This window comes from Pan troglodytes, chromosome 8, assembly GCF_028858775.2.
Source record: "Pan troglodytes isolate AG18354 chromosome 8, NHGRI_mPanTro3-v2.0_pri, whole genome shotgun sequence".
Taxonomy (NCBI): Eukaryota; Metazoa; Chordata; class Mammalia; order Primates; family Hominidae; genus Pan; species Pan troglodytes.
Genome location: NC_072406.2, coordinates 62,357,635 through 62,587,392, shown reverse-complemented (window position 1 = coordinate 62,587,392; position 229,758 = coordinate 62,357,635). Strand labels below are relative to the sequence as shown.

Sequence of the window (229,758 nt, the reverse complement as noted above, 5' to 3'; positions counted from 1 at the left end):
AAACCCTTCAAAAAATCAATGAATCCAGGAGCTGGTTTTCTGAAAAGATCAACAAAATTGATAGATCGCTAGCAAGACTAATAAAGAAGAAAAGAGAGAAGAATCAACTAGATGCAATAAAAAAATGATAAAGGGGATATCACCACCAATCCCAAAGAAGCACAAACTACCATCAGAGAATACTATAAACACCTCTATGCAAATAAACTAGAAAATCTAGAAGAAATGGATAAATTCCTGGACACATACACTCTCCCAAGACTAAACCTGGAAGAAGATGAATCCCTGAATAGACCAATAACAGGCTCTGAAATTGAGGCAAAAATTAATAGCTTACCAACCAAAAAAAGTCCAGGACAAGACGGATTCACAGCCAAATTCTACCAGAGGTACAAGGAGGAGCTGGTCCCATTCCTTCTGAAACTATTCCAATCAATAGAAAAAGAGGGAATCCTCCGTAACTCATTTTATGAGGCCAGCATCATCCTGATACCAAAGCCTGGCAGAGACACAACAAAAAAAGACAATTTTTGACCAATATCCTTGATGAACATCGATGCAAAAATCCTCAATAAAATACTGGCAAACCGAATCCAGCAGCACATCAAAAAGCTTATCCACCATGATCAAGTGGGCCTCATCCGTGGGATGCAAGGCTGGTTCAACATATGCAAATCAATAAATGTAATCCAGCATATAAACAGAACCAAAGACAAAAACCACATGATTATCTCAATAGATGCAGAAAAGGCCTCTGACAAAATTCAACAACGCTTCATGCTAAAAACTCTCAATAAATTATGTATTGATGGGACATATCTCCAAATCATAAGAGCTATTTATGATAAACCCACAGCCTATACTGAATGGGCAAAGACTGGAAACATTCCCTTTGAAAACTGGCACAAAACAGGGATGCCCTCTCTCACCACACCTGTTCAACATAGAGTTGGAAGTTCTGGCCAGGGCAATCAGGCAGGAGAAGGAAATAAAGGGTATGCAATTAGGAAAAGAGGAAGTCAAATTGTCCCTGTTTGCAGATGACATGATTTTATATCTAGAAACCCCATCATCTCAGCTCAAAATCTCCTTAAGCTGATAGGCAACTTCAGCAAAGTCTCAGGATACAAAATCAACGTGCAAAAATCACAAGCATTCTTATACACCAATAACAAACAGAGAGCCAAATCAGGAGTGAACTCCCATTCACAATTGCTTCAAAGAGAATAAAATACCTAGGAATCCAACTTACAAGGGACACGAAGGACCTCTTCAAGGAGAACTACAAACCACTGCTCAATGAAATAAAAGAGGATACAAACAAATGGAAGAACATTCCATGCTCATGAGTAGGAAGAATCAATATCGTGAAAATGGCCATACTGCCCAAGGTAATTTATAGATTCAATGCCATCCCCATCAAGCTAACAATGACTTTCTTCACAGAATTGGAAAAAACTACTTTAAAGTTCATGTGGAACTAGAAAAGAGCCCACATTGTGAGGACAATCCTAAGCCAAAAGAACAAAGCTGGAGGCATCACACTACCTGACTTCAAACTATACTACAAAGCTACAGTAACCAAAACAGCATGGTACTGGTACCAAAACAGAGATATAGACCAATGGAACAGAACAGAGCCCTCAGAAATAATACCACACATCTACAACCATCTGATCTTTGACAAACCTGACAAAAACAAGAAATGGGGAAAGGATTCCCTATTTAATAAATGGTGCTGGGAAAACAGGCTAGCTATATGGAGAAAGTTGAAATTGGATCCCTTCCTTACACCTTATACAAAAATTAATTCAAGATGGATTAAAGACTTAAATATTAGACCTAAAATCATAAAAACCCTAGAAGAAAACCTAAGAAATACCATTCAGGACATAGGCGTGGGCAAGGACTTCATGTCTAAAACACCAAAAGCAATGGCAACAGAAGCCAAAATTGACAAATGGGATCCAATTAAACTACAGAGCTTCTGCACAGCAAAAGAAACTACCATCAGAGTGAACAGGCGACCTATAGAATGGAAGAAAATTTTTGCAATCTACTCATCTGACAAAGGGCTAATATCCAGAATCTACAATGAACTCAAACAAATTTACAAGAAAAAAAAACCAACCCCGTCAAAAGTGGGTGAAGGATATGAACAGACACTTCTCAAAAGAAGACATTTATGCAGCCAAAAGACACATGAAAAAATGCTTGTCATCCCTGACCATCAGAGAAATGCAAATCAAAACCACAATGAGATACCATCTCACACCAGTTAGAATGGAGATCATTAAAAAGTCAGGAAACAACAGGTGCTGGAGAGGATGTGGAGAAATAGGAACACTTTTACACTGTTGGTGGGACTGCAAACTAATTCAACCATTGTGGAAGACAGTTTGGAGACTCCTCAAGGATCTAGAACTAGAAATACCATTTGACCCAGCCATCCCATTACTGGGTATATACCCAAAGGATTATAAATCATGCTGCTATAAAGGCACATGCACACATGTGTTTATTGCAGCACTATTCACAATAGCAGAGACTTGGAATCAACCCAAATGTCCAACAATGATAGACTGGATTAAGAAAATGTGGCACATATACACCATGGAATACTATGCAGCCATAAAAAATGATGAGTTCATGTCCTTTGTAGGGACATGGATGAAGCTGGAAACCATCATTCTCAGCAAACTATTGCAAGAACAAAAAACCAGACACTACATGTTCTCACTCATAGGTGGGAATTGAACAATGAGAACACTTGCACACAGGAAGAGGAACATCACACACCTTGGCCTGTTGTGGGGTGGGGAGAGGGGGGGGGAAAGCATTAGGAGATATACCCAATGTAAATGAGGAGTTAATGGGTGCAGCACACAAACATGGCACATGTATACATATGTAATAAACCTGCACATTGTGCACATGTATCTTAGAACTTAAAGTACAATAATAAAAAAGAAAAAAAAAGAAAAGAAAGAACTTGGGCTTTGAAGTCTTGTCAATTTAAGATTACTTAATTTCCTTGGTTTATGAAATAATAATAGTAATAATGACCTTCTATCATTGCTATGAGGTTAAGTTAATGTTTATGAGAGGGTATTTTGGAAACTAACTGGTTCAAATCCTAGTTTCACCATTTAACCAATATCAGACTGTGAGTAAATTACTCAGTTTTGTAAAGCCTTTGTTTCTTCCTCTCAGTTGCTTAGTATACAAAAAGCGAACAATAATAGTACTTACCTTTTTAGGTTGTGAGATTAAAATAAGGTACAGTTCTTGGCACAGTGCCTGGTGTATGTATGCTCTTAATTTACTTAGCTGTTAATTTAGTTAGATGTTACTGAGTATTATATGAGATATTGCATGTAAGTATCTGGAAAACTGTAGGAACTAAAAAGTTTTACCATTGAGACTGGAATCATGGTTAGCCACAATGACTATGCTTTCCCTGATCTTTTTCAAAGTTGTGCTTTGGCATCCCTGATATTAGTGTAGGAAGAGTTAGAATGAGGAGAGAAATTAGTAGAATGGTCTAGACTAAGAGGTAATGAAGTCAGAACAAGAACAAGAACAATGGCTTTAGGAACAGGCCAGAAAGGTGTGGGTGTATAAAACTCTAGAGTTACAATGGACACAATATACTCATTGACTGGATAAGGTAGGGAGAAGACAGTTACAACTACCCAAACTCTAAAACATTTGGGTTATAGTAATGCTATAAACAAGAGCCAAGGTAAAAGGAAACAGATTTCAGAGAGATGATGGTAAATCTAGTTTTGGATGTCTGAGACTTTGACAAGATATATCAAAGTCCAGCACACAGTGGGAAATGTGGAGTAGAGACACTGGAGAGAAAGTAGGGCAACAGATCAGATATATGGGAAGCATCAAACTTTAAACTGATGGTTGAAATCAAGAAAGTTGATGACTTTGCAAAAGGGAGGGCATATAAGAAAGAGAAAAGAGATTCAGATGACAGGCCTTTTGGAACCACTTACTTTAAGGAAGATGAACAGAAGCAGGGCCAGAAAGTAATATTACTAAGAAGAAACAATTAGAAGAGTTAGGAGAAGGGGCAGTGTATTAGTCTGTTTTCACGATGCTGATAAAGACATACCCAAGACTGGGCAATTTACAAAAGAAAGAGGTTTAATGGACTTACAGTTCCACATGGCTGGGGAAGCCTCATAATCATGGTGGAAGGCAGGGAGGAACAAGTCACATCTTATGTGGATGGCAGCAGGCAAAGAGAGAGAGCTTGTGCAGGGAAACTCCCATTTTTAAAACCATCAGATCTTGTGAGACTTAGTCACTAACATGAGAACAGCGTGGGAAAGACTGGACCCCATGATTCAATTATCTTTCACTGGGTCCCTCCCACAACACGTGGGATTTATGGGGGTTACAAGGTGAGATTTGGCTGGGGACACAGAGCCAAACTATATCAGGAAGAAAGAACTCCAAGCAGGTCAATTATATCAAACATTGTAGAGAAGCTTAAAGGGATAAGGACTGAATTAAGCCTTTGAAACTTGACAGCAATTTCATAAGAGTGGAAGGGGATTATAAGGAGTTGTGGAGTTTTATTAGGTTGACTGGCTGTGAAAGAGACCATTAGACTCCACACCACAATCTGCTCTCCCATTCTTCCACAGTGATAGTTTTAACTGGTCATGGGTTAGGACTGTATTTCCCAGCCTTTGTATAGCCCAGGGCTACCTCTAGAAGCCAGTTGTAGCCGTATAGCTAAGTTCTGTTCAATGAGATGAGAGAAGTGATGTGTTCTACTTTCCTCTTGTACCCTCAAAAGTAATGGGCATACACTCCTGATATGGTTTGGATCTGTGTCCCCACAAAATCTCATGATGAATTGTAATCCCCAATGTTGGAGGTGGGGCCTGGTGGGAGGTGATTGGATCATGGGGGCAGTTTCTCATGAATGGTTTAGCACCATTCTCTAGGCACTGTTCTCATGATAGTGAGTGAATTCTGGAGAGATATGGTTGTTTAAAAGTGTCTAGCACCTCCCCACTCATGCTCTCTCTTGCTCCTGCTCCCATCATGTGAGATATCTTGCTCCCCTTTGCCTTCAGCCATGGTTGTAAGTTATTGGAGGCCTCCCCAGAAGTCAAGCAAGCAGATGTAGCACGATGCTTTCTGTACAGCCTGCAGAACTGAGAGCCAATTAGACTTCTTTTCTTTTTAAGTTACCCAGTCTCAGGTATTTATTTATTTATTTATGAGATGGAATTTTGCTCTTGTTGCCCAGGCTGGAATGTAATGGCATGATCTCGGCTCACTGAAACCTCTGCCTCCCAGGTTCAAGCAATTCTTCTATCTCAGCCTCCCAAGTAGCTGGAGCTACAGGCACACGCCACCATGCCTGGCTAATTTTTGTATTTTTTTTTAGTAGAGATGGGGTTTTACCATATTGGTCAGGCTGGCCTCAACCTCCTGACATCAGATGATCCACCCTCCTGGGCCTCCCAAAGTGTTAGGATTACAGGTGTGAGCCACCACGCCCTGCCCAGGTATTTCTTTATAGCAATGCAAGAATGGACAAATACAACTCCCTTGCCCTAATTTCCTTCTTAATAGATGTGTGGCAAACATGATGGCAAAAGCCCAGAGATGGAAACTTCATGTTGAAGATGGCAATAATATAAAGGATCCCAGGGTCCTTAATAGTTCAGTGCTGTTAAATCATCCCTAAAGTGCTTATTCTCAGATGATTAACTGAAAGGAAAATAAACTTCTATCTCATTTTTCACTGTATCATCTCATTGTTAAAGCATCTGGAACCTGGATTCTAAATAACATACCTGTTACAGCCCTATGAAGGCTACCATTTATATACTTTTTCTACTGTGGTTAGGACAAATGTCAACATATTTGTATACAGTCAGAAAGCAGGTCTTTACTAGTTGACCTGTGGAAAATGGTATGGTGGCCTCTTTGTTTTTTTGACTCTCTGAGTTGTTATGGGTTGAAATGTGTATCCCCAAAATGATATGTTGAAGACCTAACCCTCAGTATCTCAGAATGCAACCTTATTTGGAAATAAAATCATTGCAGATGTGATTAATTAAGATGACATCATACTGGAGTAAAGTGGGTCCGTAATCCAATATGACTGGTGTTTTTATAAAAAAGAATGTCACATGGATAGACACATACAGGAAGAATGAAATGTGAACAGGAAGGCAGAGATCAAAGTGATGCCTCTACAAGCAAATGATTGCCAAAGATTGCCAGCAATCACCAGAAGCTAGGAGGCTGACATGGAACAGATTCTTTTTTATAGCCCTCAGAAGGAACCAGCACTGTTGACACTTTGATCTCGAACTTCTAGCCTCCAGAATCATGAGACAATTCTGTTGTTTAGGCCACCCCATCTGTGTTACTTTGCTATGGCAGGGTTTGGAAATAAATACACTGGTCAATAGATAAATGTCTTCCCCTTTAGTCACCTACTAAAAGAGATTCTTGGGTGCCTTCCAGTTTAGCGGGCCAGTAATTATGTCTCTTCTTTACTTTCCTGGATAACATAGTCATTTTATGGCAAGTGATCTTGTCTATCATTGGTTGCCTGTGAATGTCATCTATCGTTGTCAAAGACTGTAGTAAATTACAAAACTAATTTACATACCATTAAATGCCAAATGAATCATCTGGGATGCAGCTCTAACTAAAATTTTACAGAGAATAAATATTCTGCAATTTTGGAAATTGATCTTTTATGGGTTGTGGGTAAGTGTGAATATCTATTATACATATTTACAAGTTGACAGAATCAGGAGAAGTATCATTATGCATGTTTCTTCTCACTTGCAGTTGAACTGAGTTGGTCTTTTTCCTCTCTAATTCATTATGCAAGTACTATAAGCTCTGCAGCAAATAGGGGAAATGTCAGTGTATAGTCCTTCTTTCTGTTTACATGGAGGCAAAACCAGAAAGGAATTGTGCTGTACTTTTAAAAATATGGTAGGCCTAGGCCAGGCGCGGTGGTTCACGCCTGTAATCCCAGCACTTTGGGAGGCCGAGGCGGGTGGATCATGAGGTCAGGAGATCGAGACCATCCTGGCTAACACGGTGAAACCCCGTCTCTACTAAAACTACAAAAAAATTAGCCGGGCGCGGTGGCGGGCGCCTGTAGTCCCAGCTACTCAGGAGGCTGAGGCAGGAGAATGGCATGAACCCAGGAGGCGGAGCTTGCAGTGAGCGGAGATAGTGCCACTGCAGTCAGGCCTGGGCGAAAAGAGAGACTCCGTCTCAAAAAAAAAAAAAAAAAAAAAAAAAAAAAAAAAAAAAAAAAAGGTAGGCCTAGTTTTAAATTAAGGCAGAAGACAGTTGTATTCAGATTGTAGAAAGGCATTGCAGAAAGTAATAACAGTGTTTTCTGTAAGTGATTCACTTTACATTTAAATATGTGAATATGTTCTATTTCAGGAAATGCGTTTATGAATAGAGAATGCTTTACAGACCCTATTGAAGAGAGATCTTCCAATCTTTGGGGGGCTTTTTATTTTCTTTAAACAGTGTCCACCTTTTAGCAGAAAATGTAGTGGGGTCCTGTGGAAATACCATGTTTCCTCCTTGCTGGGGAATATGAAGCCTGCCAAGGGGAACCTGAGGATCCCCTTCCATACATATTACTCTTCCTGTGCCTCTACCATGGGAGGCGCATTGTGAGAATTCCACTGTGATTCTAACCTTAGACTGTCATTGAGTATTCTGAGACCTTAAAAAATCCTTTTATCATGGAAATTTTGAAACATACAAGCAGCTAGAGGGAATAGTCTGATGATACTCCACCTACCCCATTGTCCGACTTCAGAAGGTACCAACATTTTGCTAATGTTGTTTCATCTGTCTCCTCACCATTCTCTGGAATGGAGAGGGAGGTTGAGCTGGAGAGTATTTACCCTGTAAATACCTTGGTATATTTTTCTAACAGATAACGACTTAAAAAAATCTTAACTACAGGGTCATTCTCATGTCTGACAAAGTTAACAATAACCCCCTAACATCATCCAATACCCAGTCTGTGGTCGAATTTCCATGATTATCTAAAAAAATGTCTTTTACACTGGATTTGTTTAACCAGAGTGCAGACAAGTTCCATACATAGCATTTGGTTTGTCTCTTATGTCACTCTTAATATATAACATTTCTCATGATCTCTTCTTTCATGCCTTTGTTTGTTAAGGAAATCCTGTTGTTTATCCAGTAGATTTTCCCATTGCTTCTTCTGACCAATTGTTTATTCATGGTGTATTTTAACTTCTTCTTCTATCCTTGCTGTTTCCTTTACATATTAGCTAGATCTAACAGTTTGATAAGATTCAGGTCAATTTTTTTTCTTTTGGCCAGAATATTCAACCAGTTCTGCCATTGCACACAGGAACAGAAGACAGCAAGAAAAATTCACTTTGACCCCTTATGATTTCATCTCCAATCAGACCAGTCAGCACTCCCCAATTCTCAAGCCCCTACCCACCAAATTATCTTTAAAAACTCTGATTCCTGAATGCTCAGGGAGACTGATTTGAGTCATAATAAAACTCTGGTCTCCTGCACAACTGGTTCTGCATGAATTACTTTTTCTCCACTGCAACTCCCATATCTTGATAAATCTGCTCTGTCTAGGCAGTGGGCAAGGTGAACCCACTGGGCAGTTACAATAATAGTTTTCAATGATCTTTTGTACTTCTATGGTGTCGGTAGTAATGTCTCCAGTTTCATTTCTAATTGAGCTTATCTGGATCTTCTGTCTTCTTCTCTGGGTTAATCTAGCCAATGGTTATTAATTTTGTTTTTTCTTTTCAAAGAATCAACTTTTTGTTTTACTGATCTTTTTGTTTGTTTGAATTTCATTTAGTTCTGTTCTGATCTTTGTTATTTCTTTTCTTCTTCTAGCTTTAAGTTTAGTTTGTTCTTGTTTTTCCAGCTCCTTGAGGTGTGACATTCGGTTGTCAATTTGTGCTCTTTCAAACTTTTTGATGAAGGCATTTAGTGCTATCAGCTTTCCTGTTAGCACACTTTTGTTATATCCCAGAGGTTTTGATAGCTTGTGTCATTATTATCCTTCAATTCCAAGAATGTTTAATTCCTATCTTTATTTCACTGTTAACCCAGATATCATTCAGTAGCAGATTATTTAATTTCCATGTATTTGTAGTCTTGAAGGTTTCTTTTGGGATTGATTTCTAATTTTATTCCACTGTGGTCTGAAAAGATACTTGATATGACTTCAATTTTAAAAAAAACTGATTGAGACTTGTTTTGTGAGATATCATATGGTCTATCTTGAAGAATGTTTCATGTGCTAATGAGAAAAATTTATATTTTGCAGATCTTAGGTAGAATGTTTTGTAAATGTCTGTTAAGTCCATTTGTTCTAGCATGCCATTTAAGTGTGTTGTTTCTCTGTTGACCTTATGTCTCAAAGATCTGTCTAGTGCTATGTCTATCACTACTATTATTTTGCTATCTATCTCATTTCTTATGTGTAGTAGTATTTGTTTTGTGAATCTGGGAGATCCAGTGTTTGGTGCATATAAATTTAGGATTATAATATCTTCTTGTTGAATTGATTATCAATTCATTTGATCATTATATAGTGACCATCTTTATATATATATATTTTACTGTTGTTGCTTTGAAGTCTGTTGTGTTTGATATAAGAATAGCTACTCTGGATGGGGGCAGTGTATCACACCTGTAATCCCAGCACTTTGGGAGGCTGAGGCGGGTAGATCACGAGGTCAGGAGATCCATCCTGGCCAACATGACACGCCTGTAGTCCCAGCTACTTGGGAGACTGAGGCAGGAGAATTGCTTGAACCCGTGAGGCGGAGGTTGCAGTGAGCCAAGATCATGCCACTGCACTCCAGCCTGGCAACAGAGCAAGAATCTGTCTACAAAAAAAAAAAAAAAAAAAAAAAAAAGAATAGCTACTTGTGCTCACTTTTGGTTTCCATTTGCATAGAATACCTTTTTCCACCCTTTTTCCTTGAGTTTATATGAATCCTTCTGTGTTAAGTGAGTCTCTTGAAGATAGCAGATATTTGGATTGTAATTTTTTTTAATCCATTCTGCTATTCTGTGTCTTTTAAGTGGAGTGTTTAGGCCATTGACATTCAATGTTAATATTGAGATGTGAACTACTGTTCTCTTCATCATGTTGTTACCTAGATAGCTTAACTCATGTTTTAGCATTTCTTGTAGTGCTGGTTTGGTAGTGACAAATTTTCTCAGCATTTGTTTGTCGGAAAATGACCATTTCTCCTTCATTTATGAAACTTAGTTTTGTGGGATACAAAATTCTTGGCTGACAGTTTTTTCTGTTTAAGGAGGTTGAAGCTGGGACCCCAATCCTTTCTGGCTTGTAAGGTTGCTGCCAAGAAGTTTGCTGTTAGTCTGATAGGTTTTCTTCTGTAGGTTACCTGCTGCTCTTATAATTCTTTCTTTCATATTGACTTTAGATAGACTGATGACTATTTGCCTTTAGATGGCCTGAAGATCTTTTTGCACTGAATTTCCCAGGAATTCTCTGCGATTCTTGGATTTGGATATCTAGCTCTCTAGCCAGGGAAGTTTTCCTCAATTATTCTCTCACATATGTTTTCCACACTTACTATCTTCTCTTCTCCCTCAGGAAGACCAACTATTCTTAGGTTTTGCCATTTCACATAATCCCATATATCTTGGAGACTGTTCATTTTTTTTTCATTCTTTTTTCTTTTTTTTTTTTGTTTGATTGGGTTAATTCAAAAGCCTTGTCTCTGAGTTCTGAAATTATTTCTTCTACTTGTAGGATGTTCATTTAAAGTATGGTCACCTGTGATGGTGGGTATATTAGTCTGTTCTCACACTGCTAAAGAGAACTACCTGAAACTGGGTAATTTATGAAGAAAAGAGGTTTAATTGACTCAGAGTTCTGCAGGCTGTACAGGAAGCATGACTGGAAGGCCTCAGGAAACTTACAATCACGGCGGAAGGTGAAGTGGAAGCAAGAACTGTCTTCACAGGGTGGCAGGAGAGAGAGAAAGAGAGAAGGGGGAATTAACACACACATTTAAATCATCAGAACTTGTGAGAACTCACTGTCACAAGAACAGCAAGAGGAAAATTCATCCCCATGATCCAGTCACTTTCCACCAGGCCCGTCCTCTAGTTTGACATGAGATTTGGGTGGGGACAAAATCTAAACTATATCAGCGGGCTAGATCTATGGACAAGTTAGGTAGTTATAGAGGTAAGAAAATGGGAGTAAAATAGGTTCCTGGAAAACCTGAATGCTCAGTTAGCTGTCCTTGATAATTTGTGTTGCTAGATCCAAACAGAGAGCACAAGGCTGGGCAAGAAACACAGGGGCTTTGGACCCTAAGCCTTGGGGACAAGGACTGGACCCTCTGTGAACTTTGGGACGTTTGTTACATCTTTGTCCTTAAGTCTACATCAATGTTCCTTAAACTTGAGTGATAAATGAACTGAAGTTAAAAGGAAAAACAATCCTCATGGATCCCATATTTTCTTATAAATTCTTATTAAAATATTAGTTAAGTATGTAGAAAAAATTAGGAATAAATCATTTTATTTATCAATCTTCCACAACTATAAAAATAAGTAAAGAATACTGAATACACGAAAAACTATGAACCAGTAAGAATCAAATAATAATTATTAAATGTGGTTCATGAAGCTCTATTAGAGAAATTAAATCACTTGTAATGTGACTATGTTCCTGACCTCTCTTGTATGAGTCCTTTTGAGGCCACTATGCTATAGTGAGTTTGATGACTCACTTCTAGTCACCACTCTTCTCTGTTTGTTCTATCATGAAGTTCATATTTGAGCAGATGCCAAGGCATCAGTTGATCATCACGTGGCACAAGGCATCAATTACATTTAAGCCCATCTCACTTCTTTCTTCAGTAAACTGTGATAGTTTAAGGAATAGCATAGTGTAGTGATTACAAAGGTGGGCCTAGGAGTTACACACTTTGGGTTTGAGTCCTATCCTTATCATCTATCAGCTATGCATCCTTAGGCCCAGCTAATAAGTGTTCAATGCTTTTTCTTCAACTCTAATGTAATACTTTATCTAATCTTGTGAGGATTAATGAGATATGCATGTTAAACCCTTAGAATCCCTAGCACATAAGAAGTACTCAATATAGTTCCTAGTGTGCTTATTATGGAGCAAGTTCACTGTGCACTTGTTACCAACTTGTTTGCAGCTGGTGAGACAGAACACACTCATATGCAACAAGTTAAATGAAGTAGATTTACTACCTACAAACAGGCAGAAAGTGATAAAAGAAGCCTAGAGCCCGGGTGCGGTGGCTCACGCCTGTAATCCCAGCACTTTGGGAGGCCGAGGCAGGTGGATCACGAGGTCAGGAGATCGAGACCATCCTGGCTAACATGGTGAAAACCCATCTCTACTAAAAATACAAAAAAATTAGCTGGGTGTGGTGGAGGGCGCCTGTAGTCCCAGCTACTCGGGAGGCTGAGGCAGGAGAATGGCGTGAACCCGGGAGGTGGAGCTTGCAGTGAGCCGAGATCGTGCCTCTGCACTCCAGCCTGGGCAACAGAGCAAGACTCTGTCTAGGATACATTGTGAGACAGTCCCCCAAAGTTCCAGAAACCTTCCTGGGGCAGATGGTGCCTCAACTCCATGTGTCCCACTTGTGCTACAGCTGAAGGACCCAGAAAGGCAGCCTCTTCTGGATTATATACCTCAGGGGCAATGTGGCTCACTAAGCAAAACTTCAAAGAACATCCTGCTTCCAGGGGAGAGAGGAACAAAGCCTAAGCTGTACTAGGCAGTTCTTGCCTAACTCAAAATGTTACATTCCCTAGGAGGGACAGGAATAAGGCCTGGGCTATTCCATGCAGTTCCTCCCTTCCTCAGGATATTGCACTTTCAGCACATTCTAATTACTCTTAAGAACTACAAATAAGAAGGTGAGAACTTGGTCAGTCCAAGGCCACCTGGAGAACAGTCCTGCACTTATATAAATATTTTGACTTTGCTTGGAATCAAAATACAACATTATAAATTTCTTATAGATAACCATTGAACTCCTAGAAAGACCTAAGTTTGAGAAACATGAATGTACACTAAAACCAGAAGAAGCAGCCTCCTTGAACCCTTTTGCTGTTCACAACCTAATATGAGCCCTCTAGATTGTGGCTTTTAATCTTTCAAGCTTCATGATTTATTTGTAATAGTTGAATTTTTGGTAATACATTTTAAGAGATTAAAAGGTAACCACTGATATAAAGAACAAGTTTCAAGATGGAAAAAGATCCTTATATTAGTTCTAGAACATGGGGCTGGACAACACCGTATACCTCAGTAAATACGTGCAATTCATTTTTACTACTAGAGAGGGAACACACTATTACAATGGCACCTGTCAGAACAGTGAGCCAAGAAAAAAATTGTGTGACATGTTGTAGAGGGGTAAAGAGCACTCAATCTTCTGTAGGTAAGAGGCATTGACAACATTCAACTGATGCCAGAGAAATGTCACAAGTTTAGTGGAACATGGAAGGACTTAGCCTTGGGGTTACATAAGTACATGGTCAGCGCAGTAAGCCATTCTACACAAATGGTGACAGAATGCTAAATGGTGATCATTTTAGGAATCTGAGAACCACATGCATCTTTAGTAAGAGTGCAAATAAATTGTGCACATTGACCAAAATTTGGCAGAGAGCTCAGCACACAGCCGCATGCTGGGGCCCATAATTTGAGGATCACTCCTGCCCTAGCTCCATGGTTCTCAACCTTGGCTGCATGTTACAGATATCTGAGGAACTTTAAAAAATGTACTCATGTTTGAGCCCACTCCAGACATTCTCAATTGATTGGTATGATGAGTGGCTGAGGGTCAGGCTTTTTAAAGTTTTCCCGGGGCTTCTAATGGGCAGTCACGGTTGAGAAAGACCATTGCAGATATTACTACTATACTGATAAGAAGAATAAAGGAGTGCTGGACTCAAGGAAGTTTGTGCCAAAGAAGACAAAGGGCATTTTGCTCCAATTAACCTTATTTATACTTCTTCCAATAAAACCATATCTCTTAGTAATGGGGATAGTTTTTTCTTATCCTTGTATTATGTAAATTCTTTTCTGAAGATAGGAGAGGAATCTCCACTCTCTCTGAAAGATAGAGTGGTCCACTAATAAACTTCTGGTCAACTCTAGAAGACTATTCAAGAGAGCACATATTGGCTGAACTCCTCTTAGGAACAAGGCATTGGCAAGTGTAATGAGTGGGAAAGAGGCCATATAAATATAATCCTGGGGAGAGGGACTTATTCATTACAGAATGTTTTTTATTTATGAAAATTGCAAAATAACCTAAATGTTCCTCAACAGGGAATGGTGTTCTACACAATGGAACACTGTAGTTAACATATATGAACTGGAGCTACAGCTCTCAAAATAATTATCAACATGTGAAGCAAAAAGGTAAGTGGCAGAAGCATATGTACTACGTGTTAATAAAGTGCTCTTTAGATAAAGTTTGAAAACATGCATGATAATAGTGTATACTGTTTTGGGACATAAAATGGAATAAATGAGAAAATGTGTGTGAAACCACTTATACCAAATTTGGGATGGAGGTAACTTCTGGGCCATGTAAGCTCCAGGAAAGTAGGGGCTTTCTTTCATTTACTGATGTGCATCCAATCCTAGAATAGGGCTTAGCACTTAGTAATGACTGATAAATATTTGCTAGCTAAAGCAATAAATAAATGGAATCAGGGATGGATTTGCAAGGCCTTTAATTGTCAACATGACTTTTATTAAAAAAATACCATGAAGTTTGGCAAAATGCAAACATTTGACAGAACTTGATGAGTACTTCAGTGTCCATTAGATTATTATTTTGACCTTTTGTATTGGCTTGAAATATTTCACTGACATTAAAAAAAGGGGGTAGGTGCAGAACAGACAAGAATTAGTATGATTGGTGGAAACAGGGTAAAGGAAAGGGGGGATTTCAAAATGACAGATTTCAAGTCTGAGTTGACTGGAGAATAGCAGTGCCTTTAAGAGTTTCAACTGCTAGAAGAAAATCAGGAATGAGACTGAGGGAGGCAATACCACTTTTGGATGCATGATATTTAAAATTATGACTGAACCTCATCTAGAAATGCCCCCAAACCCACTGAAAATGCTCATTCTGACATCATCAGTAGTTTTCAGGGAAAAAAAGTCACAGGATATAGTTTAAGAGCTTCACCCTGTTTTTTTCCCCAAAACACGTTTAGACCACAAAATCAGAAGCTGAAAAAGCTGTCCCTGGAAATGCAATATTAATGAAGGGACCTGCCATTTGACTCATAGTTGATACCCGATTGCCTTATAAAAAAACAATGGATAAAAATTCTTTGCAACTGAAGGTGGACAGCCCTGAAGGAGAAGCAACTGGAGGGCTACGCCCTTCTGGGTCCATGGAGCATGATTATCTTGGGCCAGCGCAAAATTGGCCTGCACAAATAGTACAGGACCCCATCAACTGTTTTTGGGTTTAATTTCTGCCTGTTCTTCCCCTCCCCATCTCCAAATGATGAGTGGGGCCACCAGAGTCCAGACAAACCTTTTGTACTCGGCTATCTGAACTTGGTCCTCAGGGGCTGTACTTCAGCAGTCTGACTCTTAACAGTAGGGCATTAAGTCAGGGTGGAATATAAACTCTTCTCCGAGAGTCAAGAGTCCTGAATTCTTGTCCTGGTTCTGTCAAAAATCATCTGATAAGCTTGGATACATTTCTTAACAACTTTGAGTATTATCAAGGATTTGCTCTTGAAAAAACTCTGAACTCTCCGGCAGGTATTAGAAATAGATTGCATCGTTGTGCCTTTGTTGTGGGATTTATAGTAGTTGCTTGGAAAAGTGTATTGAAAATAATTGAGAAATGTCGTTTGGCTCCAGTGGAAAAGTGGCTATGATTGATCAGCACTGTCTGGTCACGGGCCTGGGGTGGTGATTAGCACTGTCTGATATGGGCCGGGTCTGCATCGGTGGTCAAATGATAGTCCTGCGTTTGGCCTTCTTGAGCTAGGGAATTCTATAAATGCCAATTTTCAAGGGGTTAGGAGGCACAGGGAGAGTTTCCAGTAGGGGCAGGAAATCATTACTTACACTACTTTATCCCATCCCACTCCCACAAAATACACAAGTTCCCCTCTTGGCAGATGAACAACATCGAAACTAGAGAGGGTTAGCAAAACAAAACAAATCAGTATTCACCCAAGGATGAATCCACAGCAACTCTATGGGATTTTCTCTATGTTCAATCTGCAGTGCCATCTACTGAATCGGACAGGAAATAATGCAAAGACTGTAAATGTAGGCCAGATGACAATGAAGGAAAATGTTTTGCTTGTTATTTAAGGCCATATATTTTAATCTCATAATTTGCCTGAACTTAATTATAGTGCTTTGATTGAGCTCTTTGGAGAGGTTCTCAAAGCCATCTTTAAAAATTCAGTATAAATAACAGTCATTCATAAGTATCTTGTCAATACATGTTAAATCATTTGTTTTCCTTTTTTGGGGGTTGGGGATGTTTGTTTTTAAGAAATAGGTCTCGCAGTCTTATTCTGTCGCCCAGATTGGAGTGCGGTGGTGTCATCATAGCTCACTGTAGCCTCAAATTCCTGGGCTCAAGTCATTCTCCTGCCTCAGCCTCTGAAGTAGCTGGGATGACAGGCTTAAGCCACAGTGCCTGGCTGTTTCCTTTCATAAAACTACTATTTTAAATGATAGAGTTTAAGGTTAAAATATCAAAACCCAAAAGTACACTTCTGATGTCGCTGAAGTCACAAAGACCAACGTGTCTTACTTGTATGTTATTTTAGGAGGTAAAGAAGTCTGGGTGAGAGAAGAAAGGAGGAAATTAATGTCCATTAAGGGTCTATTAGGTTTTGCTCCAAATTGGTTTTTTCAGCAGTGTTTATGTTAGTGCCATGAAAAAAGATCTATGATCCAATATGTTTGGGAATTGCTATAATAGTCCCTCTCTTGAAGATTTACCATGCACATTAGGACAACACAGGTTTCCAGAAGCTCTGAAGGCAAGAAACCTGTTTAAGTTTGTCTAATTCAGTGTTTCTTACATTTTGTTGAACATGGCCTGTTTATTTTAATGTGTTCCTAATACTGGTCTCGCAGGTGCCAGATACTGTGCTAGGGGCTTCAGCCATGTTAACTGACTACACCTCCTTACAGCCTTGTGATGTTATTCCTGTTTTACAAAGGAGGTCGTAGGAGTTGAGACAGTTGAAGCAACCTGTACAAAGCATATAGTTAGAAAACGGCAGTGCTAGAATTAAAACCCAGGCCTGCCTGACTTCTAAGCTCATGCTATTCCCACTGAATTATGTGGCCTCTCAATAGGTCATTTTGGTTTTCACGTGGTTGAGGTCAAGATCATCTGCTTGACAAGCAGAGTCACAAGAGCCCCCCTTTTCAGTTGACATTTCCCTCAGATAGAGACATTTTAAAGGTTCTTGGAGAAGCAAGTGATTTGTTCCTTTGAATGTTGGAAATTGTATCCTGTTTGTGATGAGTGGTCTTTGTGTGTCACTCCTCAAAAACACAGCCATTTGCTACTCCTAAAGTTGGCCCTGTTTTGAGGGATACTTGGAGAGAAAGAATGTCTGCAAGGAATTCTTAATTTGGATAAGATATATCACCTCTAGGTCTCTACTAAGCTTTGGGTTTCTTAGCCATGAAAGCAGAATTTATGACTCAGTTATCTGGGATTCAACTTTCAAAGCCCCTCTCTTGAAGAGATCACAGATTTTGTACCTTACCAATAAGAAACAAATATTAAAGAACGGGCAACTCTAGAAGGTCACTTGCCCAGAGCTAATTTTTTAAGATGACTATTTGGGTCCTCTGTATCTGAAAGTTGGTTGAGAGCTTCCCTTCAGGATAGGGGACAGGACAAGGTGGGCTCTTTGGATCCTGGCTGTGTCCCTCACTCTCTGTGCCTCTGTGGCTCAGTTTCTCCACATATCAACAGGAAATAGTGTATCTTATGTCTTTGGGCTGAACTGAGTACCAGATGAGATCGTGGATATTTCATTCTCTTATTCCAAAGTATTATGGGTCTATAAAACCCTACAAAGACAACTATGAAGCAGAGCTAGGAAAGCAGATGACAAGATTTATGAAGTATGTAGAGGAAACTTGAGTGTCTGCCTCATGTTGTAGAATTCATTTGTACTGTCCCCTGGCTTCAATTCTTCAAATTGTGGACTTAGAAAAGGGGGATGAAAAAGTTTGAGGAGATAGGAAGAAAGCTTAGACTTTGGATTAGAAATCTTATTATGGAACATTATGAAAATAATTGTATCTTTTCATCCCAATTGTATGTTTGGTTTGAATTTAGGTGCTAGTGTAGGCTTTTTGGCCCCTCTCTTCCCTTTAGGGTTCCCAAGTTAGAAGATCTTTCCTTATTCTTCTTCTCTTTCCAGGGGAAGCTATAGAACTCTGTGGCTAGAAGTGAGCTGTGGATGATGTTCACTTTCAAGATGATTGTGCATTCCTCCATGTTCAGAATCTGCCTGTAAGCTGCTGTGGCCTTGAGAGGGTGGTGAACTTGGAGGAAGGATTTTCATAAAATGGCATAGAATGGGAGAATAGTGAACAACTGCGCCAGGGACCTGAGAGCAAGGGGCAAAGCTCTTGAGATTCCAGGGCAAATGGGCCATAGATCTACTTGCTTTAGGAGTTGAGGAGCGTGGTAGAAGGAAAAATGTACTCCTAGAGTGAAGCTCCTCCAGAAAACCCCTCTCGGTTTTGGAGGAAATCATTTAAACACCACACCCTGTACTCGATGGGGAAGGAGCTCACTCTGGTAGAGGGTTGAGGTGAGGTACACTGTTGGTGTGGAGGGGCTGCTGCGTGTGTTAGTGTGTGGTGGTCCTCAGCTAGGCTTCTAGCCTGGCCTCCTCTGGACTATCTCTCAGCTCCAGGAGGAGGGAGGCTGAAACAAGTGATTCAGTTTAACAGAGGGGCTGTGGGTTCAGACGATTTGAGAAGCAGGTGTCAGGCATTTCATCAATAGCAGGGCCCCATAATGAGCCGGGAGCTGTTTCTTCACTGTGGATGATATGGCCTGGCTAGATACCCACAGGCCTGTGGTGTAAATATCTCCTTAGGGTTTGCCATACACTCCGCAATGCATCTCATCCTATCCCCGATCCCTCCCACACCACAGGGTTCTGCAGGCTCATATGGCCCCAGTGGCAGGCCGGCTTGTATCGCATCCTGTAGATTGGCCAGAGCAGTATGTCTAGGAGTGGAATATTCTCTCTCTAGAAACAAAGAGGACCACCAGGCATTGGGCTTTTATTTTCTTTCTTCGGGGAGACTGTTGTTCAACAACACTGGCTCAGGTGAATAGCAGTGAGCATTAGGCGGGTTTGTGGACCTGGTGGGGCCCCAGTAAGCCAGACTTTAGCCAGTTCCCATTTATTACTTGATACACGATAAGCTCCACTTTAAGAGGTGATAATGATGATGCTTTGATGATTTTCCAGGAGTTAATATCAATTCAAATCATATATCCAATAATCTCCAAAGTCTCCAGGTATTTTCCATATTCCAGGAAAATCTAAGTATTTCTGCTTCAATCAGTGTGGGCTTTTGCTTTTTCAGGTTCCAAAAAGTTACCTGAGGTAGGCAGAATAATGCCCCCTCCCCCTAAAGGTGTCTATATCCTAATCCCCAGAACTTGTGAACATATTATTTTACATGGCAAAATGAACTTTGCAGGTACGGATAAATCAAGGATCTTGGGATAGGGAGATTATCCTGTATTATTCAGGTGTATCCCAGTATCCCATTATAACCACAAGGGTCCCTGTAAGTGAAAAACAGAAGTAGGATGGTTAGAGAGGAAGAGAAATTTGAAGATGCTACACTTGATTTTGAAGATGGATGAAGGGGCCATGAACCAAAGAACATAAGCAGGCTCTAGACACCAAAGAAGATGAAGAAACAGATTCTCCCTTAGAGTCTCCAGAAGGTATGCAGCTTGCCAACACCTTCATTTCAGCCCAATAAGACCTATTTCAATCTTCTGATCTCCGCAACTGTAAGTTACATAATTTGTGTTGTGTTAGGCTATTAAGGTTGTGGTAATGTGTTACATCAACAAGGGGAAACTAGTATCCCACTCAGCAGTAAGTTTGCCCCTTGCCCAGGGACCCTTCCCAGGGCATTAAATCCTACATCTCAAGAAAGTGCCTTCAAGTCCATGAATCCTTCCTTTTCCAATCTTATGCTTTGGCCTCTTGATCAAGCCAAAGCCCAATCCAATCCAATCCCAGCTCCTGTGTGTACCTATTAGGTAATTCTTGCCATTCCTTTGAAGTATATATAATCCTTTCCCTCTTATGAAGCCCAGTGTGTCCTGAGCTGGGTTATGTTGGATATAATCGTACCCACTGGGGTGGTGTGGGAGTAAGAAGAGGAGATGGGAGCATGTCTTTTGGAAGTTACCTGTTGCCTTGTGGAGTTAAAGCTTCTGCAGTGTCTTCCACATAAGTGAAGTGCTGGTTCTTACTGTGGTGCAGTGGGCCACCTCTGCAAGGTCTGGATAGTCTCCACAGCCAAAATCCTTGTGGCCATCCACTCAGATATCCCCATCCCATATTCTAGGGTTCCAACTTTTCCTAACAAGAGTCCTGGCCTTAGTATAACTGACCTACTTTGGCTGTGTATTTAAATGTCTCTGGAGTTCTGCATTTCTAACTATCAAGTTCTGAATCTGCTCCTTGGCCATGTCTTCTTTTTTATTGTAAGAGATAAATTAACAAAGAGGCTCCATGGTTTCCTCACTTAGCTTGTAGCTGGTTGCCAATCATCCTCACTTTCACATGATGTCCCTGTGAAGCATTATAATAACTTGATAACTATTTACCAGCTCTGCTGTCTTTGCACGTGTAGGTCCCAAATATCTTTCAAATGCCCAAATCATTGAGCTGTTCCCACTGAATCATTGAACTGTGACTAGGGCATCTTCCCAGGTCAACATCAATGAAAACTTCAGCAGTTGGCCTGTCACCTGTGCCAGGGACTATCTGTACTTGATATTCTATTTGGGATGCAGTCCTTCTTGCCAAATGGGTGGTGAGTGAGCCAGTCCTGGAACCCCATTATATTACCTGTTTTCCTGGACCACTTATGGTACCACCTGTGTCTTTCAAGGAGCAGAAGCTGAGATGGGCTCAGGCGTGCTAGAGATTTAATGGAAAAACACCTATTTAGGGTAAAGGGGAAAGGAGCAGAAACAGCTTGGTGAACCTTCAGACTGAAGTGCAGATATGGTATTTGTGAAAGGAGAGATGGAGGAAGGCATGATTGAAAAGGAAGATCCTCACACTACAGTGCAGTCTTGAGAAAGCATTAGTCAGGCTGGCGAGGAGTTCCTCAGCAAAGAATGCTTGATAAAGGGAACTTGTGTTGGGCAAGAATGGCTCAGCTCTTGTCCTTGTGCTGTGCTTAGTCATTTTTGGGGGGTAACCCAGGGAAAGTATGATCTTGTTATTGTTACTGGCAAATCCATATGGGCCAGCAGCAACCTCAATTTTCACCTCCTCAGAAGAAAGAATTTGACTGAGGGGCATAAGGCAGAAGGAGAGACCGAGGCAAGTTTTAAAGCAGGAATGAAAGGAAGTAAGAAGCGGGCCAACTGGGCAACTTCAGAGATCAAGTGTGTGGTTTGACCTTTTGACTTGGAGTTTTGTACATTGGCATTCTTCTGGGGTCTTGTGTCCCTTCTCCACTGATTCTTCTCTTGGGTTGGGCTGTCCACATGTGCAGTGACCTGCTAGCACTTGGGAAATGAGCATGTGCAGTGTGTTTATTGGAGTTGGATGCATGCTCACTTAAGGTGTTCTTCTCTTTCCGATAGAAGGATCCTAGAAGGTCATATACCAGTTAAACTCTACCATTTGCCTCTTAATGCACATGCTTGAGCCCATTCACCCAACTCCTGAGATCTTGTTGGGAAGCTGCTGATCACCAGATTCAGTGTTTCTATCTATTGGGAGTCTGCCTTTCCCTGGCACCAGCTGTGATCAATTATTATTTTAGAGAGACAGCTAACAACTGCCTGATCATCACGTGATAGTGGTGTAACATTTTTGGTGTGTGTGGGAGTAGTGGGAGCTTTCTCCTGCCCTGCTCATGTCTGACTAGTTACCTACTGTAACAGTATGAACAATGTGGCAGATCCAACTATGCTCACTGTGGCAGATTCTCTTAAAGGAAGTCTGAGTGGCACTCCTCCATGGCCACCCCACTGGTTAATAACCTCAGCTCTGGAGTCAGCATTTCTGGATTTGAAACTTGGTTATGCCACTCATTGGCTATGTGATTATTGGCAAGGTACTTAATTTCTTTAAACTATAGTTATCATATCTTAAAGCATGAGGTTTATAGTAATTATGTCATAGGCAAGCAGTGAGACTTAAAGAGTTAACACATGCAAAATGCATGCAACATGCGTGGCATACAGAAGGGGCATAATAAATGGTAACTAAACAAACAAAATAGGATTGATGGCTCTAGAGCCTGTTCTTATCTTTTCTTTAAGTCTACCTGTTACTCTTCGATGTGAACTAAAGAAGTCATTGTAATGTAGTAGGAGAAGGAATTCAGTTTCAGTGATAGGATTGAAGAATTCCTTGAAAAGGAGATTTTATTGTATTTGAGTTAAACTCTAAAGTAGGAGTTAACTTTTGACAAATGGGAATGGCTAAGAAGATAAAGGAGACAAAAAAAGGAGGTGGATATTGGGGAGAAATTTCAGGTGGAAGAAAAGCCTTATTGGTAGGGGAGCAGAAAAAACATTTACTGAAAATCCCAGAGAAGATGCAGTACGTGAGGGAAGTGGACAAAGGCGAGATGACACCTTTACCAAGGTTACTCCAGACTTTATATTTGAATTCCTTTCAGTCATTTGGGAAATGTAAGTAAAAATTTGAATTCCTTATAAACTGCTTCTTGAATGTGACTCTGTTCTGAGACTGAACTGAAAGGGACCAGGTTTTGTCATGGCAAAACAGGCTGGCTGTGGATATTGAATATAGTCCTTATCTGGGAATAGTGCACTTATATTTGTGGCATAAACCAAAGAATAATGGGAGAAGAATTTTGGACCAGATGGGAGATGACTTCTGACTACTTCTATAGACCACACTCAAGGGTTTAAGAATGTGGCAAATGAAAGTCTGTCTTCAAGATAAGATATTTAGCTGCACACAAAATGTTAACTCTCATTATTTTGAATCTTAAAGATTTCCAGGAGGAGCCAAGATGGCCAAATAGGCACAGATCCGGTCTACAGCTCCCAGCGTGAGCGACGCAGAAGACCGGTGATTTCTGCATTTCCATCTGAGGTACCGGGTTCATCTCACTAGGGAGTGCCAGACAGTGGGCGCAGGCCAGTGGGTGCACGCACCGTGCGCCAGCCGAAGCAGGGCGAGGCATTGCCTCACCTGGGAAGCGCAAGGGGTCAGGGAGTTCCCTTTCCCAGTCAAAGAAAGGGGTGATGGACGCACCTGGAAAATCGGGTCACTCCCACCTGAATATTGCGCTTTTCAGACCGGCTTAAAAAACGGCGCACCACGAGACTATATCCCACACCTGGCTCGGAGGGTCCTACGCCCACGGAATCTCGCTGATTGCTAGCACAGCAGTCTGAGATCAAACTGCAAGGCGGCAGCGAGGCTGGGGGAGGGGCGCCTGCCATTGCCCAGGCTTGCTTAGGTAAACAAAGCAGCCGGGAAGCTCGAACTGGGTGGAGCCCACCACAGCTCAAGGAGGCCTGCCTGCCTCTGTAGGCTCCACCTCTGGGGGCAGGGCACAGACAAACAAAAAGAGAGCAGTAACCTCTGCAGACTTAAATGTCCCTGTCTGACAGCTTTGAAGAGAGCAGTGGTTCTCCCAGCACGCAGCTGGAGATCTGAGAACGGGCAGACTGCCTCCTCAAGTGGGTCCGTGACCCCTGACCCCTGAGCAGCCTAACTGGGAGGCACCCCCCAGCAGGGGCACAGACACCTCACACGGCAGGGTATTCCAACAGACCTGCAGCTGAGGGTCCTGTCTGTTAGAAGGAAAACTAACAAACAGAAAGGACATCCACACCGAAAACCCATCTGTACATCACCATCATCAAAGACCAAAAGTAGATAAAACCACAAAGATGGGGAAAAAACAGAACAGAAAAACTGGAAACTCTAAAACGCAGAGCGCCTCTCCTCCTCCAAAGGAATGCAGTTCCTCACCAGCAACAGAACAAAGCTGGATGGAGAATGATTTTGACGAGCTGAGAGAAGAAGGCTTCAGACGATCAAATTACTCTGAGCTACGGGAGGATATTCAAACCAAAGAAGTTGAAAACTTTGAAAAAAATTTAGATGAATGTATAACTAGAATAACCAATACAGAGAAGTGCTTAAAGGAGCTGATGGAGCTGAAAACCAAGGCTCGAGAACTACGTGAAGAATGCAGAAGCCTCAGGAGCTGATGCGATCAACTGGAAGAAAGGGTATCAGCAATGGAAGATGAAATGAATGACATGAAGTGAGAACGGAAGTTTAGAGAAAAAAGAATAAAAGAAATGAGCAAAGCCTCCAAGAAATATGGGACTATGTGAAAAGACCAAATCTACGTCTGATTGGTGTACCTGAAAGTGATGCGGAGAATGGAACCAAGTTGGAAAACACTCTGCAGGATATTATCCAGGAGAACTTCCCCAATCTAGCAAGGCAGGCCAACGTTCAGATTCAGGAAATACAGAGAACGCCACAAAGATATTCCTCGAGAAGAGCAACTCCAAGACACATAATTGTCAGATTCACCAAAGTTGAAATGAAGGAAAAAATGTTAAGGGCAGCCAGAGAGAAAGGTCGGGTTACCCTCAAAGGGAAGCCCATCAGACTAACAGCAGATCTCTCGGCAGAAACCCTACAACCCAGAAGAGAGTGGAGGCCAATATTCAACATTCTTAAAGAAAAGAATTTTCAACCCAGAATTTCATATCCAGCCAAACTAAGCTTCATAAGTGAAGGAGAAATAAAATACTTTACAGACAAGCAAATGCTGACCGATTTTGTCACCACCAGGCCTGCCCTAAAAGAGCTCCTGAAGGAAGCGCTAAACATGGAAAGGAACAACCGGTACCAGCCGCTGCAAAATCATGCCAAAATGTAAAGACCATCGAAACTAGGAAGAAACTGCATCAACTAACGAGCAAAATCACCAGCTAACATCATAATGACAGGATCAAATTCACACATAACAATATTAACTTTAAATGTAAATGGACTAAATTCTCCAATTAAAAGACACAGACTGGCAAGTTGGATAAAGAGTCAAGACCCATCAGTGTGCTGTATTCAGGAAACCCATCACACATGCAGAGACACACATAGGCTCAAAATAAAAGGATGGAGGAAGATCTACCAAGCCAATGGAAAACAAAAAAAGGCAGGGGTTGCAATCCTAGTCTCTGATAAAACAGACTTTAAACCAACAAAGATCAAAAGAGACAAAGAAGGCCATTACATAATGGTAAAGGGATCAATTCAACAAGAGGAGCTAACTATCCTAAATATATATGCACCCAATACAGCAGCACCCAGATTCATAAAGCAAGTCCTGAGTGACCTACAAAGAGACTTAGACTCCCACACATTAATAATGGGAGACTTTAACACCCCACTGTCAACATTAGACAGATCAATGAGACAGAAAGTCAACAAGGATACCCAGGAATTGAACTCAACTCTGCACCAGGCGGACCTAATAGACATCTACAGAACTCTCCACCCCAAATCAACAGAATATACATTTTTTTCAGCACCACACCACACCTATTCCAAAATTGACCACATACTTGGAAGTAAAGCTCTCCTCAGCAAATGTAAAAGAACAGAAATTATAACAAACTATCTCTGAGACCACAGTGCAATCAAACTAGAACTCAGGATTAAGAATCTCACTCAAAGCCGCTCAACTACATGGAAACTGAACAACCTGCTCCTGAATGACTACTGGGTACATAACGAAATGAAGGCAGAAATAAAGATGTTCTTTGAAACCAATGAGAACAAAGACACAACATACCAGAATCTCTGGAACGCATTCAAAGCAGTGTGTAGAGGGAAATTTATAGCACTAAATGTCCACAAGAGAAAGCAGGAAAGATCCAAAATTGACACCCTAACATCACAATTAAAAGAACTAGAAAAGCAAGAGCAAACACATTCAAAAGCTGGCAGAAGGCAAGAAATAACTAAAATCCAAGCAGAACTGAAGGAAATAGAGACACAAAAAACCCTTCAAAAAATCAATGAATCCAGGAGCTGGTTTTTTGAAAGGATCAACAAAATTGATAGACCGCTAGCAAGACTAATAAAGAAAAAAAGAGAGAAGAATCAAATAGACGCAATAAAAAATGATAAAGGGGATATCACCACCGATCCCACAGAAATACAAACTACCATCAGAGAATACTACAAATACCTCTACGCAAATAAACTAGAAAATCTAGAAGAAATGGATACATTCCTCGACACATACACTCTCCCAAGACTAAACCAGGAAGAAGTTGAATCTCTGAATAGACCAATAACAGGAGCTGAAATTGTGGCAATAATCAATAGTTTACCAACCAAAAAGAGTCCAGGACCAGATGGATTCACAGCCGAATTCTACCAGAGGTACAAGGAGGAACTGGTACCATTCCTTCTGAAACTATTCCAATCAATAGAAAAAGAGGGAATCCTCCCTAACTCATTTTATGAGGCCAGCATCATTCTGATACCAAAGCCGGGCAGAGACACAACCAAAAAAGAGAATTTTAGACCAAGATCCTTGATGAACATTGATGCAAAAATCCTCAATAAAATACTGGCAAACTGAATCCAGCAGCACATCAAAAAGCTTATCCACCATGATCAAGTGGGCTTCATCCCTGGGATGCAAGGCTGGTTCAATATACGGAAATCAATAAATATAATCCAGCATATAAACAGAGCCAAAGACAAAAACCACATGATTATCTCAATAGATGCAGAAAAAGCCTTTGACAAAATTCAACAACCCTTCATGCTAAAAACTCTCAATAAATTAGGTATTGATGGGACGTATTTCAAAATAATAAGAGCTATCTATGACAAACCCACAGCCAATATCATGATGAATGGGCAAAAACTGGAAGCATTCCCTTTGAAAACTGGCACAAGACAGGGATGCCCTCTCTCACCGCTGCTATTCAACATAGTGTTGGAAGTTCTGGCCAGGGCAATCAGGCAGGAGAAGGAAATAAAGGGTATTCAATTAGGAAAAGAGGAAGTCAAATTGTCCCTGTTTGCAGACGACATGATTGTTTATCTAGAAAACCCCATCGTCTCAGCCCAAAATCTCCTTAAGCTGATAGGCAACTTCAGCAAAGTCTCAGGATACAAAATCAACGTACAAAAATCACAAGCATTCCTATACACCAACAACAGACAAACAGAGAGCCAAATCATGAGTGAACTCCCATTCACAATTGCTTCAAAGAGAATGAAATACCTAGGAATCCAACTTACAAGGAATGTGAAGGACCTCTTCAAGGAGAACTACAAACCACTGCTCAAGGAAATAAAAGAGGATACAAACAAATGGAAGAACATTCCATGCTCATGGATAGGAAGAATCAATATCGTGAAAATGGCCATACTGCCGAAGGTAATTTACAGATTCAATGCCATCCCCATCAAGCTACCAATGACTGTCTTCACAGAATTGGAAAAAACTACTTTAAAGTTCATATGGAACCAAAAAAGAGCCCACATCACCAAGTCAATCCTAAGCCAAAAGAACAAAGCTGGAGGCATCACACTACCTGACTTCAAACTATACTACAAGGCTACAGTAACCAAAACAGCATGGTACTGGTACCAAAACAGAGATATAGATCAATGGAACAGAACAGAGCCCTCAGAAATAACGCCACTTACCTACAACTATCTGATCTTTGACAAACCTGAGAAAAACAAGCAATGGGGAAAGGATTCCCTATTTAATAAATGGTGCTGGGAAAACTGGCTAGCCATATGGAGAAAGCTGAAACTGGATCCCTTCCTTACACCTAATACAAAAATCAATTCAAGATGGATTAAAGATTTAAACGTTAGACCTAAAACCATAAAAACCCTAGAAGAAAACCTAGGCAACACCATTCAGGACATAGGCGTGGGCAAGGACTTCATGTCCAAAACACCAAAAGCAATGGCAACAAAAGACAAAATTGACAAATGGGATCTAATTAAACTAAAGAGCTTCTGCACAGCAAAAGAAACTACCATCAGAGTGAACAGGCAACCTACAACATGGGAGAAAATTTTCGCAACCTACTCATCTGACAAAGGGCTAATATCCAGAATCTACAATGAACTCAAACAAATTTACAAGAAAAAAACAAACAACCCCATCAAAAAGTGGGCGAAGGACATGAACAGACACTTCTCAAAAGAAGACATTTATGCAGCCAAAAAACACATGAAAAAATGCTCATCATCACTGGCCATCAGAGAAATGCAAATCAAAACCACTATGAGATATCATCTCACACCAGTTAGAATGGCAATCATTAAAAAGTCAGGAAACAACAGGTGCTGGAGAGGATGTGGAGAAATAGGAACACTTTTACACTGTTGGTGGGACTGTAAACTAGTTCAACCATTGTGGAAGTCAGTGTGGCGATTCTTCAGGGATCTAGAACTAGAAATACCATTTGACCCAGCCATCCCATTACTGGGTATATACCCAAATGACTATAAATCATGCTGCTATAAAGACACATGCACACGTATGTTTATTGCAGCATTATTCACAATAGCAAAGACTTGGAACCAACCCAAATGTCCAACAATGATAGACTGGATTAAGAAAATGTGGCACATATACACCATGGAATACTATGCAGCCATAAAAAATGATGAGTTCATGTCCTTTGTAGGGACATGGATGAAACTGGAAACCATCATTCTCAGTAAACTATCACAAGAACAAAAAACCAAACACCGCATATTCTCACTCATAGGTGGGAATTGAACAATGAGATCACATGGACATAGGAAGGGGAATATCACACTCTGGGGACTGTGGTGGGGAGGGGGGAGGGGGGAGGGATAGCATTGGGAGATATACCTAATGCTAGATGATGAGTTAGTGGGTGCAGCGCACCAGCATGGCACATGTATACATATGTAACTAACCTGCACAATGTGCACATGTACCCTAAAACTTAAAGTATAATAAAAAATAAAAATAAAATAAAAATAAAAAAAGATTTCCAAATTAGATTACATATTTCCTTACTTGATTAAATATAGGACTGTAAGAATAATTCAGTCTCCCTTAATGGCCCAGTGTCATCATTGTGGACATTAGTTATTATGCAAGGTTGTACAGGGTAAAGACTTTGGAACTTAAAGTGCATCAGGCTTTTTGCCCCAGTGCTAATAGCACTACACACATTCAAGAGATTTTTTAAAAATTATTAATTCTTCTTTAGTCCCTTTTCTGCTGCCAATTCTTTATAATAGGCTCATTTCTAGTCTCCCAATTGTCAGGGTAGGGGCTTAATAATAGCTCTACCTCTTTTTCTGAAGTAAGGCAAAGGGTCTTTGTAAGCATAGTCTGTGTGTGTGTGTGTGTGTGTTTTTTTAATACTTTGAGTTTTAGGGTACATGTGCACAACGTGCAGGTTTGTTACATATGTATACATGTGCCATGTTGGTGTGCTGCATCCATTAACTCGTCATTTACGTTAGGTATATCTCCTAATGCTATCCCTCCCCGCTTCCCCCCACCCCAAAACAGACCCGATGTGTGATGTTCCCCTTCCTGTGTCCATGTGTTCTCATTGTTCAATTACCACCTATGAGTGAGAACATGCGGTGTTTGTTTTTTTGTCCTTGCGATAGCTTGCTGAGAATGATGGTTTCCAGTTTCATCCATGTCCCTACAAAGGATGTGAACTCATAATTTTTATGGCTGCATAGTATTCCATGGTGTATATGTGCCACATTTTCTTAATCCAGTCTATCACTGTTGGACATTTGGGTTGGTTCCAAGTCTTTGCTATTGTGAATAGTGCTGCAATAAACATATGTGTGCATGTGTCTTTATAGCAGCATGATTTATAATCCTTTGGGTATATACCCAGTAATGGGGTGGCTGGGTCAAATGGTATTTCTAGTTCTAGATCCCTGAAGAATCGCCACACTGACTTCCACAATGGTTGAACTAGTTTACAGTCCCATCAACAGTGTAAAACTGTTCCTATTTCTCCACATTCTCTCCAGCACCTGTTGTTTCCTGACTTTTTAATGATCACCATTTTAACTGGTGTGAGATAGTATCTCATTGTGGTTTTGATTTGCGTTTCTCTGATGGCCAGTGATGATGAGCATTTTTTCATGTGTCTTTTGGCTGCATAAATGTCTTCTTTTGAGAAGTGTCTGTTCATATCCTTCACCCACTTTTGATGGGGTTGTTTTTTTTTTCTTGTAAATTTGTTTGAGTTCATTGTAGATTCTGGATAATAGCCCTTTGTCAGATGAGTAGACTGCAAAAATTTTCTTCCATTCTGTAAGTTGCCTGTTCACTCTGATGGTAGTTCCTTTTGCTGTGCAGAAGCTCTTTAGTTTAATTAGATCCCATTTGTCAATTTTGGCTTTTGTTGCCATTGATTTTGGTGTTTTAGACATGAAGTCCTTGCCCACGCCTATGTCCTGAATGGTGTTGCCTAGGTTTTCTTCTAGGGTTTTTATGGTTTTAGGTCTAACATTTAAGACTTTAATCCATCTTGAATTAATTTTTGTATTAGGTGTAAGGAAGGGATCCAGTTTCAGCTTTCTCCATATGGCTAGCCAGTTTTCCCAGCACCATTTATTAAATAGGGAATCCTTTCCCCATTTCTTGTTTTTGTCAGGTTTGTCAAAGATCAGATAGTTGTAAATAAGCGGCATTATTTCTGAGGGCTGTGTTCTGTTCCATTGGTCTATATCTCTGTTTTGGTACCAGTACCATGCTGTTTTGGTTACTGTAGCCTTGTAGTATAATTTGAAGTCAGGTAGTGTGATGCCTCCAGCTTTGTTCTTTTGGCTTAGGATTGACTTGGCAATGCAGGCTCTTTTTTGGTTCCATATGAACTTTAAAGTAGTTTTTTCCAATTCTGTGAAGAAAGTCATTGGTAGCTTGATGGGGATGGCATTGAATCTATAAATTACCTTGGGCAGTATGGCCATTTTCACAGTATTGATTCTTCCTACCCATGAGCATGGAATGTTCTTCCATTTGTTTGTATCCCCTTTTATTTCATTGAGCAGTGGTTTGTAGTTCTCCTTGAAGAGGTCCTTCATGTCTCTTGTAAGTTGGATTCCTAGGTATTTTATTCTCTTTGAAGTAATTGTGAATGGGAGTTCACTCCTGATTTGGCTCTCTGTTTGTCTGTTATTGGCATATAAGAATGCTTGTGATTTTTGCACATGGATTTTGTATCCTGAGACTTTGCTGAAGTTGCCTATCAGCTTAAGGAGATTTTGAGCTGAGATGATGGGGTTTTCTAGATATACAATCATGTCAACTGCAAACAGGGACAATTTGACTTCCTCTTTTCCTAATTGAATATGCTTTATTTCCTTCTCCTGCCTGATTGCCGTGGCCAGAACTTCCAACACTATGTTGAATAGGAGTGGTGAGAGAGGGCAACCCTGTCTTGTGCCAGTTTTCAAAGGGAATTCTTCCAGTTTTTGCCCATTCATCATGATATTGGCTGTGGGTTTGTCATAGATAGCTCTTACTATTTTGAGATACATCCCATCAATACATAATTTATCGAGAGTTTTTAGCATGAAGGGTTGTTGAATTTTGTCAAAGGCCTTTTCTGCATCTATTGAGATTACCCTATGGTTTTTGTCTTTGGTTCTGTTTATATGCTGGATTACGTTTATTGATTTGCATATGTTGAACCAGCCTTGCATCCTAGGGATGAAGCCCACTTGACCATGGTGGATAAGCTTTTTGATGTGCTGCTGGATTTGGTTTGCTAGTATTTTATTGAGGATTTTTGCATTGATGTTCATCAGGGATATTGGTCTGAAATTGTCTTTTTTTGTTGTGTCTCTGCCAGGCTTTGGTATCAGGATGATGCTGGCCTCATCAAATGAATTAGGGAGGATTCCCTCTTTTTCTATTGGAGTAGTTTCAGAAGGAATGGTACCAGCTCCTCCTTGTACCTCTGAGAGAATTCCACTGTGAATCCATCTGGTCCTGGACTTTTTTTGGTTGGTTAGCTATTAATTTTTGCCTCAATTTCAGCTCCTGTTATTGGTCTATTCGGAGATTCAGCTTCTTCCTGGTTTAGTCTTGGGAGAGTGTATGTGTCGAGGAATGTATCCATTTCTTCTAGATTTTCTAGTTTATTTGCGTAGAGGTGTTTATAGTATTCTCTGATGGTAGTTTGTATTTCTGTGGGATCGATGGTGATATCCCCTTTATCATTTTTTATTGTGTCTATTTGATTCTTCTCTCTTTTTCTCTTTATTAGTCTTGCTAGCAGTCTACCAATTTTGTAGATCATTTCAAAAAACCAGCTCCTGGATTCATTAATTTTTTGAAGGGTTTTTTGTGTCTCTATTTCCTTCAGTTCTGCTCAGATTTTAGTTATTTCTTGCCTTCTGCTAGCTTTTGAATGTGTTTGCTCTTGGTTTTGTAGTTCTTTTAATGGTGATGTTAGGGTGTCAATTTTGGATCTTTCCTGCTTTCTCCTGTGGGCATTTAGTGCTATAAATTTCCCTGTACACACTGCTTTGAATATGTTCCAGAGATTCTGGTATGTTGTGTCTTTGTTCTCGTTGGTTTCAAAGAACATCTTTATTTCTGCCTTCATTTCGTTATGTACCCAGTAGTCATTCAGGAGCAGGTTGTTCAGTTTCCATGTAGTTGAGCAGTTTTGAGTGAGTTTCTTAATCCTGAGTTCTAGTTTGATTGCACTGTGGTCTGAGAGACAGTTTGTTATAATTTCTGTTCTTTTACATTTGCTGAGGAGAGCTTTACTTCCAAGTATGTGGTCAATTTTGGAATAGGTGTGGTGTGGTGCTGAAAAAAATGTATATTCTGTTGATTTGGAGTGGAGAGTTCTGTAGATGTCTATTAGGTCTGCTTGGTGCAGAGCTGAGTTCAATTCCTGGGTATCCTTGTTAACTTTCTGTCTCGTTGATCTGTCTAATGTTGACAGTGGGGTGTTAAAGTCTCCCATTATTATTGTGTGGGAATCTAAGTCTCTTTGTAGGTCACTCAGGACTTGCTTTATGAATCTTGGTGCTCCTGTATTGGGTGCATATACATTTAGGATGGTTAGCTCTTCTTGTTGAATTCATCCGTTTACCATTATGTAATGGCCTTCTTTGTCTCTTTTGATCTTTGTTGGTTTAAAGTCCGTTTTATCAGAGACTAGGATTGCAACCCCTGCCTTTTTTTGTTTTCCATTTGCTTGGTAGATCTTCCTCCGTCCTTTTATTTTGAGCCTATGTGTGTCTCTGCATGTGAGATGGGTTTCCTGAATACAGCACACTGATGGGTCTTGACTCTTTATCCAATTTGCCAGTCTGTGTCTTTTAATTGGAGCATTTAGTCCATTTACATTTAAGGTTAATATTATGTGTGAATTTGGTCCTGTCATTATGATGTTAGCTGGTTATTTTGCTCGTTAGTTGATGCAGTTTCTTCCTAGTTTCGATGGTCTTTACATTTTGGCATGATTTTGTAGTGACTGGTACCAGTTGTGCCTTTCCATGTTTAGTGCTTCCTTCAGGAGCTCTTTTAGGGCAGGCCTGGTGGTGACAAAATCGGTCAGCATTTGCTTGTCTGTAAAGTATTTTATTTCTCCTTCACTTATGAAGCTTAGTTTGGCTGGATATGAAATTCTGGGTTGAAAATTCTTTTCTTTAAGAATGTTGAATATTGGCCCCCACTCTCTTCTGGCTTGTAGAGTTTCTGCCGAGAGATCTGCTGTTAGTCTGATGGGCTTCCCTTTGTGGGTAACCCAACCTTTCTCTCTGGCTGCCCTTAACGTTGTTTCCTTCTTTTCAACTTTGGTGAATCTGACAATTATGTGTCTTGGAGTTGCTCTTCTTGAGGAGTATCTTTGTGGCATTCTCTGTATTTCCTGAATCTGAATGTTGGCCTGCCTTGCTAGATTGGGGAAGTTCTCCTGGATAATATCCTGCAGAGTGTTTCCAACTTGGTTCCATTCTCCCTGTCACTTTCAGGTACACCAATCAGATGCAGATTTGGTCTTTTCACATAGTCCCATATTTCCTGGAGGCTTTGTTCGTTTCTTTTTATTCTTTTTTCTCTAAACTTCCCTTATCACTTCATTTCATTCATTTCATCTTCCATCACTGATACCCTTTCTTCCAGTTGATCGCATCGGCTCCTGAGGCTTCTGCATTCTTCACATAGTTCTCGAGCCTTGGCTTTCAGCTCCATCAGCTCCTTTAAGGACTTCTCTGCATTGGTTATTCTAGTTATACATTCATCTAAATTTTTTTCAAAGTTTTTAACTTCTTTGCCTTTGGTTTGAATTTCTTCCTGTAGCTCGGAGTAGTTTGATCGTCTGAAGCCTTCTCTCAACTCGTCAAAGTCATTCTCTGTCCAGCTTTGTTCCATTGCTGGTGAGGAACTGCGTTCCTTTGGAGGAGGAGAGGCACTCTGCTTTTTAGAGTTTCCAGTTTTTCTGCTCTGTTTTTTCGCCATCTTTGTGGTTTTATCTACTTTTGGTCTTTGATGATGGTGATGTACAGATGGGTTTTTGGTGTGGATGTCCTTTCTGTTTGTTAGTTTTCCTTCTAACAGACAAGACCCTCAGCTGCAGGTCTGTTGGAGTTTGCTAGAGGTCCACTCCAGACCGTGTTTGCCTGGGTATCAGCAGTGGTGTCTGCAGAACCCCGGATTTTTGTGATCCGCGAATGCTGCTGTCTGATCATTCCTCTGGAAGTTTTGTCTCAGAGGAGTACCTGGCCATGTGAGGTGTCAGTCTGCCCCTACTGGGGGGTGCCTCCCAGTTAGGCTGCTTGGGGGTCAGGGGTCAGGGACCCACTTGAGGAGGCAGTCTGCCCATTCTCAGATCTCCAGCTGCATGCTGGGAGAACCACTGCTCTCCTCAAAGCTGTCAGACAGGGACATTTAAGTCTGCAGAGGTTACTGCTTTTTGTTTGTCTGTGCCCTGCCCCCAGAGGTGGAGCCTACAGAGGCAGGCAGGCCTCCTTGAGCTGTGGTGGGCTCCACGCAGTTCGAGCTTCCCGGCTGCTTTGTTTACCTAAGCAAGCCTGGGCAATGGCAGGCACCCCTCCCCAAGCCTCGCTGCCACCATGCAGTTTGATCTTAGACTGCTATGCTAGCAATCAGCAAGACTCCGTGGGCATAGGACCCTCCCAGCCAGGTGTGGGATATAATCTCCTGGTGCCCTGTTTCCTAAGCCTGTCAGAAAAGTGCAGTATTCAGGTGGGAGTGGCCCGATTTTCCGGGTGCCCTCTGTCACCCCTTTCCTTGAGCAGGAAAGGGAACTCCCTGACCCCTTGCACTTCCCGAGTGAGACAATGCCTCGCCCTGCTTAGGCTGGTGCACAGTGCGCTGCACCCACTGTCCTGCACCCACTGTCTGGCACTCCCTAGTGAGATGAACCCGGTACCTCAGATGGAAATGCAGAAATCACCCGTCTTCTGCGTCGCTCACACTGGGAGCTGTAGACCGGAGTTGTTCCTATTCGGCCATCTTGGCTCCTCCCTCTAAATGTATTTTTGTAACTGTTAACCTTTCCCTCTTTGTCCCTCCCTCCCTGCTCCCCTTCCCAGCCTCTTAACTATTATTGAGAGAGATGCCTATGTAAATCTTTTTAAGATTTTCAAAAGGAGCACACACATTTGGTAAAGCACTCTAACTGTAATGCAGGGTACATACAATGCGCATTTTCTTTTTCCTTGCTCTAACTGCTGGTCTCTCAGGTCCCTGCAGAGTGGTATCCTTCCAGATACATACAAACACACATGCCACCCTTTAAAAACAGAAATGGTAGCTTATTTTACACACTGTTCTATGCTTTGCTTTTTTTGTGTAATATATCTTGGAGGCATATGATCAGTAAGTACTGTAGCTCTGCCTCCTTCTTTTTAATATAATATTCCATTCTGTAGATGTACCATAATTTATTTAGCCTAGCTTATGTTGATTGCTCTGCTCTGGGTTGTCAAAGCCTCCTGAGTATGGCAAAGGCACAAACAATACTTGGATTTGGGTGTGTACGTGCGTGTGTAGATTATGGAAGTAACACTGGCTTAAATGACAAAGATTGGCAGCTGAGGGACTGTTTGCTCCCTCTTCTTCCTGACCCTACAACCAGCTGCTTGCCCCTTGGCACTCTGTGGCATCAGATGTGGTGTGAGGATATTCCACCTGTTCTTTGAGCTGGTCCAGTGTTGCTGGAGAGCTCTGCTTGCTTCCTCGGTCCGCAGTGGCAGCTGTGCTTTCCTACAAGCCCAACTTCATGTATTCTGTGGTTTCGGGTTTTGAATGTTTCCTAGTTTAATCAAAGGTGGGCATTTCTGTTTCCATTTTGTGTTATTTTCAGTTATCCATGGAAAGATAAGAACAGAACTATCTTTAATATTAAAACTAGAAGTTTCCAGGAATCAGTTCTGAAATTATTTTGCATCTTTGTAGTGTCTTAAATTTTAAAAATTGGTCTTATCTGCTTATATTTTCTTATAGACTACCATTCATCATAATCTTACTGTTTTTTGACTTAATTGTAAACTGGTAGCTATTTAAAAAAATTTCTGAGCAATTGAGTTATACAAATTAACATACAAGATAGAGGTTTCCACTGCATACTTCCCAGCAAAAAACAGATTTTTTTTTCTGTGAGGAGATTGAATGAAGAGGTTGGTTTTCTGTACCTATTTAATATATTTCATTGATTATCCCTTTCTTCCCATTCTTTGGATGTCAGAGACCTGTTATTTGGCTTAAAAATACATTACAGAAAACTTCATTTCTTTAAATTAGGATTTCTTAGGTAAGGGCCAGGTTAGACCCTGCCTTTTCTGAGTTACTTCTCATGCGTTAGAATTCTTAAAATGGATGTTTATATCCTAGTGGCCTTGTCTTATGGTTGCCTTTTAGAGCAAGTCAGAGGGTGGTGGTTTCTCTGTCTGGGTGATGCCTGTGTAGTCATTTGATTTAGTCTGGAGTGGGACTTTTCTGTCAAGGGCCAGATAGTGAATATTTTCAGCTTTGTGGATCATATCTTCTGCAGCTACTTAGCTCTGCAGTTGTAGTGCACAGGCGGCCATAGACAATATGTAAATGAATTAATGTGGCTATGTTCCAATAAAACTTTAGTTGCAAACACAGGTGATGGGCTGGATTTGGCCCGTGGGCTAGTTGCCAACCCCTAGTGTAGGTGGTCCGTTTTGGTAGTTTCTTCGAGAAATAATGTGTTATGCTTGTAGGTACTGATGCTTATAGATGCCAGCTTTGGGTTTGAAATGGAAATGTTTGAGTTTCTAAACATCTGTCAAGCACATGGCTTTCCTAAAATTCTGGGAGTTCTCACCCACCTCGACTCCTTCAAGCATAACAAGCAACTGAAGAAGACAAAGAAGCGATTAAAACACAGGTTCTGGACAGAAGTTTACCAGGTAGGAAAAGAAATAATTGTTAGAAACTAACAGTATAATCCTTTTAAAGTAGACTGAAGAGGCAGGGCACAGTGGCTCACGCCTGTAATCCCAGCACTTTGGGAGGCAGAGGCGGGTGGATCACTTGAGGCCAGGAGTTTCGAGCTCAGGGAAATATGGCCAAACCCCGTCTCTACTCAAAAGGCAAAAATTAGTTGGGTGTGGTGGCATGCACCTGTAATCCCAGCTACTAGGGAGGCTGAGATGTGAGAATTGCTCAAAGCTGGGAGGCAGAGGGTGGAGTGAGCTGAGAGTGCACCACTGCACTCCAGCCTGGGTGACAGAGTGAGACTCCATCTCAAACAAACAAACAAACAAACAAACAAAAAGACTGAAGAGACATTACTAAACATCTCTCTACGAATTGCCTCCTGAATTCCCTTTGTGTATGTGTTCCCAGTCTCTGGAAGGTTTCCCTCAAGAGAGTGGTTATTCTGGGCCTCTTGGTGTATCTCATTTGTCTCCGTACCTGCTGCACCAGGCAATGTCTGGGTGTTTTGGAGTCGGGACTTAATAGAGTATATCAGAAGTTTCTCCCAGTTACAGAACCAGGCACTGCCCCTTCCTTTCCATACTGCTGTGGTCCATCGGACACAGAACCATTTCTGTGCTCAGAGGCCTCACCTCCCTCTCCTCACCATACTTAGATGGATGCCCCTGCTCGGCTGCAGAGCAGTCTGCCTCTGTGGGATTCTATTAAGTCCTGAAAGAAGCCAGCAAGGCTCTGGAAGCCTCAGGACAGTGGCTTTGCTGGAAGTCTCCCTTCTTAGGATTGCTTCTTGTTTAGAGCTTTTATTTTGTTGCAGTATTGATGAGAATTTAATTGAAATTTAATTTTTAATTTTCCTTTAATGTTTAGGGTGTCAAGCTGTTCTACCTTTCTGGAATGGTGCATGGAGAATATCAAAACCAAGAAATCCACAATCTGGGCCATTTTATTACAGTTATGAAGTTTAGGCCTCTCACATGGCAAACTTCTCACCCTTATATCCCTGCAGACAGGTAAAAAATGATTGTAAACTTTTTCTTCCTGGGCCATATATTTCAAAGCTAAAAAAGCTAGAAAAAGAACAGTGATAGGATTTATTTTGTGCCTATTTGAATAGTGGGGGTAGAAGTGTAGTTGATGGAAAATGTCTACTTATATCATTGCTCAAAGATGCTGTGCCTTTGGGAGTAAATAAATTGTAAGATGTTTAGGAAAATGGGAGGACTTGGAAGCATTTAAGGCTACAGGATGTGGCCCCATCCTACGTTCAGCCTCAGTTTTCAGTGATGCTGCCTTCGTGCCCGGGTGCTTGAGTCCTTTGTGTGTGCCTTCAGTTTCCTTGCTTTGTGCTTTTCTTTGTGCTGTGGTTTTCTCAGCCTGGAATACCCTTTTTCCACCTGCCAGAATCCAAGCCACAGTACAAATCCCAGAGCACAGGCTCACCCTCTTCCAGAAAGGGTTTTTCTGAATATGTTCTTCACTCTTCCCTGACCCCAAGTGGGTGTCATCTCCCTGTCTGGTGTCTTACAGAATGAATGTTACTTTCAGCCTAGAGACACAGTTGTGTGCCTGCCCCTTTTCCTCTGCTGGATGGTGAATGGTGTTCCTTATTTCTGCATTTTCTTCTTTTCTAAACGACATGCTTAGTGGACAAGAGTGTGATGAGTCATTGACACATGAAAGGAGGTATAGGAACTTTTGGCATTCATTTCTGCTGTATGATTGAGTTTATTTTTCTAGGATGGAAGGTTTGACAAACCCAGAGGATATCCGGACAAAATGTGACCGGCAGGTGTCACTTTATGGTTATTTAAGAGGAGCGCACTTGAAAAATAAAGCCAAATTCACATGCCAGGTATTCTCTTGTCGTAGAACATACTAGAATTACACATTGGATTCTTGGGATGCCTTCATTTCTCAGGAAAGCTGAAAAATGACCAAACAAGGGAAGATGGCCTTGCTGGAGGTTTTAAAAGTAAGCCAGCTATGTGTAGGCCTGCAAAGGTGTTACCGAATCCCTCTTCTCTGACCTCTTGTCTTGTAGCTAGAGGGCCACTGTTCCAGTGTGGCACAATGCCCTTCTTTAGGGTCATGGTTTAAGCCCTTGGACTGTGCATCGTTTTTAACATGGCTGTCAACAGTAGATACTTACTGACTTCTTATCAGTTGAAGCTGGCTTTTTGGATCCTGTCTTCCAGGGGTAGAAGATTTTGCAATGAGTGACGTCAGTTTCCTCCCAGACCCTTGTGCTCTTCCTAAACAACAAAAGCGCTGTTTAATTAAGGAGCAGCTGGTATATGTGCCTCTTTCTGGAGTTGGGGGTGTGCTGTATGACAAAGATGCTGTCTATGTTGACCTTGGTGGCAGCCACGGTTTTCTGTGAGGCGGGAGTCATTGTGCTGAACTCTCATTATTCTTTCCGAATCTATTTTTTAATTAAAAAAAGTAATGTACTCAGCTTTTATTTATTGAAGATTTTCTCTTGTACTTATAATAAAGGCCCAAATGCATATTGTCAATATGTAGAATAAAAAGAATACCATTTTTTCATTGTACCAAACAGAAGAGTCCTGTCCTCCATGCCTCCTTGATCCGTGGCCCCAGCGCGAGCACTGCTGCCAGTGTGGCACTTGCACGGCTTATTTCTGTTTCTACAAAATCAGTGTGCTTTCCAGCTCTCATTTGTCTTTTTCTTTTTCTCATTCACAGTGGTCTCCTCATTATTTTAAAGTGGATTTCCAATATTTATTTCTTAGTTCTGTAGTTGAATTTTATTGGGTTAAAAGCAGGGTTGTTTAAAAATGTTAGAAAAGCTAGCATTATTGTAGCACTGGAACTGAGGTTTTTCTGGCTAGGTGTTTAGGTTATCATGTTATATACTCACTGAGCTTTGGAAAAGTTTAATGGAGATGTGGATCCATTTCAAGCTTTGTTATAAGGATTTTCTTCTCTGATGTTTGTGGCATTAAGAAAGGTCCTCAGGAAATGTGTCTAAGATAATTTTGAGAAACTGAGTGAAACCAGTGTCTCTCCAGGATCTTTGTGCTTTCCTCACGTGCCCTTTCTTGGTGGCCTTGACAGGACAAGGTGGGGCTCACCCATGAGCTGGTCCAGAGTCTCATCTCCACCTACTCCACCATTGATGCCAAGATGGCTTCAAGTCAAGTGATGCTGCTTTCCAATTCCAAACCACTTGGGTCAGAGGCTATAGATAATCGAGGGCAAGTCTGCTTTTTTTCTATTTTTAATAAAAAGATATATTACAGAAGATCATATCACCCATAATCCTGCCATCATAACACATTTTGGTGGGATTCATTCTATGTCATTTTGTTTTTCTTTGTGTGTGCATGTGTCTCTGAGGGCTCTTCACTTACCTGACATTACAAGGGAGTCTTATCTTGAAAAAAAATACAGGATGCATTTTTCAACAGACTTCAAATATTCCTCAAATACCATGCCATCTTCCATAGGTTGCTTTTTTGGTTTTTCAGAGACCTGAGGCCACTTGGCTTTCTTTTGATGGCCAAAACACTAGAGCAGAGTCAGGGAGTTTGTGGCTGTCCAGAAGCCACATGCCTTGTCTCTGAAAGTTTTATTTAGATTATGTTGTATTATCTCCCATGGGTAGGTTTCCACTTATGTGTGGCTTATGTGAATTATTTTTCAGTCTGGGTTGGGAATTTGTATACCTTTATGCTTAGTGGATGTTTGCAAAACATTGATTTTGTTGTATTGATTTATGACTCCCAGTAAAATTTATCTGAAAATTTTGAGATAACGTAGTATGTAATTTGTTACAATGTGCATAAACTACCTACCACAGTGCCTGACATAATGAGTGTTATTAGCTATTTTCATTTTTGCATATCCTTCTAGTCATCCTTGTCTACAAGAATACTCTCTTCTAATATAGCTACAGGTAAAATACATAATTTTATTTCTATATTCTGAGGATTTTTTTTCTATACAGTCTTTATGTAATCATGATTTTATTGTTACCAGTGTTTTTTTGTTATTGTGGTTTCTTTGTTTTTGTTTTTGTTTTGAGATAAGGTCTCACTTTGTCTCCCAGGCTGGAGTGCAGTGGCGTGATCTTGGCTCACTGCAGCCTTAAACTCCCAGGCTCAAGTGATCCTCCTGCTTCAGCCCCGCAAGTAGCTAGGACTACAGGAGTGCACCACCACTCCCGGCTATTTTTTTTTGTTCTGTTCTAGGGACGAGTTCTCACTATGTTGCCTAGGCTGGTCTCGAACTCCTGGGCTCAAGCAATCCTCCTGACTTGGCCTCCCAAAATCCTGGGATTACATATGTGAGCCACTATGCCTGGCCTGGTATTCCTGTATTCTAACTTATCCATCTCTTATGGTATGATTTTTAGTTTTTTCTAATTTATGTTTTCATACTTTTATCTATTGTGCTACGTTAAAAAGCTTCATATAGTTTTCTTTCATCCAGTGATTTTAGCCCCCTGATAATCTTCTCTATCAGTTATGGCACTGGTGACTCAAAATGGATGTTATTCCTCTGTCATTCCTTCTAAGTTTGTTACCTGGCATTTTTAACAAAGAGCTTTCTCTTCTCCCCTTTGTTTCAGCATCACGGCTGACTAATGCACTTGCGTTTTATTCCATGGGTTATTTTCCATCACTGTCATTGTTCTTTCTGATGCCTATGCTGTCCCAGATTCAGCTGCGGGAGCCTTCGGCCTGTCTCCTGTGTCCCTTCAACTGTCTCTGTTAGTCTTTGAGCATTTCTTACTTTCTGACAGAACCAGAGGATCCAGGCTCATTTTGTCCTCTTCCTGCCTTGGGCCTGGACTCAGCCATTTCTCTTAAGGATCATGCGTTTTTAGCTTAGAAATTAATCAGCTTTCCAGAAGATCTACAAAACCCTAACTTCCCTTTTCAGCAATTTTTTTCTAAAATTAGATTTTTTTTTAAGGGTTATTCCTTTATTCTCTCTATAAGTTCTTTTGAAGTGTGGTGTTAGGGAACCATGCCTGAGTTTCCTTATTAACTCTTCCAGTGTTTATCAGATCATTTTTTCCCTACGCTATGTCATCTTAAACATCTTAAGCAATTCATTGACATTTTCTGTTTCTTTGTATTTTCATTGACTATACTGCCACTTCTAGATTAGCTGATTAATGTACAAATTGAATTATTTTGCATATCCTTGGTGATATAGGCTGTTGATGCCAAAGGAGGAAAAACAAATGGACTTGAAAACTGGTTGAATGCGTCGGAAAGCCATTTTTGGAGATGATTCTGTGCGAACATCTTCTCTCCTTTCTCGATCTCTTAATTTTTTTTTCTTACCCAAATATATACCGGCTGATTTTGTCTTTGTAGAAGATCCAAGGTCTTTGGTTTAGAGATATATTCTCTTAATGTTAACTGGTATTAGAATACTCTTTTCTGTATTTTATTTCAATGCATTTAAAAAATAGAAATGATTGTATTTTCTTTTAACTTGTGAAGTAGAGCATGGCATACAAATTTTGTATTCTCATTATTTCAAAAAATTTCCTTCTTAGTGTACAAGTTGTATTCAGCACATAAAGTCCATCCAGCTTTGTTGTAGATGCAGTGTGATTATTACATGTTGATAAGGTGTGAATTGGAGATGGGATCCAAAGGTACTGTACTTATTGTAATTTTTAAGCTAATTGTAGATTTGGTGGTGAATATTTTCCTACTGCAAAATGAAAACAGCATTTCATCAGAAGTTGTTTTATGGTCTTTCAGGCATTTTATTTTATGTCTTTGGTGCTTTTTGCCCATGAAGTATCTCTCTTGTGTGTTTGTGTGTATGTGTACTGATTTGCTGTAAATTTCACAGTGCTCATTGTCAGGGATCATCAGAATCAGGCCTAGGCAGAGAGCTGAGCAGTACTCTCAGTATGTCTCTGTGTCCTGGTTGCCACATATCTCTGTTGTTTATTTATAAATTGGAGAACTCTCTGATGTGTAACAAAGGTTGGATAGATCAGAGACAATTGGAAGACGAATCCTCTACTCTATTGTCACCTCTTCTTTTTCTATTCACACATGTCAGATAGAGACATGCGTGCTGTAAATTATTTTGTCAGAATGAAAGGCTGGCAGATTAAATGATTTCTTCTCTTTTTGCTGTACTTGATATCGATCTCTTGTTCATTTCTTGATAATATGTTTGGTTATTTTTGTTTTCATTGCTTTTAGTGTCAGAGATGGCTTTGGATTCCCCATTCTGTGTGCTCCTGTCTGGCTCCTGAACCCAGCTGGAGAGGTGTGTCAATCCCAACTGGTGAAGTACTGAGAGGAAGCTACACAAAAGGCAGCAAGGTGTTAATAAGTGTACCTCTGACATTTTAACCACCTCTGACTTTTCCATGGAATGGACAAGTAGTAGTCTCTGTCAGAGCTATGTTTTAAAGGAAAAAAAGAAACCTGAGGTCATAAACTGTTCATTAATTTATGCTGTTATTTTGTGTTTACTCAACTCATTTATATTGACTTGTAAATTAGTAATTTATGAACTACTATTCATCAATTCATTGCCTACATGTCAGCAAACAAGTTCTCTTCTTAATAAAGAATCCGGTGGCTGGGCACAATGGTTCACACCTGTAATCTCAGCATGTTGGGAGGGCAAGGCAGGAGGATTCCTTGAGGCCAAGAGTTCAAGACCTGCCTGGGCAACATAGCAAGATTTCATCTCTACAAAAAAATGAAAACATTGGCTGGGCATGGTGGCTCATTCCTATAGTTCAGGCTACTCAGGAGCCTGAGGTAGGAGGATCACTTGAACCCAGGAGTTTGAGGCTGCAGTGAGCTATGATCCTAACACTGCTCTCCAGCCTGGGTGACACACCAAGAGACCATCTCTTCAAAAAAGGAATCTAGGGGCATCAGTGTGTGCACACAGCATGGCTTGTGAATGCGGAAGTGCCTGTGTGCATAGTTGTGCTCAAGAATGTGTTGATGATTATATCTACTCAGCATGAAAAAAAGTTGTTTTTTTTTTTTTTTTGAGATGGAGTCTTGCTCTGTCACCAGACTGGAGTGCAGTAGTGCTATCTCGGCTCACTGCAACCTCTGCCTCCCAGGTTCAAGTGATTCTCCTGCCTCAGTCTCCTGAGTAGCTGGGACTACAGGCACACACCACCACTCCTGGCTAATTTTTTGTATTTTAGTAGAGATGGGGTTTCACCATGTGGGCCAGGATGGTCTTGATTCCCTGACCTCGTGATCGACCCACCTAGGCCTCCCAAAATGCTGGGATTACAGGTATGAGCCACCGTGCCTGGCCTGAAGTTCACATTTATAAAGATCTCTCTACATCTTAGATTTGATTCTTCCTTTAAATATTTTTCTCATTGACATTTGAAAGCAACTGAAGAATGAAGAATTTTCATAACTCCATAAAAGGAGAATTATGACATCATCTACTGTTTCTTTCTCTTGTCTCATAAATCTAAACCATCAACCTGCTTATTTTTGTATACTGTCACACTGTGTATTCCCTGCATTGAATGCCTTTCTATTGACATTGTCTGTAAAAATTGTGGGAAGTTTTCTGCACCCTAAATTTTCTGTTATGGGGATTAAATATCCACTATCCATGTTTTTCCAAGTCTTACATCAGAAAGGGTAAATAGAGCCCTCACAGCAGCCTGTTGTTTGTCCTGCAATTGTGTTTCCATCACATTACACAAAGCCTTTTTGTCTTCATGGTTGTACCCTGCTAATAAGTTTTTTTTAATTATGTAATGTGTGTATATACAAATACCTATATGTATGTGTGTACACATACAGATGATATCTACTGAGATTATGTATGCATGAACTATAGAATTAACTTGTCATTTTAAGAAAGTAAATTATTTTGTAAAGATAAATCTCATGTTTAAGAAGGGGAATTACAATTGAATCATTTAGGGATGCCTCAGCCTAAACATAATATGGAAAAAGCCATAACCAAAAGTCATTTTAGAGTACTGCTAGGTTACTCAACCTATCATCACATTTAATTAAAATGTCAGCTTGAACCATGGCCAGTCGATTTTTGTTAATATGTTATTTAAATCAACTTGTGAAGTCTTCATTTTAGATATAGAATTTGTGTTAATGAACTGGAAAATAACATTCTATTGCTTGGAAGATGTGTTAAAGCCTAAATATTTATGACTTTGTAAAAGAAGAAAACCAGCTGGTGATCAGTTGGCATTAGTATATAAGGATGTACTCATATTTGGTAATAGCCATTTTTTTCTAACTAGAGTAAGGGAGTTGGGAATGGGAGGCAGAAACAGGGACACAGATATATAAAAAATCGTAGACAAAACTGTATTGAGTTCTGAGTATGGTTCTGTGATCCATGGTTCAGTTTGAGAGGTTCCTGTGTCCGTTATGAGAAGGGACAGGAAAGCCAGGAGGACAGGAGTATGTTTGGGCCTGTGCCTGTGCTTCCACCACAGAAGTCAGCAGCTCTACCTTTCTCTTTTCTCCTCTTTATCTAATAATTGTTTCCTCTTCAAATTTGGGAAATGAGCTTAATCAAAGATTTGTTGTGTTTTTTGTTTGTTTGTTTTTGAAATGTGGCCTCAGTGTATTTGCCCAGGCTGATCTTAAACTCCTGGGCTCAAGTGATCCTCCCTGTCAGCGTCCTGTGTAGCTGGGACTACAGGCAAGTGCCACCACACCCAGCTAAGTTAATGCTAATGTGTAGTTTATCTGATTCAGTTTTGAAGGGTAGGATATATATAGATAGTTATGTTGAGTGTGTGGTGGGGGGGTAGGGTTTGTGTGTGTGTGTGTGTGTATATATATATTTATATATTACTAGTCCATTGCTGCTACAACAAACTACCAGTATGTCAGGGCATAAAACAAATTTATTACACTTCTGTATGTCAGAGTGTGATGTGGATCTCACTGGGCTAAAATCTAGGTGGTGGAAAGGCTACCTTCATCGCTAGAGGCTCTAGGGGATCTTTTTTCTCGCCTTTTCCACATTCTGGATTCTGCCTGCATTTTTTGGCTTTGGGCTCTTCTCCACCCTCACCATTAGCAACCTTGCATCCCATGGACCCTTCTTCTGTGGCCACATGTCTCTGTGGCTCTTTCCTTCTCCCTTCTCTTCCACTGTTAAGGACTCATGTGCTTACTTAGTGCTGAATGGAGACACCGTCATCATCCACATGAGCCCACTGTCCTAATCCATACAGGCTGCTACAAGGAAATGCATTAGACCAGGTAGCTTATAAATAACAGAACTTTGTTTCTCACAGTCCTGGAGGCTGAGAAGTGCAAGATCAAGGTGCTGGCAGTGTTGGTGTCTGGTGAAGGCCTGCTTTCTCATAGAGGCTTCCTTCTTGCTGTGTCTTCGCATGGTGAGAGGAACAAACAAGCTCCCTTGTGCCTTTAATAAGGTGCTAATCCCAGTCATGAGGGCAGAGTCTCCCGTAAGGCTTAACCTCCTAATGCCATCACCTTGAGGGTTAGGATTTTAACACATGAACATTGACGGAACACAACGTTCATTCCATAGCACCAGGGTAGTCTCCTCATGTCAAGGTCTTTACCTGAATCACATGCATGATGTACCGTTTTCATGTAAGGTTCTAGGAATCTGTGGACATCTTTGGGGGGCCATTATTTTGCTGATCACATATTACATATATTTTAATATTCTAGACTAGTATGAAAACAATGCCACTTCCATTGCTTTATATATGTATATATATACACATTGTCTAATGCTATAATTAAAAAAAAGTTGTAGACACAAATATACCCATTTAAAAAAAAATTTTTTTTGCTATTTTACTTCATACTGCCAACTCCTTTTTCCTGAAAAAGCTTCAACTCTGGAATTCTTTTTTGCTATTAGTTTTATTTTATTGAAATATTCATAAATGAGCATACACTTGTATATGGATTTAAAATTCACAGTAATGTTCTCATGAATTCATCTGTGAATAACATTTTATAGACAAAATGTCTGCACTAGGACAAGAGAAAGATCTATAATTCCTTTGTTCTAAGGTACCGCCATTCATTGTTATTATTTTAAAATACGAGTGTCGACTGATGTTAAAACACAAAATGGGGCCGGGAGTGGTGGCTCTCGCCTGTAATCCCAACACTTTGGGAGACCGAGGTGGGCGGATCACCTGAGGTCAGGAGTTTGAGACCAGCCTTGCCAACATGGTGAAACCCTGTCTCTACTAAAAATACAAAAATTAGCTGGGCCTGTGTTGCACGCCCATAATCTTAGCTACCCGGCAGACTGAGTCAGGAGAATCGCTGGAACCTGGGAGGCGGAGGCTGCAGTGAGTCGAGATCATACCAGTGCACTCCAGCCTGGGTGACAGAGCGAGACTCTGTTCTTCCCCCAACCCCCCCCAAAAAAAAACACAAAAAGGGATAATTGGCTAGGCACAGTGGCTCACGCCTGTACTCCCAGCACTTTGGGAGGCCGAGGTGGATGGATCACCTGAGACTGGGAGTTTGAGACCAGCCTGACCAACATGGAAAAACCCCATCTCTACTAAAAATACAAAAATTAGCCGGGCATGGTGGCACATGCCTGTAATCCCAGCTACTCAGGAGGCTGAGGCAGGAGAATTGCTTGACTTTGGGAGGTGGAGGTTGCTGTGAGCCAAGATTGCACCATTGCACTCTGGCCTGGGCAATAACAGCAAAACTCCGTCTCAAAAAAAAAAAACAGATTTATAACTGGGCAGTGGAATTGAAAATCATTTTTAAAAATATCCAAAATACCTAAGGAACTTGTATAAATAAATAGGAAAAAAAGAGAGAAAAACATCAAGAAGCCCACAAAAAAGCACATTTGTAAATGGGCAATGGATTTGAATAGACATTTAGCCATAGAAGGCATCCAGTTGATGAAAAGGCATATGGAAAGGTGCTCAGCATCACTGATTATCAGGAAAATGAAAATGAAAACCGCCATGACTGGTTTAGACCATAGCAGCATGCATGAAAGTTTTCAGACCTCTAGTTGTTGGGAGTGGCTGAGGAGACTGGGGAGCTTCTGTCTGAGTTGGAAGAGTGGAGTCTCAACAAGAACCAGTGTATTCTGGACATGTGTGCACCCTGGAGTGTTCATGGCTGGATGCCTTGTCTACCTGTGCCTTACAGAGTGACACCATTGTGGTGTGGTCGATCAGAGGGGCAGGAGGCTTTCAGAGGGAGTGGGAAGTGGTGGGGCTTGGTTTGTTTGCCCATGGATGACAGCAAAAGTGAGTTGGCTTCCCAAGAACTTTTACTAGTAGCCTGTTTTGCTACAATTCTAGATCCAGACTGGGGTCCCAAGGCATCATAGCCCACAGCTTCTTAGCAAGTGCATGTTCAGTTGGATCCCCCAGCTGAGCCTGGGTCATCCCCACCTTCTGCCTCTTGGGCCATACATAGCTCAGCTCTGTACTGAGCCATCATCCCATGGTGAGCAAGACCCCATTCTTGGTCTTCAGTCTCTTTCCCTGCAGCATGCAATCAAGGTGGTGGCTGGAAGGGGCCAAGGAGCCACATGTCACAGTGCCCTGCTGCCTGAACAAGGACCAGAGGCCTGTGGAACACATGGCTCTCAGATTTCTCCCATTTGATGACTCATCAGCTGCCCCCACATGGCTTTCTAGCTCACAGCAGATCTAGCCTTCTCTGAGCAGTGAAGATGGGATGTTTTATGGTCATTTTCCCTGGTGTGCAGAGCCCAAGTGGAGTTCTTCAGCACACCCTACACCATCCCCTCACTAACACCCCCACCTGTCCAGTCTTACCTGCCTTCATATCAAAAGCACTCAGTTAACCCAGAGGGCTTCAGCCCTGCCCTGCCTGACTTTCTAGGAAACCCCTCTCTCCACCCACCCTAATCAGACACTGTCTGAAGGTTCCCCCTCATCATTTTAAAAGGAAGAGAAAATTTTCTGACACAGAGGTTCTGGTGAAGTGGCCAGCTCCCACATCACAGGGTGATGGTAGTTTGGACTGGACCAGGATCAGACAGTGCTGTCCTGGGGCTGGCCATCTGATAAGGGGCTCCAGAAAGGACAGTGATGGACCCCTGGGAGGCTTTCTGCTCTCCTGATCACAGGTTTTTGGTGAGAGGACCTATTGGCCACTAGGGTGTCTGCGGGTGTGTGTATGTGTGTATGTGTGTGTGTGTGTGATGTGTGTTTACTTGGAGTGACTTCTTTCAGCATGAAGCCCACTGTTTTGCTGAATGTATCTCACTGTTTCCTGAAACTCAGTACATTCAGCTGGCTTAAGGGTCCTGGGGCCTCGCTGTGTCATATTTGCACAAGCCTAGTGTCTGTGCAGACTGTACACTGGAGTTCAGTTGTAAGACCCTTTTGATCCCTTATTCTGTTCCTGTAATAGAAAAGCCATTTCACTCAATGGAATAGAAACCCAGATCTAATGGAGAGATGTTCTAATCTGCCATACACTGGGGCAGTGGCCAGTGATTTGGACTTTGTGGCACAGATGGAAATTTCCAGGTTCTCTAGGTGGTAGACAGAGGCCTCCCTTTTTAAGAAACTCCCCCACTCCACCCCTGCCAATGAGGACATTGCTTAGAGGTATTTCTATCAGTGTTGAGTAGAAGAGATCATTTCTTGGTGTTGAATTTCAGGTAAGGATGCCAGCTTCTGCATATCAGGGTGGTGATGTTTGGGCTGCGACAGATCTAGACAGCAGTCTGAAAGTGGGCTCAAGGAAGTAGCTGTGAAAGGCCCCTGGGATGTTTTCTGCTCCCCTTTCTGCAAATCCCCTGGAGGGAGATCCTGTTAGTCACTACGGGATGTGTGTGTGTGTGTGTGTGTGTGTTCATCACTTGTTGCTTGGGGGTGGGAAGAGAAAACAACAACCTACAGAATCCATAGTTCTCAGTTCATCTCCCATCCTAGTCCAATCATGGCCTAACATCCTTAGCTACCGATCGCAGAGGAGACTCTGCGCATTTGTGTTCATGTGGCCTTGGATGTTGGCAGATTCAGATTGGTGCCCCAGGCATCTGTGCCTGTAACTGCAGTTTCAGCGGGCTCAGGACCAGGCTAAAGGGCCTCCAAGCTTCCTCCAGTTTCCTGGTGCATGCATGTGCAATATGCTCCCCTGGCCTGGGTCTTTCCTGCCGCTTCTTGCCAGTTGGGTCAGAACTAGCTTATTAACCAGTTTTTTTTTCTGAGCTTTAATCGAACTGGCTCCAACCAATTGGAGACTTGAAAAGGGCTACATGATAGTTATAGATTTTTAAAGATATATTACTATTTTAGAGTAGTTTTGAGTGTACAGCAAAATGGAGTGCAGAGTCCAGAGATCTTATATGCCCTCAATTTCTGTATACTCTCGGGTCACTCCACCAACAACCTCCTTCACCAGAGCCACTTTGAAACATTAGAAAATATATATGAGCATTCAGAAATGTATAAACTAGGCAGCCCCAGACTGCAAGCAGCTCAGAGGTCCAACAGAGAGGCTTAGGGAGGGTGGGGAAAGAATTTTATATGGTGAATGTGGAAGAAAAAGAAAATACTTGATTGGGTAAAGTGGAGCAGTGGCCTCATTTGGAACATTACAGTGGAAGGTCTCTAGTTAGATGTTAGTTGGTGGTTTCTGATTGGTTAAGCTTAAGTTTCCTTTTATTATTTACACTGAGTCAAGTTTTGGGTTATTTAAGGAGGAATTGAGTGCACTGCAGCCACCTCAGCCTCATGGCCACCTGTTTATTTGATTATTTTTAACAGAGAAGATCCTTTTAAAAATATCTGTTACCCTGGCTGGAGTGCAGTGACGTGATCACGGCTCACTGCAGCCACAACCTTCCAGCTCAGGTACTCCTCCCACCTCAGTGCTCCCCACCCTGAGTAGCTGGGACTACAGGCATGTGCCACCACACCACCATGCTAGGCTAATGGTTTGTATTTGTTTGAGAGATGCAGTTTCCCTAAGTTGCTTAGGCTTCTTTTGAACTCTTAGACTCAAATAATCTGCCTGCATTGGTCTCCCCAAGTGCTGGAATTACAGGCCATCTAAATCTTTCATCTCAGATTCGCCTTGTGACAAAAGGAGGGGTAATTTTTCTGACATGATGAGGCAGAGAAAGGTGAGGTGGGCGCATCCTGTGCATATGATTTTCTCAGGTGATGGGAATATGGTCGGCTCTTGCCTAATGGGATATATTTTCTCTTTGAATGATTTGGCAAGATATCAGATGAGAGAAGTTGAATAAATGTTAGAAGAACATAGAAAAAATAGGTTATACACGTTGGGTTTCTGAAGAAATGATGTCATTGGAGAAACAAAATTTTATTGATTTCTGGAAACATTTAGGGCCAATTTTTTGCGTAAGTAATTTGAATTTATGATGATATCTCTGACCACTTTTTGATATTTTTTCTGGTTCAGGTGAGTGGTGTCATTGAGCAAACACAAAGTCGGGCTCATCCAAGGATGAGATTTTGCCAGAGAAAGGACGAGCAGCAAGTCAGGGAGCTTAAGGTAATTATGAGAAAGTGACTATCTAAAATTGCTTAGGTAGAAGGAGACAGATTGGATTTTTGTGTGTTTGGTATTTGGGATAAGAGGGATGTGGGTGTGTACTTGAGATGTGTTGTTTATTCTCTCTCTCTTTTTCCTTTTTTTTTTTTTTTTTTTTGAGAGGGAGTCTCACTCTGTCGCCCAGGCTGGAGTTCTGTGGCACAGTCTTGGCTCACTGCAACCTCTGCCTCCCGGGTTCAAGGGATTCTCCTGACTCAGCCTCCCAAGTAGCTGGGATTACAGGCGCCTGCTACCACGCCCGGCTAATTTTTGTGATTTTTTTTTTTAGTGGAGATGAGGTTTCACTATGTAGGTGAAGCTGGTCTTGAACTCCTGACCTCAGATGATCCACCTGCCTCAGCCTCCCAAAGTGCTGTGATTACAGGCGTGAGCCACCGCGCCTGACCTGTTTATTCTCTTAAGAGAGAAAATGAGGGGATTAATGCACTGTAGTTCTGGACAAGGTGGAAAACTCTTAAAGTGGAAGTACTGGGGCAAGTGCTCTGACATGCTAGGATGGTGCAGTCAGTCCCTTCACCCAGAAATCAGTAGAATGTTAGCAGTTCAGACTCAAACCTTGTGAAAAACAGGTGGTGGAAAGGAAATCCCTCACAGCAACTGGCACCATAATCAAGACAATGTTTGCAGAATAAATGGAGTTACCTGCTTTCAGCCCCAGGTCGTAGCTATTGTCTGCCCTGCTGATATGTGATAATAATTTGTGATCCTGTTGTCTTAAAATGGGGTCACTCATCTCCAGTAGAATTAAGTCCACAGTGAAGTTGTCCCCCCATCCCCAAAGAGATAAACATATATGAATGAACTCACGTGATAACAACTACTGCTGCCTGGGATCATGAGAGACCTGAACTGAACTGATAGGAAGTGAAAGGTGGCTGAGGTAATGAGAATAGACCCATCTGCAGAGGATCATAAAACCAGCAAAGACAAGATCTTGTCTAAGATGCCTTCACAAACTTTGTCCGTGAGAACTCTTAAGGATTTCACCAGACCTATTGGCTGCTGCTGTGATCTCTGCCCAAGAGGAGCCTCTGACCAACATCCAAAGGGCTTCTGGACCCACTGGACTCCTCTGGAGGTACCTTGGTCTCCCGATCCATGGCTGTGGTTTTTTACTCCCTTTATCACTGCCTGTGTGTAGAACGATAATTGCACAATTGATAGTGTGAAGACCTCTTGATAAATGGTAAATCTGAGCATATGTATTTGGCTGACATGTCATTGTGAAACCTCACAGCTTCAGTCAGTGTCAACGCAGCTAGGGAGCATGTACCTAATACACATATCACTGGGCATAGTCTACAGGCACCTAATAACTCAGGTACCTTGACAGTCACTAATGAGTGTCTCTCCAAGGACTAAACAATGGAAGACTGTAGAAGATGCTATTCATTAAGATATCTCAAGAATATGGAAGACTATTATTCGCTTCTCATGGGACAGGACTTTATAGGGCACCTGAAAAAACTCCCATGAAAAATCACTTCTAAAAAATGTCAAGTTATGATATCCAAGATGAAACCAATGAGTCACAACATTCACATAATACACTGTACAACCCTGATCTCTTGACTGTCATCAAATGTTTCTTACCTCTAAACCAAAGTTTCATTTTATAATTTAATTTTTCTCATTTTTTCTGTTCTCTTAGCTTAAGAAAAGATCATTACAAACTTTTTGTAAGTTTTTCATATATGCTTGCAAAGGGTTGTAAAACTTTATTGTGATTATTCTTGCTTTAAGCTGAAACTTCCCTAATCTTTCTTTAGAGATTGTGGCATAGCATGTTAGTTTCTTTTCCATATCCAATTGTTTTCTGTAATTAATACAGAAATACGGGCACTATTTTGTAACTTTAAATAGACATCATCTCAAGTCTACAAGAATTATCCAAAATGGTATTTAATGACATTTCTAGGTCTTCAGACACTATTAATGCAGATTGTAGCCTCTAGGTCCTGAAGATTTTACTAGATACTGGTTACTGAATCTGAGCTTTCTTGAATTATTTTTCCTTCCACTGTGGTTTCCTGAATTTCAACATATCACCTATTTTTGTCCTCAAAGGTTACTTAAATTTTTTCACAGAATTAAATTAAATATGAATCATCCCTCCTCTGATTTTTGAAATGACCCTTTGCTTCCTATGATAATGATTCTTCTGGTCCGTTTTGTAGTTATATGTTAGAGTTTGTAAATAGTCACACATTTTGCAACTGCATATAATTTTCTTATTATTTTTTCCTCTTCCTCTAAAACTGCTGTTATTTCTTTTAACTTTTTGTGGGAAAAATTAAACCCATCTTTCACTTTGTTGATATACTTATTTATAATTGAACTCCTTGATTTTTGCTCGAGTTGCTTTTCAAGTTACCCACTTTTAGGGAAGACATTATTTGGGTTTTGTTTAGTGTATCAGGCTTTTTTTAGTTAGTTGTATCAAGAAGTGTAGACTTTTCTATACATAATATCCTTTTTCCCACAGTATTTTTTTTTTTAAGTCTAGCCAGGTGCAGTGGCTCACGCCTGTAATCCCAGACTTTGGGAGGCCGAGGCGGGCAGATCACGAAGTCAAGAGATGGAGACCATCCTGGCTAACACGTTGAAACCCCATCTTTACTAAAAATACAAAAAATTAGCTGGACATGGTAACGGGTGCCTGTAGTCCCAGCTAATCAGGAGGCTGAGGCAGGAGAATGGCATGAACCCAGGAGGCAGAGGTTGCAGTGAGCCCAGATCGTGCCACTGCACTCCAGCCTGGGTGACAGAGCAAGACTCCATCTCAAAAAAAAAAAAAAAAAAAAAAATTCTGTTAAAATAGAGGTCATCAAAAGATCTTTTCCTAAACCTTTCCTTTACCAGAAATAGCTCTAGTGTCACATGGTCCTTTCTCCCTTCTTGCTTTTGTAGGAATCCAAAGCTAATCTGTCCCTCATCCGGATTGCACGCACCTGTGCCTTTTGGGGCCCTTCTGCATTAGTTCTTCCTTCTCTTCTAACCTCAAAAATGTGTTTTCTCTGTTGGCTCTTTCCCTTTAACATAGAAGTATACTCACGCTTTTGTTGAATCTTGAAATAAAAGGCTTCCTTTACCACATATCTCCCTTTAATACTACATCTCTCTTCTCAGCCAAATACTTGGGAAGAGAAGCCCTGAGTTTGTGTCATTGTTTTCTCACCTCCAGTTCACTACTTTACCCACTGCCTGACATCCAGCTCACTCACACACTCACAGAAGCCCAATCACTAAGTTGCCATAGCTAATTTGTAGCTTTTCTGCCTTCCTGGCAAAATTTGACTCTGCATTGGGATAATACATGTCGAGTACCTATTGAACAGGCACTGTGCTAGGTGCTGCTGTTATAGATATGAAAAGAAGGCATCATCTCCTTTCTAACAACTCACAGGAGCAGCCATTCCTGATTCATACATGTCTCTTGACTCCCAGTGCTCACTTTTGCAAGCTTCACTTAATGCCGTGTAAATCACCCTGTTCTCCAGGTCTTCTTTCTTCCCAGTTCTCCTTACTATACACAACTTCTCAAGGCAGTCACCTCCACACCCATGGCTTCAATTGCTTTCTCCATTCTCTGAGAACAATAGAATTTTAAATGGTTTTTTTTCATGTATTAGCTTTATTTTATACAAGGTGCCTCACTTGCTGTAACCATAGATTCAAAGTTGCTCCATGAAACTAATAAATGAAAAATGGTGATTTTTTAGCATGTAAATTTTAGGAAATTTCCCCAGTTATGCTTAATGGCTTGATTTAGTGTGTATGTTATTTTTGAAAACATATGTTGGGATGTCACAAATGGACTTAGCCTACAGAGATTTATATTCAACTTTTGACCAGAGAGTTCCATTTTAATGTGACACTGAGAGTAAAAACTATCTTTTCCTCCTTACCTATTTCTCTTTCTACATTCTCGGCCAGGAGGAAGGCACTGCTACACACCCAGTCTTCCCCAGCAGAGCCTGAGCAGCTCTGTTTTCCTTCTACTTCCCCTCTTCTTTCACATCTCATGACCAAGCACTTCCTATTCTGTCTCCCAAATGATCACAGACTTTTTCCTCCACTTTTGTCACTGCCACTGCCCTTAGCATTACTCTGCCTTTAGAGAAAGTCTCTTAATTTGTTTGGTTGCTTCCTTTGTCTTTATTATACAGACCACTACACACACATCTGACAGAGACTTTTCACCTTTTTAGGGTTCAATGACTGAAATTCCCAGAATAAAATTAAAACCACCCCAGCATCAAATTTGAGGTCAAATAGAGGTGGGTTTGTATCCCAGGTTCATATACTGTCCAGCAGTATGGTCTCAGAAAACTGACCTCCTTAAGCCTTTGTTTGTGTATCTGCCTACATTCATTGAGAGTTGGGACTATGTCACACATACAGTGCCTGGCATGTAGAAGGGACTTAATCAATGTTGAAAGAAGGGGAGGCATTTTAAAATCCACATCAAAAAAATGTTGTTCTGTTCGGGAGTGGTGGCTCACGCCTGCAGTCCCAGCACTTTGGGAGGCCAAGGCAGGTGGATCACCTTAGGTCAGGAGTTCGAGATCAACCTGAACAACATGGTGAAACCCCATCTCTACTAAAATTACAAACATTAGCTGAGCATGGGGGCGGGATCCTGTAATCCCAGCTACTTGGGAGGCTTAGGCACTTAAATGAGAAACACCTGGACCCAGGAGGTGGAGGTTGCAGTGAGCAATGATTGTGCCACTGCCTGGGCAACAGAGTGAGGCTCTGTCTCAAAAAAAAAAAAAAAGTAAAAAAAATTCTTTTAAAAATATACGAATCTGGCTGGGCACGATGGCTCATGCCTGTAGTCCTAGCACTTTGGGAGGCTGAGGCGGGCCTGACCAACATGGAGAAACCCTGTCTCTACTAAAAATACAAAATTAGCCGGGCATGGTGATGCATGCCTGCAATCCCAGCTACTTGGGAGGCTGAGGCAGGAGAATCGCTTGAGCCCGGGAGGTGGAGGTTGCAGTGAGCCAAGATCACGCCATTGCACTCCAGCCTGGGCAACAAGAGCGAAACTCCGTCTCAAAAAAAAAAAAAAAATAGTGTTCAGCAAGGTTGAAGCATAAAATGTTAATAGCCAGAATCATTTATCAATTGTATTTCTATACATCTACAAGACACAATCTGAAAATGAAATTAGAGAAACAATTTCACTGAGCAACAAGAGCAAAACTTCGTCTCAAAATAATAATAATAATAATAATAATAATAATCTACAATGTCATTTCCCATCCAAGCTTGACTTCTACCTTTACTTTCTGATATGGTTTTGCCATGTCCCCACCCAAATCTCATCATGAATTATAATCCCCATAATCCTGATGTGTCGAGGGAGGGGCCTAGGGGGAGGTGATTGGATCACGGGGGCAGTTATCCTCATGCTGTTCTTGTGATATTCAGTAAGTCCTCATGAGATCTTACAGGGTTTTGTTTTGTTTTGTTTTTTGGGATGGAGTCTTGCTCTGTTGTCCAGGCAGGAGTGCCATGGCACGATCTTGGCTCACTGCAGTCTCTGCCTCTTGAGTTCCAGTGATTCTCCTGCCTCAGCCTCCTGAGTAGCTGGGATTACAGGCATGCACCACCACACCCAGCTAATTTTTGTATTTTTAGTAGAGACAGGATTTCACTACATTAGCTAGGCTGGTCTCAAACTCCTGACCTCAGTTGATCCACCTGCCTTGGCCTCCCAAAGTACTAGGGTTACAAGTGTGAGCCACCGTGCCCAGCTGAGATCTGATGGTTTTATACTTGTTTGACAGTTGCTCCTTCACATGTTCCCACTCTCTGTGCGGCCACCATGTAAGTCGGACCTGCCCTTCTACCATGATTGTAAGTTTCCTGAAGGACTTCCCCCTCTGCCATGACTGTAAGTTTCCTGAGGCCTCCCCAGCCATGTGAAACTGAGTCAATTAAACCTCTTTCCTTTAAAAATTACCCAACCTCAGGTATTTCTTTATATCAGTGTGAAAACAGACTGCTATACTTTCTGATAATCATGCTTAAGCAATTGGGGAATTCAGACTACCTGGGATCAAACTATGGCCCACCCTTAGCAGTCATGTGACCTTGGGGAGGTTACTTACCTTCTCCGTCTCAACAACTTCTGTAAAATCTGTAACATGAGATTGTTTCTGAGGGTTAAATGAGCATAGCACAGTGGGGACACTGTCAGGCGCACACTACTTGCCAGATGTTGAGTATTCATCTTTATTGAAATAGGACTGTGGTAAGCCACTTTATGGCTCTCGATTTTGTATGAGAAAATCATGCTTAGTGCCTTGTTAGTAAAAGAAGGAAAACCTGAAAGTCCCTGCCATGGAAGGAAGAAATAGTGGGGAGAAAAGGGAGTTGGTAAGTTTCAGCATCTCAGAGCTTGGAGGGGCAACTTAGGTTTCTATTTTATGGAGAAGGAGGTGGAGGCAGGATGGGTCCTAAGGTGTCATTCAAAACACACAGCCATAACTCTTTATTGAGAGTAGAGCTAGGGCCCCAGGGATTGCTGTGGTCAAGTTGCGGACAAAAATGACCACTCATTGGAAGACAGGAGAGGAGTGTTTAGTTACAAAAGCAGTCAACAATTCAGGTGTATCTATATTCAGTCAGCAAATAAAAGTTGTTCAACTTGGTTGCTAATGGGACCCACTCTACTGAGGCTTTGTATAGAACTCATAGAGGAAGATGGCTTCAAGTAATGAACTACCCTGTGCTTTTCTTAGGACTAAAATCTCAGGAAGCTGGTGATGAATGAAAACCTTAGTCCCACTGGCACTGCACGAGGGGCCAGGAGAGCAGCAGCATCATAAGCCACAGGGTGGGGCAGCCAAGGCAGGGGCATTCTGAGCTGTTGGGGAGGGGTGGCAGGCAGGGTGGGGCACTGTGAGCTGTCGGGGAGGGCATTGTGAAGTGTGGGGTGGGGCATTGTGTGCCACATGCCTGGGCTCCCACCTGGGACCAGTGGGCTTCAGTCTGTAGGTGACTACAGAAGGAGGAGGAGCTCCATCTGTTCTCTCTTCAGGCACTTGTTGTGTCTCTCAGCGCTTGTTGGGTTCACAACCTATTAAATAAGCCGGCTGGTCTTCACCCTCCCAGACAAGTCAACTCAGGGGAGGCAGCAGGGTGCGGGCCTTGGCCCGCAGCCCTAGCCGGGGCCAGGGCTGGTGCCCGGGGCCGCGCTGTGAGGTGGGCAGGCGAGGAGCAGGAAGACCATCTCTGCAAGTGCAGCATAGCCTCGGCCTAGGACAGTGGGAGTGCGTGGCCAAAGCTGTGAGCAGAGGCACAGGTGGTGGCAGACAGTAGAGGCACCCCATGGGGAACATACTGACCTGTCGTGTGCACCCTAGCGTCAGCCTCGAGTTTGACCAGCAGCAGGGGTCGGTGTGTCCCTCTGAATCTGAGATCTATGAGGCAGGAACTGGGGACAGGATGGCAGGAGTGCCCATGGCTGCTGCTGTACAGCCTGCTGAGGTGACTGTTGAAGTTGGTGAGGACCTCCACATGCACCACGTTCGTGACCGGGAGATGCCTGAAGGTAAGGAGGTGATAGGTGCCATCTACCCTCGGTTTGCCTCTGGCTGCTGCTGTCCCCAAGGTTCCCTTTGAGGCATCCCCCACTTCGAGCTCCTTTCTGCTTGTAGCCAGCTTTCCCGGGGGCTGGCCAGGAACAAAAGCTGGCTCTGCCTTGAATTCCCACCCCTTAGTCTTTCCCCACCGAGTCCAGTCAGTTTCTTTTCGCCTCCCCTCCCAATCGCCCAGTTCTTGCTCTCTCATCTCATTCTCCCAGGCTGGCATGGGACCATTTATTTATGGCTCTTGTCGAATAAGCAGCAGTTGAATAAATGAGTTGATAAATTTTTATAAATGATTATATCTTTTTTCTTTTCTCCCTCTATACATATAGCTTTGGAGTTTAACCTTTCTGCCAATCCAGAGTCAAGCACAATATTCCAGAGGAACTCTCAAACAGATGGTGAGACAACAGTGTCTGTAGCTCTGTTTATTATCCTGTGGGACTTTGTTTAGGCTTCTTTGAGCTATTCTCTTCCTTTTCTCAATAAAAACTCAAATATCCCAACTTTTCAGTACCCATCTTATTTTTTCTTTGTACCTATCCAGATGGTACCTAAGTGAAGGAGCCAGGTAAGTGCCTAATTGTTTCCTTTGTTAAAGTAGCCAAATCTCAGGACAGTTCCTATTCAAATATTTGGGGATTTCTTATTTAAAATCAGAATGGAGGTTGCCACGGGAGAGGCTATATGGTATTCTTAATGGGCTGCTTTAAGTCACCTTGATAGAAGCTGCTTAGTTTCTTCTAACTGTAATTTGAACACAGAAGGAAAAAGAAAAAAGGAGAGTGCTTAAAATAATTGTGAAAGGTGTAAAATGTCACAGCCGGGGCTGCAGAAAAATGGTTGTGTGTGTGTGTTTGGGGTTTCTCAAAGGAGTTTACCTATGAGGCTCTGATTACTTCAAAATTCTTACTTTAACAGAAAATGTGTCTCCAGATTTATTCTGGTGACTTAACAGACTTTATTTACCTCCTTGTTCTAAAAGAGAGGTGGGGATTGGTTCATGGTCAAAACTTTCAAAGGACATGAAACGTCAATGTAGACTTTTAATGTGTAATATAAAGATTGCAGGTTAAAATGTCAGACCTTCCCTGTAAGAGTGTTTGTTGCCGTGGCTCCCCCTTTGTCCCTTCCCCTCCTGACAATAGCATCTTGTTCAAAGATAAGAAAGTTACAGTTTTGGCTGGGCTTGGTGGCTCACGCCTGTAATCCCAGCACTTTGGGAGGCCGTGGCAGGCGGATCACCTGAGGTCAGGAGTTCGAGACCAGCCTGGCCAACATGGTGAAACGCTGTCTCTACTAAAAAAAAAATACAAAAATTCGCTGGGCTTAGTGGCGCATGACTGTAGTTCCAGCTACTCACAAGGCTGAGGCAGGAGAATTGCTTGGACCTGGGAGGTGGAGGTTGCAGTGAGCAGAGATCACGCCAATGCACTCCAGCCTGGGTGACACAGCGAGACTCCGTCTCACAAAAAAAAAAGGAAAGAAAGTTGGAGTTTTTTAGTCTCTACACTGTTGGCAGAGGCAGGGGATGGGAGCCGGTAGAAAACAGAAAACAATTAGTTGGTTTGCCTCTAAAATTTTGCAGAGATGAATCTAAGTAAAAGTAATTCTGGGTAATAATATGGTTCTTGAATAAAAACTGAAATTTTCAAAATAGAAAACATTGCATCATAAACATATTAAATCCAGTTGGCTTATTGGTTTCATTTAAATGCCAGAGATTTCATTACTGTAGAGGAAATGTCTTATAGCTCTTCTATTTAAACTTTGGTTGGGCTCTTAATTTTTAAAGAGGTAGGATAATTAAAACTCATTATGAGTGTGACTTTGTAACTTGGAAGTACTATCTTCACATTTCAAGATATTTAAGGATTGCTTTAGAATAAACAAATGCATTATGTGAATTAATTGATTGTACCTTTATACACAAAGCATGTAAGTACTTGTGTAAACTTATACTCTTCTTGGTGATGTTAGGAAAGCCTGATGGATGTTACACACCAGTTAGTAGATGGGTAGTGTTGGATGAGAGCCCAAAAATGGCTCTTTATTGTCATTCTTTAGGATTACAACACAGTTTATGTATGTCTCACTTGGCCCTTTCCAATACAAATAAGGCCTGTGTATGTTCTCCCTATGTATTGCTAATGAAGAAATGAAAACTTAGAGATATCACATGACTATGGAAGACAGCTACTCAAGAGAACTAAGGTTCTGTGTCCTCAGAATGAAATGGAAGTGACAGATATGATGAATTTACTTTTAAAAAATTTTAAAAACTCTAGAATACATCTTATATTTTGCCTATAAAATAGACCTGTCTTTTAAAACTTACTGCCATCTTGATTTATTTTATGCATAGTTGATTTTACACAACTCAAAGCCAAAATTTACCTCTTCTTTTTTTTTTTTTTTTTTTTAATAAAGGAGGGTGTCTTTGTGTTACTCATGCTGGCCTCAACTTCCTGACCTGGGTTCAAGTGATTTTCCCATCTCAGCCTCCTGAGTAGCTGGGACTACAAGCATGTGCCATCTTGCCTGGCTCTATCTTATGTCTATACATTCATTTCAATGGATAAGAATCAAAGTAGAGATAGTGAAATAGCCTAAATGCAGCAGTCGAATAAACGAGTTGATAAATTTTTATCAATGATTACATCTCTTTTTCTTTTCTTCCTCTATGCATATAGCTTTGGAGTTTAACCCTTCTGCCAATCCAGAGGCAAGCACAATATTCCAGAGGAACTCTCAAACAGATGGTGAGACGACATTGTTTTTTCCGCCAAGAGAAAGAATAAAAGCTCTTGTTTGATCAGGTTATAGAAAGTATTTAGAAAAACTCATATTGGTTTAAATTTTTCACCTTTTCACATGTTCATTGTCTTATTTTAATATGTGATATACTTTCCTTTAGTTGTTATGATGTTAGTGAAAACGTGTAACCTTTTTGTTTATACATTTTGCCATCTTTTTATCAACACAATTAATTTGTCATGTGATGGAGGAGTCATGGATTTCTCTTTATAATTCTTGGATTTATCTTTATTTATAATTAATGGATTTATCTTTATTTATAATCCCTTTTCCCTTGCTCCAAAAAGTACATTTTAAAGATGAATGATAGAACTTAGGCTTCAGCTTGGTTGTCGTTTAAAGAAATTAAAAAACATAGTTGTTTATCATCATGGATTGAATCTGTGATTTGGGCCTCCTCTTACACAGTCCTCTGACCACATTCATTTACCACATCCAAGTTCATGCTACTCAAAAGTTTTAGGTTATTAACTTTTTCATTTGATGTAATGTAAATTTAAACATGCCCTACTCCTGCTTATTTCCCTTAATGTTATGTTAAATCCTCATTTATTTGCCAACAAGCCATACACAGCCAAGTTTTCCAGTTGACTTAAACAGCAAGAATACAAGTGAGGGTTCTATAATAATGTGCGAAGTAATGCAGCACAGTAAAACACGGGAGTTTGTAACCTTTGTTTTTATAGTTTGAGTAGACTTTGCCCATCTTGAGTCAGTTATTTCTGGTTAGATTTGTCTTCATTTTTTACATTACTATAAAGAGATACCTAAGGCTGGGTAATTTATAACAAAAAGAGGTTTAATTGGCTCAAAGATTTTCAGGCTGTACAAACATGGCTTTAACATCTGCTTCTGGTGAGGGCCTCAGCAAACTTACAATCATGATAAAAGGCAAAGGGGAAGCAGGTGGTTCCACACGGTGAAAGAGGGAGGAGAGAGGGGAAGGGGGAAGGTACCACACTCTTTTTTTTTTTTTTTTTTTTGAAATGGAGTCTCACTCTGTTGCCCAGGGTGGAGTGCAATGGCACGATCTTGGCTCACTACAACCTCCATCTCCCAGGTTCAAGCAATTCTCCTGCCTCAGCCTCCTGAGTAGTTGGGACTATAGGTGGGCACCAGAACACCTGGCTAATTTCTGTATTTTTGGTAGAGACAGGGTTTCACCATGTTGGCCAGGCTGGTCTGAAACTCCTGATCTCAAGTGATCTACCCGCTTCAGCCTCCCAAAGTGCTGGGATTACAGGCTTCAGCCACCGCACCTGGCCAGTACCACAGTCTTTTAAATTACCATAATGAGAATTTGCTTATTACCATGGGGATGGGACCAAGCCATTCATAAGGAATCCACTACCATTACCCAAACACCTCCCACTAGGCCCTATCTCCAACATTAAGGGTCACATGTTAACATGAGACTTGGAGGGGCAACATATCCAAAACATATCAGAATTGTATTTCCCAGTTCCTTCCAGAGCCATGGGCTTCTCACACCTAGAGAGCATGGAAGCAGTAAAAGAAAAGCTATTCCATGTCCCTCACTCTTCAGTGGTAGTAACTTTTGCCTACAAGGCCCTTCCAGCATCAAAGGCAGAGGCAGTGTAGGAAACAAAGCATGGCCGAAGTCCCTCTTGGGGCTTTTATTATTCTGGCCTCTTTTTAGGGAAAAAAAAAATGATTTTTTGTGCTGCAGACACCATGTCCAATTAGGTTTGTATACTTATTTTAACATCAAAATTTAGGCCAGGCTCTGTGGCTTACACCTGTAATCCCAGCTCTTTGGGAGGTTGAGGTGGGTGGATCACGAGGTTAGGAGATCAAGACCATCCTGGCTAACACAGTGTAACCCTGTCTCTACTAAAAATACAAAAAACAATTAGCTAGGCATGGTGGCACGTGCCTGTGGTCCCAGCTAGTCAGGAGGGTAAGGCTGAAGAATTGCTTGAACCTGGGAGGCAGAGGTTGCAGTGCACTGAGATCCCGCCACTGCACTCGAGCCTAGGTGACAGAGTGAGACTCCATCTCAAAAAAGAAAAAAAATTTAAGATAGGTTACTTTCCAGTTGTGTAAAGACCGTTTTTTAATTTTGTTTTGTTTTTAGTGACATATTAGTAGATAACCACTAAGTGTGGTTCAAGATGCTTACAGGGATTCTGTTGCATCTAGAGATAGGTGTCTGGTCAGGAAGTAGTTCTTAGAACTGTTAGCTCTTAGAGTCTGATAATTAAAGTAAGCTATGTGTAAATGCAGAATGAGAGAATACTAATGGATCATGGCTCATATATGCAACAGTTAAACTTTTTATTAGCTAAATTTTTCATCTGGCCTAATTTTTTTACCCTTTTCTTTTGTACATGAGGATTCTTTCATTTGTATGTAATAGAAACAAAAAGTAAACTAAATGAAAACCTAAGTTTTTAGATTTGACTTATGAAATTAATCATGCCAGATAATTTACATTATATATTATTGAAAATTTTTTTTTAAATGGAATTTTGTCTCATTTTACATAGGAGTAATCAGTAAGATGTTAACAACTACTTCTATTTTATGGTATTTGTATCAGAAGTGATCAGTTTTTTTTTTTTATTCTTAGTTGTAGAAATAAGAAGAAGCAACTGTACAAACCATGTAAGTAAACACTCAAATAGTTAAGAAATTGATAGTTTGACATAAAAGGATGTCTCTCTTGATTTCTTTAAATTACAATGTGGACCTGGTGGTGGTAGCATGGACCTCTTTTTGTGGATTTTCTAAATCTCTTCTATTTTCCTGAGTATTAAATTTATCCAGAAAAGTGTTTAGTTTACCGTGTCCACCTTTTAAAGATTTCTGACATTTAAGTTAAATTTCAATAGTCTGGTTCAAAAGATCTGCCTTAAAGCTGGGCATGGTGGCTAACGTCTGTAATCACAACACTTTAGGAGGCCGAGGCAGACTGATCATCTGAGGTCAGGAGTTTGAGACAACCCTGACCAACATGGTGAAATTCTGTATCTACTAAAAATACAAAAGTAGCCGGGCGTGGTGGTGCATGCCTGTAATCTCAGCTACTCAGGAGGCTGAGGCAGGAGAATCACTTGAACCCAGGAGGCGGAGGTTGCAGTGAGCCAAGATCGCGCCATTGCACTCCAGCCTGGGCGACAGAGCGAAACTCTGTCTCAAAAAAAAAAAAAAAAAAATTGCCTTAAATATTTAACCTTATTTTTAATGAAAGAACAAAAATAGAATAGCTACGTTAATTGCCAACACTGTCTGTTGACTTTCTGTCACAGCAGGTAAAAGCATACCTTCCCCGCTACACCATGATCTTATGTTTCTCCCTGTGTTTCTTCCAATTGTAGCACACTTTTTAATTAAATCAGTAATATTTACATGATTATGACTCTGCAAATATTATTCACTGCTAAGTCATATGGTGTTTTCACTGTGCCTCTGCATTCCATGTCCTTCATCCTGTCTCTGAAACAGTTCTGAAATCTGAGCACTTCTGCAATTCTTCTGGATCTTCTTTTTTCCTAGCCTACGTTAGTTTATCTATCCAAATATCGTTAAGTAGCCTCTGGGTGCTCTGTTTGCTTTCACATCCATTATTTTTTAGCATGAAGCTAATTTTCTGACTATATTCATTTGCCTGTTTTCTAACAGCTGTTTTTCCCCCAAGTATTGTAGCATTTATCACATGCCTTTCAAAGATATTTTCCATCTGTGAAAACACATCTATTCCTTTTTATGTTTGTGTGGGGGGCAACTTTCTTTGGCCTTTTGTCATCCTAGTTCAATATAGCGTGGGTTTCCCTAGATATGCTCGATGTCTGCTTTTCTGGGCTAACTCCTTAAAGTCTTTTGGGATCTCACGTAACTGCTGTCTTGTGTGGGATCGCCTGAGTCCTAGATTCTGTGTTTCCTTCTGTCCTGTTATCGTCTCTAGTTGTACTTGAACACATTTTCCTGGGTGGAGATGTTAAAATCCCTCCTCTTTGATAGAGAGTACACCTCTAGGTTGAATCTAAATTTTATGGTTCTGAAGACATTTTGCAGTTGTGCTCTTATTACAGTGTTGTTCTTGAATCTATTGCCAGTGTGTGATACGTTATTTACAACCAGGTTTGCAGTTGTGCTCTTATTACAGTGTTGTTCTTGAATCTATTGCCAGTGTGTGATACGTTATTTACAACCAGGTTTTAGTTATCTGCGGAAGCTTTTTAGAATCTCTCTCTCTAAGGTTCTGAAATTTTATAACAGCTTGTTGGGGATCTTTTCATTTTATTGAGGCTACTAAACCTGCAGACTATCTCTTCTTGAGAATTCTTTTTTATTTTCTCTGTTACTTTTTTACTGATAGTCTTGTTATTCAGATGCTAGGCTGCTTAGACCAGTACACCTGCATTGATTTTTAATTTTTCCCCTTCTATTTTTTTCAGTTTGTCTTTTTATTCTAGTTCTGGGATATTCTGTGACTTTATCCTCTACTATTTCTATTGAATTTTATATTTTTTGAGAGTGTTTTAAGATTTTTTTTAAAGTTTTGCTCCTGATTTTGACTGGTCCTATCAATTCCTTTTTTCTATTGTTTTGATCTCTTTTCTTGGAGGCTTCCCTCCAATGTGTGGTGGTCCCTGGCCTGCTTTATTTGGAAGCAGGATTTCTGTTAACTGATAGCACTCAGTGTGAGGCCTTAGAAGCCTGACTAGCTTTTCATTTGGGAGACCTCAGTGTATTATCTGGGGATCTTTATTGAAGACATTTCAGTTTCTTCTGAGAAGGATCTCCCAATTTTCTGCCTGGAAAGTAAAAGCAGGCCTGGAAAGGAAAAGCAGAGTTAGCCAAGAAAGTTGGAGTTCCATTTTTGGTGTACAGTTTTCTTTATATCTCAGGTTTAAGCCATGGTATCTCTGAGCCAGAAATTCTCAGGTTTGATATATCCAGAGAACACACATCTAAGTTTCTTGTCAGATGGAAGGACAGGTGGACTTGGGGCTCTAGTTAGAGATTTGCAACTGACCTTGCTGGCTTTTTTTTTTTTTTTTTACATTTTACCCTACTTTCCAAAGTGCCATTTGCCTGTAAGTTCACAACCTGCCTTTAGTTCTGCAAGACAAACTGGCTCGCTTCTGCTCCAGTCACTTTCTGTAGGCACCAAAGTTGTGTTTCTGTGTTATTTACCACTCCTTTATCTACTTTTTATGTCTCAGCATTTATTAAAAATTATCTCTGTCAACCTTCTGTGCTGGTCATGGGTGTAACCTTTATTTTATGACTAATGAGGCTTCCGGAGGGAGACGAAATAAATTTGTGGTCAATCTATTATATTTAATCCAAATTTAGGACCTGTGTTTAAATCAAAGTCTAATTTGAGTATAATTAATGATATTAAGCCAGAGAATTTTTTTAAATTAATGTATCTATAATAAGCATATTACACTTTTCTCCTAAGGCCTTGTTTAATATTTTCATTCCAAGTTTATCCACTGCCATATGCTTCCCATTACTTCACAACATAGATGGAGCTGTTTTCCTGAATGCCCAAAGTGTTAGAAATATTTAAGTTGATTAAGATTTGTTCATTTTTAGCCTGGTCAACATAGCAAGACCTCATGTCTACAGAAAGGTTAAATAACAAATTAGCCAGGCCTGGTGGCACGCGCCTTTCGTATTACCTACTGAGGAGGCTGAGGCAGAGGATCGCTTGAGCTCAGGAGTTTGAGGCTGCAGTTAACTATAATTGCACCACTGCACTCCAGCCTGGGCAACAAAGGGAGACCCTGTCTCGGAAAAAGGAAAAAAGTTACTAATTCTTTAAAAACATATCTAAAATTTGTCCTGCCCAAAAGGAGAGTGAAAAATATGAACTTTAGTCTTTGTTTTATTTTATGTTTGCTGAGAAAAATCCTGTACTTAATTTATTTATTTATTATTTCCATAGGTTTCTGGGGGAACAGGTGGCATTTGGTGACATGACTAAGTTCTCTAGTGATGATTTGTGAGATTTAGGTGCACCCATCACCTGAGCAGTATCCGCTGAACCCAATTTGTAGTCTTTTATCCCTCACCCTCCTCCCAGCCTTTCCCCCAAGTCCCCAAAGTCCATTGTATCATTCTTCTGGCTTTGCATCCTCATAGCTTAGCTCCCACGTAGGAAAGAGAACATGATATTTGGTTTTCCATGCTGAGTTATTTCACTTAGAATAATAGTCTTACTTCCATCCAGGTTGCTGGGAATGCCATGAATTTATTCCTTATTATGGCTGAGGTGGTATTCCTCATATATATATATATGTATGTATATCACAGTTTCTTTATCCCCTCATTGATTGATGGGCATTTGGGCTGGTTCCATATTTTTGTAATTGTAATTTGTTTGAGTTCCTCATAGATTCTGGATAATAGCCCTTTGTCAGATGTATAGACTGTGAAGATTTCCTCCCACTCTGTGGTTGTCTGTATACTCTGCTGATTGTTCCTTTTCCTGTGCAGAAGCTCTTTAGTTAAGTCTCACCTATTTGTTTCTGTTGCATTTGCTTTTGTGTTCTCGGTCATGAAGTCTTTGCCTAAGCCAGTGTCTAGACGGGTTTTTCCAATGTTATCTTCTAGAACTTTTATGGTTTCAGGTCATAGATTTATGTCCTTGATCCATCTTGAGTTGATTTTTGTGTAAGGTGAGAGTTCAGGATCCAGTTTCATTCTCCCGCATGTGGCTTGCCAATTATCCCAGCACCATTTGTTGAAGAGGGTTTACTTTCTTCACTTTATGTTTTAGGTGGCTTTGTTGAAAATCAGTTGGCTATAGGTATTTGAGTTTATTTCTGGGTTCTCTATTCTGTTCCATTGGTGTATGTGCCTATTTTTATATCAGTACCGTGCTATTTTGGCAACTATGGCCTTATAGTATAGTTTGAAATCAGGTAATGTCATGCCTCCAGATTTGTTGTTTTTGCTTAGTTTTGTTTTGGCTATGCCGGTTCTTGTTTGGTCCATATAAATTTCAGGATTGTTTTTTCTAGTTCTGTGAAGAAGGATGGTGGTATTTTGATGGGAGTTGCATTGAATTTGTAGATTGCTTTTGGCAGTATGGTCATTTTCACAATATTCATTCTACCCATTCATGAGCATGGGGAGTCTTTCCATTTGTTTGTGTCCATGACTTCATTCAGCAACGTTTTATAGTTCCCAACGGCATATCAAAAAATAATCCGTCCAGGCACGGTGGCTCACACCTGTAATCCCAGCGCTTTGGGAGGCTGAGGCGGATGGATCATGAGGTCAGGAGTTCGAGACCAGCCTGGCCAACATGGTGAAACCCCATCTCTACTAAAAATACAAAAGTTAGCCGGGTGTGGTGGCGCTCACCTGTAATCCCATCTACTCAGGTGGCTGAGGCAGGAGAATCGCTTGAACCTCAGAGGCAGAGGTTGCAATGAGCCAAGATCACTGCACTGCATACTCCAGCCTGGGCAACAGAGCGAGACTCCATCTCAAAAAAAAAAAAAAAAAAGATAATCCACCATGATCAAATGGGTTTCATACCAAGGATGCAGGGATGGATTAACATACACAAGTCAATAAATGTCATTCACCACATAAACAGAATTAAAAATAAAAAATCACATGATCATCTAAACAGATGCAGAAAAAGCATTTGACAAAATGCAGCATCCTTTTATGATTAAAACCCTCAGCAAAATCATCATACAAGGGTCACAGCTCAATATAATAAAAGCCATCTATGACAAACCCACAACCAACATAACACTGAAAGGGGGAAAAGTTGAAAGCATTCCCCACGAGAACTGGAACAAGACAAGGATGCGCATTCTCACCACTTGTATTCAACATACTACTGGAAGGCCTAGCTAGAGCAGTCACACGAGAAAACAATAAAAGGCATGCAGATCAGTAAAGAGGAAGTCAAACTGTTGCTGTTTGATGATGATATGATCATATACCTAGGAAACCCTAAAGACTCCTCCAGAAAGCTCCTAGAACTGATAAATGAATTCAGCAAAGTTTCAGGAGACAAAATTAATGTACACAAATCAGTAGCTCTGTTATACCCCAGAAGCGACCAAGCTTAGAATCAAACCAAGAACTCAACCCCTTTTCTGATAGCTGCAAAAATAAACTAAACTAAAATAAAATACTTCGGAATAGACCTAACCAAGGAGGTGAAAGATGTCTACAAGGAAAACAACTTTAGTATTTTTATTGGGTTAAAATGAGAGGCAGCAGGTACAGCAGAAGAAGTCAGTGCGTGGGCATCCACATCAAATGGGTACTGCACCTTTGATGGTAAGGCTTTGGTTTTGACTTACTAAATTACTAGGTACGATTATTTTCTAGTTTTTGTCATTAAACCTTAAAACTGCTAAGTAACCCCTTCCATTTCTTGTTAAATATTGTAAAATTTCATACTCTCATTTATGCTGACTGACGTTAGAGTATTTGTTTCTATTTTGTGACTACCTTAAATAATACCTATAAACAGTAAACTGTTAGTAGTGTTTTTGCTGTAATTAAAGGTAGTAAGACTTACCTTCCAAATGATAAGTGAATTGTCAAACACTTGTCGAAGTTTTGGATTTAGTCAAAATTCTATGCTCAGCAGCTGGAGGTAGGAAGAGTAGGGACCCTCCTTTACTCTTATGGAGAGGCATACTTTCTCACGAGGGGAATACTCTGCAGGAATTAGCATCTTGTAAGCAGTGGTGAATTCAACTAATTAATGTATAAAAATACATTTTTTGGTGTGGCTGCCGACAAAGAGATCCAAGAGGGTAGATGGAGTCGAGCTTGCTGAAGCAAGGAAAGAGAAAAGCAGTATTCTAGGCAGAGAGCAGGGGTAGAGCAGGAAAATGGCTAGGTGCAGGTCAGATGATTTATAGAATGAAATTGATCAAGTTTTGAAGTGAATGCAAAGTATTCTCCGAGAGTCTCATTTGAGTCATGTCTTGGCAGTCGTATTTAAACATGAAGTGAAAGTTAGATTTTTTAAGTTGTCATTTGTTTTCAGGGTGTGAGAGAATATTTAAGTGATACTCTTTTTATCCTCCACATAAGAAAATAGGACTAGAGAAACCTATGGCTTCCTCACTTGTTGGTGGCCTAGCAGCCCTGGCACACAGAGCCTCTGAATCTGAAACACTTCTTTTGTAACAATATCACCTGAAATAATACATTTAGGATTAGTAATTTAGTAAATGCATTAGTCTTGCATTCACTGCAATAAAATGCTCTTGTAGCATGATTATTTAATACATTACATTTTATCGTAGTAAATAAATAATAGAAGGGCTGGGCGCCGTGGCTCACGCCTGTAATTCCAGTACTTTGAGAGGCTGAGGCAGGCAGATCGCGAGGTGAGGAGATCGAGACCATCCTGGCTAACACGGTGAAACCCCGTCTCTACTAAAAATACAAAAAGTTAGCCAGGCATGGTGGCGGGCACCTGTAGTCCCAGCTACTCAGGAGGCTGAGTCAGGAGAATGGCGTGAACCCGGGAGGCGGAGCTTGCAGTGAGCCGAGACCGCGCCACTGCACTCCAGCCTGGGCGACAGAGCCAGTCTCCGTCTCAAAAATAAAAAAATAAATAAATAATTAATTAACAGAAATTCTCAGCTGCTTTTTATTGCTGCAGAAAGAAAATGAAATCTTATTTTAAACTTTTCTTTTTTTTTTTGAGATGGAGTCTCACTTTGTCTCCCGGCCTGGAGTGCAGTGGCGCGAACTCGGCTCACTGCAAGCTCCGCCTCCTGGGTTCACCCCATTCTCCTGTTTCAGCCTCTCGAGTAGCTGGGACTACAGGGGCCTGCTACCACGCCCGGCTAATTTTTTGTATTTTTTGTAGAGACGGGGTTTCACCATGTTAGCCAGGATGGTCTCGATCTCGACCTCGTGATCTGCCCGCCTCCACCTCCCAAAGTGCTAGGATTACAGGTGTGAGCCACCGCGCCCCGCGAAGCCGACTTTTCCCATTATTTTTAACGGTAATTCATAAAATCCTTGTTAGGTTTGATGACAGGTACCATATTAAGGGCAGCATTTTATAACCCATATCTTAAACATCATCTCTGGAAGTTGAGAGCCTCCAATGGGTTTTCTATAGAGTGCACATGATACCACACTCAGGCAGTTCATGGAGTGTAAGACATATCTTAGTACTTTGTCATTTGACATTTTAACTGAGAAAATAATACACTTTGATAAGTTTGACTTGCACTTCCCGTCCCCTTCAGGTATCTACTGAGCATTTCAGTCAACAATACAGCTCATGTTCGACAATATTCCTTGATGACAGCACAGCCAGCCAGCATTATCTTACAATGACAATAATATCGTGAGTACAACTATGCTGCCGAGGGACAGATTCCTTTATTCTAAAATTATTTCAGCCATTTGGTTGTCCTCTTCAGCAATCAGTTTAAGAAATTGGAGTCAACCATATATTGATATCCAGATTCTCAATATTAAGTATCAGTTTCTCTTTTAATCTTAGACGTCGTGGTGGAAGGAAAAATCAGTTAGCAAAGAAGCAATCCCAGAAACAGTGTATCTTTTTGATGCCTTTATGCCTTTAGACAATGTTGAACACAGTGAGAAGGATAGGTTTCCTTTATTGAATGTTTTTTGTGGAAACTTAGTTTTTCAATGCATCATAGGCCTAAATCAGTGTGCACTACTTTGGACATTATCCTTGGAAGAAGGAACAGCTTTTCTTCTTCTGGCACCACAGTGTATCTGCATTTGAATTTCTCCCATCGTGCATGACCACCTCGTGGGCCACAAAGATGCGCTTTGAGAGCACCCTGAGATGAAGTTTATTTTAAAAGGAATAACAACCAACACCACCACCAGCTCCACAGGGGCTGTCCAGTGTACATTATTCTCATCTCCTTGGGTTATTAGTCTTGATTTTTAGAACACAGTTTGGAAAGTGCTAATTTAGAATATTAATGTCTTTATCTTTAATTTAACTTTTCATTCTGTACACATAACTAGCTTATAAACAATTTTGTTTCAAATGCACTAGCCTTTTTAACTAATTCAATTGTCAATAACTTTTACTTCAATTAAAAGTGGCAAGTTTACACTCATAATAATGTCACTTTCCTCCCTCCCTTTTAACAATAGTTGAGAGGAAATTGTGTTTCGAACAAAAACTGGACTCAAACTCTGTCTCAAGTCCTGAGCTTTGGGACCTATTGAGTAATCACTAAATGTCTGTAGTCAGCCAAGTCTCTTAAATCTTTGAGCACACATACACCAAAATTACTTTGACTAGAGTCCCTGGCTTCTTCTGAGTTCCAAAGATTTTGATATGTTAGCATATAATTCAAAAGCAGCTTTGAAGATTAATTTTGCAGAAACAAATTTCGTGCTTTTTCCCTCATTATTCTACTTTTTAGAAGTCTACTTTTGAGAGTATAGTAAGTTTTAATTTGCCACCAGCAAGTTTGAGAAATGATCATTTGGTGTATTCACTATTGGTGAAATAAAGTTATTGAACAAATTAATAGGGCAAATTGGCTTCAAGAAGATATTTTGAAAAATGTTTTATCATGAATCAGTAGTGCACTGTTGTCAGTGGGATAGGTGGAACTCGCTGAGATCACTTATGCAAGGTTTTTTTCAAAATACAAGTCTGCAAACACATGTATCTTCCCATCTCCACTTTCCCTCTATCTCTAGGCACTGAGAAGCCTTTTAGGAAAATCGGGATGGATGTGAGACATCTTTCTGTGAAGAAAAGCATCCCAGAAGATTCTGATTTTCACCCCAACTCAATCATTCCAAACTTTGCTGCTGATTGAAATCACCTGGGAAACGTTTACCAAGAACCTTGATGCCCAAAGCCTTACCCAATACTAATTAAATTAAAATGTCTCATGTGGAAGATGAGGCAGATATTAAAGCTTCTCAGGCGATTTTAATATGCAGCAAAGTTTGAGAGCCACTGCTTAATTTGAGTTTAGGACGAGAAACTGCTCCTATTTGGTGGGACCTTGGGCAAGTCAGTTTTAAGCTCTGTTTCCCTGATCTGTAAAACGAGTATTGAATTAAATGTCACATAAGGTCATTGGTCCTTTCCAGCATGTAACTTTAAATTCTGTGATTTTAAAATTATTTCAGAGATGAAAACTACTTGAAGCACTATAGACATATCCATCTTACCTGCTAATGTTACAGGCTTTTTAAAAAGTGCTAATATTGTGTAGACCTATTAGTAGAATTGAGATTTGCCTTCCCTCAGTTGTTTTGAGCCTCACTCTACAAAATTAGCTGGGCGTGGTGGCACATGCCTGTAATCCCAGCCACTTGGGAGGCTGAGGCAGGAGAATCTCTTGAACCCGGGAGGCAGAGGTTGTGGTGAGCCGAGATCACACCATTGCACTCCAGCCTGGGCAACAAGAGCGAAACTCCATCCACCGCCCCCCCCAAAAAAAAAATTATCTGGGCATAGTGGCACAAACTTGTAGTCCCAGCTTCTTGGGAGGCTGAGGCATGAGAATCGCTTGAACCTGGGTGGTGGAGGTTGTGAGGAGTCAAGATGGCACCACTGCAGTCCAGTCTGAGCAAGAGAGACAGACTCTGGGTCAAAAAATAAATAAATACATAAAATAAATCGCATGGGACGAAAGGTTTCATGGGTAGAAAAGCATATAACAGGGAAATCTGTTATTATTTATATATTGTAATCACCAACAGAAACGCGTCTTCTAACAGCATACTTCCTTGCATTTTGGTTCTCATATTTTTGTAAAAAACAAAGAAATGAAAACAAAGTGCCCTTATGGTACTGTTCTGAACTAGAAGATTTGAATTTCAGGGCCGCTAGGAGAGTTTTCTCTGCCCCCCTTTTTAAAAATGTCTTCAGGCCTAACAAATGATAACATCTATTGTTATGAATTTTTTTTCCTTCCACAGTGTGACCTTGGAGATACCTCATCATATCACACAAAGGTGAACTTTTTAGAAACCTGTCTTGTTATTCTAGCTAATTACTTTGCAAGATATCAAGCTCAGTGTTAGGTCACAGCTTTAGACATCATAAGCTGTATTGTGCCTACTAAAATATCGAAGCAAATTATTTGTATTTTCTTTGTTCCTTAAGACTCTCATAATTCTTTTAAATGATTGAGAATCTCAAAGAGTATGTGTTTATATTGATTATATTGATATTTAGTGTGGTAGAATTATACAATTGAAATTTTTTCAAAATCTATTTTTAGTTTAGATTTCACAGCCTTACCACCGTTGATATTATGGGCTAGATAATGCTTTGTTGTGAGGACTGTCTTGTGCATTGCAGAGAGTTTAGAAGTATTCATGGCCTCTACCAACTAGATATCAGTAGTAACCCATGACCCAGGTTATAACAACAGAAAATATTCCTTGAGAACAGTATTGTTAACAGAAACTTTTCATTGAAAAATAACTTTTCTACAACAAAAAGTTGAGTAAAAAGTGTGTCATGTATTTATATTATTTAAAGTCTCTCATGTTGAGCTTAATAGGAGACAAATGGATTCTCTAGAGCTTTCTTTGCAATTTGCTTTAAAGAAGCAATAAGAGGCTGGGCACGGTGGCTCACACCTGTAATCCCAGCACTTTGGGAGGCTGAGGTGGGCGGATCACAAGGTCAGGAGATCGAGACCATCCTTGCTAACACGGCGAAACCCCGTCTCTACTAAAAATACAAAAACTTGGCTGGGCATGATGGCACGCACGTGTAGTCTCACCTGTTCTGGAGGCTGAGGCAGGAGAACCGCTTCAAATTGGGAGGCGGAGGTTGCAGAGAGCTGAGATTGTGCCATTGCACTGCAGCCTGGGTGACAGAGCAAGACTCTGTCTAGACAAACAAACAAAAAAAGCAATAAGCTGGTGTGGCGCAGTGGTTCACACGTGTAATCCCAGCATTTTGGGAGGCCAAGGTGGGTGGATCACTTGAGGTCAGGAGTTTGAGACCAGCCCGACCAACATGGTAAAACCTGCCTCTGCTGAAAGTACAAAAAATGGCTGGGCGTGGTGGTGCATGCCTGTAGTCCCAGTTACTTGGGAGGCTGAGGCAGGAGAATCGCTTGAGCCTGGGAGGTGGAGGTTGCAGTGAGCCGAGATCTCGCCATTGCACCCCAGCCTGGGTGACAGAGAGAGACTCTGTCTCAAAAAAAGAAAAAAAGAAGCAATAAGATGACCTAACCTCATGCAAATATGTAGTTGGTAGAAGGTGTATTTTTAAAGTTTTCAGACAGTTGTGGGTATTTGTTAACACTAAATCAAAACTTCACAAGTGGTGGTTTCTTAAATTAGTTACGGTGGCATTTTACATATTAATAAATTTATTCCATCAGTACTCATTGATCTTTCTTGCACAGTAAATGGATCTTTTGCTCCATACTTGCATTTATAATATCATGCATTAGTTACTTGGAATATATTGGTTTATGTTTTATTGTGTCAAAAATCACTTTTAGTTTAACCACCAATCTTACTTTAACACGCCTTTAAGTATTGAAAAGCTGCCAAGCCTACAGTAGAAGGAACAAGTTTTTCAAAGTCCAGAGGAAAGCTTAAATTTTATCATTGGGAACAAATACGTATTTCCCTTGAAGTGACAACCTCTCACTTCATTTATTTTTGAGAATGATAGTTGAACTGGTTTTTTAGACCGAGTTTCACTCTGTCACTTGGCTGGAGTGCATTGGCATGATCTCAGCTCAAGCAATCCTCTCACCTCAGGCTCCTGTGTAGCTGGGACCACAGATGTGTGGCACCACACCAGGCTAATTTTCTTATATGTTTGACAGTGACAGGGTTTCGTTATGTTGCCTAGGCTGGTCTCGAACTCCTGAAGGAGCTCAAGCCATCTGCCTGCTTTGGCCTCTCAAAGTGCTGGGATTTTACAGGCGTGAGCCACTGCGCTGGCCCAGTTGTACTTTTAAATAAAAATGATGTTCTGTGAAAAAAGTGATTTTTCAGTTCACAGTTAAATCACGGATTCTTTAATAACAAAAAAAAAGCGCTTCTGGTTAACTTTCCACTTATTCAGAATATTAGAGACATGTCAAGATTTAACAACATTAATTTTTACTGCTTCATCAAAGACATTCTTAAGAAATTCAGGCTGTGTTTTTTACCTGTAGGGGACAGTGAAGAATAGAATGACTACTAATGTAATTGGTACCACTGCCTTGATTTATGCTGAGAAACCAGCCATTGTACCCACTTTTGCTTTTATACAATCATGGCAAGTGTCAAGAAAAAGCAGGCAATGACTTTGTATTACTTTCACTAATTTTTAAAATTTTTCATCAGCTTTCTCAGGTTTAATTAGTATGATTCAGAACAGTGTTGGCCAGGCACAGTGGCTCAGGCCTGTAATCCCAGCACTTTGGGAGGCCGAGGCAAGCGGATCACCTGAGGTTAGGAGTTCAAGACCAGCCTGGCCAACATGGTGAAACCACATCTCTACTAAAAATACAAAACTTAGCCAGGAGTGGTGGCAGGTGCCTGTAATCCCTGCTACTTGGGAGGCTGGGGTAGGAGAATCACTTGAACTTGGGAGGCGAAGGTTGCCATGAGCCGAGATCACACCATTGCACTCCAGCCTGGGCAACAAGAGTAAAACTTGGTCTCAAAAAAAAAAAAGAACAGTTATGACCTCTTAGGCCTTCTGGAAGGGGTCTTCGGGATCCCGAGAGGTCCACAGAGCACATTTGGAGAACCACTGGTTTATACACAGGCACAATGCGTTAGTTTTACAAAGTTTAAAGTTCCTCAAAGACTGGCCTCTTAAAAAGGCAGATGAGTTTGTCATTCAGACAACAGAAAATACATAAATACATCATGAGAGTATACTACAGAGAAGTAAAGAGAAAGGAAGCTAGGAAATCTGAATCACATTTACATTTATTAAAGGTTACTACTACTGCTTTGTAGAACATTCTTGTGTTTCAATATGTGGTTAGAAGAGTGAAAATATGTTTGGTTTATTGCCATGGCCTGTTAGGGAGAGCCAACACTCATGGGCATTTCTGACTGGTTATCATATAAAAGGCTTCACGGTACAGGCCATGATGTGCTGAGAAAGAAGAAGTCAGGAAAGCCTCTGCAAGTCAGGATCCAGGAGAAGAATTCGTAAAAACTGCTTTGGTAAAGTAAACACCAAAGCACACAGGAGGCAGTATTTTACTAAACAAATATTATACCAAGATATTAACAGTTTTTGAAGTAATGTGCTTTCTTATTTTATAGAGATGCAGATAGATCTTTGAGGACACTTGATGAACAGTTACACTCATTTGCGGTAAGTGGCACTTTTATTGAGGTTGTATTGTCATCGTACACTTGTATCTGTTTCATGCTGAAGTCAAAGCCATCTTTTTTTAAATCTTCCCCATTTCATGTTGCATTTAGTCATCTTAAGTGTTGTAAAAAGAATGTGCTGGAGTAAGAACTGATCTGCAGCTCTGTTTAGTTAGTGAGCTAGTATGAGTAAATATACTATCCAAACAACAGAAAATGTATCTTTTTTTTTTTTTTTTTTTTTTTTTTTTTTTGATGGACTCTCTTTCTGTAGCCCAGGCTGGAGTGCAATCGCACGATCTTGGCTCACTGCAGGCTCTGCCTCCCAGGTCCCTGTTCAAGCAATTCTCCTGCCTCAGCCCCCCAAGTAACTGGAATTACAGGCATGTGCCACCATGCCCAGCTAATTTTTTTTCTTTTTTTTTTTTGTAAAGACAGGGTTTCACCATGTTGGCCAGGATGGTCTTGAACTCCTGACCTCGTGATCCACCCACCTTGGCCTCCCAAAGTGCTGGGATTACAGGTGTGAGCCACCATGCCTGGCCCAGAAAATGTATCTTTTTAAAAGGTAGTTGTGAGCTGTCTATAGGACCCTGCAAGCCACTACCCAATTTTTGAAGCCATTCCTCCTGTTCCACACAGGTTTCCACCATGCACATTACCAAGAAAAGAAATGGAGGTGGGAGTTTAAATAACTATTTCTCCTCCATTCCATCAACTCCCAGCACCAGCCAGGAGGACCTTCAGTTCAGTGTTCCTCCCACTGCCAACACACCCACGCCCGTTTGCAAGCGGTCCATGCGCTGGTCCAACCTGTTTACATCTGAGAAAGGGACTGACCCAGACAAAGAGAGGAAAGCCCCGGAGAGTCATGCTGACGCCATCGGGAGCGGCAGAGCCATCCCCATTAAACAGGGCATGCTCTTAAAGCGAAGTGGGAAATGGCTGAAGACATGGAAAAAGAAATATGTCACCCTGTGTTCCAATGGCGTGCTCACCTATTATTCAAGCTTAGGTGATTATATGAAGAATATTCATAAAAAAGAGATTGACCTTCAGACATCTACCATCAAAGTCCCAGGAAAGTGGCCATCCCTAGCCACATCGGCCTGCGCACCCATCTCCAGCTCTAAAAGCAATGGCCTATCCAAGGACATGGACACTGGGCTGGGTGACTCCATATGCTTCAGCCCCAGTATCTCCAGCACCACCAGCCCCAAGCTCAACCCGCCCCCCTCTCCTCATGCCAATAAAAAGAAACACCTAAAGAAGAAAAGCACCAACAACTTTATGATTGTGTCTGCCACTGGCCAAACGTGGCATTTTGGAGCCACGACGTATGAGGAGTGGGATGCATGGGTCCAAGCCATCCACATGCGAGACCAGTAAAAGCAAGTCCCAGCTGACCAGCCAGAGCGAGGCCATGGCCCTGCAGTCGATCCAAAACATGCGTGGGAACTCCCACTGTGTGGACTGTGAGACCCAGAATCCTAAGTGGCCAGTTTGAACTTGGGAGTCCTCATGTGTATTGAATGCTCAGGAATCCACCGCAGTCTTGGCACCTGCCTTTCCCGTGTGCGATCTCTGGAGCTGGATGACTGGCCAGTTGAGCTCAGGAAGGTTATGTCATCTATTGGCAATGACCTAGCCAACAGCATCTGGGAAGGGAGCAGCCAGGGGCAGACAAAACCCTCAGTAAAGTCCACGAGGGAAGAGAAGGAACGGTGGATCCGTTCCAAATATGAGGAGAAGCTCTTTCTGGCCCCACTACCCTGCACTGAGCTGTCCCTGGGCCAGCACCTGCTGCGGGCCACCGCTGATGAGGACCTGCAGACAGCCATCCTGCTGCTGGCACATGGCTCCTGTGAGGAGGTGAACGAGACCTGTGGGGAGGGAGACGGCTGCACGGTGCTCCATCTGGCCTGCCGCAAGGGGAATGTGGTCCTGGCGCAGCTCCTGATCTGGTACGGGGTGGACGTCATGGCCCGAGATGCCCACGGGAACACAGCGCTGACCTACGCCCGGCAGGCCTCCAGCCAGGAGTGCATCAACGTGCTTCTGCAGTACGGCTGCCCTGACGAGTGCGTGTAGTATCTGTTTTATTTGACTGCAGTCTCCTTGGTGCAAAAACAAAATGGGAAAAATAAGGATAACTCAGAATTTCAAAATGAAATCACAAATTCAGCTAATAATAACATTTTCAGTACTTTTCGTAAACTAAGTAAATACACAAAATGTTGATTTTTCTGACCATAAGACATATTTTATGTCCTTTTGCCGAGGTGGATGTGTTAGTCTCAGGCCCTCCTGGCCACATTGCCCAAGTCACACAGGCTTCTGTATTATGTATTTAGATAAAATGTGTGAAAATATATTTGAAATAAAGTTCATAAATATGCATTGATTTTTGTACACATGGCACCTCTTTTTCATTTTTATTTTTATTTTTTTTTTGGACGATGCTTTGCTCTGTCACCCCAGCTGGAGTGCAGTGGCGTGATATCTGCTCACTGCAAGTTCTGCCTCCCGGATTCACACCATTCTCCTGCCTCAGCCTCTCAGGTAGCTGGGACTACAGGTGCCTGCCACCACAACTGGCTAATTTTTTGTATTTTTAGTAGAGACATGGTTTCACCATGTTAGCCAGGATGGTCTCGAACTCCTGACCTCGTGATCCACCTGCCTCGGCCTCCCAAAGTGTTGGGATTACAAGTGTGAGCCACCATGCCCGGCCCATGGCACCTCTCTTAATTTATAAATTGAACTGGATGTGAAGTAATAATGTCAGCTAGTTGAGATAAGAGGGTTACAGATCGGCTGGGTGCAGTGGCTCACACCTGTAATCCTAGCACTTTGGGAGGCCTAGGTGGACTGATCACCAGGTCAGGAGATCGAGACCATCCTGGCTAACATCATGAAACCCCATCTCTACTAAAAAATACAAAAAATTAGCTCGGCATGGCTGGGCGTGGTGGCTCACACCTGTAATCCCAGCACTTTGGGGGGCCGAGGCAGGTGGATCACAAGGTCAGGAGATCAAGACCATCCTGGCTAACATGGTGAAACCCCGTCTCTGCTAAAAATACAAAAAAAAATTAGCCAGGTGTGGTGGCGGGCACCTGTAGTCCCAGCTACTTGGGAGGCTGAGGCAGGAGAATGGCGTGAACCCAGGAGGCGGAGCTTGCAATGAGCTGAGATTGCACCACTGCACTCCAGCCTGGGCGACCAAGCGAGATTCCATCTCAAAAAAAAAAATTAGCTGGGCATGGTGGCGGGCACCTGTAGTCCCAGCTACTTGGGAGGCTGAGGCAGGAGAATGACATGAACTCAGGAGGCAAAGCTTGCAGTGAGCAGAGATTGTGCCACTGCACTCCAGCCTGGGCAACAGAGCGAGACTCGGTCTCAAAAAAAAGAAAAGAAAAAGAGGGTTACAGATCACTGCACATGGAAAATATTCCCAGCAGTTAACACTTCCATTAATGTGATCCACAGCTTTTAAAAAGGAGCATCTCAGAATAAGATGGTGGTACAATTTGCTTATTGAGAAACGAAAAAAAAAAAAAAAACACGAGTATATTACAAAGGGAAAAGAAGGAATGTGATTTCTCATAATTGAAAGCTTGATTTAGATTGCATACAGCTTTTGCTACCCAAGACCAAGCGGCTCTGGCAAGACAGGGTGGTTTTCCGAATGCCAGACCGAGGTGCCTTATGAAGGCAGCTGCTGATGGTTCCAGATGTAGAGAGATAGGTGATGCAGGAGGGAAAGCTGGATTGGAAAAGGGAGAGTTTTGTAGACGGGCTATGCTCATTGTGCCTTTGAAAGAGCAGAGCCGGCAGCCTCTAGTCATCATTTGGATATACAGGACTAGAGCATGAATCTGATGTAGAGCTACAGAATGAAGAGCAACAGCAGCTGTTGAAATACCGAGAAAGTGTGTAGAATGAAATTGGACAAGCCAAGCATGGTGTTTTCATGCCTTTGGTCCTAGCTACTTCGGAGGCTGAGATGGGGGAATTACTTGAGCTCAGCAGTTTGAGTCCAGCCTGGGCCAGATGGTGAGACCCTGTATCTTAAGAAAAGAAAAAATAAGACCAGGTACAGTATCTCATGCCTGTAATCCCAGCACTTTGGGAGGCCAAGTTGAGAGGACTGCTCGAGTGTAGGACTTCAAGACCAGACTGGGCAATAAACTGAGACCCATTTCTACCAAAAAAAAAATCAAGAATTAGCTGGACATGGTGGCACATGCCTGTGGCCCCAGTTACATGGCATGGCAGGCTGAAGCAGGAAGATCACTTGAGCCCAGGAGGTGGAGGCTGCAGTGACCCATATTCATGCCACTGCACTCCAGCCTGGGCAACAGAGTGAGACCCTCTCTCAAAAACAGATAAAGTGGACAGAAAATAGGTCGGTAAGGACTAATCATTTAAGGGACAAGCCCCCAGAAGAGTGGCTACTAGAGTGGGAGGAGGAAACGCAGAAGGAGAAAGAGTTGAAGATAGGCGAGGCTGTGGTCCCAGTGCTGAATTCTGCCAAGCAGTGACTTGATTCATGAACACTCACTGGATGCTGACTCTGTTGCTCTTCTGAGTGCTGGGGTAGAGGAGAGGAGAGGTGGAGCACAGTTCTTGCTTTTATGAGCTTATGTTCTAGGAAAGTATTTTTTCAGGTAGTATGAAATAGCAGGAAGAGGAAGCAGGCTAAAGGGACACAGAGTGATTGGGGACTATTTTAAGTAGAATGATAAGGAAGAGCCTGTCTAGAGAGCTATTTGAACAGTGACCTTACTGAAGGGACAACAGAAAGCAGTGCTGACATTACAGGTAGCAGGATGACTACCAAGACAGAAACGCATTTCATATGTGTTTGAGGAACAAACAGCAAGGTGACCAGCATGGGGAGAGTGAAGACTGAGGGAAACCTTGAATGAGAGTAAAGCAATTCCATCTTGGATGCTAATCTGCCATGTTCCGATTAATCCCAGTTCCAAGAATTCATCTATGATTTCTATTTTATCTTTTTTAAAAAATTATTTTTTATTTTTTGAGACTGAGTCTCACTCTGTCTCCCAGATTGGACCGCAGTGGCACAATCTCAGCTCACTGCAAACTTCACCTCCTGGGTTCAAATGATTCTCCAGCCTCAGCTTCCTGAGTAACTGGGATTACAGGCACCTGCCACCATGCCTGGCTAATTTTTGTATTTTTAGTAGAGACGAGGTTTTACCATGTTGGCCAGGCTGGTCTGGAACTCCTGACCTCAGGTGATACGCCCACCTTGGCCTCCCAAACAGCTGGGATTACAGGCGTGAGCCACCGTGTCTGGCCATACACATCCCTGCTGAAGCCCGCATTACCCTTTCCCTATTCTATATAAGCCCTGGGTCAGGGAGGTGGGGGTAGTGGTGCAGGGATCCACCATCTTATCTTGGTGCCATCCCTGACTTGGCTTCTGTTCATAAACGCCTATTAAATGTTTCTTTCTGAGAAACTGGATTTGTCAGCCTCTTTCTTTGGTATCTCAGGTTCCTTGGCCTTTGCGGGTAGGTTTATATAGACCTGCTCAGCACAGAACAGGCAGTTTCTCAAAAAATTAAAAATAGAATTACCAAATGATCCGGCAATATCACTTCTGGGTATATAGCCAAAATAATTGAAAGCAAGGTCTCATAGAAATATTTGTACTCTGATATTTATAGCAGTGGTATTCACACTCGTCAAAAGATGGATGCAGCCTAATTGTCCATAGGCAGATGAATTGATAAAATGTGGTATATACATACAGTAAAATATTCTTCAGCCTTAAAAAGAAAGGAAATTCTAACACATGCTACAACATGGATGAACATTGAGGACATTATGCTAAGTGAAATAAGCCAGTTAGAAAAAGACAAATACTGTGTTCTTTCACTTATGTGAAGCGTCCAGACTGAGTAAGCAAACTAATAGAAACAGTAAGTAGAACGGGGGTTGCCAGGGACATGGGGAAGGGAGAAAATGGGAAGTTGCTTAGTGGATATAGAGTTTTGGTTTTGTCAGATGAGAAACTTCCGGAGATTGGTTGCATGGCAATGTGAATATACTCTACATTACCCAACCCAAGGGCTCTCCTTGACCCCTGTTCCAACTGCCACTTAAAAGTGGTTAAGGTAGTAAATTTTATGTATATTTTACCACAATTCAAAATAGAATTATTATTATTATTATTTTTATCATAATTTTTTGAGATCCCTCACTCTGTTGCCCAGGCTGGAGTGCAATGGCACCATCTCGGCTCACTGCAACCTCTGCCTTCTGGGTTCAAGCGATTCTCCTGCCTCAGCCTCCCAAGTAGCTGGAACTTACAGGCACATGCCACCATGCCCAACTAATTTTTGTATGTTTAGTAGAGACGGGGTTTCACCATGTTTGCCAGGCTGGTCTCGAACTCCTGACCTCAGGTGATCCACCTGCCTTGGCCTCCCAAAGTGCTGGGATTACAGGTGTGAGCCACCATGCCCAGCTGTCAATATAGTTTTTTTCTTTTTTTTTTTTTTTTTTTTTTGAGATGGAGTTTTGCTTTTGTTGGCCAGGCTGGAGTGCAATGGCAGAATCTCAGCTCATGGCAACCTCCACCTCCCGTGTTCAAGCAATTCTACTGCCTCAGCCTCCCGAGTAGCTGGGATTACAGGCACGCACCACCATGCCCAGCTAATTTTGTATTTTATTTTAGTATAGATGGGGTTTCTCCATATTGGTTAGGCTGGTCTCCAACTCCTGACCTCAGGTGATCCACCCACCTCGGCCTCCCAAAGTGCTGGGATTACAGGTGTGAGCCATTGTGCCTGGCCTTTTTTTTTTTTTTTTTTTTTTGTGATGGACTTTTGCTGTTGTTATCCAGTCTGGAGTGCAATGGCACGATCTCAGCTCACTGCAGCCTCTCCTCCTGGGTTCAAGCGATTCTCTTTCCTCAGGCTCCTGAGTAGCTGGGATTACAGGCATGCACCACCACGCCTGGCTAATTTTGTATTTTTAGTAGGTATGGGGTTTCTCCATGTTGATCAGGCTGGTTTTGTACTCCTGACCTCAGATGATCCACCCACCTCGGCTTCCCAAACTGTTAGGATTACAGGCGTGAGCCACTGCGCCTGGCCTGAAAAAAAATTTTAAAGTTTGAGAAAATACAAAATTTTCATAGTCTCCATGTATTTCTCCTAAGATCTTTCCCCCTATGAGGGGGAAAGATAGTAACTTTACAATGGAGAAACCCAGCAGAAACCTGAACCAAATGAACAAGTTCAACATCATCAGTAGGAAGCATTATCAATGCCATAACTCTGATGGAATGCACTGGGAAGGATTCCACATCATTTTTGTGCTGTAATTGCCAAAAGTGCGTAACTTCAGTCCAATCATGGAAATACATCAGACACACCCAAATCGAGGAACATTTGACAAATAGTGATGAGTACTGGTTCAAAATGTCACGGTTATGAAAGATAAGGAAAGATTGAGGAACTGTTATTGCAGTCCTACAAAATGGCGAGAGACTAAGAAATAACTAAATGCAGCGTGATCCTGGGTGGAATTTGGGAACAGAAAAAGGACATTAGTGGAAAAAGTGGTGAAACTCCAATAAGGTCTTTTGTTTAGCATATGTTCATTTTAAATCAGTTAAGTTATTTAAATATATTTAAACGTTATTTAAATGTATTAAATTAATAAAAGTCATTATTTTGTGAAATAATTTTAATATAGTTAAATATGAGAATGTGGATTTCCTGGTTCTGATCACTGTACTGTGGCTATCTAAGATATGAATGTTCAGGGAGGCTGGGGGAGGAATAAATGGAAATTATACTATTGAGTTGGAAGAGAGAAACCTACCCCATCAGTCACGAAACCCTCACATTCATGGCAGTGTGTCGGAGGTTCCAGTATGAATGGCATTTCCCAGATGTCAGCGCAAGGTCCCCGTGGAGGGAGTGGGGCTCCCTGGGAATCTAGTGGAGAGCATTCGGGGCTCCCTTCCTCAGGAGCCTGCCCTTCCTGCACAGAAGCGTCAGCCTCACCTCTGTACCACTGCCCCTCTGCCTCTCAGAACCCACTCGGCTTCAGGAAGTTTCTACTGCCAGCCTCCTTTCCTGGATACAGCCTCCAGGGACTCAGCCCTGCCTTCCCAAGTGTTCCCGCCACTCTTGGGAAGGGGCGCTCTCAGATCCCGCACCCCTGGACTTCCCTGGGCACCACCAGCTCCTTCTTTCTTCACTTCTCCAGCTTTGCGTTCTCACTCTGAGGGTCCTCTCCTGCTGGGAGTGTGTGTTGCTGGCAACAGTGAAGATTCCCCCCTGGGTGGCCCCCCATGCCCTGTTCTTCTGCACTTCCCTGGCTTCCTGTGTTGGTTCTGCTGGTGTCACCTGCTTTCGGGTTTACCTGGCTTCCCAGCTTCCTAACTTCTCTGAAGTTGAGTTTGATGTGTGTGTTGATGATGGGCTTTTTCTTCCTCCTCCTCCTCCCCCTCCTCAGTCTTGTTGTTGCTCCACATAGTTTCCAGAAGGAGAAAAGGGACACTGTAAAATTAAGCTGCTGCAGGCCGGGCACACTGGCTCACACCTGTAATCCCAGCCCTTTGGGAGGCCGAGGCGGGCGGATCACCTGAGGTCAGGAGTTCGAGACCAGCCTGGCCAACATGGTGAAACCCCATCTCTACCAAAAATACAAAAATCAGCAAGGCATGGTGGCATGTCCCTGTAATCCCAGCTACTTGGGAGGCTGAGGCAGGAGGATCTCTTGAACCTGGGAGGCAGAAGTTGCAGTGAGTCGAGATCATGCTACTGCACTTCAGCCTGGGTAACAAGAGTGAAACTCCATCTCAAAATAATAATATAATAATAATAATAATAATAATAATAATAATAATAATAATGCCATGTTTCTATCAGACCCAGAAATCCCACAGAGTGAGCTGGAATTCTCTGTTTCTCTGTTTCCCCTCCATACCCACTGGCTCCTCTCTGCCCGCTCCTTCTTGGACTGCATCACCAGGGTGCCTCACTGTCTGGCCCTAGTGGAATTCACACAGTGGAGGATGTCATAGGAGGTGGGAGAGAGAGAGAGGAGAGGTGGTTATTCAACCAGATTCTTCCTTGCTGGTTTGGCAGTGGCCACATCTTTCTACTGATGGCTGCAGCTCCTGATGATCCTCCCCTACAGCCACAGCTCTCTTTGGGATGTGGATACCTTTCCTGTCCCTCTAGACCCAGGGAGATAACAGCTCCCACTCTTGCTGGTCCAGGGCATTTCTCATCTCTCATTGGTTCCCTTAACTCTGTCCACACTTCTGTGAACAGCCCCTTTTCCTCAAGTACCCATTCGAATATGTCCTCTGGCTTCCACCAGGAGCCTGACTGATACCCACAGGTGGGTGAATGCTGGCGTGCTGCTGGGCCCCTCTTCCTCTGGTGACTGGCCAGCCAAGTCTCCAGGAGTCTCGTTAGGGTGGGCAGGCGGTGGGCACAGCACAAACTGTGAGCTCAAATCCACAGAACAAAAGTGGGAGAAGACACTGGCAGGATGGACCACCACAAAACTCTTGGCATTCGTGACGTCTGTCCTTTAAATCACGCAAGGCATCATCATGCTTCAGACATGAGACAGCCTAAGTATTTAAGTATTTCAAATAAACAAATTGTTTTTCAGAATTGGTAATTGCTAAGTTGGCAAATTGCTATTGGAAACATTGGCTCTCCTTGACTCAATGATTCAGCCAGCTAGTCCCTTGCCAAACTAGTTTGTTGGGCAAATTCCACCTTGAGAATTTATCTGCTCCTGTCAAAGCCAGATTCTCCCTGCCTGAGGGGAGGCTGGACTTGACCTTCTGACTCAGGATATGCTGACTTGGGTCCCTAGGTCCAAGGGCGGCCCTCTTGGGCCCACTGTGGGCTGGACCTCTTCCATGATGGGGTGGTGGAGGGTAGGCCCCACCTGATTCACCCTTGACCTCATCCAGGCAGGTGAAGTTCCCTGCAGGAGTCACCTGAGCCCAGCCCCTCAGATCAGGATCCATCATGGTAAGGAGCATTTTGGGCTGTCTCAGGTACTTTGGCTAGAAAGGGGTCCCACTCTTAGGGGTCTGCCCCAGAGGTGGGACACAGAGGGCCTGCTGGGGTCCATGGGCTGGGCTGGGTGGACGGGGATCTGGTCACAGCAGCAGCTAGAAGGCCAAGTGGGAGGGCACCAGGGCCTGGGGCCCATGTCTGGTCCTGGGCCTCCCCAGGCCTCTTGCCTTCTCCCAAGCAGGTGTTTGGGATCTGTGTCTGGATCCAGCCTTACCCAGGAAGTCTAGGGCCATGGTGTGTTGTCATTAGAATCACAGTGCTCATGCCAAGGCATTGCATTAAAGCAGGGCAGGGTCTCATGGGCAGGGGACCAGTAGAGGGGGTGGAGGGAAGAGCAGTTGTCCCCAGAGGCTGTGGTGGGCCTGGCTCTGGGCTGGGCAGTGGGCCAGTGTCCTGCTGTGTGGCTGAGCTCTGACAACAGGCTGTCTGGGGTTGGTGAGCTCCTGAGAGAGGGGACTGGTGCAGAATACCCTAGGGTGGGAGCTCATGAGAAGGGAGTCCGTGGGGTCTGGAAGCCATTCTAGAGCAGGCAGATGACACTTGTCAGGGGAACAGGCATAGAAAGGACCCCTGTGGGGGTGGGGGACATAGAGCCTCAAAAGAAACAGGGAAGGGGCTTTGACGGATCCAGGGAGCATCCCTGAGGTTTCTTAGCCCAATTCCAACCAGCCATGTCCCAGGTGTCCCTCCCCCAGCACCCAACCCTCTGCAGTGCCAGCTCAATGCCCTGGGCAAAACATCCTGGACTCTGGCTGTTACAAGAGGAGGACAGGGTCATCTGGACCCGCCTGAACTCCAGGCCCCCCACTTTCACAGCCCCTTCTGGGTCCACAGGTTCATACGTATATAAATGAAAAATGTGCAAGAATCATATTACTGTATTCTTTTTCATAAAGAGGCCCCTCTAAATTGTTGAAGCCCCAATTCACCCCTGCCCAAAGGAGACAGCAATGGCATGTGTGGGGCCGTGGCCTTGAGACCCAGAGGTTCTGCTGCCCATGGTACCCACTGCCCACCCTAGGGGGACTGGCCATAGCCCTGGAGCCCCCAAACACCATGCAGGAATGCAAGAGGGTCTCAGCTCCCGAGTCCCAGGCTGGGAGGGCCCACAGTCCAGTAAACTAATCAGGCCCTGACACATCCAGTAGAGCAGCTCCGGGAGCCTGCACTGGGGAGAGGGCATCAGACCACTGCCCCAGGCCTGCACCCCAGAAGTAGGAGCATGGGAAGACCTTTCCTTGGCTCCTGGCCAGTGGAAGTCACATTTCCCAGCCCTCTGGCTCCAAGGCAGCCTCACGTCCCAGTCACTCCTTGGCACACCCTACCGGTTGGTCAGGGCTCACTGCCAAAGGGCACCTCAGTGATGAGTGGAGGGAACAGGTGTTTACCAGGAGCTTGCATGCTTTGTCTCAGGGATGATTAGGGACACAGCCAAGAAGGCACGCTATGCCCATTTTACAGATGAGGAAACGGAGGCTCAGGTTGGGCTGGTGACTAAGGGAAGCAGCATGTGGCAGGTGGCTTGAGGCATGTCTGTTCACCATGAGTAACTAGGGAGCAGCCCTGCCACTCCTCATGCGATGCACCAGGAGCCAGGGAAGCTGCTTTCTAGGGGATTCTAGCTAAGGCCAGAAGCACCTCCCTGAGTGGTGGTGGAGGCCTCTGTCTACTCCTGCAGGACTGCCAGGGGATAGGAGGGCACCGCTGACCTCACAGAGCCTCTTGGGTGAGTGAGCATCAGCTGAGTGGTGCCAGGTGACTACGCTTCTGCCCAGTGCTGTGCCCCCTTCTGCCTCAGGCAAGGCACCACCATGAATGCCCCACCTGTCCCATGGAGGCCGCAAACTGCTCTGCAGAGCCAGGGTCTCCAGGAATGGGGAGGGCAGTCACCCTCACTCTACTTGTGTTTGTGACCCAAAGGACTGCCCAGGTCTCCAGGCCTGTAGAACCCCCAAACCCCTGACTGGGCCACACTGGGGACCTTGAGCAGCAGACTTAGAATCCTAGGTCTTGTCTCCGGGTACATATCAGTGCCCAGGCTTGGGAAGCTTGGGTCTCAGGGGGGTTGGTACTCAGGCCCCCTGCCTCAAGGAAGGGGTATGTCCAGATCTCTCCTGTCCAGCCTCAGCCCTGCTCCCTGCCCCTATCCTTCACGGGGTCCCTAGGACAGGGTTACAGAAGTCTCATGCTGTCAGGCGATGCTGCCACCCCAGTGCCGGGGTGGCTCCACCCAGCCCCTTTCCTGCTACCGTCCTCACTGACTCACCTGTCCAGCCTCCTACTGGGCTGGGGCGAGGGCTTGTTGTCCCAGAGCCCAGACGAGCACCAGAGGCATCTATAAAAGCACGTTGGGCCAGTCCTCAGCATCCTAGTTGGCCACCGTCTGCTGCCACATGATGCTGGGAGGCCTGGGGAAGCTGGCTGCCGAGGGCCTGGCCCACCGCACGGAGAAGGCCACCGAGGGAGCCAGTGAGAACCCGGGGCTCCTTTCTACCTGGGCTGGGGGGATCTGGGGCAGACTGGGTCCATTGGAGGTGGATGTTAGTAGGCAGGCGAGGACCTGCGGGGAGGCCTTGGCCCCTCAGGAACCCTGGAACCCTGGCTTCCAGCCCCACCAGGTCAGCACGGAGTTGAGGGTTGGAGAGCTGGGGAGGTCTCCTGGGGGCAGCGCATGAGTCCTGGTGCTGGGTGAACACTGGCAGCTTGGACCCTTCCCTCTGGAAATCTGGGGAGCCTTTCTTATCAAAACAGCCTATTCTGAATAACCTATGCAGGAAAAGGAAGATGGATTTTTATTTTTACCATAACTTTAAAGCTTCAAAGATTTCTTAAGAAATCACCCAAATCTGATCTGTTCAAAGTCAGAAAGGACATTTTCAATTTCATCCAAGTCCCCTAAAGCATGTTTATTTTTATTTTTATTTTTATTTGAGACGGAGTCTTTCTGTGTCCCCCAAGCTGGAGTGTACTGGTGCGATCTCGGCTCACTCTACCCTCTGCCGCCCACCACCATGCCCAGCTAATTTTTGTATTTTAAGCAGAGACGGGGTTTCGCCATGTTGGCCAGGCTGGTCTCAGACTCCTGACCTCAAGTGATCCGTTCCTCTTGGCCTCCCAAAGTGCTGGGATGACAGGCGTGAGCCACTGCACCCGGTCCCGAAACAAAAAAATTGTTTTGTATTCAGAGGTCAGCAGCTGTGTGTGGTGGGGGGCCCAGCAAGGCCCCACCCATGGATCATCGTGTGAAAAACAGTCTTGCCTGAGTTTGTGTCCTCACTCTAAATGGCAGCAGATGTGTATTTTCTTTTTGACTCTGCAGCTGGTGTGGACCACCTGCTTTAACCTTTCACTAGCCTCTGAGTTTTCTATGATTCCTGTTGGGAGAAAAGCTGAGTGTTGGGAGAGCAGTGGGCCTGCTCTGAGCCCTCTCTCCCTGGACTGGGGGAGCAGTGGGCCTGCTCTGAGCCCCTCAACCTGAGCTGCGGGGTCAGTGGGCCTGCTCTATGCCCTCACCCTGGACTTTGGGGCCAGTGGACCTGCTCTGAGCCCTCACCCTGAACTCGGGGGCAGTGGGCTTGCTCTGAGCCCTCACCCTAGACTGTGAGGCCAGTGGACCTGCTCTGAGCCCTCACCCTGGACTTGGGGGCAGCGGGCCTGCTCTGAGCCCTCACCCTGGACTCGGGGGCAGCGGGCCTGCTCTGAGCCCTCATCCTGGACTCGGGGGCAGCGGGCCTGCTCTAAGCCCTCACCTTGAACATTCAAGATTTAAGAAAGTTTACCACCAACAGATTCTGTTGAAAAGAACTACTTAAGAAGTCCTCCTGCAAGAAATGACATGAATCCAGAGGAAGAAGCAGTGTGAAAAAAGTAACACTTCTCTAAGTAATCAGCCAATGCTATTATTTAAGACTAAAGTATTGATTGCCATGGATGCTTAAAATAACAATTTAGAATTAGAATTCTGGATTATATCAACAGGAGACTTGGGGAAAAGGAAAACAGCGGGAGGAAGTGAACACTCCTTATCTTGTTTGGGAAGAGTCTATATGTACTGTTTACCTTTAGATTTTGTTAGGCAACATTATATATGGATATAAAAAATTAAGAGTATTAGAAAAATAGCAATGAAATGTATAAATTTCAAACCAGTAAAGGAAATAAGATGGAACAAAGAAATTTCAATCAACCCAACAGAAAGCAAGAACGGGAACAAAAAGAGAAACAGCATAATCAATAGAAAACACAAAGATAGGCCAGGCATGGTGGCTCACGCCTATAATCCCAGCACTTTGGGAGGCCGAGGAGGGTGGATCACTTGAGGTCAGGAGTTCAAGACCAGCCTGGCCAACATGGTGAAACCCTGTCTCTACTAAAAGTACAAAAATTAGCCGGGCTTCTTGGTGGGCACCTGTAATCCCAGCTACTTTGCAGGCTGAGGCAGGAGAATCACTTTAACTTGGGAGTCAGAGGTTGCAGTGAGCCGAGATCATGCCATTGTACTCCAGCCTGGGTGACAGGGCGAGGCTCTGTCTCAAAAAAACAAAACAAAACAAAACAACCCCACAAAGATAATAAAGTCCAAACAAATGAGTATTCATAATAAATGGGCAATAAGAAAAAAAATCAAGTGAATAGCAAATAGGCAATTCATATGAAAATACTATTCAAGGAAATTAAAATTGCTAAGAAAGAAAAAATGCTTGATCTCACCATTTATCAAGGAAATACAAATAAAAGGGCATTGAGATGCTATTTTTACTGATTAGATTGGCAAGTATTTTTAACTTTGATAACAAATGTTAGCCGGAGTTGGGCAAATGGGTACCCTCATGTCCCACCAGAGGGAGTGCATATTAGTGCAGCCAATTTGGAGGGCATCTGACATATCTATTAAAACCAAAACATTTGCATGTGTGTGCAAGAAAGTATAGTCAAGATTATCTTAGCAGCATTGCTGGTAGCAGTGAGGTATTGGCAATGATCTAAAGGTCCATCATTGGGAGAATAACTACATGAACTATTGTATGTTCCTACCACAGAATACTCTGCAGCAGTTAAAAACAGTAACTTAGCATCATTTCTTTCTTTTTTCATTTTCTTCTTCCTTTCTTTCTCTCTCTCTCTCTCTTTCTTTCTTTGAGACAGAGTCTTGCTCTGTCTCCCAGGCTGGAGTGCAGTGGTACAATCTCGGTTCACTGCAATCTCTGCCTGGCAAGTTCAAGTGATTCTCCCACCTCTGCCTTCCAAGAAGCTGGGATTGCAGGTGCCCACCACCATGCCTGGCTACTTTCTGTATTTTTAGTAGAGATGGGATTTTACCATGTTGGCCAAGCTGGTCTCGAACTTCTGACTTCAGGTGATCCACCTGCCTTGGCCCCCCAAAGTGCTGGGATTACAAGTGCGCCCCACCAGATTCATTTCTTATAGTACGAGTAGACTTACTGTGACTACTTAAAAATTTTCAGAAGGAAAGGAACAGAAACATATTTTATATGTGTAAAGCCACATAAGACAACACTACCGTCTTTTCACAAAGCCCTTTCCCCTTCCCGCTTGCCTGCTTCTTTCCCCTATCCTGCTTGCCACCCTCTTTTTGCCCTCCATCTACCCCAAAACTATTTTCCCCATCGTCTGTTTCCCAATCCTCTTTCCTACCTCCCTCTGGCCACCCTCTTTTCTCCTCCCACTTGCCACCTTCTTTTCCCCCCTCCATCCACCCAAAAGCTTTTTACCCACCGTTTTTCTTTCTGCACCGTCTTTCTTTTCTGCCCTCTGTCTTTTCGCAAAACCTTCTCTCCCTCCTGCTCACCACCCTCTTTTTCCCCACTCCCACCCCTCTCCCACATGCCACCCTTTTTTCACCCTCCATCTACCCCAAAACTATTTTTCCATCGTCGTTTTCCCAACCCTCCTTCCCACCTCCTGCTTATCACCTTCCCCCCTCCATCTACCCAAAACCTTTTCCCCCACTCTTTTCCCCACCGTCTTTTATGCCTCCTGCTCGCCACCCTCTTTTCCCGCTCCATCTAACCAAAAACTTTTCTCCCCACTGTCTTTTCTCCCCACTGTCTTTTCACAAAACATTCTCTCCCTCTTGCTCACCCCGTTTTTCCCCCCTTTACCAATCTCTCTTTAGTCCTCCCACTTGCCACCCTCCAGGGTCAGACCCTGAGTGCTGGCACTCTGGACGCACCCCACCGTCAGCAGGGAGAGGCGCAGGGCTGGGAGGGGCCTGGAGTCTTGCCTGGGGTATTACTTTTGCAAATTCATTTTGGGCGGGCCTCGGTTGGTTTCCCTGGCAGCGATTCCATTGGAAGCCAGCTTCAAGCCGGCATTTCCGGCCTGGCAGGTGTTCACAGCGGCGTCTCTCCTGCCCCAGGACGTGCGCAGTGCTTGGCACAAGGGCGGCAGCGATGCCAGCTTCAGCAGCGCAGTATGGCCACTCAGGCCCAGGCCCCGGCCCGGGTTCGCGGGTTCGCGGGTTCGCGTTAGTGCGGCTCTGCCAGAGTAGGCGCAGAGCTTTGGGAGTTCTCCCTAGGTGCCGGTCGGGCGGGGGCGCCCAGGAGCTTCTTGGAGGCCGCAGCTGGCGGCCCATCGGGACAAGCGTCCAGTCAGCAGCATGTCAGAGCCGGTGTCACATGTGCGTGCACTAGGGGAAGGCAGCCTGGGGTCGCTCCTCGGGGCCATCTGCCTGCAGGAATGAGTCCACCGACTTGTAGCTGAGCTGCAAGGGCGTCAGGCAGCGGAAAGTGCCAGGAGAGTGGGGGATCTGCACGCAGGCCCTCTGTGAGGGCACCACCATCTCCCCAGGAGACAGCCAGGGTGGCACTCTGGCGATGAGGCTGGGGTTTCAGTACTCTCCCTGACACCACCCCCCTCCCTTGTCTCCTCAGCATCATAGTTGGGGGCCTCCTCCGTGTCTGAAATTTGCAAGTCTTTCTCCTGAATGGTGAAATTGTGCACGGGGCTCTACCTGGGCAGCTTCCTATTGGGGATGCTGCTGTTTTACCGCTTCTGGGCGCTCTTTGGCTTGTACAGCTTGGCTGCCTTCTTGTTCTGCTTGATCCCGAGCTTGCTCAACTTGAAGGACTCCAGGTGCTTCCTCATGGACCTGTCGAAGATTTCCTGCTCCTGCTTCTCGTCCTCAGTTGGTGTGGCTGTAGCGATGCATGTACTCCTTCCCCGGCTTGCACAGGTACTGCTGCAGCGTGTGGTGCGTGACGGGGTCCTCCCCATACCGAACGTCTGCCACGTTCAGGGACTGAACGTCCAGACAGACGGCACTGATGTTCTCCCTCAGAAGGTAAGAGACAGAGGCCACCGTTGTGGACGATCATGGCGTGAAGTCCACGTTGACGACGTTATCAGTACTTGGGGAGCTGATGAAGGCCACGGACCTTAGGCACTCTCCCTTGGTGGCTTAGCTGATGGCTTAGCTGATGACATCCTTCAGGTTCAGCTCATGGAAGACATTGAGGATCCCATATGGAGACTTCTGGGTTAGCCTTCTCATGAGAACCCCACTGAGGAACTTCCTGTCAAAGTGGGACCACATCTCTCTGAAATAGTTGTGCCTGATATGCCGGGATATGTCCTTGATGGCCAAGAGGATGTGGTTGAAAGCATGGTGGTGCAGCTTCTCATGGAGCTTGGGCTCCTGGTGCTCACTCCTCTTCACCTTCAGCCACTGCACCAGGGGCTTGATGGTCAGGCCCCGGAAAATGACTGTGAAGAAGACGATGACGGTGGTGCTGACAAACAGGTTCTTCTCCTTGACCTTGTTTCTGTCCGGAAGCATTACCAGGATGAAGGCCATGGCCCCATGCAGGCCTCTATAGGACATGACCACCTGGTCTATGATCTCCAGCTGCATCATCCAATAGCAGTACAAGAGTCAGGACTGGATGACACCATGGCTCGGTACATGAAGGTGAAGGCCAGTGCAGGAGGATGAAGGCCATGTTCCACGTCCAGATGAGCAAGTTCATGGTCGAGATGCCCAGGGATATGAAGATGGTATTGGTGCCACTGGCCAGCATTTTCATGGTGTAGTGCATGGTGGTGGCCGACTGCTCCGAGATGTTGACTTTCATGTACTTATGACAGCAGATGCCACAGAAGATGATGGCCAGGATGGCCGACAGCAACAGTTTCTCAGATGTCCTACAGACGGGTAGGAGATGAAGAACACGAAACCAGGCTCGATGATGTGCGCATGCTTGGTGAAGTGGGTCACCAGTGACAGCAGGAAGGCAAACACCTCCCCACAGTCATGCCCCCCTGGCTCACCATAAAGAAGGACACTACACCTTTTGCACAGTCCACGCTGGTCACGTTGTCATCACCCAGTGTCATAAAAGATTGAAACACATTGTACAGAGTCATTCAGTAGCAACTCCCTGAAGACGATGATGAACAGGACCTCATTGACATGAACCTCCTCAAACACAACCAGGATGGCTGCTGGGTCCACAGTGGTGATCAGGCTGCCCAACAGGAGGAAGTCCAGCAGCCCTATCTGTAGGTTGCCCATGAGCCTGCTAAGAGAGATGCCATAGAGGAACAGGATGGTGGTGGCTGCATTGCACATGGTGCTGATGACCTGGTACAGCAGGATGGTGCCCAGGTTGCCAAAGAAGAGCCAGTTGGGCATGAAGTAGCCGGCATCTAGCATGATGGGGGACGTCAGCATGAAGTCGCTATGTGGTCGGCCACCCAGATGATGCTGCCCAGCACCAGGCCCAGGACGATGAGCAGGGTGCTCTCAGGGACCACGGTGGTGACCTTGTGGGACAGGTAGAACCAACCTTGGCCAGGCTGACCACAAGGATGCAGATCACAATCATGTACTGGTCCTGGACATTGGCCCATTCAAAGGCAGCCACGTGGGAGCCCTGACTCACATCATGTACACTACTGTGCTCCTCCTCGACACCCCCTCACCCATAGCAGCCACCCAGCACCAGCGCCACTGCCATCAGCAGCCCCCGGCAGCAACATCTGTGATGCGTCTCCATGCCAGCCTGGGACACACATGTTGTGGGAAGTCCCAGCTGTGCCCATCTGATGCACCGTGTCTGGGTATCATGGGTATTGTCTGTGGGATGGGCCCTAGAGCTCAGCTGTCATCTCTTTGTTTTGTTTTTTTGTTTTTTGTTTTTTTGTCTTTTTGATGGAGTTTCACTCTTTGTTGCCTTGGCTAGAGGGCAGTGGTGCGATCTCGGCTCACTGCAACCTCCGCCTCCCAGGTTCAAGGGACTTTCCTGTCTCAGCCTCCCAAGTAGCTGGGATTACAGGTGACTGACACCACGCCCGGCTAATTTTTGTATTTTTAGTGCAGACAGGGTTTCACCATGTTGGCCAGGCTGGTCTCGAACTCTTGACCTCAGATGATCTGCCTGCCTCGGCCTCCCAAAGTTTTGGGATTACAGGCTTTTTGTCTTTTAAGCTTTGCCAAGATAAATGCCTTCTGTTTGAAAAGGATGATTTTCAAAAGGGCCAGAACCTCCTTCCTGGTTCTAAAGGAAGTTTGGGCCAGGGCCCCTTGAGCTTAGGAGAAGGCATGAGTGTGAAAGTGATGGGGGCAGGTGGTTTTCATAGCTGGATGATGTAGAATGCATTGTGGAAGGGTGGCTGCAAGTGGCTTTGCTTAGCATGGCCACCTGGAAGGAGGCTTAGGGTCTTCCAAGTGGCCAGGGCCTTGAGGGGATTAACCCAGCCTCTTGGTTCCAGTTATGTATGTGTTCTTGAGTCAAATGGGCCAGGGTCTATATCCACAGCGACTCCAGCATCCCAGCCAAGCCTGCGTCCTCCTCTGTCTGCAGAGGGATGACATAGAGGCCATGCCAGGGATTTCTGTCCACACATCACACAGCTGATGTCATGACCTTGAAGTGAACAGTAAGCCAGCTGATGAAGGGGTCTGTGGGGAACCTAGACTATGAAAAGAGGTAGGGCACTGGGTCTGCCACACATCCCCTGGGTCCCTTCATTCCCCTTGGCACAGGGAAGTTCCTCTCCTGGGGAGGAGAGGCTTGCACCCTGCCCCTGCTTCTGCCCGCTACTCTGCCTGGTTGTTACGGCCACTTGGCTCAGCCTCCCTTGCAGCTGTGGCCTCATGGGAAACTCAAAGGCTCAGGAGAATCCAGAAACCAAGACTCTTGGGACATGGAATTTGGCAATGCCCTGGTCAAAACCATCCAGAGGGAGAAATCTTTACAAAGATCTCCTAAGACTGCAAATGGCAAAATGTTTCCCAGTCTCCAGCATCCCTTTCCCAGCACTCAAGGGAAGAAAAGAAGTGTTAGTGAGTATCTGATCCAGGGCTGCATCTCCTGTGAAATCTTGTGATTTATAAGATCCAGCAAAGGCTTTAGTTAGGCTAGGAAGAAATTCTGAAACAGGGGATTCCCTGCTGGAAAGCCTGTATGCCAGCACAATTAGGAAAGACTTCAGGAAGAACAAAGGAAGCCATGGTGCAAAGGTGTGGCAGACCCAAACATTTCAGCTTGAGGAGTCTTGGCTGCTGGTGGGAACGAGAAGCAATGGTGTTGGCTGCTCCAAGTCCACATGTAATTGATCTATCTACATATATATTTACATTTTTTGCTTTTTTAAAGAAACTTTTAGGATAATTTTTTTTTTTTTTTTTTAGACAGAATCTGGCTCTGTCACCCAGGCTGGAGTGCAGTGGCGTGATCTTGGCTCACTGCAAGCTCCACCTGCCAGGTTCACACCCTTCTTCTGCCTCAGCCTCCCGAGTAGCTGGGACTACAGGCGCCCCCACCACACCCGGCTAATTTTTTGTATTTTTAGTAGAGACAGGATTTCACCGTGTTAGCCAGGATGGCCTCGATCTCCTGACTTTGTGATCCACCCGCCTCTGCCTCCCAAGGTGCTTGGATTAGAGGCATGCGCCACCGCGCCCGGCTGAAACAAATTTTAACCTAAAGATACACAGAACTCAGGTACCGTCAGCATGTTCTAATGGCCATCAGCCTATCCCTTCTCCCCTGTAATATTATGCTGAAGCAACATGCAGACATTATATGATTTCATCTGTAAATATTTTAATACGTATCTCTAAAAAAAAGGGACTCTTTTCAAGAAACATACCCAGAACATTTTTATTGTGTTCTGTTTAATATGAAGCCTCAGGGTGGTTAACATCAGGCCTTGGAGTGATCAACAGTGTTCTCTAAGCTGGTCACTTCCTTTGCAGGGATTACCCTCTGTGCTCAGTGCTGGTCAGTGGGTGGGACAGTTGGTCGAGGCTGAGCACATTAATTCAGCTCCAGTCAGACTCTGCTGTTTATCTCAATCTCTCTCTCACTTTTGAGACAGGATCTTGCTCTGTCACTGAGACTGGAGTGCAATGGTGTGATTCCTACTCACTGCAACCTCTGCCTCCCAGGCTCAAGTGATTCTCCCACCTCAGCCTCCCAAGTAGCTGGGACCACAGGTGCATGCCACCACACCCAGCTAATTTTTGTATGTTTTGTAGAGACAGGGTTTCACCATGTTACCTAGGCTGGTGTCTGTGTCTCTCTCTCTCTCTAACATTTTATTTTTATTTATTTTTAATTTTTATTTTTTATAGAGACAAGGTCTTGCCTTGTTGCCGAGGCTGGTCTTGAACTCCTGGCTTCCAGTGATCCTCCCACCTTGACCTCCTAGACTCAAGAGTTTCCAATCAGGAGACACTCATGGAAGAACAGGGTAGGCCTCCTGGGGATGCTCTGGGACTGGAGCCTTGCCTCAGCCTCTTTATTTTAAACCTTGGTCTAAAGTCTTCTGTGACCTCCCGGCTGAGATCAGATTACACAAGCCCCAAATCCCTTTGTAGCATTTAAAAAACTGTAGTCACAGTATTCTGTGCCTAGCTGTATACCTACCGTCTTGCCCTTGAGAACTAAGTGCCTTGAAGGCAAGGGTCCTGTCTTGCTCAAATCTTATCCCCAATACCTGCCACAGCTTGTAGCACATAGTAGGTGCTCAGATCAGCTTTCTGAAATGAAGCAGAGAAGTCAGGGCCCTTGGGTTCATTCACTAGATTTTTTTTGTTTTGTTTTGAGACTGAGTCTCGCTCTGTTGCCCAGGCTGGAATGCAGTGACGTGATCTCGGCTCACTGCAAGCTCCGCCTCCTGGGTTCACGCCATTCTCCTGCCTCAGCCTCCTGAGTAGCTGGGATTACAGGCACCTGCCACCATGCCTGGCTAATTTTTTTTTTTTTTTTTGTATTTTTAGTAGAGACGGGGTTTCACTGTGTTAGCCAGTGTGGTCTCGATCTCCTTACCTCATGGTCCACCTGTCTTGGCCTCCCAAAGTGCTGGGATTACAGGTGTGAGCCACTGCGCCTGGCCCATTCACCAAATATTTACTGAGCACCCAACCTGTGCCAGCCACTGTGCTAGAATCAAGGAAGACAGCAGTTGTAGAAAAGGAGAGGAAAATCCTTATCTTCTCAGAGCTTACATTCTGCTGGAAGACAATGGATGGGCAAGGAGATGGATGAATATATGCTATGGGACCAAGCCTTTGCTCCACCCTCACCTTGCTGGATGACCTGGGGTATTCCACTCCACCTCAGTGAGCCACAGTTTTCCATTTCTGTCACATAAGGAAGTAGGGCAAGATGGTCTTCTTAGAATTCAAGACATTCCCAGAGGGTCTGCAGGGATTCCTCAAACATTGAATTGTCTTCCATCCAATGTCAATGCTTTAAGCATACTGAGGACCCTGTTTGTTGCTTGGACTTAATTAAGCCCAGGGTTGTGTGGGCAGGAAACTCAATGCTCATGTTTCAGGAAAAGCACTGGATCCAATGATTGCCAAGCCCCACCCCAGCTCAGATCAGCTAATCAGGGACCCCATGCTTCTGCATTATCTTTTTTCTGTGTGTAAACAGGCACATCCTAGGTGCTTCACTATTGAGTTCCAGCTGAATCAGCCCTTCCAAGGTCACTGTCCAGGGTATAGGGCATCCCTAGCTCTGGGCTGTGAACCCTTGTCTATCCTTGTTACTCTCACCAGAACCTAAGGCTCAATGGAAGATAAATAGCAGGGGTCAGAAATTTGAGGGATTGCATGTGGGGAAACCCAAGGGCTCCAGCATCACTTGGAGGACAAGAAATAAATGGAGATAAGTGGGGGGTCTTTGTCTGGGCTTGTGCAGGAGCACTTCTTGTTTTCACAGATGGCCCTCATTCCTGCACAGCTATGATCCTCATTCCTTAGCTGGGTATCCCAATGTTAGAAAAGATCACCAAAGAGCTGGGTAATGGGGTTCTGGGGTTGGGCTGGACTTGCCTCCAATCTCAGCCCTACTGTGCGGAGCAGTGGAACCCTCATATACTGCTGGTGGGCAACCAATTTACATAGACAAGTTTGGCAGTTTCTTGTATAACTTACCCTTATCATGTGACCCAGCAAATCCACTCCTAGGGATCTAACCAAGAGAAATGAAAACATATTCTCACACAAAAACTTATACACACATTTTCTTAACAACATTATTCATAATGGCTCAAGACTGGAAACAACCCAAATGTGCACTAGCTGAAGAATGGATATGTAGACGTTTGTGGTCCATCCATGCAACAGAACTTTATTTGTCAATAGACAGGGATGAAGCCACAATGGACATTACAACATGGATGAACCTCAGAAGCATTACACTATGTGAAAGAAGCCAACCACGAAAGGCCACACAGTATATGATTTCACTAAGAGGGAATGTGCAGAAAAAGGCACATCTGTAGAGTCAGAAAGCAGATTGGTGGTTGCCTAGGGCTGGGGGTGGGAATGGAAGATTGCCTGCAAACAGGCAAGATAAATGTTTTCAGGGTAATACAAATGTTCTAAAACTGGCTTGTGCTGATGGTTGCCCAAATCTATAGATTTACTGATCTAATTGTACATTTATCATGAGTAAATTTTATGGTGTGTAAATTATACCTCAGTAAAGCTGCTGAAATATGCAAAATAAAACCCAAAACTCACCCCTTGATTCTTCCTAGCTGTGCAGGCTGGGACAATCAACTCCAGTTCCCTGAGCCTCAGTTTATTTATGTGTAAGATGGGCATGTACTAATGGAACCTCTCAATGAGCATGCCAGGAGGATTCATATAACAGAAAATACATGCAAAGACTTTTGCTGGGAACCCGGCACCTGCACAGGGCCCTCAATTATGTGGGCTGTTGGTGTCATTTCCATGGAACCAAAGAGACTATAGCCACAGAACTCCTCCTTGCTGACATCTGGTGGGGCTGGTGTTGGCTTGCTTCACTGAGCATTTCCAGCGCTCGGCATTCACTGTGCACTGTAAACATTCTCTGAGCATCATGGACAAGTGAACAAAACAGAGCCCCTCTACAGGTGTCCAGCACCCTTTGGGGAATCAGAGGAGAAAACAGGTGTTTGCAACCCTGTGTGATGGGCACATGTGCTGTAGGAGCCCAGGGAGAAACAAACTGGCTAAAATGGGCATGTGAGGGGCTCCTCAGAGGCAGCTACACTTGTGTCCTTGCATGAACCCTGCTGAGCCCGATTCTGGAACAGATCAGGACAGGAAGAGCTTTCAAAGAGTTTCTGTTTCAATATTCTTTTCATTGCTAGGAAACTGAGGCTGAGAAAGGGATAGGAACTGGCTCAGGTTCTGTGATGGAAGTGGGATTTGAATGCTGTCTGACCTTGAAACCTGTGTTAGTATGAATCCTCCCAGAAGCAGACACCAAGTTAGGATGAGATCAGCAGAGTTTTATTGGGGATGCACCTGTGCAGGTTAAGAGAGGGGTCAGGAGTGATCAGGGAGAGCCTTCAGACTGCCATGTGAGAGGGGAGAGGGGGAAGGAAGGAAGGTAGGGCAGGAGGAGTCCGAGACACAGCACAGCTCTAGGAACTTTTGGCCGGATCAGTTGGGAGTCTCTGGTGGACTATTGACTGTTAGAGGATTCCCTTGTCCTGCAGGAACAAGTGGCACTAGTACCCTGGCATGCTCGGTTCTGGCTGGGAGCAGCCTATAGGAAGTGTGGCCTCAGTGCCTAGGCTGGAGTGCAGTGGTGCAATCATGGCTTACCGCAGCCTTGACCTCTTGGGCTGAATTGGTTCTTCCACCTCAGCATCCTGGGTAGCTGGGACCACAGGCATGTGTAACCACACCCAGCTAATCTTTTAATTTCTTGTTGAATGTCTTGTTGTGTTACCAAGGCTGGACTCAAACTCCTGGGCTCAAGCAATCCACCCTCCTTGGCATCCCAAAGTTCTGGGATTACAGATGTGAGACCCCGTGCCCGATCAGTTGGTTGTATTTCTATTGGATAGTGCTGGTCTAACACAGGTTTTCTCAGCCTCAGCACTGTTGACATTTGGGGCTGAATCATTCTTTGTGTTGAGGGTGGTCTTGTGTATTCTACAGTGTTCAGGAGCCTCCCTGGCCTCCAGCTACTAGATGTCAGTAGCACCTAGTTAATCCTCAAGGCATGGCAACCCGAAGTTTCTCCAGACATCAACAGAATCACCCCACTTGAGAACAGAGCACATGTTGTGTTGCCACAAGAGCCTATGGCTTACCACATGCCAAGCACTGGTATTAAGGACAGGGTGTTAGGGATACAAACAGAGAACGAAAAGTCCTGCCTATGTGGCACTTACTTTAGTGGGAAGTAGAGACAATGAATGAGTAAATATACATTGCCCCTGGCAACACATGCCGTGGTAAACAGTGAAACAGGAAAGGGGACCAGGAGCACAGGGTGGTATGTGCTAGCAGGCTTCCTGTTGTGTGTATTTCATCAGGGAGGCCTCACAGAGAAATCAAAGAGTGAGGAAACAAGCTGGATTCTGAGAACAGTGTTCGAAAAAGTGGCAGGAGCCAGTGCAAAGACCCAGAGGTGCACATCACTGAAAACAAGGAAGGAGATCTCTATGTAGTGACATGAAAAGACTATTAATCAGTGAAAAATTTGTAAATGGGGGCCTTGAACTTAAACTAGGACAAATGATACACGTCTTTCTGGTGAGGTGGTTAAACCTTTTTAAAAATAGCTTTATTGAGGGCCAGGTGAAGTGGCTCACATCTGTAATCCCAGCACTTTGGGAAGCTGAAGTAGTCGAATCACCTGAGGTCAGGAGTTAGAGACTAGCCTGGCCAACATGGCAAAACACGGTCTCTACCAAAAAATACAAAAATTATTTGGGCATGGTAATGCATGCCTGTAATCCCAGCTACTCGGGAGGCTGAGGCAGGAGAATCGCTTGAGTCCAGAAGGCAGAGGTTGCAGTGAGCCAACATCACGCCACTACATTCCAACCTGGGTGACAGAGCAAGACTCCATCTCAAAAAAAGAAGAAAAAAAGCTTTATTGAAATATAATTCACATGCCATAAAAGTCACTCATTTAAAGCCTAAAATTCACTGGTTTTTATTATGTACACAGAGTTGTGCAACAATCACCACATTTGCTTTAGAAAATTTTCATTACCTCTAAAAGGAACCCCATACCCTGTAACCAACACTCTCAAATTCCCCCAGTCCCCCACTCAACCCTAGGCAACCACTAATCTACTTTCTATCTCCAAATTGGTCTATTCTGGACATTTCACATAAATAGAATCATATATGATTTTTTTGTGACTGGCTTCTTTCACTTAGCATAATGTTTTCAAAGTTCATCATGTTCTAGGATATATCAGTACTTCATTCCTTTTTATTGCTGAATAATAGTCCCTTGTAGCAATATATCTCATGTTGTTTATCCATCCATCAGTTGATGAGCATTTGAGTCATTTCCAACTTTGGGCTGTTACATATAATGCTAAGAATAACATTCAACTGCAAGTTTTTGTGTAAACATATGTTTTCCTTTCTCTTTGAAGTAGCTTTGCTAGGTTATGTGGTAACTCTTATGTTTAGCAAATTGTGGTACTACCAAACTTTTCTAGTTGGTATGCATCATTTTATAGTCCCATCAACAATGAATGAGGGTGCCAATTTCTCCACACCCTTGCCAATACTTCTTTCTGTCTTTTTGATTAAAGCTATCCTAGTGGGTGTGAAGTAGTATCTCATTGTGGTTGTGATTTCCATTTCTTTAAAAACTAATGGTATTGAGCATCATTTTAATGTGATTATTGGCCATTTGCATACATTCTTTGGAGAAATGCCTATTCACATATTTTGTCTATTTTTAATTGGATTTTTGAGTTGTATGAATTTTTTTATTACATATTCTAGATAGAAACACTAACAGATATATAAATGGCAAATATTTTCTCTCAGTTTGTGGGTTGTCTTTTAACTTTCTTGATGGCATCTTTTGAGACACAAAAGTTTTTAATTTTGGTAAAGTCTAATTTGGCTATTTTTCTTTTGTCATACTTCAAAAGCTTGGCCTATCCCAAGTAGTAAAGATTGACTTATATATTTTTCTAAGAATTGTATAGTTTTAGCTCTTATATTTAGGTGTATTGTCCAATTTCAATTTAGTTTTGTGTATGGTGAGAGGTAGGGTCTAACTTTATTCTTTTGCATGTGGATAAACAGTTGTTCCAGTATCATTTGTCAGAAAAATCATTCTTTCCCAATTGAATTGTCTTGGATCCTTGCTAAAAATCCATTTTTTGTAAATGTGAAGGTTTATTTCCAGACTCTTTATGCTAGTGATCTACCTATGCCAGTACCACCCTATCTTAATTACTGCAGCTTTGTATTAAGTTCTGAAATTAGGAAGTGTGAGTCCTCCAGTTTGTTCTTCTCTTTTTAGATTGTTGGTTATTCTGAACTCCTTGAATTGCCATATGAATTTTAAGTATGCCAATTTTTCAAAAATGTTAGCTGGGATTTTGACAGGGATTGTATTAAGTCTGTAGATTTGGAGAGTATTGCAATCTTAATACTAAGACTTCTAATCCATAAATACGTACTATTTTTCAGTTTATATCTAATTTACCTCAACAATGTTTCACAATTTTTAGAGTACAAGTTTTGTTCTCTTTTGTTAAATTTATTCCTAAGTATTTTATTCCTTTAAATGCTATTATAAATGGAATCACTGTCTTAATTTCAGATTGCTCATTGCTAGCGTATAGAAACACAACTGATTTTAATGTATCAATCTTGTGCACTGCAACTGTGCTGAACTGTTTATTTAGTTCATTTAGTTATTTAGTTCTTCCCAAAGATCTTCTATATAAAAGCTTTGTATACAAGATCATGTCATTTACAAATAGAGTTTTACTTCTCCCTTTCTAATCTATATGCCCTTTTATTCCCTCACCCACTTTTTTTTGAGAGAGTCTCGCACCATTGTCCAGGCTGGAGTGCAATGGTGCAATCTTGGCTCACGGTAACCTCCACCTGCTGGGTTTAAGTGATTCTCCTGCCTCAGCCTCCCAAGTGGCTGGGATTACAGGCATCCGCCACCACGCCAGGCAGATTTTTGTATTTTTAGTAGAGACGGGGTTTCACCAAGTTGGCCAGGCTGGTCTCGAACTCCTGACCTCAGGTGATCCACCCGCCTTGGCCTCCCAAGTGCTGGGATTACAGGCGTGAGCCACCATGCCCTTCTTATTTCCCTTTCTTGCCTAATTGCCCTGCTCTAGAACCTTCAGTATAAGATTGAATAAAAGTGGTGAGACTGGACATCCTTGTCTTATTCCTGCCTGTAGAAGGAAACCATTAGTTATAATGTTAACCGTGGGGTTTTATAGATAACCATTATCAGGCTGAGGAGCTTCCCTTCTATTCCTATTTCAGTGGGGTTTCTTTTTAATCATGAAGGGGTGTGAATTTTGTCAAATGCTTTCTTCAGTGTCTATTGAAATCATCATGTGATTTTCTTTCCTCTTTTATTCATATATTACATTAATTTTTGTGTGTCAAATCAACCTTGCATTACTGGGATAAATCCCATTTGGACATAGTATGTAACCTTTACATATGTTGATGGATTTGGTCTGGAAGTATTTCCTCAGGATCTCTGTGTCTATAATCATAAGAGATGATCTGTAGTTTTCTTTATGTCTGTCTGGATTTGGTATCAGGGTGATATTGGCCTTATAGGATGAGTTGGGAAGTGTTTCTGACATGGGTAAATTTTTAAATGTATTTCAGGATAGGCAAAGCCTCAGAGTGGGAGAAGGATATCAGTAAGTAAACCTAGGTGAACAGAAAGTGAACACTATGAAAGTGCAAGCATCAGAGAAATGTGCCATACATAAATTTTTTTACAATTTTTTCTACCAAAGGATATGAGATATCACTGAACTCACTACAATATAAGCATGTTTAAAGAAGCAGTTCTTTTTAAAGATTGTGGTTTTGTTAGTAATCTCCACTCCATAAGCATGATATTCCAGAGGCATCTGAAATCCAATGTACTCAAAACTTGTAACTTTTCCCACAAACCTCCAGCTTTCCTGTAGTCCCAATCTTGGTAAAGAGATGCCTTTCATGCCATCACTCAAAATGATCTGTCAATAATTTTGGATTTTCTCCCAACCCCATGACACCTAGAAATGACCAATTCTAGACAATATGACTTCTTAATATTGTTTTTTGTTTGTTTGTTTGTTTGTTTTTGAAAGGCAGTCTCGCTTTGTCACCCAGGCTGGAGTGCAGTGGCATGATCTGGGCTCACTGCAACTTCCACCTCCCAGGTTCAAGCGATTCTCCTGCCTCAGCCTCCTGAGTAGCTGGGATTACAGGCATGCACTACCATGCCTGGCTACTTTTTGTATTTTTAGTACAGATGGGATTTCACCATATTGGCCAGGCTGGTCTTGAACTCCTGACCTTGTGATCTGCCCGCCTTGGCCTCCCAAAATGCTGGGATTACAGGCATGAGCCACTGGGCCCAGCCTCTTAATATTGTTTAAATCTGTCACCCACTCCATCTACAATGATTAGGACTTAATTTAGGGCTTCATTAGCTCTCAACTGAGCAATTTTCATGGCCTAGTTTTGATCCTCAATTCTTGCCGTTCACTCTTTCAACCCATCTGTCCATGATGCTAGTTTTTTTTCAACTTTGAAAAAAGTTTATGAAAACCAGATTAGAGTATCATATTTTTACATTATTCTGCAATGATGTTTAAGCAAGGGGAAAAGTCACACAAAGCTCTAAAATAATTTTATGTTTGACTTTAGAATGCATTGCAATGAAACCTCAACAATGAAGGAACTAAATGAGGGAAATGAACTAAGTTAGTCTAAACATGAAAAGGTTCCTTTTTGAATAGATTTCATTTTTTGAGCAGCAGAACTGAGCAGAAATTACAATGTTCCTATATGCCCTCACTCCCACAGCCTTCTCCTATCACAACCTGCACCAGAGTAGTACGTTTGTTACAACTGATGAACCCCACAGTGACACATCATTTTCACACATAAATTGAAGTTTGTAATTTACATTAGGGTTCACTCTTGATGGACTTGAACTAATGCATAATGACGTGTATTCACCATTACAGTACCACACAGAACACATACACTGTGCTACAAATCCTCTGTGCTTTGCCTATTCATTCCTCTCTCCCCTCAGATCCTGGCAAACACTACACTTTTTACCGTCTCCATAGTTTTACCTTTTCCAGAACGTAATTCGGGATTTTATAGTATACGGCCTTTTCAGATTGGCTTCTTTCACTTCGTAACACACACTTAAGATTCTTCCATGTCTTTTCATGGGTTGATATAGCTCATTTCTTTTTGGTGCTGAATAACAGTCCATTGGCTGGGTATAGTAGAGTTTATTTATACATTCATCTACTGAAGGACATCTTGGTTGCTTCCAAGTTTTGGCAATTATGAAAAAAGCTTCCATATACATCTGCATGCAGGTTTTTGTGTGAACATGTTTGCTACTCACTTGGGCAAATTCCAAGGAGCATAATTGCTGGATCATACAGTAAGAATATGTAAGAAGTTGCCAAACAATCCTCCAAAGTACCATTTTGTATTCCCACTGGCAGTGAATGAGAGTTCCTGTTGCTCCCCATCTTCCCCAGCTTTGGTGTTGTCAGTGTTTTGGATTTCAGCCATTGTAACGGTCATGTAATAGTATGTCACTGCTGTTTTAATTTGCATTTCCCTAATGACACATAATGTGGAGCACAGTTATCTTTTGAAAACGTAGAGCTGATCATGTTATTTCTTGCCTCAAGGTCCTATAATGACTTCTCCCTGTCTATAGAATAAAATTCAGACTCCTTAGAAATGCTCCCAAGATTATGCATCTCACATTCTGGCCCCATTTTACTCATCTACAACCTCACCTCATCTTGCAACATCTCTGGTACTTCTATCCTCTAATCATCTGCATCTGCAGCTTCAGAACACATCAGCTTCTATATTGTTGCTCTGCTCTACTTACTGTCATGTGCACACATGGTTACCTGACAAGCACCTAATCACCTTTCAACATTCAGCTCCAATATCAACTATTCCACAAAGCTTTTATACCTATCCCCTTTACACTACTACCTACATCATATATTGCACCCGTAACAATTTATTTTATTTTTATTTTTTTGAGACAGAGTCTCCCTCTGTCGCCCAGGCTGGAGTGCAGTGGCATGATCTCGACTCACTGCAAGCTCCGCCTCCCGGGTTCACGCCATTCTCCTGCCTCAGCCTCCTGAATAGCTTGGACTACAGGCACCTGCCACCACGCCTGGCTAATTCTTTATATTTTTAATAGAGGCAGGGCTTCACTGTGTTAGCCAGGATGGTCTCGATCTCCTGACCTCGTGATCCACCCGCCTCGGCCTCCCAAAGTGCTGGGATTACAGGCATGAACCACCGCACCCAGTCCCTAACAATTTCATTTATTACTAAACTGAAGGGAGCACATCTGATCTCTATCACCTAGCACAGTGTTTTGCACATATTGGTACTCATTAAAGCTTTGTTCAAGGAAAGAACAGATATTTTAGTCTTTCAATTGATCCTCAGAACAAACCTGTGCTATAGGTAAGGTATTCTCCAAGTTTTAGACATTAATAACTATTTGGTTATCCTGTGTTAGCTGTTTGTGTTGCTATAAAGGAATACCTGACACTGGGCAATTTATAAACAAAAGAGGTTTATTTTGGCTCATGGTTCTGTAGACTGTACAAGGGGTATAATGCTGTTATCTGCTTCCAGTGAGGACCTCAGGAAGTTTACAATCATGGTAGGAGGAGAGGAGCCAGCATGTTACATGGTGAGAGAACAAGAGAGAGAGAGAGGAAGGAGGTGTGAGGTTGTTTTTTGTTTTTTTGTTTGTTTGTTTGTTTTGAGACAGAGTCTTCCTCTGTCACCCAGGCTGGAATGCAGTGGCACGATCTCAGCTCACTGCAACCTCTGCCTCCTGGGTTCAAGCAATTCTCTTGCCTCAGCCTCCCGAGTAGCTGGGACTACAGATGCGTGCCACCACACCTGGCTAATTTTTGTATTTTTAGTAGAGATGGGGTTTCTAGATGTTGGCCAGGATGGTCTCCATCTCCTGACCTAGTGATCCACCAGCCTCGGCCTCCCGAAGTGCTGAGATTACAGGCGTGAGCCACGGTGCCCGGCCCCCAGGTTCTTTTAAACCAGATCTCATGTGAACTCAGAGTGAGAACTCATTCATTACCACAAGGACAGCACCAAGACATTCATGAGGATCCACCCCCATGATCCAAACACCTCCCACTAAGCCCACCTCCAACACTGGGGTCACATTTCAACATGAGATTTGGAGGGGACAAAACATCCAAGCCATATCATGCTCCAAAAGTTTGTTTAGAGGGATGTTGGCTTCTCACAGGAATCCCATTCTGATTCACTCCAAATGAAGTCCACCAACGTTTATCCAACTCATAACATACATGCACATACAGGAATCTGCCATAATATGAGTCTGTATTACACTGATAGGAAAGATCATTAATTCGGGAATCTGCATTGCATCGTACAGACTTCTAGTGATCCTAAAGGGAGGGCATTACCGAAAGGAAAGTTGTTTCTTGTAGTGCAGCTCATTTGAGTGTTGTTGCACCATATTTCAAAATGATGGGTATTAAGACTAATACAAGGTACCAGGATAATAATACTGCTGGTGATAGTGGTAAAGGGTCATTGCTCTTAAATAAAAGCTAAATTAAAAAGCTGCATTGCTTATATATGACTTTGTATGGAGCTTTCTAACCTTAATCCCCTTTCTTTCACTCATTCAAACAACTGCTTTTATAATTTTGGATAACATGAATTCTTAAAAACATACTTATGCTATATCAAATAAGACTGTCCTATAGAGTTGCCAGAGTGTGTATCCCCGAAGCCAACAGTACTCGTACCTACACAGGTGCAGCCCTAGCAACAGAAGTCAGGTGTCAGGACTGCAAAATGCACATGACAGAAATAAAGACATGAGTGACTATGACTGCCAAAGGAATCTGGATTGTTTCCTTCACCACAGTGTTCTTCCATAGTGAGACCCTGAAAATAATAGGCTGGGGAGGGTAGAAGATAACAAACAGATTTGCAAGTCCTTCACCTATAATGAGAATGGATAATTCAACTATATGTCAGAAGAAAAAGCACAACCCCGTTCAGCATTAATTGTGCTGGAACTTCCACCGTAAGTCTGGGTCCAGTCAATGGGGTAATTTCCAATATCCCAAAAGAACCAAGGTTGATAACCAAAAGCGAAAATGTTTCCCTCTAGAAGATAGTTATGCTTCTCCTCAGGAGTAGAAATCACTGTAGCAGAGGACAAAATGAGGCCATGAAATCTGGTTAAGCCAGACTGGATGCCTAGAGGGTAGCTGAGGAGCAAATGGAAGCTGCAGCAGGAGAACAAAGACCCAGCCAGTAATAAAAGCTGGGTCCATGAACGGCTTCTTGAAATGGTGTGTGGTCATGCTTAGCTGAGCATACTGTGGGACTCATGATGTTGGAAAATGAGGGGGCAATGAAGACTTAAAGATGGGATGGAAAATGATGCAAGAACAGCTTAAAAAAAAAAAAGGAAGAAAACAGAAGGGGAAGAGGAAACAAAGAAAACAGAAAGAAGCTGGCCATTGTGGCTCATGCCTGTAATTCCAGCAATTCAGGAGGCCAAGGTGGGAGAATCACTTGAGGTAAGAAGGTTGAGACCAGCCTGGGCAACAGACCCTTGTCTCTACAAAATTTTTTTTTTAAAAATTAGCTGGGCATGATGGCACACACCTGTAGTCCCAGCCATTCAGGAGGCTAAGGTGGGAGGATCACTGGAGCCCTGGAGTTCAAAGGTGCAACAAGCTATGATTATGCCACTGCACCCCAGCCTAGGCAACACAACCAGACCCTGTCTTAAAAAAAAAAAAAAAAAAAATGGGAGCAGGTAGAGAAAAAAGTATTTCCATAATTTTTTACAATTAAAAAATATATCTAGCTCTTAAGAGTAATGACACCAAAAAGATTTCTAAATCAATTCCCAAGGCATTTATCTCATCCCTTCTGAAAAAGTTCTAAAAACACAACTCCAAAGATGTAACGGAAGGTAAACAAGGCAATAGCGCTGAATACGTAATTTCAGTAACTCAGAATTTGCTCCATCCTCTGCTCTAAAAAAGCTTTGCTACAGAAGAGCAGTTACCTTTAAAACTTTTTCCCCAACATAAGGATATCCAGAATGTGAAGCTACCATTAGAAATGTTGACATAGGCTGGGCACAGTGGCTCACACCTGTAATCCCAGCACCTTGGGAGGCCAAGGCGGGCAGATCACAAGGTCAGGAGATCAAGACCATCCTGGCTAAGATGGTGAAAACCTGTCTCTACTAAAAATACAAAAAATTAGCCGGGCGTGCTGGTGGGCACCTGTAGTCCCAGCTACTCGGGAGGCTGAGGCAGGAGAATGGCATGAACCCAGGAGGCGGTGGTTGCAGTGAGCCGGGATCATGCCACCGCACTCCAGCCCGGGTGACAGAGCGAGACTCCATCTCAAAAAAAAAAAAAAAAAAAATGTTGACATAGATCTTCATTTACTGATATGTGAAAACATCCCTAAAGTTCTAAATACGAGCTACAGAATCACATCAACCGTCTAATATATCTGTAACCTAAACGCTAGTCAGCAGTTGATCCGCAAGCGGGATTAGGAAATATTTCAGAGCCAGCGTCTCCTCGCACCATCCAGGTACCTATACACTTGAGGCCACCAAGTCACCTGCGCAGCCCTTGCTCCTCCAAGACCAACCAGGGCTCCCCAGACCCACAGGCCTGAATCTGGAGGACAGCAGTCTGCCTGACAACAGCGACTCGGAGATCTCAACCTAAGGACAGAAGGAAGATGCATAAAATGAATAGGGGAAAGGAGTGGCCAACTAGCAAGTGCTCTTATCTGTTATCACGTCACTCTCACAGCAGACTTGGGCAAATGGTTGACCTGTGGAAGCTGTACAAAATGTTTGACTCTGGGTATGAGTAATTCCCCTTCCGATCTTACAGTGCCCAAGGAAGAAGTAAGTAGCTCCAGGATCGCTGAGACCAACCTGGGTGGCCTACAAGACTGTGCTGTGGTGACAGGCTGTATAGTCAGCAGCAAGACGACAGAGCACCAAAAAACACAGATTAGAATGGGGTCAGCCATCCAGGTGGCTAGTGGCTACTGCCTTTGTCGATGCAGATAAAGAACATTTTCATTCCTGTGGAGTTCTATGGGGCGGTGCTGCTCTAGAGGCTGACATTTCCATCTTCAGCACTTCCCCTGGCTATTACCTAGGTTCATTCTGCTGCTTCCACAAGACAAGGATAGAAAAGGATGCCTTAGAGCAATGGTCAGCAAACTGTTTATATAAAGGGGCAGATAGAAAACATCTGAGGCTCTGTGAGCCATCCAGTCTCTGTCATAATCACTCAACTCTTACACTGGAGGCAGGGTGAGAGCAGCAATAGACAGTAAGTAAACAAATGAATGTGGTTGTGTTCCAATAAAATTTTATTAACAAAATATGACAGTGGGGGGGCCACAGTTTGCCAAACTTTGCCTTGGAGGACATGCAGAGGCACCCTCAGAATTCAGTGAAAACCTGCTCCCATATTGCTAAGACTCATGAAGTATAATCTCTCATCTTCTTTCTCTTTCCCCTGCCCAGGCCCTAAGTTAGGGTTCCCATCCATATAACAAAGACTTCTGGTCAGGTGGCATTTGCTATCTCTGAGATTCCCTGCCCATGAAAGCCACAAAGAGATTTCTTCTTTTACACACCCTGAAGCATATTATAGCCCCAGCAAGGCTAACTAAATCAAACTGTGGTTTAAAAACAAAACAAACCAACCAGTGTGAAATATTTTTTTTGTTTTGTAGTATTAAGCATGATTAAACCAGTGCAGAAAAATACCAAGTACATTGGGTGAAAGATGAGCTAGCTGTTCTAGTATTTGCTTTTTGTAATCCAGTTAAGACCATCAGCATATACAACATCATCACTAACTCAACAATGTAGCTGCAGGGTAACATGTGGATACCCTGTGTGCTCTACTGGCCTCCAAAGGCATTCAGGGGATCATCAAAGATGTTGGACACCTTGTGTTCAAATCTTTGTTCAGGTGCGGCCTGTGCAGATCGGCTTTTTGGTTTGGTTGTCTTAGCCTGGATACCAGAGGAGAAGATTTCATCTTTAGAAAGAAAAAAGAAAAACGGTTGCTGAAGAGGGGTGGAGAAAGGTACTTTTAAGACACATGCAAGCAAACCACCAAAGACCCAGCTCTGGTAACAGCATGGAGTACCCTAAAACACTAACCTAGAACTCAAGCCTCTTAGATTCTGGTTCTGTGTTTGTTACTCATTAAATTTTATGATCACACACAGGTTTCTCTTGGAGCACAATTTCTTCAGCTACAAAAGTGTATGTATGTGCGTGTGTAGGACAGAAAAAAGGGAAGGGTAACTTGATCTCCAAACCAGCCCACGCCCCTACCATCAGGGACAATGGACTTATTTAGATATTCTTTTCATACTGGGTTTTAAAAGAGCAATAAAAATATGCAAAGGGAAATCCAATATAGGACCCACCTGTTTTCTTTCAGAATAAATGCACTGATTTGAGGCATCTCGATGTAAGACTGTAAGCCTCCGTCACTGCATTCTTTTAGTGTTTCACTGACTCAAAAGCTTGTCTTATCTAATTATGGTACTTACCCAGTAATGTTACTGCTAGGGTTTTATCCAACCATGATTTAACATGTATACATAAAGTTAGGTGTACACAAATGGTAAAGACCACAGCATTATTTATAATAAAGAAAACAGAAACAATTGAGATTGCCGTCAACAGGCTAATGGCTAAATACAAAGAAATCGTGCACACCACTGAAAACAAGGAAGGAGATCTCTATGTACTGACATGAAAAGACATTAAGTAACTAAAAGACAGAGCAGAATAGGTAAATATATTCTTACTTTTTAAAAAGGTGGGTATATATTGATGTGTACACAAACATATATTAATATCACTGTGTCTGAAAGGATACACACCAAACTATTACCTCTAGGGGTTATTCACTTTTTACATTTTCTGAATTGCATGAATCTATTACAATAAGCATGTATTACTTTTTTTGTATTTAAAATAATGAATGAGTTCCCTTCTGCACTCCATGTGGCGGGAAGCAGGGGAGACAGAGCACACGGCTTGCTGGAGGCACAGAGCCAGTGTGTGACTCTGCAGCACCAGCTGTCTCCCAGTTAGTCTCAAGGTCTAGATTGACGGGGGGAGTAGGAAATGTGTATGTGGCCTCAGCCCACAGGATTTATCAAAAGTCCAATATTTAGGGTTCTCGGGCATTTGCCTTGTCTACTAATAAAGCAGAACTTGTGCCATATAAGGAAGACAAGCTTGTTCCCAAACACCAAAGACCTCAGTGAAATGCAACGCCTGAGGTAGAGCCTACACCCAGGTCTAGACTTGCTCTCTTCTCGCACAGAACCATGGACACTCCCTGTCTATCTGGAGCTCTGACTCAACCAACCACATCACACCCAAGGCAGTCCCCTCAGCCTACTTTAGCATGTGAGGTCATTTCTGATCAAACCTCCTTTCATAACACCGGGGTGTGTCACAGATGATTGGTGAGGTGCACTCAGATCAAAGTTAAATTATACTTAAACGTGAAACTCTGGGTGCCTTCAAATTCTTTGATGACTATCATAGGAAAGAGTTACTTCACTAAAATAATTAGTCCATCTCTTACCTATCTTCAGCCTAACTCAGGATTACACTGAAGTGAACCCGCTGGGGTGCATTTTCCAGAAAAGGGCCAAGAAAAGGTAGCAAGAAAAATACCAAGTGACGGAAAGGTAAGAATTCTCTAAGTCAGATGTAGAAAACCAAACTTACCCATATCATCATCAAATATAGACTTGGCTTCCACTTTCTTTTTGGACTTTTCTTTTGGTTTTACAGTTAAGTCAGCAAAGATATCAATGTTATCATCAAATAAATTAGATTCCAATGTTTTCTCCTTCTCTCTGGTTTTCTGAGAGGGTTTAATTGCTTCCGTAGCAAATATATCATCCTTGTTAAGCCAAAAATACATACAAAACAATGTTAAATCAATTTTTCTTTTTAAGCTCAAACACGTCAACGAGCTATGGAAATGCAATTGGCCAGGGTGTGTGGAACAGCCTCGAGATGGCCCCCTCTGCCTGGGATGCACTACCCCAGATCTCTGCACAGCTTGGCCCGCCCATCTCACCCCGGCTCAAATGCCGCCACTGCAGTGACACCTTCTCTACCAGTCCTGCCTAAAGGAGCACCTCCCAGCCCTACCCACCACTCTGCCCCAGGTTATTTTCTTCATGACACTTAGTACTATTTGAAAACATCTTAATTATCCATTGCCCTGTTTGTATTTGATTATCTTCCCAGAGAGCTCTGAGGAGCCTAGCACTTCTCTGAGTTCACCTCGTGCCTGCAGTCCCCAGGTGCTCAATAAACATCTGCTGAGCAAATGCCACTGAAAGTCTTATTGCCTGCATGCACTACATTGTCAGCTCCAGCCAGGGCCAATGTCCCCAGAACCAGAGGTTAAACTCCCAAGCTGGACCAGTGGAGCTGTATGCCATGTCACCGAGTGGCATGCCCAGGAAGCTGATTACAACAATATTCTATAAAAATAAAAAAACTGTAAAAACTAGAGAAACCAAGACCTGTATCAATGATCATGGCCAGCCAAGAAATACATTCTACATGCAACAAAACAAAAAACCACTTCTGAATCAATGTTAGACTTATTAATAAAAGAGCCTAATTATAATTACTAAGCAAGTGGCTATGGGGTATGCACGCAACAAGCTAGACATAATCTATGGCTCAAATAAGCCAATCAGATACCTTCCTTAACTTAGAACAGACACAAAAACGTGTTAAGTCCTATTACCTCAAAAATATCTTGTGTTGTTGATGTGACATCCTGCTGACTATTGGATTTCGTCTCATTCTTCTTGACTTTCTGATCTGTAAAGAGGTCATCCTCATCTTCCAGGAGAGGAAAGGGATTTGTTTTCTTTGCTGGTTTTGGTTTAGCAGACTGAAAGAGATCATCATCACTGCTGGCCTCACCTAGAGCAGGAAACATGGGGCTCTTTGCTTTACCACCCACTGGTGGGTTGGCAGGATTCTCTGCTATCTTTGCCTTGGGTTTTGTTCTCTCCACGGACTGAGATCCAGTGCCCGTGGAAAAGATGTCCCCAGAATCAAAAAGGTCAGCCTCCCCTCTGGAATGACCCAGAGACTTTGCAAAGGGGCTTCTGTCCACTCCAGGCACAGGACCACCTTCCCAAGGTGCAGCGGCAGCTGCCAGGGCCGCCTCAGTGCTGTCTTCTCCACTGGCTGCTCTGAGCTGTGGCCGATGGCCATTTGGGGAAATGGCGCCATCAGCCCACTGTGCAATGGGTCCTCTGGGGACGCTCATGTCCTCAGTCTCGCTGGACTCCTGAGCAGCCAGCCGCCTAGCTGCACGGGTCTGCGGTCTACGCTTCCCTCTCATCTTGACACGGCTCTGCAATGGCAAAAAAACACACATTGATCTGACGATAAAATAAAGTGTTCAAAGCTACCATGGTAAAGAATCAGTGACTCAAAATATTGTAAGGTTATCTGGTCTACTTCAATGAAGATATTATCTAAGAATATAGAAGAGGTTATTTCTTAATGATTTCCAAGGAAGGAGTTTAATAGCTCCTAGTACTCCAAGACTAAGTCATTCTTAATCCTTTAGAGTTCTCCATTTTTTAATCTTTTCAGGGCAGTTTCAGTTCAGTTTCACACACAAAGTTTTATCTGTTGCTGGAAACCTGGAAAGTAGGCATGTTGGCTCTCTGTGTCTCACAACCCCTCCCTTGGCCCCTACTCTACCCTCAATAGAAACGTGGGTATCTTTCAAAACAAGAAAGAATCGGGGAATTCTGGTACTAACCTTTGTTAGGGGGCTAGTCTAAATTCAGGCTCCAGGAGCGGGGAGAAACATGACACAATAAAGAGAGGTAATCTAAGGTGCTGTTTTCTTCAAGTCAATAAACATTGAATTCAAATGTTAAATATTCCACATAAGAAATATGGCTTAGAAATCAGAACTTTTCATATAATCTCAAAACATGAATCACTTAGTAGCAATGATGCAGTGTTTATGATAGTTTCCAAAATATACAATCAAGTAGAATTTTGAGAAGCTACAATCTACTTTGGGCAAAGTATGATTGTGTTGTCAACTTCAGGGGAATGTCACAATTTTAGTTGCCAATTTAAACTTAATTAAAAAAAAGCCAATGAAAATTGTCGTTAAAAGGAAGGCTGTTTTGTTTTGCACAAGGAAACAGGTTTGGAAACATTTGAAATGAATCTATTTGCCAGGGTAGGTCATTCTGTGTCCTGTCACTTACTTGGAGATCAGCTAAAGCTTTCTAGAGAAGGGAGACTGGATAGAAACAAGAAACCCAACTACAACGAAAGGAAAACTTCAAAGGGTTCACAGTCCATTGAGGAGATCCCATGAAACAGTGTCGCTGCTGTGGGAACTTGGTGCGGGGAGTGCAGGGCACAGTGACAGAAGTGGGGATGTGGAAGCACAGCTGTGGACAGAGAGGAGCATTCCTGGTGAGGAGGCAGCAGGAGCCTTGGGCAGCAGCAGAACAGACCATGTGTGTTCAGGGAGTGGCACCTGGTGTGCCTGGAGTCAGGCTGGAAAGTGTGAAGTGACTAGTGAGGAAGCTGCACACATGGGCTGGCACCGATTGTAAAGGGGTTTCATACCAAACCCAGGAGCCCGAATGCTCTCCTTGGAGTAGTGAGGAAGCGCCAGCAGGAGGGGCATGATCTGCTCTGTGGTTAGAAGACCCCCAGGTGGCAGTGCTGGAAACCTGCAGGTGTCAGACACCAGCCAAAGTGGTGAGACGTTACTGTGGCTACTGAGCAGAATGCAAATGTACCAAATGCAGGCCATGGAAAAGCAGGTGCAGGATAAGGGGGGTGGGGAGAATGGAGGGGGGAGCGGCTGAAGGAAGGATGAGGCACCTCCTTCAAAAGGAGAGTCAAAGACTGCTGCGTATGCAATTGATAAACTAGAAAGAAGCATATGCATGTTCTGGTTAAAAGAAGAGAGCAAGGAAGCAAAGATGGTTTCATCACCTTGTTTGCACTGTGTAAGGTGTCTGCCTGAGCTGGAAGATCAAAACTCACACCGGCCTCCCCACTCCCGGGAAGGACAGGCACACTTTCCAGACCGTGGCTCCTTCTGTGTTCAGATGAAGGAAAAGCCAATTCTGGCAAAACAGGCTTTACTTCAGAGATCTGGGAAGCTGCTGTGGGCAGCAAGGCCGCTGGGTTGATCGCTAAATTTGCCTGAAGAAGAAAAATGAAACTCTGTATTTGTTCTTCAACACAGCAGTCTATTATCTTTACTGTGACACATGACAAGATTTGGTGCACATAATGTATAATACGAGAGGAGTAGAGAAACGTAGGAAAATCGCCCGATCTAGTCTCAATTAAAACAGAGCGTCTTACACCTATGCCCACCACTGGGCTCAAAGAATAGATGTTAAAGACGCAGCACACAGGAGACAACAACTAGGTGCAGGGGAGGGGAGGCGGGGGAAGAGATGAGAAGATGCTTGGCAGCAGCTGACAAAAGTAGGAAACCCAAAAAAGTTTATAGATGCCACAGGGCAGGCAATGAAGATGCCAGTGTTTTAATTACTTGTATCTTCCCGATCCGAGTGGATGGTTCTTTGGTTTTAAATGGAGCGAGACCTGATGAGTCCTGTGTAAAATTACATCCAGTTAAAAATCCATTTGGGAAACAGAAAGACAAGTGTTTCTTATGCCTGTAAATAAATCTGTGATGGAGCAAAACTGTCACTTTCTGTAGCTCTTTAATGGGAAAGGCATTCAAATCTCTCCTGGGGCCTGATGTTTCACTAGCACTACTTCACGTATGCCTCCTCCTCTGTCACGTAAGTGGAAAGCTGCCAGATCAGATATGGAGTCAAGGAATACAAGATGAGTAAGATTCCCAAGAGTCACAGTTTATCAGAGCACCTAAAACTGACCAGCAGGCAAAATTACCATGTTGGTTATCAAATAGAAATTTCAAGGAGCACACAAAAATTCAACCATAGCCTAATGCACTGGCTCTAAAAGCAAAAGATCTGAGCCCCAGGAAGGGTCAGTGGTGATGTGCTCGTCCAAGTGCCTCAGGTTTATGGCTCAGGACACTAAGGCTTCAGTGAGACACCCTGGGACACCTGCACATGGAACTGGCACTCGCTCTCCAGTCCTGGGCTGTTCCCAGGAGGAGCTCCACAGCGTTCTGGGAAGACTGCTGCAGAGTACGGCCCAACAGCAATGACCTTGGGAGAGGCAACACTGAGAGCAGGCAGGAAATCAGATGTAATTTATATTTATTTCTATTTTAATTCTATTCCAAGGAAATCCAGAGGGAGAAATAAATTCTTTAGTGGGAAGAAGATTCTTCATCCTACCTTAACTCCACTTCAGAGTCAAATCTGGCATGGCATCAAAAAACACTAACTATTAAAGTATAGATTCATGAAACTCTGGCGTGTGGAGCGAGGAGAGGGGAGATGACTTGTGGGGAGTGCAGTGAAGACAAAGCGGTAGCCCTGGTTGCTGTTTCCTCCTTAATGCAGACAAGTCTAAATAACTGTGGGTCTGCATAATGGAATTTCTCTGTACTGGGATGCAAACAAGAGCTGAAAATCCTTAAAGAGGATTTCTAACCTGAGGTGTTTCCGGCTTCCATATGCCTTTTTCTTTACTACCTTGAATGGATTCAGGATGTTTCTGGTTTTTGAAAGAGTCAACAGAGTGGTCTTTTTTCACTACTCTCTTTTTCTCTTGTACCTTCAAAAGAAAAAAAAATACCAAAAAGCCATCAAATATCTTAGAAATTTTAAGGAAAAATCATAATGCAAAAAACAATCCTGGCTTCTGAGTCTTAAAAATACTTTCTCAAATGAGGGCTGAACCAACTCAAAGGTAGCATTTCAGAAATAGCATTCTGAAGACTGTGGCTGTCACAGGAGTCCTCTCTATGATAAAAAGAAAACAGAGTACTTACAAAAACCTACTGGGGCTGGGGGAGAAAATGACATAGAAAGGCTAAAACTCAGACTCAAAACTTTGCACCTGAAAGGCACGAATATTTAGTCACCCCAGTGTATGCAATGGTCTTTCAATCAACCATTTAAACATCACAGAGATGTGCAGTACAGTCAGAGAGCCTGGATTATTAATGTTTTAATGTTAGTATAGGGAACATAAAATGAGGAACAACAGAAACTAAGCATTGCATCCTCCACACACGCTCCCCTCAGCATGTTATTTGCCATTCATTTAGTAGGAAGCAGCACGACTCTCCTAGGATTTTCCTTAATCATCTAACTGGACGTTAGTTTCCTTTCCCAGAATCTTTCCCACACAACCCAGTATTGAGAACAAAAGGCTGGTACCAAAGGCTGGGACTTGGCAGAGCTGAAAAGATCATCATCTTCATCATCCCCAAACAGGCTCCCAACACTTGGCTCTAACAGCTAGAATAAACAAGACCCAAGTTCAATATCCAAAAGCAAAACAATTTACAAAGAGAACTAGGTGAGCTGTTGAGACAGTACCCAATACAATAACAAGTCATACTGTGGGGAACCATTTGGAACTGACCTTGGTTTTTTTGGTGCCAGCAAAAAGGTCAACATCTGGGTCATTGTCCTTTTGGAGCTTGTGGCTGAAAAGCAGCTCTTCATCCTGGAAGACACCTGTGCTCTTGGGGCGGGCATCAGGATCGCGGCCCTGGGAACAGGAGGGAAGGTCATGTGTGATTAGAGTTGTAAGAACTTATCTCAAGGAAGTTACATATGTAAAGATGGACACAACAAAGATGTCCCCTGCAGCTGTATTATATTAGCAAAAGGCTGGCCACAGCCTAAAAGCCACTCAGCAGGGGAATGAAACATTGACAAAATGGAATGCTATGGTGCTTCCAAAAATACCAGAAAATATATTTATAAATACAAAGTTTACATATATATATATATATATATATATATATATATATATATATATGCGCACAAGCTTTAGAGATAATCTTTCCAGGTTATATATATTATATAAACTTTGTATAGTATCTAAATTTTTTATTAGAAAAGCAATCCATTAGTTCCATAATGAGAAACATTTTGAAGGTAAAAAACATACAACTGAATGAATTCTCTTCATCTCATTTCCAAAGGGAAGAAGAGACAGCAGCTGAATCAAGCACAAACTACACAGAGTGGTCAAGTATGTGTCCCTCACCTGTAAGCACTGCAGGCCAAAGACCTGGCACAGGTGCGACCACAAGCCTTCCTATGGCTGTCCATCACTTCTGCCCTACTTTCAGACTCCGAGTGAGTCCCTTTTTGTTTGCTAGATATCTAACATTTAAAAGTTACCATCAACATTATTGGTTTGATAATATAATGCTCCAGACCTGACATTCTAAAATTCATCCCTATTTCCTTATCACAGCCACAGATTAAAACTTAACAAAAAGTCCAGGCATGGTGGCTCATGCCTGTAATCCCAGCACTTTGGGAGGCCAAGGCGGGTGGATTACCAGAGGCCAGGAGTTCGAGACCAGCCTGGCCAATGTGGTGAAACCCCATCTCTACTAAAAATACAAAGATTAGCCAGGTGTGGTGGCGTGTGCCTGTGGTTCCAGCTACTTGGGAGGCTGAGGTGGGAGAATCCTTGAACCTGGGAGGCAGAGGCTGCAGTGGGCCGAGATCACGCCACTGCACTCCAGCCTGGGCAACACAGTAGGACTCCATCTCAAAACAAAACAAAACAAAACAAAACAAAAAACCCAAAAAAACTAATGAAAAACTTACTTCTAACAAAATAAATCACATTAACAATAATTATTATTGTTATATATAAAAACGAGTTTAACACAGCAAGTAATGTTAAATATTTCACAACTATGGAAAAATATTACAAAACCATACACAGTAAGAGACTGGGAGAAAATATATCAAATTAATCATATTCACTGTGTGCAGCTCTCATTTATAAATAAGCTTATAGTATTGGTATAACAAAAAAAATTCATAAAACATTTTTTGTAGAAATAAACATAGACTATTTCTTTGGTTAGATCTATAAAAAGGATTGGCAATCTATGACCTGCCAACCTGGTTTGCATAACATCACCATTGAGATCAAATTCATATACCATAAAATCTACCCATTTACGTATAAAATGTAATGATTTTTTGGTATATTCAGATTTGTGTATCCACTACCACAATCTAAGTTTAGAACATTCTCATCACCCCCAAAAGAAACCCCAAACCATTAGCAGTAATTATCCATTCCTGCTCACTGCTACTCCCAGCCCCTAGTAACTACTAATCTACTTTCTGTCTCCATTGATATGCCTATTCTGGACATTTCATATAAATGGAATCACATAATATGTGGTCTTTCATGACTGGCTTATTTTATTTAGAATGTTTTCAAGGTTCATCCATGTGGCAGCATGTATCAGTACTTTGCCTTTTTTATTACCAAATAATATTCCATTGTATGGATATACTATATTATGTTTAGCCATTATTTCCATCTTTTGGCTATTATGAATAATGCTGCTGGGAGCAATCATATTCAAGTTTTGTGTGAACATGTTTTTATTTCTCTTGGATATGTACCCAGGAATAAAATTCCGGATTGTGTGGTAGCTTTATGTTATAAGAATTTGAAGAACAGCAAACTGTTCTCCAAAGTGGTTGTACTGTTCCACATTTGCAGCAGCAAGGAATGAGAATTTCCATTTATCCACATCCTTACCAACACTCGTTACTTCCCTTTTTTTTTTTTTAATTATGGTCCTCTTCCCGGGTATGAAGTGGTATGTCACTGTGGTTTTGGCTTCCCTGATGCTGAGCATCTTTCTATATCCTTTTTGGCCATTTGTCTATCTTCTTCAGTAAAATCTCTATTCAGATGTCTGTCTTATCTATTTTTTTTCAGACAGGGTCTCGTTCTGTCACTCAGCCTGAGTGCAATGGTGTGATCACAGCCCACTACAGCCTTGAACTCCTGGGCTCAAAGGACTCTTCTGCCTCAACTTCCCAAGGAGATAGAACTATAGGAGCACGCAACCAGGCCTGGCTAATTTTTTAAATTTTTGTAGAGACAGGATCTTGCTATGTTGCCCAGGCTGGTCTTGAACTCCCAGCCTAAAGCAATCCTCCCGTCCTGGTCTCCCAAAGTGCTGGGATTACAGGCATGAGCCATGACGCCTGGCCTATCCCTTCTTTCATCTGGGCTATTTGTCTTTTTATTATTGACTTATAAGTCTTTTGCATATTCTGGATCTAAGTCCTTTATCAAATACGTGATCTGTAAATCTTTTCTCCCATTTTGTGGGTGGTCGTTTGACTTTCCAGATGGTGCTCTTTGAAGCACAATGTTTTTCATTTAAATAAAGTCCAATTTAGCTATTTTTGTCACTTGTGCTTTTGGTGTCTTATCTAAGAAGGCTGTGCCTAATCCAAGGTCATGATAATTTACTCACATACTCTCTGGATTCTAGGAGTTGTACAGTTTTAGTTCTTACATTTGGATCTTACACTGGATGAGTTTATTTATTAATGGGTCCAACTTCATTCCTTTGCATGTAGATAATCAGCATCCTGGCACATCTGCTGAAGACTATTCTGTCCCCACTGAAATATCTTGGCACCTTAAGCAACTGACTGTAAATGTGAGGGTTTATTTCTAGACTCTCAATTCTACTTCACTGATCTATATATTTTAACCTTATGCCAATACCACCCTGTCTTAAAGTAAGTTTTGAAATCAGGAAGTGTGAGTCTTCTAACTTTGTTCTTCCTTTTCAAGACTGTTGGCTATTCTTGGTCTCTTACACATCCATAAAAATTTTAGGATCAGCTTGTCCATTTCTGCAAAAAGCAAGCTGGAATTTTGATAGAGATTAAAATAAATCAATTTGGGAAGGAAGTATTGCCACCTTACCAATATTAAGGTTTCTGGTCCATAAACATGAGATGTCTTTCCATCAATTTTAGGTCTTTAATTTCTTTCAATGTTTTGTAGATTTTAGTTTACAAGTCTTGTACTTCTTTTGCTAAATTTACTCCTAAGTATTTTGCCCTTCTTGGTATTACTATAAAAGAAACTGATTTCTTAATTTCAGTCATAAGCTGGTAATTGCTTATGAAAGTTACTACTAGTAGGTTGGGTGCAGTGGCTCATGCCTGTAATCCCAGCACTTCGGGAGGCTGAGGCAGGTGGATCACCTGAGGTCAAGAGTTCGAGGTCAGCATGGCCAACACGGTGAAACCCTGTCTCTACTAAAAATACAAAAATTAGCTGGGCATGGTGGTGGGTGCCTATAATCCCAGCTACTCAGGAGGCTGAGGCAGGAGAATCGCTTGAACCCGGGAGGCAAAGGTTGCAGTGAGCCAAGATTGTGCCATTGCAATCCAGCCTGGGGGACAAGAGTCAAACTCCATTGCAAAAAAAAAAAAAGAAAGTTACTAGTAGTAACTTTCGTAAGTTAGTAAATGTTCATTACTAGCTTACAGAACTACAATTGGTTTTCACATATTGATCTTACATCCTTCAATCTTAATGACTTTAATTATTTCCAATGGATGTTTTTTGCAGATTCCTTAAGACTTTCTATATAAAAGATCATGCCATCTGCAAATACAGATTGCTTCACTTCACTTTTTCCTTTCCAATCTGAATGCCTTTTATTTCATTTTCTCACCTACATGCCCTGCTTAGAATCCCCAGTACAAGGTTGATTAGAATTACCAAGAGTGGACATTGTTGTGTTGTTCATGATGTCAGGGTTGAAAGCATGCAGTTTTTCACCATTAAGTATGATGTCAGCTGAGGGATTTCATAGATGTCCTTTATCAAGTTCATTAAGCTTCCTCCTATGCCTAATTGAGTGCTTTACCATGAAAAGGTTTGGATTTTATTAAAAGCTTTTTCTGCATCTGTTGAGATGATCATGTGCCTTTTAATTCTGTATTTTATTGATACAGTGCATTATATCAACTAATTTTAGATGTTGAACCAACCTTGCATTCCAGGGGTAAATCTCACTTCTCATAATGTGCAATCTTTTTTATATTTTGCTGAATTGGGTTTAGTAGTATTTTTGTTGAGGATTTTGGCCTCTACATTCATAAAGGATATCTAGCTTTCTGGTGATGTCACTGTCTGGTTTTAATATCAGGGTCATACTAACCTCACAGAATGACCATCATCTGTTTCTTTTTTTTTTTTTTTTTTTGGAGATGGAGTCTCGTTCTGTTGCCACACTGGAGTGCAGTGGTGTGATCTCGGCTCACTACAACCTCCGACTTCCTGGTTCAAGCAATTCTCCTGCCTCAGCCTCCCGAGTAGCTGGGATTACAGGCAAGCGTCATCACGCCAAGCTATTTTTTGTATTTTTAGTAGAAACAGGGTTTCATTATGTTGGCCAGGATGGTCTCGATCTCTTGACCTTGTGATCCACCCACCTTGGCCTCCTAAAGTGCTGGGATTACAGGTGTGAGCCACCACGCCCAGCTGACCATCACCTATTTTTATTAATAAAACTTACTGGAACACAGTCATGCCCATCCATCTTCATGTTTCCTAGGACTGTTTTCATGCTGCCAATGGCAGAGCTAGGCAGTTATGACAGAGCCCAAATAGGCTGCAAAAGCTAAAATAGTCATTATATGGTCTTTTGTAGAAATAGTTTGCTGACACCTGATCAGTATGAAAGGTTCATCTACAACACTTTTTCTTAAACTGAATGTTAGAAATACTTAACTGTACAGCTCCAGCCTAACTTCCCTTTCCTGCTGTTTACATCCCACAACTGGCCAAGGGGCAAAGTTTTGCTAGAAGGAACAACAAGGTCTGTAAATCCCAGAAGAGGGGGGTGAAATTCTAATCCCCTATCCTAACACTGCTACTTGAGGTAAGAGTTCCTGATTAAGATTCCCAAATATCTAAATGACTGCACAGAATCATTAACACACTACATTGAAGGTTAAGATTCCTTCAGAAACTCACATGACAGAATGACAACCATGAGATGAGAGTCTTTTATCTCATCCAGAGACTTGAACCACTATTGCTTTTTGCTTACCTTTCCTACTTCTTTCTGTGGAGCCTGGATAGTGTTTTGATCTTCCATTTTATCCTCTTCCTCATCAAACAAGCTAAGAACAGTTTTGGTTCTAGGCTTGGTTCCTTTGTCCAATGGGGATGATGAAGAAAATAAATCAGAATGCTTGACTGTTTCCTGAGCAGATCTAGTCAAAAGTCCTTCCTGAAAATGAAAATAATAGGGGGAAAAGATAAGTAACACCTGGAAATACAAATCCTATCATGGAGCCTGCCAAGCTCCTCGTTAATTCAGTAACTGCCACATTTGCATGACTCAGGGCACAGTGAATCACATCTGTGCCCAAGTAACAAAACACTGAGGTCAATTCTTGATTGGCTGCTCCAAGAGACAGTCTTGTACAATCATCCATAGCCAAAGATAACTTTTCCAAGCATTAAGACCATGGGTCCCTCTCTCCTATCAAGTGATAGGACGGCTATAATCCTGATGCACACTGGTTGCTCATGAACTAGGAAGAACTTCTAAGTGTCAAAGATAACCAATACAAGTGCCAATCATTGGGAGTGGATCATGAATTCGTAGCATTTAACTAATACATAAGCCCCAAGGGAGAAATCTAATCAGGAAAATCAGACCCTCAAATTGTAAAAGGCTTACACTGTATAGGCAATTGAAGAAGAATCTCTGAAATAATTCTAAAATGCAGTATTTATTCATTCAACAAGTGGCACATTTCAGGTAAGATACCATTGATTATGAGGTACATCCCGATTTCAGAGTACTCAAACTATTAAAAAAATGCTTCTTTAAAGAAATACATAATTTATAACATAGTGCCTACTGTGTGCAAGGTAATATGCCAGTACTACAGACATGATGGTGAGCAAAACAAACTGGGCCTAGTCCGCAAGGGGCTTACACTCAGGGAGAGGGCAGTACAGCAACCAGTCAGAGTCAAGTGTGGACCAGGACTGGGATAGGACTGGGGTCCACACACAGCCACTAGGAAGAGAATTTCACACAGGAACACAGGTACAAATGAAATGCTTGTATCACTGTAGCTCCAAGGAGCCTCAGCAGCAAATGCAAATGCAACACTCTTCACACAGGCCCTGGGAGATCTTAGACCTAAGCAGCTGGACACACAGCGTATAAGAAAAGTTAGAGAAAGAAAAGAGGCATATAGAGACTGAAGGCAACCACAAAGCTGGATGCCCAGGTGTGGCCAGCAGCACTACCCACAGGCCTCCTGCAAGAGACGGCAGACCGTCCAGGACTTGAAAGCTAGTGTTTTAGAAAGAGTAGAAATTTCACTCTACTCTGTAATCCTTGCCAATATCATCTAAAAGTAAAAGGATGCTGAACTAAAATCTCCTTAAAACTGACATTTAAATTCAAGTGCAGTTGGGGACCAAAGGAGGACCAAGGGTAACAGGAACACTGCACAGAAGAGAACAAGTTAGAAAGCAAAGATGCCATGACGTGACAGTAACCACAGAGACAGGAGCAGGCACACCACAGTGCGCACATGTCTTGGAGAAGGGCCGGGAGGAAAGGCCCTGCAGAGGCTTCCTGCACTGTGGGGACACAGCCTGCTTGTCTATGTTTTCGAATCTGTCTACAAATGGGCCATTTATTTTCTGTGGTCAAAAAACTTAAGGGGTTGTGTGTGTTTGAAACAACATACGAGAGAAAAATGCATTCAAGTATACAAGAGAAAAAAGTCCACCTTTTCTGACTCAGCCACATCAGTTCTCCCAAATTTTAATGACTCCTTGGCACTCTCAACCTTCTTATCCACAGACTTCACTCCAAGTTGTGCCTCCTTCTCTTCTTCATCGCTGAACAGCAAAGGTGGTGCCTCAGAGACAGTCTCTTTTTTCTACCAAAAGAAGAGTACATGACATCCACAACAATAAAAAAGTGTGTTTGACCAGCATGGCCATATACAGAACAAGCCCAAACCATCCTCTTAGGGCTTCAGCTAAATGTGATCAAGGAAGAGAGGACAGGATAGTGAAGGTAGCACCAAAAGGGAGAAGCAACAAACACCACCACCCGGGACTTGTGGACAGGACACTTCACGCCACCACATCACCTGTATCTGTCTACTTGTGTCTGTCAACCCCCATGCCTCCCTCCCTCAGATCCTTATCTCTGCCACCAGACGATTATGAGTCTCTCTCTCTGCCTCACTCCTCTTATATTTCAACTAGAAGACATTATCCAGCGTTGTCTTGCTAAAACAAAACACCTGCTGGATCAGGTCCTCTCCCAACCCAAACCAGCACTCCTTGCATGAAGCAAATGACACTCAGCAGATACCCCATTCTATCCCTCTACTCATATGCATCTCCTCCTTTCCTTGCTGTTCCTTAAGGTCACTGCAAACTTTCAAACTTCCATGCCACGCTGCCCTTGATGTCTGTAGGTGCAAATCCTCCCCATCCTTCAAGCAGGGCCCCCACGCAGATGTCACCCACGGTCTCTGTCCTCTTCAGTTAAGTGTCAGTTGCTTTGTTGAATAAGAATAATATTTATCTCTCTACTTGACCCTTCCTTGACTTTCTTCCTAACTTATATAACAGCTAGCACACATCTGTTTGTCTGTTCATCTGAAAGGACTATACACTATATTTTCATGGCCAGTCCCAGTGTTTTATACCAACTCAGTGTTCAATACAAGTCTGCAAGCACTTCAGCCCATTTCTCATCTCTTCCTTATCAGGGAGGCAGGGATTTGGGGACTAGGAAAGTGAGGTTTGTGACTTTCCTGGAATTCATGGCATTTTTGCAGCAAGTGACTTATCAACAAGTGCTTGAGAAAAAACTAAAGCTCTATTATAGTATAGGACAGATACAAATCATACCATATGACACGAGGAAGTGTGCTTTGAGGCAATGCCTGAAGCAAGTTAGGAAGGCAGATTTGGGAAACTAAGGAAGGACATTGCTAATCATGATTTTAAAATGTGATGAATGAAGAAAGAAGAGAGCAAGGGGATTTTTAGTTAGGAAGAGATAAGTAAAGTGCAAAACCATTGAACTTGACATAAAAGAACACTGGAAGGCATAAAGAATTTCAGAAGAGATAAGGCAACACTGAAGTGATCAAAGGAAAAGGCTTTTGTGGAACATCCTGGACTCACTGAAAACTACATAAAAATTCAGTGCAGGCCGGGCGCGGTGGCTCACACCTGTAATCCAAGCACTTTGGGAGGCCAAGGTGGGCAGATCACGAGATCAGGAGATCGAGACCATCCTGGCTAACACAGTGAAACCCCGTCTCTACTAAAGAAATACAAAAAATTAGTCGGGCATGGTGGTGGGCGCCTGTAGTCCCAGCTACTAGGGAGGCTAAGGCAGAATGGCGTGAACCCGGGAGGCGGAGCTTGCAGTGAGCCGAGATGCGCCACTGCACTCCAGCCTGGACGAAAGAGCAAGACTCCGTCTCAAAAAAAAAAAAAAAAAAAAAATTCAATGCAAATAGTTGATAGGGGAGACAAAAAGAGACTTAAGTATGGCAAATCATATTCTTCCTTCATATATAACTAACGTCCTTAAACCACAGAAAATGCTACCCAAAGTACCAGTTTTAATCTTCTTGAAGACAAGCTCATCCTTGTCATGAAGTTTACTTCCTGTTTTTTTCTTTTTTTTTTTTTTTTTGAGATGGAGTCTCACTCTGCTGCCCAGGCTGGAGTGCACTGGCACAACCTCAGCTCACTGCAAAATCCATCTCTCAGGTTCAAGCGATTCTCCTGCCCCAGCCTCCCTAGTAGCTGGGATCACAGGCGTGCACCACCATGCCTGGCTAATTTTTGTATTTTTAATAGAGATGGGGTTCCACCATGTTGGCCAGGCTGGTCCCAAACTCCTGACCTCAGGTGATCCACCCACCTCAGCCTCCCAAAGTGTTGGGATTACAGGCGTGAGCCACCGCGCCTGGTCAAATTTACTTTCTTGATAGGTGTCAGAAAATAAGGAAAGTCTGAAGAAAAAAAAATTGTCTAAAATGGCTGCATCTTGGCCATATGGGTAATAGAAACCGGGCCTATGAATGAAAGCTGAACCTCACCTGCAAGGCCAGTCTGTCAAATATCACACTGACAGGTACCGATTACAACCTGCCTATTGGATGAAGCACAAAGGCAGCACAAAATCAACCATCCCTCTCCTGACCCTGCAACTGCGACCCCTATGTGCTCATTAGGGTAAAAGGCTAATGAGGAAAATACATTAACCACATATTTACTTTATCTTATATTCAATGTCACTGAGCACCAATCTGAATTGTTAAGAAAGTCACCTTTGCTTCACTGCCCCCTTTTCCCATTTTCTATATAACAGAAATGTATAAATGCTGTGTCTCGTGTGGCCCACTCTGGGACGCATTCTCAGTTTGTGTGGAGTCTCTTTACTGGGCTAGTAGTTCTCAAGCTTGGCTCAAAACAAAACTCACATTACATTTCTTTAAGTTCTCCTGCCTGTGGTTTAACCTTTTGGTCAACATAGGCTTACAACCAAGTCACAATTAACTTACACTGAAATATCTGTAAACAAGAAATATCTTTTATTTACTATTGTCTAAAGATGATTATATTTCACAAATAATCGAAAACGTGTAGGCTATTCAGCTACTTAAGTTGTGTGTCTTGACCTTTTGTTTTATTTAACAATCATAATTACCATAGGTTGAAAGAAGTTTTACAGCTCCAGAGGCTCCAAAATTCATTAATTTATTGCTCAGTTATCCTCCAGAGTAGTTTATAATTTACAAAGAAAAACCAATCAGATCTCCTGACTCCTTTAATTGTACAACCACTGGATGTCCTCAAAGGGGGAGATGTAAGTACAGAGCACCCAAGGAAAGGCTCAGGAGCCCCGCAGAAGCAGCAGCAGGGAGCCTGGGGCCCAGGGTGGGCAGCATGCTGGCCCAGGGCTGAGAGCTTCTGGTATAAGCTGAGCAACTCCATTTAACAGGAAGGGTCTTCTTCCATATCTCCTAGGTATTTTTTGTTTGGAGTTTATTTCTAATTCCACAGTAATGCACAAATGCCTTCCTTAAAAAGGTTTTAAAAAGGCATTGAGAGTATGAAGCTCCCCATTCCATACCTTTCCCTGGACATAATCACTGGTAACAATGTGCTATCGATGATTTCAGGCCGGTTTCCAGGCATTCATATGTATTTCTTGTTTTGCAAAGTTTAAATTACACCATGTTTACGTGTTTATGCTTTTTTTTTTTTTTTTTTTTTTGGCCTGCAGTATGTTTTTCATCCCAATAAGCTCCACCCTGCGTTTTTTCACCACTGTATAGTATTCCACAGTCTAACTGTACTAGGACCTGTGTGACCATTTCTCCACTGATGGAGTATAACGGCCTCAAGGTTCATGCATTTTGTAGCACATGTGAGAATTTCCTTCCTTTTTACTGACTGGCTAATATAAACCAGGACCATTGTTAGTACTCGATACACACTCATAAAAGGAATGATTTTGCCTTAACTGGTCTAGTCTAATGTTAGCAGAATTCCATGCCAATGGGGCCCAAGCCTCTTCTGAGACCCAGTTCCTTGTTCCTACACCTGACACTGAATGATGGCTTTGCACATGTGCTGCTTCTGTAGAATACTATTAATCAGAAGATCTCTTTCTGAAACCAGGCAAATAAGGTCTTCCATAAGACTCAGCCTCCAAGGTTAGGTATGAAGAGCTGATTCGGGGAAGTACCGCTACTGATGCAGCATAAACTCAAGGACATTTCCTGGGACTAAGAGATGAAGAATACCGTTGTTGCAGGAGGAACAGATGTGGGAGGAGGGCCAAACAGAGAGCCTCCGCTATCAACATCGTCTTCAAAGAGGAGTGACACTCTCTGGGTCTTCTTTTGGCTACACAAACAAACAAAAGGTCAAATTAAGGAAAAGTGTGGTGAAAAAAACAAAAACCATAACAACAATATTTCTTCTAGACTGCACCTACAGGAATCCACCTACCACCCAAACACCCAAGCCATTAGTTGACCTTACACAGTTGAAAGCAAACAGGAAAGACCTTTGAAATAGATGAAATCTGACTCCAACAAATCACCAGCCTCTGTCCCTCCTGCCTCAGGTTGCCCCTTTCCTGTTACTATCCAGTGCAGGTTCATCAGCTGTTACCTCTGCAAGGCACACGATGCCTGAGCCTTCCCAAGCAGAACATTCTCTCCCACTTCCTATAGCACAAAAAGAATCAAAGCGGACATGCCTATTTCCAGAATTGTCATGAAGACGGTTGCCAAGAGAGATCACAGGGCCAGGATCAGCACTGGGAAATGACCCTGTGCCTGGCTTCTATTTCTTTGTTTTAGTAGCGTTATCGAGACATAATTTGCATTCCATAAAATTCACCTTGTATTTACTTTATTTTTAATATTTATTTTACTTCTTAAGACAGGGTCTCACTCTACTGCCCAGGCTGGAGAGCAATGGCAAAATCATATCCCACTGCAGCCTCAAATTCCTGAATTCAAGTGATCTCCTGCCTTAGCCTCTCAAGTAGCTACGACTACAGGCACACGTCACCATGCCTGGCTAATTTTTTTACTTTTTTGGAGAGGTGAGGTCGCTCTCTGTTGCTCAGGCTGGTCTCAAACACCTGGCCTCAAGAGATCCTTCCACTTGGCCTCCCAATCAGTTAGGATTACAGGCATGAGCCGTTGCACCTGGCCAGATTCACTCTTTTAAAGTGCATACTTCAATGTTTTCTTTAATATACTCATTGAGTTGTGCAATATCACTACAACCTAAGTGCACAACATTATCATGACCCCAAAAAGAACCGCCATGCCTATGAGCCATCACTCTCCATTCCCCCTGCCCCACAGGCCCTGGCAACCACTAATCTACTTTCTGTCTCTATGGTTTATCTATACATTTCATATAAATGGAACAATACAATATGTGGTTTTCTGTGACCAGCTTCTTTCAAGTAACATAAAATTTTCTAGGTTCATTCATGTTCTAGGATGCATCACTACTTTATTCTTTTTTATTGCTGAAGAACAGTCCATCGTATGGTTATACATTTTGTTTATCCAGTCATCAGTTGATGGACATTTGGGTTGTTTACACTTTCGGCTGTTATGACTAAGGCTGCAATAAACACTCATGTACAAGTTTTTATATGAACAACTAATTTCATTTCTCTTATGTATATACATAGGAATGAAACTATTATGTCATATGGTGACTCTATGTTTAACATTTTGAGGAAATGCCAAACTACTTTCCAAAGTGACTACACCATTTTACGTTCCCACCAGCAGTGTATGAGGGTTCCAATTCCTCCACATCCTCACCTCAACTTCTTCTTGTGTGTGTAAAGCTTCTTTTGAGATCTGATGAAGGTATGAATTATTTTCCATACACAAAACTTGACAGACAACTTCGGGAACAATAGGAGGTAGGATGTATCTGGAGCAGAGAAAGCATTCCTGAAAGCCAGGTATGGTGTGTGGCTGGAACCAGGACCCACAAACAAGATGGGGTTCAGACTGCCAGATTTATGACCTTGTGTGGGGTGGGGGTAGTGGACACTCATGGGAATAAGCTAACCTGGATACAGCGCAGAAAATGCTCAGCTGAGGGTGTTGGGGTATGAAGGTGGAGCCATGTCCGCCCTCGACTCCCTATTTCTTCTCTTTCTCGTCTGTTTAAAGTTAGGAAAGGCCTTTTTTTTTTTTTTTTTTTTTTTTGAGATGGAGTCTCTCTCTGTTGCCCAGGCTGGAGTGCAGTGGTGAGATCTTGGCTCACTGTAACCTCTGCCTCCCAGGTTCAAGCGATTCTCCTGCCTCAGCCTCCCGAGTAGCTGGGATTACAGGTGCGTGACACCACACCCAGCTCATTTTTGTATTTTTAGTAGAGACGGGGTTTCACCATGTTGGTCAGGCTGTTCTTCAACTCCTGACCTCGTGATCTGCCTGCCTCGGCCTCCCCAAGTGCTGGGATTACAGGCATGAGCCACTGCGCCCAGCTGGGAAGGCTTCTTAAGAAACAAGACTTACACTTAGTTTTGAAAGAAGGTGGCCAAGCAACACAGGAAGAAGAATGTCCCAGGAGAGAGCAACAAAAATAAAGGAATGTACTATTTCCCTGCACTCACGATGCTAACTGGTAATACCTGAGGGCTCAGAATGTGCCAGCTCTTGTGCTCAGCATTTCACATTTAGATTCCATCTCATCATCCCAACAAACCGATGAGAGAAATGCTGTTTTTATTTTTGTTTAACAAATGAGGAAACTGAGGCACAGGGAAGTTAGGTAACTTGCCCAAGGTTATTCAGACAGGAACTGGCAGAATCAGAATTTAATATCAAGTTTCCAGAGCCTATATTCTAAATCAGAGACCAAAGATGCATCTGAGTGTCAAGTTACAGAGGCCTAATGCAGAAATGGTGATGCTTGACAAGATTCGAGTATTTGGAGACAGAAACCTGAGGTACTTCTGAATCTATCAAATGACGCTTAACCACACCAAAGCATAGGATTTACATGTCCAATCAGTTACTTCTTTCTGCTAATAACATTCAGGTGAATTTCAAAGTAATCATGTCAGGCTTTCAAAAGGAAAAAAAGTATTTGCAGGGAAGTAATTCTGAACCCATAAGCTAATCTGGCAGCATGTTATACCAACCACAGCCCATGCTCACTCTGAATATCCTAGCAGCTTCAGTTCCAGCATTAATGGGGAGAGGCACCTAGGTCGGCTATGGGTTATCAGCCCCTGGAGTGATACTGCACAGCTCTACAGGCAACTTCCTCCCAATAGGATGTGTTAAATGCTGAGCAGATTTCTATTCAAATAACAAAACTTTTTTTTTTTTTTTTTTTTTTTTGAGATGGAGTCTTGCTCCGTCACCCAGGCTGGAGTGCAGTGGTGCCATCTCAGCTCACTGCAACCTCCACCTCCCGAGTTCAAGCCATTCTTCTGCCTCAGCCTCCCAAGTAGCTGGGACTACAGGCGCGTGCCACCACACCCGGCTAATTTTTATATTTTTTTAGTAGAGACAGGGTTTCACCATATTGGCCAGGCTGGTCTTGAACTCCTGACATCGTGATCCGCCCACCTCGGCCTCCCAAAGTGCTGGGATTACAGGCGTGAGCCAACGTGACTGGCCTAAAATAACTTTTAAGTAATCCTGACCAAACCTGACATACTTTAGAGTAGCCCAGAGAAAAATCACAAACAAAAGATACTCAAATCCCTGACAAACAAAGAAAAAGAATATGGTTAAAAAATAATGATTGGGGAAGAAATCAGATAAGGATCCACAAAGACAAACATTTCCGGGTACTGAGAGAAAAGACGGTGCCACTGAAAAGCAAAGACATTCTCACTGGCACAATCACTATGTGATCCATGATTAGCAATCACCTGACGAACTAGCTTGTGCATCAAATTCCTTTTCTTGTTACCACGGACACGGAGTGAGGGACTCCTTCCAATGACTATCTCACCTGTCCTTGGCAATGGCAAAAAGATCATCTTCTTCGTCTTCCTCAAAGAGACTGGTCTTTTTCACAGCCTTGGCCTCCTGGCTCTGGAGGGTCCCAGAATCCCTGGGTTCTCCTTCAGACCTGCTGTCAGATGCTGAGTGGGTCTGTGAAGCATTCCACTGGTCCTTAAAACATAAAATATATATTAAAACTCCAGTGTGGGCCAGGGAAGCCAAAAGACTGGACGCCCCTGTTCTAGAACCTTGGCTGTCTTTCTTCTGCATGTCTTTTTGCTCCAAGCTTTAGGTAATGTTTTTATTTTCCCTGAACCACTATAATACTCTAGTAGGAGCAACTACACTGATGTCTGGCTGTTGCTACAGGGGGAACAATATATATTAAAACTCCAGGCCACGCGCAGTGGCTCATACCTATAATCCCAGCACTTTGGGAGGCCGAGGCAGGCAAATCACGAGATCAGCAGATCAAGACCATCCTTGCTAACACGGTGAAACCCCGTCTCTACTAAAAATACAAGAAAATTAGCCAGGCGTGGTGGCGGGAGCCTGTAGTCCCAGCTACTTGGGAGGCTGAGGCAGGAGAATGGAGTAAACCCAGGAGGCAGAGCTTGCAGTGAACGGAGATCGTGCCACTGCACTCCAGCCTGGGGGACAGAGCGAGACTCTGTCTCAAAAAAAGAAAAAAAAGTCCAATGGCAATTTAGATTATAAAACATGGGGAGTAAAATCAAACTTATATTTGTTAAACTAAGTTGTATTTAAACTAAGTATTAAACTTAGTGCATCAGTCTTGAAGAAAGCTCATGCTTAAGACTTTTCTTTGAACTCAAATCTAGACAGCTGGGCTCTCTGACCTCACAGAGCTTCCCATGATTTCCTCCTCCAACACCTGCCACGATGTCTCTTCCCACTGTGGTTCTGCACTGTATTACAACAAGCAACTTGTCTATTTCAGGGAATCAACATTAATTACAGAGGCTATAAGAAGGAAGCCAAATGTAAAAATACCAAGAACTCAAGAACTTCCAACTCCAGAGAAGAATATTTTAATTTTAAAAATCCTAAAGCAGATTGAAAAAAAAAAGTGTAAAAACTCACGCAACACACATGTGAACAAGACACAATGAAAAACTGCTAGTAATCCTTTTACCACAAGTCTGAATGTGGCCTTTAGAAAGCATTTAAGGAAATTCTACTTGACTATGCTCACACCCCTTCAAATCAAAGAACTCCCAAGCACTTGCATAAGTGCTCTATCTCTGGAGTCTAGAGGCTTGCAAATCAAACTGGAGTCCACCAGCCAGCAGCAGATTATGCAGAATTTCAGGCCCGCCCCTATTTTCTGAATCAGAACCTGCATTTCACAGGGTGCCTGGGTGATTTCCTAAACATGAAGGTTTGAGAAGTGCTCCTCAATGTTTAGCAGTGACTAAACGCTGAAATCCACTAGAGAGCATCACAAAACTCCAATGACAAGGCTGTACCCCAACCAGATTAATTCAGAATCTCTGGAGCTGGGATCCACTGTCAGCACTCGTTAGGTCTTCTCTTTCTTTTTTTTTTTTTTTTTTTTTTTTTCCTTTTTTGAGACAGAGTCTTGCTCTGTGGCCCGGGCTGGAGTGCAGTGGCGTGGTCTCGGCTCACTGCAACCTCTGCCTCCAGGGTTCAAGTGATTCTCTTGCCTCAGCCTCCTGAGTAGCTGGGATTACAGGCAAGCACCACCACACCCAGATAATTTTTGTATTTTTTAGTAGAGACAGAGTTTCGCCATGTTGGCCAGGCTGGTCTCAAACTCCTAATCTCAGGTGATCTGCCCACCTCTGCCTCCCAGAGTGCTGGGATTACAGGTGTGAGCCACTGTGCCCGGCCTGTCAGCACTCTTTTAAGTTCCCCATGGATCCCAATGAGCAGCCGAAGTTGACAGTCTTTGTTCTAGGACAAGCTTGTCCAACCTGTGGCCCATGGGCCACACACAGCCCAGTATGGCTTTGAATGCGGCCCACCACAAATCTGTAAACTTTCTTAAAACATTATGGGATTTATGCACGAACCTTTTTATTTTTTTAGTTCGTCAGTTATTGTTAGTGTTAGTGCACTTTATGTGTGACCCAAGACAATTCTTCTTCTTCCAGTGTGGGTCAGGGAAGCCAAAAGACTGGACGCCCCTGTTCTAGAACCTTGGCTGTCTTTCTTCTGCATGTCTTTTTGCTCCAGGCTTTAGGTAATGTTTTTATTTTCCCCGAACCACTATAATACTCTAGTAGGAGCAACTACACTGATGTCTGGCTGTTGCTACAGGGGGAACAATCACTGACAATGTTTAAAAGAAAAAAACTGGATAATCTATCATAAATTCATACATTTGAGTAGAAAACACAAATTATATATGCTTGGGAGTTCCTTGATGTGAAGGCATGAGCATAGCTGGGTGGGAATTCCTTAAACGCTTTCTAAAGGCCAGACTCAGACTTTTGTAGTAAAAGGATTACTAGCAGTTTTTCGTTGTGTCTTGTTCACATGTGTGTTGCATAAGCTTTTTTTTGAGACGGAGTTTCGCTCGTTGCCCAGGCTGGAGTGCAATGGCGTGATCTCCGTTCACGACAACCTCCATCTCCTGGGTTCAAGTGATTCTCCTGCCTCAGCCTCCTGAGTAGTTGGGATTACAGGCATGCGCCACCACAACCTGCTAATTTTGTTGTATTTTTAATAGAGACAAGGTTTCTCCATGTTGGTTAGGCTGGTCTCGAACTCCCAACCTCAAGTGATCTGCCTGCCTCAGACTCTCAAAGTGCTGGGATTACAGATGTGAGCCACCACGCCCAGCCGCATAAGGTTTTAATACATTTTTTTTGCAATCTGCTTCAGAATTTTCAAATTGCTTTCAGTAAGAACATGAACATATCTATGACTTATATATCCACTTCACCCCCTCCTAACTTGCCTACAATGTTAAAAAAAAAGAGGAATTATTATAACACAGGAAGATGTTTAATACTCAGGATTTTTTATATCATCATATTTAAAGTCTTTTTCTGCACAGCTAAATCTGATTCCCTGCTACTAAATCTGATTGAGTTAGCAACTAAACTAACTGATTTGGTAGTATCTATCCAGATCACAAACAGAAATATTGCTAAGACTCCCTCAAAAAGGAGTTTAACCTCAATAGGTAACTCCTCCTACCTATAGTTCTAAATTAATGAAACACAGTAGTCATTTAACAAGATACTAGTATATATGGCCATTGGGGTATTCGGGACATGCTACTTCAAAATATGACACCTTGGCATTTGAGAAAACAGAAGCAGAAAGGTCTCCCTGACCTTTCCCTGGCCCTTCTCCTCTGAAGCAGGACATAGAAGAATCCTCTAACCCTCTCTGGAGTAGGTCATAAGACCTTCATTCCAGTCCTCCCTATTCCCAGAGGAAAGGAGCCTCCTTATTTGTAAAGATGCAGAGAATGATCTGACCATGCAGGCCTTGCTGAGCTCCCCCAGCTGATTCCCATCAGGTCACACCCCTTTCATCTAATCGTGCTCCTACAAAACTGTCCACTTCTTCATCAGACAGCATCAAACTGACACAGGATTTCCTGTTTCTCTTGAGTTTTTCTTTCTGAAGGCTCCTGTGTCTGGTAAAACTTATCTTACGTAAACTTGCACACTTTTCTCTGGTTAATCTGTCATTTGTTCTAAGGGACTCGACCATGAACCTAGCGATGGCTGAGAAATCATTTCCCCCCTAGCCGGCCTAACTCATTTGAAGGAGCATACACTATCGTGTGGGAGTCACACTTATTCCTAACCATTTTGAAGAGATTCATCTTTAAATTAATATATTACATTAAATGTCTTCCTTCAGAAAAGACAATCTTGTGAACATCACCTTTGGTGACTGAACATCACGAGATATAAAACAGGTAGAAAAAGACCTGGGATGGCTTTAGCTCTTAAATCCCATGAAATAATCCCCTCTTCTTTAGCAGAAACCTCAGCTCACCTCCTCATCACTGCTGAACAACAGGGCAGATGCTTTCTTTTTGGAGAGCTCGGAGGCTTTTGCTTTCTCTTCTCTCTGAGCTTGTAGAGACAATGTCTGCTTCTTAGCAGCTGTACCCCCAAAAAGATTATCCTAGAAAAGCAAATGGCAGAAAGGAAGACAACTTTATAATCAGACAACATAGGATGTCCTCCTATATCAAACTGTTAGGAAGTAAGTCTCCAGTCAGGTATACAAATAACAACTCTGGCGGGGAAAAACCGCAAAATGCTAGTAAATCCCAAACTACAGCCTTTTCTCACTGCACCCATAGAAGGGAAAGAGGTTACCATAGAACTCAAAGGCAGAACAGCTGTGAATAAGCAGGAGAACAACATGCGAATGAGATCATGAAGTACAAGGAGAAACTGAGCCCCATCCAGTCGCCCTGTGGGCAAGTGCCTCTCTGCTCATTGCAGGGGGTTACAGCCTGCAATGGGCACGGGAGCCCCCGCAGCAGCCAGAAACTCACACTGTCGTCTCCACGAATGAGAAACCAGAACAATGGCTCAAAGGAGAGAACTGGGGGTCTGTCTCCACTCCTTTACAGGTCAGAAAGACATACACCTGGGATGGAGGGAAGGCATGACTTGTGTTTCTCATTAGTTTCAAAGAGATTATACAAAGTGGAGAAATAGTTTACTAAATAAAATTGCTGGTGTACTAAGTTTAATGGCATTTGTAAATTCTTCTGTGGTCAAGCACTCCCCAAAAGTTATATTTATTAAGGTGCTTTTATTCAGGGAAGGGGAACAAAAGCATCAGAGGGCCTGAGTCTGAGTTAGGATGGACAAACTCTTAACAGCAGGTGAACAGCCCTGGAATGTGAAGATGGATGAAGGGAGTGTCTTCCTGGATGAAGTCTCCTTTAAGGAGAGTGTGGTAATGTAGGACAGGCCAGGAGAATAATGAGCTGGTGTCCACTGGGGATGCTAATGACAGAGCTCACATTCACTATGCACTTATTATGTGCCGGCACTCTGCAAGAGCTTCACACTAGTAGTTACAGCTGCCACAATGACCCTACTCACTGTTAAGCCACATGAGCTTAAGGAAGGTTAAGTTACTTGCCCCAGGTCCCTGGTTTGCAAGTGGTGGAGCAGGGATATGAACCCAGGGGTCTGATGGCAAAGCCTATGAGCTCACCACCGCCCAGTACTGCATAAGAGTTAAGGTTTGGGTTGTCTTCTCTCTTATTTCTCTTCCCCACTGTGCTCTCTCCAGCCAGGATGGGAAACAAAGGCAATGGTCAGGACATGGCTGCCTTCTCCTTTGTATCTCCACTTGATCCAAAACATTCTTGTAGGTCATTGGGTATATGTTGATCCATCCTCTAGACTAAAGTACAGCTGACCCTGAATGACACAGGTTTGAGGTGCACAGGTCCACTTCTACACAAATGTTTTCTCAGTAATATGTTGAAAATTTTTTTGGACATTTGCAACAATTTGAAAAATCTTGCAGACACATCATGTGGCCTAGAAATATCATAAAAAAAATAAGGAAAAGCTAGATATGTCAGGAATACAAAAATATATAAATAGATACTATACTATTTATATGTTAATCACCTGTTTATGTTATCCATGAGGCTTCTGGTTAACAGTAAGGTATCAGTAGATAAGTTTTTGGGAAGTAAGAAGTTATATATGGATTTTTCACTGCAATGTGGAAGTCAAAATAACCTCCACACTGTTAAAGGGTCAATTGTATTTCTCAAAGGCAGATTTCTAAAAATAAAACCTGTAGATTTCACTCCATAAGAACTGTGTCAAGAGGCCAGGCACAGTGGCTCATACCTGTAATCCTAGCACTTAGGGAGGCCGAGGCAGGCGGATCACCTGAGATCAGGAGTTCGAAACTAGCCTGGCCAACATGGTGAAACCCTGTCTCTACCAACAATACAAAAATTAGCCGGGAGTGGTGGTGCGTACCTGTAGTCCCAGCTACTTGGGAGGTCGAGGCAGGAGAATCACCTGAACCCGGCTGCAGTGAGCCAAGATCGCATCACTGCACTCCAGCCTGAGTGACAGAGAAAGTCTCCAACTCGGAAAAAAAAAAAAAAAAAAAAAGAACTGCGTCAAGAATCTAATGTCTTCTCCATTGCACAGCTAGGAAAATATAAGGAAGAAGTCACTGAAATAAAAACAGAAATATTTTTGTTATATAAACTTCAGGTAGCCTGACTGCTTCCTTACCACCTTTTGCTAGTATATGAGCCTCTGGGTAGAAAGTTACATCAACAACCATTTTCTCCTAATCTAAATTATCTAGTGTTACAATAACAATGTTTACCTCTTCATCTTCATCATCAAACAGGGAAACCGACGTGGGGAGCTTGCCAGGCAGCAGAGACGCACCTTTTAACTTACTCGCACTTTGAGAAGAAAACAAATCCTGTTGGATTGAAATTAAAGTTGCTGGTTAACAGGAATATCAGTTTTTAAAATATCAGGTCGGTATAAAACACAAGTGACTCAGACATGACAGCTGCCATGTGTCTAGGCTTCTTTCCTGAGAGGGAAGGTGGCTCAGACAGAGTCCTTAAAGGGATAGGCCTCAGGGTCTGTGCAGGGTGTGTGCAGTGGTGCTAAGGAGGAGGAGAGCTACAGGATCTGGTGGCCTCGCAGAGCCCAGGGGCTTCTGTATTCCCACCTGAATGACAGAAGGCAGGAATAAGTTTTTGAATCAATTTCCTACACCATGCTAAAAAAATAAATATATAAGCATGGCTTCCCACTACTGTCTAAAGAATCAGAGATTAGACAGGGTCAATAAAGAAACAGGAGCTAGATTCCCAAATTAATGGAGCTACAACTGTTTTATTTAGTAACACCCTTCTCTCCTAAGATTATGACTGACTTCTTTTTCTTTTTTTTGAGGCGGAGTCTCGCTCTGTTGCCCAGGCTGCAGTGCAGTGGTGCAATATCGGCTCACTGAAAGCTCTGCCTCCGGGATTCACGCCATTCTCCTGCCTCTGCCTCCTGAGTAGCTGAGACTACAGGCGCCTGCCACCACGCCCAGCTAATTTTTTTGTATTTTTAGTAGAGAGGGGGTTTCACCATGTTAGCCAGGATGGTCTCGATCTCCTGACCTTGTGATCCGCCCGCCTCGGCTTCCCCAAGTGCTGGGATTACAGGCTTGAGCCACCACACCCGGCCGACTTATTTCTTTTAAATAAATACAAATTAAACTTTATTTTTAAATGTTTGCTAGTCTACTTAGCTTAACTATAGGTATATGATGTTGCAAACCAGGATAAGACCTGATAGATTCTAAAGAAACTTTCAGCTCAGTGCTGTGGCTCATGTCTATAATCCCAGCATTTTGGGAGGCTGGGGCAGGCAGATCACCTGAGGTCAGGAGTTCAAGACCAGCCTATATTAATTTTGTAAAAATACCAGATTAGCCAGGTGTGTTGGTGGGTGCCTGTAATCTCAGCTACTCAGGAGGCTGTGGCAGGAGAATTGCTTGAACCCGGAAGGCGGAGGTTGCAGTGAGCCAAGATCCCACCATTGCACTCCAGCCTAGGCAAAAAGAATAAAATTTCATCTCAAAAAAGCTGAAAAATAAAAAAATCAAGAAACTTTCAAAATGTTATAAAACATCAGCTTATCCTGCAAAGAAAGACCTGCAAGTTGACCTACATGAAGTAGAAACATAAAATGGGACATCTATTCCCTTGGGAAGATAAACTTCAATACATAAGATCCGAACAATTATATAGGACAAGAAGATATTTCTAAGACCTCTTTGGACAGTTTTTTTTTTTTTTTAAATTATGGGGTCGCTGTCTACTCCTAAATATAGACCTAATGAGTTCACTAAGTGAGATCTCCTCCACACAGTGTTTTTCCCCTGTGCTCCCCGGAGTCCCATGGGTTTATTTAGATAGAAGAGGCCACGTGGGGGATACCAGGCATCCCGTGCCCCTCCTGCATGTTACACAATAGCAAGAGAAAGGGTTCTGCTATTCTAAGAAAATGAAAGTAAACCAAAGCAAAGAACAAAAACAAATGTCAACATCACAGTTTCGGACCCTTAACTGATACATTTCTTGGTACTGCAAGAAAAGACACTTCCATTACCTCAAATATGTTCCCCCAAAATGACTTCACAGGGCAAGCTTCAGCCTCACACTTGAGATATAGAGAAAGGAGTCAGGACGCATTCCTTCGGGTCCAAAGCTTTAACTCTTACTTAGACTGCCTTAGTTTTACTTCTCCTTGCCTCAGAATCTGAACAATATCCAATAAAAACATTCACTCTATGATGACACACATGGGGCAAAGCCTTTGGTAGCGTTTTCACACAAGTCTGAGAGTTCATTTACACTCCCACCATCAAGAAGGGGAGCCTACAGCCTCTCCCCATAAACCTGGATGGGCCATTGTGACCATCTTGACCAACAAATGAAGCAAAAGGAACATCGTTGACTTCCAAGGCTGGAACACAGAAGGCGACATGGCCTCCACCGGGCTCTCTCTGAGGACTCTCCCCTACAGCCCTGAGCCAGCATGTAAGAGGACTGGCTTCCCTGACTACATGCTGGGAGCCACACAGGGCTAGTGAGAGATGTCCCAGGGGCCCCAGTGCCCAGGTACCAGACATATGAATAAGGTGATCCTCAGCCCAGCCACCTTCAGACACAAGAGATCCTCAGTGACAATGGCCTAGCTAAGCCCAGTCAACCTCTCGAACTGTGAGACAACAAAACTATGGGTGTTATGAACCACTAGGTTTTGGAGTTACTTGTTTCATAGCAACAAATAACCAGAACACCTCGTAAGTCACTGAAATTGCTCACATTTGGTTTTCTTGTCTAATCAACAATTACTGGATGGCTTACAACATGCCAAGCACTAGTATTAAGGACAGGGTGTTAGGGATACAAACAGGGAATTAAAAGTCCTGCCCTCGTGGCACGTACTTTAGTGGGAAGTAGAGACAATGAATAAGTAAATATACACTGTCCCTGGCAACAGGTGCTGTGGTAAACAGTGAAATAGGAAGGAGGACCAGGAGCACAGGGTGGTATGTGCTAGCAGGCTTCCTGTTGTGTGTATTTCATCAGCGAGGCCTCACAGAGAAATCGAAGAGTGAGGAAGCAAGCTGGATTCTAGGAACAGCATTCCTCAGAATGGCAGGGGCCGGTGCAAAGACCCCGAGGTGCAGGTGTGGGTGACACAGGGGATCCATGACATGAGGATAAGATGGTGGAGGCCCATCATGCTGTTTCTCAGGGGTCAGGGTTGTGACTTAACTGCACTTTGGTTAATTCCCATGTTTTGTACACTCGCCTTCAGTGATAGCCTCAAAGGTATTCTTTACATCAAGGGCAATCACTATACTTCCAAAGGGTTCCATGTTCATCCTTGCTGTGAGTGCAAAGCCCAACCACGACAGCCTAACCTAGAGCTCACAGTTTCTTGAAATACATGTAAGTTTCTGCCATGTCCACATATTTTTCTGTAAAAGGGGCTTATTATTTCCCATTACATTCTCATACAGTTCTATGATCTCCTAAAAGGCTAACTTAAAATTGGATCTAAGACGACCTAGGCCTGAGAGACTCAGGAAAAGCAGTGAAATTCTGAGAGGTGGTTCTAAGGTGACTGGAGGGACCAAAGCAACCTGTGAACCAGGGTCCCACAGGCTGTTAGTGGTCTCAGTCTCGACAAGACAGATGGCTATGCCAGAACCCATCTGCTACAGCATTAAGCCACGGTCTAGTTAGTGAAAATGTGAATAAAGGAAGTAGCATGGTGACCTCCACTCTGGTGCAAGCTCCTCATCACATCATGAGCCCATGAACAGTTTAAAATCTGAGCATCCTAAAGAGACAGGATTTTCATCCCAGGAAATGTAAATACAGTCCAACCCAAAAGTGAAAAGTATTGTAAACATATTGCTTTCTAAAGCCCCTGTGCTCTCAAGAGATTATTTTTTATTCATTTATTTATTTTGAGATGAAGTCTCGCTCTGTCGCCCAGGCTGGAGTGCAATGGTGTGATCTCGGTTCATTGCAACTTCTGCCTCCCGGGTTCAAGTGAATCTCCTATCTCAGCCTCCTGAGTAACTGGGATTACAGGCTCACACCACCATACCCGGCTAATTTTTGTCTTTTTAAGACAGACAGGGTTTCATCATGTTGGCCAGCCTGGTCTCCAACTCCTGACCTCAGGTATCCGCCTGCCTTGGCCTACCAAAGTGCTGGGATTACAGGCATGAACCACCGCTCCTGGCCTCTAGAGATAATTTTTAAAGAACTGGAGTACTTAACAAAAAGTCTTATAACTCTATTGAGAAAAACCTGATTCAAAAATAGTTTCTATGTCATATCTATAGACTAATACCCACAACTAAGCAAAAGAATTCCATACCTCAGAGTCCTCCTCATCTGAAAATAAGCCTTTTTGAGTCTTTGTTTCTGATGAGGGCTTGAGATTTTTGCTGGAAGATAAGGTAACCTTTGTCGGCGGGGGGGCGGGGAAGAAAAAGAAAAATTAAGCATTAACACGTAAGATACCCAGAAAAGAGGGTTTACTCAATCAATCTAGAAAACACACGGAGTCTCTGCTGTGATAGGCAACAAACCAAAGGGGCTGTTAAGAGAACAGCAAGACAAACAGAGGACACATCTGGTGTATCAGGGAGCAGGACACACAGTCTGGGTCAATGGGTGCACAGATGGGACATATGCAATGAGAGAGAGCATGGAAAGACAGGCTGCCTGAGGGGCCTGACAGGTTCTGAATGCTGGGCCTTAGGTGGTCGGCAGGAGAAAGTCAGGGTTTCACAGCCAGGACATGACACGATGAGACAAACTGTAGAAAGAGGAGGGACCAGCTGTACAGGACAGCAGTGAAAGGTCAAGCAGTCAGAAGGGCTTAAAGACTGCTGGGGACACACACACTGGCCAAATGCAGGTCAATCTGAGCATCAAAAAGAATGATGGTTTGGCCAACATGGGCAAAACCCGTCTCCACAAAAAATTAGCCGGGCATGGTGGCGCACGCATATAGTCCCAGCTACTTGGTAGGTTGAGGCTGGAGAATCGCTTGAACCCAGGAGGTTGAGGCTGCAGTGAGCTGTGATTGCACCACTATACTCCAGCCTGGGCAACAGAGCAAGACCCTGTCTCACAAAAAAAAAAAAAAAAGAAGAAGAATGATGGTAATGGATTATCATCTACACTGAAGAATGAATACATGATCCCAAAGCAATACTAAAAATCGGGGAAGGAGAGGGAGAGAAAGAACTTCATTCAGAAGAATGCCAACTAATAAGAAATATAGAATTAAAAAAATAGTGGTTTATGCCCACTAACAGATTAACTGAGTCAAGAAAAGATCATCAGTGGATTTTCAAAACACTGAGTAAAAGGCTGGGAGAGAACAGGTATTCACACTGTGTTCAACTATCACTTTAGAGATCAACTTAGCAATGGCAAAAGAGAACAGGGTACCTTTCCAATGAAGCAGTGTGGTGGGCACCCTAACAACCAAGTGACAAACGTGTCTGAATGAGGCAGACAGTGGACCTGATGTGTCTTGGGAGGTGATCCAACTGGAAGTGCACAACCCTGCCTGCTTGTATTCTTGCCAAAACTTCTCACCCTGAATCTATTCATAGGAAAATAATCAAGCAAACTCACGAGACACATTCTACAAGACAAGTGGCTGGATATTAAAAAAAAAAAGATGTGGGAGGTGTTGCTCTAGATTAAGGAGACCAAAGAGACATGACAACCAAATGCAATGCAGACACACTGTCCGAATCCTGAGTTTCTTAGAATAAAAAAAAATCAAAACATAAAAAAAACTATAAAGCAGGGGTCCCCAACCCTGGGCTGCAGACCAGTCCATGGCCTGTTAGGAGCCGGGCCGCACAGCAGGAGGTGAGGTGAGCAGCAAGCATTACTGCCTGAGCTCCTCCTCCTGTCAGATCAGTGGCAGCATCAGATTCTCATAGGAGGGCAAACGCTATTGTGAACTGTGCAAGCGAGGGATCTAGATTGCAGGTTGCACTCTCCTTATGTCCCTAATGCCAAAAAGGTTGGGGATCACTGCTGTAAATGGCATTTTGGGGACAAGAGAGGAAATTACCATATAAACTATATGCGAGATAATTTTAAATCTGTATTCTATTTGTTGGGGTGATTTTACAAAGACATTCTGGGGCAACTGGAGCAATTCTAATACAGACTAGATATTAGATTCTACTATAGAATTACTGTTAGTCTCACAGCTGTTGATAATGGCATTGTGCTTATATGGAAGTCTTTTCAAGAGAGGCTTAATGAAATATTTAGGGGTAGAATGTCACAATGACTACATGGAAACAGTTCCATGCAGCAAACAGTTCAAACAACTTACATACAAATAGTTCAGGAAAACAATAGATATGTAACAAGGTTTACATCCATAAAGTGTTTGCCAAAACCCTAAGAACTGATCAATCTGGGTGGCAGTTATTTGGATGTTCACTGCAATGTTCTTTCCACTTTCTGTTTGAAGTTCTTCAATATGAACGTGAAAGGGAACAGTACTTCCCTCTGGGTTCCGGATGAATTATTAAAATGCTGCAGATCAATGCTCCTGCATTAAGCCTTCCCTCCTGCTCACCTTTTTTTCTGCTCTTGCTTTATTTTCATCTGTCTGACTCACAGTGGCTTCTGGCAATGCTACGGCTTTTTCTTTGAACAGATCTCCTTCTTCGTCACCAAAGATATCGGCAGTGGATTGGACTTTGCCTTTAAAAAACACCAAGGCATAAAATGACACTAACATCAAACATCCTATCACAAAATTCACAGATTAAAAAATTCTTCCCTCCCAAAGAATAAACATAAAAAGTTATGTTGTTTCTTGATTAGTTATAAAGAAATAGTAAGTGGAACTATACTCTTCCCTTGGAATTTTTCACAGTGCATAGTAGCAGTTCAGTTGAAAGACAGAACAGATAGTTTATCCACGTGGCTGACATGCTTATCCAAGCAGCCATCTCCTGTGCTTAGAGTAGCTTGGACTGGCTTACAAGGTGAAGAGAGATCTAGAGGAAGAAAGATCATTTAAGAGGGCCACCAAGTCAATCATCTAAGGAATCTGAGAAATGAAGGCTTGGCTCCTGCTTTAAAAAAAATCAAACTGTACAAAAGCAGATAAAAGCAAATAATGAAATCTCCTCATAATTCCACCAGTCTACTCAAACAAGATGAACATTGGGAACAGTTCAGCATACATGCTTCTAATTCCCCCAAAGGATGTACTAATGAATTAACACTAGTTATTTACAAATAAGGCTATAAATAAGAAGATAATTTGAACAATATGTCTTACCATTTGTGTTTTCCACTCAATGTACCTACAAAATCTTCCCAAGTCAACAAGCGTAGACCCCTTTCTTTTTAACTGTCACAGAAAAGTCCACCGAATAGAAGGGCCATAGCTTACTCTACTGATAAGTATTTGGGTGGTTTCCAACCTTTCATCACCACGAGCACTGCTGTACCGAATAGGGCATGTGTTGCTGAAATGAGGTCACTGACTCATGAATGTCTGAAGAGACTAGGAGTTGTCAAAGAAAGCAGCATCAATTTACTAGTGATTCTCAATCAGTTCTCAAAGATATCCACTAAGTAAGAGCCCTGTGGAGCTACAAAAAGCACTACTACCTTCATTCATGTCATCTTCACCGAGACCTGTGTGCATTCTGCATCCGTTTGCACTCTTTCTAGATTAACTAGGCTATCGTTTTCCCTCACACTTCGGCTTCCATCCTTACTTTCTACACCTAACACTGGAAGAGAGTGAGTCCAGACAGCCGGCTTCTAAATGCATACTAGATCCATCCATTCCTATGCCATCCTTTTTTATTTTTTAAAGTTGCTGAAAATCATGTGCACCTTAGGGATCTAGGGATCTACCTTTCTTTTCTGGAAGAGCAGTCAATAGATCTAAGTCTTGCTATTCGAAGTGTGATCTACAGACCATGAAGCTTGCTGGAAATGTAAATTCTCAGGCCCCACCCTGGACCTACTGAATCGGAATCTTCATTTTGACAAAAGCCCCTGGAAGATTCATCTGCACATTTAAAAACAAATGATTTATGGGAATGACTTCAGGACATAGGACTTACATTTAAGAGGAAAAGAGAGGAGAATGCCAAAGTGGCCAAGGGGATGAAAACTCCATCATCTGAGGAAAGACCAAGGCCACCTGAGCTTTTTGGCAGAGAAATGAGAAGCTGGGAAATAAATGGCCGGCACACAACCCGCTGCTCATGTAATTGACTAAGGTCGGCTGGAAGAAAGGATGATTAAAACTTTACAACACCAAAGGTCAGAACTGGAAATTGCAAGCAAAAATTATACAGAAAAGGATTTCAGCTCTCTATAAGGAAAATAATCATAGTAATTAGCTTACAGAGCAGAAAAGATTGGGTCATAAAACAGACCTCCCAGGCACCACACCTATGTAAGTACAGACACAACAACTCAATGACAGGAATGCTGGAGAAGGGATTCTGGCACTGTAAGAGATACAGAACTAGGTGAGCTTATCTTCCATTTAGGCAACATTCTTTTTCTGGCTGAAGTCCTAGAAACGGAGGCAGGAACACATACCTGTTTTAGAAGGTTTGCTGTGGGGTGCCGAGAAAAAGTCGTCATCATCATCACCATCATCATCATCAAACAGGCCAGTGGGAGGGGGAACATAGGGGCTTTTCCTTGGAGTGGGCTGCTCAGGCTTCTGTGGCTCCTTCAGTGATGGAACGGAGGCAGCACCAAACACATCCGTGTCTCCTGTGGGTGGAGAGACAAGACAGCCACAGCTGTGAGCCAGTGTGGGCCTGTTGAATTTACAGAAAAAAATTATCACCCACCAAAAACTTTTCATTTCAGTTAATCCACAAAATGCATTAAGAGGGCCCAATAGCCTCCATCCATTACTGCTACAGAACATCTCACAACGGAGAATCACCAGGTCACTCAAACACAAAAAAGTCCAAGGCCACTGAGCTCTAGGAGAATAAGAGCTAATATCAGTAAATGAGCTCTTTCTATAAGCTGCTCAAAGCCCTTTGAAGCTCCCAGGTACTTCCTCATCTCCAGCCAGGCTTTAGAAGACGATAATTTTGAAATGGAAAAAACAGTATTTGTGTAGTTTTTAGAAAACAAACCTAAGTTATGTTACCTAAAAATAGAGAAACAGCTCCTGCTAGGATTTTCTTTCCAGGTTTGGATGATGAAGACTCTAGAATGAGAAAGCAAGGGGTAACCATTTTACAAGGGAAATAACTTTCCTTGCTATTTTCTTCCTGAAATACGTGCAATGTAACACACAGCTAGTACCAGACCTTTTGAAACCACTTTTTCCTGAACAAGCCATTTTAAAATTCTTTAGTATTTTCTTCTCTACCGATGTCAGGACTTTTTTTTTGGGATTAACACAATCTGAGCTGTGACTCCAATGGAAGAGCATGCTGACCGTCATCAAGCCACAGCAGTGGGTCAGCTGGGGGACACCAAGGGAGGAGGTGAGCACAGCAGAGGCAGGGACAGCATGACCGGGGCTCCCCCAAACAGTTCCACCTCTACCCATTCCAGTTGGATGAGAATGAACGAGTGAAAAAGAACCGCAAAAACATGTGAGTCATCAGTAAAAAAATAAAGACATAAGAGCAAAGGGGGAAACCAAGCAAGTCACTGATGCCAAAACATGGACAGCAGAAAGCAGAGGAGAGCCAGGCTAGCAGCCCGCACAGCATGCACAAGGAGCGGCCTCCAAGGCCCAGCTCTGATGCCTGTGCCCGGGAGACTTGGCACTTAGAATCACTAATTCCCAAGTCCCAAGAACTACCACAAACCTATGGAGTAACATTTGTAGGTTAAAAAATATATTTATATTTGTGTTTTTTAAAAACTGCACCAATTGGACAGGTGCAGTGGCTCATGCCTATATTCCTAGCATTTTGCCAGGTCTAGGCGGGTGATCACTTGAGGATAGGAGTTTAAGACCAGCCTGTCCAACCGTCCAACATGGTGAAACCCTGTCTCTACTAAAAATACAAAAACAAAAAACAAAAAACAAAAAAACCTGCACAGATGATTTTAATGCACACTGGGTTGGGGAATTACTGGTCTCCAACTTATATACAGAATGTTAAAAATGTTTCTTTAAATTAAACTTCATTCAATGAAAACCATCCTCAACATTGCTCTAGGGTACTTTTCTTGTTTGACTTTTTATGAGTTCTCTCCTAACAAAGAGGCAAGACTGTGGTATGGGTTTACAGATGGTACTGTGTTTTCCAAGACATGAATTAGTGAAGATGAATTACTTTCAACTGGACCACAGTAAAAACAATAGCTTCCTGCTTAACACAGAAACAAGGCTTGGGAACAACCTCAGGGTTCCATCTCCTAGTGAGAAAGACAGTTTTGGAACTCTGCACACCGAGACGCAGCTGCCCAGCCCCAGCTCACCCTCCTTAACAGAGGCTCCAGCTTGCCGATCCTGGAGGGCTTCCGTGAAGAGGTCACTCTGGTTGAAATAAGGTATATGACAAAGAATTCAAAAAACCAGGAGAAAGCATAGCTGCATTTGAGGATTTCTAAGGAAAAATAACCTACAAGATTTAAAGCTACATATTTACTACTCTGCCAGAAAATCAGTTGCAAAGTGATAACTATGGCAAAATGAGATCCTAAAATAATTTAGGCCTGTCCAGGAATTAAAAACAAACGTGGAAGACAACAGATAAGGCAAGAAACAATCACCTAGTAAATTATTCACATTAACACGTGCACATCTTCTCCTCACCTAACAAAGCATAGAAGGATATGGCATTTCTCACTCTGTGATTCTTAGTTCAAAATGTCCCAAAATATGAAAATAGAAGCAACTTCCAACTGAGAAACTGTTTTTCCCCCACTAAATAAGCAAAGCCTATTTCTTCCCTGTGGACCCCTGACACAGCTAGCTGCAGGGAGTGTTGCTGGGTGACATGGACTCACCTCCTCGTCCTCATCATCAAAGAGCCCCTTGCCCCCACTGAACAGGCCGCCTCCAGAGCCAAATGGCGAGAAGTCCTCGTCGGTCAGCTTGGGGGGTGCGAATAAGTTATCCTCTTCATCTAGCAAACAGAAAGCAATGTTTTGCAGGGAGTATTAAAGATGGGTCCAGAACTCAAATTCCCGGGTTGGCATCTGCTGTGTCTCCAAACTGGCATGGAGTTTATCTGACACTATTTAACAAAGTGTGAGGCAGTCTGATGAATTTCACACTAACCCCCTGGCACAGTCCACTGACACCCTCAAAAGACTCTCTGGGCCTCCACTCTCAAGTCTGTCCACGTCTGCGGCAAACAGCATTCATTCTCTAGGCCAGCACCCTGGATATAGATTTACTCTGAAGCAAGCATTCGGGTCAGATGCCACATTCAAGACCCATTCCCCAACCAATCTGGGGGAAGGAAGGGCAGAATAAACAAAGGGATCTGCAAACTGACACAGGGACAAGTCTAATGTAATGGACATGGCTGTTTGCAGGAAAAGGCCTGGTGTATCCTTTATTGAAAACAAATGCTAGAGATTCCTAAGTTTCTATACTTCTAAGAATTCTAGGAAGACAAGAAATGATTGCTGTAAAATCTAATAAATCAAATCTCTACAGGAATTTTTACTCCACACCCACATATCCTCCCAGCACCCCAAAACATGCCTTCCAAGGCTTCTGTTTGTTTTTGGGACGGAGTCTCGCACCATCACCCGGGCTGGAATGCAGTGGCATGATCAAGGCTCACTGCAATCTCTGCCTCCCGGGTTCAAGTGATTCTCCTGCCTCAGCCTCCCAAGTAGCTGGGACAACAGGCACCCACCACCATGCCAAGCTGATTTTTTGTATTTTTAGTAGAAATGGGGTTTCACTATGTTGGCCAGGCTGGTCTTAAACTCCTGACCTCGTGATCCGCCCGCCTCGGCCTCGGCCTCCCAAAGCGCTGGGATTACAGGTGTGAGCCACCACGCCCAGCCCAGAGGCTTTAGAAAAGTAAATGGAGACAGACCCATTTGTCAGAGGGAAAACAGCATGTAAAGCAGTACTTCATGAATTATGTAAGCAACATTCCTTAGTCAACAGGCTCCTAAAATAACAGAATTGAGGGAAAAGGCCCACCGTCTGAAGGAGTTCTCCTTTCCTTCTTCTCTTTGAGTGTCTTCCGAGGTTTTGCTTCTCCTGAGGGTAAGGCTTGAAGAACAGTTCACGGTTTTAATAGTACTAAGTCCTCCCTCAGTATACACATCCTAGTTCTTTCCACGTCTGTCATCCTCATAACTCACAGCTAAGAGCAAGACATCTGCCTTTCATCTCAGCTGCACCAGAGCACTGAACCCCCTGGCCCTGCCCACAGTGGGCACTCAAGAGTCTCTTTGTAAGGCAGAAGGCTTCTGCTTTCATCCCAGGCTCATGTGCATAACAGGATTGTATTTGTTGAAAGAATTATTGTGTTATCTTTCTACCCTGTTATAACTAGAATATGCTATATAGCACATTCTTATGTGTTCAAAATATAGGAGTAAATATTCAGCCAGGAATTCTTAAGCTGTTGCCCATGGTTCTCTGGAGTTTCCATTAATCCCCTGAAATTATATGTAAAGGGTTATCTACATGTGTACATGTACGTTTTTCTTGTGGGTCCACAGTGTTCAGTTATCTAAAGGAGCCCATTAACCAAAAAAGGAATAAGCGCTACAATTTAAATTATATGTAGCAATTACTAATAAATATATGCAGTAATTACTAATAAAAAGAGAAATCCGCCTTTGGTGAAGCCAGCAGAGGGCCCTGCACTACCCCTCCCCTACTCCCCGTCAATGAGGCTGGGGCTCACTTGTCAGCTCCTCGTCCACTCGGCCCACGGCATCCCCCTTGATGCGGGCAGCCAGCTCATCTGCAAACGATGTAGGTCTGCTTCTTTTCTACAGCAGGAGAAATCAAAAGAATCGGTTTTTTGTAACAAACTAGTACACTTCACTTTGGACACCTAACAACATTATGTATACAAGAGCAAAGAAATTGAACTGAGGAGAAAACTGAGTTTAATTAAATGAATTTAAACATATGTACCCTATACAGCTCACCCAAGGAATAGGACTCATAAAATGTTCCTTCAAAGGGAGCTGCCCTTTATTTCCTTATTTTTTTTAATACTTGACTTTAATACTTAAAAATCTAAATACGAAAATAAGAAAAAGGTGCATGGGTGGAGAGACAGGAGCACTATGGTCTTCAAACTCTGGAACTAGACATATTCTGAATGATCTGACTCATAAAATCATAACATCTGGACAAGCAAGTGGTACTTGTGAGGCAATTTGAGATGCTTGCCATTATTTTCCAAAGTGTAAATGAAATGACAAATATGCCAAAATGAGTGTTGTACAAAGTAAGTCACAATAAAAAATAAAACAAGTCATTGGTTCTAAAACCCTGGCAAGTGATAGCAACTACAGCCTTCCTTACAGGTCTAGTATTTTCTTCAATGTCCTCAATATCTTCCTCCTCCTTCTCAGAGTCAGCAAAAAGGTCACAGCCATCATCATCCTCTTCCTCATCACTCACTTGTGTGGTGTGCTAAGAGTATAAAATAGCAAATTAGAACTACTAGTTATTAAGCTAAAGAAGAGATACTGTCAGCCTTTAGGCTCCTCCTTCAAAGAAGTAACAGCTTTTTAAAATAATAATCATAATCATGATGCAGCAAGTTATGAAGCAAAAGATGTGCTGGAAGAAATAATACACAAGATTTACTTTGAATCTAAGAAAAATATATATATAAAAATATATATAAAACATATATATATATATTTATTTTTGAGATGGAATCTTGCTCTGTGGCCCAGGCTGGAGTGCATCAGCACGATCTCGGCTCACTGCAACCTCTGCCTGCCCAGTTCATGCTATTCTCCTGCCTTGGCCTTCCGAGTAGCTGGGATTACACCCATGCACCACCACGCCCAGCAAATTTTTTGTATTTTTAGTAGAGATGGGGTTTCACCATGTTGTCTAGGCTGGTCTTGAACTCCTGACTTCAGGTGATCCAACCACCTCAGCCTCCCAAACTGCTAGGATTACAGGCGTGAGCCACCGAGCCCGGCCTAAAAATGTATCCTTTATAAGAATGTAACAACAAGAATATAAAAAGCAGAATATTAAAATATCAAAAATGGCTGTTACTAGAGAAATATTTTTATTTATTTATTTATTTTTGAGAAGGAGTTTAACTCTTTTTGCCCAGGCTGAAGTGCAATGGGGTGATCTCGGCTCACTGCAACCTCCGCCTCCTAGGTTCAAGCCATTCTCCTGCCTCAGCCCTCTGAGTAGCTAGGATTACAGGCACCCGCCACCACGCCTGGCTAATTTTTATATTTTTGGTAGAGAAGGGGTTTCACCATGTTGGCCAGGCTGGTCTCAAACTCCTGACCTCAGGTGATCCAACCACCTCAGCTTCCCAAAGCGCTGGGATTACATTCTCAAAGCACTGAGATTACAGGCGTGAGCCACCATGCCCAGCCTTTTACTAGAGAAATATAAACATCATCAGCATAGTCTTACCTTAGTAAGAATACTGAGTAATAGTTAAAAGGTAAAAGCTGTAACGACTAGAGAGCCATCCAAGGTAGGTCAAGCAAAAAAGCGCAGAATAACAAATCCAGGATGATACCACGCCCCGCCCCCTCTGCAAACACTACAGCATTTCTATGGAAACAGATGTGTTTATAAAAGCAAAGAAACAGACTTGGAATGACATGCTCCCAGAGCATGATCCCAGTTACCTTGAAGAGTATGCAGAGAAGGAAAGGACTGGAAGGCTCAAACTTAGCCTTATCTGTTAAGTTCTAATTTTTCCAAAGGTACACACTACTATGTATAATTTAAAAAATTTTTTTTCAATGTTTGAATCAATGAACTGTGCCAGGCATGTTACTAAAAGCACTTTATTATCTAATTTAATCCTTACAACTTTGAGGTTAGCTGCAGCACACAAAACCAACCTGTTGCATAAGCTAGTGCTTTTACTCACTATACTGTACTGTTTTTGAAAAACTGTTTGTGGCTGGGCGTGGTGGCTCACGCCTGTAATCCCAACACTTTGGGAAGCTGAGGCAGGCGGATCACCTGAGGTCAGGAGTTCAAGACCAGCCGGGCCAACATGGCGATACCCCATCTCCACTAAAAATACAAAAACTAGCTGGGCATGGTGGCACATGCCTATAATCGCAGCTACTTGGGAGGCTGAGGCATGAGAATCACTTGAACCGACGAGGTGGAGGTTGTAGTGAACCAAGATCGTGCCACTGCACTCCAGCCTGGGTAACAGAGAGAGACTCTGTCTCAAAAAAAAAAAAAAAAAAAAAAAAGGAAAGAAAAACTGTTTGCATTTACAGATCTTAATAGGAAATTCCACAGAAACAAATATCCTATGAAGAAAGACTGATCGTTAAAATTATAAAGATCAACCACATTTATGAATACAACCAGGAAAATACAGTAACAACCAGAAAGTATAAAATCCTTCATTTGATAGTTAAACATTTTTGTGAAAAAAATATTTCCCAGTTAAGAAATTTAAATGCAAATTTTTAACTAAAAGAAATTTAAAATAATCACCCCAGTGATGAGATTGTAGGAAAATCTACATGCATAATACTTAATTTAGAATGTCCACCAGACATTAAGAGTTATTAACATAACTCTATACCACCTTGTTCTGAAGGAACAGTTCACCGAAGCAAAGGATTTCTATATATGACAATATTGGCTGGGCGTGGTGGCTCATACCTGTAATCCCAGTACTCTGGGAGGGCGAAGTGGGCGGTTTGCCTGAGCTCAAGACCAGCCTGGGAAACATGGGAAGACCCTGACTCCACTAAAAATACAAAAAATTAGCCGGGCATGGTGCCACACACCCATAGTCCCAGCTACTCAGGGAGGCTGAGGCATGAGAATCGCTTGAACCCTGTAGGCGGAGATTACATTGAGCTGAGATCACACCACTGCACTCCAGCCTAGGCAACAGAGCGAGACTCTGTCTCAAAAAAAAGAAAAGAAAATATTGAATACATTATTACATCAAAAATACAACTCTAGAAATAAACTCTTTCCCTTATACATTTAGAGACTATGACAGTATCATACTCAGTATGTTTAAAAGTATAGAAGTTTACAATGCAAACTGCAAAGGCTATTTAAAATAAGGAGGCCAGGTATGGTGGCTCACGCCTGTAATCCCAGCATTTTGGGAGGCCAAGGTGGGTGGATTACCTGAGGTCAGGAGCTCGAGACCAGCCTGGCCAACATGGTGAAACCCCATCTCTACTAAAAATACAAAAAAAATTAGCTGAGCATGGTGGTGGGCACCTGTAATGCCAGCTACTCGGGAGGCTGAGGCAGAAGAATTATTTGAACCCAGGAGGCGGAGGTTGCAGTGAGCTGAGATCACGCCATTGCACTCCAGCCTGGACAACAAGAGCAAAACTCCATCTCAAAAAAAAAATAATAATAAATAAGGACACATTTATAAAATGTTAACATAAAATGACAGAAAATGAACGATGCACACTATGAAAAGAATACGCCTTTAGATATTCAAAAATTAAGATAACCGTGCTAAGACAGTAGGGTAAGAAGTTTTCATCTTGTGAATACTCAATAATGTTACTGCTAGATTGTCTCCAATTTTAAAACAGAAGAGGGACTCATGCAAAGTAGTTCAGTTTGGGTAACTGAGTCTTCTTTTAGAGGCTCTGTTTTCCAATTGTGTTTTTCACTTCTTTGAAACTTCTTTTCTAAGAAAAATAAACTATAAAGCAAAATTGGAAAAAATATATACAAAGGAGGTAGTTAGCCTAAATACATGAAATGCTTAAAGGAAAATAAATTGTATACATGAAAAAATCCTCACTTTGTCATAAATCATTCCAAAGTAATTTTAGTATATATACTATGCTTCAATTAAAATGTAAAAACAAAGTCATTTCAATACATGAGCCTTACCCGGTTTTGTTCATTGTCACCGTGATGGGCAAAATCTTCATCTGACTCCTTTATGGGGAAGAAAAGGCTTTGTTGTTAAATGGGCTTTACTTAGAAGCACAGAAATGATTGCAGGTCTAAGTCTCTGGGGCAGGCTGATTCTATGTCAAGTGGAGAAAAAGCTCTGACACTCAGTCTCTTTGTACTGACTACTGGTCACCTTAAGTATCAAGGTGCAGATAAGCTGGGTAGCTGGCAATATTGTGAAGGGTTGTTCCAGTTAACATGTAATTTTTGTGGTTCACTTAAATGCCTCTAACAATTTGTTCACATCACCTGCACTTTCAACTCTTGCCTTTGGATTTAAAGTAAGAGTTGCACATTTAACTAACTAAATTACTGAAAGTCAGTTTGTATTATTTTACATTTTGGACTATACTGTCTCTATTTCCTCTCATTAGGATAACTACTTCATTAGGCCCAAGAAGGGGACATCAATAGTTGCTACGAGCAACTATTGATGAAGTGCCACATCAGTGGCTAAAAGCAAGGGATTCCCCTAATGAGCACTGCTTTTGTTATACGAAAGTTACTTAAGAAAAGCTCATTTCCTGCTGTCAGGTTTTTCTTTGGAGGACTGGAAGAAAGGCGCGCAGGGAGAGTGCAGAAAGGGGGACCAACCAGAAGAGAAAAGCACATACACAACACTATCTCCTTTCGGAAATCCCATACTCGAGGACTCTCCTGCAACATGGCTGTGTCCTTTGCAATAACGAATATCCCATCTAAAGAACAACTACAGATTCAACTGTAGTCAAGGCCCACAGACTCAAACTCTAGACAAGGAAATGAAATTATGCTCTGTGGATATGAAAGCGCTAGCGGCAGCAGCAAAATAGAATGTAAGTGGTGGCTTTCGGTATATCCTGCTCTAGGTTTTATAGTTTACAAAAGTTCTAAATGTAGATTTTTTCCCTTAGAATTATTCAAAGACAGAATATACTCAAAGACTATATCCCAGGCAGAGATTCCACCAAAACATCTAAGCTGCCCTTCTCAAAAATATATTGGGTGAAAGAGATATTTGGGGGCAAGGTGGGAGAGAGGATAATAGTGGAAGAGATGAAAGCAGCTTTCACTATTATTGTACATAAGGCAAAAAGGAAATCTAACCCTTGGGGGAAAAAACTCAGAATGTGGCTTCTATCACTGTTAAAAGCTTTATGGAAGCAGATTACGAATTCACAGTTATGCTATTTACTTAGCCTGCTAGGCCCATCTTAAATTAAGCTTGCTGCCCACCGTGACCTGGTCATACCAAACAGCCCTTACCTCCTCTTCTTTCTCTTCCTCAGTGTCCACAATACTGCCACGATCACTGCCTACAGAGCCTTCTGTTGAGAAGAGAGATAAGGGTCACCACACCAATATTCACAAGAAAATGTCCTTAGCTCAAAATCACAAACCACCATACAACAGCATCACAGAGATCTTGATAAAACCATCTATACCCACTTACTGGAACTGAAAGTGTCATTATGGTGAGGAATTACATATTTATGTAGTCTTGAAGTATCTCTCCCCCAAAAAATTATTCATTACAAATAAAAAAAAAACTTGCTTGTACTCTTTAAAGATGTCAGGGTCATAAAAAGCAAAGAAAGGCTGAGAAATGGCATCAGATTAAAAGATAACTGAAGATTTGACAACCAAATGTGGTGGCTGGTCCTGGATTGAGTCCCGGACCAGAGAACAAAAGAGAGAGACTGTAAAGGGTGTCACTGGGACAAACGGCAAAATGTGAACATAGCAGCAGATTGGATAATACCCTTATGTCCAGGAAAATATCCTGGCTTTGTAATTCTACTGTGATTATACAAGAGATGTCCTTGTTCTTAGAAAACACAAACAGAGGATCACCTGAGGTCAGGCGTTCGAGACCAACCTGCCCAACATGGTAAAACCCCATCTCTACTAAAAATACAAAAAGTAGCCAGGTGTGGCGGTGGGCACCTGTAATCCCAGCTACTCAGGAGGCTGAGGTAGGAGAATTGCTTGAACCCAGGAGGTGGAGGTTGCAGTGAGCCGAGATCGCGCCATTGCATTCCAGCCTGGGTGACCAGAGAGAAACTCCGGCTCAAAAAAAAAGAAAGAAAGAAAAAGAGCCAGGCACGGTGGCTCATGCTTGTAATCCCAGCACTTTGGGAGGCCGAGGCGGGCAGATCATGAGGTCAGGAATTCGAGACCAGCCTGGACAATATGGTGAAACCCCGTCTTTACTAAAAATACAAAAATTGGCCAGGTGTGGTGGTGCACGCCTGTGGTCCCAGCTACTTAGGAGGCTGAGGCAGAAAAATCGCTTAAATCCGGGAGGCGGAGGTTGCAGTGAGCTGAGATCGCACCACTGCACTCCAGCCTGGGCCACAGAGCGAGACTCTGTCTCAAAAAAAGAAAAAGACAAAGAAAAGAAAAAAAGAAAACACACAGAGAAACATTTAGAAGTAACAGGGCATGAGCATGATGTCTCCCAAATAGGCTCAAGACAAAATATTACATATATGTAGAGAACAATCAAACAAATGTGGTGAAATGTTAACTGGTAAACCCAGGTGAAGGGTATATGAGAGTTCTTTGAACTATTCTTGAAACTTTAATGTAAAATTTGAAATTATTTTAAAATAAAAAAGAAATGTTAAGGAACAAAATTATTTGGTGAAGAAAAGTACCTTCACTGGACAGCTCTCCAAGACCTACATCTTCTTGTTCCATGAACAGCTTTGACCCAATGAGATATGGTAAAGGACGATCAATGTATAGATCCTGTACATCATGAAAGGAATAGGCTGTCAAGCATTTCAGTTGAAAACAAACTTACATGTGCCACCTGATACCCTGTTCCATCTGACTATCCCAAACAAGCTACATAACGAAGGTGGAGAATAAGAAACACAGCAGGACTAAAAGTTAAAAAAAAAATTCTTTTTTTCACTGATTTTTTAAAAAGTCAAATCCTAGGTAAAGATGTCAAGGTAAGGCCGGGCACCATGGCTCACGCCTGTAATCCTAGCACTTTGGGAAGCCAAGGCGGGTGGATCACTTGAGGTCAGGAGTTTGAGACCAGACTAACCAACGTGGTGAAACCCCGTCTCTACTAAAAATCCAAAAAAATTAGCGGGACATGGTGGCGGGTAACTGTCATCCTAGCTACTCGGGAGGCTGAGGCAGGAGAATCACTTGAACCCAGGAAACAGTGTTGCAGTGAGCTGAGATTGCACTACTACACTCCAGCCTGGGCAATAAGAGCAAAACTCCATCTCAAAAAAAAAAAAAAAAAAAAGCCAAAGTAAAGCTGTATCACACAGAATCTCCCTCCCCAAGGGCCTAATTAACAAAATTTAACAAAAATGGCAAAAGCCTACCAAAAGTTTATCAGCAGCAAGCAAACAGGGAAAAGGGTACAACCTCCTAGTATAAGGTCCAAGAAGAGGAGGACCAAGGAAAGAAACTGAACATTCTGGTGAGCTGTCCCCTAAAAAGCAGTACTAATGAGACATAATATATCTATATATTTTAATATAAAAATAGATTAGGCCGGGCACAGTGGCTCATGCCTGTAATCCCAGCACTTTGGGAGGCTGAGGCAGGTGGATCACTTGAGGTCAGGAATTTGAGACCAGCCTGGCCAACGTGGTGAAACCTAATATCTACCGAAAATACAAAAAATTAGCTGGGTGTGGTGGCGCACACCTGTAGTCCCATTTACTCAGGAGACTAAGACAGGAGAATCTCTTGAACCCAGGAGGTGGAGGTTGCAGTGAGCCAACATCACATCACTCCACTCCAGCCTGGGCAACAAGAGCGAAACTCCGTCTCAAAATAAATAAATAAATAAATAAATAAATAAATAAATAAATAAGATTATAACTCAATAAACAGAAGAACAATACCCCCTAGTGGTTCCACACTGTCGAATTTAGAAAAGTTAAGTTGGTAAAATAAGACCAGATGAGAAAACAGAGTGAGGGCAGGAGACTGTGGCCCCAACAGCACATGCTGGAGATCCGCCCGTGTCAGCCGTCTACTCCTGTCAGTCCCACACCACACACACATTAAAAATTTAGGGTTGGTCGGTTGCAGTGGCTCCCACCTGTAATCCCAGCACTTTTGGGAGGCCGAGTCGGGCGGATCACTTGAGGTCAGGAGTTCAAGACCAGCCTGGTCACCATGGTGAAACCCCGTCTCTACTAAAAAATACAAAAATTAGCCAGGTATCATGTTACATGCCTGTAATCCCAGCTACTTGGAAGGCTGAGGCAGGAGAATCGCTTGAACCCAGGAGACAGATGCTGCAGTGAGCCGAGATTGCGCCACTCCAGCTTGGGCAACAAGAGTGAAACTCTGTCTCAAAAAAAAAAAAAATAGGGTCAAGAAAGTGCTCCACCCTTGCACAGCCTCCTACCTCCACTGCTGAAGGAAATGCTGCCCTGTCCCCTGTGAGGCATTGCCCTTTGGCAATGATATCTCTTCCTTGTCAAAGGACTCTGGGGCAGGGGAGAATAATTCTGATGTTTCATACAACAACAGAAAGATTGGGAAGGTTAATGTAAAGGTTCAACGACGTCACAGCAACCAATGGAGCATAAGGCAAAGACAGCGTTAATTTGGACTAATTCTCACTGACTCAGAAGACATCCCCAAATCCTCCTACAAAAGAAAAGTGTACCTCCACAACTTTCTCTGCAAGGGGAAAAAAAAAAGAGAGAAAGTGCTGTGTGTCTTGGAAGTATCAAGTGTGGTCCAGGCAATCCATTTCCCAGAGTCCACTGCTGACTTTTAAAGGCATACAGTGAAAATCCAAGCAGCAAGTGTACCGGTCAGTGCCAAATGATCTGCCTCAATTTGGTGTGACTCAGCAAAGCTCAAACTGGAAGAGAAATGTGCAGCTACAGAATGACTAGAAGAGTTTGGTTCAGGCTGGGTGCGGTGGCTCATGTCTGTAATCCCAGCACTTTGGGAGGCCAAGGCAGGCGGATCACCTGAGGTCGGGAGTTCGAGACCAGCCTGGCCAACATGGTGAAACCCTGTCTATATTAAAAATACAAAAATTAGCTGGGTGTGGTGGTGGGCGCCTGTAATCCCAGCTACTCGGGAGGCTGGGGCAGGAGAATCGCTTGAACCCGGGAGGCAGAGGTTGCAGTGAGCCAACATCGTGCCATGCACTCCAGCCTGGAGGACAGAGCGAAACTCCGTCTCAAAAAAAAAAAAAGGGTTTGGTTCTGTGGCATGTTTTAATTCGGAAGGCCTTGTGTGTCACAAGGCCTCTTTCTATAAATCACTGTGGTAACTTTCTGTGTTCACTACCGAGAGACTCTGTGTCACCCCAATTGTCTCTTTGAACGATGTGGGAGAAAGTCTGTCAAGCAACCAACACTCACTAGGCTATGAGGGAGCCTGGACATGAATGCTCACAGCAGCTTCATTTGTATTTAATAATTGCCCAAACCGGAAACAACCCAAATGCCTTTCAGTTCTTCTGCAGTCTTCCTTAGCCCAAGCTACATAATTTCAGGTTCCCAACACTCTCTGTCTCTTTTGAGCCTCCCCACCCTTCAAACCCCAATTCAAATATCATCTTTGCCCCAAAATTCTAGCTGGAAGTCAATTCTCTCTCAGGGCATTTACAATGGTTACTCGTATGTATGTCTCCTCTCTCCCACCAGACTGCAACACACACCTCGAGAGTAGAGGCCATGCTCTGCATCTTTGCACCCCAAACTTGACATGTTGCCTTGCACCTCACAAGTACTCCATCAGTGCTCAGGTAAAGCGAGTCTTTCTGGTGGAGTCAATGTGAGACTACTAAGTGACATACTCACTTCCCAGAGGTTAAGTCCATGACTTACTAATCGTGTGCCCAATTAAAGTAGCCCAAACATAATAGTTGTGCAATAAATATTTAAGTTGAATGTCTTCACCTTTGGTTCAAGGATCAGTTCCACCCGCCCATTAGCATCATCTTCCTCGGAGTCTGAGTTTCCTGCTTTGATATCAAGTTGCTCAAAGGCACTGTCCAATACTTGTAAGCCATAGTTCACAGCCTCCTGGACTTTAGGAATGAGATCTACTTCTTTCTGCTCTCGTGTCTTCTCCTACAAAATAAATACCACGCAGTATGGGTCTCCAATATACTGATACTGCCCCAAGACAATACTGTGAATGTTCTCTAAAGCCTAGCCTCAAGCTCCAAAAAAACTTACTAAAAATGTTAAAAAAGTCAAATTCTGCTGAATGCCTTGACACAGACTTTGGAGTAAGACTGTAAGTTTTAAATCCCAAGTTTGCCCCTTTCTGGACATGCATCAAACTACCTAAGGTTCCAGAGCTCAAGGGTCATCGTCTACAAAAGCAGAGGTACAACTAGTGTGTGGAGAAGTATCCCAACAATGAATGCACGCTGTTTCCCCACTGCTGGAGGGCCTAGACTCTCAGACTCACCATGACTATCCCACGAGCCCTGGTTATCCCTTGGGTAATTTTAGGTGTTAAGACTTAGAAGGAAGGTCACAGAGGTCTCATTTTTCAATTACAGTTTAAAGAGACAAAAAAAAAAATACTGGACAATTACAATTATTTTATAAATCTGTTCTACATCAAAAGGGGGTCATTTTCATCTCTGGTCTATTCTGTGTATACCCTACAACAATGCCCCACTCAAGAAAAAAGGTTTGTTCATATCACCAACGGGCTGAGAATCTCCCTCAGGTGTCTTCTTCCTGCAACAGCAGCTCTCAATGGCAGTCCCCACAGACACAAGTGTGCCATTGTGAGAAATACCGAAAAATATTTAGTGTCATTCCCCACCCCTCACAAATATTCTAGAAGGAACCAAACCACACAGTGTTGTTCTGAGGGCCAAAGGCAAAAAAAATCCTACGAGCATTTTAGTCTTTCATCTCAAGTACTGAAGTCTTTCTAACTGAACTTTTTTGTCTTGGTTGTGTATTTTTCTATTTGGATATGCTTGATTCTGAGTTAAATAGCTAATATTGTACTGAGTTTGTGAAAATGTGTATGAAATATATAGCAGTTTTTAAAAATAGTACACTAAATACCTATCACCTTCAAATTAAACCCTGAATTGGTATAACCAGATACTACTGCACTTAAATGGCTAGCAAATCCTTGAGTTCTATTAAAAATAAAATAACCTGCTGGGCACAGTAGCTCATGCCTGTAATCCTAGCACTTTGGGAGGCCAAGGCTGGCGGATCATTTGAGGTCAGGAGTTTGAGACGAGCCTGGCCAACATGGTGAAACCCCGTCTCTACAATAAATACAAAAAAATTAGCCAGGCGTGGTGACACACGCCTGTAGTCCCAGCTACTCGGGAAGCTGAGCCAGGAGAATCACTTGCACCCAGGAGGCAGAGGTTGCAGTGAGCTGATATCGTGCCGCTGCACTCCAGCCTGGGCGACAGAGTGAGACTCCATCTCAAAATAAAAAAATTTTTTAAATAAAAAATAAAATAAAATAACTTTTTTTTTTTAATGCTGGCAACAGGCAGAACTATAGCTGGTTTCGAATACCCTTTTCCTAGTCTAACAGCTTCATCTGTTACAAGTAATAATTGCTGACAAAGCGCCAACCTTTACAGGTGATCCATATTTTCTGAATAAATGAGAACAAAATCAAAGCTACTCCAATAATAAACTTATTCACAGTCCATGTGCCTTCCTGAGTGGAAGAAAAAGAAATCTCTGCTGGAGTGCTAAGAAGTCAGTGTGACCCAGAACCTCTTAGCTATGTTTTGGGCTCTGGTGTGAGAAGATCTCAGGAAGAAGGCTGGTCCATCTGTAACTCAGGAAGCCACAGGAAAAAAATGACCTCTGTGACCCTCCAAATCTGTAATATGTACTATCTGGCCCTTTACAAAAGAAGTTTGCTGACTTCTATTCTATTCTTATACCAGAATTCAAGGATTTGATCTCTGTATTAGTTAATACACTACATTTCAGAAACGAAGGAAAGAATCCCCTCTTGGGCTGCTGTCAGGAGCAGTCCCTCCCTTTCCCAACCCCGCCCACCATCCCCCAGTTCCCACATAACACATCGATCTCCACCACACTTTTCAAAGTCAGAAACTCAGCTAAGAGTGATTTTATACAAGTACCTGCTCTGTTTTTTCTGCCTCAGCCTTAAGTACTGGCTCCTCCACTTCTTCATCGTATACACGCTAAATATGGAAGCAAACTCAATGTTAAAAGGTCAACACGTCATTGGAAATAAATCACAATATAAGAATTCAACACACAGTAACTAAGAACAAAGATGGGGAAGGAAATGGTTATTCAACAAAGGGCTGAGACCACTACCAGGTGGGTGTCCGTAACAGTGGGTCATGGACAAACAGCAAAGAATAGTCCATTCACCAAAAAAAAAAAAAAAATTTTTAAATACAAATGACTAGGAAACATGATGAAACTTTAACCTCGTTGTAAACCAAGAGTTGCAAAAACAGTAAGATATCAGTTTTCACACCTTTTCATTTAACCTAATAATGTTGATGGGCAATGATACAGTATTTTGACCCCAGGTTATGGAGAATGTCAACTGATGTAATTTATCAACTAGGAAACTAGAACTTCAGGATTTTGAACGAGGAAAATGGTAAAGGCAAAACTTATTTTCATTCAGTTGCTTAAAATGGCTGATAAATTTTTATTATCCCATTTGTATGAAAGCAGAGAGAAAAATCTACCACTGACTTGCCAGAAAGGCTGGGCATTTGACTAACCCTGACAGCATGGGTAGGCAAGACTCTCTTTTCCAGAAAAGACCCACTGCTCTGCCAAATCACTGTGATTCTTGGTTTTTAAAATCATTTTTATGTTTTAAAAACTACCGAAGTACAACATGCTTGTTATAAAAAGTCAATATAGGCCAGGTGCGGTGGCTCACGCCTGTAAGGCCAGCACTCTCTGAGACCGAGGCAAGGGGATCACTTGAGCTCAGGAGTTCAAGATCAGCCTGGGCAACATAGTGAGACCTCATCTCTACAAAAATACAAAAATTAGCCAGGTATGGTGGTGTGCACCTGTAATTCCAGCTACTTGTGGGGCTGAGTCAGGAGGAACTCTTGAGCTTGGGAGGTAAAGGCTGCAGTGAGCCCTGATTGCACCACTGCACTGCAGCTTGGTTGAAAAAGTGAGACCCTATCTCAAAAATAAAATGAAATGAAATTAAAATTTTTTAAAAAGAAAGAAATAAGAAGTCAATATAAATGAACTGATGAAAATCTTCTGGCATTAGACAGTGGCCGTGATTATAAAACTTTGAGTACAGTAAAAACCACCAAACTGTATACTTTTTAAAGGACTGAATTTTATGGTATGTGAATTCTATCTCAATTTTTAAAATTTTAAGTCAATATAAAGGCACATGTAAAAGAGATGTATTTTTAAATAGTTCCCTCCCTATCCCCAACCTGATCCTTGGAATACCCAATTTAAGCCTGGTGTGTATGCTCATTTCCTGAGGCTCTGAATACAAATATAAGCTAACACGTGCATATATTTAGAGCTCTCCTACCCTTCCTGCTTATTTATTTATTTATTTAGAGACAGAGTCTAGCTCTGTCACCCAGGCTGGAGTGCAGCGGCAGGATCTTGGCTCATTGCAACCTCCACCTCCCAGGCTCAAATGATTCTCTTGCCTCAGCCTCCCGAGTAGTTGGGATTACAGGCGTGCACCACCGCACCCGGCTAATTTGTTTTTGCCCTTTTTTTTTTTTTTTTTTTTTTGAGATGGAGTCTCACTCTGTTGCCAAGGCTGGAGTGCAGTGGTGCGATCTCAGCTCACTGCAAGCTCTGCCTCCTGGGTTCACGCCATTCTCCTGCCTCAGCCTCCCGAGTAGCTGGGACTACAGGTGCCTGCCACCATGCCCAGCTAATTTTTTTTGTATTTTTAGTAGAGATGGGGTTTCACCATGTTAACCAGGATGGTCTCAATCTGACCTCGTGATTCGCCCACCTCGGCCTCCCAAAGTGCTGGGATTACAGGTGTGAGCCATTGTGCCCGGCTGAAACTGATTATTTATTATTTATTATTTATTTATATACCTAGAGAGGGATTTTACCTAGAGAGGGAATAAATAAATCTTAATAGTCATTCCCAGATTCTATGCACAAATGTGTAGAATTCCCTGTCACTAGCAGCGTACTCAAGTGCCCCTTACCCAAACCTTTGCCAGCAATGGCTCCTGTCCACCCATCTTTAAGTATCTGCCAATCTGATCAAACAATGTTGTTTTTAAACGATCATATCCTCTGACCCAAAATTCTACTTCTTGAAATTTAGCTCCCATGAAAATTATCATAAACGCAAACATCAGAATGTTCATGGTATCATGATTTCCAGCAGAAAGTCACAAATACCAAATTTATAATTCTATGCAATTCCAATCAAACGCTAATAAAATATTCTGTGGCACAATATAGTAAGATAATCCTGCTGGGGGCTGTGGCTCACGACTGTAATCCCAGCACTTTAGGAGGCTCACGCCTGTAATCCCAGCACTTTGGGAGGCTCATGCCTGTAATCCCAGCACTTTGGGAGGCTCATGCCTGTAATCCCAGCACTTTGGGATCACCTGCAGTCAGGAGTTTGAGACCAGCCTGGCCCACATGGCAAAACCCCATCTTTACTAAAAATATAAAAATTAGCTTGATGTGGTGGCCGGTGCCTGTAATCCCAGCTACTCAGGAAGCTGAGGCAGGAGAATCGCTTAAACTTGGGAGGCAGAGGTTGCAGTGAGCCGAGATTGCACAATTGCACTCCAGTCTGAGCAACAAGACTGAAACTCTATTTCAAAAAAATAAATAAATAAGTAAAAGATAATCCTCAAATTCACACAGAAAAGTAAAAAGCCAAAGATTGATAACCATGACAATTCTGAATAAAAACAGATTATGGGGACTTGCCCTAATAAGACATTAGAAATCTGCAGTATTTAAGATTATGATACTGGCAAACAGCAGAGAAACAAAACAAACAGCAGAGGGCAGAAACAGACCCACAATTCCATGGAGGCCTGATTTTATTTTCACATAAACACACACAAACATTCATACATAATAGTCAATGAAGAAAAGAACAACTACACAATAAAGGTTATCTATAAGGGATAAAAATGAAATCCCTCTCTAGGTAAAAAGAATAAAAAGTTGGCCAGGCATGGTGGCGAACACCTGTGGTCCTAGCCAGCTATTCAGGAGGCTGAGATGAGAGGATGGCTTGAGCCCAGGAGTTTGAGGCTGCAGTGAGCTGTCTGCACCACTGAACTCTAGCCTGGGCAACAGAGGGAGATCCTGTCTCAAAAACAAAAAAAGAATAAAAAGGCAGAGATACCAAGGAATCCCCACCCAAAATGATTAGAGTTAAGGATGAATATGGTGGGTAGGCACCTTTGAAGCAAATGTGGCAAAATACAAAACCACTGATGCTAGGTGCTACATTTTCTTAGCACTTGTGGTTTCTCTCTGAACTTTTCTATTTATTTATGAAACATTTCATAAATAACATTTAATATTAGAAGATTATTAAATAAATTATGATACGGTTTAAGAACAAAAAAATTAAATTCACAAAAGTCTCAAAGATGGGTTAAATAAGTTCACATTAAGAAAAAAAGTAGGCTGCAAATGTAAATACACACACACACACACACACACACACAGTCATCTAGAAAAGGTTAAAGTTAAAAAACAAGAACAGAAAAAAATACACTGAAAAGTTCAATGGTTGGTTAATTTGGGGTAGCTGATTTTTTGTAGGTTCAATTATTTATTTATTTATTTATTATTATTTTTTTGAGACGGAGTCTTGCTCTCTCACCCTGGCTGAAGTGCAGTGGCGGGATCTCGGCTCACTGCAAGCTCTGCCTCCCGGGTTCACGCCCTTCTCCTGCCTCAGGCTCCCGAGTAGCTGGGACTACAGGCGCCTGCCACCACGCCTGGCGAATTTTTTTGTATTTTTTAGTAAAGACGGAGCTTCACCGTGTTAGTCAGGATGGTCTCAATCTCCTGACCTCGTGATCCGCCCACCTCAGCCTCCCAAAGTGCTACAGGCGTGAGCCACCGCACCCGGCCTACTGTAGGTTCAATTCTTTTAAGCCTGATGTCTGCATGGGAAATGGACTTAGAATATATGTGCTAAACGTTGAGAGGCTCCCCTCAAGCTGAGGAAATTTCACATGATTTTTCTTTTTCTTACTTTTCCTAATTGCTCTATAAAGATCAGGGATTACTTTGGTAATTTTCAAAGTCAGGACTCCAAAAAGTTAAGTAAATCTCAAAAGTGAGACTTTAAGACCTGGCAGCTACCATGGTTACCTATCAGCAGCCTGCAGCTAGAAAGCCAAACACGACATCTAAGAAACCTAAACCCATGGGACCTAAAGCCCATGGGATCTTTTCAGGGTGAGCAGGACTATGCATCCTCAAGTACTTCATATCCAGCAGATAACCAATGCTAACTTCTTTCATCCTCACCTGCTAAACTCACAGCTTCATGTGTTTTGTGATCAATTTACAGTCAGATAGCTATACCCAGGACTGTTAAATATCTCTGGTATTGCTCCTCATCTGGGGAGACAGGGTAAAAGGGGAAAGTGGGGAACTGGGGAAAAAGGGACCAGGGCTGGAGAGTAACAGACTATACACAGCCCTGGTCCCCTTTCATTTATGCGTACTCTCATTCATTCAAATATTCACTGGATCCCTAAATATCAGGCTTGTGCTGGACCCCTCAAATATATTTGTTGTTAAAAATATGGGGCTTGATTTAGCGGGAGGGTCCAACTCATCAAATCCCATCAATAATTGTAAAATTACAATTGTAAGAAGTCTACTAAAGAATGTGATGCTTCAGCTGCTTTTATCCAGGGGGTCTGCCTAGTGCAGAGGGTCCAGGAGGAAGTAATATAATTGAGCAGAGACCTAGAAGACAGACAGATGTCAATCAAAGGGTAGAGGCATAGGAAGCAATGTAAGCAAAGGCCCCGTAGCAGCAGAGCATATGGCATCTCCAAAGAATGAGAAGGCTGGAGTGTCAAAAGCAAGGGGCATTATGTAAAATAAAGCAGGTCTAGGGGGAGAGGGAAAAACCTGTGCAGGAAATTATATGTTAATAAGGCTTTTGGGCTTTACCTCCTTCTCTCTAATTGCTGAGTACTTGACAGTTTCAGCAACTCCATCTGTTTCTTCAATAGAAAAGTAGAAAAGGAGGGGAAAATGACCAAAATTCAGCTTTTATAAATCAACAGGAAGATGATCTGGAAAATTAACCCATTTATGCCTAGTGTCCCATTATTGGAACACTAAGCTTGTCAGAGTTATGTATATCCTACTGCTCAAGGTCATTGCCAAGGTCTGGCTTTTCACAAAAAAAATTCTAACCTTGGGCATAAACAGGTTAATTTGTTTCATTCTGGAATTTTTTTTTTAATTTTACAAAGCTAAGATTTGGAAACAATTGACTTTAAAAAGAAAAAATCCTCCCTCACCAGTTCATTTAACAAACTAAAGTCATTAGCTATGGCACTTGCTATTTCAGGATCCAATTCCTAAATTAACAGATAATTAAGCCTTTAGAATTGTGTTGCCTTCTAATTAGACACTAGAACACTGGCCAATGTTAATTAGTATTTCTTCTCCCTCCAAGTCCCCTCTTGAGCCTTTACTAATGGTATTAATTTCTCTTGCCCTAAAAAGTCCTGACTGTTCTCGCCCTAGAAAGTCCGGATTGTTTCACTAACTTTATAATATAGTTTGCAACTTTGTGGCTGCCCCTGAGGCTAATTAATAAAACCCAGAAACCTATCTGACTTTGAATGTTTCTGATAAATTACCATGAAACCAAATGGCACCATAATTCAAGCTGGAATTGTAACACCTAAGTACTGATGTCAGGGTTTGAAAATAAAACATTAAAAAGCCAGATTGCCGGGTATGGTGGCTCACACCTGTAATCCCAGCACTTTGGGAGGCCAAGGCGGGTGGATCATGAGGTCAGGAGATCGAGACCATCCTGGCTAACACGGTGAAACCCCATCTCTACTAAAAATGCAAAAAAAATTAGCCAGGTGTGGTGGCGGGTGCCTGTCATCCCAGCTACTCAGGAGGCTGAGGCAGGAGAATGGCGTGAACCCGGGAGGTAGAGCTTGCAGTGGGATGAGATTGCACCACTGCACTCCAGCCTGGGCGACAGAGTGAGACTCTGTCTCAAAAAAAAAAAAAAAAAGCCAGATCACTTACAAATATATATCAGCAACTATATTTTTTCAGAGTTTTATTAAGCATTAGCTGTTTTCTCAGTATTATCATGCTTTGCCACAAATGAAAAAAACCTATAGCATGTGGCCTTATAGAAGGTCTGGGAAGTAATTAAGATTTGGCAGCGGCAACCAGCACATCAGGAGAAGAGTTCTGGCTGCAGACTGGAAGGCAAAGGGGCATCAAGACTTAACACTAAGGGCCGAGCGCAGTGGCTCGCGCCTGTAATCCTAGCACTTTGGGAGGCTGAAGTAGGATAACTGCTTGAACCCGGGAGGCGGAGGTTGCAATGGGCAGATCGCTTGAGGTCAGAAGTTCAAAAGCAGACTCACCAACATGGTGAAACCCCATCTCTACTAAAAATAGAAAAAAAATTAGCCAGGCCTGGTGGCGGGAGCCTGTAATCCCAACTACATGGGAGGTGTGGGCAGGAGAATTGCTTGAACACGGGAGGCGGACGTTGCAGTGAGCCGTGATGGTGTCACTGCACTCCAGCCTGGATGACAGAGCAAGACTCTGTCTCGGAAGAAAAAAAAAAAAAAAGCTAAGGCTAAAGGGATGGAGAGATGGATGGAAAACAGGAAATCCCCAGTATTGGACAGAAATAAAGAACAATTACCAAAACACAATAAAACAAAACCAAAAAAACTCCACAAAAACTACATCATGGAAAACTCAGAATCTACGAAAACTTGGCTAGAAAAGAGCTGGAGAAAAGATAAGACCTAAGACTGTGATTGAGAAAAATTGTATGATGTTCCCCATTTCTTCCCACTGAAGTATTGATCTGGTACCGATCTAGTACCAATCTGGTACAGGCACACTGGGTACAAAGTAAACTTCCCTTGCCGGGCGCAGTGGCTCAGGCCTGTAATCCCAGCACTTTGGGAGGCCGAGGTGGGCGGATCACGAGATCAGGAGATCGAGATCATCCTGGCTAACTCGGTGAAACCCCGTCTCTTCTAAAAATACAAAAAATTAGCCAGGCGTGGTTGCACGCGCCTGTAGTCCCAGCTACTTGGAAGGCTGAGGCAGGAGAATGGCGTGAACCCGGGAGGCGGAGCTTGCAGTGAGCGGAGATCGCACCACTGCACTCCAGCCTGGGTGACAGAGCGAGACTCCATCTCAAAAAAAAAAAGAAACTTCCCAAATCCTTTGGGACTCTGGTGCTGCAACACTGACTGCAGAGAAGTGCTGACTACCTGATCCAGCAAGAAAAGTACGGAATGAAAAGAACAGGAGTGCTTAAAAGGACACCAAATTAATCTTGATGAAAACATTATGGGGCTGTGCACACCAGAGAAGTTGAGTCTAGAGTCCCTGACTTTTCCAGTGAGATAGTCAGGACCAAGCATGGACATTCTGTGTAAACAATCAGAAAACTACTGATTTTACTTGAATACATTTTTTTTTTTTTTTTTTTTTTTTGAGACGGAGTTTCGCTCTTGTTGCCCATGGTGGAGTACAATGGCAGGATCTCGGCTCACCGCAACCTCCGCCTCCCAGGTTCAAGCGATTCTCCTGCCTCAGCCTTCCTAAGTAGCTGGGATTACAGGCATGCGCCACCATGCCCAGCTAATTTTGTATTTTTTTAGTAGAGACGGGGTTTCTCCATGTTGGTCAGGCTGGTCTCAAACTCCCGACCTCAGGTGATCCACCCGTCTTGGCCTCCCAAAGTGCTGGGATTACAGGCATGAGCCACCACACCTGGCCGAATACTTGTTATTTTTCAAACTCATAAGTACTCCTTTGCTGTTAAAGGAAATAACTGGCAAAGAGATCTCTAACACCTTTATTAATGTCTTTATTTTACATATAGCTCTCCAAAAAAAGACAGGAAGTGGCATTTAACTCGAGCTATTAAAAAATGCACAAACATGCTGCACAAGTTGACTACATGGCATTCTCTTAACTATTCTAAATCTTGGGCTTTTTAAATAATTTTGTGATTCTGAAAATTTTATTACTTTATATCTAACAATCTCAGGAGATCGCTTACTTTAATAATCCTTTTTCCACAAATGAATGCTGATATTCAGAAAGTTGGGACACCCTATGAGAAACACAGGTCTGTTACCTAAGCTTCCTCTCCATCCTCATCTCTTAAGTCTCCACTCTGCTCCAGCCATACTTACTTCCTTTGTATGCTGGAATTATACTATTTGCCAAGGGAGAGGCTCTATCTAATTTACCTATGTATTCCTACCACCTAGAAGAAACAGTAAATAGACAAAAATCACACATAGATTTAAGCTCAGTAATCTGTTTACAGTTGATTCCATATTGTAAGTTCAGCCATCATAAACTTTAGTTGAGAATATTGCAAGCAGACATATATATCCCCTGAATATAATTTATCAGAACAGAATGACCCCAATCAACAACTGAAACCATATGCTGGTGTCCAGAGGGTCTAACCAGGTAAACAGCTGTCCTTACAGATCACGCCACAACAAAGGCAGTGTGAGTGCCACACAATTCAGCACAATTGCTGACTACTCTCAAAACTGACAAAAGATGGAAGCACCGAAGTATAAGAAAATGTTATCATTAGACTTTTTTAGAGGCTTGGAAAAAAGGACTTAAAACTTTACAAATAAAAAAGAGGTATTAATCCCAGAGAAAAAAGCTACAATACCAAGAACCACACTTCCACCAAAATTTAGGAGGGAACCTAACAGTAAGTTATTTAAAATTACAATTTCTCCTACTCCCAAAAAAGGAATTATAATATAACTAAATAACTCACATTCTCAATGAACTGGGTATTAGAGAGCATAAGGAAGTCATTGAAGACATTATGCAGGCGACAATCTGTGGCTTTGGTTTCCCGAATTAGTCCGTCCACTTGTTTCTTGATTTCATGGGTCCTAGAGATAGTTTGCTGTGAGAATTCCTGTAGAAACTGTAGTAGCTATTTTAAAAAATAAACATACAGTAGTATCAATGTTACATGTAACTATTCTGCATGTCACATCAAAAAAGAACCCATTTCCTTTCACCTTTGAGTGTTAGAATGTGAAAGAAATGCTTTTTTTTTTTTTTGAGAGAGTTTCACTCTGTTGCCTGGGCTGGAGTACAGTGGCACCATCTCGGCTCATTGCACCTCCCGCGTTCAAGCGATTCTCCTGCCTCAGCCTCCCGAGTAGCTGGAATTACAGGTGCCCGCCACAACGCCCAACTAATTTTGTGTATTTTTAGTAGAGACGGGGTTTCACCATGTTGGCCAGGCTGGTCTCGAACTCCTGACCTCGTGATTCGCCCACCTCGGCCTCCCAAAGTGCTAGGATTACAGGTGTGAGTCACTGTGCCCGGCTGGAATGCTGGTTTGACAAGTACTAAAACCAAGTGACATTGGAAAACACTAAGAAAGCTCATCAAAAGAGTGGCAGTGAGCTAATGGACACCTATCTCATTTCTGGAAAAATTTAAAATCCCTTTTTGGCACTGGGTATGGTGGCTCACGCTTGTAATCCAACACTTTGGGAGGCTGAGGCAGGGTTATCGCTAGAGTCCAGGAGTTGCAGACCAGTCTGGGCAACATAGCAAGACCTCCATCTCTACTAAAATTAAATAAATAAACAAATCAGACAGGTGTGGTGGACGCCTATAGTCCCAGCTACTCAGGACGCTGAGGTGAGAGGATCACCTGAATCCCAGAGGATTCAGTGAGCCAAGATCGAGCCACTTGCACTCCAGCCTGGGCGACAGGGCAAAACCCTGTCTCCTTTTAAAAGTCCTCTTTGGTTGTCAATCTACAGAGATCACAGACCAAGGGTTAGCTAATCAACCACCACTCTTATTCAAAAATCCTATTCATTTGGGACTCGAACAGTTCTGAGCTTTTTGGGCCCCCGATTTGAAGAATCCCATTAAAGGATATCCACATACTGGCTTGTTTCCCACCCCATTTAGTCCAGGTCCCAACAGGAATCGCCTCCCTAGTGCCCGAGCAATCCCTCAGTGTGGCGGAAACGGATCTCCCCTCCGGATGGAGCTGAGCCAGAAACCCAATGAAGGGAACGTCGCGTCTGGGCCACGGTCAGGGTCTGCCCCTCTCCCTGGTGGCCGGGGACTGCCAGGGTGGCATTCTCGGGGGCTAAACGGGGCGTGTGTTCCTAAGAGGGCAGGCAACGGGACGGGCCAGGTGCAGGGGCAGTCGCGGCCTGGCCCTCCTGCGCGCAGGACAAGTGTCACCCGTGCCGCTCTCGCGTCCCCGGGGCCCGCCTCTCACGCCCGCGTCGGCCGCCAACGACCAGCTCTGGCTGCTCCTGCGGATCTCCTCCACCGACCACGGCCGCTCCCACACGGGCTCCGACGCCGGCGCCAGCTCCTGGTCGGGGGTCGTCCGGTTCATCTGCAGCGAAAAAAACGAGAAGAGAGGCTGAGCCTGAGGGCGGCAGGGACGGAGGCCCCAGCCCAGGCCGGCCTCTCTCCTGCCCGGCGCCCTCACCATCCCAGCCGCCTGGCTCGGTGGACTCCGAGGCTGCCAGCACACGCCGAGGACTGCAGAGCCCCGGAAGCCTAGCCCCAGCCAAGCTGCCCGGGGCGTGACCGGCCTCACGTGACCTGATGTCACGTGACAGGACCCGCACGTGATCCGACCTGCGATGCTGAGGGGAGGAAGCTGCGGAAGTGAACTGGGAGTGGAGTTTGGGGTTCTACGCTAGGTTGGGGCGGAGGAAGCTGGAGGAGAGGGGCTGACGCCAGGAACGCTGCTGAGGCGGGTTGGCCGGGTGGCGCTGCGGCCCAAAGCCCGAGGCAGCGGCGCGGGATCGGCCACAGCACCGGCCGCCATTTCGGCGGGTCTGGAGAGGGGACCTCAAGCAGCCAGTGGAGCAACCAGCCTGGGAGCTTTCGACGTAGGCGCTGTGGGCGAAGGAAAAGGCCTGGCCTGCTGCCTCTTCTCTTGCAGCAAAATCCGCTGCTGTGAAGGAGCTGGTAGGCGGACGCTCTGTAGATAGAGAATCCCTGATCTGCCTGGGCATCATCTTGCTCTTTATGACCTGCTTGGCTGCCACTGTGTAGGGCCTGCTTAAAGTCCTTTGCACTCTCAGCATTGCCCTCAAGTTCAAGGACAAGCTTCTCATTATGGCAGGCATAAAACTCTTTATAATTCGTCCACCACTCTCCCAGCTCAGGGCTCCAGCTGTTGTCTCACACTTCCTTGAAATTCCCTCTGCTGAGTCGCCCTTGTGCCTGACCAACTTACTTACTAAAATAAAAATCCCAATTTCTTTCCAGTCATGTGTGCCCAAGGGCGAGTTATTTAACTTTTCTGAGCTTTCCTCAGTAAAACGAAGCTACATATCTTGCAAGGATGTGATATTAAAGTTATGATATTGTAAAACAGCTGCCACGGTGCTTGGCCTAGGGTGAGCCTTCAACCTAGAACATACCACTGTCTCCATGCACTTTGCTCACACACCCAATCCCAGACTTTTCTTTTGTAGTCACCTCAGTTATCACCTCATTAAATAACAACCTGGTTATCCCAAGTACAGCTTAAGTGACTTAAGTTATTTTCGATGGCTAGCGGAAGGGTCTCTGCTACATTGGAGAGCTGGGGTGGTCTGGAGTTCCACGGTGTGGTGAGCCAGAGGCCACCTCTCCTGCGGCCTCTTAGTGTCTCGCTGGCGGGGTTCGGCCCGAGCTAGATAGACACAGCCCTTGGCGGATTTAAACAATCTAAACATTAAACAATACAGCTGCCTCAAATCTTTGGGAATTTCAGAATGACTGACACAGCCAAAGCTGTTCCAAATTTTGAAGAGATGTTTGCTAGTAGATTCACAGAAGATGACAAGGAGTATCAGGAATACTTGAAACGCCCTCCCGAGTCCTCTCCAATTGTTGAGGAATGGAATAGCAGAGCTGGTGGGAACCAAAGAAACAGAGACAATCGGTTGCAAGATAGCAGACAGTTCAGAGGCAGGGACGGCAGATGGGGGTGGCCAAGTGACAATCGATCCAATCAGTGGCGTGGACAATCCTGCGGTAACAATTACCCGCAACACAGACAAGAACCTTACTATCCCGACCAATATGGACATTAAGGTTACAACCAGCCGCCCCCTTACGATAGAAATGTTGGCAGCTTTTAGTAAAAGCATTTACTCTGTTACCACGACAAAAGTTTGGGTGTCTTCTGTCGGTCATAGTTGGTTTTTTTTGTTGTCGTTTGTTTGTTTGTTTGTTTGTTTTTGAGACGGAGTCTCTCTCTGTCGCCCAGGCTGGAGTGCAGTGGCGCGATCTCGGCTCACTGCAAGCTCCACCTCCCGGGTTCATGCCATTCTCCTGCCTCAGCCTCCCGAGTAGCTGTGACTACAGGAGCCCGCCACCACGCCTGGCTAATTTTTTGTATTTTTAATAGAGACAGGGTTTCACCGTGTTAGCCAGGATGGTCTCGATCTCCTGACCTCGTGATCCGCCCACCTCAGCCTCCCAAAGTGCTGGGATTACAGGCGTGAGCCACTGCGCCCGGCTCGGTCATAGTTTTACATCTGATTTTACAGAATGGATTATTGATTTTTTGGAAGTTGAGACTTTAAAAAAAAATACATCTTACTTGCGAGATGCGATGGTTGCTGGGAATACCTGAAATTGTGGATTATATTGCTTGACTTCTACCTCAGAGTCTTCGTTTCATGACTTAATAGTGCTTTGAGTTTGGTATATTTTTCTTATTTGACCTCCAGGAATTCTTCGTTTTACACAGATATAAAAATTTTAAAATAGAAAATGCTTGCTTTTACTTTGTAAGGTAAGAGAGTATCCATATGCTTAGATGTGCTCGTTTCTAAAATTCTAGAGGTTAATACAATCAGCTCAGGAATGCACAGCTATGCTTCTTGTGATAGATTGTACATAACATCAGCAGTTGAAAGGTAAAACAATTGCTTTTTTTTTTTTTTGCTTTTGTTACGTGACTATGGTACTTTGTGATTCCTTACTCTATAATGAGTCGCTCCACATTTATTTGGGTCTCTTTTTAGAGGGAAATCAGTAATAAAGCTGTAAAATAAGGAAGGAAAAAAGTTGTTTTTGATGTATTTATCCTAAGGTATTACATTGTATTGTAATCATTTAAATATCAGTCTCTCCTTTAATAATAGCTAACATTTATCAAGTGTTCAGTATTTATACATTGTTCATTTAATTCACACAATGACTATGAGGGAGGGAATATTATTTCCAAATTATAGTTGAGGAAACTGAGGTACAGAAAGGAGAAGTAACTTACTTATGATTAGGTAACCAGGAAAGAGGCAGACCCGAGAACACACACTGTGAGCCAATATGTTACAGTAACCTATAACAGTGTTAACACTAAGGCTGGGCTGGCGTGGTGGCTCACACCTGTAATCCCAGCACTGTGGGAGACCAAGGCGGTTCGAGACCAGCCTGGGAAACATGGTGAAACCCCATATCTACAAAAAAAAAAAAATTAGCTGGACATGGCAGCATAGATCTGTAGTTTGAGCTACTCAGGAGAATGAGGTGGAATGATCGCTTGAGCCCCTGAGACCAAGGTTGCAGTCAGCCGAGATTGCACCACTCCACTCCAGCCTGGAAGCAGACTAAGACTGCTGTCTGCAAAAACAGTCTTAGAGTCTTAAGGGGACTTCATTTTTAAGTCACCATCTACCAACCTCTTCCACTTCCCCCACATTCATTAAAACACACACATGCATGCATGCGCGCACGCACACACACACACATACACACTTCAGAACTTGGAACTTGGTTGGTAAAATTGAGGCGACCCAATTACCAAACTTGCATTTTATCTAACACCATCATGGGTAACTTCAGTGGCCACGTACTTAACACCCTTAATCTACGTCCCACACCCTGGAATTTATCACTGAAACATTGTGACTCCAAAATCTCAACTTCTCCTGAATAGAATAGCCTATTTATTTATTTGTTTGTTTGTTTGGAGACAGAGTCTTACTCTGACACCCAGGCTAGAGTGCAGTGGCATGATCTTGGCTCACTGCAACCTCCACCTCCTGGGTTCAAGTGACTCTCGTGCTTCAGCTTCCCAAGTAGCTAGGATTACAGGCGTGTGCCACCATGCCCAGCTAATTTTTGTATTTTTAGTGGAGACAAGGTTTTGCCATATTGGCCAGGCTGGTCTTAAAACTCCGGACTTCAGGTGATCCACCTGCCTCACCCTCCCAAAGTTCTCCGATTACAGGCGTGAGCCACAATGCCTGGCCACAAACTGGTTTTCAAAACAGTACAGTATAGTGAGTAAAAGAACTAGCTTATGCAACAGGTTGGTTTTGTGTGCTGCAGCTAACCCCAAAGTTGTAAGGATTAAATTAGATAATAAAGTGCTTTTAGGAACATGCCTGGCACAGTTCATTGATTCAAACATTGAACAAAATTTTTTTTAGTTATACATACTACTGTGTACCTTTGGAAAAATTAGAACTTAACAGATGAGGCTAAGTTTGAGCCTTCCAGTACTTTCCTTCTCTGCATACTCTTCAGAGGAAACTAGGATCATGCTCTGGGAGCATGTCTTTCCACGTCTTTTTCTTTGCTTTTATAAATATATCTGTTTCCATAGAAATGCTTGTATGTAGAGGGGGCACGGTATCATGCTGGATTTGTTATTGGAACTTTTTTGCTTGACCTACCTTGGATGGCTCTCTAATTGTTACAGCTTTTACCTTTTAACTATTACTCAGTATTCTTACTAAGGTAAGACTATACTGATTTTGTTTATATTTCTCTAGTAATAGGCCAGGCGTGGTGGCTCATGCCTATAATCCCAGCACTTTGGGAGGCCAAGGCAGGTTGATCACCTGAGGTAAAGAGTTTGAGAACAGCCTGGCCAACATGGTGAAATCCAATCTCTACCAAATATAAAAATTAGCCAGGCATGATGGCAGGTGCCTGTAATCCCAGCTACTCGGGAGGCTGAGGCAGGAGAATCGCTAGAACCCAGAAGGCGGAGGTTACAGTGAGGCGAGATCACCCCATTGCACTGCAGCCTGGGCAACAAGAACAAAATTCCTCAAAAATAAAAAAAGTAAATAAATAAATAAAAATATTTCTCTAGTAACAGACAATTTTTATATTTTAATATTTTGCTTTTTATATTCTTGTGGTTACATTCTTATTAAAGAATGCGTTTTTATTTAGATTCAAAGTAAATCTTGTGTATTATTTGTTCCAGCACATCTTTTGCTTTATAACTTACTGCATCGTGATTATGATTATTACTTTAAACAGCTGTTACGATTTTGAAGGAGGAGCCTAAAGGCTAAGTGGCAGTATCTCTTCTTTAGCTTAATAACTAGTAGTTCTAATTTGGTATTTTATACTCTTAGCACACCACACAAATGAGTGATGAGGAAGAGGATGATGATGGCTGTGACCTTTTTGCTGACTCTGAGAAGGAGGAGGAAGATATTGAGGACATTGAAGAAAATACTAGACCTGTAAGGAAGGCTGTAGTTGCTATCACTTGCCAGGGTTTTAGAACCAATGACTTGTTTTATTTTTTATTGTGACTTACTTTGAACATCTCTCATTTTGGCATATTTGTCATTTCATTTACACTTTGGAAAATAATGGCAAGCATCTCAAATTGCCTCACAAGTACCACTTGCTTGTCCAGATGTTATGATTTTATGAGTCAGATCATTCAGAATATGTCTGGTTCCAGAGTCTGAAGACCGTAGTGCTCCTGTCTCTCTGCCCATGACCTTTTTCTTATTTTCTTATTCAGATTTTTAAGTATTAAAGTCAAGTATTAAAAAAAATAAGGAAATAAAGAGCATCTCCCTTTGAAGGAACATTTTATGAGTCCTATTCCTTGGGTGAGCTGTATAGGGTACATATGTTTAAATTCATTTAATTAAACTCAGTTTTCTCCTCAGTTCAATTTCTTTGCTCTTGTATACATAATGTTGTTAGGTGTCCAAAGTGAAGTGTACTAGTTTGTTACAAAAAAGAGATTCTTTTGATTTCTCCTGCTTTAGAAAAGCAGACCTACTTCGTTTGCAGTGAGCTGGCTGCCCGCATCAAGGGGGATGCTGTGGGCTGAGTGGACGAGGAGCCGACAAGTGAGCCCCAGCCTCGTTGACGGGGAGTAGGGGAGGGGTAGTGCAGAGCCCTCTGCTGGCTTCACCAAAGGTGGATTTCCCTTTTTATTAGTAATTACTACAGCAGAAGAGGCTTAAATTGTAGCGCTTATTCCTTTTTTGGTTAACAGGCTCCTTTAGATAACTGAACACTGTGGACTCACAAGAAAAACGTACATGTACACATGTAGATAACCCTTTACATATAATTTCAGGGGATTAATGGAAACTCCAGAGAACCATGGGCAACAGCTTAAGAATTCCTGGCTGAATATTTACTCCTATATTTTGAACAAATAAGAATGTGCTATATAGCATATTCTAGTTATAACAAGGTAGAAAGATAACATAATAATTCTTTCAACAAATACAATCCTGTTATGCACATGAGCCTGGGATGAAAGCAGAAGCCTTCTGCCTTACAAAGAGACTCTTGAGTGCCCACTGTGGGCAGGGCAGGGGGTTCAGTGCAGCTGAGATGAAAGGCAGACGTCTTGCTCTTAGCTGTGAGTTATGAGGATGACAGACGTGGAAAGAACCAGGATGTGTATACTGAGGGAGGACTTAGTACTATTAAAACCGTGAACTGTTCTTCAAGCCTTACCCTCAGGAGAAGCAAAACCTCAGAAGACACTCAAAGAGAAGAAGGAAAGGAGAACTCCTTCAGACGGTGGGCCTTTTCCCTCAATTCTGTTATTTTAGGAGCCTTTGACTCGGGGATGTTGCTTACATAATTCATGAAGTACTGCTTTACATGCTGTTTTCCTTCTGACAAATGGGTCTGTCTCCATTTACTTTTCTAAAGCCTCTGGGCTGGGCGCGGTGGCTCACGCCTGTAATCCCAGCGCTTTGGGAGGCCGAGGTGGGCGGATCATAAAGTCAGGAGTTTAAGACCAGCATGGCCAACACAGTGAAACCCCATTTCTACTAAAGATACAAAAAATTAGCTTGGCATGGTGGCGGGTGCCTGTAGTACCAGCTACTTGGGAGACTGAGGCAGGAGAATCGCTTGAACCTGGGAGGCAGAGGTTGCAGTGAGCCTTGATCGTGCCACTGCATTCCAGCACGGGTGACAGTGCAAGACTCCGTCTCAAAAACAAACAAACAAAAGCCTTGGAAGGCATGTTTTGGGGTGCTGGGAGGATATGTGGGTGTGGAGTAAAAATTCCTATAGAGATTTGATTTATTAGATTTTACAGCAATCATTTCTTGTCTTTCTAGAATTCTTTAGAAATATAGAAACTTAGGGATCTGTAGCATTTGTTTTCAATAAAGGATACACCAGGCCTTTTCCTATTAAACAGCCATGTCCATTACATTCCACTTGTCCCTGTGTCAGTCTGCAGATCCCTTTGTTTATTCTGCCCTTCCTTCCCCCAGATTCGTGGGGGAATGGGTCTTGAATGTGGCACCTGACCTGAATGCTTGCTTCAGAGTAAATCTAGATCCAGGGTGCTGGCCTAGAGAATGAATGCTGTCTGCCGCAGACATGGACAGACTTGAGAGTGGAGGCCCAGAGAGTCTTTTGAGGGTGTCAGTGGACTGTGCCAGGGGGTTAGTGTGAAATTCATCAGACTGCCTCACACTTTGATAAAGAGGGTCAGATAAACTCCATGCCAGTTTGGAGACATTGCAGATGCCAACCCAGGAATTTGAGTTCTGGACCCATCTTTAATACTCCCTGCAAAACATTGCTTTCTGTTTGCTAGATGAAGAGGATAACTTATTCGCACCCCCCAAGCTGACCGACGAGGACTTCTCGCCATTTGGCTCTGGAGGCGGCCTGTTCAGTGGGGGCAAGGGGCTCTTTGATGATGAGGACGAGGAGGTGAGTCCATGTCACCCAGCAACACTCCCTGCAGCTAGCTGTGTCAGGGGTCCACAGGGAAGAAATAGGCTTTGTTTGTTTAGTGGGGAAAAAACAGTTTCTCAGTTGGAAGTTGCTTCTATTTTCATATTTTGGGAAATTTTAAACTAAGAATCACAGAGTGAGAAATGCCGTATCCTTCTGTGCTTTGTTAGGTGAGGAGAAGATGTGCACGTGTTAATGTGAGTAATTTACTAGGTGATTGTTTCTTGCCTTATCTGTTGTCTTCCACGTTTGTTTTTAATTCCTGGACAGGCCTAAATTATTTTAGGGTCTGATTTTGCCATAGTTATCACTTTGCAACTGATTTTCTGGCAGAGTAGTAAATATGTAGCTTCAAATCTTGTAGGTTATTTTTCCTTAGAAATCCTCAAATGCAGCTATGCTTTCTCCTGGTTTTTTGAATTCTTTGTCATATACCTTATTTCAACCAGAGTGACCTCTTCACGGAAGCCCCCCAGGATCGGCAAGCTGGAGCCTCTGTTAAGGAGGGTGAGCTGGGGCTGGGCAGCTGCGTCTCGGTGTGCAGAGTTCCAAAACTGTCTTTCTCACTAGGGGATGGAACCCTGAGGTTGTTCCCAAGCCTTGTTTCTGTGTTAAGCAGGAAGCTATTGTTTTTACTGTGGTCCAGTTGAAAGTAATTCATCTTCACTAATTCATGTCTTGGAAAACACAGTACCATCTGTAAACCCATACCACAGTCTTGCCTCTTTGTTAGGAGAGAACTCATAAAAAGTCAAACAAGAAAAGTACCCTAGAGCAATGTTGAGGATGGTTTTCATTGAATGAAGTTTAATTTAAAGAAACATTTTTAACATTCTGTATATAAGTTGGAGACCAGTAATTCCCCAACCCAGTGTGCATTAAAATCATCTGTGCAGGTTTTGTTTTTGTTTTTGTTTTTATATTTTTAGTAGAGACGGCGTTTCACCGTGTTGGACGGTTGGACAGGCTGGTCTTAAACTCCTATCCTCAGGTGATCACCTGCCTAGGCCTGGCAAAATGCTAGGAATACAGGCATGAGCCACCGCACCTGTCCCATTGGTGCAGTTTTTAAAAAACACGAATATAAATATGTTTTTTAACCTACAAATGTTACTCCATAGGTTTGTGGTAGTTCTTGGGACTTGGGAATTAGTGATTCTAAGTGCCGAGTCTCCCGGGCACAGGCATCAGAGCTGGGCCTTGGAGGCCGCTCCTTGTGCGTGCTGTGCAGGCTGCTAGCCTGGCTCTCCTCTGCTTTCTGCTGTCCACGTTTTGGCATCAGTGACTTGCTTGGTTTCCCCCTTTGCTCTTATGTCTTTATTTTTTTACTGATGACTCACACGTTTTTGCAGTTCTTTTTCACTCGTTCATTCTTATCCAACTGGAATGGGTAAAGGCGGAACTGTTTAGGGGAGCCCTGGTCATGCTGTCCCTGCCTCTGCTGTGCTCACCTCCTCCCTTGGTGTCCCCCAGCTGACCCACTGCTGTGGCTTGATGACAGTCAGCATGCTCTTCCATTGGAGTCACAGCTCAGATTGTATCAATCCCCAAAAAAGTCCTGACGTCGGTAGAGAAGAAAATACTAAAGCATTTTAAAATGGCTTGTTCTGGAAAAAGTAGTTTCAAAAGGTCTGGTACTAGCTGTGTGTTACATTGCACATATTTCAGGAACAAAATAGCAAGGAAAGTTATTTCCCTTGTAAAAATGGTTGCCCCTTGCTTTCTCATTCTAGAGTCTTCATCATCCAAACCTGGAAAGAAAATCCTAGCAGGAGCTCTTTCTGTATTTTTAGGTAACATAACTTTGGTTTGTTTTCTAAAAACTACACAAATACTGTTTTTTCCATTTCAAAATTATCATCTTCTAAAGCCTGGCTGGAGATGAGGAAGTACCTGGGAGCTTCAAAGGGCTTTGAGCAGCTTATAGAAAGAGCTCATTTACTGATATTAGCTCTTATTCTCCTAGAGCTCAGTGGCCTTGGACTTTTTTGTGTTTGAGTGACCTGGTGATTCTCCGTTGTGAGATGTTCTGTAGCAGTAATGGATGGAGGCTATTGGGCCCTCTTAATGCATTTTGTGGATTAACTGAAATGAAAAGTTTTTGGTGGGTGATAATTTTTTTCTGTAAATTCAACAGGCCCACACTGGCTCACAGCTGTGGCTGTCTTGTCCCTTCACTCACAGGAGACATGGATATGCTGCCTCCGTTCCATCACTGAAGGAGCCACAGAAGCCTGAGCAGCCCACTCCAAGGAAAAGCCCCTACGTTCCCCTCCCACTGGCCTCTTTGATGATGATGATGGTGATGATGATGACAACTTTTTCTCGACACCCCACAGCAAGCCTTCTAAAACAGGTATGTGTTCCTGCCTCTGTGTCTAGGACTTCAGCCAGAAAAAGAATGTTGCCTAAATGGAAGATAAGCTCACCTAGTTCTGTATCTCTTATAGTACCAGAATCCCTTCTCCAGCATTCCTGTCATTGAGCTGTTGTATCTGTACTTACATAGGTGTGGTGCCTGGGAGATCTGTTTTATGACCCAATCTTTTCTGCTCTGTAAGCTAATTACTATGATTATTTTCCTTATAGAGGGCTCAAGTCTTTATCCCTATAATTTTTGCTTAATTCGCAGTTCTGACCTTTGGAATTATAAAGTTTTAATCATCCTTTCTTCCAGCCGACCTTAGTCAATTACATGAGCAGCATTTTGTGTGCTGGCCATTTAGTTCCCAGCTTCTCTTCTCTCTGCCAAAAAGCTCAGGTGGCCTTGGTCTTTCTTCACATGATGGGGTTTTCATCCGCTTGGCCACTCCTTTCTTTTTGGCATTCTCCTTTCTTTTTCCTCTTAAATGTAAGTCCTGTGTTCCTGAAGTCATTCCTGTAAATCATTTGTTTTTAAATGCACAGATGAATCTCCCAGAGGCTTTTGTCAAAATGAAGATTCTGATTCAGTAGGTCCAGGGTGGAGCCTGAGAATTTACATTTCCAGCAAGCTTCATGGTCTGTAGATCACACTTGGAATAGCAAGACTTAGATCCATTGACTGCTCTTCCAGAAAAGAAAGGTAGATCCCTAGATCCCTAAGTTGCACATGATTTTCAGCAACTTGAAAAAATAAAAAATGATGATATAGGAATAGATGGAATCAGAATGCATTTAGAAGCAGACTGTCTGGACTTACTGCGCTTTTCCAGTGTTAGGTGTAGAAACAAGGATGGAAGCCGAAGTGCGAGGGAAAACAATAGCCTAGTTAATCTAGAAAGAGTGCAAACGGATGCAGAATGCGTGCAGGTCTCGGTGAAGATGACAGTGAATGAAGGTAGTAGTGCTTTTCATAGCTCCACAGGGCTCTCACTTAGTGGATATCTTTGAGAACTGATTTAGAATCACTAGTAAATTGATGCTGCTTTCTTTGACAACTCCTAGTCTCTTCGGACATTCATGAGTCAGTGACCTCATTTCAGCAACACATGCCCCATTCGGTACAGCAGTGCTTACTGTGGTGAAAATATTCATCAGTAGAGTAAGCTATGGCCGTTCTATTCAGTGGAATATTGTGCGACTGTTAAAACGAATGGGGTCTATGCTTGTTGACTTGGGAAGGTTTTATAGGTACATTAAGTGGAAAATACAAATGGTAAGACACATTGTTCAAATTACCTACTTATTTATAGCCTTATTTGTAAATAACTAGTGTTAATTCACTAGTACATCCTTTGGGGGAATTGGAAGCATGTATGCTGAACTGTTTCCAATGTCCATGTTGTTCAAGTAGGTAGGTGGAATTATGAGGGAATTTCATTATTTGCTTTTATCTGCTTTTGTACAGTTTGATTTTTTTTTTTTTTTTTGAGATGGAGTCTTACTCTGTCACCCAGGGTGGAGTGCAGTGGCGGATCTCGGCTCACTGCAACCTCCGTCTCCTGGGTTCAACCAATTCTCCTACCTCAGCCTCCCGAGTAGCTGGGCTTACAGGCGCCTGCCACCACACCCAGCTAATTTTTGCATTTTTAGTAGAGATGGGGTTTCACCACGTTGGCCAGTGTGGTCTCAAACTCCTGACCTCACGTGATCCACCTGCCTTGGCCTCCCAAAGTGCTGGGATTATAGGCGTGAGCCACTGTGCCCAGCCCAGTTTGATTTTTTTAAAGCAGGAGCCCAGCCTTCATTTCTCAGATTCCTTAGATGAATGACTTGGTGTTCCTCTTAAGTGATCTTTCTTCCTCTAGATCTCTCTTCACCTTTTAAGTTAGTCCAAGCTTCTCTAACCACAACAGGAGACTGCTGCTTGGATAAGCATGTCAGCTGCATGGTTAAACTATTTGTTCTGTCTTTCTTTTTTTTTTTTTTTTCTTCTCTCTTTCTTTCTTTTTTTTTTTTTTTTTTATTATACTTTAAGTTTTAGGGTACATGTGCACATTGTGCAGGTTAGTTACATATGTATACATGTGCCATGCTGGTGCGCTGCACCCACTAACTCGTCATCTAGCATTAGGTATATCTCCCAATGCTATCCCTCCCCCCTCCCCCCTCCCCACCACAGTCCCCAGAGTATGATATTCCCCTTCCTGTGTCCATGTGATCTCATTGTTCAATTCCCACCTATGAGTGAGAATATGCAGTGTTTGGTTTTTTGTTCTTGCGATAGTTTACTGAGAATGATGGTTTCCAATTTCATCCATGTCCCTACAAAGGATATGAACTCATCATTTTTTATGGCTGCATAGTATTCCATGGTGTATATGTGCCACATTTTCTTAATCCAGTCTATCATTGTTGGACATTTGGGTTGGTTCCAAGTCTTTGCTATTGTGAATAATGCCGCAATAAACATACGTGTGCATGTGTCTTTATAGCAGCATGATTTATAGTCATTTGGGTATAAACACCAAAAAGCAATGGCAACAAAAGCCAAAATTGACAAATGGGATCTAATTAAACTAAAGAGCTTCTGCACAGCAAAAGAAACTACCATCAGAGTGAATAGGCAACCTACAACATGGGAGAAAATTTTCGCAACCTACTCATCTGACAAAGGGCTAATATCCAGAATCTACAGTGAACTCAAACAAATTTACAAGAAAAAAACAAACAACCCCATCAAAAAGTGGGCGAAGGACATGAACAGGCACTTCTCAAAAGAAGACATTTATGCAGCCAAAAAACACATGAAAAAATGCTCATCATCACTGGCCATCAGAGAAATGCAAATCAAAACCACTATGAGATATCATCTCACACCAGTTAGAATGGCAATCATTCAAAAGTCAGGAAACAACAGGTGCTGGAGAGGATGTGGAGAAATAGGAACACTTTTACACTGTTGGTGGGACTGTAAACTAGTTCAACCATTGTGGAAGTCAGTGTGGCGATTCCTCAGGGATCTAGAACTAGAAATACCATTTGACCCAGCCATCCCATTACTGGGTATATACCCAAATGACTGTTCTGTCTTTCAACTGAGCTGTTAATACACTCTTTGAAAAATTTGAAGGGAAGAGTATAGTTCCACTTACTATTTCTTTATAAGTAACCAAGAAACAACGTAACTTTCATATTAATCTTTGGGAGGGAAGGATTTTTTATTCTATGAATTTTGTGGTAGGATTTTTTGTGGTAGGATTTCTGGCCTTATTGTAATTTTATGCCTTGGTATTTAAAGGCAAAGTCCAATACACTGCTGATATCTTTGGTGACGAAGAAGGAGATCTGTTCAAAGAAAAAGCCATAGCATTGCCAGAAGCCACTGTGAGTCAGACAGATGAAAATAAAGCAAGAGCAGAAAAAAAGGTGAGCAGGAGGGAAGACTTAATGCAGGAGCATTGATCTGCAGCATTTTAATAATTCATCCGGAACTCAGAGGGAAGTACTGTTCCCTTTCACGTTCATATTGAAGAACTTCAAACAGAAAGTGGAAAGAACATTGCAGTGAACACCCAAATAACTGCCACCCAGATTGATCAGTTCTTAGGGTTTTGGCAAACACTTTATGGATGTAAACCTTGTTACATATCTATTGTTTCCCTGAACTATTTGCATGTAAGTTGTTTGAACTGTTTGCTGCATGGAACTGTTTCCATGTAGTCATTGTGACATTCTACCCCTAAATATTTCATTAAGCCTCTCTTGAAAAGACTTCCATATAAGCACAATGCCATTATCAACAGCTGTGAGACTAACAGTAATTCTATAGTAGAATCTAATATCTAGTCTGTATTAGAATTGCTCCAGTTGCCCCAGAATGTCTTTGTAAAATCACCCCAACAAATAGAATACAGATTTAAAATTATCTCGCATATAGTTTATATGGTAATTTCCTCTCTTGTCCCCAAAATGCCATTTATAGCAGCGGTCCCCAACCTTTTTGGCATTGGGGACATTAGGAGAGTGCAACTTGCAACCTAGATCCCTCGCATATACAGTTCACAATAGGGTTTGCCCTCCTATGAGAATCTGATGCTGCCACTGATCTGACAGGAGGAGGAGCTCAGGCAGTAATGCTTGCTGCTCGCCTCACCTCCTGCTGTGCGGCCTGGCTCCTAACAGGCCATGGACTGGTCTGCAGCCCAGGGTTGGGGACCCCTGCTTTATAGTATTTTTGTGTATTTTGATTTTTTTGTTTGTTTTTTTGTTTTAAGAAACCCAGGATTCAGGCAGTGTGTCTGCATTGCATTTGGTTGTCCTGTCTCTTTGGTCTCCTTAATCTAGTGCAACACCTCCCACATCTTTTTTTTTCTTTTTTTTTTTAACGTCCAGCCACTTGTCTTGTAGAATGGTCATGTGAATTTGCTTGATTATTTTTCTATGAATTGATTCAGGGTGAGCAGTTTTGGCAAGAATACAAGCAGGCAGGGTTGTGCACTTCCAGTTGGATCACCTCCCAAGACACATCAGGTCCACTGTCTGCCTCATTCAGACACATTTGTCACTTGGTTGTTAGGGTGCCCACCACACTGCTTCATTGGAAAGGTACCCTGTTCTCTTTTGCCATTGCTAAGTTGATCTCTAAAGTGATAGTTGAACACAGTGTGAATACCTGTTCTCTCCCAGCCTTTTACTCACTGTTTTGAAAATCCACTGATGATCTTTTCCTGAATCAGTTAACCTGTTAGTGGTCATAAACCACTGCTTTTTTAATTCTATATTTCTTATTAGTTGGTATCTTCTGAATAAAGAGTTTCCTCTTCCTCTGCTTCCCTAATTTTTAGTGTTGCTCTGGGATCATGAATTCATTCTTCAGTGTAGATGATAATCCATTACCATCATTCCTCTTCTTCCTTTTTTTCTGAGACAGGGTCTTGCTCTTGGTGGCTAATTTTTGTATTTTTTTGTAGAGACTGGGTTTGACCATGTTGGCCAGACCATCATAGTTTTTGATGCTCAGATTGACTTGCATTTGACCAGTGTGTATGTCCCCAGCAGTTTTTAAGCCCTTTTGACTGCTTGACCTTTCACTGCTGTCCTGTACAGCTGGTCCCTCCTCTTTCTACAGTTTGTCTCATCATGTCATGTCCTGGCTGTGAAACCCTGACTTTCTCCTGCTGACCCCCTAAGGCCCAGCATTCAGAACCTGGTAGGCCTGTCAGGCAGCCTGTCTATCCATGCTGTCTCTCATTGCATATGTCCCATCTGTGCACCCATTGACCCAGGCAGTGTGTCCTGCTCCCTGATACACCGGATGTGTCCTCTGTTTGTCTTGCTGTTCTCCTAACAGCCCCCTCAGCTTGCTGCCTATCACAGCAGAGACTCCGTGTGTTTTCTAAATGGTTGATTGAGTAAACCCTCTTTTCTGGGTATCTTATTTGTTAATGCTTAATTTTTCTTTTTCTTTTCTTTTCCCCCAACAAAGGTTACCTTACCTTCCAGCAAAAATCTCAAGCCCTCATCAGAAACAAACACTCAAAAAGGCTTATTTTAGGATCAGGAGGACTCTGAGGTATGGTATTCTTTTCCTTAGTTGTGGGTATTAGTCTATGGATATGACATAGAAACTATTTTTGAATCAGGTTTTTCTCAATAGAGTTATAAGACTTTTTGTTAAGTACTCCAGTTCTTTAAAAATTATCTCTAGAGGCCAGGAGTGGTGGTTCACACCTGTAATCCCAGCACTTTGGGAGGCCAAGGCAGGCGGACACCTGCGGTCAGGAGTTGGAGACCAGGCTGGCCAACATGATGAAACCCTGCCACTATTAAAAAGACAAAAATTAGCCGGGTATGGTGGTGTGAGCCTGTAATCCCAGTTACTCAGGAGGCTGAGATAGGAGATTCACTTGAACCCGGGAGGCAGAAGTTGCAATGAACCGAGATCACACCATTGCACTCCAGCCTGGGCGACAGAGCGAGACTTTGTCTCAAAATAAATAAATGAATAAAAAATAATCTCTTGAGAGCACAGGGGCTTTAGAAAGCAATATGTTTACAATACTTTTCACTTTTGGGTTGGACTGTATTTACATTTCCTGGGATGAAAATCCTCTCTCTTTAGGATGCTCAGATTTTAAACTGTTCATGGGCTCATGATGTGATGAGGAGCTTGCACCAGAGTGGAGGTCACCATGCTACTTCCTTTATTCACATTTTCACTAACTAGACCGTGGCTTAACGCTGTAGCAGATGGGTTCTGGCATAGCCATCTGTCTTGTTGAGACTGAGACCACTAACAGCCTGTGGGACCCTGGTTCACAGGTTGCTTTGGTTCCTCTAGTCACCTTAGAACCACCTCTCAGAATTTCACTGCTTTTCCTGAGTCTCTCAGGCCTAGGTCGTCTTAGATCTAATTTTATGTTGTCCTTTTAGGAGATCGGAGACCTGTATCAGAAATGTAATGGGAAATAATAAGCCCCTTTTACAGAAAAATATGTGGACATGGCAGAAACTTACATGTATTTCAAGAAACTGTGGGCTGTAGGTTAGGCTGTCATGGTTGGGCTTTGCACTCACAGCAAGGATGAACATGGAACCCTTTGGAAGTATAGTGATTGCCCTTGATGTAAAGAATACCTTTGAGGCTATTATTTCATTGAAGGCGAGTGTACAAAACATGGCAATTAACCAAAGTGCAGTCAAGTCACAACCCTGACCCCTGAGAAACAGCATGATGGGGCCTCCACCGTCTTATGCTCATGGATCCCATGTGTCACCCACACCTGCACCTCAGGGTCTTTGCACCGGCCCCTGCCACTCTGAGGAATGCTGTTCCCAGAATCCAGCTTGCTTCCTCACTCTTCAATTTCTCTGTGAGGCCTCCCTGATGAAATACACACAACAGGAAGCCTGCTAGCACATACCACGCTGTGCTCCTGGTCCTCTTTCCTATTTCACTGTTTACCACAGCACGTGTTGCCAGGGAAAATGTATATTTACTTATTCATTGTCTTTACTTCCCACTAAAGTATGTGTCACAAGGACAGGACTTTTTATTCCGTTTGTATCCCTAACACCCTGTCCTTAATACCAGTGCTTGGCATGTGGTAAGCCATCCAGTAATTGTTGATTAGACAAGAAAACCAAATGTGAGCAATTTCAGTGACTTACGAGGTGTTCTGATTATTTGTTGCTATGAAACAAGTAACTCCAAAACCTAGTGGTTTATAACACCAGTAGTTTTGTTATCTCATACTTCGAGAGGTTGACTGGGCTTAGCTAGGCCATTGTCACTGAGGGTCTCTTGTGTCTGAAGGTGGCTGGGCTGAGTGTCAGCTCACTCATATGTCTGGTACCTGGGCACTGGGGCCCCTGGGACATCTCTCACTAGCCCTGTGTGGCTCCCAGCATGTAGTCAGGGAAGCCAGTCCTCTTACATGCTGGCTCAGGGCTGTAGGGGAGAGTCCTCAGAGAGAGCCCGGTGGAGGCCATGTCGCCTTCTGTGTTCCAGCCTTGGAAGTCAACGGTGTTCCTTTTGCTTCATTTGTTGGTCAAGATGGTCACAATGGCCCATCCAGGTTCATGGGGAGGGGCCGTAGGCTCCCCTTCTTGATGGTGGGAGCGTAAATGAACTCTCAGACTTGTGTGAAAACCCTACCAAAGGCTTTGCCCCATGTGTGTCATCATAGGGTGAATGTTTTTATTGGATATTGTTCAGATTCTGAGGCAAGGAGAAGTAAAACTAAGGCAGTCTAAGTAAGAGTTAAAGCTTTGGACCCGAAGGAATGCGTCCTGACTCCTTTCTCTATATCTCAAGTGTGGGGCTGAAGCTTGCCCTGTGAAGTCATTTTGGGGGAACATATTTGAGGTAATGGAAGTGTCTTTTTTTGCAGTACCAATAAAAGTATTAGTTAAGGGTCCGAAACTGTGATGTTGACATTTGTTTTTGTTCTTTGCTTTGGTTTACTTTCATTTCCTTAGAACAGCAGAACCCTTTCTCTTGCAATTGTGTAACATTCAGGAGGGGCACAGGATGCCTGGAATTCCCCTTGCGACCTCTTCTATCTAAATAAACCCATGGGACTCCAGGGAGCACAGGGGAAAAACACTGTGTGGAGGAGATCTCACTTAGTGAACTTATTAGGTCTATGTTTGAGGAGTAGACATCAACCCCATGATTAAAAAAAAAAAAAATGTCAGAAGAGGTCTTAGAAAATATGTTCTTGTCCTATTTAATTGTTCGGCTCTTGTGTATTAATGTTTCTCTTCCCAAGGGATTAGATGTCCCATTTTATGTTTCTACTTCATGTAGCTCAATTTGCAGGTCTTTCTTTGCAGAATAAGCTGATGTTTTATAACGTTTTGAAAATTTCTTTATTTTTATATTTTTTACTTTTTTGAGACAAAATTTCACTCTTTTTGCCCAGGGTGGAGGGCAGTGGTGGGATATCAGCTCACTGCAACCTCTGCCTTCTGGGTTCAAGCAATTCTCCTGCCTCAGCCTCCTGAGTAGCTGGGATTACAGGCACCAACCGCCACGCCTGGCTAATTTTGTATTTTTAGTAGAGACAGGGTTTTGTCACGTTGCCCAGGCTGGTCTCAAACTCCTGACCTCAGGTGATCCACCTGCCCCAGCCTCCCAAAATGCTGGGATTATAGGTATGAGCCACAGCGCCAGGCTGAAAGTTTATTCAGAATCTAGCAGGTCTCATCCTGGTTTGCAACATCATATACCTGTAATTAAACTAAGTAGACTACCAAACATTTACAAATAAAAATTTAATTTGAATTTATTTAAAAGAAATAAGTGGGCCAGGCGTGGTGGCTCACATCTGTAATCCCAGCACTTTGGGAGGCAGAGGCGGGCGGATCACGAGTTCAGGAGATCGAGACCATCCTGGCTAACACGGGGAAACCCGGTCTCTACTAAAAATACAAAAAAATTAGCCTGGCGTGGTGGCGGGCGCCTGTAGTCCCAGCTACTCGGGAGGCTGAGGCAGGAGAATGGCGTGAACCCGGGAGGCGGAGCTTGCAGTGAGCCAACATGGCGCCATTGCACTCCAGCCTGGGTGACAGAGCGAGACTCCATCTCAAAAAAAAAAAAAAAAAAGAAAGAAAGAAAAAAGAAAAAGAAATAAGTCATAATCATAGGAAAGAAGGGTGTTACTAAATAAAATAGTTGTAGCTCCCTTAATTTGGGAATCTAGCTCCTATTTCTTTATTGGCCCTGTCTAATTTCTGATTCTTTAGACAGTAATGGGAAGCCATGCTTATATATTTATTTTTTTAGCATGGTGTAGGAAATTGATTCAAAAACTTATTCCTGCCTTCTGTCATTCAGGTAGGAATACAGAAGCCCCTGGGCTCTGCGAGGCCACCAGATCCTGTAGCTCTCCTCCTCCTTAGCGCCACTGCACACACCCTGCACAGACCCTGAGGCCTATCCCTTTAAGGACTCTGTCTGAGCCACCTTCCCTCTCAGGAAAGAAGCCTAGACACATGGCAGCTGTCATGTCTGAGTCACTTGTGTTTTATACTGGCCTGATATTTTAAAAACTGATATTCCTGTTAACCAGCAACTTTAATTTCAATCCAACAGGATTTGTTTTCTTCTCAAAGTGCGAGTAAGTTAAAAGGTGCGTCTCTCCTGCCTGGCAAGCTCCCCACGTCGGTTTGATGATGAAGATGAAGAGGTAAACATTGTTATTGTAACACTAGATAATTTAGATTAGGAGAAAACGGTTGTTGATGTAACTTTCTACCCAGAGGCTCATATACTAGCAAAAGGTGGTAGGGAAGCAGTCAGGCCACCTGAAGTTTATATAACAAAAATATTTCTGTTTTTATTTCAGTGACTTCTTCCTTACATTTTCCTAGCTGTGCAATGGAGAAGACATTAGATTCTTGACGCAGTTCTTTTTGTTTTTTTGTTTTTTTTTGAGATGGAGTCTTTCTCTGTCACCCAGTCTGGAGTGCAGTGGTGCAATCTCGGCTCACTGCAACCGGGTTCAAGAGATTCTTCTACCTCAACCTCCCAAGTAGGTGGGACTACAGGCGCGCACCACCACTCCCGGCTAATTTTTGTATTGTTAGTAGAGACAGGGTTTCACCATGTTGGCCAGGCTAGTCTCAAATTCCTGATCTCAGTTGATCTGCCTGCCTCAGCCTCCCTAAGTGCTAGGATTACAGGTATGAGCCACCGTGCCTGGCCTCTTGACACAGTTCTTATGGAGTGAAATCTACAGGTTTTATTTTTAGAAATTTTCCTTTGAGAAATACAATTGACCCTTTAACAGTGAGGAGGTTGTTTTGGCTTCCACATTGCAGTGAAAAATCCATATATAACTTCTTACTTCCCAAAAACTTATCTACTGATACCTTACTGTTAACCAGAAGCCTCATGGGTAACACAAACAGTTGATTAACCTATAAATAGTATAGTATCTATTTATATATTTTTGTATTCCTGACATACCTAGCATTTCCTTTTTTTTTTTTTTTTGATATTTCTAGGCTAAGTGGTTTGTCTGCAAGATTTTTCAAATTGCTGCAAATGCCAAAAAAATTTTCAGCATATTACTGAGAAAACATTTGTGTAGAAGTGGACCTGTGCAGCTCAAACCTGTGTCATTCAGGGTCAGCTGTACTTTAGTCTAGAGGATGGATCAACGTATACCCAATGACCTACAAGAATGTTTTGGATCAAGTGGAGATACAAAGGAGAAGGCAGCCATGTCCTGACCATTGCCTTTGTTTCCCATCCTGGCTGGAGAGAGCACAGTGGGGAAGAGAAATAAGAGAGAAGACAACCCAAACCTTAACTCTTATGCAGTACTGGGCGGTGGTGAGCTCATAGGCTTTGCCATCAGACCCCTGGGTTCATATCCCTGCTCCACCACTTGCAAACCAGGGACCTGGGGCAAGTAACTTAACCTTCCTTAAGCTCATGTGGCTTAACAGTGAGTAGGGTCATTGTGGCAGCTGTAACTACTAGTGTGAAGCTCTTGCAGAGTGCCGGCACATAATAAGTGCATAGTGAATGTGAGCTCTGTCATTAGCATCCCCAGTGGACACCAGCTCATTATTCTCCTGGCCTGTCCTACATTACCACACTCTCCTTAAAGGAGACTTCATCCAGGAAGACACTCCCTTCATCCATCTTCACATTCCAGGGCTGTTCACCTGCTGTTAAGAGTTTGTCCATCCTAACTCAGACTCAGGCCCTCTGATGCTTTTGTTCCCCTTCCCTGAATAAAAGCACCTTAATAAATATAACTTTTGGGGAGTGCTTGACCACAGAAGAATTTACAAATGCCATTAAACTTAGTACACCAGCAATTTTATTTAGTAAACTATTTCTCCACTTTGTATAATCTCTTTGAAACTAATGAGAAACACAAGTCATGCCTTCCCTCCATCCCAGGTGTATGTCTTTCTGACCTGTAAAGGAGTGGAGACAGACCCCCAGTTCTCTCCTTTGAGCCATTGTTCTGGTTTCTCATTCGTGGAGACGACAGTGTGAGTTTCTGGCTGCTGCGGGGGCTCCCGTGCCCATTGCAGGCTGTAACCCCCTGCAATGAGCAGAGAGGCACTTGCCCACAGGGCGACTGGATGGGGCTCAGTTTCTCCTTGTACTTCATGATCTCATTCGCATGTTGTTCTCCTGCTTATTCACAGCTGTTCTGCCTTTGAGTTCTATGGTAACCTCTTTCCCTTCTATGGGTGCAGTGAGAAAAGGCTGTAGTTTGGGATTTACTAGCATTTTGCGGTTTTTCCCCGCCAGAGTTGTTATTTGTATACCTGACTGGAGACTTACTTCCTAACAGTTTGATATAGGAGGACATCCTATGTTGTCTGATTATAAAGTTGTCTTCCTTTCTGCCATTTGCTTTTCTAGGATAATCTTTTTGGGGGTACAGCTGCTAAGAAGCAGACATTGTCTCTACAAGCTCAGAGAGAAGAGAAAGCAAAAGCCTCCGAGCTCTCCAAAAAGAAAGCATCTGCCCTGTTGTTCAGCAGTGATGAGGAGGTGAGCTGAGGTTTCTGCTAAAGAAGAGGGGATTATTTCATGGGATTTAAGAGCTAAAGCCATCCCAGGTCTTTTTCTACCTGTTTTATATCTCGTGATGTTCAGTCACCAAAGGTGATGTTCACAAGATTGTCTTTTCTGAAGGAAGACATTTAATGTAATATATTAATTTAAAGATGAATCTCTTCAAAATGGTTAGGAATAAGTGTGACTCCCACACGATAGTGTATGCTCCTTCAAATGAGTTAGGCCGGCTAGGGGGGAAATGATTTCTCAGCCATCGCTAGGTTCATGGTCGAGTCCCTTAGAACAAATGACAGATTAACCAGAGAAAAGTGTGCAAGTTTACGTAAGATAAGTTTTACCAGACACAGGAGCCTTCAGAAAGAAAAACTCAAGAGAAACAGGAAATCCTGTGTCAGTTTGATGCTGTCTGATGAAGAAGTGGACAGTTTTGTAGGAGCACGATTAGATGAAAGGGGTGTGACCTGATGGGAATCAGCTGGGGGAGCTCAGCAAGGCCTGCATGGTCAGATCATTCTCTGCATCTTTACAAATAAGGAGGCTCCTTTCCTCTGGGAATAGGGAGGACTGGAATGAAGGTCTTATGACCTACTCCAGAGAGGGTTAGAGGATTCTTCTATGTCCTGCTTCAGAGGAGAAGGGCCAGGGAAAGGTCAGGGAGACCTTTCTGCTTCTGTTTTCTCAAATGCCAAGGTGTCATATTTTGAAGTAGCATGTCCCGAATACCCCAATGGCCATATATACTAGTATCTTGTTAAATGACTACTGTGTTTCATTAATTTAGAACTATAGGTAGGAGGAGTTACCTATTGAGGTTAAACTCCTTTTTGAGGGAGTCTTAGCAATATTTCTGTTTGTGATCTGGATAGATACTACCAAATCAGTTAGTTTAGTTGCTAACTCAATCAGATTTAGTAGCAGGGAATCAGATTTAGCTGTGCAGAAAAAGACTTTAAATATGATGATATAAAAAATCCTGAGTATTAAACATCTTCCTGTGTTATAATAATTCCTCTTTTTTTTAACATTGTAGGCAAGTTAGGAGGGGGTGAAGTGGATATATAAGTCATAGATATGTTCATGTTCTTACTGAAAGCAATTTGAAAATTCTGAAGCAGATTGCAAAAAAAATGTATTAAAACCTTATGCGGCTGGGCGTGGTGGCTCACATCTGTAATCCCAGCACTTTGAGAGTCTGAGGCAGGCAGATCACTTGAGGTTGGGAGTTCGAGACCAGCCTAACCAACATGGAGAAACCTTGTCTCTATTAAAAATACAACAAAATTAGCAGGTTGTGGTGGCGCATGCCTGTAATCCCAACTACTCAGGAGGCTGAGGCAGGAGAATCACTTGAACCCAGGAGATGGAGGTTGTCGTGAACGGAGATCACGCCATTGCACTCCAGCCTGGGCAACGAGCGAAACTCCGTCTCAAAAAAAAGCTTATGCAACACACATGTGAACAAGACACAACGAAAAACTGCTAGTAATCCTTTTACTACAAAAGTCTGAGTCTGGCCTTTAGAAAGCGTTTAAGGAATTCCCACCCAGCTATGCTCATGCCTTCACATCAAGGAACTCCCAAGCATATATAATTTGTGTTTTCTACTCAAATGTATGAATTTATGATAGATTATCCAGTTTTTTTCTTTTAAACATTGTCAGTGATTGTTCCCCCTGTAGCAACAGCCAGACATCAGTGTAGTTGCTCCTACTAGAGTATTATAGTGGTTCGGGGAAAATAAAAACATTACCTAAAGCCTGGAGCAAAAAGACATGCAGAAGAAAGACAGCCAAGGTTCTAGAACAGGGGCGTCCAGTCTTTTGGCTTCCCTGACCCACACTGGAAGAAGAAGAATTGTCTTGGGTCACACATAAAGTGCACTAACACTAACAATAACTGACGAACTAAAAAAATAAAAAGGTTCGTGCATAAATCCCATAATGTTTTAAGAAAGTTTACAGATTTGTGGTGGGCCGCATTCAAAGCCATACTGGGCTGTGTGTGGCCCATGGGCCACAGGTTGGACAAGCTTGTCCTAGAACAAAGACTGTCAACTTCGGCTGCTCATTGGGATCCATGGGGAACTTAAAAGAGTGCTGACAGGCCGGGCACAGTGGCTCACACCTGTAATCCCAGCACTCTGGGAGGCAGAGGTGGGCAGATCACCTGAGATTAGGAGTTTGAGACCAGCCTGGCCAACATGGCGAAACTCTGTCTCTACTAAAAAATACAAAAATTATCTGGGTGTGGTGGTGCTTGCCTGTAATCCCAGCTACTCAGGAGGCTGAGGCAAGAGAATCACTTGAACCCTGGAGGCAGAGGTTGCAGTGAGCCGAGACCACGCCACTGCACTCCAGCCCGGGCCACAGAGCAAGACTCTGTCTCAAAAAAGGAAAAAAAAAAAAAAAAAAAAAAAAAGAAAGAGAAGACCTAACGAGTGCTGACAGTGGATCCCAGCTCCAGAGATTCTGAATTAATCTGGTTGGGGTACAGCCTTGTCATTGGAGTTTTGTGATGCTCTCTAGTGGATTTCAGCGTTTAGTCACTGCTAAACATTGAGGAGCACTTCTCAAACCTTCATGTTTAGGAAATCACCCAGGCACCCTGTGAAATGCAGGTTCTGATTCAGAAAATAGGGGCGGGCCTGAAATTCTGCATAATCTGCTGCTGGCTGGTGGACTCCAGTTTGATTTGCAAGCCTCTAGACTCCAGAGATAGAGCACTTATGCAAGTGCTTGGGAGTTCTTTGATTTGAAGGGGTGTGAGCATAGTCAAGTAGAATTTCCTTAAATGCTTTCTAAAGGCCACATTCAGACTTGTGGTAAAAGGATTACTAGCAGTTTTTCATTGTGTCTTGTTCACATGTGTGTTGCGTGAGTTTTTACACTTTTTTTTTTCAATCTGCTTTAGGATTTTTAAAATTAAAATATTCTTCTCTGGAGTTGGAAGTTCTTGAGTTCTTGGTATTTTTACATTTGGCTTCCTTCTTATAGCCTCTGTAATTAATGTTGATTCCCTGAAATAGACAAGTTGCTTGTTGTAATACAGTGCAGAACCACAGTGGGAAGAGACATCGTGGCAGGTGTTGGAGGAGGAAATCATGGGAAGCTCTGTGAGGTCAGAGAGCCCAGCTGTCTAGATTTGAGTTCAAAGAAAAGTCTTAAGCATGAGCTTTCTTCAAGACTGATGCACTAAGTTTAATACTTAGTTTAAATACAACTTAGTTTAACAAATATAAGTTTGATTTTACTCCCCATGTTTTATAATCTAAATTGCCATTGGACTTTTTTTTCTTTTTTTGAGACAGAGTCTCGCTCTGTCCCCCAGGCTGGAGTGCAGTGGCACGATCTCCGTTCACTGCAAGCTCTGCCTCCTGGGTTTACTCCATTCTCCTGCCTCAGCCTCCCAAGTAGCTGGGACTACAGGCTCCCGCCACCACGCCTGGCTAATTTTCTTGTATTTTTAGTAGAGACGGGGTTTCACCGTGTTAGCAAGGATGGTCTTGATCTGCTGATCTCGTGATTTGCCTGCCTCGGCCTCCCAAAGTGCTGGGCTTATAGGTATGAGCCACTGCGCGTGGCCTGGAGTTTTAATATATATTGTTCCCCCTGTAGCAACAGCCAGACATCAGTGTAGTTGCTCCTACTAGAGTATTATAGTGGTTCAGGGAAAATAAAAACATTACCTAAAGCTTGGAGCAAAAAGACATGCAGAAGAAAGACAGCCAAGGTTCTAGAACAGGGGCGTCCAGTCTTTTGGCTTCCCTGGCCCACACTGGAGTTTTAATATATATTTTATGTTTTAAGGACCAGTGGAATGCTTCACAGACCCACTCAGCATCTGACAGCAGGTCTGAAGGAGAACCCAGGGATTCTGGGACCCTCCAGAGCCAGGAGGCCAAGGCTGTGAAAAAGACCAGTCTCTTTGAGGAAGACGAAGAAGATGATCTTTTTGCCATTGCCAAGGACAGGTGAGATAGTCATTGGAAGGAGTCCCTCACTCCGTGTCCGTGGTAACAAGAAAAGGAATTTGATGCACAAGCTAGTTCGTCAGGTGATTGCTAATCATGGATCACATAGTGATTGTGCCAGTGAGAATGTCTTTGCTTTTCAGTGGCACCGTCTTTTCTCTCAGTACCCGGAAATGTTTGTCTTTGTGGATCCTTATCTGATTTCTTCCCCAATCATTATTTTTTAACCATATTCTTTTTCTTTGTTTGTCAGGGATTTGAGTATCTTTTGTTTGTGATTTTTCTCTGGGCTACTCTAAAGTATGTCAGGTTTGGTCAGGATTACTTAAAAGTTATTTTAGGCCAGTCACGTTGGCTCACGCCTGTAATCCCAGCACTTTGGGAGGCCGAGGTGGGCGGATCACGATGTCAGGAGTTCAAGACCAGCCTGGCCAATATGGTGAAACCCTGTCTCTACTAAAAAAATATAAAAATTAGCCGGGTGTGGTGGCACGCGCCTGTAGTCCCAGCTACTTGGGAGGCTGAGGCAGAAGAATGGCTTGAACTCGGGAGGTGGAGGTTGCAGTGAGCTGAGATGGCACCACTGCACTCCAGCCTGGGTGACGGAGCAAGACTCCATCTCAAAAAAAAAAAAAAAAAAAAAAAAGTTTTGTTATTTGAATAGAAATCTGCTCAGCATTTAACACATCCTATTGGGAGGAAGTTGCCTGTAGAGCTGTGCAGTATCACTCCAGGGGCTGATAACCCATAGCCGACCTAGGTGCCTCTCCCCATTAATGCTGGAACTGAAGCTGCTAGGATATTCAGAGTGAGCATGGGCTGTGGTTGGTATAACATGCTGCCAGATTAGCTTATGGGTTCAGAATTACTTCCCTGCAAATACTTTTTTTCCTTTTGAAAGCCTGACATGATTACTTTGAAATTCACCTGAATGTTATTAGCAGAAAGAAGTAACTGATTGGACATGTAAATCCTATGCTTTGGTGTGGTTAAGCGTCATTTGATAGATTCAGAAGTACCTCAGGTTTCTGTCTCCAAATACTCGAATCTTGTCAAGCATCACCATTTCTGCATTAGGCCTCTGTAACTTGACACTCAGATGCATCTTTGGTCTCTGATTTAGAATATAGGCTCTGGAAACTTGATATTAAATTCTGATTCTGCCAGTTCCTGTCTGAATAACCTTGGGCAAGTTACCTAACTTCCCTGTGCCTCAGTTTCCTCATTTGTTAAACAAAAATAAAAACAGCATTTCTCTCATCGGTTTGTTGGGATGATGAGATGGAATCTAAATGTGAAATGCTGAGCACAAGAGCTGGCACATTCTGAGCCCTCAGGTATTACCAGTTAGCATCGTGAGTGCAGGGAAATAGTACATTCCTTTATTTTTGTTGCTCTCTCCTGGGACATTCTTCTTCCTGTGTTGCTTGGCCACCTTCTTTCAAAACTAAGTGTAAGTCTTGTTTCTTAAGAAGCCTTCCCAGCTGGGCGCAGTGGCTCATGCCTGTAATCCCAGCACTTGGGGAGGCCGAGGCAGGCAGATCACGAGGTCAGGAGTTGAAGAACAGCCTGACCAACATGGTGAAACCCCGTCTCTACTAAAAATACAAAAATGAGCTGGGTGTGGTGTCACGCACCTGTAATCCCAGCTACTCGGGAGGCTGAGGCAGGAGAATCGCTTGAACCTGGGAGGCAGAGGTTACAGTGAGCCAAGATCTCACCACTGCACTCCAGCCTGGGCAACAGAGAGAGACTCCATCTCAAAAAAAAAAAAAAAAAAAAAAAAGGCCTTTCCTAACTTTAAACAGACGAGAAAGAGAAGAAATAGGGAGTCGAGGGCGGACATGGCTCCACCTTCATACCCCAACACCCTCAGCTGAGCATTTTCTGCGCTGTATCCAGGTTAGCTTATTCCCATGAGTGTCCACTACCCCCACCCCACACAAGGTCATAAATCTGGCAGTCTGAACCCCATCTTGTTTGTGGGTCCTGGTTCCAGCCACACACCATACCTGGCTTTCAGGAATGCTTTCTCTGCTCCAGATACATCCTACCTCCTATTGTTCCCGAAGTTGTCTGTCAAGTTTTGTGTATGGAAAATAATTCATACCTTCATCAGATCTCAAAAGAAGCTTTACACACAAAAGAAGAAGTTGAGGTGAGGATGTGGAGGAATTGGAACCCTCATACACTGCTGGTGGGAACGTAAAATGGTGTAGTCACTTTGGAAAGTAGTTTGGCATTTCCTCAAAATGTTAAACATAGAGTCACCATATGACATAATAGTTTCATTCCTATGTATATACATAAGAGAAATGAAATTAGTTGTTCATATAAAAACTTGTACATGAGTGTTTATTGCAGCCTTAGTCATAACAGCCGAAAGTGTAAACAACCCAAATGTCCATCAACTGATGACTGGATAAACAAAATGTATAACCATACGATGGACTGTTCTTCAGCAATAAAAAAGAATAAAGTAGTGATGCATCCTAGAACATGAATGAACCTAGAAAATTTTATGTTACTTGAAAGAAGCTGGTCACAGAAAACCACATATTGTATTGTTCCATTTATATGAAATGTATAGATAAACCATAGAGACAGAAAGTAGATTAGTGGTTGCCAGGGCCTGTGGGGCAGGGGGAATGGAGAGTGATGGCTCATAGGCATGGCGGTTCTTTTTGGGGTCATGATAATGTTGTGCACTTAGGTTGTAGTGATATTGCACAACTCAATGAGTATATTAAAGAAAACATTGAAGTATGCACTTTAAAAGAGTGAATCTGGCCAGGTGCAACGGCTCATGCCTGTAATCCTAACTGATTGGGAGGCCAAGTGGAAGGATCTCTTGAGGCCAGGTGTTTGAGACCAGCCTGAGCAACAGAGAGCGACCTCACCTCTCCAAAAAAGTAAAAAAATTAGCCAGGCATGGTGACGTGTGCCTGTAGTCGTAGCTACTTGAGAGGCTAAGGCAGGAGATCACTTGAATTCAGGAATTTGAGGCTGCAGTGGGATATGATTTTGCCATTGCTCTCCAGCCTGGGCAGTAGAGTGAGACCCTGTCTTAAGAAGTAAAATAAATATTAAAAATAAAGTAAATACAAGGTGAATTTTATGGAATGCAAATTATGTCTCGATAACGCTACTAAAACAAAGAAATAGAAGCCAGGCACAGGGTCATTTCCCAGTGCTGATCCTGGCCCTGTGATCTCTCTTGGCAACCGTCTTCATGACAATTCTGGAAATAGGCATGTCCGCTTTGATTCTTTTTGTGCTATAGGAAGTGGGAGAGAATGTTCTGCTTGGGAAGGCTCAGGCATCGTGTGCCTTGCAGAGGTAACAGCTGATGAACCTGCACTGGATAGTAACAGGAAAGGGGCAACCTGAGGCAGGAGGGACAGAGGCTGGTGATTTGTTGGAGTCAGATTTCATCTATTTCAAAGGTCTTTCCTGTTTGCTTTCAACTGTGTAAGGTCAACTAATGGCTTGGGTGTTTGGGTGGTAGGTGGATTCCTGTAGGTGCAGTCTAGAAGAAATATTGTTGTTATGGTTTTTGTTTTTTTCACCACACTTTTCCTTAATTTGACCTTTTGTTTGTTTGTGTAGCCAAAAGAAGACCCAGAGAGTGTCACTCCTCTTTGAAGACGATGTTGATAGCGGAGGCTCTCTGTTTGGCCCTCCTCCCACATCTGTTCCTCCTGCAACAACGGTATTCTTCATCTCTTAGTCCCAGGAAATGTCCTTGAGTTTATGCTGCATCAGTAGCGGTACTTCCCCGAATCAGCTCTTCATACCTAACCTTGGAGGCTGAGTCTTATGGAAGACCTTATTTGCCTGGTTTCAGAAAGAGATCTTCTGATTAATAGTATTCTACAGAAGCAGCACATGTGCAAAGCCATCATTCAGTGTCAGGTGTAGGAACAAGGAACTGGGTCTCAGAAGAGGCTTGGGCCCCATTGGCATGGAATTCTGCTAACATTAGACTAGACCAGTTAAGGCAAAATCATTCCTTTTATGAGTGTGTATCGAGTACTAACAATGGTCCTGGTTTATATTAGCCAGTCAGTAAAAAGGAAGGAAATTCTCACATGTGCTACAAAATGCATGAACCTTGAGGCCGTTATACTCCATCAGTGGAGAAATGGTCACACAGGTCCTAGTACAGTTAGACTGTGGAATACTATACAGTGGTGAAAAAACGCAGGGTGGAGCTTATTGGGATGAAAAACATACTGCAGGCCAAAAAAAAAAAAAAAAAAAAAAGCATAAACACGTAAACATGGTGTAATTTAAACTTTGCAAAACAAGAAATACATATGAATGCCTGGAAACCGGCCTGAAATCATCGATAGCACATTGTTACCAGTGATTATGTCCAGGGAAAGGTATGGAATGGGGAGCTTCATACTCTCAATGCCTTTTTAAAACCTTTTTAAGGAAGGCATTTGTGCATTACTGTGGAATTAGAAATAAACTCCAAACAAAAAATACCTAGGAGATATGGAAGAAGACCCTTCCTGTTAAATGGAGTTGCTCAGCTTATACCAGAAGCTCTCAGCCCTGGGCCAGCATGCTGCCCACCCTGGGCCCCAGGCTCCCTGCTGCTGCTTCTGCGGGGCTCCTGAGCCTTTCCTTGGGTGCTCTGTACTTACATCTCCCCCTTTGAGGACATCCAGTGGTTGTACAATTAAAGGAGTCAGGAGATCTGATTGGTTTTTCTTTGTAAATTATAAACTACTCTGGAGGATAACTGAGCAATAAATTAATGAATTTTGGAGCCTCTGGAGCTGTAAAACTTCTTTCAACCTATGGTAATTATGATTGTTAAATAAAACAAAAGGTCAAGACACACAACTTAAGTAGCTGAATAGCCTACACGTTTTCGATTATTTGTGAAATATAATCATCTTTAGACAATAGTAAATAAAAGATATTTCTTGTTTACAGATATTTCAGTGTAAGTTAATTGTGACTTGGTTGTAAGCCTATGTTGACCAAAAGGTTAAACCACAGGCAGGAGAACTTAAAGAAATGTAATGTGAGTTTTGTTTTGAGCCAAGCTTGAGAACTACTAGCCCAGTAAAGAGACTCCACACAAACTGAGAATGCGTCCCAGAGTGGGCCACACGAGACACAGCATTTATACATTTCTGTTATATAGAAAATGGGAAAAGGGGGCAGTGAAGCAAAGGTGACTTTCTTAACAATTCAGATTGGTGCTCAGTGACATTGAATATAAGATAAAGTAAATATGTGGTTAATGTATTTTCCTCATTAGCCTTTTACCCTAATGAGCACATAGGGGTCGCAGTTGCAGGGTCAGGAGAGGGATGGTTGATTTTGTGCTGCCTTTGTGCTTCATCCAATAGGCAGGTTGTAATCGGTACCTGTCAGTGTGATATTTGACAGACTGGCCTTGCAGGTGAGGTTCAGCTTTCATTCATAGGCCCGGTTTCTATTACCCATATGGCCAAGATGCAGCCATTTTAGACAATTTTTTTTTCTTCAGACTTTCCTTATTTTCTGACACCTATCAAGAAAGTAAATTTGACCAGGCGCGGTGGCTCACGCCTGTAATCCCAACACTTTGGGAGGCTGAGGTGGGTGGATCACCTGAGGTCAGGAGTTTGGGACCAGCCTGGCCAACATGGTGGAACCCCATCTCTATTAAAAATACAAAAATTAGCCAGGCATGGTGGTGCACGCCTGTGATCCCAGCTACTAGGGAGGCTGGGGCAGGAGAATCGCTTGAACCTGAGAGATGGATTTTGCAGTGAGCTGAGGTTGTGCCAGTGCACTCCAGCCTGGGCAGCAGAGTGAGACTCCATCTCAAAAAAAAAAAAAAAAAGAAAAAAACAGGAAGTAAACTTCATGACAAGGATGAGCTTGTCTTCAAGAAGATTAAAACTGGTACTTTGGGTAGCATTTTCTGTGGTTTAAGGACGTTAGTTATATATGAAGGAAGAATATGATTTGCCATACTTAAGTCTCTTTTTGTCTCCCCTATCAACTATTTGCATTGAATTTTTTTTTTTTTTTTTTTTTTGAGACGGAGTCTTGCTCTTTCGTCCAGGCTGGAGTGCAGTGGCGCATCTCGGCTCACTGCAAGCTCCGCCTCCCGGGTTCACGCCATTCTGCCTTAGCCTCCCTAGTAGCTGGGACTACAGGCGCCCACCACCATGCCCGACTAATTTTTTGTATTTCTTTAGTAGAGACGGGGTTTCACTGTGTTAGCCAGGATGGTCTCGATCTCCTGATCTCGTGATCTGCCCACCTTGGCCTCCCAAAGTGCTTGGATTACAGGTGTGAGCCACCGCGCCCGGCCTGCACTGAATTTTTATGTAGTTTTCAGTGAGTCCAGGATGTTCCACAAAAGCCTTTTCCTTTGATCACTTCAGTGTTGCCTTATCTCTTCTGAAATTCTTTATGCCTTCCAGTGTTCTTTTATGTCAAGTTCAATGGTTTTGCACTTTACTTATCTCTTCCTAACTAAAAATCCCCTTGCTCTCTTCTTTCTTCATTCATCACATTTTAAAATCATGATTAGCAATGTCCTTCCTTAGTTTCCCAAATCTGCCTTCCTAACTTGCTTCAGGCATTGCCTCAAAGCACACTTCCTCGTGTCATATGGTATGATTTGTATCTGTCCTATACTATAATAGAGCTTTAGTTTTTTCTCAAGCACTTGTTGATAAGTCACTTGCTGCAAAAATGCCATGAATTCCAGGAAAGTCACAAACCTCACTTTCCTAGTCCCCAAATCCCTGCCTCCCTGATAAGGAAGAGATGAGAAATGGGCTGAAGTGCTTGCAGACTTGTATTGAACACTGAGTTGGTATAAAACACTGGGACTGGCCATGAAAATATAGTGTATAGTCCTTTCAGATGAACAGACAAACAGATGTGTGCTAGCTGTTATATAAGTTAGGAAGAAAGTCAAGGAAGGGTCAAGTAGAGAGATAAATATTATTCTTATTCAACAAAGCAACTGACACTTAACTGAAGAGGACAGAGACCGTGGGTGACATCTGCGTGGGGGCCCTGCTTGAAGGATGGGGAGGATTTGCACCTACAGACATCAAGGGCAGCGTGGCATGGAAGTTTGAAAGTTTGCAGTGACCTTAAGGAACAGCAAGGAAAGGAGGAGATGCATATGAGTAGAGGGATAGAATGGGGTATCTGCTGAGTGTCATTTGCTTCATGCAAGGAGTGCTGGTTTGGGTTGGGAGAGGACCTGATCCAGCAGGTGTTTTGTTTTAGCAAGACAACGCTGGATAATGTCTTCTAGTTGAAATATAAGAGGAGTGAGGCAGAGAGAGAGACTCATAATCGTCTGGTGGCAGAGATAAGGATCTGAGGGAGGGAGGCATGGGGGTTGACAGACACAAGTAGACAGATACAGGTGATGTGGTGGCGTGAAGTGTCCTGTCCACAAGTCCCGGGTGGTGGTGTTTGTTGCTTCTCCCTTTTGGTGCTACCTTCACTATCCTGTCCTCTCTTCCTTGATCACATTTAGCTGAAGCCCTAAGAGGATGGTTTGGGCTTGTTCTGTATATGGCCATGCTGGTCAAACACACTTTTTTATTGTTGTGGATGTCATGTACTCTTCTTTTGGTAGAAAAAAGAGACTGTCTCTGAGGCACCACCTTTGCTGTTCAGCGATGAAGAAGAGAAGGAGGCACAACTTGGAGTGAAGTCTGTGGATAAGAAGGTTGAGAGTGCCAAGGAGTCATTAAAATTTGGGAGAACTGATGTGGCTGAGTCAGAAAAGGTGGACTTTTTTCTCTTGTATACTTGAATGCATTTTTCTCTCGTATGTTGTTTCAAACACACACAACCCCTTAAGTTTTTTGACCACAGAAAATAAATGGCCCATTTGTAGACAGATTCGAAAACATAGACAAGCAGGCTGTGTCCCCACAGTGCAGGAAGCCTCTGCAGGGCCTTTCCTCCCGGCCCTTCTCCAAGACATGTGCGCACTGTGGTGTGCCTGCTCCTGTCTCTGTGGTTACTGTCACGTCATGGCATCTTTGCTTTCTAACTTGTTCTCTTCTGTGCAGTGTTCCTGTTACCCTTGGTCCTCCTTTGGTCCCCAACTGCACTTGAATTTAAATGTCAGTTTTAAGGAGATTTTAGTTCAGCATCCTTTTACTTTTAGATGATATTGGCAAGGATTACAGAGTAGAGTGAAATTTCTACTCTTTCTAAAACACTAGCTTTCAAGTCCTGGACGGTCTGCCGTCTCTTGCAGGAGGCCTGTGGGTAGTGCTGCTGGCCACACCTGGGCATCCAGCTTTGTGGTTGCCTTCAGTCTCTATATGCCTCTTTTCTTTCTCTAACTTTTCTTATACGCTGTGTGTCCAGCTGCTTAGGTCTAAGATCTCCCAGGGCCTGTGTGAAGAGTGTTGCATTTGCATTTGCTGCTGAGGCTCCTTGGAGCTACAGTGATACAAGCATTTCATTTGTACCTGTGTTCCTGTGTGAAATTCTCTTCCTAGTGGCTGTGTGTGGACCCCAGTCCTATCCCAGTCCTGGTCCACACTTGACTCTGACTGGTTGCTGTACTGCCCTCTCCCTGAGTGTAAGCCCCTTGCGGACTAGGCCCAGTTTGTTTTGCTCACCATCATGTCTGTAGTACTGGCATATTACCTTGCACACAGTAGGCACTATGTTATAAATTATGTATTTCTTTAAAGAAGCATTTTTTTAATAGTTTGAGTACTCTGAAATCGGGATGTACCTCATAATCAATGGTATCTTACCTGAAATGTGCCACTTGTTGAATGAATAAATACTGCATTTTAGAATTATTTCAGAGATTCTTCTTCAATTGCCTATACAGTGTAAGCCTTTTACAATTTGAGGGTCTGATTTTCCTGATTAGATTTCTCCCTTGGGGCTTATGTATTAGTTAAATGCTACGAATTCATGATCCACTCCCAATGATTGGCACTTGTATTGGTTATCTTTGACACTTAGAAGTTCTTCCTAGTTCATGAGCAACCAGTGTGCATCAGGATTATAGCCGTCCTATCACTTGATAGGAGAGAGGGACCCATGGTCTTAATGCTTGGAAAAGTTATCTTTGGCTATGGATGATTGTACAAGACTGTCTCTTGGAGCAGCCAATCAAGAATTGACCTCAGTGTTTTGTTACTTGGGCACAGATGTGATTCACTGTGCCCTGAGTCATGCAAATGTGGCAGTTACTGAATTAACGAGGAGCTTGGCAGGCTCCATGATAGGATTTGTATTTCCAGGTGTTACTTATCTTTTCCCCCTATTATTTTCATTTTCAGGAAGGACTTTTGACTAGATCTGCTCAGGAAACAGTCAAGCATTCTGATTTATTTTCTTCATCATCCCCATTGGACAAAGGAACCAAGCCTAGAACCAAAACTGTTCTTAGCTTGTTTGATGAGGAAGAGGATAAAATGGAAGATCAAAACACTATCCAGGCTCCACAGAAAGAAGTAGGAAAGGTAAGCAAAAAGCAATAGTGGTTCAAGTCTCTGGATGAGATAAAAGACTCTCATCTCATGGTTGTCATTCTGTCATGTGAGTTTCTGAAGGAATCTTAACCTTCAATGTAGTGTGTTAATGATTCTGTGCAGTCATTTAGATATTTGGGAATCTTAATCAGGAACTCTTACCTCAAGTAGCAGTGTTAGGATAGGGGATTAGAATTTCACCCCCCTCTTCTGGGATTTACAGACCTTGTTGTTCCTTCTAGCAAAACTTTGCCCCTTGGCCAGTTGTGGGATGTAAACAGCAGGAAAGGGAAGTTAGGCTGGAGCTGTACAGTTAAGTATTTCTAACATTCAGTTTAAGAAAAAGTGTTGTAGATGAACCTTTCATACTGATCAGGTGTCAGCAAACTATTTCTACAAAAGACCATATAATGACTATTTTAGCTTTTGCAGCCTATTTGGGCTCTGTCATAACTGCCTAGCTCTGCCATTGGCAGCATGAAAACAGTCCTAGGAAACATGAAGATGGATGGGCATGACTGTGTTCCAGTAAGTTTTATTAATAAAAATAGGTGATGGTCAGCTGGGCGTGGTGGCTCACACCTGTAATCCCAGCACTTTAGGAGGCCAAGGTGGGTGGATCACAAGGTCAAGAGATCGAGACCATCCTGGCCAACATAATGAAACCCTGTTTCTACTAAAAATACAAAAAATAGCTTGGCGTGATGACGCTTGCCTGTAATCCCAGCTACTCGGGAGGCTGAGGCAGGAGAATTGCTTGAACCAGGAAGTCGGAGGTTGTAGTGAGCCGAGATCACACCACTGCACTCCAGTGTGGCAACAGAACGAGACTCCATCTCCAAAAAAAAAAAAAAAAAAAGAAACAGATGATGGTCATTCTGTGAGGTTAGTATGACCCTGATATTAAAACCAGACAGTGACATCACCAGAAAGCTAGATATCCTTTATGAATGTAGAGGCCAAAATCCTCAACAAAAATACTACTAAACCCAATTCAGCAAAATATAAAAAAGATTGCACATTATGAGAAGTGAGATTTACCCCTGGAATGCAAGGTTGGTTCAACATCTAAAATTAGTTGATATAATGCACTGTATCAATAAAATACAGAATTAAAAGGCACATGATCATCTCAACAGATGCAGAAAAAGCTTTTAATAAAATCCAAACCTTTTCATGGTAAAGCACTCAATTAGGCATAGGAGGAAGCTTAATGAACTTGATAAAGGACATCTATGAAATCCCTCAGCTGACATCATACTTAATGGTGAAAAACTGCATGCTTTCAACCCTGACATCATGAACAACACAACAATGTCCACTCTTGGTAATTCTAATCAACCTTGTACTGGGGATTCTAAGCAGGGCATGTAGGTGAGAAAATGAAATAAAAGGCATTCAGATTGGAAAGGAAAAAGTGAAGTGAAGCAATCTGTATTTGCAGATGGCATGATCTTTTATATAGAAAGTCTTAAGGAATCTGCAAAAAACATCCATTGGAAATAATTAAAGTCATTAAGATTGAAGGATGTAAGATCAATATGTGAAAACCAATTGTAGTTCTGTAAGCTAGTAATGAACATTTACTAACTTACGAAAGTTACTACTAGTAACTTTCTTTTTTTTTTTTTGCAATGGAGTTTGACTCTTGTCCCCCAGGCTGGATTGCAATGGCACAATCTTGGCTCACTGCAACCTTTGCCTCCCGGGTTCAAGCGATTCTCCTGCCTCAGCCTCCTGAGTAGCTGGGATTATAGGCACCCACCACCATGCCCAGCTAATTTTTGTATTTTTAGTAGAGACAGGGTTTCACCGTGTTGGCCATGCTGACCTCGAACTCTTGACCTCAGGTGATCCACCTGCCTCAGCCTCCCGAAGTGCTGGGATTACAGGCATGAGCCACTGCACCCAACCTACTAGTAGTAACTTTCATAAGCAATTACCAGCTTATGACTGAAATTAAGAAATCAGTTTCTTTTATAGTAATACCAAGAAGGGCAAAATACTTAGGAGTAAATTTAGCAAAAGAAGTACAAGACTTGTAAACTAAAATCTACAAAACATTGAAAGAAATTAAAGACCTAAAATTGATGGAAAGACATCTCATGTTTATGGACCAGAAACCTTAATATTGGTAAGGTGGCAATACTTCCTTCCCAAATTGATTTATTTTAATCTCTATCAAAATTCCAGCTTGCTTTTTGCAGAAATGGACAAGCTGATCCTAAAATTTTTATGGATGTGTAAGAGACCAAGAATAGCCAACAGTCTTGAAAAGGAAGAACAAAGTTAGAAGACTCACACTTCCTGATTTCAAAACTTACTTTAAGACAGGGTGGTATTGGCATAAGGTTAAAATATATAGATCAGTGAAGTAGAATTGAGAGTCTAGAAATAAACCCTCACATTTACAGTCAGTTGCTTAAGGTGCCAAGATATTTCAGTGGGGACAGAATAGTCTTCAGCAGATGTGCCAGGATGCTGATTATCTACATGCAAAGGAATGAAGTTGGACCCATTAATAAATAAACTCATCCAGTGTAAGATCCAAATGTAAGAACTAAAACTGTACAACTCCTAGAATCCAGAGAGTATGTGAGTAAATTATCATGACCTTGGATTAGGCACAGCCTTCTTAGATAAGACACCAAAAGCACAAGTGACAAAAATAGCTAAATTGGACTTTATTTAAATGAAAAACATTGTGCTTCAAAGAGCACCATCTGGAAAGTCAAACGACCACCCACAAAATGGGAGAAAAGATTTACAGATCACGTATTTGATAAAGGACTTAGATCCAGAATATGCAAAAGACTTATAAGTCAATAATAAAAAGACAAATAGCCCAGATGAAAGAAGGGATAGGCCAGGCGTCATGGCTCATGCCTGTAATCCCAGCACTTTGGGAGACCAGGACGGGAGGATTGCTTTAGGCTGGGAGTTCAAGACCAGCCTGGGCAACATAGCAAGATCCTGTCTCTACAAAAATTTAAAAAATTAGCCAGGCCTGGTTGCGTGCTCCTATAGTTCTATCTCCTTGGGAAGTTGAGGCAGAAGAGTCCTTTGAGCCCAGGAGTTCAAGGCTGTAGTGGGCTGTGATCACACCATTGCACTCAGGCTGAGTGACAGAACGAGACCCTGTCTGAAAAAAAATAGATAAGACAGACATCTGAATAGAGATTTTACTGAAGAAGATAGACAAATGGCCAAAAAGGATATAGAAAGATGCTCAGCATCAGGGAAGCCAAAACCACAGTGACATACCACTTCATACCCGGGAAGAGGACCATAATTAAAAAAAAAAAAAGGGAAGTAACGAGTGTTGGTAAGGATGTGGATAAATGGAAATTCTCATTCCTTGCTGCTGCAAATGTGGAACAGTACAACCACTTTGGAGAACAGTTTGCTGTTCTTCAAATTCTTATAACATAAAGCTACCACACAATCCGGAATTTTATTCCTGGGTACATATCCAAGAGAAATAAAAACATGTTCACACAAAACTTGAATATGATTGCTCCCAGCAGCATTATTCATAATAGCCAAAAGATGGAAATAATGGCTAAACATAATATAGTATATCCATACAATGGAATATTATTTGGTAATAAAAAAGGCAAAGTACTGATACATGCTGCCACATGGATGAACCTTGAAAACATTCTAAATAAAATAAGCCAGTCATGAAAGACCACATATTATGTGATTCCATTTATATGAAATGTCCAGAATAGGCATATCAATGGAGACAGAAAGTAGATTAGTAGTTACTAGGGGCTGGGAGTAGCAGTGAGCAGGAATGGATAATTACTGCTAATGGTTTGGGGTTTCTTTTGGGGGTGATGAGAATGTTCTAAACTTAGATTGTGGTAGTGGATACACAAATCTGAATATACCAAAAAATCATTACATTTTATACGTAAATGGGTAGATTTTATGGTATATGAATTTGATCTCAATGGTGATGTTATGCAAACCAGGTTGGCAGGTCATAGATTGCCAATCCTTTTTATAGATCTAACCAAAGAAATAGTCTATGTTTATTTCTACAAAAAAATGTTTTATGAATTTTTTTTGTTATACCAATACTATAAGCTTATTTATAAATGAGAGCTGCACACAGTGAATATGATTAATTTGATATATTTTCTCCCAGTCTCTTACTGTGTATGGTTTTGTAATATTTTTCCATAGTTGTGAAATATTTAACATTACTTGCTGTGTTAAACTCGTTTTTATATATAACAATAATAATTATTGTTAATGTGATTTATTTTGTTAGAAGTAAGTTTTTCATTAGTTTTTTTGGGTTTTTTGTTTTGTTTTGTTTTGTTTTGTTTTGAGATGGAGTCCTACTGTGTTGCCCAGGCTGGAGTGCAGTGGCGTGATCTCGGCCCACTGCAGCCTCTGCCTCCCAGGTTCAAGGATTCTCCCACCTCAGCCTCCCAAGTAGCTGGAACCACAGGCACACGCCACCACACCTGGCTAATCTTTGTATTTTTAGTAGAGATGGGGTTTCACCACATTGGCCAGGCTGGTCTCGAACTCCTGGCCTCTGGTAATCCACCCGCCTTGGCCTCCCAAAGTGCTGGGATTACAGGCATGAGCCACCATGCCTGGACTTTTTGTTAAGTTTTAATCTGTGGCTGTGATAAGGAAATAGGGATGAATTTTAGAATGTCAGGTCTGGAGCATTATATTATCAAACCAATAATGTTGATGGTAACTTTTAAATGTTAGATATCTAGCAAACAAAAAGGGACTCACTCGGAGTCTGAAAGTAGGGCAGAAGTGATGGACAGCCATAGGAAGGCTTGTGGTCGCACCTGTGCCAGGTCTTTGGCCTGCAGTGCTTACAGGTGAGGGACACATACTTGACCACTCTGTGTAGTTTGTGCTTGATTCAGCTGCTGTCTCTTCTTCCCTTTGGAAATGAGATGAAGAGAATTCATTCAGTTGTATGTTTTTTACCTTCAAAATGTTTCTCATTATGGAACTAATGGATTGCTTTTCTAATAAAAAATTTAGATACTATACAAAGTTTATATAATATATATAACCTGGAAAGATTATCTCTAAAGCTTGTGCGCATATATATATATATATATATATATATATATGTAAACTTTGTATTTATAAATATATTTTCTGGTATTTTTGGAAGCACCATAGCATTCCATTTTGTCAATGTTTCATTCCCCTGCTGAGTGGCTTTTAGGCTGTGGCCAGCCTTTTGCTAATATAATACAGCTGCAGGGGACATCTTTGTTGTGTCCATCTTTACATATGTAACTTCCTTGAGATAAGTTCTTACAACTCTAATCACACATGACCTTCCCTCCTGTTCCCAGGGCCGCGATCCTGATGCCCGCCCCAAGAGCACAGGTGTCTTCCAGGATGAAGAGCTGCTTTTCAGCCACAAGCTCCAAAAGGACAATGACCCAGATGTTGACCTTTTTGCTGGCACCAAAAAAACCAAGGTCAGTTCCAAATGGTTCCCCACAGTATGACTTGTTATTGTATTGGGTACTGTCTCAACAGCTCACCTAGTTCTCTTTGTAAATTGTTTTGCTTTTGGATATTGAACTTGGGTCTTGTTTATTCTAGCTGTTAGAGCCAAGTGTTGGGAGCCTGTTTGGGGATGATGAAGATGATGATCTTTTCAGCTCTGCCAAGTCCCAGCCTTTGGTACCAGCCTTTTGTTCTCAATACTGGGTTGTGTGGGAAAGATTCTGGGAAAGGAAACTAACGTCCAGTTAGATGATTAAGGAAAATCCTAGGAGAGTCGTGCTGCTTCCTACTAAATGAATGGCAAATAACATGCTGAGGGGAGCGTGTGTGGAGGATGCAATGCTTAGTTTCTGTTGTTCCTCATTTTATGTTCCCTATACTAACATTAAAACATTAATAATCCAGGCTCTCTGACTGTACTGCACATCTCTGTGATGTTTAAATGGTTGATTGAAAGACCATTGCATACACTGGGGTGACTAAATATTCGTGCCTTTCAGGTGCAAAGTTTTGAGTCTGAGTTTTAGCCTTTCTATGTCATTTTCTCCCCCAGCCCCAGTAGGTTTTTGTAAGTACTCTGTTTTCTTTTTATCATAGAGAGGACTCCTGTGACAGCCACAGTCTTCAGAATGCTATTTCTGAAATGCTACCTTTGAGTTGGTTCAGCCCTCATTTGAGAAAGTATTTTTAAGACTCAGAAGCCAGGATTGTTTTTTGCATTATGATTTTTCCTTAAAATTTCTAAGATATTTGATGGCTTTTTGGTATTTTTTTTTCTTTTGAAGGTACAAGAGAAAAAGAGAGTAGTGAAAAAAGACCACTCTGTTGACTCTTTCAAAAACCAGAAACATCCTGAATCCATTCAAGGTAGTAAAGAAAAAGGCATATGGAAGCCGGAAACACCTCAGGTTAGAAATCCTCTTTAAGGATTTTCAGCTCTTGTTTGCATCCCAGTACAGAGAAATTCCATTATGCAGACCCACAGTTATTTAGACTTGTCTGCATTAAGGAGGAAACAGCAACCAGGGCTACCGCTTTGTCTTCACTGCACTCCCCACAAGTCATCTCCCCTCTCCTCGCTCCACACGCCAGAGTTTCATGAATCTATACTTTAATAGTTAGTGTTTTTTGATGCCATGCCAGATTTGACTCTGAAGTGGAGTTAAGGTAGGATGAAGAATCTTCTTCCCACTAAAGAATTTATTTCTCCCTCTGGATTTCCTTGGAATAGAATTAAAATAGAAATAAATATAAATTACATCTGATTTCCTGCCTGCTCTCAGTGTTGCCTCTCCCAAGGTCATTGCTGTTGGGCCGTACTCTGCAGCAGTCTTCCCAGAACGCTGTGGAGCTCCTCCTGGGAACAGCCCAGGACTGGAGAGCGAGTGCCAGTTCCATGTGCAGGTGTCCCAGGGTGTCTCACTGAAGCCTTAGTGTCCTGAGCCATAAACCTGAGGCACTTGGACGAGCACATCACCACTGACCCTTCCTGGGGCTCAGATCTTTTGCTTTTAGAGCCAGTGCATTAGGCTATGGTTGAATTTTTGTGTGCTCCTTGAAATTTCTATTTGATAACCAACATGGTAATTTTGCCTGCTGGTCAGTTTTAGGTGCTCTGATAAACTGTGACTCTTGGGAATCTTACTCATCTTGTATTCCTTGACTCCATATCTGATCTGGCAGCTTTCCACTTACGTGACAGAGGAGGAGGCATACGTGAAGTAGTGCTAGTGAAACATCAGGCCCCAGGAGAGATTTGAATGCCTTTCCCATTAAAGAGCTACAGAAAGTGACAGTTTTGCTCCATCACAGATTTATTTACAGGCATAAGAAACACTTGTCTTTCTGTTTCCCAAATGGATTTTTAACTGGATGTAATTTTACACAGGACTCATCAGGTCTCGCTCCATTTAAAACCAAAGAACCATCCACTCGGATCGGGAAGATACAAGTAATTAAAACACTGGCATCTTCATTGCCTGCCCTGTGGCATCTATAAACTTTTTTGGGTTTCCTACTTTTGTCAGCTGCTGCCAAGCATCTTCTCATCTCTTCCCCCGCCTCCCCTCCCCTGCACCTAGTTGTTGTCTCCTGTGTGCTGCGTCTTTAACATCTATTCTTTGAGCCCAGTGGTGGGCATAGGTGTAAGACGCTCTGTTTTAATTGAGACTAGATCGGGCGATTTTCCTACGTTTCTCTACTCCTCTCGTATTATACATTATGTGCACCAAATCTTGTCATGTGTCACAGTAAAGATAATAGACTGCTGTGTTGAAGAACAAATACAGAGTTTCATTTTTCTTCTTCAGGCAAATTTAGCGATCAACCCAGCGGCCTTGCTGCCCACAGCAGCTTCCCAGATCTCTGAAGTAAAGCCTGTTTTGCCAGAATTGGCTTTTCCTTCATCTGAACACAGAAGGAGCCACGGTCTGGAAAGTGTGCCTGTCCTTCCCGGGAGTGGGGAGGCCGGTGTGAGTTTTGATCTTCCAGCTCAGGCAGACACCTTACACAGTGCAAACAAGGTGATGAAACCATCTTTGCTTCCTTGCTCTCTTCTTTTAACCAGAACATGCATATGCTTCTTTCTAGTTTATCAATTGCATACGCAGCAGTCTTTGACTCTCCTTTTGAAGGAGGTGCCTCATCCTTCCTTCAGCCGCTCCCCCCTCCATTCTCCCCACCCCCCTTATCCTGCACCTGCTTTTCCATGGCCTGCATTTGGTACATTTGCATTCTGCTCAGTAGCCACAGTAACGTCTCACCACTTTGGCTGGTGTCTGACACCTGCAGGTTTCCAGCACTGCCACCTGGGGGTCTTCTAACCACAGAGCAGATCATGCCCCTCCTGCTGGCGCTTCCTCACTACTCCAAGGAGAGCATTCGGGCTCCTGGGTTTGGTATGAAACCCCTTTACAATCGGTGCCAGCCCATGTGTGCAGCTTCCTCACTAGTCACTTCACACTTTCCAGCCTGACTCCAGGCACACCAGGTGCCACTCCCTGAACACACATGGTCTGTTCTGCTGCTGCCCAAGGCTCCTGCTGCCTCCTCACCAGGAATGCTCCTCTCTGTCCACAGCTGTGCTTCCACATCCCCACTTCTGTCACTGTGCCCTGCACTCCCCGCACCAAGTTCCCACAGCAGCGACACTGTTTCATGGGATCTCCTCAATGGACTGTGAACCCTTTGAAGTTTTCCTTTCGTTGTAGTTGGGTTTCTTGTTTCTATCCAGTCTCCCTTCTCTAGAAAGCTTTAGCTGATCTCCAAGTAAGTGACAGGACACAGAATGACCTACCCTGGCAAATAGATTCATTTCAAATGTTTCCAAACCTGTTTCCTTGTGCAAAACAAAACAGCCTTCCTTTTAACGACAATTTTCATTGGCTTTTTTTTAATTAAGTTTAAATTGGCAACTAAAATTGTGACATTCCCCTGAAGTTGACAACACAATCATACTTTGCCCAAAGTAGATTGTAGCTTCTCAAAATTCTACTTGATTGTATATTTTGGAAACTATCATAAACACTGCATCATTGCTACTAAGTGATTCATGTTTTGAGATTATATGAAAAGTTCTGATTTCTAAGCCATATTTCTTATGTGGAATATTTAACATTTGAATTCAATGTTTATTGACTTGAAGAAAACAGCACCTTAGATTACCTCTCTTTATTGTGTCATGTTTCTCCCCGCTCCTGGAGCCTGAATTTAGACTAGCCCCCTAACAAAGGTTAGTACCAGAATTCCCCGATTCTTTCTTGTTTTGAAAGATACCCACGTTTCTATTGAGGGTAGAGTAGGGGCCAAGGGAGGGGTTGTGAGACACAGAGAGCCAACATGCCTACTTTCCAGGTTTCCAGCAACAGATAAAACTTTGTGTGTGAAACTGAACTGAAACTGCCCTGAAAAGATTAAAAAATGGAGAACTCTAAAGGATTAAGAATGACTTAGTCTTGGAGTACTAGGAGCTATTAAACTCCTTCCTTGGAAATCATTAAGAAATAACCTCTTCTATATTCTTAGATAATATCTTCATTGAAGTAGACCAGATAACCTTACAATATTTTGAGTCACTGATTCTTTACCATGGTAGCTTTGAACACTTTATTTTATCGTCAGATCAATGTGTGTTTTTTTGCCATTGCAGAGCCGTGTCAAGATGAGAGGGAAGCGTAGACCGCAGACCCGTGCAGCTAGGCGGCTGGCTGCTCAGGAGTCCAGCGAGACTGAGGACATGAGCGTCCCCAGAGGACCCATTGCACAGTGGGCTGATGGCGCCATTTCCCCAAATGGCCATCGGCCACAGCTCAGAGCAGCCAGTGGAGAAGACAGCACTGAGGCGGCCCTGGCAGCTGCCGCTGCACCTTGGGAAGGTGGTCCTGTGCCTGGAGTGGACAGAAGCCCCTTTGCAAAGTCTCTGGGTCATTCCAGAGGGGAGGCTGACCTTTTTGATTCTGGGGACATCTTTTCCACGGGCACTGGATCTCAGTCCGTGGAGAGAACAAAACCCAAGGCAAAGATAGCAGAGAATCCTGCCAACCCACCAGTGGGTGGTAAAGCAAAGAGCCCCATGTTTCCTGCTCTAGGTGAGGCCAGCAGTGATGATGATCTCTTTCAGTCTGCTAAACCAAAACCAGCAAAGAAAACAAATCCCTTTCCTCTCCTGGAAGATGAGGATGACCTCTTTACAGATCAGAAAGTCAAGAAGAATGAGACGAAATCCAATAGTCAGCAGGATGTCACATCAACAACACAAGATATTTTTGAGGTAATAGGACTTAACACGTTTTTGTGTCTGTTCTAAGTTAAGGAAGGTATCTGATTGGCTTATTTGAGCCATAGATTATGTCTAGCTTGTTGCGTGCATACCCCATAGCCACTTGCTTAGTAATTATAATTAGGCTCTTTTATTAATAAGTCTAACATTGATTCAGAAGTGGTTTTTTGTTTTGTTGCATGTAGAATGTATTTCTTGGCTGGCCATGATCATTGATACAGGTCTTGGTTTCTCTAGTTTTTACAGTTTTTTTATTTTTATAGAATATTGTTGTAATCAGCTTCCTGGGCATGCCACTCGGTGACATGGCATACAGCTCCACTGGTCCAGCTTGGGAGTTTAACCTCTGGTTCTGGGGACATTGGCCCTGGCTGGAGCTGACAATGTAGTGCATGCAGGCAATAAGACTTTCAGTGGCATTTGCTCAGCAGATGTTTATTGAGCACCTGGGGACTGCAGGCACGAGGTGAACTCAGAGAAGTGCTAGGCTCCTCAGAGCTCTCTGGGAAGATAATCAAATACAAACAGGGCAATGGATAATTAAGATGTTTTCAAATAGTACTAAGTGTCATGAAGAAAATAACCTGGGGCAGAGTGGTGGGTAGGGCTGGGAGGTGCTCCTTTAGGCAGGACTGGTAGAGAAGGTGTCACTGCAGTGGCGGCATTTGAGCCGGGGTGAGATGGGCGGGCCAAGCTGTGCAGAGATCTGGGGTAGTGCATCCCAGGCAGAGGGGGCCATCTCGAGGCTGTTCCACACACCCTGGCCAATTGCATTTCCATAGCTCGTTGACGTGTTTGAGCTTAAAAAGAAAAATTGATTTAACATTGTTTTGTATGTATTTTTGGCTTAACAAGGATGATATATTTGCTACGGAAGCAATTAAACCCTCTCAGAAAACCAGAGAGAAGGAGAAAACATTGGAATCTAATTTATTTGATGATAACATTGATATCTTTGCTGACTTAACTGTAAAACCAAAAGAAAAGTCCAAAAAGAAAGTGGAAGCCAAGTCTATATTTGATGATGATATGGGTAAGTTTGGTTTTCTACATCTGACTTAGAGAATTCTTACCTTTCCGTCACTTGGTATTTTTCTTGCTACCTTTTCTTGGCCCTTTTCTGGAAAATGCACCCCAGCGGGTTCACTTCAGTGTAATCCTGAGTTAGGCTGAAGATAGGTAAGAGATGGACTAATTATTTTAGTGAAGTAACTCTTTCCTATGATAGTCATCAAAGAATTTGAAGGCACCCAGAGTTTCACGTTTAAGTATAATTTAACTTTGATCTGAGTGCACCTCACCAATCATCTGTGACACACCCCGGTGTTATGAAAGGAGGTTTGATCAGAAATGACCTCACATGCTAAAGTAGGCTGAGGGGACTGCCTTGGGTGTGATGTGGTTGGTTGAGTCAGAGCTCCAGATAGACAGGGAGTGTCCATGGTTCTGTGCGAGAAGAGAGCAAGTCTAGACCTGGGTGTAGGCTCTACCTCAGGCGTTGCATTTCACTGAGGTCTTTGGTGTTTGGGAACAAGCTTGTCTTCCTTATATGGCACAAGTTCTGCTTTATTAGTAGACAAGGCAAATGCCCGAGAACCCTAAATATTGGACTTTTGATAAATCCTGTGGGCTGAGGCCACATACACATTTCCTACTCCCCCCGTCAATCTAGACCTTGAGACTAACTGGGAGACAGCTGGTGCTGCAGAGTCACACACTGGCTCTGTGCCTCCAGCAAGCCGTGTGCTCTGTCTCCCCTGCTTCCCGCCACATGGAGTGCAGAAGGGAACTCATTCATTATTTTAAATACAAAAAAAGTAATACATGCTTATTGTAATAGATTCATGCAATTCAGAAAATGTAAAAAGTGAATAACCCCTAGAGGTAATAGTTTGGTGTGTATCCTTTCAGACACAGTGATATTAATATATGTTTGTGTACACATCAATATATACCCACCTTTTTAAAAAGTAAGAATATATTTACCTATTCTGCTCTGTCTTTTAGTTACTTAATGTCTTTTCATGTCAGTACATAGAGATCTCCTTCCTTGTTTTCAGTGGTGTGCACGATTTCTTTGTATTTAGCCATTAGCCTGTTGACGGCAATCTCAATTGTTTCTGTTTTCTTTATTATAAATAATGCTGTGGTCTTTACCATTTGTGTACACCTAACTTTATGTATACATGTTAAATCATGGTTGGATAAAACCCTAGCAGTAACATTACTGGGTAAGTACCATAATTAGATAAGACAAGCTTTTGAGTCAGTGAAACACTAAAAGAATGCAGTGACGGAGGCTTACAGTCTTACATCGAGATGCCTCAAATCAGTGCATTTATTCTGAAAGAAAACAGGTGGGTCCTATATTGGATTTCCCTTTGCATATTTTTATTGCTCTTTTAAAACCCAGTATGAAAAGAATATCTAAATAAGTCCATTGTCCCTGATGGTAGGGGCGTGGGCTGGTTTGGAGATCAAGTTACCCTTCCCTTTTTTCTGTCCTACACACGCACATACATACACTTTTGTAGCTGAAGAAATTGTGCTCCAAGAGAAACCTGTGTGTGATCATAAAATTTAATGAGTAACAAACACAGAACCAGAATCTAAGAGGCTTGAGTTCTAGGTTAGTGTTTTAGGGTACTCCATGCTGTTACCAGAGCTGGGTCTTTGGTGGTTTGCTTGCATGTGTCTTAAAAGTACCTTTCTCCACCCCTCTTCAGCAACCGTTTTTCTTTTTTCTTTCTAAAGATGAAATCTTCTCCTCTGGTATCCAGGCTAAGACAACCAAACCAAAAAGCCGATCTGCACAGGCCGCACCTGAACAAAGATTTGAACACAAGGTGTCCAACATCTTTGATGATCCCCTGAATGCCTTTGGAGGCCAGTAGAGCACACAGGGTATCCACATGTTACCCTGCAGCTACATTGTTGAGTTAGTGATGATGTTGTATATGCTGATGGTCTTAACTGGATTACAAAAAGCAAATACTAGAACAGCTAGCTCATCTTTCACCCAATGTACTTGGTATTTTTCTGCACTGGTTTAATCATGCTTAATACTACAAAACAAAAAAAATATTTCACACTGGTTGGTTTGTTTTGTTTTTAAACCACAGTTTGATTTAGTTAGCCTTGCTGGGGCTATAATATGCTTCAGGGTGTGTAAAAGAAGAAATCTCTTTGTGGCTTTCATGGGCAGGGAATCTCAGAGATAGCAAATGCCACCTGACCAGAAGTCTTTGTTATATGGATGGGAACCCTAACTTAGGGCCTGGGCAGGGGAAAGAGAAAGAAGATGAGAGATTATACTTCATGAGTCTTAGCAATATGGGAGCAGGTTTTCACTGAATTCTGAGGGTGCCTCTGCATGTCCTCCAAGGCAAAGTTTGGCAAACTGTGGCCCCCCCACTGTCATATTTTGTTAATAAAATTTTATTGGAACACAACCACATTCATTTGTTTACTTACTGTCTATTGCTGCTCTCACCCTGCCTCCAGTGTAAGAGTTGAGTGATTATGACAGAGACTGGATGGCTCACAGAGCCTCAGATGTTTTCTATCTGCCCCTTTATATAAACAGTTTGCTGACCATTGCTCTAAGGCATCCTTTTCTATCCTTGTCTTGTGGAAGCAGCAGAATGAACCTAGGTAATAGCCAGGGGAAGTGCTGAAGATGGAAATGTCAGCCTCTAGAGCAGCACCGCCCCATAGAACTCCACAGGAATGAAAATGTTCTTTATCTGCATCGACAAAGGCAGTAGCCACTAGCCACCTGGATGGCTGACCCCATTCTAATCTGTGTTTTTTGGTG

The 229,758-nt window shown here is 42.7% G+C and overlaps 3 protein-coding genes, 1 long non-coding RNA gene and 2 pseudogenes across 35 annotated transcripts; 4 read left to right on the top strand and 2 right to left on the bottom strand.

Annotated features, from left to right (window-relative positions):
• The first annotated feature begins 58,863 nt into the window (after positions 1 to 58,863).
• LOC129136107 (arf-GAP with GTPase, ANK repeat and PH domain-containing protein 5-like) lies at positions 58,864 to 81,548 on the top strand (annotated as a pseudogene).
• Positions 81,549 to 95,486: 13,938 nt separating this feature from the next.
• On the bottom strand, positions 95,487 to 110,279 carry LOC134807040 (sodium/hydrogen exchanger 3-like; annotated as a pseudogene).
• Positions 110,280 to 115,163: 4,884 nt separating this feature from the next.
• On the bottom strand, positions 115,164 to 180,421 carry LOC107973302 (WASH complex subunit 2A). 26 transcript variants are annotated; one of them, XM_054659567.2, is made up of 31 exons: positions 180,269 to 180,401; positions 180,050 to 180,172; positions 178,565 to 178,729; positions 169,656 to 169,718; positions 167,461 to 167,634; positions 164,212 to 164,305; positions 162,818 to 162,879; positions 161,507 to 161,554; positions 157,973 to 158,083; positions 157,341 to 157,428; positions 156,626 to 156,697; positions 155,467 to 155,585; positions 154,936 to 154,993; positions 153,644 to 153,703; positions 153,073 to 153,252; positions 151,073 to 151,200; positions 148,829 to 148,915; positions 144,741 to 144,842; positions 142,407 to 142,538; positions 138,409 to 138,572; positions 134,697 to 134,799; positions 130,635 to 130,787; positions 128,924 to 129,106; positions 123,424 to 123,552; positions 123,216 to 123,296; positions 122,485 to 122,607; positions 121,442 to 121,504; positions 120,871 to 121,083; positions 118,625 to 119,245; positions 117,583 to 117,760; positions 115,164 to 115,861 (listed from the first exon to the last, which is right to left on the bottom strand). In XM_054659567.2, the coding sequence occupies exons 1-31, from the start codon at positions 180,269 to 180,271 to the stop codon at positions 115,722 to 115,724; spliced, it is 4,020 nt and encodes a 1,339-aa protein (XP_054515542.2). In that variant the 5' UTR covers positions 180,272 to 180,401; the 3' UTR covers positions 115,164 to 115,721. The 26 variants fall into 26 exon arrangements, with proteins under 26 accessions (XP_054515542.2, XP_054515543.2, XP_054515548.2 ...); XM_054659568.2 differs by lacking the exon at positions 121,442 to 121,504 and having other exon boundaries at positions 180,269 to 180,388; XM_054659573.2 differs by lacking the exon at positions 122,485 to 122,607 and having other exon boundaries at positions 180,269 to 180,388.
• A 1,044-nt stretch (positions 180,422 to 181,465) lies between these two features.
• Positions 181,466 to 181,939, top strand: LOC129136106 (RNA guanine-N7 methyltransferase-activating subunit-like protein). Its single transcript, XM_063781790.1, has one exon. It carries the CDS (start codon positions 181,551 to 181,553, stop codon positions 181,869 to 181,871), a length of 321 nt encoding a protein of 106 aa, XP_063637860.1. The 5' UTR covers positions 181,466 to 181,550; the 3' UTR covers positions 181,872 to 181,939.
• A 3,933-nt stretch (positions 181,940 to 185,872) lies between these two features.
• LOC134807167 (uncharacterized) lies at positions 185,873 to 188,239 on the top strand. Its single transcript, XR_010146887.1, has 4 exons — positions 185,873 to 185,900; positions 186,517 to 186,588; positions 187,628 to 187,746; positions 188,220 to 188,239. It is a non-coding gene; the product is annotated as an uncharacterized LOC134807167 (long non-coding RNA).
• A 1,715-nt stretch (positions 188,240 to 189,954) lies between these two features.
• Positions 189,955 to 229,393, top strand: LOC107966570 (WASH complex subunit 2A-like). 7 transcript variants are annotated; one of them, XM_063781786.1, is made up of 16 exons: positions 189,955 to 190,126; positions 193,433 to 193,560; positions 195,620 to 195,706; positions 199,733 to 199,826; positions 202,031 to 202,162; positions 209,769 to 209,871; positions 213,781 to 213,933; positions 215,462 to 215,644; positions 221,005 to 221,133; positions 221,261 to 221,341; positions 221,950 to 222,072; positions 223,053 to 223,115; positions 223,474 to 223,686; positions 225,312 to 225,932; positions 226,797 to 226,974; positions 228,696 to 229,393. In XM_063781786.1, the coding sequence occupies exons 4-16, from the start codon at positions 199,810 to 199,812 to the stop codon at positions 228,833 to 228,835; spliced, it is 2,136 nt and encodes a 711-aa protein (XP_063637856.1). In that variant the 5' UTR covers positions 189,955 to 190,126; positions 193,433 to 193,560; positions 195,620 to 195,706; positions 199,733 to 199,809; the 3' UTR covers positions 228,836 to 229,393. The 7 variants fall into 7 exon arrangements, with proteins under 7 accessions (XP_063637856.1, XP_063637855.1, XP_063637857.1 ...); XM_063781783.1 differs by lacking the exons at positions 189,955 to 190,126; positions 193,433 to 193,560; positions 195,620 to 195,706; positions 199,733 to 199,826 and adding an exon at positions 201,475 to 201,651; XM_063781785.1 differs by lacking the exons at positions 189,955 to 190,126; positions 193,433 to 193,560; positions 195,620 to 195,706; positions 199,733 to 199,826; positions 221,261 to 221,341 and adding an exon at positions 201,474 to 201,651.
• Positions 229,394 to 229,758: the final 365 nt, after the last annotated feature.

Excerpts from the sequence above, each read along its gene's own strand:
- LOC107966570 (XM_063781783.1), top strand. The coding sequence starts at position 201,521 with ATGAGAAACACAAGTCATGCCTTCCCTCCATCCCAGGTGTATGTCTTT. Across the intron at positions 201,652-202,030 it reads TCATTCGTGGAGACGACAGT|GATAATCTTTTTGGGGGTAC; the intron begins GTGAGTTTCTGG and ends TTGCTTTTCTAG. Across the intron at positions 215,645-221,004 it reads CACAGAAAGAAGTAGGAAAG|GGCCGCGATCCTGATGCCCG; the intron begins GTAAGCAAAAAG and ends TCCTGTTCCCAG.
- LOC107973302 (XM_054659567.2), bottom strand. Across the intron at positions 161,555-162,817 it reads AGGAAGAGAAAGAAGAGGAG|GAGTCAGATGAAGATTTTGC; the intron begins GTAAGGGCTGTT and ends TTCCCCATAAAG. Across the intron at positions 129,107-130,634 it reads ATGTGGCTGAGTCAGAAAAG|GAAGGACTTTTGACTAGATC; the intron begins GTGGACTTTTTT and ends TTTCATTTTCAG.
- LOC129136106 (XM_063781790.1), top strand. The coding sequence starts at position 181,551 with ATGACTGACACAGCCAAAGCTGTTCCAAATTTTGAAGAGATGTTTGCT.